Raw genomic sequence first — 214273 nt, 5'->3', positions numbered from 1 at the left:
ATGAAGGAATGTGCTTGTGATGAGCACCTGGTGTTGTATGGCAGTGTTGAATCACTATATTGTACACCTGTAACTAATATTACACTGTATGTGAACTAACTGGAATTCAAACGAAAAGTTTATTTATTTATTTATTTATTTAAAGATTTTATTTATTTGAGAGAGAGAATGAGAGAGAGAGCACATGAGAGGGAAGAGGGTCAGAGGGAGAAGCAGACTCCCCGCCGAGCAGGGAGCCCGATGTGGGACTCGATCCCAGGACTCCAGGATCATGACCTGAGCCGAAGGCAGTCGCTTAACCAACTGAGCCACCCAGGCGCCCGAAACGAAAAGTTTAAAAAAAGGGGGGGGAAGGAAACAAAAATACAAACTGTAAGAGCACAAGCTAAGATTTGGGCCCAGTTTCCTGTTATTACTACTTATTCTGGTTACACCTTAATAGTTACCACCTGAAAGCTGTTTACTATCCAGAGAAGAGGATACACTTGAAGGAACAAATAAGTAAAACCCTAAAATATATCAACAGTTTTTCAAGGAGATTTCACAAGAGTTCAGACTTATAACAAGAAGTGTTTTTTTTTATTTTGTATTTTAGTTTATTTATTTATTAATCTAGCCAAAAAGATAAGAGGATAGGACATTGAAATGAACTATTGTTTTACATTGATTTTCTGGGGGTAGGGCAGAAAGACTTTGACTATCACTCATATGCCCAACACATATATACATTATAAAATATTAATAAAGCAAACATCTGTGCACACCACGTATCCAAATAAATAGAACATTATCTAGCACCTGATAGCTGCGTAAACAAATTTCCCTTTTTTCCCCCAGTGTTCTGATTTTCATGTTTATAATTTTTGTCATTTCCTTTCTTGTCACTATAGTTTTGCTACATATATATTACCCCTAAATATATATTGTTTAGTTTCAGTGTAAATTATACCATACTATGTGCATTCTTCTGTCACTTTATCATCAACATTTATAATTGTGAGGCTCATCCATTTTGAGATATGTATTCCATTGTAGAATACACCACAATGTACTATTGAGTTGTCACTTTTGATTAATAAAGAACTTAGACCAACCGAGTGCAACCAAGGGGAAGAAGAATATAAAATGGATATTGGAAAAAGAAGTTACAAGTTTGGGTCTTTGATAAGTTGCAGAAATGGGGAGTGTAGGATTCATATTTCATTTCACCTTACCATCTATGTGTTATGTGTATACATAACCAAGTACATTTTTTCTTCCTTCTTCCTTCCCTCTGTTGTTTTATATGGCACGATTGGTAGTGGTTAATTTTACAAATTTGGCACAGGCTATCAATATGTGATTGTGAATGAAACTAGTGGAGGAGAAATGTCCCAAGCTGCAAAGGGTATGAGATTTACCTTACTTGCAAGTTAACCTCACGGAGCTTCATGGATGCTCTCAACACTCCTGGGTCAGCAGTGGACAGTTTACTGTCACATCAATAGAAGTAGCTAGGAAATCAGCATTTGGTGTATGTGCTTGTTCTCTGAGCCTCAATTTCTACAGGGAAATCCAAAGAGGACCAGATGACATCTGTACATGCAATGTGTTGTATTCCAGGAAAGGAATCTGAATCTTTTATAATGAGCAGAAAGCATGCCTTCCCTTTGCTCCAGAAGAGACATTATATCTATCTTCGAAGGCTGTTCACTATTATAAACATTCTTGGAAAGAATGGACATTAGAGATTAGAGACATTGTGCTAAATTCTGACCCCCACCGGTGGCATATGACATAGGCATTTAGGTACCACTGAGGAAGTATTATTAAGGTATATGTGGATATCTATATTCACTGAGAGCCTCTTGCCCCCTTAAGACATCAAAACACTTTAATTTAATAATGTCATTGTTAATTAAAAATGCAACCCAGATCACATGTTGCTTTGGTTGTTGTGTCTCTTTAGTCTCTTGTAATCAGAAACTACTCGCAACATTTCCTTGACGTTCATGACTTTGACACTTTTGAATATTATGGCCAGTTATTTTTTAGGACATTCCCTATACAAAATGTTTCCTCATGATTAAATTCAGTTATCTCTGGCAGGATTATGACAGAAGTGATGCCATGGTTTGACTGGAAGAGAAGGAAGGACAAGGGAAGGGAAAGAGGCAAGCATTCATTTTGTAAAATGTAATGGGTAGAGAATGCTTTCCCTGAGACAAAGAATTGTAGGTAAACTTCCACCCTTAGAGTTTCTGAGATCTAGTTCTGACTTCTCCAGTTACTAACCATGTGATCTTGGGCAAAGTATTAGATTTACATGGGATATGCTTTATAAAATAGCAACTTCCGAAGTTCTCAAAGCCGTTACAAAGGTAACAGGTATGGAAGGTTCTTACAGCCAGTGTGGAACATAACATTTTACAGGCCAAAAAGTCCCCCATTAATGTCATAAATTATATAAAAACTCATTTCTAAAACCAGTAACAACTGTAGCCAGTATATATTGCCTCCTTAGAAAATTTAGAATTGGACATTTAATGTTTATTAAGTTTTCCTGCATATACATGCATGAACTATAAGCTTCATAGTTACCTTGTTGGTTTACTCAGAGAAGAAGAGCAGATATACGTAGCTAAATTCCTATGCCCAGGAACATAAAATAGGTGTTATCTTCTCTTCTTTCAAAAGAAAAATAAGGGACTAAATACATGCAAAGTACAGGTAAAACACAATGGTTCTTACGATGCTGTGAGTCAGTCTCAAGCCATTGTTTTATTGGCAATTGGAATATTTTAACCATATGAGAACAGACCAAGCTAGGGTCTCTCCCAGAAATAGGGCTCTATCTATTAGAGTGATAAAAATACTAACGTAAAAATGGTCAGCTCTCATAACATCTACTCCTGAGTAACGAATAAGGCAGTATTTAATTGTCTAGAAGTTCTACAAGGCTGAACTACTTTTAGAAACCCGTAGAAATGAGCAACATGTATTTTTTAATGAGGTAAAGGAGAATGTTTTTATCTTCCATAGAAAAATGTATTGATGTGAGTAAAATTTTCAACCACTAAGACATCAGTTCACAAAAACAAACAAACAAACAACCCAAAACAACCCCATGCTCACCCCCAAAATACATGGAAATCTACTTGGGTGGAAATATCAAATCTGATGATATTGACTCATAAAGACAGAAATTTGAGTTATCACCTGTTCTCTGCAACTCTCCATGCACTCATTGCTGGCAGATGGTAAGATTTATGTTCTTAGGAGATATCCAGGAAAGGAGACTCTATAATGCCTCTCAGGAATTTGTTCAGTTCTTTACAACCTTAGCTGTCAGGAAACTATTCTTCATATTTAACTTAAATCCCACAAGCCAAAGTTTAGATGCATTTCCTTTGGTTCAGTCCTCAGCAGAGATGGAGAACAGCTGGTCACCATCTGCATATTTCTTTATAAATGAGAAGGCTGAGGTCATCTCACAGGCTCCTCTTCTACTGGATAATGATCCCATTCATTTAACCTGTCCTCATATCGCCTATTTGCAAACTCTTAATCATTTAAATTCATGCCTTTGAATTCTAAGTTTTTCATGTCATTCATAAATTGTGTACAAAACACTGTAATATTTGTACCAGAGTTGAGAATAATTTCTTTTTTTCCTCTACATCTATGTCCATAAAATCTTGGTGTCATATCCACTTTTAAACAATATTACGTGTTTCAAAATATGTCATTATCTGTGTTCTCTGCGATTACCATCTTTTTAGCTAAACCATATATTCTTGAATTCAATTACTACACTTTTTATTCTGTATTTGGATCTCTTTAGGAACATAAATCTTTAAGACAAATTCCATTTTTTCTGACTTAGAGAAATTATCTTACTGTAGTGGCAAATTTCTTATTATTCTAATTTGAAATTACCTGATTTTAGTTTATATGCTCTACATTCCATTAATGTGATCGTCAAATAAAACATGAAAAAAAAACTACACTCAACATAAATTCTATAAAACATTTGGCTTCCAGGTCAATGTTGCCTTTGAGGACTGTTTTCTTTTTTTCTAGAAAAATATTTCCAGTGACAATAACATTAGTTAGGCAGTTTTTGGGTAAAACACACATACATATTTTGTTTGGGGTGTTGATCAGCATTGCTGCTGCACTGAGTTTGTTCCTCAAGCATTATTTTCTCTGCCTTCTACAGACAGACCAGAAACTGCTCACTGTAAATTTGTGCCATTTGGCTTTAGTGTATGCTGGCCTCTTCTGCAGCCTTGTTTCACTGAAGTGTATCTCACTACCATTGTATGCCATCCAACTGTGGCCACAACCTCTCTCCAATAAGACTTTTATCATAATCACAAAATGCAGTATGTGCAGAAAGCTCACATAGAGTCCGACTAGAAATTCTCTTGGTCTTGGCGTCATGGGTTCAAACCTCACCTTGGGTGTAGAGATTACTTAAAATAAATAAATAAATAAAATTTTAAAAAATCAAGAAGAAACTGACTGAAAGAAGGGGCTGACTCTCATGCCAGACTGTTTTCCTGGGGTCATGATTTCCATTTCTACAGTGATCCTAGTCAAGTCAAGATAAATTATAGCAATTCTAATCAGCTCTGTCACTCTGGTCTGCAAAAAAGTTAGATCGGTCCCACGGGATATTTTTCACAAAGCCATGCTCTTTATTATTTTGTTGTTCCTTAAGTGTTTGCCAATAGATTTTCTAATGATTAAATATAGTTATTTGGGGGAGGGTTGTTGAACGTTTTAAGTCAACAATTTCTAAGGGGCGTTTGGAAGGCGGAGGCATTAAACTCTTAACTTTATAATTTCTAAAGAGTCCCTTTTGTTTTTAAAAAGATAGGTGCTTCATTGGCTCTTACTGACAGAATTTACAGTTAACAAACAAATACTAAAGGTTGAAATTTAAAAAAAACTAAGGCAGGGGCACCTGGGTACCTCAGTTGGTTAGGCATCCAACTCTTGATTTTGGCTCAGGTCATGATCTCAGGGGCATGGGATCGAGCCCCATGTCAGTCTCCACGCTCAGCAGGGAGTCTGCTCGAGATTCTCTCTCTCCCTCTCCTTTGGCCCACCCCCCCACACACACTCTCTCTCTCTCTCAAATAAATAAATCTTAAAAAAAAAGGCAATAAGTCAATCCTTAATTTTTGTCTTTAAAAAATATATATAACCACACAGTATGAAACTTTCCAGGGTAGTTCTCCAATCTTTTCCCAAAGCAGACTTATAAATAATGTTCTATTTTAAGTTGGCCCATGAATTAGGTAATAGTTCCTCATTGCTCTGAGTTGCAAAATAGTCGGTATCTTTAGTGTTCATTCAGAATTACATTTCACAAAATAAAAGTTTCCAAATTTAGGGGCATCTGGGTGGCTCAGTTGGTTAGACGTCTGACTCTTGATCATGGCTTAGGTCTTGATCTCAGGGTTGTGAATTCAAGCCCCACATTGGGCTCCATAGTGGGCATGGAGCCTACTTTAAAAAAAAAGTTTCCAAATTTAATACTGTTGAATTTTTAAGAATTGAAACCATAATTTTTTTTAAGATTTTATTTATTTATTTGACAGAGAGAGAGCACAAGCAGGGAGAATGGCAGGGAGAGGGAGAGGGAGAGGGAGAAGCAGGCTCCCTGCAGAGCAAGGGAAGCCCGATGTGAGACTCCATCCCAGGACTCCAGGGTCATGATCTGAGCCAAAGACAGTCGCTTAACCAACTGAGCCACCCAGGCGCCCTGAAACCATAATTTGAAGTTAAAATGTTTTCACTTAGATATGTCTCATTTGAATTATAGTTCCCTTATGAAACTGGAAATCATCTCAATGGTTTTTAAAACTATTTGCTTGTATGTATAATCCCTAGATGATTTTTCATTCATTTATTCAGCAAAGATTTTTGAACATCTTCTATAGACAGGTGCTATTCCATGTTCTTGGGATATATCAGTAAACAAAATAAACCAAGTTCTTGCCTTTGGGAGCTTACAGTCTTGAAACAGATAATAGGCATAATAACTACACTAAATGGTATGCTAGAAGGTGATATGTGCCATGGAAAAATGAAAAAGTAGAAGAGGAAAAGGGAGGGGCACCTGGGTGGCTTTGTCATCTGAGCAACTGACTCTTGATTTTGGCTCAGTTCATGATCTCAGGGGTGTGGCATCAAGCCCCAGGTTGGGCTCCAGGCTTAGTGGGGAGTCTTCTTGGGATTCTCTCTCTCTCCCTCTCCCTCTGCCCCTCCCCCTGCTCTCTCTCTCTCTCTCTCTCTCTCAAAATAAATAAATAAATCTTTAAAAAAAAGAAAAAGTAGAAGAGGAAAAGGGAGGTCAGGAATGAAAAGGTAGGAGGAAAATACTGGGAAGTTTGTAGCATTAATAAGATTTGAGCCATGCCTTAACAGAAGGGAGAAGTTGCCCAAGTGGGGGAAGAGCATCCAAAGGGAACAGCCCATGCAAGGCCCTATTAGGGAGGCTTGCCAGGCATGTTCAAGGGTGCCAATGTTTCTGGAGGATGGTAAGGGATGGGTGTGGTGCATAGTAGAAGAGGAATTCAGAGAGGCAATGGGAGGTCAGCCCCTGAGGGGACCTGGCAGCCATTGTAAAGACTTTGGTTTTAACTCTGAGTATAAAGGAGAGAGGCACTGGATGGTTTTAAGCTGAGGAATAAGATGATCCGAAATACTTTTTTTAAGGGTCATTCTGGGTTGCTTTGTTGAGAACAGACCATCATTAAGGTAGAAGTAGGGAGACTTCTAAGGAGATTATTGAATACTTCAAGTAAGAAATGATGGTGTCTTGGAACAGGCTAGTGAGAAGTGGTCCATTATGGATTTTTTTGAAGGTGAGTCAAAACCTAAAGATTTCTAGATGCTGTAGATGTGCAACATGAGAGAAAGAAAGGAGTAAAAGATAACTCAGGGTTTTTGATGTAAATAAATATTTATACATATATATAAAACAATATCTATAGATAAGCCTGAAGTTCAGGACAATGGACTGTGATGAAAATATACTTTTGAGAGGCAATATGGACAATGTTTATTTAAGAGGCGGAATGAGATCACAAAGAGAATGAATGTTGAGAACGGTGGAGGATCAAGGACTGAGCCATGTGGTAGACCAACATTTTGAGGTTGGGTAAAGAGGAAGAAAGAGAGACCTGTGAGAGAAGAGGTGCGCCAAGAATGAAAATTTTTAGGTTGCTAGAGGGGAAGGGTGTGGGGGATAGGCAAACTGGGTGAAAGGGAATGGGAGATGGGGGCTTCCAGTTATGGAAGGAATAAGTCACAGGAATAAAAATCACAGCATAGGGAATACAGCCAACGATACTGTAATAGCGTCATATGGTTGTGAATGGTAGCTACACTTGTGGTGAGCACAGCCCAAGGTATGGAGAAGTTGAATCACTGTGTGGTACACCTGAAACTAATGTAACAGTGTGTGTCAACTATACTCAAATAAAATTTGTTTGTTTTAAAAAAAAAAAAAAAGACTACAGCAGAAAAGAAAAAAAAATAAAAGTTTGGAAGAAAAGGGAATGAAAAATTTTACATAAAAATTTACATCAAGGAATGAAGATTAATCAATTGTATTAAATCCTGCTGATAGATCAAGTGAGATGAAATGGGATTGATCATTGGATTTGGTAACTGTGTAAGTCATTAATGAATCTTATAAAACACTTTTGCTGTAACGATAGGTGAAAGCCTAATTTTGTAGCAATTAATGGACTAAGAAGAGAATGGGAGAAGAGGAATCAGGGAAAGCACATATAGACAATTATTTTGTGAAGTTTCTTTAGGAATGAGAGGGAAGAAAGAATGGTAGTTTTCAGAGTAAGTGTGGTTAAAAGAGGGTATTTTATTTTAGTATTTATATCTTGTAAGTAGGCTCCAACCTGGGCTTAAACTCACGACCTTGAGATCAAGACCTGAGTTGAAATCAAGAGTTGGACGCTTCAACGACTGAGTCACCCCAGTGTCCCAAGAGGGTATTTTAAGATAGGAAAAATAATAGCATATTTGGATACTGATGGGAAATATTTGGTAGAGAGTGAGAAATTGAGGACATAGGAAGGGGTGGAACTCGGGATCTATGTCCAAGTGGAGAGGAACTGGCTTTCTACCCGAGCGCAATAGTTAGTGATGCTGACAGGTGGGAAAGCAGAGTATATGGTTACATTTTTGGTGGGTGGACCCCTGTGGGGATGGGAGACTCCTGGAGTCATCACAGTTATTAGAAATGACAAGGTGTATCCCATGACCCTAGAAGTTAATGGGGGGGGTGAAGTACAAAGTCACTGGAGAAGAGTTAAACAACTGAATTTGCCGACTGGATGAAATAAAGTGCTGTCACCATTTAGTATGCATTATTGATGCTCTCTGCTTTGCTCTCATTGCACTCTTCCTCAGATGAAAAGTAATTTTGTTGCCTATAATTAAGGGAGAGAAAAAAGATGACTATGAAACTAAAATAGTAGTCACTGTTGCTCTGCCTACTCTCCAATGTATCTGAATTAAGAACATTCGGACCCGGGGCCAAAGCGCTCCATTCTTCACACCTGCACAGGAGTGTGTATAAGACAGGGAAAGATAGAAAGTTCTACTGTGGACTTATGATGCCTTGTTTAAGTGACTGACAGCAACTGTTTTGAGTTTTTCCTAGATTTGGCCCTCTCAGAGATTTTCACACCCTGGCACAATGTACATAGTAAAATTTGGATGGCTGGACCGTTCACCTCACTTTCATACAGTGAAAGGGAAGGTGGGAGATGAAAATTGGCATGACTCCTTGAGGCAGATCAGTTTTAAGGAAAAATGCATATGAAAGTTGAGATTAAGGAAATTGATTCCTTTAAAACTTTCCACGTTGACATCCCTCATGAAAAGCCTTTGTGTGTCCTAGTTTGCTGACTCCTGATAGAGAGAGTTGGAAATTAAAACAGTCTGGTTCATTAACAGTCTGAAAAAGAATTCATCACAGCTCAACATATTTAAGATGAATACTTAGTTCAATTAAAGCAGAGGGGAAATAAAACAAAAACAATCTGGAGCTCTCCAGAAAGGAAGGGGCATTCTTTTTCTAAAGGAAAAACTGTATTGTCCTTTAGAGAACATTTCCATCTGGTGGCCATTCTTGAACTTTTATAACATTGCATAGCACTTGACTGGCTGGGACAGTTGATCCAGGGATGGCAATAGACCCATCCACCAGAGCAGGACAGACCCAAGGAAGCCCATCCTAACGACAGTGGTTGACAACACAGACTTAGTCTTGCAGGAAAGGGTATATCCAGGGATTTCAACGGTCTTCAAATCCAGTTCAAACAAACAACCAACAATGGCATTGGTACAGAACACCTGGATATCCTAACAGGTGGATGGAGCCTATGACGGAGATTGAAGCAAGGTTAGTTAGAATCTGAGTCATACAGATAACTGCCATTAGGGAAGAAGCTTATCCAGGGGGCACCTGAGCCTCCAGTCAACAAAACCGACAATTTGTAACTTGACTGAGCACTTATACCTCTGTAGCTATTATCAAGATACATTGTTCTATAAAAGAAAAGAATGACAGCTCTCACTGAAGAATGGGGGTCCTCCTGTGGAGACTGTTGGCTTCAATTAAAACAAAAATTTCTGGATATCCCAGGACGTCTCTGCTCTCAGCCAGACCCACTCCTCTGCTTATGTTCTTTCTGGTAATGGGCCTAATGTACATTGCACTTGAAAGTAACTGATGCGGAACAGAGAGTGAAGAGTCACCATGAGTTTAACAATTCTTTGACATTTTGCTACTTTTAAGAGCATCTGCATAAATCTGAAAATTATTAATATGCATAGTTACAAGACATTTTATTTATTCTGAATAAAGTTAGTGTTTAATGTGCATAGAGACTCCTCACTTAGTTTCAAAACTAACTCCTATGGTTCCATGTGCTAGAGATCAAAAGTCATTGTTCTAATCCAGTTCCTTCCCATCTTCTTATATTGTCTTGCCTCAAGGAAGCCACATTCCCCAAAGGTCTATCTTGAAACATATCATTTACAGTCAGGAGTCTAAAACTGGGGTTCTTGGGAGAATTACAAGGAAACCATATCTACATGTCCTGAAATGTGGTCGTGAGGCAAGGCCTCCTTATAAACTTGATCTGAACTTCCCATTTCAGAAAAAAAGACAATGTGAAATTTATGAAAACATAATTCAATGAAATGTTTAAGGATCTGTGCATTAAAAAGTTTTGTCAAGGGTTCCAAAGAAAATTATGAAGATTACTCTGACGTTGAGAGCATGCTCAAAAACCAGAAGATAAATTCTTTTGAATGGCATGATATATAAAAATAGATATTTCTTCAATTAAAGCTATGGTCTCATAAAGATGTTTTGCTTTATGGAAAAGAGTAAAGGTTATAAATAAAACATGGAGAAAAATGACTACCAGCATTTTCTCGTCTTAAATCAAAGCCCCAGCAGGGAGCTATAAGTTGTGTGTGTGATTTCCCAAGCATTGGTAAGAATGTTTGCAATTAAAAAATTCATTTCCAAATACTATTATGTATTTGTTTTGCCATATGTTTGAAACTAGGTTTCTAATGATCTCCCTGGATACACCAGTGTGCTTACAACAGTGCTTATTTCCAAAGAAATACTGGAGAAATATTAGGAAAATAACAGTAAATGAAACAAATACATGTGTGGTTTTCAAATGTAGGCAGACTTCATAGAAATTGAAGTGTTTGGTTTATTCTCCCTTTCCTAAAACCTTCAGAATAATTTTAATTGTAAAATTAAATGAGGGACATCGGATCATGTGTATTAGCATTAAGATATGGAGTGGCAGTCCACAAAGTACTTAAGCTTAATTTACAAATAGTGCTTACACAGGAAAACCTGCCCTGAAGTGCTGAAGCCAGAGATACTCATTTCCTTCCAGCTGCAGATCCTGAAACCTCTCTTACTCCTCCCCCTACATCCCTGCTCCTGTGCTTCCACTAGCCCAGATTCCTTTTTTATTTTATTTTTTTTAAAAGATTTTATTTATTTATTTGAGAAAGAGAATGAGAGACAGAGAGCATGAGAGGGAAGAGGGTCAGAGGGAGAAGCAGACTCCCTGCTGAGCAGGGAGCCTGATGTGGGACTCGATCCCGGGACTCCAGGATCATGACCTGAGCCGAAGGCAGTCGCTTAACCAACTGAGCCACCCAGGCGCCCCCCAGATTCCTTTTTTAAAAAAAGCTTTATTTATTTGGAAGAGAGAGTGTGTGTCGGGGGTGGTCTCAAGCAGACTGCCCACCAAGCACAGAGCCCCACGTCTAACCAACTGAGCCACCCAGGGACTCCTAGCCCAGATTCTTGATAGCTGTCCTCCCAGTACCACTCTAGTGCAGTCTGTGGCAAGAGATAGGTGAGGGCCCAGCAAGAAAAGCAGCTCTTCCTGTCTCCCTCCTTATTCTTCTAGTGGGCTTGTCTCAGGTGCAGGCTGTCCAGGACTAATCTAAGATTTCCTGCCTCATCCAAAGCCTTGGTCCAATCCTTCCACGTAACTTCCACACTAACTTCAATGGTGAAATGCTTAGACAGCGTTCCTTTCTGGAAAAAAAAAAAATGTTTGAGGAACATTTTGAATTTGAATTTGCCTTTGAAATAGAGATGCTCATACTTAGATTCATTATGAACAGCACTTAAAAGGTCCACGTTATCACTGAAGTGGTCTTGTCTTTCCTTACAGAGTGAAAGTAAATAAAAGAAAATAAATAAGAGGCAGGCAGAGAAGGAAGTCTTCTTTATGGAACAAAACAAAACAAAACAAAAACGGAGGGGGTGGCGTGATTATTAAGATTAAGGAGTGGTAGATGAGTTAGAATAATCACTTCCGATAAAATAAGGAATGGTTAAGTTCATTTAGAGATTATTTCCTCCCTCTCTCCTTTCCTTGCCTTAACAAATATTTATACAGATATACTATATACCAGGCACCGTGCTCTGTTTTAGGTTTACGATGTTAAAAGAGAAAAAATTGTCCTATACTGGTCAAGACAAAAATTTCAATAGCTCAACACAATAATGATTTATTTTTTGCTTGTATCAAAGTCTGACTAGGTGCTTTAAATGTGCTGATTCAGAGCTTCTGGTCTCCTTGGAATCCACCCCTGGATACTCCATGTTTAACCGGCTCAGAGGCAAGGCGAGCAAGGAAGAGAAGGATGGCCCAGGAGGCTTTGTGCCTAGGTCTGGAAGACGCCTGCTTTCCACCAGTCAGAATCGAGTTGTGTACCTCTATAGCGATTGCAAGCGAGGTTAAGAAACATGATCTTCCCCCTGTGAAGGGTGCCTGCGTGGCTCAGACGGTTAAGCGTCTGCCTTTGGCGCGAGTCATGATCCCGGGTCCTGGGATCGAGCCCCGCGTCGGGCTCCCCGCTCCGCGGGAAGCCTGCCTCTCCTTTCCCCTGCCTCTCCTTTCCCCTGCCTCTCCTTTCCCCTGCCTCTGCGCTCTCGCGCTGTCAAATAAATAAATAAAATACTCCAAAAAAAAAAAAGACAGTGCAAAGAATAGTTTCTGGCACCTCCTATTGCTTTTTGTAACTATTTGTTGAATGAAAAAGTGAATTCAGAGAGGAGCCAGAGGATAGGTGACATGGAAATAGTGGGAATAGTGTAAAAAGCTGGATAGGTTTCCAGTGTTTTTCAAGGGGACTTTCTTAGAAACTTGTGTCCAACAATTCTTCATTGTCTTCACTCCTTTGCATCATAGGGCATTAGCTCCAGGGTGCTATAATAGTTACACTTACATTGCACTTACTGTGTGCCAAGCCTCGTTAAGGGAGGCTTTCTATGCATGTAACTCATGTAATCTTCACAACCCTCTTAGGAGATAAACAGTACACTTGCTGTAACAACGAGAAAACTGAGGCAGAGAAGTTAAGTAACTTGGCAGTCACCCTTCAGTCATTATGGCAATGAAAACACTCCCCTACATTTCCAAATGCTGAATATGGCTGGAGTACTAATTTGCTTGACAACAACTAAATATAATTCCACTACCATCTGGCTTGCATTACTGCAGCCGAGTACTCAGTTGATCTGTATTTTAAGCTGATCTGGCTACTATTTAAGATCTTGCCTGTGGTATTTTGAAATTTCCCTACAGTGTGATGAAAGAGTGTATTTCTTTTTATATATTCTTCATGAGACTCATTAGTCTTCATCAGACGCATTATTCTTCATCAGACGCATTAATCCTGAGGATTAATATCTTGTATCATTTCTTACAATTTTGAGCCAATCTTTCTTTACAGTCCCTCCCCTATTCTCTGCATTTTGTCTATGTGGACCTTCCATTAAATGTGCACCAAAAACTAATGATGTAATATATGGTGATTAACATAACAATAAAAAAATTAAAAAAAAATGTGGATGGAGATTTCTCCCTCTATCTTCTGTGCTCATTTCTTTTCTTTCATATCCTTGTGTCTCTGGTTTACATTTTTTTTAAAGATTTTATTTTTAAGTAATCTCTACACCCAACAGGGGGCTCGAATTTATAACCCTGAGATTGAGAGTCCCATGCTCTTCCGACTGAGCCCACCAGGCACCCCTCAGGTTTACATTTTTGTAATTTCTTTAGTGCTTCTATCTCCCAGTTTACTAATGATCTTTCCGGCCGTTTCCAGTCTGCTATGGAGCCGATGTATTGAGTTTCTAATATCAATATTATATTTTTCATTTTTCGAAATTCATCTTGGTATTTTTATAAATTTGCTTATTCAACTTTGATAATCCTTTTTTCTTTCATCATACTTTCAGTGAATTCTTTTATATCTTTAAATGTACTTATTTCAAGTTCTCCTTTGTTATCAATTCTAATAACTGCCGTTCTTTTTTTTTCTTAAAGATTTTATTTATCTATTTGACAGAGACAGCCAAAGAAGGAGCACAAGCAGGGGGAGTGGGCGAGGGAGAAGTAGGCTTCCTGCCAAGCAGGGAGCCCCATGTGGGGCTCGATCCCAGGACCCTGGGATCATGACCTGAGCCGAAGGCAGATGCTTAACGACTGAGGCACCCAGGCGCCCCATAACTGCCATTCTTAAAGTGTGACTACAGTAGCTTGATTTCTGTTGACTCTCACCACATCTTGTCTTCATGCATATTTACTAATTTTTTATTGTGAGCTGATTTTCCTTGGAACTTTATCTGTGACATTTCTATGACAACTAATTTTATAGCTAGAGAGCACACAACCTGGAATTGCTTTAAAGTGAATTTTTGATCTGTGTTTTGGAAGAAGGGATACAAATAGAGTGTGAATACAGACTTAAGATTCAGAATTATTAAACTTTTTTTTTCAATCTTCCCAGAATGCAGCAGGTATCTCTCTATCTGAGGATGGTTAATTTTTTCCTGTTTCACTTAATAAGGATATTGTTCTTTAAGTGTCCCGACTTTACGGCCAAGATCTACACATCTGCACTAGTCAGGGCCCCAGCTTTGTGGGTGGTCCATTAAAACCCAATGCCTTCTTGGGGCACCGGAGTGGCTCAGTCGTTAACTCTTTAAACAAAAACAAAAACAAAAACCAATGCCTTCTTGTTGTTTGTGGCTTCTGAAGATTCCTTAATTCCTCTGCCATCATTAATCAACAATCCTTTTTGAAAAATATTTTGTACAGTACTGTCCTATGAGGAAGGATTTCTCTGAATGATAGACTGCGATATTTCCAGAAACAAAAGTTGAGACTGGATATCTTACCAGGGACCAGATCTTAAAGTCTTTACATACTGTACATTGTCTGACTGTTTATGTGTACATTATTTGCTTATGTGAACTGATGGATTATATATGTAAGACAGTCATAAATGGAAAATCCATGAAAGGATCCATGCAAAAGAAGAGTAAATAGAAAATATTAAAATGCAAGCACGGGCAGACAAAAGGAAATTACAAAACTGACTTTTGTCTTGCCCTTCTTTGGCAACTGTGTTTGGAGGTAAAAAGTAAATGATAATCTAACTGGATACAAGATGAGGAGGTAGTCTAATAAAATTAGTCAATCAGGAAGGCCCTTTGAGACATGAATTTATTTTTTGTAAGATTTTATTTATTTATTTGACAGAGAGAGACACAGTGAGAGAGGGAACCCAAACAGTGGGAGTGGGAAAGGGAGAAGCAGGCTTCTTCGCCGAGCAGGGAGCCCAATGCAGGGCTTGATCCCAGGACCCTGGGATCGTGACCTGAGCTAAAGACGGTTGCTTAACTAGCTGAGTCACCCAGGCATCCTGAGACATGAATTTAGACCATGATAATTAGCAATAAGCTCCATGCTGAGATATAATTATATTTTAAGATATTAGATAATTATAGTAATACACTTACATAATTTCATATGGATGAAATACATATTTGCATGCTTAATTTTTTTTAATTTATTTACTGTTTAGGCATACCTAGTTGTAAAAAAAAAAAAAAACCTTGGAGACCCATGCTGTAATCAACTGCCTTTTTGTAGGCAATAAAGAGCTACTGAAGTTTTTGAGCCAAAGAGTAAGAAGATTATACTGCTATTTAGAAAAATGAATCTAATTGTAAAATCCAGGATGAATCTGCAGGAGCAAGACTGGAGGCAAAAGGGCTGGTTTCTAATGATCTAACTCAGTGTTCATGATAGCTTCCTCTTTCTGAGTCCCCAGATAGAGCTTGGTGACAATTTCTATCAAACCTGAAAGGTCTGATTGGCAGTTAAGTTGGAATTAGCTTCTGTTATGGTATGCCAAGGAGGTGGCTTCCTTAACTGTGCTTTTAAAATCAAGGCCCCACATAATTTATATAAAAATAAATTTCCTGTGCTTCATGATCATGACCAAAACCAGTTGATCAACTCTTCAAAGAGATCAGCCTGACGAACTGAATATTAATTGTACTTGCAGATTACAATTGCTGTAGCCGGTGTCCTGAGGTCCAGACTAAGAGAATGAAAGCAGAAAATGTAGTAAATTTTTGTTTGTTTCTGTATGTATGTTTCATATTCATTTGCAACACTTCCTATTCCTATTCCTTTTTTTTGAGGAGATTCAAGAAGAGATGAGGACAAGTTTACCATGTTTGTCCTTACAGCACTGCAGTGAGGTAAATAAATACCTGGGCAACACCTCAGTGTTAGACCTTCTTGCACATGATGCCCCGTGCCCAGAGCAGCCCGCGAGAGACGTAGGTTGCACTGTTTTTATAGCCACAGTGTTCAGAGACTGAGTGTGTTGCTAAAGATCCCTGTCTTTTCTCTGGAACAAAAACTGTAATTGACAGAAGAGTTAGAGTTGTAGCGATAAGAGAAAAGAAAGATACTAAAAGGAAATGTCTCTAGAATTGATTAAAAAAAAAGATAAAAGATAAAAGAATCAATGAAAGAGGGCTTGCCTTGACTAAGCTGTTCAAAGGGGTCACAACTGGGGTGGTCACATTCCTGGTTAGTCATTAAGTATGTTGGAAGCCTAAAAATGAGCAAAAGCAAACACAACCAAGGAAATCAAAAAGATAATTTACTTTCCTGCATGGGAGCATGCGCGCGCGCGCGCGCACACACACACACACACACACACACACACACACGTCAATGATTCTCAATCAATTAAATACACCCAAACATGTAGATCCAAGGCGTAAAGTTTACATGTCTGTTTTATAAAAGAGTAAAGTTATAAAGCAAAACTTTTTGGATTATCCAGAAAATTAATGGTAAAAACAAAAGGAAACTTCCAAGAGTCTAATAATGGCCCTTACTTTGGAAACCAAACTGAGTACTGTATCTTAATGTATTAGCTAAGCATAGTAATGCAAGTATATGATTTTTCTCCTAATTTCACCCATTAATTGTTATGCCCTCTGAATGTTCCGTGGGTGGGTTTTCCTTATAGGGAACCAGAATTGAATGTTTTAATCCTTATTTCCTTCTAACATGTGGGCAGAAACCATGTCTTATTTATATTTTTATCTCTAGAGTGCTCACTTCGGCAGCACATATATATCTTTATCTCTAGAGTCTAGCACAGTGCCTGACAGACAATGATTTTTCCTTTAATGAATTGTAACTTTCTCCATACAAATATTTCTCTCAACCAAAATAATTATTCAATAGATATATTTTACTAACCAGTTCTTTATAAAATTTAAATATCTTTTTCAAGGGTCTTTCTTGTTAAAGAGATCCTTTAAGTTCTGTGTGTACACCTGTGGAGAATAGAACCTAGCTAAATTCTGGCAGTTCATATGTATAAAGGAAGGAGGTCTGGGGTGCTTATTCAGCCAAAACAATAATGATCTTCTGAAAAAAAAACCCACAGGAATATTTGAAAAAAGGAAAATAACAAAAGTCAACATTAATATACACTGGTGATGGGAAAGCATTTTATTATCTTTCCTATTGCCACTAATTCTTACTTTTTCCTATAAGGAGACATAGTATCTGGACTTAATCTGCGTGCCTGAATTCTAGATGAACCATTTTCTAATTGGTGATGTTGGGTAAGTTACTTATTCTTTCTGTGCTTTCATTCTCGTGTATGTAAAATGGAGACTATAATAATAACACCAACTTCCTGGGGTCATTAGGAGGATTAAATGAGAAAATACATTTGAAATATTATGAAGATTGGCTGAAGAAGATTGTCAATAAATGTTAGCTGCTTTACTATTCCTGAGACAATGGGGTTTAGATAAACTGCCCAATGAGTATGTTATTCACTAGGAGCAAATGTCAAGGAAAATCCTGAGCAAGTTAGCACTTTACCATTAATGCAAATTATTTTTTCAAGGATGCTGAGAATATAACTTCAGAGCAATGCATAAAATTACCTTTTCCCTGCAAGAGAACTGCCTGCCCTACCATGCTCTGAAAACAACTGCATAGTAGAACCTATGTTTCTTTCCTTCCTTTAGCTCTTCACATGTTCCTTGCCTCCTCTTTAAACTCTGCACACCTGGGAGACAAGAATGGGCTCTGATTTGATTCACCTCTGAATTCCAGAGCCTGTCTCCATTCCTGGCATTTTGTAAAGGCTCACTAGATGTTTAATGTAAAGGCTCACTAGACTGACCATCATCACTTCTCTCTCTGGACTGTTCTCCTGAGCACCAGAGGCACAGAACCATATTATCAACAAGATGTTTGCACTTAGATGTCTGCTGATCACCTCAAGAGGAACCTCCTAGGATGCTCCTCATCCCGCATTTTTGACGTGGTGTCATGCAACAGACCAATACAGCATGTGTTTCCATCATATCACTGTTTCATTACTGTCTCTGGAATTTGCTTTTTTCTCTCCATTGCACGTGTCCTCTAGTCCATTTGCACCCTGCTGGTAATCTTCACAGCCCTCCCTCCCCACTCCCGACTCCATACATTCTCCTGCCACAGCACTCTTTCTAAAATGCAAATCTAATCACAACACCTCCTTGTATAAAACCCCCAATGTCATCCCAAAAAGTTTGCCTAAAATTTTAATTCTTTAGTATGACGTAGCAGGAGCTTACTTTTTTCTCCCATCTCTCCAGCCTCCTCTGTCACAAGCTCCAGCTCATGCAGACATCCGGGTGAGCTGCATGCAATCTCTGCACAGGTTCTACTCTACCAGATCTGGGATTTTTAAATATGCTGCTCTCCCTTGTGGCGTTCTTCCCTTCCCTTTACCTCATCAACTCTTAAGTCATGTGTCCTTTCCTTTGAGAAATATTTCTCCTCTCTCCATTTGGATTCCATTCTCCATTTTTGTGTCCACTTCCACATGTTCTCAGTTTTCAGCTGTCTTTTTCCTTCCCTGCATCCACCGTTAGACTATGAATTCTTTTTTTTTTTAAGATTTTATTTATTCATTTGACAGAGAGAGAGAACACTAGCAGGGGGAGCAGGAGGGGCAGAGAGAAAGGGAGAAGCGGGCTCCCCGCTGCGTAGGGAGCCCGATGCGGGGCTCGATCCCAGGACCCCGGAGATCATGACCTGAGCCGAAGGCAGACGCTTAACTGACTGAGCCGCCCAGTCTATGAATTCTTGAGGGCAGAGCGGCAGAGCACTAAACGGGGAGTCAGAGGGGAGGGCCTCTGTGCTCAGCCTTGCTTTTGGGTCTCAGTCTCACCATACACACATTATGGATGATTCTGGACTTGTTTTTCTTTTCTTTCTTTTCTTTATTACAGTGCTCACCTAGATTACCTTTACATGGAAGCTTAACAATTCCATAGGGAATACTTTAAAAATATACTTGTCATATCTTTTATTCTGTTGTTTTTCTGCAAAAGCTGATTTCCATGTGAGTCACTTTAGCAATCCTATTGACTGCTAGCCACAACTGACAAGGAGACCAAGACCTAGTCACTTGGAGCAAAGCAACAGAATCAGGAACATTGTTCTGCCATCTGGCATATACTTTTTACTAACTAAAACAAGTATCGTAAAGGCCAAAAACAAAACAAAACAAAAACAGTCAAAAGTCTTATATGAGCATAGGGTTCAAAAGCACTGTGCAGAGCCAAGAGAGGAACTCTCTCAGGATGTGCCTGTATTATAGTTTAGAGATAAAGAGCACCACTTTTAAAGACAGGCTGCCGGGGTTCAAATCCTAACCTTTTCAATTTTTAGCTGTGTGAATGTGAGCAAGTTCTGAGCCTCATTTTCCTTACTTATCAAATAGGGGTAATAATAATAATACCCCATAATGGTGGCAAGAGGATTAAATAAGTTAATTTATATGATGTGCTTATAAAATATCTGATGCCAGTAAGTTATGTAAACTATGAGTATTGTTAAGAGGAAATACAAAACAATGACTTAATCAGATCATAACTGTATCCACCGTATTTCAAAACAAAAAGCCAAACATGATGTTCTGAAGAATTAAATTATTCTGAAGAATTAATCTATCTAATCAGAGATCATTATTCTGGAACTGACTGAAAGATTAACATCATCATCAATGGAGATATTCTGCATAGTGTGCCACTAATTATCTATGTGCCATAAGCTACACTGGAGAAGATTATGAGATTTTTTAAAAAGAAAAGCAAAAACCCTTAAGATAAGCATCACTGACCAAGAATTGAAACATTACTTTTGCAACAAGCCCTTTGCACTTAGCCGATTGAGCCATCCAGGTGGCCCAAGCCTTTGAACTTAGTAGGATAAGAATCGCTTCATATATGATCAGAATTAAACACACATTTAAGTTAATAAAAAATACCTACAACAAACTGGAATTATAATAAATTGTTTATAACAGAAAATTGTTCAAATAAAAACAAAATCAACCAAAATTCTTAGTAATGTATGCCTAGACTTATTGCAGAATAGCTTTTCTACCATGAAAAGATCTTGGAAAAAAATGTCCTGAGTCTATGACAAATATAAACTTGGGTCAGTTTTACATTAAAAACACACAGCCAGGGCACCTGGGTGGCTCAGTTGGTTAAGCGACTGCCTTCGGCTCAGGTCATGATCCTGGAGTCCCTGGATCGAGTCCCGCATCGGGCTCCCTGCTCAGCGGGGAGTTGGCTTCGCCCTCTAACCCTCCCCCCTCTCAAGTGCTCTCTCTCTCTCTCATTCTCTCTCTCTCAAATAAATAAAACCTTTAAAAAGAAATAAAAATAAAAACACACAGCCAACATCAAAAACTAATGATGTAATGTGTGGTGATTAACATAATAAAATAAAAAACAAACAAACAAACAAAAACACACGGCCAAAAAAAAAAAAAATCACACAGGCATTTGGCTTAAGGATCCTACTTGAGATACCTGACAATAATCTCCCAGGTCATAGGACCATCAACTCTGTATGACGCATTGATCCCCATGGACTCGAACTGAACATTCTTTGAGCTATGTACGTACCTTGGCCTGAAGACGGACACTGAACTATTAACCAGTTTTCCATAGAAATAAGTTTTGCAAGATTTGGACATCAGATAAAACAGTCCAACATATTTCAGTTAAAAGCAGTCATATGGTATCTCTGGAGGAATGACTGTTTGGCAAACAGAAATACAAGTATTGAACACATATGCTAGAAAAGCAATAGACATTTTCTTGGAGCTAAGGATACGACTTTTGATTCAAAACTGAGCTCAATTTGGACAGTGTGTTTGTCTGTCTGTTTGTTTGCTTGTTTAAATGAATCAGTAAGGACATGAACTATATTTTGTGTATCCAATATAAATGTTATCCTTCAAAACCAAGCCAAATACACCCAGAAAGATTTTGGCAGGAACTTAAGAACCACTGGTATGGTAGTCACTCAAGGCTTTAAACCAAATAACATATGATGAAAGTTCAAGCTCAATCTGAAAAATATTTTCAAGTTTGGTTTTATTCAGGCCAAACTGTTTTTTAAAAAATAGGGGCACCTGGGTGGTTCAATCAGTTAAGCCACGGGCTCTTGATTTTGGCTCAGGTCATGATCTCAGGGTCCTGGGATCCAGCCCCACCTTGGGCTCCATGCTGGGGGACGGGGACTCTGCTGGAGGATCCTTTCTCTTTCTCCCTCTGCCCCCCCTCCCACTCACATGCTTGCTCTCTCTCTCTCTCTCAAATAAATAAATAAATAAATAAATAAATAAATAAATAAATAAATAAATGTTTTTTGGGACACCTAGGTGGCTCAGTTGGTTAAGCACCTGCCTTCTGCTCGGGTCATGATCCCAGGGTCCTGGGATCGAGCCCCGCATCGGGCTCCTTGCTCAGCAGGGAACCTGCTTCTCCCTCTCCCACTCCCCCTGCTTGTGCTCTCTCTCTGTCAAACAAATAAAATCTTAAAAAAAATTTTTTTTGTTGTGGTAAAATATCTGTAACTTAAAATACACCATTTTAGCCATTTTTTGAAAGATTTTTTTTTAATTCATTTGAGAGAGAGAGAGAGGGAGGGAGGGCAGGAGCAAGGGGGAGGGTCTTTGGGAGAGGCAGAAGCAGACTCCCCGCTGAGCAGGGATCCTGCCGTGGGGCTGGATCCCACGTCCCCCGAGATCATGACCTGAGCTGAAGGCAGTCACCTAACCAAGTGAGCCACCCACGTGGCCCCCATTTTAGCCATTTTTAAGTATATAGCTCAGTGGTATAAGTCCATTCCCATTGTTGTGCAGCCATCATCACCATTTCCAGAAATTTTTCATCCTCCCAACAGATGCCTAGTTTGAGAATATATGCAGGTTTGGCTTTTTAAAATATTGATTCCCTAAAAATGTCTTTTGAAGAAACTTGATTACTTCCTAGTTCCTTAAATGAATGTGCATCTGAGTTTATCACATGAGTTCAGTTTGTTCAAATGCATGCTTTGCTCTTTCTGTGTTTTAATTCTCCACTTGGGAGCACTAGAAAATAACCCTACTGGGCCAAAAATTACCCTGGATTATATTTTCATCCCAGGTAAGGTAGTGTGAAAATTCAGTCATAGTGATGGCATTTACACATATGAATGATCAGTATTCCACTTTAGGAAATAACTTTTGGATCTGCTATCATGGTGGTTCTATTTTTTAAAGGTATATCTAAAGTAATTGAAAAAAAGAAAACACCAAGAGTTTGAGGCCAAAAATTCAGTCTCCGTTTCTCTAACCAAGTTGGAAAACCGTATCTTTCATTTCAAGATGACTGCTGGTCTCCAACTATTATGGATAGGATAGAATTAATAGAGCTAATAATTTATAATTTCTTGGACTTAGAGGAATGCTTTGTGCCTTGAGTTTAGCTGGGGCAGGCATTATAATCTCACTGATTGGGCTATAGGGTTAATTCTGAATCTAATTTAGATGCAGATTCACAGAGATTGAGAATCCTTAGATGATATGAATTGGAACAGCTACAGAGCTCAAGGACATCAAGAAAATGACATTCCAGGTCATTGCTACTTCCTAGAAACTCAGCTGTGTAACTCTTGAGGGGAAGGATCTTGTCAATCATGTTCACCCTTATACCACTGATTTCTGAAATAGTGCCAGGCATAGAGAAGACACTCAAAAACTACTTCTAGAATTAAAGAATAACCCCGATCCCGCTATACAACACATACACACATATCCTTGTTTCTACCAACATGAAGGTACAAATGAGATCACGTTAACATTAGTTGCCCAAATTTAACAGGCTCAAGGCCTTATCTGCCTGACTAGTGGTTATTAGCCTTCCTCTCTCCAAATCTCCTGCAGTTTTTTTTTTTGTAGACATCCCCCAAGTGTGCCTCAGTGGTGTGTCTGCTCCTGTGCTGCTGCCTGTGGTCCACAGCAACTTGAGGGAGCGCCTCCTCATTCTCACTGCTGTGGCTAAGTGGTTGGAGGATGTGAGCATGATGCTGCCCTAAACAAGAGTGCTGGTCTGGATGCTCCCGTGGCTGGAAAATCCTCACTATAGCAAATGACATAGTGTATATATGTATATGTATGTATGTATGTATATTTCAGTGTTCTGGGCATTGGAGCCATGCTGCCTCCCACAAAGAAATAGAGAGAGCGGGCCCCTGGGTGGCTCAGTCAGTTAAGCTTCTGCCTTCGGCTCAGGTCATGATCTCAGGATCCTGGGATGGAGACCATATCGGGCTCTCCCTCTCCCTCCACCTGCCGCTCCCCCTGTTTGTGCTCTATCTCTCTGTCAAATAAATAAATAAAATCTTAAAAAAAAAAGAAAGAAAGAAATAGGGAGAATCCTTCCTTCATCCCAAGTCAGTATTATGCTTTGGACATAGGAAATCACATGGCCAAGTCCAAAGTCAAATGGTAGAGAAGAATACCATGTCTACTGTGAATCCACAGTAAGTATGGGAAAAAATAATTCTATAGCATGTCTATAACACATATAAAGAGAACCCTGGAAATCAACAAGAAGAAAAGATGAAAAACCCAATAGAAAAAAAATGCAGGAAACTTACGAAGAATAAATATAAATGACAAAGAAACGTAGGATGCTCACCTTATGTTCAACCTTATCTGTAATCAAAGACATGCTAATTTAAAGCCCTGTGACATATTTTTTACCCATGAGATTGGAAAAGAATAAAATAACATTAACTCATATTAGCTAAAGAATAAATTTGTCCAACTTTCTGGATGTCAGTCTGGCAATGGGTATTATCATTTAAAAGGCACATAACTAATTATTCAGCAATTCTCCTTCCAGGTATTTATCCTAAACAAAACAAAACAAAGATTGTGCCAAGATCCATGTACAAAATATTTACTATGGGTAAAAAAGAAAATATGGCAAATGAATTGAAGAAAAAGCTCTTTGTTCTCTTGCTTTTGCCTGAACATTATCATTAGGTACCTGGCAGAGCTAAATTAATCACTTCATGAGCAGCATATAATCACAGATTTTGCACAGTGACATAGTAGACTAAATTTACCGGGAAAGTAACACATTTACCACCACCAACATGACGAATTTCTTTTTTGCACTAAAAAAATGTGCTTTTACTGTGAAACATCAAAAAAATCTCTCTACAGGAAGGAGAAAATGAGATAGGAAAAGAAAGATAAAGCAGAAAAAAACTGAAAAGAGAACGGTTATCAGGCAATTCCTTATAACACGTTTTCTGGGTTTCATGGTGGGTCTACAAAAAGATGGACTTTTCAGCATCTTACATATAGATTGTGAACCTTAGCAAGCCAACACACTTCGTCAGGAATCTGTTTAGCAGATATGAAATGAATGGAAGGAAGAGATGAGCAGCATAATTGATAGAGAGAATTTTGAAGCAGTTTCTAGTAAAGTGGCCTGGGGTGGTCAGCCCAGGCTCGTTATTCTGAGGGTCTTCCCAGTGGGGGGGTGGGGGGAAGCATGGGCGGGCATGGTGGAGGAACAGCTTCTCGATTGCTGCTCACAGTCTGTCAAGGCTAGAACACATTCAGGGACTTCACCTCCCTCCGTGACATCACCTGAGTTACACAGAATGGCGCTGCCCCTATTCTATTTGCATATTATCTTCACAAAGCATTTTGATGTCAAGATTTTTTCCCCCTCTTTACTGTCACTTTTGCTATACTTTTCATTTCATTTAACCAGTTAAAAATTGCTGTGCGTGGCAAGTAGACAAAAGACAAAATGTAAGATCTTTCCCTCCAGATCTTTCCACAAACCCATGTTCCCACCCTTCCTACCCAATTCTCCACCCCCCATCTCAGCTCAGCTCTCCTGAGGGATGGCTCTGCCCAACTGTTCATAGAGAGGAAACAGGAATCTCAAATCACTATGTGAGCATGCAAACTGCTATTTGGACCATCTGACAAAGAACAAAAAGTTGGTAAAAAGTTAAAAAAATATATTAAGCTAATATGTAAATCGATAGATATATTAAGTACTTTGGTCCCAACTACTAGCCAGAACACAGCTTTGATTAGGGCACAACGACTCCAGGACACATTAAGCACAGAGATAGTCTCAGAGGAAATGACTAACGGAAAAAAGATTAAGAAGCACTTGGTAAGACTGACTCACATTGTTCAGTTTAACGTGTATTTCTAAATTTAATTTTGTGTATTTTCAGCTTTAGGAACAAAATAATATTTGAAAGGATTTATACTTGAAAGCCTTTGGATTTCAAGCTGATTAGTCTAGTTAAAAAATGAAGTAATTAGAGAGTTCTAAGCTTGTAGGGAACGTTCCGTGACACTTCTTCCCTTATCCTAAAGGCTCTTCCCTCTGTGCCAAGTGGTTATAAACCAAAACTTTGTGAAGCATTTTGGGGAAGTTGTAAAAGTATAGGCTTGCAATCAACAGAACTGAGTTTGAGCACTAGCACTGCAACCTAATAGCCATATGACCTTGGGTAAACTTGCTTAATCACTCTATACCATAATTTTCTCATCTGTACAGCAGGTCTAACTCTATCTGCCTTACAGACGTGCCATGTGCATTAAACAGCTCCACAACTATCATTATCATGAAATAAGCACCAAATATTTGAATTGAACGCAATTTTCTCACTTCACTTAAATTTTTATGGAAATTATTTTCCAAAACTACATATCTGTAAGAAAATTATTTAATAAATAAAATACTCGATTTTATATCCCACACCCTACATGGTCTCTGTTTCCCCAAGATTCTCCCTGCTCCTCTTCTTTTTAAGACTGAGGGGTAAGGGACGCCTGGGTGGCTCAGTCGGTTGAGCGTCTGCCTCCGGCTCAGGTCATGATCCCAGGGTCCTGGGATCGAGTCCCACATCGGGCTCCCTGCTCAGCGGGGAGCGTGCTTCTCCCTCTCCCTCTGCCTGCCGCTCCCCCTGCTTGTGCATGCTCTCTCAAATAAATAAATAAAATCTTAAAAAAAAAAATAAGACTGAGGGCCAGGAGTTGAGAAGAGGTTGGGCCATCAGGAGTCTAATGCTTTCTCTGCTTTTAGATAATCCCCTTGTTTTCAGTCCTGAATCTCAAGTCCACTTTTATAGGTCTTGGAGCTCTGGTCTTCTGGGTTCCTCAGGGTTTATTAAGATAGCGTCTCCTTAGTGTATGTCCTCCTCTCCACCGTTAGAGAAACTTGGGTCATAGCTTTGACTCCATGGGTTTGATTAAGTGTCACTCCTCCATTTGCTTCCTGTCTGCCAAAATGTTTTCTGAAATGCGTCTTATACTCTTTACTTCTCCCCTTTCTCTTTGTCCTTTCTGACTACACCTTTTATGTACTTTTCCTCTTCTTTCTATGTGTTGACACACGCTTAACCAGCTGCTTTGGAAACAACAAGTTGGAAAATTGAAACAATAGGATTTAAAACTAGATGTGAGAACGTAATTTTTAAAAACTCAGGTAAAGGATGTATAAGAATTGCAACTTTCCAGTTTCTGGAGATCAATGCATACATTTAATTTGAGCACTTCCATCATCTAAATCTGAAGATAATGCAGGAAGAAGATTGAATACTTTTTTTTTAAACACATTTTTTTCAGGAATTTTGTGATCCTTACTCTTTGAATTTGTAAACAAGGCTTAATAAACAGGATCCAGAGGATGAGAACTAAAACTAAACACTCAACTGGCTTAAGTTCAAACTTCACTTTTGGAAATTCAAAGTGTGTTAGAAGATGTCTTTGACATTGATAAAAGATGCCTTTGATTTTTTTGAAAAGAATACTTTGCATTTGCTAAAACTGAAAATGTGAGCCACGAACAGCAACTTAATCTGGGTGGCTAATATGTGTCAGAACAGCGTTTTGCTTGAGCTATGTAGCTGAAGAGACTTCGCTGTATTCCAGAACATACTTATCTCTCCTCAGCTGTCTTAAAACAGGAAACAAGTAGAAAGTCACAGTTGATATATGACTACCACTACATCCAAAGAAATAAAATAAAAGGCAAAGATTCGATTTTTTTTTTAAAGATCTTATTTATTTATTTGGGAGAGAGAGAGAGAGGAAGCATGGGGTGGGGGCAGACAGAGTGAGAGAGAGAAGCAGGCTCCCCGCTGAGCAGGGAGCCCAGTAGAGGGCTCCATCCCAGGACCCTGAGATCAGACCTGAGCCAAAGGCAGACACTTAACTGACTGAGCCACCCAGGCGCCCCCCAAGATTTGTTTTTCAATATTTACAAAAACATAGTAGCATTTTAACATGAAGTTTAAGTCAATATAACATACAATTTCATATGAATTTCTATTTATTTGCAGAAAATATTTTTTCTGCAAATTATTTGTCTTTCCAAATTGGGCCTAACAAAATGTCTGCAATGAGTAAGTCTCTGTTAACATCTGCTCCTTAGTCTGGCTTATTTTGGAAATTTAATTAGGTCACTCAATATTTCATGAATCAAAAAAGACCAAAATATAAATTTATTAGAATATGCATTTGCCAAACAAGAAATACATTTGCCAAACATTAGCAAATCTTCTTTCGGGTGTTGAATCAAATTATACAGAACTGGATCATTTTAACAAAAAGCATAATCAATAAAGGGATAGATCTGCTTGGAAAAGGGAATACCTGTGCCTGTCCATCGAAGCATCTTTTATCTTCGATAGTGGTGGAAACCTGAAAAATGTCTTATTTGGTTTTTTCCTTTCAAGTATTCTCACTAGACACCAAAAAGCACACATTGTAAGAACAAACCTCTATAGGAGACGTCTTAGAGTGCTGGGACCAATGTTCATTCCATGTCGGGTACATGAGTGTTAATTGAGTGATAATGTCATGTTAATTACTCCTTTACGTGTATATTTTTCACTTCTTGATTTAACAGAAGTATTTAATTGAGGCAGGTTGCTCTCTTTGAAAGAACATAGCACTTTGAGAAGAAATCACAAGGATTTTGAGCAAGGAAGGGAATAGCCACATGGCCAAAACACCCTAGCCAGCAATACAAAGATGCTGTGATCACAGCACCACAGCATCTGACATTTGTTACATAAGCCACAGGGACTGTGTTAATATTTAGGAAGCAATTCCTTTCAGAATCACATTTACACATCTTCTTTCAGTTGGTGTCCACAGATGACAAGTTAACAATTTATATAAATTCCTCCAAACCCCAGACTGATACTGGTAATTCTGGATCTTTTCCCCAGTCTGAGGTGGTTCATTCGGAATTGAGGCCTGGAGCTTCCCATGAGCTATTGAAACTGCTACCTCAACAAAATGTCCATAGTGCTGGAAAACGTACCATTCCCAGCCTTCATGGATTAGGTCCCAGCATTTTGGAAACAGCTGATATTTTCTCTCCATATAGCTCAGGCTCATGAAGAACCAAAGTTCTCCTATAGCAAAATTGTATCTTGGAGGCCAGAAAAATATGTTTTTTTTTTTAAAGATTTTATTTATTTATTTGACAGAGAGACAGAGAGAGAGAGAGCACAAGCAGGGGGAGCGGAAGGCAGAGGGAGAGGGAGAAGCAGGCCTCCTGCTGATCAGGGAGCCTGATGCGGGGCTTGATCCCAGGACCTCGGGATCATGAACTGAGCCGAAGGCAGACGCTTAACAATTGAGCCACCCAGGTGCCCCAGGAAAAATATGTTTTAGCATAACTTTGTTTATTGTTTTCTGGCCCTTTTTGTTAACTTCGCTATAGATGAAAATTGCTTCTCTTTTCTTTATAAAACTTTTTTTTTTTTTTATATTCTTGTATAAGTCTGTGCTCTAGGTTTGAAGCTTCATCTGATTTCTATAGTCATGGCTTAGAATTTTCCTTCCATTAGAACTCTATCTCCCTTATAGACACAGGGCAGCAGATGTTAGTTGTATTAGCAGAACCAAGATTTCTTGATTTCCTTCGTTCTAAGCAATTTCCTCTCTGCATTACAGGCCAGTCTGAAAGAATTCTGCCAGAAATCTTATATGTTTGATAGGAAGGCATGCAAAATCAATTTCTAGAATAAAAAGGTGAAAAAACCTGCTTAGGAGAAAGAGAACAGAAATTTACTTGATATGTAGAGTCAGGCTAAAGAAAGTTGAATAATCCTAAAAATGGTGTCAGAAAATGATAGAAGCCTGATAGATTGAGAAATATACTCATATAAATATATATTTATGAGACAATCTAATGTAGTAATTAATAGCAAAGACTCTGAAGGTATACTAGCTGGCTCAAATATTGGATCTTCTGCTTGTTGGCTTTGAGACCTTGGCAAACTGACACTGAGTGAGTACCAGGTACACGGTAGGTGCAGATCTCAGAGTTTGCTATTATTAATCCCCTATAGAGTTTTGGAAATTTTCTGACATGTTCTTATTCTCCAAAATCTCCTTTAACGAGGAGTACACTTGTTGTGATGAGCACCGGGTGATGTATGGAAGTGTTCAACCACTATATTGTTCCCCTGAAACTAATATTATACTGGATGTTAACTGGAATTAAATGAAAACTTAAAAAAAAAAAAACCACACCAAAATCTCTTTTTTCTATATTTCATGAGGAAAACGCACCTCTTTCAAAATACGTAAAAAATCCAAATATATAAATTACTTTAATAAATACGTTTTAGTTGCCTGCTTCTTGATAAATTCTAGGAACATGCTTTAATCTTACCAAAAAACTCTCTCTAAATTACACTTTTGTCTGCATGACTTTAGTACCTGTAAATAGTGAATCCATTCTGTGACCTGGGATTATCAGAGAGGGTCACCTTCCTCTGATCTGAGTATCTTTTCTTTGTTGCCAGATGTGGGGACAAAGACAGTTTGTGCCCCTGTAACTTTCAGTCTAGGAGCTCTGTGTCCCTCTGGTCTTAGTTTTCATGTAAGAAAAGTGTTCAAGGGGAAATTATGTCATTGACTAATAGAGCAGAAAGAGACTTCAGAGGTCACTAGGCCAATTCTTTTATTTTCTAAGAACAGGAGTTTTGAGAGGAGATGAGATGCTTTTGGGTAACAGGACAGGGTAAAGGCAGAGGAGGATGTAAGGCATGCCTTCCTCCCACAGTGTATGTTGTAATGATACAGAGGGGACCGTAATTGATTCTGGAAAAATCTTAAAAAGCAAGTCAATTTACTCTGTTGTAATGCTTATTTCCCCCATTCCTGACAGAAGAATAAACATGGAAACTCATGTATAAGATTAAAATATTCGAGGAATGTTGCATCTAGAAATGCTTTCATGACATGCCCTAGGCAGTTACATAACCATACTCAAGGATATGCACACCATTTATGATGTTATTTTAGGGGCATTAAATGAGATAATACATGCCAAGCACTTTGCTTAATGCTTGGCTCACAGGAAGCAGTTAAAAAATATTAGCTATTTATATGACTATTATTTACTTACCTCTGGGAATCCTCTTTCAGGGAAAAGGCTAGGTAGAAAAATATTTACTCACCATCTTGGAGATAATTATTGTATGATTCTTCACAGTATCTGAAAAGTCAGGTAAGAATAGTGTTATCCCTGTTGAAATCTGGGGAACATAGACACTAAAGATTTGCAAGCACATTTCAATTACCCAAATAGGTTAGAATCAGAAAGAGAAACATAGTCTTCACTTCCTGACTGCTCCATCCCAGGTTTAAATACTTTAGTTTCTGATGTTTTTAGTTTCTCAAGTAACTTTCTCAAATAACTGTGGAAAGGAAATCAGGAAGCTGAGTAAAGGAAGTTCTGTGGGCTTCTCCTGGAGACTTCCTTCTTTCTCCATCAACAGAGGAGCTGGAAAAGTAGAAATGGGTGTGTTTGAACACTTCCCCTTTACCAAAACAAAATAATAAATAAAGAGGAACCGATATGTGGGCTATTTTTTTAAGCATTATATTTATTTTTCCATTATATTTTTAAAGATTTCACTGATTTATTTGAGGGAGAGAGAGAAGCAGATTCCCCACTGAGCAGGGAGCCTGACACGGGGTTTGATCCCAGGACCCCAGGATCATGACCTGAGCTGAAGGCAGATGCTTAACCCACTGAGCCACCCAGGTGCCCCTATTTTTCCATCATTAAAGAAATATATAATAACTACTGATACTTATCAAGTAGTGACTACAAATCAAGCAATGCACTGAATGATTGAAATACATTAACTTGTTTGATCCTTTCAACTCGGAGAAATCAGAATGATTTTTATCATTACCATTTCACAGAAGAGGAAACTGATGCAGAGGCTGTTGGTCTGAGGAAAGTTCCAGAGCTCAAAGTGGTAGTGTTGAAATTCCAATTTCAGGCAAGCAGTCATACCAGGTTGGAAGTCTTCATCAGGACCTTATATGACCATGTGCCTACATTGGTTGGAAAATCAGAAAAACAACGAATTGGGACTCTGAGTCAATGTTGTATCGTGAACAGCAGTTAGGAACTCGCTAATTAAATACCACAGGGCTAAGAGAGCTCCAATTCCGGAGCCGCCAGAGAAAAATGAAGGTATATTCAGTTAAGTTCTCATTGTCCTTCAAATGCTTGTGTGGGCATTACCAGACAGATTGTCACATGCATTCATAGTTCTTTCTCACGCAGTCCAATCTGGTGCACAGGGCAGACGTGAAGGGCATGGGGTATGCAGAAAACAGTGGTAGCCCGGAGAGAATCAAGATAATCCATGAGGGGTGTTCACCCTGAGTCACCTCCTTTACCTTTCCCACATTCAAGCAGATCATTGACTCAGCTCATTTCCTCAGGAGAGGATGAAGCAGGGTAAAAAGTAAAAGTTGTTTGGCAACTGCCTTTCTTTCTGGCTTGTAGCTCCAAGGCCTAACCACGGAGAGGGCAAGGACTCTTCGGCAGACACTGGTGAAGGGAAACCATCCTCCCTACAGACCGCCGGCTGACAGCGTTAATTAACTCTCAGGAACACTCATCACCTCTGTGTAAGCGTGGAGGTGATGCACGCGTCTTTTTTAAGCGCACATCTATGCACTCATTTAATGCTCTCAAAACCTCATAAGGTTGTCGTTACTAATATTGTTAAGAATGCTCCGTGAGGGGGGCGCCTGGGTGGCTCAGTGGTTGGGCTTCTGCCTTGGGCTAGGGTCATGGTCTCGGGGTGCTGGGATGGGGTCAGTGTGGGGCTCCCCCGGAGCCTGCTTCTCCCTTTCCTCCCCACTTGTGCTCTCTCTCACTCCTTCTGTGTCTGTCTCTGTCTCAAATAAATAAATAAAATCTTAAAAAAAAAAGAATGCTCCATGAGGGCAAGGATTTTTTTTTTCTGTTTTTGTTTACTGCTTTACCTCTATTATCCAGAATAGTACCTGGCAAAGATTAGGTACTCACTAAATATTTAAACAATATGGCTCTTCGGAGAAAAGGAATGTAAATGAAATAGGCTAGCAGCAATGAGAACTTAAGGAATCCTCGTAAACATGTGATTTGTGGGAAAATATAATATTTGGGATCATTCATTCAGCAAAGATGTAGTAGTGCCTATGATGTGCCCGGCATTCCTTCCCATCGTGAGGGCGCCACACTAAACTGAACAGTGAAATGCCTGCTCTTATGAAGCTCACATTCTGCTGGTGGGGGGGTGGTGAAAACAAACCAAGAAAATACACTATTTGTCAGACACAGTAATGAAGAAACACACAGCAGGTGAGGGATGAGACTGTTGGAGGAGGGTCCCAGTGAAGACGTGGTCAGCCAAGCGTTCTCTAAGAAGAACTAATGAATTGCAGAAGCCAGCCACGTGCATATCCGAAAAGAAGGCTTACTTGTGTTCACTTTCTCTCATTCTCCGGGAGCCTATGGTGTTAAGGTTTTTAAACATAGATGAGCATGTAGCAATAGGCACACATCAGCACCTGTAACTTTGATTTTATCAACTGAACGCAAATATGTTAGGTTATTATTCACACACAGAGATCCTATAAAATGCCAAGAAGAACCAGAAGTCTTTGCAGGATTGGACTGTTTGGCAGGCATATCTCATCTAAGAAATGAAGGAAGAGACTTAGGTGGAAGTAAGTCGCTTCGTCTCTCATTGGCTTGTGACTGTCACTTACTCATCGTATAAACCCAAGATGCAGTCACTGATGAGAGCATAGAAGATACTAGAGACTCCACAGAGACATAGCACAAGTAAGTGATAAGATTGAACTCTACAAAGTTAAGAAATGAGATAGGGTTATTTCTCCATCTTAGTGTTTTTTATTACTGTGATATTCTGTGTGCGACTGAGCAACTAATACCTATTTTCACCATGCCACTCAATTCAGCTCTCATTCAGAGCTTCTTTGTTAGTGGCCAGGTAGAAATCAAACAGTAGTTTCTTTTCTTTTCTTTCTTTTTTCTTCTTTCTTTCTTTCTTTCTTTCTTTCTTTCTTTCTTTCTTTCTTTCTTTCTTTCTTTCTTTCTTTCCTTTTCTTGAGGATAGGTGAAGGGGCAGAGGGAGAGGGAGACAGAGAATCTTAAGCAGGCTCCATCCTGGGCCCGGTGTAGGGCTCAATCCCATGACCTTGAGATCATGACCTGAGCCTAAATCAAGAGTTGGACACTTAACTGAGCCACCCAGTCTCCCCAAAATCAAACACTAGTTTCTAAGAGAAATATAGGTACTGGAGATTTTGAAGGATTTTAAGATTTTAAAAGATCCTTTAAGTAGATATTAGCATAAAAAATGCAGTCAGTACTGGAGGAAAAGTTCTTCCAGTATTTTCCCCACTAATATTTTCAGTGTGTGAAGCCTTTAGAGAAGTTCTTCTCTTTTTGTTTCCTTCTCTTTTTTCTTTCTCCCTCCCTCCCTCCTTTCTTTCTTTCTTTCTTCCTTTTTCTTTCTTTCTTTCTTTCTTTCTTTCTTTCTTTCTTTCTTTCTTTCTTTCTTTCTTTCTTTCTTTCTTTCTTTCTTTCTTTCTTTCTTTCATCTTTCTCCTCCCTCCCTCCCTCTCTCTCTCTCTCTCTTTCTTTCTTTCTGTTTAGGGATTTTCTTTGTAATATTTTCTATCATTTTAGGCTCATTTTGTTGAAGCATCTCCATGTTTTGCCAAGAATTGCATTCTATCATCATTTGGTTTCAAAGGTAATTTAAGGCATTTACTCCAGACTAAGAATTTGAGCTCTCAGCTCCCAAAGGATATTTCAATTATTCCTCTTGCTTTGGCTTTAACATGAGGCAACAATTTAAAATATTTTGTTGGTCTTTGGTGGGAAAAGAGAGATCCTGGCTTGCCAATGCAAAATTAAACATTCGGGATTCGACTGAAATCAGTATTTTACTCAGTTAACAAAAATGCTTATATTTATTGTCCTACAATTTAACTCCAACCTGGCAACTTTTCCAGAACCGAACTAGACATGCTCAGGGACCCTGTGAAGGAGGGAAATCAACATTCTTTACCACCAACTGTTAGCGGGTAATGCAGTGCTGTTATTTAATGCCATAATGGGCAAGAGGTTCTTATGTAGACAATAGCAGCTCCTGTGATTGCTCTCTAAATCCACTTTTTACAATTCAAAACACTACAGTCTATATGATGGGATCACAAACATTATACTCTATGCTGGTACATTTTGTGTAGGTTAAATACTGGTCAAGTTGGGATCTAGTTTGCTAGATCCCAACTTGACCAGTATTTAAATTCACAATATAAATTCACAAATAATCTTTGTTCTTATACTTCAGACTTGTAGGTTATTGCATTACTACTAGGCATATATAAAACTGTATCTGGAATTCTTGAGTATGTTTGACATTCCTTTTATTTAAGAGTAAGAGCTCATGTAGATCAACACTTTTATCAGTAAAATAAAGATAAATAGCATTTAGGTTTTGAAGCGAATTGTAAATGGTTAATACTTAATTCCTTATTTGTGAGTTTTTCTATCCATCAAAATTACTCCAAAAATTCAGCTCCTTTTTTCAGTTACCTGCTGAAATCTTGAAGGTATGTAACATAGTAAATGAATATTAGCCTCCTTGGCCAGAGTTGAATTTGGATGGTTATCTCCGTTCTGGCAGACATTAGCATTTTTGATACTGTTTTACTGTGCGCTTACAGCAACATACAGTTCAGTTAAAATGAAATGGTTTTATTATAGCTTGTACTTTATCAATGACTGCATTAAAATTGCCTCTGGGATTGAATAGTCATGTGTTTTGTGGTTGTTAATCAGTTGAAATGTGCCAGTGTTACCTTAAAGAAAAAGAGCTACAAATGAGGAGAAAGAAAGGAGCTCCCCAAGACAGAACTTTTCAAAAACACTATTATTTTCCATGTAAATATTAATTGATTAATTATTGATTAAATAATTTAATTATTTATCTTATGATTAAATAATTAATTAAAATAATTAAATATTTAATTAACATTAAATATTATATATTAAAAGCTAAATCTTCTTTTGCATTTAATGGCTTCATCCATCTGAGTTTACAGGTGAAAGTGTCTATGCAGGGGTTTTATGAGTCATCATTCATATGTTCTTTGAGAAACTGTGTATCTTGTTTTTCAAACACAATTCTAAGTGGATTCATCAGATAAATCTGATGAATCAGGAACTTTATTTTTTTTAAAGACTTTTATTTATTTGAGAGAGAAAGCATGAGCAGGGGGAGGGGCAGAGGGAGAGGAAGAAGCAGACTCCCTGCTGAGCAGGGAGACCGATGTGGGGCTCCATCCCAGGGCCCCGAGATCAAGATCTGAGCCGAAGGCAGACAGACGCTTAACCGAGTAAGCCACCCAGATGCCCCTTGAATCAGGAACTTTAAATAACTTCTTCAGAATGGAAGGAAGCCAGTGGTTAGTTTTAGTTGTAAAGGAAAGCATTAAGCACAATCAGCTTACCTTTTTACTTCTTGTCCTGTATCATTTCAGGAAACATTTTGCAGCATGCCCTACATGGGATTCTTAACACGGAGTGACAGTGTTCAGGGCTCAGAAATGAAGCTCACAGGGAACAGCATGATACTAGGATTTGCCTAGGCCAGGCAAAGCATACTTAGGTCTATCATGCAGCTGGGTATTATTTCTATATATTGTGGGAAGCTGGGATCTAATTCTGTAGAGTTTTCTTCTTTGTCTCAGTCTGGTCCCATTAGATCCCCACCGAAATGGCATGTCTGTCATGTATCTGCGGTTCTGTTTCCAGACTCTACACACCTCTAGATGTCTGGTCCTGAACAAAAATCACATTATCCTCATTACAAGGTTTTTTTAAAGTCTTGCAATCTGGTAGGTCAAGTCCTCTCCTTCTGTTCTCTTAATTTGTCTTGGTTATTTTGGTCCTTAGCATTTCCATTTGAAATTTAGGCTCAGGTTTATTCACAGATGCTCTTGAATTTTAAATACAAACAGTAACTTTGATTGCAAATAAGGACAGTGTTGTCCCTTCCTTTGCATTCCTTACATATGCTGTTTATTGTCTTATCTTACTGAGTTAGCTGGGCCATCCAGGGCTATGTTGAACAGTAAGGGTAATACTGGGGTTCTCATTATTCCTGATGTTAAAGAAAATGCTCCTATTTGCTCCCCGTTATGTATGATGTTTGCTCTAAGTTTTTTTTGTAGCGACTCTATTTTCTTTTGGGCCTGGTGTCTTTCATGAATGTAACTAACTACCAATTCAATTTCTTTACTGGTTAGTGTTAAATACAGGCTTTCAGGGGTTGTTTTTTCTTTTTTTAATTTGACTGTGTTAGTTTACATATTTCTAAAAATTTTTCCATTTAAGCGTTCAGATTCAGGGACATAAAGTTATTTGCCATGTTAGCTTACGATTTTGAATGATCTATTTCATCTGTTCTTATGACCCCTTTTTGTGTATGATATTAATTTTTGTGACTTTTCATACATTTTCTTTATCAGTTTTACTAGAGGTTTACAATTTGACCTTTTAAAAGTTGTATATAAAAGCTTGCCAGGCCCTAATTTCAAGCAGTGCATCTCTATACACTCTCCCATTTGAGTGGGAACCTTTATTCTCCTTTTTTCTGAAGGAGCTACCCTCGTGGATGACACTGCCTCTCTCAGAATTCAGGGTTCCTGCTTTATTTACCATTTTACAGGTGAGGAAACTAAAGCTAGGGACAGGTGATTTGCCCAAGGCCATTCAGACAGTAAGTGGCAGGGGTGACCCCCAAATCACACATTCCGTTTGCCACTGACCTGCTCTGCCCTTGAGCCTGTTCCTCACTGCGCCTCTCCGTGGGAGCGTGATATGTCTTACTTTCATCCTTTTTAACCCATCATCCTCATGAAGTAAAGGCTTTAACAAAGTGAGATTATTGTAACAGAAATATACTGCCAAATGCAGTAAGAGGGGAAAAAAAATTTTTAGGCACTGTCCTCTTTGGTGATCATTAGCTTATATTATAAATTGCCTTATAAATTTTCACCATACAAATATTTACCTGGAATTTCTTCTGTTAGGGTTTTTTGTTTTGTTTTGTTTTTTGTTTTTAAGATTTTATTCACTTAGGGGCGCCTGGGTGGTTCAGTCGTTAAGCGTCTGCCTTCGGCTCAGGTCACGGTCCCGGGGTCCTGGGGTACTGGGGTCGAGCCCCGCATCTGGCTCCTTGCTCCGCGGGAAGCCTGCTTCTCCCTCTCCCACTCCCCCTGCTTGTGTTCCCTCTCTCGCTGTGTCTCTCTCTGTCAAATAAGTAAATAAAATCTTGGGGCGCCTGGGTGGCTCAGTCATTAAGCGTCTGCCTTCGGCTCAGGTCATGGTCCCAGGGTCCTGGGATCGAGCCCCGCACCGGGCTCCCTGCTCTGCGGGAAGCTGCTTCTCCTGCTCCTGCTCCCCTTGCTTGTGTTCCTTCTCTCGCTGTGTATCTCTGTCAAATAAATAAAATCTTTAAAAAAAGAGATTTTATTCACTTATCTGAGGGAGAGAGTGCTAATGAGAGAGCACAAGCTGGGGGAGAGGTAGACTCCCCACTGAGCAGGGAGCCCAATATGGGGCTTGATCCCAGGACCCCAGGATCATGACCTGCGCCGAAGCAGATGCTTAAACGACTGAGCCACCCAGGTGGCTCTCTTCTGTTAGTTTTTATGCAAAAGCTTTATAAAATATAGAAAGGATTTGAAGAATCCATAAATGTTTCCAACTGCATTTACATTTACTTATTTTTCATGTTCTAAAAATGTGCACATTTACCCTAAAAAACAAGTCTTCAGGTTTGGAAGTTTTGTAGCTGTAAAAATCAAGAAACCAGACTTGTGCTCAGTAGAAAATATAATTCTGCAAGTAACTACAGGAATGTGTCGTGCAAGTACAGCTTCATTAATGAGTTATGACTGTTGAAAGGATGTTCTAGAAGGAAAGATAAGCATTTGTCAGATGGTCACGGACCTGTGCCAAATCTTAGATTTAAAGATATATTTGCAGAAAACTACAGATAGCTGCCAACTTACACTAATGATTTCTTAATGTCTTCTTTACTTGAGTGAAACACAATATAAAATAACATGTTTTTGCAAATGAACCACAACAACAAACAATCCCTGTGTTTTCATGCAGAATTAGGAGGTAGACACTGACATTTACCTGGCATTTGATCAAATGAGAAAAAGTTATATGTTTAATTTTTAATATTGATCATAACAGATGTATATAAATCTATTCATATAATGTTTGTAAGGAAAATGCATATCATGTCTCTGTTGCTGAGGAAAAATTGACCTATGACAGCAAAAATCAATAAAGGAAAGTTGTGTAAAATGTTCGCCAAATAAAAACTGCAACCAAGAATGACACTTTTTCCACTCTGAAGGCTTTTCTTGTTCTTTTGAGATTTAAAAGCAGATAGATCAGGGAATTGTAACCACTACGCTTTTTATGTCCTAGATAAGAATGTTCCCTTTATTGTGATTACATAAGTATTTCCTTTTTTCAGAAGGAAGCTTGCTACTTTACATTTTTTATTGGCTATTTTTGTACTCTCCTATTTTTCCCACTATTTTTTTCTAAGCTCCACATTAAGCTTCATTTAGTCCTAACCCCAAATTTGAACTCCTTCTATGCATATTTCTCCCCCAAAGTACTGGGGCTGTAAATCTTGGAATTTTCATTAGTTCACTCCAGTGAATTCTTCCCTCTAGAGAGAGCACTCCCTCACATAGTGATGTGTGTGGCAGGTGCCACGTGTCACTTGGGTGCAGACTGGACTGGCTAACAGGAGTGGAATGGGGCATGGGACGTTCAGAGTGACTCTGTTTCTAGCAAGGAGCACCAGCTCCACCCACAACACCTGGACAGGGCAAACCAAGGCCCAGAGAAGTGGACTCACCAGAAATCACTATCAATCATCATTTCTTGGATCTTGAGGGGGTCTAGATAGGCAACCGGACAGTTGTTTGCAGTCACCCTCACCATGAATGCACGAACTTGGCAATCTAGATTTTTATGGTTTGTGTTTGACTTTTTATGTGATGTGCTTTCAAATATATTTTTTTAAGATTTTATTTATTTGAGAGAGAGAGAGAGAGCGCGCGCGCGCACAAGAGAGAGCGCATGAGCCAGGGAGAGGCAGAGAAGCAGACTCCCCGCTGAGCAGGGAGCACAACGCGGGACTCAATCTGTTCGGATCTGAGGACCCTGGGATCATGACCTGAGCAGAAGGCAGAAGCTTAACCGACAGAGCCACCCAGGACCCTGTGATGTGCTTTCAGATAGAATTTTGTTTTGAGACTTCAGCCCAACTTTTCTTTCTAGCTAACATTCCATTAATATCCTTGAAAGACTTCCTTAGCAGAAAATGAACTATTTATACTTAAACCACTTAAAATTAATGATATTTATGACTTCTATTCATGGAATTACTATGATTATTATTTATTTTTAGTGTACTGTATTCACAGTGTTTATTCTTGACCATAGAATGAATTCAAAGTTATTATTGTTGATAGCTAATAATTATTAAGTGTTTAGCATTGTGCTAAATGTTTGACATGTATTATCTCATTAGATCTCCAAATCCATATTAGTACCTCTATTTACAGAAGTGGACTTTGAAGTTCAGAGAGATTTTATTGATTAGCCCAAAGATACATAGCAACTAAGAGGAAAAGCTGAATTTCAAATGAAAATGTTTCTTTCTCAGTTGCCGGATCATCATAAAATTACCATACGTGCTACTACTATTCCTTAAAATCATTATTTATAAACCATGACAATGGGAGGATACAAATCACAGAAAATCACAAAATTATAACGGCCTACAGCTACCCAATGCCGCTAGTATTACCCAACTCTCCGAAATTTAAGAGAAGTTGCAACCCAGCGGCGTGGATGCAGTAAAAAAAAAAAAAAAAAAAGAGAGAGAGAGCAATGTTTCCCTAAGTCATTGATTCCTAGAGGGAAATGCCACGGGGGTGGGAAGAGAGCGGACGGCCAGCTCAGGCTGGCAACGCGGGCTCCCATCCTCTTGCATGTACCCTGTTCTTGAAATCCTCATCCAGCTGTCCTCACAAACTCAGCTGCGTCACCAAAGCAAACAATAAACCAAATGTCAAATTACAAGTGAGTAAAGGCAGGACAAAAACAGCTTCAAATGGAAAGTTTTGGACTTTATCCTCTGACAGTTGGTGTATAGATAGATAGCCTCTCACTCTGAATTTTTTTGTAAGTAAAATTTGAGTCTGGTTATTTCACTGGAATGTTCTAGCTAGTTTTTTTTTTTTTAAGATTTTAATCATTTATTTGAGAGAGAGATAGCAGAAGCTGTGGGGGGGGGGGGGGCAGAGAGAGAGGGAGAAGCAGACTCCCCGCTGAGCAGGGAGCCTCACATGGGACTTGATCCCAGGACTCTGAGATCATGACCCAAGCTGAAGGCAGACACGAACTGAGCCACCCAGGTGCCCCATCCAGCTAGTTCTTAAAGAGAGAGTCATGATCTTAATTCTGTCAAGTTTTCCCCATATGTTATTAGGATTCAGGCTTTGAAATATTCTCTAATATCTCCAGTTGTCTCAAAATATGCCATAAAGTTTTGAAAAAAGTCCCCAAAGGAAAATGTTGAAACATCTCTAGAGGGCTGTTAAAATAATCTTTCAATTTTTCTTTTTCCAGATTCATACCATGCCAAACTACAAACTCATTTATTTTAATATGAGGGGGAGAGCAGAAATTATTCGTTACATATTTGCCTATTTGGACATAAAATATGAAGACCACAGGATAGAACAAGCTGATTGGACTGAAGTCAAATCAAGTAAGTGGCACAAGTAACAGTTTATGAAAATGTAGGGAAAATATGTCTCCAAAACCTTCTGTCTTTCCTCAGGGAAATGAAAAAATAGAGGTTTTTAAATCTCATGTAGCTTTACATTGAGAAGCAGCAGTTCAGGCAAGTTAAATAAATGCTATGTGGCCCAAATTTTCCTATTCAAGATGAAAACACAAACCTTACAGAAAGAATATATAAAGATAAACAATAAGAAGTTTTGTCATAAGAGCTGAAAGAGGGAATACTGAAGTGAGTATTCTTGACAATTCGAATTGGATGGGCTTACTACAAATATCTACAGTGTTCTGACAAAGGATCGGATATGCTGCTCTAACAGAAAACCAAACTCAAGGTGGCTTAAATAAGAAGGAAATTGTATCACATAACTGAAAATCCAGAAATAGGACAGGTTTCAATAGATGACTTTATTCATTTTTCCTCCACTGTGTGTTGCCAGCATCATGAGGCTAGTAGCAATAAGTTTGCTACAATTTCAGCCCCACAGCCTTGAACAGTAACATCAAGAGGTATATGAGAGAGAAAGAGCACTGCTTCCTTAAGTATTCCCAGAAGAATGAACAAAAACTCCCAGAAGACCTTAGCAAACTTGTCATGTCTCACTGGCTCAGATTGGGTCACACGTCCATTTCTGAACCAGTCACTGACCAAGCAGATGGGAAGAACCTTGAACCATCTAGTCTACCTCACAAGTTGGGGTTAGAATCAATTTTCATGAAGTACGTGGCTATTCCAAAGAAGGGTGAATATGTGAACAAAACTGAGATGTTTGATCAGACAAACATCATGATGAAGAGCAAATGTGATGAAGAGCAAATTGACAAATTGGGCAGGTAATCCAATGAAAACATGCTAGTTAGCACTCAGGACAAAGGGGAAGAATTAGAAATATATTACATTAAAAAGTGTGTGGCTCTCAAGTAAGCTGTAAGTCGTCCTCTAGGTGCTATTTTCTTTTCTTTTTTAGAATGAAGAAAGTATAGTTGAGCTAATTCTTTGCCCATCATGTCTGCCTAGAAATACTAACTAAATACTATTTGTCTAAAATTCACATTTTTGTGTTGGTATTATTACAAATTTGCTTAAAGATGAAGTTGAAAATAGTTGAAAACAACTATTGAGTATATGAAGACTTTTGGGCACCTGGTGGATTTCATTTAATTTCTCCAGCATGCCTTCATGGGATGTATTATTGTATCTATTTTATAGTTGGGATAACTATGGCACACAGAATTTATGTAATTTTTCCAGGTTCACAGTCCTAGCAAGGTAAAACTGTTTTTCAAACACAGGTCAATTTCATTGAGTGGCCCAAGTTATTTACACTAGATAATGCCAATAACACCATGATAACTGGCGTATTAACAATACATATCACCAGATGCCTTTTGGAAACATGAGTTCCTTAAAAATCATTAGCCCTGTAGCCACTCTTTTCCTTATTAGAGAACTCTTCCCTGGTGGGCTAGAATATCTTATTTCCTGTTCTCATGAAACTTTCTCATTAATATCTAAACTTTTCCCCTGCTATCAGAATTTGTACATGGGATTTTTGATTCTGTGGTTATAAAATAGGTGAAATTTAATTTTATCCATTAATTAAGATGGATAACAAGCTGCAAAGATGTTACATATAACAAATTCTGCCTTTTAGTTTTTAGATATAAATTCTTTGAGTGCCTCATACCCTATTCTATCTTGACTTTTCATTATGTTATTGAAAATGGAATTGCCAAATTTTCTTAATATTTTCGTAGATTCTTTTTTTTTTTAAGATTCCATCCATTTATTCATGAGAGGCAGAGAGAGAGAGAGGCAGAGAGAGAGAGAGAGGCAGAGGGAGAAGCAGGTTCCCCAAGGAGCAGGGAGCCCGTGTGGAACTTGATCCCAGAACCCGGGGATCATGACCTGAGCCGAAGGCAGATGTTAACCATCTGAGTCACCCAGGCACCTAATATTTTCATAGATTCTTAGAGTGGGAAGGTATCTTAAAGTTCATGATGGTTAGTGTGTGTGTGTGTATATATATATATATATATATATATATATATATATATATAGTTTCCAATGCTTAATAGACACCCAGCACAAGTGGAACTTAAGAAACAAAATGGACATTTGGGACGGGAAAAAGAGAGAAACAAATCATGAGAGACTCTTAACAATAGAGAAGAAACTGAGGGTTAATGGAGGGATGTGGGTGGGGGATGGGCTAAATGGGAGATGGGGATTAACATAACGCTTGTTATGATGAGCACTGGGTGCTGTATGTGAATGATGAACCATTGAACACTACTCCTGAACCAATATTGAACTGTATATCAACTAACTAGAATTTAAATTCAAACAAAACAAAACAAAAAACAAAAACAGACACCCAGCCCAAAAATGGACTAAAGAGGATAGCAGTTTATTTCTTTTGCATAAAAGCCCAAGCTGATATGGCAGTTCTGCTCCACAGAGCTGTCAAAGATTAGGTTCTTTTTTTCTGTTGATCTGCCACCCCTGGTTGGTTGTCTTATTTACATAGTGTAAGAGAGTCCTGTCTCCTTCCACATTCCAGCTCACAAGAAGTGTGAGAGGGAAGGAGGCACATCTCTTTCTTTCAACCGCATGACCAGAGAGTTTTATACCTCACTTCTGCTTATAGCCCCTTGGCAAGAACTTCTTCACATGGTTACACATTACTGCAAAGGGAAGCCGGGAAATCCTGACTTTATTGCTTTGAGAAAAAAGGAAAAAATAAATGTTAAAAACAGTTTCTTAGAAATTTTAGCTGGCCTCATCTCCTACCTGATTTAGGAGTGCTCTCTGGTGTTGGAAACCCTCTATGATCTCCCCTCTGTGAGAACCTAGAGTATCATTGGATATTTCTATTAAAAAGTTCTTCTAGGTTGGGGCACCTGGGTGGCTCAGTCTGTTAAATATCTGCCTACGGCTCAGGTCATGATCCCACGGTCCTGGGATCAAGCCCCTCAGCCCCTCATGGGGCTCCCTGCTCAGCGGGGAGCCTGCTTCTCCCTGTCCCTCTGCCTCTCCCCCTGCTTGAGCACACACATGTTCGTGCGCTCTCTCTCTTTCTCTCTCAAATAAATTAATAAAATCTTAAAAAAAAAACAAACTTCTTCCAGGTCAAACCTGGTGGACTGTGCACAGGTATTGACATTTTTCTTCTCTTTTCAAATAACATTAAAGTACTTCTTTAAAAAAAAAAAGGGGGGGGCAAAGCCCTACAAGGACAAAGACATCAAGCTTGAATAAGAGAGCACAAAATTCCTAAAGCTGGAAAACAGGTCAAAGAATGGTAAGGTGACGAAGTAGGCCCGTGATGCCCAAATATAAGCCTGGTAGAGGCGAAGGCAAGCCGAATCACTGCAGGGAGCCCCCGGAAGGCTCAGGAATTGGTAGCAACAGAGAACTCTAAAAGCTGAACCAACAGAGGGTGGACTGGAAGCATGTGAAGCAACAGCATGACCGCCCTGGAAGAAGTATGGAGATGACTCTCAACAGATGACGGACCAGAGCTTTGTGGGACAATAGGCATTTCTGAGGACACAATACTACAAGCGGGACTCAGTGGAAGCCTAGAAACTAAATCGTGAGACCCAGAGCTCTTATCCCCTGCTCCCCAATCAAAATGCTACACCCAGACGGGTATCTCTCGGGCAGAAAGAGTTCTCTCAGAGGAAGCTGATCAATCCCAGAGAAATGTCTAACAGACTCTGGACAGGTGGGAGTCTCAAGGCCATGGCCCAGCCCGATCCCATATACACTGAGATTCCAATTAGCTTCTATTCCTTTCGCTTATTTAAAACAGGAATGGAAAACCATAAATTAAGAGATAATTGTGAGAAGGGCTCTAATGTGAAACAGACATAAACAAAGAAGCAGAGGGAGAAAAAATCAGCTGAGGGCATCAGGGCGATGTAGCAAGAAAAAAACTTCAAAAAATATAAGACCCTTAGAGATGGGGCGCCTGGGTGGCTCAGTCGTTAAGCGTCTGCCTTCAGCTCAGGTCATGATCCCAGGGTCCTGGGATCGAGCCCTGCATCGGGCTCCCTGCTCTGCGGGAAGCCTGCTCCACCTGCTTGTGTGCCCTCTCTTGCTGTGTCTCTCTGTCACATAAATAAATAAAATCTTAAAAAAAAAAAGACCCTCAGAGAGAAAAATTCTATATATTCTGAACAAGCATGCTATAAAAAGGAATGTTCAGAGACAAAAAGGTTTTGAAAATTAAAAATTTGATACAGACAAAACAAATGAAATCAAGAAAATGATAAAAAATAAGGAACTCCTCCAGAAAGTACAATAGGAAAAAGAAATAAAAAATAAGAGAAAAAAGATTAGAAAAATTGAGACTCAGCAGGTTTAGGATGTCCAATGTCTCAGTGAAATTCTGGGAAAAAAGAAGGAAAATTTAAAAGACTCTTCCTTATATAAAATTAAAATTTATCTCCTCAGTGGCTTTCATACACCGGTCTTGGACATACCATTTTAAATTGTGGAAAGCTGATTATTCCTTCTTTCACATCCAATTATTTGAAGCAATTTAGTATCTTTAAGACATCATAGAGAAAAAGCCACTGCTGTGTAGACAGTTCAATGATAATAGTCTGAGTGAAGATAAAGGTCACTGGCTGAATACGGAACTGAGTCTCAGTTAACTCATGCATCCATCCCTGTCGTTACCAACTTTTAGAACTTGCTTGATTGTTTTTCTGATCATCATTGTGACTATCAGCCCAAACTTCTCAGCCCTGGCTCTACTTCTTGATTTAGATACTGTTTCCCATGAACTATATCAGATCCGCAAGGTAGGTCCAAGGACAACTCTCTTCTCTTCCTTGAGTGATCCATTTATAGCCCTTGGTTTGGATTTCCTCACCACCCAAGAAGGACAAGCTGCTGTTAGACTTAATGTGTGGTGCCTGGGGAATCACAATGTTCCAGGCATAGGAACAGCGCAGAGCACAGTGGGACCACCACTCCTAGCACAGGTCCAGATACTATCCAAAGACATTTTACCGATTATAGTGGTTATTTTGACAGCCATATCCCACAGCCTTATATTCAGCGTCACTAAATTCCTTAAAGCTGTTCGACAGGTGCTCCTGTTGGATTACATCTCCAATAACTCCAAAGTTATTAATTTTTTTCTGGAACCAAATGAAGAACTTGGCATTTATCTTCTTAAATTTCTTCTTGTTAGATGCAGCCCGATATTCCAAGTGTTGGCAATCGTCCCAAGCTTGGCTCAAATGCTGCTAGTAGCTGAAAGCTTACCATCCCACAGGTCTTCCATGGTGCCAATGCTAAAAAATTATTCTTCATCTTGAGTTAATATCTGTGCCTTTTAAAGTACCTTTTAATTGTAGCTCTGCATTTTAGAGATAGTCGGAAAATGTCCAATTTTTCATCCGTTTGGCAGCTGTACCATATTTGAAGATGGCTTTTAGGTTTCTTTTGTCTTCATTTGTTTTATCTCCCCCAGTAAAGAGTGCCAAGTTCTCCAGCCAATCCTTATAAAATGTGGTTTTCAGACCCTTCTCTAACTTGGATACTATTCTCTGGGTTTGTTCATTTTGAGATGAACAATGTAAATGTTCATTTACATGTAAAAATACATTTTTAATGTATTCTCAAAACATGGCTCTTGGAACTATCAAAACAGCTGAGCAAAAGTTCCAGCTGAACTCAGTCTGAATCTCACCTCTACCAGGTATGTGACCTGGACTATTTATATAACTTCTCTTCACCTCACTTCCTCATTTGTAAAATGAGATAATAGTTAATGCCTACATCATAGGGTTGTTGTAAGTACTAGAAAACCTAATGGGTATGTTAAATATGTAGTACACTGCCTAGCATAAAGGAGGCCTCCCTCAAAATGTTAGGCATGTTAATTCCTAATCCCATACTTTGCTTCAGATGAGGCATCACAATTTGTGTCGGCTGTCTTTGGGACTCTGTTTTGCTCACCGCAGTATCTCAGGCACCTAGACTAGTACTCGGCACACTCATTAGGTATGTACTCAAAGATGGTTTGATTCCTGATGTGAACCGTAGTTCATCTTGTACTTAGTTACTATGCATACAAAAGACACCTGAAGGTTGATTCTAGTAGTTGCTCTAGGGTCATGGGATTGTTCTTTTCTCTCTTTCCAAAATAATTATATTTCCCAAAGCAAGGCACTGTTTGGAAAAATTGTGATCAATACATATGATAAAATATAATGTAGCCATTAAAAAGGTGATGTTTCACTGATTTGGAAAGATTTCAAAAAGATGTTGTCGAATAAAAAAAGTGGTTTACAAATACATACTATAGGATGCTGTTTTTAAATATAAAAGAAAGCAATTAAAATATTCAAATGGTTATAATTATGTGGTAGAATTTATTTTTCTTCAAGTTAGAATTTTTCTATAAAAACATATATTACCCTCTGACAAAAATATAATAAGTTTAGATAAGAAAACAAAGTAGGATCTACAGATAGAATGATAATACATCTGCTATGAGGCTGCCCTATAATGGTACAAATTGCTTGCTGCCTTACTATATACTTCACATAGTCCCTCATCAAAATAAGAATCTGGCTAAATTCTTTACCATAACTCAATATATAAATCAAACTCTCCATTTCCTCAACTTCTTAAAATTTATTTTATTTATTTTTAAAATTTTTTTATTATTAAGATTATTTATTTATTTATTTGAGAGAGAGAGAGAGCACAAGCAGCGGGGAGGAGCAGAGGGAGAGGGAGAAGCAGGCTCCCCGCTGAGCAGGGAGCCCGACGCGGAGCTCGAGCCCAGGCGATCCCAGGCGATCCCAGGAGATCCCAGGACCCTGGGATCATGACCTGAGCTGAAGGCAGACGCTTAGTCGACTGAGCCACTCAGGCGCCCCAGACTATGGTTTTAAAGAATAATTAATGGTATCGCTGATCGAGGCCACAAAAATTAATGAAGCTTTGAAAGAAAGGTTTATTTAAAAGATAAGTAGTAGGTATATGTAAGCCTATGAGGTAATATACAGTTTAATATGTAGTATCACTATAAACCTGGGTTTTAGACCTGGTGCTGCCATGAACTCTGCAGCAGGTCTTCTAACAACTCTTCTTCTAAAAGACCTATAAAGATTCCACTACAGGGGGCCTATTGTCCCTTTTAGAACAAATATTCAGGAATTCCGGAACTTAAAAATCATGATTTGTTTCCATAATTATCAGTAAAAATGGAAGTAGTATTACTTGACTTTGTTATGGAAGTTGATTTTTTGCTTATTTTTTTTTTAAGCTCTTCCATTTGGTAAAATCCCCATTTTGGAAGTCGATGGACTTAACCTTCACCAGAGCCTGGCAATAGCAAGATATTTGGCCAAAAACACAGGTAATATGTTTGTTGTGTTGAAGAGTTTTGATAACGGAAAAAAATACATGACATATATTCACTATTTGTTTATTAAATAACTTATTATTGAACAGTATAGTGTAAGGTATGAAACAAAAGATATGAAAGAAACAAACCTAATCAGCTGAGGGTAGTTAAATGGATTGTGGTGCTTCTACTTACAGGAATCCCATGTGGCTGAAAAAAGAGCAGGGATACCCTTAACACACTTGTAAAGGAAAGATCTGTAGGATATATGGGGATGTGTATATTGAGTGGGATATACAGTTTTATTTTTATAAAGAAATAATGGAAGAATACAAAAAAACCCCTAATAGAGGGGCGCCTGGGTGGCTCAGTTGGTTAAGTGACTGCCTCCGGCTCAGGTCATGATCCTGGAGTCCCGGGATCGAGTCCCACATCGGGCTCCCTGCTCGGCAGGGAGTCTGCTTCTCCCTCTGACCCTCTTCCCTCTCGTGCTCTCTATCTTTCATTCTCTCTCTCTCTCAAATAAATAAAAATAAAATCTTTAAAAAAAAAAAACAAAACAAACAAACAAAAAAAACCCCTAATAGAATGGTTACCAATATGGTAGGTAGGTAAAGGAGCAAAATGAGATGGATGGGGCACAGATAGAAGTTAGTCTTTATTGGATACAGTTTTATATTGTTTTGAATTTTTGAACCATAAGACTATATTGTCTATTAAAAAGTTACATTTGAATATAGTAAATTAAATCCAGCATATGTCTGGGCATAAAATGGTCTCTATTTTATAGATTTGGCTGGAAAAACAGAATTGGAACAATGTCAAGTTGATGCAATTGTGGACACTTTGGACGATTTCATGTCACGTTTTCCCTGGGCAGAGAAAAAACAAGATATAAAAGTAATGTGATCAGTTTGTTATTACTACTATTAATTATGTCTACTTGTGGGGTGCTTTAACGCCTGGGTGGCTCAGTTGGTTAAGCGTCGGCCTTCAGCTCAGGGATGGAGCCCCGCATTGGGTGCCCTGCTCACTGGGGAGTCTATTTCTCCCTCTCCCTCTGCCCCTCCTCCCACTCGCGCTTGCTCTCTCTCTCTCAAATAAAAAAATCTTTAAAAAAAAGTTTCTTTTTATCAAAGTAAGACATACCTATAGTTTTAAAATATCAAATTATATTTAAAAATTTAAAACAAAATACAGTGATTCCCTGCTCTACCGTCTCTTCACATTAACACTTCCTCAGACATAACCCACTTTTTAACACTTTTAACTATTCCTTTAGGACACGTAAATCCGGCTTTCTTTGATTCACTAATTTTAGTTTCTCTGGACTTCTTATTATAGTAATAAGAATTTATCTCTTATGTAATCATTGTCTCTGCTCCCCTTCTCCTGACCTCCCAATATAATGATATTAAAATGTTTTGGCCAAATCAATAGTCACTTGTTATATTAGTATGCCTACGCAAATATCGTACAGACACGCAGGTATCTGTCAGTTGTAGTATACCTTGATTTTATTTCCTTGCTCACTTTACCTCCTCAAAATTAGTAATTGCCTGCCTTCATTTGCCTAATTATTTTTACGTTTATTACTGAACCTTCCCACACCATCCAGTAGGCCGCCAATACAATTTTCCACAAGGTCAATGATGTCAGATTATCCACTGTTTTCTTGGAGAGATTTGGCCGAGATCCCCTCTTTTTCTGCAGAGCTGTCTGGGTTTTCTGTGCATCTGCACATCTGTCCCCACTGGACTTGCCTCCACTGCCATCCCAGGGATGTCCTTCTCTTGAGTAGGAGTCCTATTTCCCGGATGCCATCCTCTAGCTTTGCTTACTTCTTTGTCCTCCAAGATTCCCAAAATTAAAATGAAGACTCGATGACAAGAGGTGTACTGATGACGGACAGCGTAGATATGTCTGTCTTGTGTGTCACACTGCTTCAGTCTGGTTTGGTCACCCTAAAAAACCTTGTGCACCATTGTCATTCTGTAATCTTTATTATCATATTTTTCCTCTTTGTTTTGGTCTGTCTCTTCCCAGGAGTCAGACCATCCTTTAGAAGCCATGGTAAAGAATAGGAAAATTAAAAAGTGTACCCAAAGCTCTCGGCATGTGGACAGGCTGTGTTGATTTTGAGCATCAGTAGCCATTTGTGGAGTATTTCCCAACATTACTGTCTTTAGGGTCTAGAAAGAGTCCCTAGAGAAGACTTCTGATTTTTGCCTGGAAAGAAAGGTGTGACTGCCAGTGTTCTGGGAAACAATCCGCGAAGAGAGGGCCACGAGGCTCAGAACTTAGTGTTCAGTATGCATATATTCATTCAATCCCCTATTTTGAAGTCATTATGAATGTCAGCTCCCAACAGACAGACCATCGATTTCCCCCTCTCCAGCCTTCTGATAAACATGGGGAAGAGGCATGTGTCAAGCAGTGTAAAACGAAGAAGGAAATCTTATGCTAAAACTACCTCTTTCACAACTTTCAGCCACTCCTCACATTACCCTCTCCCTTACCTCCTTACAATTCTAGATGTAGCCTGCCTTTTTCTGAACCACTTGAGGGTTTTATGGGGTAGATAGTGTTGGCTTTCAGCTTTCCCTTTGCAGACACCAGTCATCCATTAGCTTTATAGCTTTGAATTTTGTTTTCTCTTGTCTCCTCTCCTGTTTTCCACCTCTTTGTGGGTGCTATCTTTTAAAAAATATGGATTTACTGTGGTTTGGGGATGAAAAAAATCATACATGTGTGTCAAATCCATCATCTTTATCCAGAATTCTAAATAGACCTTGTAGGTTATGCTCCATTACCGCCCCTTAGTGGTTTCCTGGGGGGCACACATCACAGACTCTATTTTAAACTTATTTGTCTCCTCCAGTAGAGCGTGTGGTGAGGGTAGTAATTACGTCTGTACTACCATTCATGCAACACACCCATCCCTGTGCTTTTCACGCAGCAGGGACACGTGTGTGGCCTCAGCCAGTCCTCCCAATCCTTTCATGGGATACATGCTTTCTATCATCATGCTCACTTTGCAGATGAAGAAACTGAGAATCAGAGTGGTTATGGAGTTGCCTAGAGCCATGGACTCATTTAAATGAGCGACTAATACCCAGAGCATCCCTTAGGGAGAAACTGTTATCTTCATTTTCGCGGATGGAGGAATTGAGGTTCATGTAGAAGTAACTTGTATAAGGATATTTAGCTCAAAAGTGATACACAAGGAATTCAAGTCCCCGCCACTCGGACTCAGACCTCTTAACCACTGGCTGTAAGGCCTCAGTGCCGGCAGCTGGTTGGTATGCTTGGATGCGGTGTGGCTTAAGGTCTATATCCAAAAGTTACTGCACAGAGTGAATGACAGCCTTATCAATTTACTTAAACATATTTAGGCTAAAGACCACTTAATTAGGAACTTCTGATTTCAATAGAGATATTTGGAACATAAAACTATTCACATTTCTGATTCCTTGATAGAAATATAAGGTGTGTCACACACACACACACACACACACACACACACACACACACACACACGACTAACCAGAGCAAAGTCTAAAATAAAAGCTCAGCTTTGATATAGCAACATATTCAGGCTCTGGAGTCACACTGCCAGGCTTGAATTCTGATGCCCTTCTAGTTGTCACATACCTACCTATCAATAGTTCAAATTCTTTGTCTGTAAAGTAAGGATACTATAGAATCTACTTTGAAGTATGTTGGGAGGATTAAATGTTAGCATGAGTACCTATGACTAGGTCGAAAGTGTTCAACAAATTTTAGATATTATAATTATAGTATCTAGTATATTAATAACTATTAATATGTATAATTAATAGTGTTATATAGTTCACTGCTCGTTGTTTTTCTTTTTGTTGGACATGGCATCTCTATTTAACACATCCTTATAAATGCAGAAACAAGTAGATACATAATGTCCAATTTAGAAAAACGGATCTAAAGCTTTTCGTTTCACATGCCAAAACCCCACTGACTGGCAGTCTATCAACTTATAGGCTTGCCCTTAGCTATTTTTTACCCTTCTGTGGCTGAGGCTCCATAATAGAAGCTACCTCTCAAAGGAAACTATTCTTTGAATGCTTATGATATGAGTAACACTCTACCTTTGTATTAGAATAACAATGCCCTTACATACCTATCTAAAAAAAAAAAATTCACAGGACAAAATCCAAATTTATAAATAAATCATATGAAGGGAGGACGCGTTGCAGAAATATTGCAGTTGGCTACATACTATCTGATTAATAAGGAGGACCTGGCTGGTATACGATGAAAAACCCACATAGTTTTAGTACATTTCTTCACCTAGTCTGGGTGAAGTGGGTCGCGTTGCTGCCACCTTGTGGTCAGGTAATTTTTCAAAAGCAGAATATTGATACCAGTGAAGACGAGTGGATAGTAAACATAGTCCTCTTATTATATGTGCCCTAAAAATCTATCAAATACACATAATTATAAATATTTCAGTATCTGTTGCTAGAAATTCCACTTCCAATTTTAAAAAAATTAAAATTAATTTAGAAGGCAAAATATGTTTGTGGACATTGGTCACCCTGATAATCCTTGAATTTACCACTAGTGTTTCTCTGGTTATTCAACCTGTCTGTTTCAGTTTCCTCGTCTAAAGAATGAGGAGGGGAGGACGAAGGATGAGCAGGATCAAAGAAATGCCAGTGGCGCATTTCCAATACTAAATGATTTTGGTAGTATGGATTTAAAAATAGTGCTTTGGAGAAACATCATTCCTCTAAAAGTCATTTGATAGAATACTGTAGCAATGACTTCTCAGGTTGAGAAACCTCCTGACTTATAAGTCTCCAGAGGAAGAGGAATGAAATTTCTGAGTCTACCAAGTGTAAGAGCGGCTATCTAAGATTTATCAAGAAATGCATTTTAAAAAAGTACACATCTGGAAAAAAGGATGCATAATCAAATTTCATCTTCTTTATGTTATTTTGGTGAGTATTCCTTACAATGACTCTTAAATACTAATGATTATGTTGGGGTTAGTAATTTACATATCGTTAGATGAGATGAGTCACTGGGATGATTCACCAAACCTATAGAGAACCTGGGCTACGGAAGAAGTCAATACAGATAAAAGATTTTTATTTGGCACTGTGTGCGCACAAGCATCTGTGTACGTGTACCTTAAGTGGTGGAAATACACATTTGAAGAAGTAACAAAATGATACAGGTGAGCACACAAAAGTTTTGGAAAGCTGTCCAGCAGCTACATCCTATTCCATTCAACTCCGTTCCATTTCTAGCTTTTCTAGGAGAGCCAAATTGACCATCACCTTCCCACCTGATGCTGAGCTGAGCTGGGCTGGGCTGTAGGAAGTGTCACATGGATCTGGGCCCATTGCCTCTCAGCTCACAAATTATGTGTAAGAAGAACTCACAGTGTTTTATTTTAAACTATGACAGATTAACCATAGAGAAAGAACCTTATGAATGTAGGTGGTATAGAACAGTGGAAAGGATATAAAGTCAAAATGATGACAAGCTTTCCAAGTTTCAGTTTGTAAAATCGGGCAAATGTATGTTAATATGTAATGATGCTTTTGTAAACTCTACAAACAAGGCATTATGTGGCAGTAAAGTCTATTACCTTGCTAAGTTACAGTAATAACAGAAAGTAAATCAGCAAGTTGGTGAGGGAGCTATCTACTACCCGACTTGCCTTAGTAAGGCTGGATTATAGGTAATTTGTCATTATTAATAAATAATATATATATACACATATTTTATGGTATTTTTGAGTTTGGCTTACATTTTATATCCAAGATACACACCGGCCAGAATTTTCATATATAAGCAAACACTTCTTACAAAGAAAGAGGCCATGAATAAATTATTTGGTCTTCCAGAGTTTCAAGGAAAAATACAATTTTTAAAAATGGATATATCTTAATTTTTCTCTTCTAAGGATATTTGATTTATAATGTTACCTTACATAATATATATATCAAAAGGGGGCACTAGTTGATGGTTTTGTAGATAACAGTCAAGGCAGACTAACCTCATAGTCTCAAAACCTCATTTGTAAGGCACAATGTCAAGCCAACAAGATCCATAAAGCCTAAGAGCATAAGGATTCATTATAGATCACTTCCATTAAGTGTGATGGTGAAATAAAAGACTGCCAACCTGAAGGAGCCTAGCCATACAAAATAAAACTCATTTCTTTACCCTCAGTTATGTTATTTCACTTCAAAGAGAATGAGGATAATTTTAGAAATTAATTATCTTAATAAAAATTAAGATAAAAATCATGAAAAGATTTTGTAGGTGAAATATTTGGTCATTATTTACAAAGATACCGTAAGAAGTGGACACAAAAGTAATTCATGAGTAACAAAGGGATGACTAAGTATGAGGATTCAGACCTCAATCTCGATAATGTCATACATTTGAAACAAACAACAACACACAGCTACTTCTCTTTCTTTCTGAACTCATGTGGGAGAATAAAGATGGAAAAATCTACTTCCTTTTCAAATCATGTTATTTTTCTTCCTATTATCCTTAAAGTGATCTTCTTCATCCTCTCCTAGAATCAGATGTTTAATGAGCTACTTACATATGATGGACCTCATCTGCTGCAAGATTTGGACACATACTTAGGGGAAAAGGAATGGCTTATTGGTAACTCTGTGAGTATGTTTTTACATCTTTAAAAAATACAAGTATACACACATACACATACATATAACCAAAAACTTACAAAGACTCGGTGAGAAAAAAAAGTTACCAATAAGGAAGGACTAGATAGCAGGGATAAAAGCTAAACTTCTTTGAATAAACCTGTTTTGGTGGACTTAACTTTGGAACTATGTACTAAAATATTTTATATAATTATATAAAAACAATGAAAATATTTTAAAAAGCTAACACGGCAAAGCAAAAGCAAAGTGAAGCAAATGAACCTATGTTAAATTGATGCATGAAATGTGTAGAGAAGTACCTATTACTCAATAAGTGAGGAGAACCATTTTAAGAAATATCATCATTTGTAAAACACAGTCATTTGAATACACATTTTATTAAAAATATTCTCTCAGAACCAAAAAATAGAAATCTTATACCATTTTTAGTAGAGGCATACATCAGAGAGATATTATGGGTTTGGTTTCAGACCACAGCAATGAAGTATCACATATCAAATGGATTTTTTGGTTTCTCAGTATATATAAAAGTTATGTTTACACTATACTATAATCAGTTAAGTGTGCAATGGCATTATGTCTAAAAAAATGTACATATCTTAATTAAAAAATACTTTATTGCTGAAAAATGTTAACCATCATCTGAGCTTTCAGAGTTGTAATCACTGATCACAGATTACCATACTAATGAAAAAGTTTGAAGTATTGCAAGAATTACAAAAGTGTGACACAGAGACACAAAATGAGCAAATGCTGTTGGAAAAATAGTGCCAATAGATTTGCTCAACACAGGGTTGCCACAAGCATTTGTCAAAAATGTGGTATCTGCGACATGCAATAAAGCAAAGCGCAATAAAACGAGTGTTCCTGTAATTCTATTCTTAGTGGTACTGGGTACAGTCATATGGTTTTATTAGGATTTCTGATATAACTTATTTTGGGGTAAAGCAGTAAGAAAATATGTGGATGTCACTGGGAACCAGGATTTTCAGTGTGGGAGAAAGAAGATAGAGATGTAAGATCAGTGAAGCTAAGTAAACACCCTATTCCTGAATGTGAAATATATATATGAATATATGTAAAAATATTATATGTGAATATATAAATTTATATATATATATAACATAAGGTCATGATGTACTGACTGTAATATATATAACATAAGGTCACAAGGTACTGACTGCATCTTAGGATAAAGAAAAAACCATTGTTGTATCTCTTTTTCTTGAAACAATGACCAACCCTGTTGTCCTGGGCACCTTCAGGACCCAGATTCTGGTCTCTAAATATTAAAAGGAACCAGGGCTTCTTAGAGAAATGGCTCGTTCTCAATTTGGGACAGGAAATGTAAGAGATGAGCTGGAAATACCTTGTCATATCAGAAGCAAATAAATTATCAAAGACAACTGAACTGGGGACTCCAAAGTCAACTTGAAGCAAAGGCTTCCACTGGCTAAATACGGGACAATTCAAGCTTCGCTAAGAATATTAACAGCAGTGGATTGAAACAAATCAAAATGAACGAATCCATGAATTTATGATGACCACTCCTACCACCACAACAAAACACAAACACATATATGCAAACCCCCAAACCAAACAGAACTTCATTGGTTACTTTTGGAAGATGATATGGAGACAAATTACTACTCTGAAAACTGTTTTTTAAAAAGTTGGGAGGTTTGAATAAAGAATTTATCTTGCCTTTCCGATCTGTGCCAGTTGTAACTCGAGATAACACAAACCGAAGGGCAAAGTTTGTCTTCATGTAAGTATTCCAGTTAGTAAGTAAAAAGGGGAGACTAAAATCAACTATCACCATTTTCCAACCCCTGATGGTTGGAACAGACCGAGGCATTGGTTAATAATTATTAATATCACAGAAAGCGAGACAATCAGCTATTACAGCCCTACTACTGAGAGAGAGGAGCACGTTTCTGACAAAAACTCAAATCTAAACATGACTCAGATGCTGTGGTAGGTCAGAGTCTGTGCCTTCAAGGAGGCTGCTTTCTAGGAGACAAGACACAGACTGCTCTGGGCAGCACTCTCATGACTTCCTCTGTTTATGGTCTGTTGAGTCCTTCTGGGTGACATGGACACATACTTTCCACATCTTTATTCTCAACTTTCAACCTCATCACATGCTTCATTTCCTCCCACATTCCCCAACAGACTTTCCTAAAATGGTCCTCTCCCTGCCCTACTGAAGGACTTAAAATCCACCCCCTTGTTTTCTATTAAGACTCTTCTGTAATCTACCTCCGGACCCCATCTCTCAGCACTGTCTCCCTTCCTCAGTGTTCCACACACACTGGCATTTTGTGCACTCCTCCAACACACAACTCACTCCCACCTAAAAGCCTTTATACTTGCTGTTCCCTCTGCCTACAAGGCTTCATCTGCAGACCGCTGCCTGTCTGGATCCTGTTCTCATTTAAGCCTGGGCTTAAATGTCACACATGTAAGGTCTTCCCTCCATGACCACCTGAGGGTCCTTCCCATCACTTCACTTTTTCCTCATCATCCCTACCGGTTGAAAAATGTTTGTCTTCCTGCTTCTAAAACAAAAGGTGCACCCGGAAAAGGGCCTGTATCACATCTTGCTCTCCAGTCCAGCCCAGCCCAGCCCAGCACGTAGACCTGCACATCACACACAGTAGGTACGCCATAAATATGTGTTGACTGAACTCCGAATCCTCTACCCCAAAACTCTCCTGGTTGACAGGTGTTTAGTATGCAGGTTCATAAAACACTAGCAATTAGCATTATTAGATTCCATACAAAAATAAAACTATGGATAGCCCACATTTAAACTTCACTCTTTGATGGGTATTCATCATCTGGAGTCAAAGTAATGTCAGCCAGATTAGTTTCTAGTCACAAAGGGAAAAAAAAGAAGTTTTTGAAGAAAAAGTATACAAGGGCAGGACCGGGCTGTCATCACACCTGGGGATCCATTAATGCTCAGACACCGTATGTCTTCAGAGGTGATGTAATCTAATGTGTTAGCCAAAAATATTTCACTTGCAACTACGAGCTCTCTAGGGATAACTTGCACCCTATCCCTTTATACTCTGCAAAAGGAAGGAACAAGGTAAGATGAAATAATCACACAAATCCCGAAGACAGGACATTCTTCAGGACTAGTGTGAAATCTCTAGTAAAAGGGAGTTGGCATAACCAGACGAAATGCATGTCTTGGAATGGATTCTGCTTTGTCCTATAAAGGACATTTTTGGAACAGATGAAAAAGTATTGATTGGGTATTAGACAATGTATTGTCGCAGAGAGGTGAAGATTGAATCAAGTTACAAGAGTATGTATTCTAAGATCTCATTTTAGAACACACACACACACACACACACACACACACGATACCATTATACAAAGAGGTGTTAATGGTAGCAACCTCTGGGTGTTGGGAGTATGGTGTTATCTGTAATTTTCTATCATATACTCATTCCACTTTCGTAGTAACAGATAATTTTGAATTAAAAAAACTATTCTTGATTTAATAAGTTATGCCTTCTATGTTCAATGGCAATTTTTGTTTGCTTTAAACTAGGTTACTTGGGCAGATTTCTACTGGGAAATTTGCAGTACCACACTTTTGGTCTTTAAACCTGACTTGTTGGACATCCATCCCAGGCTGGTAACATTACGGAAGAAAGTGCAAGCCATTCCTGCTATCGCTGACTGGATACAACGAAGGCCCCAGACCAAACTCTAGGTAATGCATGCTGCCTCTAAGCTTTGTTATTCACACACAGCATCGCTTCCATCAGATAAGAAGCTAGTCAGCCTGCCACGGAATCTACACACTCCCCTCCCAGGCTCCACCAAGTCTTTCACTTTTGCCATATTCTGCTTTAAAAAAAAAGAAGAAAGAAAGAAAAAAGGGGGGGGGGAAGATCACTTAGTTTCAAGTATCCCTTTTGCCCCCCTTTCCCTTAGAATAATTTCATATCATTTACAACTGAGAAAAAAGTTTACAATATAGGCAGGGCTTACATTTCATGAGGTTTGACATACATGGATGTCAGTCACAACGGTTTAGGAACATACACGTTTTCCCCCAAAATGGTTTGGACTTAAGCTGTAATTGCACAAAGTGTTAACTTTGCTGCCAGCTCTGTGGTCCACAAATCACTATGTAAAGTAACAGATGCACAGCATGACCAGTGCCCAATTCCATCACTTCTTTCCAAGGCTGTTAATGAGTGGCCACTGCACATCTGTTACGCACAGGTAGCAGGGTGGGTAGCTGCCTTGCCGGGTTGTTTCTCAGTGATAAACCCACTCAGAAATTTTTAAAAAGTGGATCATTGAAAAAGGGAACTCAGCAACAAAGATGAAAGTACAATAAAGAAAGGAAAAGTGACCATGCTGGAGCCAAATTCAAATTACACATAAATGGAAAGAGCAGACTATAAGAACATTTACACAGCTGCCGTTCAAGGGGCTCCAGAGATGTAGCTGGAAGAACTTGGCAGACCTGACAGAAATGAGGAAAATGGCCGTGACAAAGGTGATGTTCCAGAGGAAGGGAGACTGCCAAAGGGCTTCACGTTAAAAGAACAGAGATGGGGCACCTGGGTGGCTCAGTTGGTTAAGCGACTGCCTTCGGCTCAGGTCATGATCCTGGAGTCCCGGGATCAACTCCCGCATCGGGCTCCCCGCTCAGTGAGGAGCCTGCTTCTCCCTCTATAACCCTCCCCACTCTCATGTACTCTCTTTTTCTCATTCTCACTCTCTCAAAATAAATAAATCTTTAAAAAAAAAAAAAAGAACAGAGATCAAAAGAATGAGAAGACAAGCCACAGACTGGGAGAAAATATTTGCAAAAGACGTTATCTTTACACGATATGTAAACCATGGATACATGATATGGAATTCTTTACTTTCTGCTCAATTTTGCTATGAACCTAAAACTCCTCTTAAAAATGTCTATTAAAAAAGAAAAAAGCAGGGATATTTCCTGACACTGGAAATGCAATAAAATGTGGGAGGGTGATCCAAACTTAAAATAATAATTTGCCAAGGTATAAAAAGAATGCTCACTTGCAATTATACATGAAGGTATTATTAAAACTATTCTTAATACATTTTTTACCGAATACACTTTTTCAGTTTCTTTTACTACTAAAATTAGTTTTACTACTTTATTTACCTATACATTTATAACCAACGTTTTTAATGTGTTGAGAAAAAAATTTAAGTCATAGAACATTTTCTTCATTGACTTAAGATTATTTTGCACAATTTCAACCTGCAGTCATTTTTATGGTCCTACACTACTGTGGAAAGCAAGAACTGCCCATATAAACAAACCATTTTAATAGAAATCTTCCAAGTAACTATAGATTATCCCTCAACACATTTTAAACCATAACTATAGCACTGGAATATATTTTAGTTCAATTTGCATGTTAATATTAATATTGGATTGTCTAATCTTAGCATGTCATGTTATATATAGAAAGAGACTAATGAAAGAGATGGCATATACTTGAAATGCAGGACAGAGGAAAGAGAACATGGTTGAGAAGCCAGAAATGGGGAGAGGATGTAAGGGAAGAAAAAGAAAAGGAAAGCTGGGCTAAGTATGATTTTGTTTAAGGTGCTTCTTTCATCCCAACAATGTTCTACAAAATAGGAGAAAAGATGTTAAATACTTGATACATCATTAAGGATTATACATAAAAACAAAGTATATTTCCCAAATGACTTGCTTCTTTGGAACACATTTTCTTATCGCTAGTCGCTGTTAATAAATGATAACAGGTTATAAGTGAATCTCATTGCAAAGTATTGTATCATGTTATCAAGGCAATTTAAGAAAAAATTATCTTTCACAACAGAAATTCAAATAATACTCTAGACGATGAAAGTAGTAACTTTTTTTTCCTCTTATGCATGTTCATTTTCTGCCATAAAATTAAATTCTGCAAACTTTAATGAAAATAGAATTTAGTAAAAGTGAGAATGACAATGCTTATCTAACATTATGAAAATCCACAATAACATCAGTCCCACTTGTTTACACAAATCATAATTCAAATATAAAATGCAACCACAGCAGGGCTCATAAAGAAATATTTCATTTCAATCACAGCATCATCAATCTTTAGGTCATCTTTTTCACTGAAGGGACAACACATTCCGTTATCCCACCCTGTACCCAAGATAAATGGCTCCTTGCTGAGCAAGTATGAGAGAATTTGAATCAATCAGAATTGCAGATTGTAACCAGAAAACACAATTTTGGGAAGAAAAGAGTTAAAAGAATCAGTTCCTTAATTTTATGGACATTTTAAGTGTCTTGCTTAGGGTCACCCAAATGGAACCCTAATACTCCTGTCCAACCTCCCTAATACTCCTGTCCAACCTCTATACAGTAACACCAAAGTTAGAAACAACAATAGTTAATGTTGCAATATAAGTATCTGTTGGTGTAAAGTTACAAGTCTATGGGGTCAGGAATACAGTTATGAAACACATAAGGCATATGTCTTCTACCTTTTAAGTTGCATTAAAAAATAAAAGTTGCTTCAGTTGGTCAAGATGATATTCCAACTATGGCTTCACATGCTCTTTACTACTGGTAATAGATTATGATGTTCATATGAACATCAGTCCAATGAAAGGACTAATGGGAATATATCCTAAGTAATAAATTCCAGTTTATTGAGAAATAGATAATATTTAAGCACAAATGATCTCATTTGTGCTCAATATTGTATTTTTAAAGGTAAAGGGAGAGTTAGAAACTATTAAAAAGGGTGTGAAAATACAACTTATGATCACAAATATTTTTATTAAGCCCAAGACATAATAGAGCATGACAGGGAGAACTCAACTACATCTCATTAAAGATAATATGGACTTAATAACAACAAAAGAAACAGCCTCTCACTGAAGACACATTACCACAGAAAAGTTAAGAAATCCATTATGAGATTTTGAAAGGTAGTATTTCCAACACTCTAAGTGATTTGGGTCCTGCAATATAGGAAGAGGTAGTAATAGTATTTGCAGATTCCTTCTAGCCCCATTATACTAAAATATATCGATTATATTCAATACACCTTCAAGATTGGAAAAATCTACTGAATCATGAGTTTTCAGAGTCTGTAATATCTGAAGATTGCTTTGAGAGCTTCATTACTCTTCTAACTCCAGAGGATTATATGACCTAAGCATCTTAGCAAGTCAGGATGCCTTGAAAGTACAATCTCCAAAATTAACAAGTCTGTGATTTATAAATAAGTTTATTTATAATGATATTTACATAATAAAAACAAAACACATGAAACTCACAAGTTATACAAAGAAACTGATGTATAATAAAAACAGCAAGATAGACTGACAGGCAAAAATTTAAAGAAAGATTTAATAAAGAGTTCAATATCAAATAGACAACTTTACTTCTTCTAAATTTCACTTTGTCACCCACACTGAATTGGAATTGAACAATGGCTCTCTCTTCAGGAGGTCCTGTACTGGAAATTCTGGAAACTGATAAATTATATTGAGAAGTGTTTAAAGTTAATGACCTATTTCCATGCAGTACCTAACGCTGCCTTAATATGAAGTCACATTCAGTCTGCTTTGAAGTGAAATAGCCTGTTAATCTGTTCTGCCAGGCTAGACAAATGTTACCCACAATTTGCTGATACGTGGAGACGTGGCAGGAATAAACTACTATTTAGAGAGTAAAGAGAACTGGAGCAGAAGTGACTGGGCAACAGTTTCAAGAGAAGCAAAAGCCAGGAGAGGAAATCAATGAAAACATGCACAAGAATAGGCAGAGTAATAAGCACAATTAGTGCAGTGGGGAAATGAACAGAAGGAATTAATCCATGGAGCAAGAGAAGGGCTTCTTCATTACTATTCACTGGAAAACAACTTAGTGCCTAGCCAAATTTGTTTTAACAGAAGTACTTGGAAGGACCTGGGGGTGTTAGTAAATGGAATGCCACCTTTAAATTCAGGTTGAGTTCTTGTTGACAGTGGTGAACATCTGCTTCAAATAGCAATAAAATGAAAGCTATATAATCTATACAGCTGCGTCCTTTAAACTAACAAAAAAAGAACTTCAAATGAGACAAGGAAAAACAAGACGTAAGCATTGTCAAATAAGGCACATGTAAAAATCTACACACATTATCCAGTGAAAGACAATATATATATATTTGGAGGTAGAAATAATTACAAAAATACTGACATTTCTAAAGCATTAGCATATTTGTTACAAACAATCACCAACTAATCCCCATTCAGAAAACTGTTTTGTAAAATGATTATTCAACATCTTCAGGACTACATATTTGTGGGTGTTTTTTTTTTTGTTTTTTTTTTTTGAAATTTCACATGTGAGCATCTGGAGAATTCAGTTAGTGGCAAAAAAGTTGTCCATACTATGAGAAATGTAATATGGAAATTATAAAAAGTTATAAATGTTCATAAACCCCATGGTCGTCATAATGTAAATGTCCTTGAGTGCACCAAGTTGATATTTCCTCATCAATTAGGAATTCACAATTCTTAAATTTCACAGGCCCATTGACGTTTTTAGTAACGTGGCTATATCTGCTGGCATACTCCCTTCGTCACCTGCAGGTCAGAAAGGGGCATTAAAAGTTTAATAAAAATATTTTATGAAATATATTTTCTCTTTCATGAATTCCTAATCACCTTTCAAGGTCCAGTTTGCTTCAGTGTCACTCCTTGTTAAAAACCTCCGTGAGGGGTGCACAAGTGGTGCAGTCGGTTAAGTGCCTGACTCTGGGTTCTGGCTCAGGTCCAGATCTCAGGGTCTTGAGACTGAGCCCTGCGAGGGGCTCCACACTCAGCATGGAATCTGCTTCAGTTTCTCTCTCCCTCTCCCTCTGCCCCTCCCCACCGTGCACGCTCTCTAAAGTAAGTAAATAAATCTAAAACAAAAACAAAACGACCTTTACAATTCCCTACATACATTTAAGGCTATTTCCTCTGTGCTCATGTTCATATTACCAGCACAGTAATCTAGAGGCTAGGTTTCTGCGTTGACATAAATAAAAAAGATAGGCAAGTATTAATCTGGATCATATTCTATTCATATGGAGCACAGTATTTACTACTCAGGTTTACTCGATAAAAACATTTGTGCAAAACTGAGTAATGCAAATAAAGACAACCAATGAAATCATTCATCCAAACCCTTATTTTCAATCCAAAAATACAATCACTTAGACTTAACTGGCATATCTAAACAAAATTGTGAATATGGCATACCAGTTGAAGATTAAAGTGCTCACTGTAAATAACATTTTCCCAATGTTTGCTCCATATTTCAATTAAATGAGACTCCAGTATCTAGACACTTATGCAGGAAGCATTCAGGATCTTTTTTTTTTAAGATTTATTTATCTGAGAGAGAGAGAGAGAGAGCGAACTCCCGAGTGGGGGGAGGGGGGGAGAGAGAGAGAGAGAGAGAGAGAGAGAGAATCTCAAGCAGACCCCCCACTGAGCATGGAGCCCAACACGGGGCTTGATCCCATGACCCATGAGATCCTGACCTGAGCTGAAACCAGAGGCCAGACAGACGCTCAACTGACTGAGCCACCCAGGTGCCCCCAGGATTTTCTAAAGCAGGAAAACATTTTGTGTCAATTAAGTACTCAGACTGTTTAGAGATGAACTGATTTATTAGTTTATAGTGACAATGGTATAGTTGACAATTCATAAATATTTGTACGTTCACAGCAATGAATAATTTTATAAATTAGATGTGGCTACAATGCAGCCAAACTAATCACTACTCTGTCACACATACACACCCCAGTTATAATCTAAAATTCTGAGTACTTTTATCTACTCTTCCTTCAGTAAAACACCTATGCAAAGAAACACAGACTATTCCATAAACTCTCAAGGAGTTCACGGACACCCTTGCGCCTTGAGGCTCTTCCACAGATTTAATAGCCTATGAAATCTAACTTGAAACGTGCTAAATTAACTGACCCAACTAAATAATCAGACAGCTCCAGAAGACAGTAAGACAAGAATTCAAGAAAGTACAAGACAGCAAGACTGTACAAGATTCAGTATTCTGGGAATGGAAGGGGGGGTGAAAAGAGGAAAAGGGGTGAGGAGACTTTTGTAAGTTTGAAGATACTGAAGATATAATGCAATAAAATGCAATAAAATGCAATGGGTGAACTCTGGATTTTTTTTTTAAGCTATAAAAGATGAGGGGATAATTGGGAAAACATGATAATATTTGGAAATTACTGTTAATTTTCTTGGATGTAATTGGCAACTCAGTGGGAATGCTAAAATATTCAGAATGATGTGTCATGTCTACAACTGACTGAAACGGTTCATGAGGAAAAAAAGGTAGATGAAGCCAAATGTTTACACAACTGCTACATTCATTTATACTCTGCTTTTAACATCTCTGTATGAAAATTTCCATTTTAAAAGGTAGAAAATCTATTAATCACATTAAGAGATTAAAGAAAAATAACACACCCCCAAACCATAATCCTTATTCTAAAGCAGTGGCTCTCTGACTTTAGCATGTATCAGAACACCAACCAGATTACTGAGTTCCATTCCCAATTTCTGACTGAGTAGGGATGGAGTTGGGCTTGAGAATTTGCATTTCAAGACAATTTCCCAGATGATGATGTTGCTGTTGGTCCAGGGACTGCACTTTGAGAACCACTAAGGCAAGCTCTAGAAACACAAAAATCTGACAAGCATTTCTGAGAGGAATCATGGTACTTTTCTTTCACAGTTTCATGGAAAGGGGGGCACAGAGATTGTTAACATAAAGCACAGACACACTCAATTACAAATATGCTTTTTGTTTACAGTGGAAAAGAACCTCACTGTGAGAGATGAAAAGGGTACATGTACTCTCGTTAGGTCTGTGTCCAATTATTTAAATGAATAAGCAGAAGCACAAGCAAAGATGATAAAATCATTACAGCTAAGAGAATAAAGACACTGTTGTATCCTTACCCTACCAAATAAAACACATACCAGGAAACACTGATACAGATAGCTTTAACAAGACAGAGTAAGATTTCCTACAGAAAGAAAAGAGTGATAAATGGGGGAATGATTCTTTTTAATAAAAGCTTTACAGGTAACAGCCTAAAAGCATAGCTGAAATAAGTTGCTATTCTAACAGATACTTGATGTGAAAATAACAGGTAAAACTTTAAACTAAACAAATTTATATAAATACAAATAATTTATGTGAATTATGACTAGACATGACTGGATATACACTGGTCTCATCTGAAATACCATTAAAATGCCATGGAAAAAAGAAATCAGGGGCATTATACAAAAGAGAAAAGAACAGAAGAAAAAAACAACAGTGGGGAGAGAGCTGTCAACAAATTTTGGAAGATGAAAAGCAAATGGAAGAATGGAAGCTGACTTTAGCAGAATAGACAAAGCAAAAACTTAAGTGAGCACATAGAAAATGCAAGAACGTTACTTCATACTCAGAATCTAACCACACCCCTCCCTCCCCCCACCCCGACTGCCCCAACTCAAGACAGGGGTAATATATGGCTCCCAAAGGATGGGGAATATACAGAGCTAGAGCAGATTGAAGAGTACAACATCTAAAGCCTGCCCAACAGAGCCAGGCATTTACCCCAGATAACACAAATGAAAGTTTATTCTCTGGAAAGTCTGAATCAGAGGAATGCTAAATATGGGCATAGAAGACAGTGAAGTTATACTGGAACAGGAAAATTAACTATATAAATAGGACAAGAGCCCTCCCTCCCCCCAGCTTCTCCTTAGCTCTAATAATGCAGTCAACAGGTTTATACTCTATGTCCCACCATCCTCATTTCACAAAAGATTGGTGAATATGTTTCTGGGGAAATGAACTAGCCCATGAGAAGCAACCTATATAGTTAAAGACAGTGGGGACTCCAACAATCAAACTGCTGAAAGCCCAACTAAAACTAACTATGATGATTCTATTTAAAGACTTACTGTTAGAATTAAAACAATGTATCCGGGAAGGTGGCAGAAGTGCTAAAGGAGAACAGGTATTTAATTGTTTTTCTAAGTTTGAAAAGATGCCCTAACAAAACAGGAAAAACTGTTGTGCTATGGAATCTGCCTTCTATTGCTTCTGCTAGATTATCTGATATTGGCAAGTTGACACCTCCACACAAAGCTTAGTAACTGTTTAAGTTATAATCATCACACTTGCTTCTACTCAAACTTTTTTTAATGCCTGCCTCCCCAACCTGAAGGACACCTACTAATTTCACCATACACACCTCCCTCCCTCTCTCTCTCTCTCTTCTCAAAGACAGATTAAAATACACTCAACTCTTTATAGTACAAAGTGCCCAGCAAAATACTGGGACCTCGTAAATATTCAATGGAAGTTTGCTGAATTGAAACAAACAATGATCAACATTAGGAAGATCCTTACTTATTAGAATAATGATTAAACAGCTTGTATTCAGTTAAATTTAACATTAAATAAGAAAAGTACGATGTAAAAGACTGCATGCTAAGTTGTGTAAAAGGGAAAAAGAATACATATACTTATTTATTTCTATCTGCATAAAATGAGCGGTCACATGCTAATAAAAGTCAATGTGTCATTGTTAGGGGGAAATGGAGGATAGGGTGAGAAGGCGGCCTCTGTTTGCTTTTTATATCTTTTGAATCTTGAACTATGTGAATGTATTATCTTTTCAAAAATAGAAAACTTGGGCGCCTGGGTGGCTCAGTTGGTTGAACGACTGCCTTCGGCTCAGGTCATGATCCTGGAGTCCCAGGATCGAGTCCCACATCGGGCTCCCTGCTCAGCAGGGAGTCTGCTTCTCCCTGACCCTCTTCCCTCTCGTGCTCTCTCTCATTCTCTCTCTCTCAAATAAATAAAATCTTTAAAAAAATTTTTAAAAAAATAGAAAACTTAATTTAAAAACTATTCTTTTCAAAAAGGTGGAATGAAGAGGGTTCTCTTAGAGGGTTCTTTCTAGTACCCAACCAACTTCAATCTGAAATTACTAAATTTTTGAGGAAAAAAATGCGTTTTATTGCACTCTAGTACCCTTAAGTATTTATTGGTCAAAATGAAATTAATGTAAATTTATAGTTCTTATGAAATTAATATTACACCATGTATTTTAATTCTTGGGGATTCATATGTGTTACTTATATAGTAAATAAATTATAAAACTGTGGATAAAATTATAGAACTAATTTTATTTCGGGGATGTTTTGGCATCAAGAGGTAAGGGATGGAAGAGACAGAATTATCCAAAATCAAGTGTTTGCATCAATTCTGGCAAAATAATCTTAGTTATTATAGTACTTTTGAAATGAGCATGCTTTTTCTATACTGTATGCCAGTGAAGGATTTGGGCCATTTTTGTTAATCCCTTGCTACTGCTAATTTGATGCACTTTCATATAAATAAATACTGATGGTTCTGTTTACAAACAACTTACCTTCATCAACTGTGGTCATATCTTGTTCTAGTTTCAATTTCTGTTGGTTAATTTTTAGCATGGATTCTTCAATTGTCCCTTGGCTTATTAATTTTATAACTAGTACTTCTCTAAAGAAAACAGAAGATATGTCCGTTGGTTACTTAATATAAAATTATTTGGCTACATATAAGCTATATAAAACATCTTAAGAGTTCAATAAGAATAATCTGAAGATTGTATAACAAATATATCCATAACTTTACCTTATTTTATTTTTTTTATATCCATAACTTTCAATTCCCTTTTATTCAAACTTGGGATTGGCGTTTTCTGAGCATGTAACTTCTAAACAATCTTTCTTATTAATCCAAGATATCTGTACTCCAAAAATTATTGGTAAAACTTACTACAACAAACAGTCTGGGTTCAGATAGGTACTCATTTTAAAAAGGAACATGTTAAACAAAAACAAAAATAAAAATAAATTAAAAAAATAAAAAGGAACATGCTTTGCTTGTCAGGTTCCACTAAATAATTCAGTATAAAAAGTAAGAAAGCATAGTGAAGTACAAGGATTACACAGAAGTTTTAGTCCCATAATAGGTACAGATAATATCTGATTCATAAATGAATTTATCAATATCTTTTGGAAATACAGTAACACACTCCACACAGAAAACACTGATTATTCACTACTTACATGTGAAAATAGAGTTGAGTTATAGGTATTAGCACCTCTTTATGGTCCAATGTCAAAATGAACCTTCACCTAAAATATCTACAACTCAAATAATGTAGTTCCTAAAGGATAACAGGGTAGCAATAGTATACATTTTACTGTCTATCTGGCTCTTAAGGGATCTAACAAGACTTTTTAACTACTAATATTTTTCAGAGGGGCTGAACCATTGGTAATATTTTGTTTTCATCAGCTGCAGAACTGACTGGGGTGAGGTGGGAGGTTATTTTGCTTTAACTACTAAAAATGAATAGGATATATAGTGAAGTTCACATTCAACACTGCTGGTATGAAACATAGCAGCAGCCATGCTTTGCTGAAAATACAAACACTGAAGCAGGACACTGACAGACTATATTCTACTATTATATACAAATTAAACTGGCATTTAGTTAAAAATAAATTTCAACTCAAAACACTTACTTAGTCTGGCCTACTCTATGGCATCTATCTTCTGCTTGTTTGTCATTGTACGGGTTACAGTCAATATCATGAAGTATAACAACATTCGCTGAAGTGAGGTTTATTCCTAGGCCACCAGCTTTTGTTGACAGCAGAAACACAAAGATATCCATATCGGTATTAAACTCGTCAATTAGGTGAATCCTATAAGATAAACGTATTGGGCTAAATTTCACTAAAATGTATACAACTAAAACTGAAAAAACAATCACACTACATGGAAAAAAACCCTGAAGATGTAAATACATGCTCTTGGCAATATAGTTACCTTTCCTGCAGTTGTTTTACTGAAAGACCTTCCCAAATTCACCAAGTTCTTTTCCATTCCATTTCTCTTTCTATTAATTCTCACTTTAATTCAACTATTTGGGTTTGAGTAATGCTAAAGGGTTATCTTCTCCTTTGTTTAATGACTTCTGGCTTACCTAAATTTTGCATATGGCTTTTCAATCTTTAGCCTTCTCAGAAGTCTATTAGTGGCTGCTCTTGATACCAGATGAACTAAAGATTTCAAGATCAAAAAGAGCAGTGTATTCCCTTTTAGCATGACTTCTATCTTTAATGCAGGGAAAAGAAATCATTCTGGCTGATAAAAAATAAACCTAAAGATGTAATGCAGTTTAAACACACTAGAAAAAGTATTCCTTTTTTTTTTAAGACAATCTTTTAATCTTTGGGAATTAAAAAAATAAACAAACCAAACTTACTCAATTACTCTTAAAATACGAAAAGCCCAAGATTTTAAAACCATCTTGGTTTTTGTTTTTTTAAACAATCTTGGTTTAAAGGTAAGGTGCTTCAAGGATTTGAATGAGTCTTAAAGGGCAAAACATTCTAATTAGGTATCGAAACAGATTTCTATGCAATTCAGATCAAAAACTTAGAAAATTTTCATCTTAAGACAATGGTTTGAAATAACCACACAAAAGACTCAAAAGCAATACAATCCAATCAAATGCTTTATATACATTTAAAATTCCAACATTTACTCTTATTTAAAGGTGAGGTGGAGATTTTCTGAAACTAAAGTGAAATATACCAACCTTTCAGAAATCTGAGTCTTCCCATCTAATCTGAGGTACCTATGCTGATGATGTTTTAAGAGAACCTCTAAAATATCCAGCATCATGGTAAATTGGCTAAATAATACAACTCTATCACCCTGTGAAAATACATATATGGATTAGATACATGGAAAAATAAAATTCTAAGAATCTAATGATCAACTGCTTCTTTAACAAAAATCAAGTGATCACAGCAAACGTCTATTATATAATGATCCTGGGGTCCTGGGATCGAGCCCCGCATTGGGCTCCATGATCAGCGGGAAGCCTGCTTCTCCCTCTCCCATTCCTCCTGTTTGTGTTCCCTCTCTCGCTCTGTCTCTGTCAAATGAGTAAATAAAATCTTTAAAAAAAAAAAAAATCAATACAGATGGTGTATTCTACTAACTTCTATTTTTCTTTCTCAGACTCAATAGAGGAAAAGTAATCAGGAAAACATATCCCCAAATAATATCCTCTAAATGTTCAAAGCATTAATTTCTAGAAACATATATAATAGATATAGGCTAAAACTTCAGGAAAGTCAAATCATGCCAGAATTATCTTAAAGAAGTTTAATTGGAAAAATACAAGAGGAGTAGCATTCTTTATTACCTTCTGTTTCAATTCAGACAAGATGCATCCTAAAACTCGGAATTTTCCAGAATCTAAAATCAAGTCCATGTCTAACTGGAAGTTATTAATATGTCTATACTGTTTACAAAGTACATGTAATTCAAAGTCTGTCATAACTTCCATATCTTCAAAGATCAAGTCAGGGTTAGCCTCACAATGTGTAGGTTCCTTAAAACAAAATAGAACAATTCACACTTCAAAATGAAGATAATTTATAATATGACCAGAACACTCGAATAAAATTGTTCACACCTGATAAAATATTAAGTAGCTAAAAAGCACGTTACATGGTACAATTTAACAAAGGAAAATAATTTCATTATTTTAGGTACAATAAAGGTGGAAATGTCCTTATTGTTTTAGGGACAATGTCCTGAAATATTTAGAGATGAAGTAATGTCTAGAATTTGGTTCACAATAATCATGGGGAGGGATCTAGATGAAACAAGAGTAGCATCATTCTAGGTAACAACTCTAAAAAAAAATGGGTGGTTACATGGGCAGAGGATTTCATTATACAATTCTCTCATGTTTGAAAATTTCCATAATAAATTTAAAATAATATAAAAACATTTTAAAAAGCAAATAGTTGCTTTTAACACAAAGATCTATAAAGGAGAACTATAGGAGGGTGCTGAGGGAGAATGAGGCAAAAATAAAGATTAATAAAACTATAGACAAAATATAATGAAGAAAACAAATGGAGATAAACAACTCACTGCCCTGGACATAAAATCTGAGGGATCCTTTTGGTAAAATAAAGAAGTGCATTATGGCAGTCTCAATCAGGAGCTGGCACACTTTCTATAAAGGGCCTGACAGTAAACATCTCAGGAGGCTCTGAGGGCACAGTGATCTGTCCTGCAACTCCTCCACTCTGCCCTTGTACAGGCATACCTTGCTTCATTTTTGTGTATGGGTTTCACAGATAATGCGCTTTTTACAAATTGAAGGTTCGTGGCAACCCTGTGTCGACCAAGTCGACTGGTACCATTTTCCAACAATATTGCTCATTTTGTGTCTCTGGTAAATCTTAAAATATTTCTAACTTTTTCATTACTATTGTATTTGTTATGGTGATCAGTGATTATAACTTGCTGGAAGCTCAGATGACAGTAGCATCTTTTTTTTAACAACAAAGTATTTTTTAAGTACGTACATTTTTTTAGACATAATGCTACTGTACACTTAACTGACTACAGTACAGTGTAAACATAACTTTTATACGCACAGGGAAACAAAAAAATTCATTTGACTCCCTTGCAGTGGTCTGGAGCCAAACCTGCAGTATCTCTGAGGTATGTCTGTGTTGAGAAAGCAGTCACCAAAAAAAAGCAACAGAAAGATGGGGCTGTGTTAAAATAAAACTTTATAAAAATAGCCACAGTCCTGTTTGGCCCTAAGGCCATAGTTTGCTGACTCCTAACACAGACTGTCAATCCCCTTGGTTCTTATGTTCCCCGAAATTATCTTGAACTTTGTCTTAAAAATGCTTTTCTTAAATATGGGGTTAATGGATCAATATGCTCATTAGGCTCAACTGATCTTTAGCTAGCCTAACAATTTAACCTTACATTTAATAGCGTTAATAAAGGTTAGTGTTAACACAATATGAAATCCTTACCTTTAGCATAAGCTGCGACATTTCCTTGAGCTTTTCAGCTGTGTAATATTGGCGATGTAATAAAGGATGATTGGCCATTTTTCGCAATTGCATCATGACATTGCACATTTCTGTGTTTTTTTCTGTGAGCACACATTAAAAACAAAAAAACAAAACCCAAGCTGACAGCTGTCTGCTAAAATACATCTCAATGCAAACAAAAAGTTTAAAATTATTTCTTCAAATTCTAAGTAATTTTTAAAAATGAGCAAATCCCACTATAACATGACTAAACAAAATGTAGCCCCAGTACAGGATTATTTTTCACATGCAATTGTGAAAATCAGATTATACCCATGTTATTGATAGATTTTTTCAATCTGTTGAAAAGACCCAAATAGAGTTGCTCCTGTTTCTCTGACATTGCACACAATTCAATTCGATCTTTCTTGGGGGGTAGCTGCTTGAGAACCTGAGAAAGGAAAACAGTTTAAAAAGATCATTCAAATAAAGAAAACAGGTTTTTAAAAAACAATCATCATAATAAATATGCAGATAAGTTACCTCTTCTTTTACCCTTCTGAGAATAAATGGTTTTATAATTTGTTTTGCGTGTGCTATTCTCTCCTTTTCATATATACTTTGCTCATCTGCTGATTTCTAAGTAAAAAAAAAGAACACATCCTTTTAGAAATTACTCACTTAAATGATCAGAGTTAACAGTATTACCGAACATGAAAATCAACCTCACTACAATCTCTGAGTTATTTTCCACAGAAACTCACTTCATTCTAAATGGAATTTCACATTTCAACTCTGGGCTATTAACCTACCTCTTCAAGCTCCATATGTATTTTGAGGCTTTAGGTACTCTGCTGAGCTAATAAAACTGAACTGCCTTAGGATGGTGTCCAGAAGTTTAAGTCATAACTAATGAGTTATTAACTAATTATCAGAGAGCTCTCATGAAAGTGTGTGTGTGTGTGTGTGTGTGTGTGTGTGTGTGTGTGTGTTTTAACAGGGTGGGGAGAAGAGGAGAAGGGGAAGAGATAGACAAGAAAACTTATATTTATTTCTAGAAAAATGACCCCAAAAGAAAGCTAGTGCAGGTGATGTACACCATGTGTTCTAAAACACAGGGATGGTTCCTAGTCAAGGCCTGTTAATTTTGGAGAAATTAAAGAAGTGGAATTTTATTCTAAGATGTGAAGAAGTCCTCCATATTCTATAATCTACTAGGCCATCAAGTGGGAGTGAATACATCAGTGAAAGTTTAAAAGGCAGTTAATGTGCAGTGGAAGAATATCATAAGAGAATTCCTGCAAAGTATATGTGACTTAGGAGACAGTCAAGAATCTACATAAACATTGCTGTACTGGAGAATTTAGTAGGAGTTCCTGAACACTATACTGTACTTTTTCTTTATATTGTACTTTTTCTTTCTTACAAGATTTTTCCTTCCCTCCCTCCTTCCTTCCTTCTTCCTCTCTTTCCTTTATTGAGACAGAAAGAGAGAGAGAGAGAGAATGCGGGGGGGGAGGGGCAGAAGGAGAGGGAGAGAAAGAATCTCAAGAAGACCCCACGCTGAGTGCGGAGCCTGAAGTTGGGCTCGATCTTAAGACCCTGAGATCATGACCTGAGCTGAAATCAAGAGTCAGACACTTAACCAACTGAGCCACCCAGGCTCCCCTATGCTGTACTTTTTCTAAGCAACATGGAGAAAATTAACCAGATTTTCTTCTATATAGAATTTAAGTGTAACTGTAAGAAATTGTTACTTTGGGGTGCCTGGATGGCACAGTAGGTTGAGCGTCTGACTCTAGGTTTTGACTCAGGTTGTGGCCTCCAGGTCGTGGGCTCAGCCAGGAATCTGCTTGAGATTCCCCCTCTCCCTCTGCATGCTTCCCCCCTCCACCTGACCCCCTCACGCTCTCTCTCTAAAATAAATGAATTAAAAAAAAAAAAAGTGCTACTTTTAAATTTATGGACTTTTATTTCAAAACATATTTCCCAGTACAGGAGTTTTCTGGATATTCTACCTTTGTCCAGTTCTACAGTTTACCTATAAAGAAATGCTACTAATTTACCAAATTTTAATAAGGTAAATGCAATGACCAAACTTTCCCCACCTATTATATATCTGAACACTCCACTAATTTAAAAGTGTCATTTCAGAAAATTAGGATATTAAAACCAAATCTTTTGGATATCAATTACAGAAGTCACCAATTTATTTCCCATGGTATTTTGGCAGACTTCCCAAGTCATCCAAGTACAGGGATATCAACTACTTAAACTTAATTGATATCACGTATATACTATGAAAACAAGAAAGAGAAGAGTGGCCTATATAAAACAAAAAGTAACATATTTGGGAGAAAATATAAACGTATGCTTACTGTTTTAGAAGAAAACATTCTTCGTATTTCACTGGTGCTACTACTAAACATGTGTGGCATAACAAAGTTCAATAGGGACATGAGTTCTAGCAGATTATTCTGTACAGGTGTGCCTGTGAGCAGCAAGCGGTTATTTGCCTGTGAAAGTAAAATTTGGATTAGCTTTCTTTTTTTTTTAAAGAGCTAAGTCCTTCCTGTCTATACTATTCAGTAGGGGGAAAAAATTAAAACCATTATTAATAATGTAACATTCTGTGATGAAAGACTACTAATTTAGAAAAATTATCATCTTGTACTTTAAGGTAGAATGTGAAAACTCATGGTTTCATTCTATAAGTAGGTAACTTAATTATATTTGATATTCATAAAGTTTATCATATAGAACAAGGGCTGGTAAATTGAGGCTCATGAGCTAATAAAAATGGTTTTTATACTTAAGGGTTATAAAACAAAACAAAAACAAAAACAAAAGCAAAGAACAAGTCGCAGAAGAAGACCCACAAGACATGAAATATTTATTATTGGGACCTTTAAAGAAAAAGTCCACTGACCCTGATATAAAATACTAAATACATTAAAACACGTAACTTCGTTATAATTGGAAAAATTCACAAAATACTCTTACATTAATTGTCATAAGGTGCTGGTAGCGGATGGAGCCCATATTCTTCAGCATATGGCCCTCATCAAAAATCGCGTAATTAAGTTTCAGCCGTCGAAACAGACTACGATCATCAGAACTGCTGATTGCACAATTATACCTGTCACCAAAAAAAAAAAAAAGGTTAAAGAGCCTGGACCACAGTGAGACTTTATGTTTTCTAAAATTATTTTTATTTCTACGTTTCTAGTACCCAGTACCTGAAAGATACCACTAGACATAGTTGGTGTTCAAATAAATACTGACGCACTTCTATACAGTAATTATTTATGTACATGTAACCAAGTTATAAAAGCTGCAATGCGCAGGTAAAGGAAAATTTTAATGTTATAATTAGACAACTTCTACACAACTAAGAAGAAGCCAATTTGGGTATGATTTATAGGTTATATGCAACTGTTACACACTTTGCTTCATGAACTGTTATATTTTCAGAACAAAAGTGGGGAAAAAAAGGACTTGAAATGACATTTGTTAAGAACATAATACAACTGTATTAAACTAGTAGAACACATCCAAGAAAAAACAGTTAATAGTAGCTAGCAGTACTAGACTATATATAAAATGAAGTCCATTTTAAGGAGAAAAGATGAATTTTGGATTCATCTTTTAATCATGGCCTCCTACAGAAGTCAGTAGATGGAAATAATAACTAAATACTGACAGTTAATATGAACCTGAAATAACTTATATTTAAAAAATGTAACATGACAGCATTAAGTTCTCTGCTAGGTATTTATGCTAAACGGTTACTACCAAGTAATAATGACTAACTTATTCAAAGTTTTATTTTCCATCCTTTTATTTTAATTCAATTTTTTCATTTAGAGATTCCACTGTATTTAATAATTATTAATAATTAACATTTATAAGTTACAAATATTATGAATCATTTTGGTGGGATATCTTCAATTTTACTTGAAGTTTAACAGAAAGAGTCCTATAAAACTATGCTTTTGATCAAGTGGACAAAACCTTTTTATAGCCACTATCAGTCACCTGCTGTACTAGTAAAAAACTGAAAAATGCCTGAATACTCAACATGAGTCATTCCATTACTTTTTCTCAGGAAAGCCTGAACTTTCCTTCATATTACTACTAACATATTTTAAATACTTTTTTAAATATAAGGGTTACACAGTATCTCCCCCCAATTATTTTTTTTCTCCATACTTACGTGGTCACAATTACATTATATTCTTCATATTTACTATGGATGTTATATCGAATCTGTTTACGTTCTTCTTGAGAGCCTACAATTTAAAAACAACACATGCATATTGATTATATTTAATGTACTTTATGTTAGGATTTTAAAGAAATTTCCAATTAAGGCAAAATGACATTCTTACCATAGTAACAGAGCACCTTTAAAGTGGGGCACCATAAATTAACTTCTCTTAACCAGTTATCTAAGGAAACAAGAGAGGTATTACTTGCATCTGCTAAATAGGTTAGGTATATGCAGTGAAATGAATTCTATACAGAATTTTTTCTTTTGCAAAATAATACAAGATTTTTAAAAAAATCACAGACCCTTCACAATTTTACTCCTGATGTTTAAAGTAATTTTGAGAAGGCATAAAACAAAAGGCAAAGGAGCAACCATTATATTTATAGGATGATTAAATTCCAATTTAAAGAGTTTTTTTGGATTATGTTCATACATACATTCACTTACTCTAGTCTACATCCAATCGATTACATAATTTCAGTGGGATGAACTGTTTACTTTCTGATTCAATAAATGTTTAATTAAAATTTAAAAGCACTTGTTTCTCTTAAATTACTCATTAAAACAATTTTTTTCATTAAAACAAAAAGATTACAAAAACAAATGATCTTATCGATGGTCCTTGAGGCATAATAATTTAAAAGCTGAGTAACTGACTTGTATTTGAGTTATTTTCTTTTAAAAGACATCTACTAAAAAGACGTCTTGTACAAACACAAGTACATACACATACACAAAGGGGGAAAAAGTGTAAGGAGACCACAGAATTATATTCACCTCCACAAACTAAGAAATCACACATAAGCAGTTTTTCTTTTCCCTGTATAAAACACTATACAGTCAAGTATGATTGTTCACAGTAGTACAAACCTATAGTTGACGCTGGAACAACGATCAAATGAGGACCTTTATTACCCTCCTGATAAAGGTATGCGAGGAATGCAATGGCTTGAATAGTTTTTCCTAGGCCCTAAAATTAAATGTTCAAAAGACAATATATGAAGTTTAAAAACAAACAAAAAATACTGGAAAACACAAAAGGAAAAATAATATTTCTGGTTTATTTTTGATTTCCCAAAATGCAACCCTATGAGACTTCTACCATGTTCTTAGTTCTCAGTGACAGATGAAACAGATCATAATCTCCAAATATACTATAACTTGGCTTAATGAGCAGGATGTATCCTAACTGCTAGTAAAAATGGGACACACATGAATATGGAAGAGCTCTACAATGCATATAAAGGACATAATGTTGGTAACTGTTTTATATAAAACAAGTATTTAATACATACTGGATAGATTAAGAACAATGTTCCAATGACTAATTGGATTTTAACATGCCTACCTTGTTACCCATCAATTTCACTTCTAAGAGTATATTCAGGAGATATAAGAACATATGTCCACAAAGAGACTTGGGTAAGAATGTTGACAGTAGTTTTATCATGATAGCCAAACACTGGAAATAACTTAAATGTCCTTCAACAGGAGAATGGATAAACAAGTTGTAGCATATTTATACTAGGGACTACCACATGCCAATAAAACACCAAACTACTTATATATATATAAGAACATGGATGAAACTCAGTATCATGCACCAAACAAACCAGAAACAAACAGTATATACTATATGGCTCTCTTTATATAAAGTTCAAAATGTGAAAAAAATAATCTATGGTTATAGGTGTCCAAATAGCGGTGGTGGTAATGATTGAAAAGGAGCATGAGGGAACTTTCTGGGACGATGGAAATGTTGATCTGGGGAGGGGTGGTCACAGGGGCACATATATGTAAAAAATCACTAAGCTGAACATTTGTGCATTTTACTACAAGTAAATTATACATCAATGAAGGGTTTTTTTCTGTTGTTTGTTTTTAAAGGCTACTGGGGAGGAGCTAAACATTACCAACTGTTAACTGAACTGCCCTCACTGCCCCATTCATGTTTTGAAGCTCTATATTGCAATGTGACTGTATTTGGAGACGGGGCCTTAAAGAAGGTAATTAAGGTTAAATGAAATCACAAGGATGGGGACCCAATCCCCATCTTAAGAGAAAGAAATGCCAGGGAAGTGTGCGCACAGAGAAAAAGACATGTGAGGACATGGTGAAAAGGTGACCACCACCTGCAAATGAAGGAGAGGCCTCGGGAGAAACCAAACCAGCCAACACCTTGGTCTTAGACACAGCCTCCACAACTGTGACAAATAAATTTCTGTTGTTTAAGCCACCCAGTCTTTGGTCTTTTATTAGGGGAGTCCTAGCAGACCAAGCAAGACACTAACTTATAAATACAGTGCTTTACAGGTCACAACAAGTTTCACATCTTATACCTCATCTGGTAAGGATTAGCCTATGAGAGGCAAAGTTGGGGCATCAAACCCAGATCTGATCCGCAAGTCCAGCTTTCCACAACTGTAATGTTCTGTATCTAATTCCATAACTATTTTGAAATCCTGCATAATTATTTAGTTTTCTATCAGATAAACAGCACTTGTTTTGACGACAGTACGATATACGTGTGGGAGTAGTCTTTTTCTTTTTTTAACTTAAAGATTTTTTATTTATTTGACAGAAAGAGACACAACGAGAGAGGGAACACAAGCAGGGGGAGTGGGAGAGGGAGAAGGCTTCCCGCTGAGCAAGGAGCCCGATGTAGGGCTTGATCCCAGGACCCTGGGATCATGACCTGAGCTGAAGGCATATGCTTAATTGACTGAGCCACCTAGCGCCCTTGTGTGGGAGTAGTCTTAAAGTACAAAAGATTATTAGAAGCTAACTACAGAATAAAGATCACTATGTTAATTTTTATTTTAATAATGTAATACACAATGTAATATGTGTATTTAATAAACATTTTCTCCACTAAATATGACTAATTTTTAATAAACTTTTTAAAAGACAAAGGACATTAGGTTAGAGTAAAGGTCAAGTTTCTATGTGACAATACCTGAACCAGGCTATAATGAACTTCCTAAGCTTAGTTTCAAGCAAATGTGATTTGGGAAAAAACAGAAACTCAGAGACATCTAACAAAAGTAAAACAGCTGAAATGATGTTGCTGATAAATGTGTGATTTATAGATATCTATAAAATTTGATAAATGTGCAGATTTATTTATAGGTTATCTATAAATTTTAAAGGTAGCTATAGAAAAGCACATATAACAAAATTTTTCAGTATTTTATACATATGTGTATATGTATGTGCACACACACACACACACACCTGCAGGAGAAAATAATCTGAAAAGATACACATCAAAACAATACTTATTTCAAAGTGGTAGGAATATGAGTGATCTTGATCTTTTTTGTATTTTTATATAGTCTAATTTTTAAAACACATATATTTATTAATTTGATAATTAGGAAGTAAGCCCATTTTCATTTTGGGAGGCAATGAGGAGGCTAGAGCTAAGAGAAGCAACAGAAAATCAGAAGAGGTGATTGGGGTATTAAAATACTAAAGTGAGAGCAGTAAACTACAGGGGTCAACGGAAATTTTTATTTTTTAAATGACAGCAAGAATGCCTTTTAATGACAAATCCTAAAAACAGAGTAGTACTTACCATTTCATCTGCCAAAATGCCATTAAGTCCATGTTTATGTACCAATGCCAGCCAATTCAAACCAACTTTCTGATATGGCTTGAGTGACAAACTGGTAAAGAGAGTTACCAAATATTATGGATTTGTACTTCTATTAGTTTTCTCTACTAGTTTTCTGACATGATGGTTAAGTTTACAGTGCACACAAAAACTGAAATAACTATGTCTAGTCTTACCTTTTACCTTATGTTATACAAGCTATTTACACATGGTTAAGAAAATTAGCTCAAAACACAATACATTTTTTTCAATTTTTTCAAATTTTATTTTGTATTGATCTGTTTTTTCTGGCTATAAGAATTATAAAAGACCATTTCCATATTCAGTCATAATGTAATGCCACCAAATTAATTCCATAAATGATCAGAATATTAATTATGGTAACATATTACTAACCTAATATTTATACTAGAAAATGGTATTGTACGGATTTGAATTTTACCACATTAAGGAACTTCAAGTATTAGGACAACAACGCAGGCTTAATGTGCCTTTGCTGGAATGACTGAATAAATGTCAATCACCTCTAATATCAGTAGAATGTGTAATTCTGGAAGGTGTATATTTGTGTTTGAACTATGTATGAATGGAAATTTGCTAGTCATCAATTAGCATCAGTGAGTAGAAAGGAGCAAGCCAGTGTCAAAATCTCATTTAATTTGTAAACACATAATTTGGAAATAACTTGCTTGGAAGGTAATATAGAAGGTTATAAAGGATGAATAGTTATATTTTTTTCCCTAAAAGTTCAAGTGGTTAAAAACTAATAGTAGTTATTAATAAACATAATTATATACAGACACACAAATATCATTTTCAAGTACCACCTCATTTAATCTTTTAACATCCTATAAAGATAGCCTTTTATCATCATTCTAAACAGATCAAAAGCCTGAGGCTAAGTAATTTGCCTGAGGCTACATAGCTACAAAGTGTTTTATGGAAGGCTAAGATTTAAACTAAGTCTGTCTGTCTCATTCGGCAGTTTATTCTCATACTCACTAGGTAAGCACACAGCCCGTATTAAGACAAAAAGCTAGGATAAGGCCATGTGCCTCTCGTTCTCCAGCGTTCATGCTGTCCCCTTAATTTCCTATCACACACATCCTATCTGCACACAAGGAAGGGGTCTGGACCTAACTATGGTAAAATAAAATAAAGGGCCAAATTCTAAAATCAATATACTTTAATTAGAACATGGGTAAAAGAGCTGGGGTAGAAAGAGTTCCACCTTAAATCAGAATCTATGCTTCAACTGTGAGGTATGCAATCTACACAACATTTCTCATTAAAAAAAACTTAAAAGTACTGGTAGGAAAAAAACCAGCAGTATTGCTGAAGTCTTTGTAGTGATTTTTAAAATGTCCTTTACTTATTGGCCAATATAATTTCTACTGCCACTACAAAAGTAATAATAAATAAAAACATATTACCATAGATATTTTGATTTCCAAATCCAAATGAATTCTTTCTACTACAATAATGGTGAAAGTAAATGTTAATATTGGAATATTTACTCTATTCCAGACACAATACTATGGGCTTGATATGCATTATTTCATCATTTAATCCACATTATCAAGCTAATAAAATTATTATCCCCATTTTACAGATGAGACCATCTCTGGGACTCAGAGAAGGTAAGTAACTTGTCCAAGGTCATATTGCTATCCAAATCCATGTCTGGAGTGGCAGAGACAGTATCCAATCCAGGTCTGATCCAGAGCTCATCCCTTAAACAGAAAATATGAAAAAGTTCTTTCTCTCTGACCCACCCACTCTATGGTCAGAACTGAGTATTTTTGAGTCCTTCCCAAGGCCTTAGTCATCCCAGACATATAAGTTCCCATTTCATGAAAATGATGAAACTTGATAAGGTAGGCACAGCACACCATTTATTAATGCATCAAAGGGCCAGTATGCTATTCCAATGTCAATCTATCACGAGTGGCCAAGAAATATTGAGAAACTAGTATTACTGTTATAATATTCTTCACTACACATAAAACTTTAAAAAGTGATGAAGGAATTTTGAGAAGCATCTACTATACAGAATTTTTCGACCAAATAAAACTGTTTCATCCATAATCACAAGGCAGCTCTGGTAGCTGTTTTTGATCAGGACATTAAATAACTTTGTTATATTGTAATATTTTTTAAAAAATATATGTGTGTGTGTGTGTGTGCGCTTGTTTATGTGTATATACACACACATATTTGTGTGTGGATGCACTATCTACTGGATTTACCTAAGCTACAAATAACTTTTTGTTGCTTAGTATCCCAACAGTGCTGTCCATCAACAGATCCTTTCTTCAGAATGCAAAAGATCAATGAAAATGCAATTTTGACAAAGACGTTTGAAATCCAATTCACTTGTTATGACAAATTTTTAAAACAGGGAAGATGTATTCTAGCAGGATCTAATATTTAGATGTTGTACAACTGTACCTTCCATTTACTCAATTTATTTTGACATTCTATAGTTTTCTAAGAATTTTCATGACTGCATATCAACCCCAACTACCAGTTAAAGATAAGAATTTAACCTGTCCAGGGTTACCCAAATGGCAAGAACTAAGGCCCAAGCCTTCTGAATTAGTTAAGTGCTCTCTTCTCATTAGCAGACTATAAATATCTTTAAACTGAAGGTTTTTTACCTCCTAAGAAAAAAAAAATGATTTTATGATTTTAATTTTTCTGAGATCATGAGGGAAAACAAAGCAGCACATTATTCTGAAGTTACTTGTTTTGTCAGGAGAAAAAAAAAAATCATTCCAGACAGTTATGATTTCTTTTGAGTGAAAATTAAATTAGGTTTAAATCTCCTGCCAGAGAATCTAGTATCAAAATTATTTTGAAAAGGTGAGAAAAGCCTGAAATGGAAACAACAGGAACCCATACAATATGCTAACTTTGAGTTTAAAATGCAGAAACAGTCTAGGGAGACTTGTTGCAAGCAGTTCATATGAAACAAGTTTAGGGATACTAGCTGACCAAAAGTTTATGTCCCGTAAGTGTAACATAGTTGCTGAAAATACTACTACAACATTAGTTTGTACTAATAGTAGTATCCAAACTACTAAAATATTTCCATCATAGTACTTTGAGTTAGTCAAATCACATCTGCAGTATTGATTTGCATTCACATCACTGTCAAATGGCTTCATAGCAACTGTTTAGAACAGGACAGAAAACCATCTCGTCAAGTTGAGGGACAAACAAAATCAGAAAAACCTTGGGTAGATTTAGCCCAGAAAAGACAGGACACATATAATTAAATATATTTTACATTGAACACCTAAGAAATCTTTTCAGTTAAAACAATTTAAACCTAATATATTTTAGATAAAAAGCTAAAATTTGAGATGGCTACATTAACAGTAGGAATAAAAAGGGAGACATAACTGATTTTTTTTCCTTTTCCCTCACACTATTATATTTCAACTTTAGGCACCTTTAGTTTTGGCATTTTAAAATAAAAATTGTGAATGTAATGGTTTTGAGATATATGCAAGACATTTTATTTTCCTCTGCAAAGATTTTATTTTTATTAAGGATGTGGTATGTCTTATGTCCTTAATCTCTAAAAGGCATTTTTTTGTTCTAATTCACATAAATTTGTAGTAAGAAAATAAACAGTTAACATAATTTTGCTAAAAAGAATTGGTTCTGTTAAGAAATGCGGGACAGCTTAGTCATCAGGATAATTTAACATTTTCCTCCATGCCAGTAAATCCTTTCCCAAGGCAAGGCAACTACTTTGCATGTCTCTATGCTAAGCAGCAATGATGCCTGGCCAGTATACCAAGTAAAACTGCTTGTGTAACTCTTACCTTGGCTAAAAATAAAAACCAAGACAACAAATTTCACCCCCTAAAAGTGCATTTAAATAAACTCTAAAGAAACTACCACACAGGTGTTTAGAAGATGTTTTGGGCTAGAGCACTTTTAAAAAAGAGCTATTTTTCTCATCTATTATATATTTCATCAAAAAATTACTCAGCCTAATGGAAAGGATACTTTATTACCTGATCATACTATTTACAAGTAACAGGACTTTGTAGATGTGGGTTTAAGAGAGAAATTTTTTAAGTGATGCAATAAAGCACTTGATTTTTTTAAAATCCAAATTATGATAAAGTAGACTCAACTGGGTAAGTCTTGTAGAGTGAAGAACTCCCCATATCCAATGCTGTAGAACAAGAAGGAGCAGCTCCAACTACACTTTTAGGAGATGAATTTGCTGACATGGCCATAGTTCTTTCTATGCAACAGAGAAAAGAGCTTCTTTGTGGGAACTGCATCACGTTTCCCTACACCATCCCATAGCACCCTAGAAGGGCACAGAAAAGATTGTAGCTTACTATTAAAGGCCAGTAACCATACCTTGACTTTTAATTAACCAATGATCAGCAAATATGCTTTGATCATGAACTAGAAAAATGCTAAAAGAAGTAAATAAAATCACCAACTAAGGTAATTACTTTTAATGAGGCCCTAGTGCTAATCTTATTAAATACCTATCAGAAATATCCTGAACAGATGTAACTTATTTTTAATGTTGCATAACACTACATAGCTTGGATATACCATAATCCATTCTAACTATTCATACCACAATTCATTCTAACTATTCTGATTTTAGGAAACTGGACTGTTTTCATGTTTTTGTCACTATAAATATTACCACAGTAAACAATTTTATACATTTCTTACGAAGGAAGTATTCTAAATAGTTCTGAGTCCCCAAACCACTTAAAAATAAACTTTTAAAGGAAGTTCAAAACAATCTCCCCAACCCAATATCCCAACACCATGCAAAATGGGGGTGTTCACAATTATAAAATGCCATTTTAATATGCACTGGTTGTTGTATGAGTTTTTTATTGAAAATAATTTAGTGTCTATTTTTTGTAAGAATTCTGACAAGATATTATACTGACAGTAGCAGTTTTGGGAAATACACTTTTTATAATCTTTCCTTATATAATCTATTTAATAAGTGTCCTTTTCATTTTTGATGTGTTTCTACTCCAAAAAGAGATTTAAAAATATGGGCTTTTTAAAGCATTTAAAACATTAAATCACAGATACAGGATATTTTAATCATTTCATTTTATTTATGACTAAAAAGAAACTGAGCTAAGACAAATTTTTTTCATTGATGCAATTAAGCAGCTGACTTTTTGAAGCACCGTACTGCGTAAAGGGGTGGCTAAAAGTAGCTTTTCAGTTTTTGTGATTATATATGAAATTATCTGTCATCAGACAAGGAAAACACAGGTTACATAAGATCATTAACATTTGCTCCCTCTAATTTATGATATAATGGAGTAAATACCCTTGGCAGGGTGGGGGGGTATTGATAAAAAAACAATTCCTATATCACTTATGTATCATTATAGGAAACCTTGGGCTTCCCTTCTACCATTAGTTTTCATAAAACGTCCACATTTAAGTTCCCTAGGCACAATACAGAAGTAAGTTCAGAATTTTTACACGGCTGAGATAAAGTAAGAAATAGGTAAGTACAACAAATATTACCTCTGGTTTAGAATGGAGGGTTGTTCTATGTTCCATCCACCACCATTTCCAGTGAGCATGGTAACTTGCTTTGTCAATTTATTTGAAATGTCTTCACATTTGTTCATAAGCCTTATAACTACATCCCTTTCTTGGATCAGTGTTTTACAATGCCATATCAAATCTTCTGATAAGCCATTAGTTTTGGACATCTTTGTGAACTATGGGATAAGAAGAAAAATAATTTAATAGTTCGGATCTAGTAAATACAAATCCAGTATCCATTTCTTTAAGGGAAAAAATTTTGTTAATTTAATTAAACTTTTACTAATGACCTTAAATCAAGTGCTAAGAGATAAGAGAACCTGTTTCTTCATGTTTACATTTGAATTTCCATGTTTCTCTTTGATAAATCAAACTCACCATACTGAAATAAAATGTATCTTTCTCCCCAAAATGCACAATCTCAATCTCAAGCTAGTTACTTTGCCCCTAGTAGCTGTTCTCTTATAGGAGAAACTCTCAAGTAATCGTTAATGTCTTCTATGAGGTTTTGTTTTCAAAATCTCAGATTCATCTTTATCACCAAAGGCATGGCACCAAATATAGTAATTGTATACCTGAAATCTTGCCTCCATTTTTGTCACTTCCCATGACTATAACATATTATCATATGATTAATCTTCCTAAACATACTTTTCCCTATTATCAAAGCACCACCCCTTGAACTTTCAAACCCTCAATTATTATTTGCCACTTAAATTTTTGCTCCTAAACTGAGACCATTATTTGGAAAGATACTGCATGAATCAAAAGTTAACTACAACCAATTAAATAACTTGATAAAAGTTTTTTAAAAAGTCAATTTCAATACAACACTTGTATAAATGGTTTTTTTGTGAAAGCTCAAAGCATTTTTTTCAAAAATGTATTTGTATTTATTTTTTTAAAGGAGACACTGAGGGGCACCTGGGTGGCTCAGCCGGTTGAGCGTCTGACTCTTGGTTTCGGCTTGGGGCATGATCATGGGGTCCTGGGATCGAGCCCTGTGGTCAGTTCCACACTCGGTGGGGCTGCTTGAGATTCTCTCTCTCCCTTTGCCTCTGTCCCTCCCCCCACTCCTGCACATTCTCTAAAATAAATAATCTTAAAAAAAAAGACACTGAAAACTTGATCATGTAAAAGCTATAAAAGAATTAGAACTTTTCCATACAGACAGCTGGAAAAAAAATATCCTGAAGAACCTTGTAAGAAAAAAATACTTTTAGTGAAGAGGAACAGAAAGGCCCATAGCTGTCTAAAAACTAAAAACCTTGGTGGGCAAAAAGAGAGATCCCACAATCCAGAAATGAATAAAAGAAACTAGAGTAAATGGGTGCCTGGGTGGCTCAGATGGTTAAGCATTCGCCTTCAGCTCAGGTCATGATTCCAGGGTCCTGGGATCGAGGCCCACATTGGGCTTCTTGCTCAGCGGGGAGCCTGCTTCCCCTTCTCCCTCTGCCACTCTCCCTGCTCATGCTCTATCTCTGTGTATCAAATGAATAAATAAAATCTTTATAAAAAAAAAAGAAAGAAACTAGAGTAAAATCACCTGTTAAAATAAAACTACATGATTTTGATTCATGTCATCTTATTTAGCATATTCTTTCAAGTTACAACAAGAATCACATTAACAACTCTAAATAATCTTTGTGATCAGTGTATCTAAATTCACAGAGAAGCTCAAATAATACAAATTCAACACTTATGGGATATACAAAGATAATTTCATCAAAAACGCATTTATAATAATATACTTTTTCATATCTAACTTAGAAAAAGTTGGAAAGAAATAAAATTTCCACTCTATTCCAAAGCCATGTTGTTATTATACCGCAGGATTAAAAAACCAAACAAAAACTTATTAGCACTTCACAAAATGGCACTGCGAAATACAAAGTTATTTGTACACGACTTTTCATCTTCACAAGGGCAACATTAACAATCACAATGTGACCTCCCACTTTGTGCGTTCCAGGGAAAAGATTTATACGTTAACACCAGGATATATAAGAATCAGTGCCTTGAAGATTTTCAGGAGGTTCTGTTGGAACTTTTTTTTTAGATTTATTTTGAGAGGGAGATAGAACACGAGTGACGGGGATGAGCAGAGGGAGAGGGAGAAGCAGACTCACCACTGAACAGGGAGTCTGATGCCGGGCTGATACCAGGGCTCCATCTCAGGACCCTGGAATCATGACCCGAGCCAAAGGCAGACACTTAACCCACTGAATCACCCAGGCGCCCCTCTATTAGAACTTCTAATTAAAATATTTTCAGGGGCTCCTGGGTGGCTCACTGGGTTAAGTGGCTTGCTCTTGATTTTGATTCAGGTCATGGTCTCAGGGTCCTAGACCAATGCCTGGGATCAAGCCCCCAGGCAGGCCCAAGCATCAGGGCTCTGTGCTCAGTGGAGAGTCTTGTCTAAGGATTCTCTTTCCCTTTCCCCTCTGCCTCTCCCTGACACTCGTGCTGTCTCTCTCAATAAATACGTAAATCTTTTAAAAAAATAAATAAATTTTTAAATGGAACCCTAATACAGGCCAGAAACCCAATCTCATGCTTGTTGTGGGTAAATGTGTATGTTTCTGATGTGTACGTGTGTGAGAGAACAAGTAAGAATAACCAGGAAATAAAGAACAAATACTCTGTACCATGTGTGTGCTAGAAACTACTAGATGTCTCTTTTATTTACTAACTCATTAAATCTTCACAATAACCGAAGATCAATTCACCAATTCTGGATGAATAAACCAAGGTTCAATTTCCAAGGTCATAAAGTAGGGCAAGATTCCAAAGTCCATACTGCTTTTTCACTACAATTAGTACCTCCCTAAGTTAAAAAAAGACCTTAAAAGTTTAAAAAAATGAAACTTTTTTTTTCTGTAAACAACTACCACTTACTATATTCTAATTTTTTAGCAGATAGTACCCTGGCTGAAGACATCTGATGTGTAGACACAGTCCCTGTCCTCATGTTGTTTATAGTTGTTGGGAAAGACATGCAATGAAAATTTTAAGTGTAAGACTTGTATTACAAGGGAAAGAACAAAATTTCACGGGCACTTCCGAAAGAGACTAGTATAATCTAAGATCTAGAAAGTTCTTTCAGAGTAATAAGGCCAGAAATAAGAAAGAACTATTTTGACCCAAAGAAGATCAATTCAATTATGTCAGAATCTAGAAAAGAGATAAACATTACAAAAAAGAAACAACTAGCCATAACTCTCCTGATGAAAGAACACATCAACAACCATGTAACAGTAGTGGTGGCAGCATTTAACCTTCTAATTGTAATTTTACAGAAAATACTGATCCAGAGGAATGTGTTAAACTGTACCAGGGAGGTGTAAGCAGAAAAATCTAGACAGGGAAGCTGTAGAACAAATGATCCAGTTCCTTCACCAAACATATTAGAGGAAGAGAGAGAGAGAGAGAGAGAGATGGACTGGGGAACCTATAGGTTAAAATAGAGTTAAAAGACTGATAACAATTTCAGTATGTGGACCTTACTTAATGGATTCTAACTCAACCTTAGAAAAAAAATTATGGCATTTATGAGAAACAATCTGAACACAATGGATATGTTCTAATATTAAGGAATTATTGATGATTTTTATTAGATGTGACAATGTAGTTTTGTTTAGAGAAAAAATCTTTATATTTAAATTTTTATGGATAAAAGGAACTCAGATTTGCTTCAAAATAATACGAGAAGGAAGGAAGTGGATGAGGGTAAAGATGAAACAAGATCAGGTATCAGCTAGGAACTGAAGCCACTGATGAAGACATGGGGGTTCACTACACTATTCTAATTTTTACATTTGAAATTCTCATAGGGGAAATAAAGGGGAGTACAAAAGGTTAACTCTCGTTTCAGGATACTGCATCAGTTTGAGTTGGTTATTAAGATTTTTAAATGAACTTGACATTTTGGTTATTTTTGAGGTCAAAATTTATCTCCCTGAGGCTTCCTACTGTCCCTACCCTTCCTCCCATATAAGCCAACTGACATTAGAGATGATCAAAATTATTGCTGCTAGTTTAGAATTTAAATCTATCAGCAGTAAATACACTGTCCATGAATGTAAAACACCAGATTTTCAAGGAAAAAGTTTCACTGAAAGACGAAGTTGTTAGGGTTAGGTTCAGTTATGAGTAACAGTAAACCCAAATCAGGGGTTTAAATAAAATGTAAGTTTATTTCTCTCCGATGTAAATGAAGACCTGCAGAAGCACTTCAGATTTGGCATGATGGTTCCCAAGTCAAGGACTTTTCTACTTTGTTGCTTCATATCCTCAGCATGTGGGGTTCCTGCTACCATGATGACATCTCAATCAACAAGAAAAAGGGATCCTATTAAGGACATTTTCCAAAAGTCCTAATATACTTCTGCTTATATCCCATTGGACAGAACTTTGTCAAATTACCACAAGGAAGGCTGAAAAATGTTGTTTTAATATACTGTGGGTAATGTAACCAGCCATAAATCTGTTTAAAGCCCAGAAGGAGTTTTAAAATAAAGAAAAACTGATCCAAAAATGTTCCGTTCAATATGGCTATAACTGAAAGGGGAATAAGCAGAAAACAACAGTTTCTTAGCATTTCACTAGTAACATATACAACACTTCCAATGCAAAATATTGTGGATATTTGCAGCTAACATTTTCTAAGAACTGGGCAACTAAACGGACGTTTACTTTATTTAATCCTTAGAAGTCCCACCGGTCAGTACCATAAATACACCCTACTTAAAGATGAAGAAATGGAGAATAAGAACTTGCTGAAGGTCAGATAAACTGCTGGAAATGTCAGAATTGGGATTCAAAGCCAGGTCCTGTAGCTCCACTATATAATTCACCCACCTCTACCTCTTAGCTTACTATGTACTCATAAAACCAAGGGAATAAAGAGGCATGTGTGAAATTCAGGAAGAGATCCTACACAAGAGAGACAACAGGGATTCCCGAGGATGTCAGGGAAATGAGAGCCCAAGGCCACGGATGAATAGCAGGCCCAGTGTAAACCAGGGCAGGTCATTAAGATCCCAAAGAGACTTTCTTAGGAAGATGAAACCGATGGAATACCTGAAGTGTCTAAAAACTGAGGGGAAATTTAGACAACTGAGGAAAATTTCAGAGTTGAAATAATATAGAATATAGAATATAAATATAGAATAATAAAAGAAAAAAAAGAAATATAGAAGATTAAGCAAACAGAAAAACCAAGACAACTAATACCTAGAGAAAAAATGCTAAGCAATATCATGTGATATTCTACGCAGCTAAGCTAAGAAAAGTATTTATATAGTGACAACAATGTAGATAACAAAAAAATGATCTTCAAAATTATCCTATCATTAACTTCTATTAGTAGGACCAGGGAATAGGAAATGGGCATGGGAGGGGAGACTGACACTGAGAGTTAATCTCACCATAATGTTATAATGTCATGTCAACAGATAAGACCTAAAACAAAAATTAAAAACAGCCTTATGCTTTTATATTACCTAGAGATATGGAAGTGATAAGAATCAGACATAAGAAGTGACAACAGTTATTTGAAGTGTGGGAAACAGGCTGAAGAAGGGGATGAACATGGATTTTTGGAGGAAACAAGCATGTAGAATTTAACTTGTTAATCCAAATACATGAATAATAAAAATCAAAACTTATCTTCATTAGTGGTGTGTATGTTTGTATGTGAAAGAGACAGGCCAGCACTTACGGAAATATGTTAAGAATACTCCATGTTACCGTTTTCTAAAGACAAAATGCATGTAAGAATTCTATACATTACTTAGCCTCACCAAAAAAGGATTTAAGAAATGAAAATACTCTGTAAATGCAGGATCTACTAGTAAATCTAAAGTTACTGATGAACATAGAAAATATGGTCCTATTTATATAATATGAAATATACAAATGGATGCCCAAATAGATGCTCAATAAAGTCTTAGGAGATGGGTATCTTTGGTAGAATTATCACTAACTTTATTCTTTGTTATTGAAGGTACTATTTTAGACAAAGAAAAAGCATTCCTCAAAGAGATAAAGCTTTTATTTTTTCCCGGTGGAAGGAAAAAAAAGAAAGCAATTCCTACTTCCTGGATAACTGCATGGAAAAAAAAAAAAAGAATATCAATATGGCCCTGATTACGATCACTTTGATTAAAAACTCAAGTATCACTCTAAAGACTTTTTCTTTTAGAAAGAGTCACAAATTGAAATACCTCTCTCCCACCACAGTGTGTCACTCTTACAATACAAGTATTTTTGAATTTCGATGGGGGGGTAGGGGGAGGATTGTTTAAAACCAGATTTAACCCCCCACCTAATGAGTAACATTTTTAAGGACAGAGTCCTAATCTTATTCACAGATACAAATACCTGGCAGCAGCCAACAAAGTGCTCAGAATGCATTTATAATTTTTTTATAAATGTTTATCAAACTTATACAAATTTAAATAAAGCTGAATCGGGTGCCTGGGTGGCTCAGTTGGTTGGGCGACTGCCTTCAGCTCAGGTCATGATCCTGGAGTCCCGGGATCGAGTCCCACATTGGGCTCCCTGCTCAGCGGGGAACCTGCTTCTTCCTCTGGCCCTCCTCTCTCTCTCTCTCTCTCAAAATAAATAAATAAATCTTTAAATAAATAAAATAAAATAAAGCTGAATTTACTGAAAATCATCCTATCAGGAAGGAAGTAACATGCATTACAATGCTTTATGTGACAAACTTAAGACATTTTACAATAACAACTGAGAAAGCAAAAAAGAAAACCTGGGGTCCGAGTTACTAGTAAATGGGAATTGCATAATGAGGAGCATAAAGTATTTTAACATGAACTAAAACCTGGGTTGCATTGTTAAGGATCAAGGAAAACTGCATCTACACTGACCTAAAATGTTAAGGAAGTAGATGCATCTATGAAAAGTTTTTAGGTTGAGTTATCCATGAATGAGTTTCTCATGAATCTTGCTTTGGTCAGCAGCATACATTACATCCTGATTAAAGTATAAAGATGCAATATCATAAGATTAATACAGATAAAATAGCGTCCCAAGGCGTAAGACTAGACAAAAACTCAGTTAAGTGGTTAGTGAAGGTTAGTGAACTGATGCAATCAAACGAGTGAAATTTGGCAATTTTAATAAAAATCCCAATTTTACCACATTAACTATACATGTTAAACTGACATTATTGGTTTGCTATATTTCCAAAGTCTACAGGGTTTGATGTTGTGGTTTCTTACAACGCATACTATACTACTATTAAGCAGAAAAATGAGATGGAAAAATTATGAAAACAATTTGACGAACAGTATTTAAATTCTGATTCAAAGAAAATAGGTATAAAGCTGCAAACATAAACAATTGTACACAATGCAATTACTGTGCTAAATAAACACATTTTACTCATGTAAAATAAGAGTGACTAGCATATCTTACAGCACTTAATGTTTAAAGTGTATTTCTCTGAAAAGGAAAGTCATAACTGAGGTACTTTTCAAATTTTGTTGTAAAAGGCACTGTAAACATAATTTTCACATTTGAACTATTTTTATAAGACAATGAAATACTAATGATTACATTAACCTACCAATGTTACAGACTTCATTTTTAACAAAAATCATAATTAAAACATGAGTACTTGATTTGTTGGCTCAGTATGCATTTTTAAATGAAGTATAAATGACTTCTAAAATTCTGATAAATTCCCCAATCCTTAAGACAAAATAAGCTTCAACAATGTTAAGACTATCATTTACATGCTAATCTTAATATATAATACCATGTAATTGTCATTATAGTATGACTGAGTGTCATAATTAAAATTTCAACTAATTCTCATAGGAATTTCTAAAAACAGTAGCTATGAAAACAAAAGTGATGTTTTTTCTTTTATTTCTTTCTGAAGTTGTTTATAGGTACATTAAACCTTTCTGAATACCAGGAAAGGAGTATACCATATACAGCTTTTTACTAAAATGTACATAATATTAACTTTACCTTTGATGATTTTAAGATGAAATGGCTCTCTAAATTAGTCACACTGAAAATTCTAAAGTGACTGAAAGTAGAAGCTTAAAGTTTTACACAAATTAAAATTCAAAGCTTATATACACAGATGTGCTAATGTTAAACTGTTCATGTCCAAAAACTCTTCGTTTACCTATATTTTTCAGAACAGCAAAACCCTGTTTTTTGCTGATGTAGCAAGTTTACTTTTTAACTGTTACATAAAATAACCAACATTTAAATAAATAGCTAGCAAAAAAATCTTTGTGCTCAATTTTTAAAGAGGGGGCAAGATACAATAGGAGATTTACCTAGGTAACGCATAATCCACAAAAATTTCATGTTGAGGCTAATTTAAACTATGCCAGTTAATTAGTAGGGGAACTATGCTTTCTACATTAAAAGCATCTGGCACATATAAGTCTGGTATAACTTACTTTTACTATAAGATATTTGGGCAAGTAGTTACAGTTACTAAATACAGTGGTGTAGATAAATGCATTCCTTATTAAATAAATTAGAATCCCAACAAGCCTGAGCAACCGACTCTGCAATAACATAGGAGACCATTAAAGATTAAAAGAAAGAAGAAAAGCAAGAAAAGAAGAACAAGAAAGCCCTTCAGCAAATACTTTAACAAATAAATCACTCAGGCAAAGCCGAACAAGTTTTGAAAGGACCTGCTTTGACAGATGTTCTCTGGAAAAGCAAAGGCTTTAGGCAAACCAAATGGCTTTATTTTATTTTTTTAAACTATGAAATACCAGTAATGTTGTTTCTTTATTTTTCAAATATCTTAATTTTTTAAAAAATGCTTTTCAGAACCACTTTTCAGGGACCCTCCCATACTGCCACTTTAAAGATACTTATTAAGGGAACTTATGCTCTTACAGATTTGTCACAAGTATAAAATTCACCACAAAACAACTTTACTCCTTAAGACAGGGAATAAAACTTCCTTAAAATTTCTAAAGCTTCAAGAGGCACTTCATCTTCGAAAGCTGTAAAAAATCATCCATATTGCTTTCACAGCAGGGCCTGTATATAATTCATGCTATAAAAGCCCACATTCTCACAAAAGTCAAGGCAAAATTGAAAAGACAGAGTTCTTATATTTCTCTGTATGAATAAAATTTGCTCACTGAGACTTATAAAACTCAAAATACAAGTATTTGGATAACACTTGCTTATAGGAAATTGAATTCCATAAAAGGATCATGCAAAGTGTACTTACCAGTTGCTTATGCCTTCCCTTCACCTAACGCTTGAATTCTAGGCTTCACACACTTTTCTATCTTTTCCAATTAAAAACGCTGCAGCCTGCTACACTCCATAAAATGGCCGTGTTGTTTAACCAAGAAAAACATGTTAGAGATTGAGCTATCATTTTTAAAAGAAAAAGAAAATAAACACTTGCTTCTTTTGTGGTGAAGCATAAAACACTTAGGCTGGCATCTTGAATCATGAAGCTCCCCTGGACGTTGCTATTGCTCTTCAAGTAGTTGTAAAATTTCTGCCATTCTTGCTTTCTGCATGGTGTCTCAGCAGTAACAGATCAGAACAGGCTAGCAAACAACTCCTTCCTAAATGTAAGCTCTAATTTCTTCTTCTGCAGTGAAATGAACCAAGTTTCTATGCAAAAGAATGAGTGACAGTATGCCCAGCCAATCAGCTTGGGTTTTTTCAGAAAATCATCCCTTAATTCATTCAAAATTAGGTCATATGACACTATTTGAAATACTATTGGCTTACAATGAAAGTAATGTTTGCCTCTACACAGGATAAGGCCACCCATCTATGCCTCCCTGGGCTGAAGACACCTTGACTATAAACGGTACTGTGAATTAAACACACACACACACACACACACACACACACAGGGGGAAAAAATGTAGCCTTACCAGAGCTTCCCAACTATTAAAGGGCCGGAGTTCTGTTATCTTCTGAGCCTTTTTCTGAGAACACTGAGGAATCAAAGTAAGTTCACCAACTGAAGCATCTTGAAGAAAGTGAAGAATTTTACCCTTATAGCCATCCTCCATCACTTCTTCACCACTACTGTAGTCCTCATCTAGTGAACTACCCACATCAGAGCCCGAATCGTATTCAGAGTCTTCGATAACTCTCTTAGGATTAAATACATTTTTTTTACGTTTCTTGTTAAAACCATTTTGTGGTTTCAGGGAACATTTCTGTTTCAGTTTTGTTTTAGCTGCATTTTTAGGGTAATTCTGACTTCTTGAGGAAGCTTCTTTTCCATTTGGAAATTCACTTTGTGAAGCATACTGCATATCTGTGTAGAAAGACAAAAATAACTAAGTTAGAAAGATATAAATCAAATATAAATATAAAGATATAAACCCTCAAATAAGAAAAAAATTACCTAAATGTATTATTTTCCCTTTGAATACAGAATTCAACTATAATTTGTTAAATCTTGATATGCTTTAAAGAGAAATACTGAAGTGGACTTTGAAGTTGTACAATGAGTTGAAATAATTAGCTTCAAAAACAGGTGATTACTAAAAAAAAAAATGAATAAAAACCTCCATTTTCTAACAAAGGTCCTGAGAATATAAATGGCAGCTGCATTTCTGTAAGATATCCCAGATGCTACTTAGCAGCCCCATCTCCATGCCAACACTAACAGGTATAGCAAAAACATGCTCACCCTAAATTAAAACCATTCCTATTATATTAATTTTCCATCGCCATGTCCATCTATTGAAATATACTATTATTAAAAAACATTGCAACTTTATCACTGGTTAACCTATCATACTCCATAGATTTCTAAGATGCCTGTGATTGAAGATAACTCTGTTATTTCTTAGCAGCTAATCTATTACATAATACTTTACTGTTTAGAATGTCTGTTTTACTTACTCAAAGAGCTTTCAGACTTATACACTGATTACCGCACATTCATTCATATGCACATATAAAAGAGAGAAAAATAAACTGGGATAAGGTAGTTCTCAAATTCTTCACATTCATAATCTATCTCTTTTGAATTTTTCAGACACAGAATTGGTGATATTGGTGGCTTTTTTTCCCCCCACACAATCTCATTCTCTGTGCCATCAAGAGCACTGGTACTAAGGTATTTCTTAAAATAATTTATTAAAAAACAAAACCAAGAAAACCTAAAACCACTGTACTGGGTTTTTAAAGCTGGTTTTGTAATCAAGCAGGAATCAATTAGATCAGCTCTTCATAAGGATGTTACTAAACATGTGTGATTCAACTCTTCTCCACTACTTCCCATCTAACATTTGGTTCTGAGAGTTAAAAGTGCTCCAATACAGGTTTAGGGACTTTCTTCCATGCCAGTGATATTCATCTTTTAGGTTTCTGATACTGGTGCTTCTGATTATTCATGTAAGAGCAGGCTAGGACACCTACATTACAGGGATTATAAACCACCAGCAATCATAAGATCCATCCTGTGTGCTGTTAAAATATAAAAAATGTTCCTTTTATATTCAATAAAACATGGTAATTTAAAAGTAGCCTTAACTATCAAAAAAAAAAGCCAAGTGGAAAAAGATATTTACTATTTCATTTTACACTGCCATTAAAGAACAAGCCAAAACATTTGGAAACTGCTCATTTAAAAATTTTTTACATCATTATTTCCAAGATCTTTTGCAATCCCATTCTCTGATAATTACCTAATAGGTTTACATTTTCTTATATTCCAAAATACAGAACATAACAGGAATTATGTGTTTTCTAGGACAGAAGAGCTAATTACCTTGGTCTTCTGCAAACACTTTTAAAGATTCTAAAGCTTCTGTGTACATCCATTCATGTTCCTTGAGTACTTCCCTTAGTTCCTAGAAATAAGTCATTGATCTTTTTGTTAAAAATCTAAAATTAGCAACTTGTAAAAAACTTTTATGCTCTTTTAAATATAAGTAAATCCCTTGAAAATTCATATCTGATTATTTCACATTTGTTTATATGCTGCTTTACAAATTCTTTGTGTGTATAAAATTTCACCTCTGCGAATTTGTAAGTCTTCAAAGGAAATGAAACTAGACTTTCTGCATTTCTATTCTCCCTATGAAGGTTCTGAACACATGAGGATCAAAAATGTTTGTTCAATTAAACTTATCATGCAGCTAGGCTTTTTCAAACTGCCAACTTCAAAACATATAGTTTCAACACATGTAAGGAACCAACCAACAAGATTTTGCAGTTAGCTTATCAGAATTCAGCAGATGTACTACCCGTGCATGTACCTGAATAAATCAATGCAAGTGTGAATGTACTCTAAATGTTAAAGAAATAATGTGCTTCTACATACAATCATGTGATTGAAGAGAAGCAAGTTTGGCATGAATCTTTATACAGACTCTGAAAGCATTCTTACTACTTAGCAAGTAGAACAAAGCTTATGGAATACTAAAGTACTGAAATGCAGTATTATACTTTAAGATTATTTTTTTAAGTTTATTTTTTTAGTGATCTCTACAACCAATGTGAGGCTTGAACCCACGATCCTGAGATCAAGAGTCACGTTTTCCTCACTCAGTCAACCAGGCACCCCTAACCCTTTAAAACTAATGATGTAATGTATGGTGATTAACATAACAATAAAAATTAAAAAAATAAAATTCTTAATGAAAAATTTAAAGGACAAGAATATGAAAAAAGCCAGAACGGTTGACTTGGCTTTCTACATACTCACATTTCATATATGAGTTCCAACTGTTATGTTTGTTATGATTATGATTACTGTGTGGATAAAGTTAGCAATTAAGATAAATAAGCAACGTAAAGAATTAACAAGCAGTATAAAAGTATTTTATAACATTGATAAAGGAGTATATTTAATTAGGAAAATGCAAAACATACCCTAAGCTTTTCCACAGTTTTTCTCAAACACTATTTTGTTCCAAATATTTAGTACACACTGATTATATTTCTGTCCACGACCACCTACCTGTTTATCAAAATTGGGAAATTCCTTTTGCAACTTCAATACAATACTTTCTTGCTTTTCCCAATTACTACTAGATTCTGCAGACTCATTTGATTCCTCTCCCTAATGGAAAGAAAAAAAAACAATTAAGGAGATCATCTATAACGCTAACAGTCTTAAGACAATTACATTTATATTTGACTTGATTTGGAACTTACCACATTAAGAATTCAAAAATGTTTTTCTGTTTCTTGTGAAAACTGACAAATTTGTATCTTTAAGGATAAAAAATATTGCTGCTTTACGATCACAAAAAGACCTTTACTGCCTATCCAATAGCTCACACTTCATTCATAAACACTCAAAATGAGATAAATCTGCAAAAAGACTAGAATGTTCCTCAAATTATTCTAAATAATTTAGGTATTTTGAAGTATATTTGCTAAGCAGCTATATATGCTGCATAAAAAAAAAATGATTCAAATATCTCATCTATGCTCACACTTTTATACCTCCCTACAAATTTCAAACACTGAGAGAAAAGTTTACTTTTCATTTGGTGCTGATTCACAGAATGGCTTAAGTATTAATTGTTCAGCCATAACAAAAAAGTAACATGAATGATAAAGAAACTTATGTGAAGCCAAAACATTAATCTAGGAATAATTATAGTTACTCATATAATCTCTTCTTTGTCACTTGACTTAAATAAACTGGTTAAAATTCCACAGTTAAGGGGCACCTGGGTGGCTCAGTCAGTTAAGTGTCTGACTCTTGGTTTCAGCTCAGGTCATGATCCCAAGGTTGTGGGAGCCTCACGACAGGCTCAGTGGAAGGTCTGCTTGAGATTCTCTCTCTCCCTCTCAAATAAATAAATCTTAAAAAAAAAAAAGATTCTTGGGTTCATGCATAAGAAAAATCTTGCATTTCAGTCAATAAAAAATATTTATCTAACTCTGCTTAGAAGTATACCACATGCCATATAATCAAGATATAGAAAAATACAGCCTCATGTTTTCTCTTCTACCTCCTTCTTATCCAACTAAATGTTATTTTTCCTTCCCCACCCAAAATAGAAATACTGAATTGTGAGTGATACCTCTGCTGCACAGAGGTGTAAGATGGGAGTTCCACAAGACAGACGCAGATAAAATACTATGGAAGTTTGGAAGAGGAAGAAGAAAACTCCATGTGTTTTTATAATTTTGGAAGAGGAAGAGAAAGAAGAAAACTCCATGTGTTTTTATAATAGTGAATGGCCCATTTGGGTTGAAGCACAGAGACCATGGATAGGCTACTAGGCTGAAAAATTAAATCAGAGCTAATACTGCATTTGGCCTGCAGTGCTAAATTGAGGTCAGCCTTTATTAAGAAAGCAAAGGTTTTGAGCTGGGGAAAAAAACACTAATACATGGAGAAAGCATTTCAAAACTGTCAGAAATTCATACTGCCATCCTCACTTAACAGCTGAAGACACTGAAACGCCAAGAATAAACCTTTTAGGTCATAGATAGATAATAACTATCTGAGGCAGGAATAGAAACTTAGGTATCTAACTGTACACTGCTGTTTTTCTACTATGTAAATGTTTCCTAAACCTTAGTCATTCACATAGCACATTCCTGTCTATCAAAGAATGAATGGATAAACAAACTGTAGTATATACATAAAATATTATTCAGCCTTAAAAAAAGAAGTACTGATACTTGCTACAATGTGGATGAACCTCCAAAAACATTATGCTAAGTGAAAGCTAGACACAAAAGGTAACATTGTGTGCCTCTATTTACATGAAATATCCAGAACAGGTAAATCTAGACAGAAAGCAGACTGGTGGCTGCCCAGGGCTGGAGGGGGGAGGAATGAAAGGAGAGAAACGACTTAAAAGGGATGGCAGGCTAGTATGGGGTGATAGAAAGATTTTGGGACGGGATGGTAGACTAGCAATGAACTGTTCATTCTTAAAATGGTTAATTTTATGCTATGTGAATTTTACCTTAATAAAAAAAGTCTGATGTTTGGAAAGCAGTAAATATCTTTTGGGAATCAAATATATGATAGTACAAATTAAACATTCAGTAGATGGTATACCTCTCATTTGCTGTCTGCTCTCAGATTTAACACTTCTGCCAGCTCTGCTAATCCCTGGTGGCTTAAAATACCTATGCGATCCAGTGGTAACACCAGAGCTTTACACAAGACAGGTGATACACAGAGTCTGGGCCGAAATCTGTCTCAGTGGGCTGTAGGGTTATGAATTAATCTTGTGGTTATTTTTCCCATTCCAGAATGCATATAGCTGGAGCAGATATATTTAGGACTGGCAGCAATCTCATATTAGCTCCTTGGCCCACGAAGTAAGGGCCATTAGTGTAGGAAAAAAACAAATCCAAGTTCCTAAAACCGAGGAGGGGCAGAGGAAGGGGTAGGAAGAGGAAGAAGAGAAGTACAAGCAGCAGCAGCAGCAAAAGCATATTCCTCAAGGAACTGAGAGATGGTATCACCATCCCATCCCATCCCAATGAAATGGGCCTCCTTGGCCTATACAAGAGCTAGATGATGGGTTCTGGGGGATTACTTCAGGTTATCATAAACAAAGAGGTGATGACCCCGATTTTTACTACTAAACCAGATGTGGTATTTTTACTGGAGCAAATCAATAACACTGTGCAGTTATCAATCTGTCAGATGCTTCTTCCCCCACTGTCCCCATCCCAATTAGAAAGGACAAGCCAAAGCAATTGTTTTCATCTGGGCAGGGTCAGTGATAGATGCACCTTCACTGTCTTTAGGGCTATGGTAACTCTCTTGCTCTTTCCTCATATAGCACTCTAGGACTGATAGTTTTGCACAGTGCACAGAATTCACGTTAATCATCTACACCGAAGACATCACACTGACCGGACCTGGTAGGCAGGAAGCAGTGGGTACCTTACTAAGATACATGCATGTCAAAGAGTGGGGAATAACCCCCCTCAAATTCTGGGGACCACCACTTTCATGAATTTTATGAGGGATCCAATCTGGGGCATGTTGCAAATGCCATTCAAAAAAAAAGGAAAGAAAAAGGGTGCATACTGTTTATGAGAAAGAAGCACAACACTCGGTCGGCCTCCTTCGATATTGGAGGCAAGGTACACTTCGTTATGGCGTGTGCTGCTTAATCTGTTTACAAACTAACTCTTTAACACTGTCACAGTTATGAATGAGGCCCACATGAAGAGAAGACTCTGTAGCAGTCCAGGATACAGTACAAGGTGCTCTGCCACTTGGGTTTCTTGACCAACAAGCAGATGCGATATTCTCAAAGAACCTGTGGCTAATAAGGATGTTGTATAGTGTCTGCAGAAAGCCCTAATAGGAAAATCACAGCAGAGACCCATAAGCTTTTGAAGCAAGGTCAGGTGTCCTGCTGAAAACTACAGTCTGTTCTGCTACATGACATATGCAATTCCAAAATTACTGCACTGTGCAAAATCATGAAAATAATAAACTACAGTGTTTAAGAAAAATCATGTTAGAGGTACAACATTCAAAAACTTCATCAGTGACACATTAAAAAAAGAAAGGACTGTGCTTAAAACAGGGTAGCACAATTTCACATACATTAAATGGTTAAGAAATACATAAATACTATAATAAATATGAACTGAAGTCTGCTTGGGGGCGTTAGCACTGGAAGGTACTGTGAGGTACTGTGAAGTGGTAGAAGGGTTATCTGAAAATAACAAAGTTGTTAACACCAGCTATGGAATGCCATGGCTCACTGTGTTATCTCTGCAATATTGGCTGAAAATATAAATAAGAAATTATAAAATAAACAAATATGTATTTCTGCTCCTTTGAGAGCCTCTCCTTTCATACTAATGTTGTCTATATGGTTCTTTTTTTTTTTTTTTAACTTATTTATTTGAGAGAGCATGCACGTGCATGCAAGCCAGGGGAGGGGCAGAGGGAGAGGCAGAGAATCTTAAGCAGGCTCTGAACCGAGCGTGGAGCCCAATGTGGGGCTTGAACTCACAACCCTGAGATCATGACCTGAGCTGAAATCGAGCTGGATGCTTAACTGACGGAGCCATCCAGGTGCCCCCGTCTGTATGGTTCTAAATTCAACCGGATGCTATGCATGACTCTTTCTACATTCAGCATTAAATCCATTATCTTTAAACCAGTACAACTGTTTTCAGTAACACTTAAAACACCTAACGTGATGTGTTAAGCTGTCATGGTGTAGCCTTTTAGTCTTCACCATCACTGTCATCGTCACCTTCTGCATTCGTAAGGCCAGCAGCAGCAAATTATTGCAAGAGTTCTGTGGTTAGATCATCAGAGTGGGACCCTAGCTCTTCATGACCTCCAGTTTCTACTTCCTCCAATCCAACCTGCTTTCTTAACATAGCTTGTTCTAAGTTTTAAAAACTTCTCTAAAGAATCAAAATCTTTCAAAATCACAAATAAATCAAGGAGAGTTTTCCACCACACAAATGCAAACACTCTTATCACTCCAGGCTTTTACAATGGTAGCAATGAACATTCTGATGTTAAATCTATTCCCAAATTCTATAATCACATCTGCATTCTTTCGGTAATAGCAATTAGCATCTTAAATGGTCACTTTAAATAGTAAGCCATAAATGATGTAATCACACTTTTATCACAGGGTTATCTCAGAGGGGTGGTTTTCTGAGGCAAAAAGAAGAAAAAAAATGGGGTTGAGTTCGGTTTTTGTAAATAGGCAGGCTTGATGCATTTTATATAAGAGTTATTAAGTAAAGGTTTTTTCACTTGCTTTTGTTCTTGCAATAACTCTCTTACAACAGACAATAATTAAGTAAAAATATCAATGCAGATTTGGGCAATCCATCCATTTTTCCTATACCTGTAGTGAACTCTAAGGGTGACTTTCTTTTAAAGGGCTCAGCTCAGTTTGGTAAGTAAGAAACTACTATTGGTTTTAGCTCTAAGTCTCTACCTGGCACTAGTGCTGAACATCAAGTAATGCCATCTTTCAAAGCCCTAATTCCTCTTTTCTGTCTTTCAGATTTGGGACTTGTAAGGCAGGCATTTGTAACAGATACCTGTTCTGTCAAAATTTACAGTTCAATTCAATGTACAGTTGTTTCCTTTAGTTTATTTCTGTATCACACCTGGAAAATTCTTTTGCAGCTTTCCCATCTGCACTCATCGCTTTGTGTGACAGTTGATGGCTTAGGAATTTGCAGCACTGTCTGAAACTACTATAGCAACCACTAGTGGCACCAAAAGAAGCTACTTCTGCAGGATACAGTTATTTCCTTAAAAAGGCTTTGTATATAAAGATTCATAAGGAAAAGGGTGTTCCTGATTTTTTCACTCTTTGATCTTTAATTCAAATGCTCAACCATCTTTACTTTTCTCCTATTTCTTTATGCCTATCCCAGCATTTCATGACAGGCCGGCTGTATTATATTCGTGGCACTGTCTCTGATGCTTCACAATGTGGATTCCTTTATGCCTGTTGCTCAGGATATAGCATATCCTTATTTCTTCCCAAATGTTTGTTTCAAGCTTTTCTTCAACACTTAAAACTTTCCTTTTGTATGTACTGCCTGATATTCTTGAACGAGATTGCTTAGATATGTTCGGGATGTTGAACAGGTGCTTTTTTCCCAAAAAGTTCACCATTGTGAAAGAATAGAAACACAGGCTCATGGGATAATAAACATGGAAAATGAAGTAGCCAGTAATGTTTGGGGTGTGTGCATTTTATGTATTCCTATGTGGCCCAGTGCAGTTGGGTACAGTGTTGTGTTCACCTAGTACTTCTCATGAACAAAACTGTACATAAATAACGCAAAATTTAGGCTACACTAAAACTGCTGTTTAACATATTTACTGCACTGGAACAAATTCTCCTTTTAAAAACAGAATGGACTTATCTCTCTTTGTGAAACAACTGCTGGCTTGATAGGGAGTCCTGACAGGAACAGAATGGTTGGCCATGGGACATTAAATGACCATGAGACTTGAGCTGATGTGATCTGATTATCTCATCTACCAAGCCTAAAACTGGGCACGAACAGCAGCAACCCATCATCAAAATGGGAGACTGAAATTGAACTTGAGCAGGTTCAGGAAGTACAAATAAGTTGCATGTGCAGGAGTCCCAGAGTCCCATAGTACCTACTTTGCTTTACTGCTGCCCCTCCTTCAACCAGTATCTATGGCACTTTTGGGAATTCTTTATGATCAAATAATGAGGGAAAATCTTGAAATTGGTTTTCAAAGGGTTTACATACTGTTAGAAGCAGCCCAAAGTGAAGTAAACTGCTATGATTTAACCTATTTTAAAAGAGTAGCCCTGTGCACAACTTTGGGCAGTACATCTTACTGTCCCTTTTGTATAGAGAGAGATGGCCAGATGTATAGAGCTATGATATATTATGGACAGAAGCCAAGGAGGAGAGTAATAAAAATAAAAGATCAGTAACCAGAAGTCTGGGAAAGAGGTGCACTGTTGAACTTATCAGGAGTTTTTCTGAGAACAGAATGCAAGGGAAACAGTCTTCCTTGAGAATGTTCAGCAAAGGCCATCTACTACAGAGGAAATTTTTAGGAATCAGATAGACAAGATGATCTATTCTGTGAATACCAATACCACCACAGCCATCTGAATGCTTGCCCAATGGGTCTACATACAAATGGCCATGGTAACAGGAATTGAGGCTGTGCATACAAATCAACAAGAGAGTCCTACACCAAGATTTATCTGACCATTGCTACCAACAAATACTTGACTTGCCAAGAGCAGAGGCCAACAATGAGTTTCCACAATACCACCATTCCTTGGGAGAGTCAGTCAACTGTCTGGTGGAAAGCTGATTACATTGGACCCCTTTCATCATGGAAGGGACAGTAATAGAAAACTACCGTAAGCTGCCTTTCCTCTCTACTTGCTTCTGGCAATATCAGTTATGGGTTGAATTCTGTCTCTCCAAAATTCATGTGACGAATAACACCCAGTAGCTCAGAATGTGACTTTATTTAGAGACAGAGTCTTTACTGAGATAATCAAATTAAAATTAGGGCGAGCCCTAATCTGATGACTGGTGTCCTTACAAAAAGGAGAAATTTGGAGACAGACATGCACACAAAGAGCACACAATGTGATGACGAAGGCAAGGATCTACAAGCCAAGAAACACCAAAGTTGCCAGCAAACCACGAGAAACAAAGAGAATGGAAAGCCTTCAGAAGAAACCAACCCTTCTGACGCACTAGCTTCAGAACTGTAAGACAATACATTTCTGTTGTTTAAGCCACCCAGTTTGTGCTACTTTGTTATGGCAGCCCTAGGAAACTAACATCATATATAGATATAGAGAAAACCTAATTCACACAGTACACTGTGACACCATAATGTTCCTGACCAGGGAGCTAAGAAAAGTGCATCAATGAATTCATGCCCAAGTTCAGTGATTTCACCATGTGCCTCAATACTCAAGAAGCAGTGGGCTTACAGAACAGTGGTACCACTTAGTGAAAATCCAGCACATGAACTTATAGAGAACACACAAGACTGATGTGTTATTCAACAGGATGTACAAAGAAAGTAAATGCTTTGAATCAGCAATCAATATGATGCTATTTTCCCCACAGCCATTATATACATAGATCTGTAAAATAAAATGTGGGCCCAGTCTCTTATACTACAGCTGTTCCTCATAGCTAAAAACCCACAGAATTTTTACTTCCTATCAGTATTAGTTCTTAAGAAAAAAATGCTTCCATGTAGGGACATAACACTGTCTCATTAAATTAGGGTAGAGACTGCCACCTGGCTACTCTGGGCTTCTTATACCATTAAATCACAGGTTAAAAAAAAAACAAAAAACGGTTATTATACTAGTTGGGGTAACTGATTTTGATTTTGATTACCAAGAAGAAATTGTGTTGTCTCGAATGCAGGCAGGGAGGACTATGTCTGGTTTCACTGGGAGGCCTTTCAGTGGTTCTAGTCATAAAGTGAAAGTTAATGGAAAACTATAGAGTAACCCAATAAAAGCATAACCGTAAATATTTTTACATAAGCAGTTAAATATCAAAGATGTCATCTAGAAGAATTATAAACAGCTGAGGAGGAGGAAATGGTGCTGGTGGTGATAACAGCCATTTTTCTTAAGTGTTCAATTATATAGTCAAAGTATATTTTCCCAAAGTTACTTTATCATGCCACTAGAATGTTTTTAATAATTGATTTTATAACTCAGAGATAAGCAATTAATACCAGATAAATTGAAAAGAAAGCAAAAAGTCATAAATGAAATGTAAACACATTCTGATTTGGTTGTGAAAAAGGAGTGATTCATTTAGGTCTAATATCCACAGATTCAAGATATTCTATGCCTAACAGCTGATTTTGATACTGCAGTTCAAATGTAACTTACGTGATCCAGTCTTTTCTTTTTCATAGACTGATCATCATTAAATTCATCTTCCTCATAGGGCTCCGAAGAAGAAGATAATTTTCTTTTCCTGGGTCCACCACCTTCTAAAACAGAGAAGAACAATCAAAGCCTGCATAGTTATTATAAGAAGCATTAATGCAAAATAAAGGCAAAAATGTTATTATAATGAATACATGTGTAGACAGTTCTCTTGACATCAGGCCCAATGTTATCTCTTCTACTTATCTTGTATACTCAGTAAATGTCAACTGAATTAAAGGAAAAATAAAGAGACTTTTATCAGTCTTTCAAAAGTAGAAATCACTGTAATAATGTTATTTGTAAACCATCATGTTACTTAACAATAACATACATCACTAAACTGACGGGTAATTCTACAGAGCAATATTGAAAGGAGAGGGTTCCCCCGGTGACTTAGTGTTCAGCAGTGAAAATAAGTTGAGCCCTATCAGTGTAGCTTATTTGAATAATCGTTTACTATGTACCAGGCTTTGCAAAGGGCTTTTATTAACCGTTGTTATAAACTTCCACAATAAACTTACAAAGTAGGTAACAGTCTCTCTCATTTAACAGATGAGGAAGTGAGATATAGACAGCTCAAGTGATTAATGCTCTTAACCTAAGACCAAGAGAGTGTAACATAGAGGCTATAACAGTGACAGAAAATTTACATATTGTCATAACTGAAAGAAAAACTCAAACTACATGATCTTAATAAGCTATACTATAGGGGCGCATGGCTGGCTCAGTAGGTAGAACAGTGACTCAATCTTGGGGTTGTAAATTCAAGCCCCACACTGGGCGTAGAGATTACTTAAAAATAAAATCTTAAAGAAACAAAAGGAAGCTGTATTACATATTTGTACTTTGAATACATTTATCTATTTCTTATACACTTTTACTTTCAGAGAGCAAATTCCTCATACTGCTGTGTTAATATGAAACCATATGCTAAAGCTTACAAAAGTGCAGTATTAATTAAATCAGTACCCTAACTATGCTTTTAGAAATAAAGCTTGTAGCAGTATTCAAAATAAATATAAACATGACAGCTTTTAAGTTGAAAGCCTGAAAATTTTATAATATAGTTGTAACAAAGTAAGAAATGTTATTAAAGTTTTAAAGTATAATTTCATGTAAGTGTGGATGGTTAAATTTTTATTTTCCAATTTATTTCATAAAGTAAATGTACATTCTGCAGATACCAACTACTTCCCATTATCCACTTTAAAGAGGGATTAAAAAAACCCATATATTTATTGCAGGAGGGTGAGCACTGTTAGTAACAGTCTAAGTCCGGAAAAAAAACTTCGAAAGTGGCTACAGGCAAAAAATTTGCCAAGTGTGGGGGACAAAATACAAATCTAAAATTTTAGTATGAAAAGGTTACATAACAGCACACAATGCTGCCTACATCTAAATCTACTCTATTTATAATTAATTAAAAATTTTGTATGTAACTATGTTATGCTGCGCTCATCTTAAGTGTAGCTACCGATGCTATTAGGTATTCCTGACTATATTCCCTGTGCTGTGAGACGTGCTCACCGTGTGGTAAGTGCGGCATAAGGCATAGCAGCTGAATCACTACTGTACACCTGAAACTCATGTCACACTGTGTGTTAGCTATATATCAATAAAAAAAGTTTTTGCATATATCCAAAGAAAACAAATTAATATTTTACATTAAATAGCACTTCCAAATTGTGTTTCACAAATCCTCATCTTTTATTGGGAGCACCATCATCAATTTCAGAAAAAAAAGTTAAAATTGTACCCCATGCCCCAGATGAAAATAAATTTCATCTAAGATCAGTATTTAACAATAACAAATAAAACACTAAACTGTATAAAGAAAATAAACAAAGAACACATATAGGCAGTTCAACAGGAAAAGAAAATGAGATGTTCAACTTCATTAATAATTAAAAACAGTTAAAATAAAAAAAATAAAATACCATTTATTTTTCATCCATTAAAAAGACAGTCCTAGCAGACCACAGGCAAAAAGGCACTTTTAAACATTACACACTGTTATATCCTTTCTGGAAGGCAATGTAAATAATACATCTCAGAATTTTAGATATCTTTTAGTCCAACAATTTCTTCTCTAGGAATTATTTGACAGAACTGATGGAAATGTGTGCTTAAGTATACATACAAGAATTCTGTCTAAATGCTTAAGATATTAAACAAGTTAGAACACACACATAAATCCCACTGTTATAAATTAGGTAGACTTTTAAAAATAAACATGGAAAGATGTCTCTAAACAATAAAAAGGTCACAAAGCAGATATATAAAAGGATCACAATCACCTAAAAATGGTTTTATGTATTTTTATAGAAACACACAGAAGTAGAAGAAATAGCTAGAGACTCCTGACAACATCAATAAATTCGTATTATTACCTTTTAAAACAGGGTAAAACCTTCGGATATATATATATATGTGTGTGTGTGTGTGTGTATATATATATATTTTTTTGTAATCTAGTATTCTTAAATGAAAACTTTCAGAAAGCAATGCATAAAAGGTACCCCTATTGTTTAATATGTGAAATATTATCTGTAAGAGATAATTTGTGCTAAAACCAATATCCAACATCATGATGTATAAAACTGTCCAAAATATCTTAACAGATATTTAAAAAGACTTTTGAGAAAACTGTTCTAATATATCGAAAATAGTTTCCTGTTTTAATGATACTGTATATTGAAGGCTATCTTAACATTGGTGAGGCAAAGCTGTCTTTCTATACATCACCTCATAAGTATAATATACTAAAGATGAAGATGACTGATAGGACGGTCTAGTCTATTCCAAGATGAAGCATGAAGTCTACTTTAAAAACAAGAAAACCCTGATTTCTTCTTTCCTTATAACTTTCCACTTGAAAATATTTATTTATTATTATTATTCTTAAGTATGCTCCATGCCCAGTATGGATTATTATTATTGTTGTTGTTATTCTTAAGTAGGCTCCATGCCCAGTATGGAGCCTAATGGGGGGCTTGAACGTACGACCGTGAGATCAAGACCTAAGCTGAGATCAAGAGTCGGACACTTAACCGACTGAGCTATCCAGGTGCTCCGAAAATACTTTTTTTAGTAAGAAATAGTATCAATGTACAGTGCAAGAATGAGAATAAGAAAAAAAACTCAGATGAAGTTCAAATTTAACGAGGATTGTGAACTCCATGAAAGCAAAGGTTTTGTCTATTTTGTTTCCTTATATATCCTCAATGCCTAAAACAGCATCTGGCACCTAGTAGTAGATACACAATAAATATTTGTTAAATTAATGAATAAGTTGAATGATATAAGTTGAGAAAAAAGATTAGACACTATTATGGAATAAAGCTTTTTCTACAAATCTGGAAAGATTATGGAATATTGCGATATTATAAAAACAAGAAAGTATATGTAAAATTTCCCAAACCATTCTGCAACTCAACAAATGTTCAATTAGTCTATCATTTTTCAGGAACTTTTAAAGTAAGTGCCAGGGCTATGGTAATGAGGGAGATACAGTCAACCTTCTCCTACACCATTTTCTATCATCAGATGGCCCGTAAGAACAGATGACTAACATTTACTATGTCAGCACAGTTATTTATTATGTGCCACATACTACAGTAAGAAATTTACATTAACTTTATCAATTCTTCACAACAACCTATGAGTTCAGTACTATTATTACGCTATTTTGCTGCTAGGGAAACAGAGATCCGGAAGAGTTAGGCAACGCTGCCCAAGGTCACACAGCTAGTACGTGGAAGAAAAGGAAGAACCTTAACATACTGTGTAGGTAGCACCCACACAATACTATTCCCTTGCTCAAATTGAAGAAAATGAAAGACTTAAAATATTTCATATGGATGAAACAATTTCATCTTTGGAATGCACTCTAATAGAATCTACTTGGTTGGAGGTAAAAGTGAGGTAGGTATTTGCTGAAGAGGGATGATAGGCCCATGAGAACACACTATGCTATATTCTATTTTTGCATAATGATTTTAGAGTTTCAAAAAATTTTAGGAAGCTAAAAAAATTCACTTAGGGAAATGGGCATTTATTCACACAATGTTGATGAAAAAACAAATTAGCACAACCTTTAAAAAAGTAACATGGAAGTACATATTAAACTTGATTCAGCATCCCAGTTTGAAATTTAGCCTAGAGAAATAATTAACATAGATTTCCTTATAAGGCTATTTACTTTAGTACTATAATAACAAAATAATGGAGATATAAAGGCTATTTAACCGAGAAATAGTTAATAAACCAATCATATGCATAGTTACAGAGGAATGTTATGGGGCCGTATTTCAAAATTGGATAAATCTGATTGTTCTGACGAGTTATCCATGATAATTCATCAAGTGATTTTTTTAAAAAAATGCAAACCAATACTATTATTGCATTTCCTAGTTAAATGTGTGTGCGTGTGTTGTGTAATAGCAGGTACAAGCATAAGAAAAGTTGAAAATGATACAAAGCAAATTTAAGAGTGGTTAATGGAGTGTGGATTTGCATTCATTCTTTAAATGCTTTTTTGGTAGTGGGATTTAGGTTATTTTTACTTGTTTGGTATATACAAGTTAGGGGAAAAAAAAAACCAAGACAGTATTTGCTGGAAAAAAAAAAAAATGGAGGTGCTTTTATATTGCAAGCTCCTTAAATCCATTTATTTTTGTATCCCAAGCCTGGAACATAGCATAAATATTTACTAAATGAAGGAATGCTGATTACCAGCTAGGACTTTCCACAAGACATTATGTTCCTACTGACTCAGATTTGTAGACCTGTAAATAAAACCACAATGCAATTAGAAAGGACACTTAAAAAAGAAAATATACCTTCCAAAACTTCACTGTTACGAGATTTGATCTGTAGAAAACAAGCAAATTACCAATGAAAACCTGCCCCCTCCCTAGGGGAAAAAAAAAAAAAAAATCAACCTAGAAAATTTGGTTCCCAAATAGCTGTATGACCTCAGGTAAGTCACTTAACCTTCTTAAGCTTCAGTTTCTTCACTTAAAAAAAACTGAAGCTATTAACAACTCATAACATTCCTGTAAGAATTCATGAAGGTGCTTGGTAAATTGGAGAGCAATTATCAAAAATGTGAAGATATTTATTATTATAAAACTAATAAATTGACATGGCTAGAACTAAGTTAGGCCTACCTGCATCACCAAACATCAGCAAGGCGGCAGCAATTGCTCCATCCATAGTGCTTGTTGATTCAATCAACTAACAGAATGAGAAAAGATTGTTTTAAAAATAACACTTCAAGAATTATTTCACAAAAGTCTGTACAACATAAGCACACCTTAAAATGTTATTGGACTTACTCATCATCCCTATGTAGTGAAATATATATTCAAGGTATTCTTAATTTTTTAATTGCAAAGTTCTGCATTAAAGCCTTAAAAACTCCCTACTTATGTGCTTATGTGTCCAGGCAGTGAGAGAGAGAGACAGAGAGAGAGGGAGGAGGGACACTGGTAGACATTTGTATTATTCCTTTTTTATTTATGAAAAAATAAACCACAATTCTGCAATGATTTTTTTAAATCTAATATTTCTTAAGATGAGTGGGACCAAAAGGTTCTTTTTGATTTTTCCTCTATTTCTGAATTGGCCTGAATTTATTCAAGAACATATTCATATACTATTTATATAACTAATAACCTCAATATATAATTTTTTGTACTGATCTATAACATTCTGCATTTCAAAAGAAACTAAACATTCCGTCATTTTTCTTTGCTATATAGTAAGAGTGCTCTCTTCTATTAGTTTTCCTAATCTTGGATCCTTTATTATCCTGTAAGCCGCTCTTCATTTTCAAAATAGTCAAAGCATATTCTTATCAAGTCTAGGACTAAATTTATATTTTACAACTTCTTGAATTCTTTTATATGGGTGTTAAGAGCCTTCCCACAGTACTTTATAAATGTCATCTTTAATCTCTTGAAATGATAGAGATCAGTTGAAATGCAGAGTACTTCAAGAGTACTCGTACTCTGCTTTGGAGTGAGTGATACAATGAATTCCCTAAATTTCAAATACTGATTAATGAAACATGCATACAAATTCTGTTTATCAATCCTATTTTCCCACTGTAATTATAAAATTAGAGCTAAATATTCTTACAGAAGAAAAATACCCTTCAACTATGTGAACAATTAGCAATCAGGCTAAAGTATTTTTAAAACTGAGATTTGTTCCTTTGAATATTTAATACTACATCACGTTTATTCTGTTAGAAGCTATTTCCAACACTGTAAGCAGCCCCTGTAGCTACTGGTACCTACATTGTCTTCTTAGTCTAGAAAAAAAATCACACCCAGAGGAAAATAACACTGCTAGCAGGGTGCAGACTCAATATACCAATGAAGTTTCATTTAGCTAACAGTAAGAATGTATCAAAATGATTCGGGGAGGGGGGGGGGGGAGAAAAGATTCGGCTCAGGTCATGATCCCAGAGTCCTAGGATCGAGCCCCACATCGGGCTCCCTGCTCGGCGGGAAGCCTGCTTCTCCCTCTCCCACTCCCCCTGCTTGTGTTCCCTCTTTCGCTGTCTCTCTCTCTCTCTGTCAGATAAATAAATAACTAAAATATTTTAAAAAATAAATAAATAACAGAGAGTAATAATAATTTATTCTACGGAGTTTAAACTAGCAGGCCCAAGACGACAGGACGACCTTCAGTTCAGACATGTTGTTTGGCCTGAATAGTACTTCCTTCTTTAAATTAGTTACCATAGGGGCACCTGGGTGGCTCAGTCAGTTAAGTGTCTGCCTTCCGCTCAGGTCATGATCCCAGGGTCCTAAATTGAGCCCTTCTGTCCAGCTCCCTCCTCAGTGGGGTGTCTGCTTCTCCCTCTGTCCCTCCCCCTGCTTGTGTTCTCTCTAAAAAATAAAATCTTCAAAAAAATTAAATTAGTTACTATAAAAAGTTAACAAACTACTGATACAACACGAATGAACCTGACACCCTTTCGCTAAGTGAACGAAGCCAGTTCACAAGCCATATCATCAAAGATCACATATTATTTAATCCCATTTATATAAAATGTGAATAGACAAATCTTTAAAGACAGAGATTAGTGGTTGCCTAGAGCAAGAGGAAGGAAATGCAGAATGACTGTTAATGAATACAAAGTTTCCTTTTGGGGATGCCTGGGCAGCTCAGTTAAGCCTCTGCCTTTGGCTCAGGTCATGATCCCAGAGTGCTGGGATCCAGTCCCACACCTGGCTCCTTGCTCAGCAGGGAGCCTGCTTCTCCCTCTGCCTGCCACTTCCCCTGCTAGTGTGCACACTCTCTCTCTCTGACAATAAATAAAATCTTTAAAAAAAAGTTTCTTTTGAAAGAAAGATTAAAATGTTCTAAAATTAGATTATGGTGATAACTGCACAACTTCGTAAATATATTAAAAACCACTAAATCATACACTTCAAGTAATTAAGGAAGCTATTAAATTGATCAATAGTAAGTAACAGCCTTTTCACTTTATTTGGAAACTCTGAAACCTAATAAAAATGGGCTACCATTGATACCACATGGCCATCTCCTGCTGGCACTAGAGAGCAGCTACCCATTTCAGAAAGAGCATATACTCTATGATACACCAGCGAACAGCCTACCCCATACAGATATGGTACCTCCTAAGGTTCCGATTGGAGACGGTGGTAGTCACCACAGATACAAAGGTGAAAAACATAAACCTGCAATTATATGATTCTCCTAGGGTCATTCAGTGATAGAGCTAGAAATAACCTATTTACTAGTAATCTTCAGAGATTCATTCTCTACCTGAAATTTAATTCGTCAATTTTTATGTGCTCTTATGAAGATACCTATTACAGTCCAAGTACAGCCACTTATTTTGTTTCTATATAACTCAATCAATGTTTCTCAGCAAGAGAGATATTGACAGGATAATTCTTTTGTTATGCAGGACCATCCTCAGTACTGCAGGGCATTTAGTGTCCCTGGCCCCTTGGCATTAAATATCAATAACAACCCTTTGTCATTATGAAGACAAAAAAAAAAAGCCTCCTGACATTTCTGAGTTTCTAGTGGGAGACCAGTTAAGTCTCATTTTAGAACTATTTAAGCACACAAAAAAAATTTTCACAAGCTATGTGAGCTGAGGGAAATACTGTATTTTATTATTTATAGGTGTATAACCTTACCTATTTAAAAAGTTAAGACTCCCAACAAGTAAATCTCTGGCATTTACTTTTATTATTATGTAAAATAAAAGTTAATTACCTCAAAACATAAGATATCTTTAGAAAAATGACTATCTACTAAATACAGTACTAGATACAAGGGAAATTTTAAATATCATTACAGCTACAATAACCAATTACTGTAAAAGGGTTTAACCTTAAGTAAATCACTGTCACTTCTTTGCGGGAAAAGTTCCTTCAAGGTCTGAAGTTTAGCATCTTTAAGGTCTTCCAATTCCGAAAGGTCTTCCAATTCCGAAATATCATCAGTATTTCTACCTGCCATGGTAGGAAGGCCCTGGGACTCTTCATCTTCAGATGGCTCAGAACTAAAAATATTTTCAGAGGAAAAAAACAATATTTTGATGTACTACTGTTATTTTATTAGAATCATATATATATGTAATACAGTTCTTTCCAATAACAATGCAATCTACCTCTGTCAAAGATTAAAACAACTTTTTTCATTTCAGTATGGTTATATATATATAAATCTACATTCCCAGAGTCAGCATACTTTAAAAATATCTCATATTATCTGGGCTGGGATGGAGAAGAACAATAAAATACCTGGCAATTATTTTAAGATACACACACGTACTGCATGCCCACTTTCTCCTTCCTATTCCCTTTTCACCTATACTCTATATATCAGATGAGCATTGTCAGGTTGCTCTTGAGAAATTATAAAGCCTACACTAATACAAAGATAAAAGAATTTTCACGGCCTACCTAGGTGATCAGAATCTAAGTGTTAAAATAAGAATGGTCCCATTGAGTACCAGAATCTCTGGTACCAGACAAGGAGCATTTATTCCATGCGAGGTTTTATTCTACAACTAACTTTAATCTCATTCCATCTCAATTTATATGTTAATCCTATATAAAAGACAGTTGAGGCCAGATTTTAATCATCTATCTCCCAAACAAAAATCTCACTTTGAAATTTTGGTTTTCTACCATGATAGCCATTCTGGAGATCAGAAAATAGCAGTATAAAATGGATAGAAGTTATAAAGATCAGAGAAAGAAAAGTGGGAATTTAGTTAAGTACGTTCTTAGTGTCAGAGAATGCAGATTATTGCTATACAGCTAATTCTATTTTGGGAAACATATCCATAATCTGTACTTTAGTAATTTCACTGTAACTATTCATGTTAGTTCAGTTGTACGGTCCGGGTACTAGTTTTACCTGAGAATCCCGCAAAATATTTAAAAGCAGACAGATCCCCAAGGACCAGGAATATATATATTTTAACAGACTTCTAGATTGACTTCTTGAACCCTGCTTTAAGAAAATGCTCTAGAGTAATGAGGTAAAATAAACAGCTTCCTTTGTAGAAAGAATATCCTTCAATATTTGAAGGCGATTACATGCATCTCCCTTTCCATTACACCCAGACCTCTCATTCTTCATATTCTCAACTCTGAATTCTCATTCTGCCTCACTCTGGATACATTCTCGATTTTGTGACCTAGTTCATTGAGAAAATGAAAGCATTCAGGTTGGAATCTTCTCACAATTTCTGCCCTAGAAAACCACTTTCAAAAGTTCTTACTCTGCTAACCATCACCTTAACCTAATGATCAGATTCACGACCATGTGCCTCTTGCTGTAGTAATTATACTACCAATTTACCATGCCTTGTGTTAACTGTCCAGTTCGCAGGAAATACAAGTGAGAGAGGAATAAATTCAATACCATCATAAGGAGACAATCATAAAAAACTATTTTTTTGAAGAAAAGATTTTACTTCTTCAGTAGTTAAAATCCTTTAAAAAGAGGAGGGGAGAGGACTCTTTAAGATCAAAAGAAAGTCAGGAGTTTCAACATGTAAATGCGGTGTATGCTTCTTGTTTGGATCCTGGTTTGAAAAAGCAGCTATAAAACACATGAATGTAGGGGCACGTCGGTGGCTTAGTCGGGTAAACGTCCAATTCTTGGTTTCAGTTCAGGTCATGATCTCAGGGTCGTGGGATCAAGCCCCAAGTCAGGCTCCACACTCAGGGCCGAGTCTGCTTGTCCCTCTCCCTCTGCTCCTCCCCTCACTGTGTTCATTCTCTCTCAAATAAATATTTATTAAAAAAAACATGAATTAGATGATATTAGAGAACTGTTCACTGATCAGTATTGGGCTTTGGGGAGGAGAAAGACCTATCACCAAGTATTATGGGTAGAAATGTTGGCATGTCCATAATTTACTTTAAAATACTTGAGGCCAATAATAATAATAGATGAAACAATGAAACAAACAAGGAAAAATATTAACAAATGTTAAGTCTAGGTGGTAGGTACATGGATGTTCGTTGTCCATCACTTTATTTTCTTGTATGCCTAAGATTTAAAAATAAAAGAAAAAATCTACAAAAACAAGAGTTGACTACTTTGTGTTCTTTTATCTGGTCTCAGATAAAGTTCTTCCCTTCTACTGAACGTAAAGTCCCTTCTCAGTGCTAAGGGACTCCAGCCCTTTCTAGTTCCTGCAGGACGATCCTGCTTCAACTATCTATCTTCTCTCCCGTCTCTTCTCTCCCTCCCTGAGCTCCTCCTCTCAAGCCTACAATGAGCTCAAGACTGCATTAACCAACTAATTCAATGTGCCAGGAACTCTAGGAACTGTGGACACAAGCATTGAAATAAGCAAATTCTCCTCTCCTTCACAAATCTTATAAAACCGATTATCCACTTGCTCATTTCCTGTACAGTTTTCCTCTCAATGTTTTATTACCTTTTGCCCCACCCATTTCAGTGAAGTTGTTCTTACCAAGGCAATAATATCCTCTAAAATGTCAAATGTAATAAAAACCTTTCACTGGTTACCTACTCCTCTGTAGTCCCATACACTGTTAACAAATCTCTGAAAATCTGGCCCCACACCCACCCTCAGCCCATGGGTTTTGCAACATTAGTACTTCTGATTTTCCTTTACCTCTCCACCTGTCCTTAATCTCTAAAGGCTTTTCTTCCTTTGCTCATATTTGTGAATTGTTGGGTGTTTCCTAGGATTCTATCTTCAGCTTCTTCTTGTCTATTAATAATTCTTAGGAGATTTCATCAACTGCCAGTTTCTATTACTGACACCAGTGCTTACCAAAAGGGGGATGATTCTGCCCCAGGAGAACAATGGAGACATTTTTGCTTGTTTGACTAGGGAGGTGCTACTAGCATCTAGTGAGTAGAGATCAGAGATTCTGCAAAACATCCTGCAATGCACAGGAAAGCAGCCCCTCAAAGAATTATCTGGCCCAAACTGTCAACGTCAAGGTTAAGAAATGATAACCAAAATGGCCCACTCCTGGGTACTGATTATAATCATGGAATATTCACACAGTGCAATACTATGGAGTATGAAAAAATATATAGGTTTCTATAAACTAATACGATTTCTAGGATATATACCTAAGTGAATAAAACAAAGCTCAACTGAGTATGTATATATGTATGCATTTATGCAGTGTGCTATCTTTTGTATAAGAAAAAAGAAGAAAGAGGGGTGCCTGGGTGGCTCAGTCGGTTAAGTGTCCAACTCTCCAACTCTTGATTTTGGCTCAGGTCATGATCTCAGGGTCATGAGATCGAGCCCCGAGCCGGGCTCTGCACTGAGCATGGAGCCTGCTAAGATTCTCTTTCTCTGTCTACCTCTGTCCTTCCTCCGCCCCACATGGATGTGCACTCTTCCTCTCTGTCTCTCTTAAAAAAAAAAAAAGGAAGGAAGGAAGGAAGGAGAAAAAAGATACATGGAAGAAAAATTATGAAAAACTAAACTGGTTAGTTCTGAGGTGGGATGACAGTGGGTATTACAAGGAAAAGGAAGAGAGGTAATACTTTTCTGAGCACATTCTATGCAGAGTTTTGATTTCTAAAGCCTTCTTAATATTTTAAATATTCAAAAGTAAAATTTAAAAGAGGGATAAGGAAAAAAACCTTAAAAGGAATACAAATTAATGAACTGAACTAGATTTCAAATCAATAACAGAGAAACGTTAAGTAATCCAAATACTTTGACCATATACCTTCAATCTAAAGACAAAACAAACCTATAAACAAAATTTAACTCTACTTAGTAGGCTTAATGGTCAAATGGTATGATTACAGCAATTCTGAATCTATTTTATGTATACTGGATGACTGAGCAAGTTAAGAAATAAACTGATATTGCAAGAAGCCAGAGTTCTCAATGTCAGAAAAGGAAATATAGAAGGAGAGCCAAGGAAAAGCCTTGTAGTGGTCGATTAGAATTAAAGGTTATCATTAAAAACTCATAATTTAAACACACACACACACACACACACACACACAAAGACACACACATTCCCCTATTTCCTAGTTCGTATAGTGAAAAGGGCAATGACATAACCCCTGCCTCGCCTGATAGCAAAGAAAGAACACTCCTAGTCCCCAGATTTCCAAATACCATTCTCTATTAAAAGGAACCAGTGCAAAGAAAGAAAAAGAAAGAAAGAAAGAAAGGGAAAGAAAGAAAGGGAAAGAAATAAAGAGAAAGAAAGAAAGAAAGAAAGAAAGGGAAAGAAAGAAAGAAAGAAAGAAAGAAAGAAAGAAAGAAAGAAAGAGAGAGAAAGAGAGAGAAAGAGAGAGAAAGAAAAAGAAAGAAAGAAAGAAAGAAATACAAAAGGAACCAGTGTTTCTTGGAGAAATGGCTAATTCTAAATTCAGGCCTAGGGTAGGGATAGTGTTAGTCTGTACCACCTTTTGCCAGAAGGGAAAGGTTCATAAAATAACAGGAACCTCTCAAAACCAGAGCCTGCCTAGAAGGGCCCTCAACTGCCAAAATTTAGCAATTTGAGCACCAAAATGAATAATGACAGTAAGTGAATTACAACCCACTGAACAAATAAATATCCGATTCCATCTCTGATATTTACTTATACTATATAAATACCATATAAATAAATGGATGTGGAGAAAACAGAAAATTCTTTATATTAGAATACCAAATAATTAAAGTATAAGATCTGAAATGCTAGTTAAAATACCACCAATTCACAACCCTCAATTAAGTAACTGATTCAGGTAAGAATCATCAACAGGTACTAAAACTGCTGAATAAAAGTCTGCTAAGGAATAAGGTCAAAGTATCTGTGAATAGATTAATCACTGCAAAGGGGAAAATAGTAACTCTTTAGGGGAAAGCTGGCAGGTTTCTGAGTGATCTAAGTTCATTTCACCAATAAGGAGACAAATTGCTATCAGTGTGCCTTGTAATATGACACACTCAGGACACAAAATCATTTATGTAGCATTCCTACCAGTTAACCTAAATTTAATCATGAAGAAAATCAGCTAAGTACAAACTGAGAAACCTTAAAAAATGGCCTCTTAACCTTCAAACGCCAATGACATGAGAAACAAAAAAAGGCTGAGAAACTGTTTCAGTGTAAATGAGACTAAAGACACAGGATACTGTTTAAAAAAAAATCCAACATGATACTGAGGGAAAAATTACTGTGAGGTACTTACTTAAAATAGGGTCCAAGGACTGACTACTAGTTCTTAAGCTCACACTGTTATCCATCAATAACAAGATAAGGAATTTACACCAGAAGGTAAAACAACTACATTACTAAGCATATAACTTAGTCAAGCTGATTTTTCCTTATAATACTTTCCTGGAGAAGAAACTGGTACACTGACTTGCATTCTAGAGCACATTCCTTATTTACAAACCAGTACTTCTGAACGTGGGATTAACTGGTAATATTTAAATATGTACTATACATTAGATAACTGTACTGTGCCAATGTTAATTGGTATTTCTGAATTTGAATGCTTCTTTTGTAATTAAGAGAAAGACCTTGTTCTTAGCAGGTAAATGTGAATCTAACATTACCATGCAGGATCTTCACTATTTTTTATTTCAGAGTGAATTTCAAGAGAAAGGTATGTTCATTATGGCTTATTTACAGAAAGTTCATTTTAAGAGGAAATTATAATCAGCAGACACTCTCGATCTCTTGGCTCCTTGCAGCATTTTCTTAGCTTAGCTTCTGAGCACACAACCCTTTGACTTTTACCTCAACAACTATTCCTTCTCAGAACCTCCACAGATTTCTCATCTCCCTGTTCCTAAAATCCCAAGTTCCCCTGGCCTGAGTCCTTTAACCAGGAGATCTCTTTTCCAGCTATACTAGTATCTCTTAGTGATTTCATCATATAACTTTAAATATCAAATCTATATTCTGACAATTCCCAAATTCAGATGTTAACCAGACCTCCCCTCAAAAACTCAAATGTCACAAATCCAATTGCCTACTTGACATCTCCCGCCTAGATGTCTAAGAGTCTTCCCAATCACAGCATGTTTAAGACTGAACTGCCAACCTTTCCTTCAAAAGGAAGCCTACCACACCCAAAACAGTCTTCCTTATCTCAGTTAATGGTAATTCCATCCTTCCAGTTGCTCAGGCCAATCTTAGGGTCATCCTTCACTCCCTTCTCTCCCACCCAAAATCCAACAATAAAACCTCTCTGCTCCACCTTCAAAGTATATAGAGAATCTAACCCCTTCTAATCATCCCCACAAGTAGTAGCCTTGTCTAAGTGTCCACATTTCTTGCCTGGGTTATGTATACAATAGTATACATGCTTCTGGTACTGCTCACCTATAGTCTCAAATACTTTTTAAACACGTGAATGAAATAATTTACCCCTCTGCTCAATACACTCCATTCATTAGCTTTCTATCTCATTCAGAGTAAAAGCCAAAAGCCTATGGGTTTAAGATAATTAAATCCCTCTTCTACCCTGCTGCTTACCTTGTGACCTTAGGTCTTTCTCTCTGATTCATTTGCCCCCTACTTTCCTTAGAAACATCAGGTATAATACCACTTCAGGGTCATTAAACAAGTTATTTCCAATGACCAGAATACTCCACTCCTGACCCCCCCACCCTCATATCCATATGGTTCACACCTTTTTAACCCCTTCAGATCTCTACCCAAGCATCATCTTCTCAATAAAGCTTTTTTCCAACTGTGCTCTTTAGAAACCATACCCCCTACCCCTGGCCCTGAACTCCATTATTTTCCTTCCCTTTTGGTCATAATATTTATTATTTGGCATAGTACATTGTTTATTTGCTTATTGTCTTTCTACCTGACTATATAATACAAGCTCCGTGCTACTCCACAGAATGTGCCCAAAAAATGTTAAAACAATTTGACTCTGGGACTTAAGAATAGACCATAAAGAAATTATAGAAGATCAAAGGTACCTGTTAAAATAATTTCCCTATTTATAGAGGGTTAAAAAACTAAATTATCTGCTCTCACGATAAACTTTTTATTGAAAATCAGTGTTATCCAGAAACATGTGCGCGCGCGCGCACACACACACACACACACACACACACAAATACCTCTCTACAGTTCTAAGTTAGGGAAAAATAACCAAGATGCAATAGAGAAAAGGCAAAAAAGAAAGGAAAAAAAAGAAGTCACCAAACTATTTTTCAAATTAAATAACTTTTTCTTGAAAAACTTCTTACATAGGCAAATATAATGAATGAATCTATTAAGCTGCTTACACTATAATTACTGTGTCTTTGTTGAATTTTTTCTCTTGAACTGTACTGGAGCAATTTGGGGAAACGATATCTTCACTATCAGAAGACAAGTCAATATACTGTATTCCTCTTTGATTCTTGAAATATGAGATACTAGCTTTTCTTTCATTTTCCGCAGTTTCTGGAACACTAGAATCTTCTGCAAAAGAAAAAAAAGGAAAAAGGCATTTTGAGCAACCTGAAAATAAATCTGTTTTTGATAATTATAATCATGTGCTAAAAATCTCTAATCTGTTCACTGTTTCATCCTAAAACCAAAAATTCCCACCAGTTTTCAAAGAATATATTAATAGTCAAACCAGGGCTGATGTTAAATGATTTTCCATTTCACAGGTTAATTTACTTGCAAGACCCTAGTGGGAATTGCAAAAGAGGAGTTTGTGCGTTATAGTGTCATCGTCTTTTCTCTGTGCTTTTATTTCCTAGTACCCAGTTCTGACCTAAATGAACATGGACACTACAGCTCAAAAGACTTGTATTCCAATCCTGTCTCTTAGCCAAGTTATGTAATCACTCCAAACCTCAGTGTCCTCACCTGTAAAATAGAGATGCTAATTATCACAGGGCTCATGTGAACATAAAATCAAAAGATATATATTAGGCATTTAGTTCAGTCATTGGCACATAGCCCGTATTCAATACACATTACCTCTTAAGCAAATGTTGGTGTTATGGGCTGAATTATGGCCCCTCCAAAATTCTTAAGTTTTAACCCCCAGTAACCTCAGAATGTAACATATTTAGAGGTAGGGTCTTCAAAAAGGAGACTGAGTTAAAATGAGGCTGCTTCGGTGGAGGCCCTCATCCAGTATGACTGATGTCATAAGAAGAGAGAGAGACAAAAGATGTGTGCATGAAGGGAAGGCCATGTGAGGACACAGTGAGAAGGTGGTCATCTGCAAGCCCTGGAGAAAGTCCTCAGAAGAAACAACCTGGATCCTGGGTTTTCGGCCTCCAGCCATGTAACAAAATAAAGGTATGTGGTTTAAGCTACCTGGTATTATATTTTGTTATGGCAGTCCTCACAAGCTAAAAATTTTGGCTCATTCAAAACAGGTGAATAAAATATTTTACCAAGGTCTCTTCTCTTCAATAGCAGAGTTCCAAAATTATTCTCCCTTCCCCAGAAAACCACCATTCTCCCTTACATATTTGAGAAGGAAAAGATCACATTTAAGAAATTCGTATTAAAGTAGTCAATGCCTTGGTCTAGTCAATCTATTTTATTTTATTTTTTTATTTATTTATTTTTTTAAAGATTTTATTTATTTGACAGAGAGAGACACAGCGAGAGAGGGAGCACAAGCAGGGGGAGTGGGGGAGGGAGAAGCAGGCTTCCCGCCGAGCAGGGAGCCCGATGCAGGGCTCGATCCCAGGACCCTGGGATCATGACCTGAGCCGAAGGCAGAAGCTTAACGACTGAGCCACCCAGGCGCCCCTAGTCAATCTATTTTAAAAAGCAACGACCAGTTGCTTTTTTTTTTAGTTCAAAGGTGTCAATGTAAAAAATAATCACTGACAACTACTTTCTAAGTCAGAATCAAGTCCTTAAGTGATGCACAAACATTTTTAATCCTCACAATAAACCTAAGGGTATACATTATATCAACATTTTATAGATAAACTAGATTTAGAGAAAGCAACTTGTCCAAAGTCATATAAGAGAAGTAACAAAGCTGAAATCCATGCGTAAAAGTCTAAATCCTTATACTCTAAAACTCAGGCCGTCTCCAATACCTGTCACAAAATGATAGCAATCATTATAATGAAGTTCAAGAGCCATATTTGTAAATAATATTAACCATGGCCTACATGACTACTATTCACCTGGAGGGCACTAAAACGATATATCTTTAACTTCCTACAATGAAGTCCTATCAACACAACTGAAAAGCAAATCACATTTTTTCCAAAAGAACAATTTTATAAATGTTGAGTGAAGAACCTGGATGAAGAACTCTGCATTGGAACAAATCACAGTTATATTAACTGCCATAAACATGGCGACACTTACAAATTCTGATAGGTGAATGGATTCTGCTTTTACAAAGTGTACCTGATATATCACAAATCATACATAAAATTAAAATCTAGATGTTCACTGTATCAAAAATCTGACCTAAAGCTAATGCACATCAGCTAAACATGTTAACCAGTGTCCTGTTTTCTTATATTTTCAAAGGGCTAAGGCAAAATGATTTCAATTGTCTGTTTTCTTCAAAGTCTCTTTATTCAAAATGGATAATAATCTTTTTAAAGCTAGCTACTTAAATGCCTAAATGCCTGGAGGAGGGGAGTCCTAAAAAATCTGTTAATGAGTATTAGGAGAACTAGAGTTTCTTGAACTTGATTACATATTCATCTTTGATTTTTTTTTCCTCTTCTTATTTTATACAGGTAATACAAAAATATACAGTGAAGACATCAATTTTTAAAACTCATGCTTAAAGTGCTTAGTTAACCAGACAAAAAAAAATAAAGAAGTTTGGCTTACTCTCCATCATGTACTCAATTACTCAGAGCTTTTACTGGTAATGTAATATGTACCATCAAAATACATAATTTTATATATATATATACACACACACACACACACTGTATGCATACAATGCATTATTTTGTATTATATATAATATATACTATACATATACCTATACATCTCTACCTAAAAATATACCTTAAACTTGTACACAGGTCTGAACCAAGTGACATCCCCATAGCCCAACTGGTAAGTGACTAACAGAGGAAGTAGTTTGATAATATGGAGGATAAGGGAAGGTTACAATACAATAGCATTTCTCAAACTAGAACCCTTTACACTCTTAAAAATTGAGGACCCTAAAGAGTTTTTGCTTATGTGGCTTATGTTGGTTATATCTATGATATTACCGTATTAGAAAGTAGAAACTGAAAACCTTTATTAAACTGCTTACATAATAACAAGTATTTTTATGAAAACTATATCCCCTCAACCCATTCCTCTCCCCCCAATCTAGTGAGAAGAGTGGCACTGTTTTATATTTGTAAAAATCTTTGGTTCTAGCTGCTTCTGTAATTCATCTATTGTAATATAGTTTTTGTTTAGGTTTATGAAGAAAATCATGCTTCACACAGATAATACAGTTAGGAAAGGAAGAGTTTTTTCATAACCTTTTTACAATACTATGGATATTCTTCTTCGATACTAAACCCAAATTTGACACGTGGTAGCTTTTTTTTAAAGGTCAGTTGCAATGTGGAATGTGAAAAAGTTTATGAATCAACTTTTGCGTTCTTTTATATTTAAACCCACTGGTCTATCTTGCACTTTAATGGACCTTTAAACCATGCATTATTTTGTAACACTGTGTGCACTGGTCATTTGGAAAATACTGGTTCACTTACTGATTAATGCAGATCTTCCAAATGTTGACACATTTCATGATATTTTATCAAAAAATTACATTAATATTACCATTGATCCTGAAATATCAGGAGATTGTCAAACTCACAGTCCAAAATCCAAACTCTCCTTTGAAAACTGGAATTTTATCACTAGCAATAAATGCTACCGGTTATTTCCTTGCTTTCACTGTCCTTTTTTGAGAAAATGTCTGCTAAATACCTAAGTCTGCTTAACTACAGTTTGTCAGCCATTCTTTTAAGTAAAAATGGTGTTTGGTGAAAAAAATGACAAGTTCAAATCAGAACTGAAAGCAACTGTTCAAATGCTCTCCCTTGAGATAACCACTGTACACACTTTAGTATACAGCAAAAGCTGGTTCACATTTTGTTTCACAAAAGTATTAAAAAGACACCTACTGCTTAGTTGAGATTTACCAAAACCAACAATTTTTACTGCTTTATCAAAAACATTCTTAAGTGAAATGACATTTAAAAATTTTTAAGAATACAATGACTACTAGAACAGTTTGGAGTCTTGGCCTTGATTTGTGCTAAGGCACCAGCAGTTTTACTTACCACTGCTTCTGTACACATCAACATAGTAAAAAGGCAAGTAGTATCTTAGTATTATTATGAAAGCAGTTTGCCCTTAGGGATCCTAAAGGTTCACATACCACACTTTGGAAACTGATGGGCCACAGTAAGAGCTTGTTTATCTAAAAACATCAACTTTCCAACACAGTCAATAATTTACAATTAGAATAATGTTTAATGCTTAGATTTGTTTGTTTGGACTATTTCTAGAAGTAAGCAAAAGCAAAAATAGCTAAGAGGCAATGAATGGCCAAAACAATGCAGTAATGGTTTCTGACCCAAGCCAAACAAGCACTTTTAAGCAGCACAAGAGACAGAGGAAACAAAAATACAAATGAAAGAATGGTGAAATGCTGAACCAATTATGAAGGCATCAGCTACTATTAAATTCTGACATTTGCTGACTGCCTTCTGTGTTTAAGGCACTGTACCAGGAGGTAGGGAATATTAAAGAAAAAAGGTTCAACTTGCCCTAAAGAAACAAATAAGAGCTTAGTAGCCAGGTACACAAGTAACTGTTATGAAATATGATTTGTGCCATGAGAAAGGATTAAACAAAATGCTACAGGAACATGAGGGAAAACAGCCTATCCTTTCGTACAAAGACCATAAAGAGGCCTATTATATTTTAGAGATAGAAGATGAATATTTTCTCATTACCAAAAGGTAATAGGAATCTACAACATTAGCATATGCAAGAAGACTCCAAGGTTCCAGGGAGTTTTTCCAAACTAAATTCCCCATTAATGGGTATGCAGAAGAGAAGACAATCTTGTATCCCAAGTTCTTCCAGTATGCGTGTACCCATTCTCATATCTAAGTCTACCACAAAACAAAAGAAGCATTTAAGTCTGACAATGGTTTCACCTTTCCAAAGGGTCCAAGATCAAGGGCCACTCAAAAACAAGCAAAAATCACTACAGGAGATTATGAGTTCACACTAAAGTAGTCCAAATTAATTTGATAACCCATAAATAAAAGTTATCTCCCAAAGAATGAAAATACATAAAACTTTATATCTGTCCTGAAGACTTACAAAACCGTGCCATTTCTGATTGTCTAGTTGTGTTATACTCTACATGGTTCAATTCTTTAACATGGCAACTAATTTTCAAAGCAATTCCTTTGAATACCAACTAAAACACATCATTTATTGTTTTAAACAGTAACCAAAATAATACATAGTAAAATCTAAGCAGCCTTAATTTGAATGTCACAGTAGAAAGAGAAATACCATTAGCATCTTCTAAAAGATAAAATCAAACTTTTCTCTGATGAAAGCTTTAAAAAAGACAAAGAATACACTAATAAATACATGACTGAAGAGTAGTTTCTGACATCACTCTAAGATGAAATGAGAAAGAAGAAACACCTCAGGCGTAAGCCAAAAGAAAAGATAAATGGGAAAAACGTAAAGAAAAACAAAGCCATGCTACTGTTACTGGACAAAGCAAAAGTATTTAACTTGAGAGACACACTTTTTAATAACAGAAATTAGAGCTACAACAAAAATATAACATATATCTTAACTGCATACTAATAATGAAAGACATAATAAACACTGCAGGATACGTAAGGCAAAAAGTCAAGAGACAAATATGAGGCTTTAACTTTCTTCTCCAAGCTCTTAGACAGCACAAAAATAAGACATACAATAGTGCTTTCCAAACATTTCTGATTGGGACTCATGTAAGAGACACATTTTAGATTATGACCCTAAACATGATTATTAATGGGGTAAAAAAATATAAAACTAGAGAAATAGATTAGTGGCCTATAAGATGCAAATATACACGAGAATTTAGAGTATACTGATGTTTCATAAGAAAAAAGGTTTATCAATAAATGATTCTGGAACAATTGACTAGTAAATGACAAATAATGAGCAAAGGAGAACACTGTACCATCCTTTCTTTAGTCCTTATAATATTATACATTCCAGATGAGATTTAAAATTAAAATAAAAACCAACACAAAACCTAACTCATATCCTCATTCAATTGATAACCAAACTCACTAGTTTGGTTACCAGTGCAAAACCTGACTCAGATCCATTAATTTGGCTATCAAAACAAAGAAACAAAAAAAACAAAAAAAGAAAGTAACAAGTGTTAGCAAGAATGTGGAGAAACTGGAACACTTGTGCACTGCTGGTGGGAAAGTAAAATGGCACAGGTATTAATGGAAAACGTGATGGTTTCTTGTATGACCTATCAATTCCATTTCCGGGTATATACCCTGAAGAAGTAACAGGAGGGTCCCAAAGAGATATTTGTACACAAATTTCATAGCAGTAATAGGCACAATAACCAAAAGGTAGAAGAAACCCAAGTATCCATCTACAGATGAATGGATAAACAAAATGTAATATACACATACAATACAATGCTTTTCAGCCTTAGAAAGGAAATTCTGATACATGCTACAACATGAATGAATCTTAAAAACTTTATGCAAAGGGGGGCACCTGGGTGGCTCAGTTGGTTAAGCGACTGCCTTCAGCTCAGGTCATGATCCTGGAGTCCCAGGATCGAGTCCCACATCGGGCTCCCTGCTCAGTGGGGAGTCTGCTTCTCCTTCTCACCCTCCTCCCTCTCATGCTGTCTCTCATTCTCTCTCTCAAATAAATAAATAAAATCTTTAAAAAAAAAAAAAAAACTTTATGCAAAGGGAAATAAACCAGTCACAGAAAGACAAATCCTGATGATTCCACTTTTATGATGCGCCTAAAGTAGTCAAATTCAGAGAAAGAAAGTAGAGGGTGGTTACCACAGGCTGGGAATAGGGGGGAAGTGTTTAGTGGGTACAGAGTTTCATTTCTGCAAGATGAAAAAAAGAATTCTGAAGATTAATTGCACAATAACGTGAATGTACCTAACACTCCCGTGATTTGTGTACTTAATAGTTAAGATGGTAAATTTTATGTTATGTATATTTTACAATTAAAAATAAAATTAACACAAATGCGCTAGAATAAAATACAGATGAAAATATTTATGATGTGATAGTAAGGAACGCCTGTCTGATCAGGACCTAAACCCTAGAAACCATCAAAGAAATGAATGAACAAACTGACCACATGAAAATGTAAAATTTCTCTAGGACAAACAATAAGGAATCAAAAGAATAAAAAACTTACAAATTATTTTTCAGAAAAAAAGAAAAAGGAACACAGAAAAAGTCCAGAAAGCTAATACATTTATGAAAACATACTTAACCTTAAAAGTAAAGAATAAAAGTAAAGTAATTTAATTCCCTGGTAAAGATTAAAAAGGTTTGCAATATTTTGACCTAGTACGAAAAAGTATACATCTAAAAACCAAGCTGTAGTCTGGTGCAAAGTGGTAAAACTTCTGTGTATGATAACTTGGTAATTACTAAAATATTACTAATTTCACTCAAATCTGACAATTCCATTTCCAAGAATTTTTCTTCAGATTGTATACAAGCTAAAAAATCTGTTAAAAGGATGGTCATTCTAGCCTTCTTTCGATAGCAAAAAAAAAAAAAAAAAAAAAGAAAAAACCCAACTAACTCATGTCCATTAATAGGAAACTACATGAATTATATCTATATAAGACACTGCAGTCATTTAAAAAAACTGAGGTATAGCATAAGTATTACCTATAATATAAATAAAAACAAAAACCTGGAATATATACAGGCAGAAAAAAAATGTGAAAATAAACACCAAAACTAAAGGATTATAGGATATTCTTCATTATACAATACTGCATCTTTTATAAATAACATTTTATTTTGAAGAAAACAATAGCTAAGCATGGAGAGCAAGAAGGTAGAGAAAACACAGAAGAAAGTATACACTTAAAATGTACTTAAGATTTTTACTTAAGTATGAATACTCATTGTACTTTCTTCTATTAAAATAATTCAGCACTGGGCGCCTGGGTGGCTCAGTTGGTGAAGCACCTGCCTTCAGCTCAGGTCATGATCCCAAGGTCCTGGGATGGAGCCTCGTATTGGGCTCTGCTCAGCGGGAAGCTGAGCCCAGCAGGGAAGCCTGCTTCTCCCTCCCACCCCCTCCTGCTTGTGTTCCCTCTCTCGCTGTCTCTCTATCAAATAAATAAATAAAATCTAAAAAAAAAATAAAATAATTCAGCACTTAGCCTTCTGCCAAGTACTGCCTGTCAACTAACACTTGCAGACATGAAGAAATCAGAATAACTATCCAAAGACTTAGTAAAGATTTGCATTTTGGCCACATACACCTAAAACAAACAAAAAAAAGTCCCAAAGTATCACCCAATAGTTATAGAATCATGATGCTAAAATGATACATTCAGCTCCATTATTCAAAGGACATACCCATTTTACTGCTTGCAGGGACTTCAGAGAACATCCAGGCAAAGGAAGTGAAGACCAAAAATGCTGATGTCTTACACAAGATCATACAACCTGTATGACCTGGAAAGCTTTTATTTTTCGGGGGGGGGAGGGAGGATCTTTTTGATTAACTGGAGTAATTTTGAAATTTCTCTTATTAACAACTGTTACTTTCAACATCACCACACTGAAATGGCAATCATTTTAGGAGACAATCTATTTCACTAAGGAAAGAAATTAATCAAGCATTCCCTAAAATTTTCCTCCATTCCAACCTCAAAATAATTGATTAACCCATTTATTTTTATTTTATCACTTTTTCTCCCTAGGTAAAATGTGTCTCTATTCCTTTGCAACGTTAAACAGTCCAGCTGTGCACCAGTTCCCATGCCCTAGATACCTGTCTTCAGATACCTCCCCTCCTTTCATCCTTTCCCTCTCTACTAGCTTCTTCCCCTAGGCCAACAAATATGCTCAATTTTCAACAATCCTGAAACATCTTTTGACAATGCTGTACTGTCAAGCTGTTTCTCTCTTCTCCTTCTTGAAAAGCTAGTCTTCATTTCCTTACCTTTCTACTGAAACTGTCTACTAAAGGTCAACAATAACATTTAATTTCCAAGGAAAGTGGTCTCTGATCAGTCCCCCATCCAATCTGACTTCTCTACAGTATTTGATACTGTTCACTATACACAAAACTGGAAACTGGTCTTTCTTTAGCTTTCAGAGTACTATTATTTTCTATGAATATTCGTTATCCTTTACAGTCTTCATTGATTTGCCTTCATTTGTCCACCATTAAATGTTGATATTTTTTACTGTATGCCTTGCTTTGGGGGTATTTTTGGTTAACTGCCATAATGATGACCCCTTCAAAGTTGATTTCTCAGGTTCCAACCATCTTTGAGCTACAAAACTAGTGTTCAATCCTCTACTAGACCTCATTTCTGAAACAGGAGAACTGAACTCAACACGTTTAAGTGTATTTCTCCTAAATACACTGCCTAATTCAGTTGACAGTGCCCATCACCCAGCTGTCTAAGCAAGAAAGATCTGAGTTATCTTTAAACCCTCTACATTTAACTATCACCAAATACCATCAAATACTGAAATATAAAACTTCCCTAAAATGCCTCCTCTATCCTACTAACATTTTCCTACATTTAGGCTTCAATTAATTCAACAGCTTCATCAACGGTCTTCCCATGCCGAAATGCCCTCTAGTGTGTACCAAAAAAAGTCCATCCTTCCTGGCATAGCATATAAAGGCCCCTCACAACCCAGCAATTTACATTTCTATCTTCTCAGTTTCATCTATACCTGCCCTAGACCTCCTCTTCCACAGATAACCTCCCTTCCCACAGACGTATCACTCTTCTGAGCAATGTGTATTTTCATCTCTTGTTCACCAAATAAGAACTGATTCACTGATTCAAAGTCATCTCTGTGACTTTTCCTGATCCTCTCCAAAAATAATCATTTCTGAATTCGATTGTGATTCTACATTGCTTAATATTTTCCCGAGTTATTACACTGTACTATTTTAACTATATATATTTATATGTCCCTTCCTCCTGGTGTTCCTTGAGATCAAGCTTTGCTCTTATTTTTACTTTACGCATAAAACATAATAAGCTCTCTCCTCTGTCACTCATCTGCCATTATTTTATTCCCTCGAAACCTGCTATGCTCTCAAAAAGGTCAAAAGAAAAAAAGAATGTGTAAACAAGCAATAACCATTAATAACTGGACACCATAAGGGCAAAATAAACACAGGAGGGAAAGGTGCCCACAAGTTAAGCGTATGCCCCCATATCCAAAGGCTGGATGAAGGAAGACCATCCTGCATCAAAAAGTTTCAAGTAACCATGACTGAAGAATGCCTGATGGCTATGGGACTGTTTCAAGATCATTAAGAGGAAGGATACTTTTAAAAATTTGTACAAAGTGACGATGGACTCTGAAAAACAAACTGAGGGTTCTAGAGGGGAGGAGGGTGGGGGGATGGGTTAGCCTGGTGATGGGTATTCAAGGGGGCACATTCTGCATGGAGCACTGGGTGTTATGCACAAACAATGAATCATGGAACACTACATCAAAAACTAATGATGTAATATATGGTAATTAACATAACAATAAAAAAATTTAAAAAAATTTGTACAAAGCACTAGTATCGCCCACTTATTACTTAATACTCCTTCCTTCAACACATATTTACTAAGAGCTTATTATGTGCCAGTCACTGCTCTGAGCAATGGTGAACAGGACAAAGTCTCTGCTCACATGGATCTTATATTCTAATAAGGGAGACACAAATATATAGAATCATGTTAGGTAGAAATAAATACTACATAGAAAAACACAGGTGAGTAAAACTGGGGGCGGGGGGGAGGAGTTGCTATTTCAAAGAGTATGATCAGGGGAAGGGCTTCTAAAGATAGTAAATATTTCACTAAGCCCAGAGTCATATGCATATATCAGCAGGAAGGGTCTTGGAGGAAGAAGAGAAAAGAGTAAGAAGGAAAGATGGCACTGTCCTTGGCATATTTAAGAAAAGGTATGGCTGTGGCACAGTAACTGAAAAAGAGTGGTAGGAAATAAAATCTTAATTCATATTGGCAAAATTAAAAGGGTTAGCTAAAAGAGTCATGACAGGCAATTTTTACAATTTCCATTCTATTTAAAGAAATAGGTGATTTAGACCTGATTTAGACCCTAACACTCTATTGTATATAAGCAAACACAGCATTATCATACAATGGCAGAATAAGAAGTTACCATATGATGATAAAGGAAGTAAGGTCAAAATCCATATCCCACCAATGATTCCCTAATCTCCATCTCTAGTCAGGATCCTAAACCAGCTTCAGTATCTCATCCTGTATACAGGCCCAAGCTTCCACACTCAATTCTGAATTCCCTACCTCTATGTTAAGTTGCCTTAGGTCTCGTCCAACATGCTAAATTAGGGACAGGACATTTAAGTCTTATTTGAATTTTTAAAGGCATGCCCAATGGGTTAGAATGGGTACTTTATACCTATTCTGATGTACGAAACTACCATTTTTTTTTAATTACCTAAAATTCTTGTCGATTTTAGTTATCTGAGAGAGAGAGAGAGAGAGAGCGCGCACGCATGCTTGTGCATTTGCACAAGCAGGGGGAGTGGGAGAGGGAGAGGCAGGCTCCCTGCTGAGCAGGGAGCCCAATGCAGGGCTAGATCCCAGGACACACTCTCTCATCTCTTTCTTCTCCATTTCTACTGTTCTTTCTACTTCCTAAATGAATTCTCTCTCTTCAAAACTTACCCTCTAACAAAGTGCAGTACTCAGGATGGCTAGACTGGTTTAACAAAACAGCTTTCTTTCACCATTTTACCCTTCTATCTGTGAAGGCTTTAATGGATCTCTAGGAACTACAATGTAAAACCAAAACTTAGCCTCCGTTTTCAATATTCTCCCAAATTCACAGTACCATCTGCAATCATCTTTTCTTAAAGCTCTCTATTCCTAGTAGGATGAATTCTCACCATTCCCACAACAAATTTAATTTTCATATTTCCCAATGTCATTAAGACTAACCATGTGATTCCTAAAGGCAATCTCAGCTTACAGGAGGAATTTACATATGAGAAAAAAAAAATCCCAATAAAGATGAATGAAATCTCCTTAAACAGGAAAAAAAAAAAAAGGTATAGCAGCATCTTCTGATTAGAAGAGACAATTAAGAATTTCATATTACTAATACTGATAAATAAAACACTGCACTGTATTCCAGTTTACAAAGTGCTTTTTATTCTACAGATAAAAAAGATGTTAATCTCAGATTTTAAGTAATTTGTCCAATGTCCCATTTAACTAAAATGAAGCAGTATAGACTTCTAAGGACTCAAAATCCCATGCCTACATGCTGGCCTTCCCAGCCCCCTCTAACTACGTAAGAAACAGATTCATATACTGATTGTTAAAATATTAAAGTACCAGGATGTCTACATGTTAACTACAGCATGTTATGCAAAGTAAACACCTACTGAAAGAATGAACAAAGAGACAGCACTCCTAAGCTTCTGGACAAGTTCAGAACCTTTTATACAAACAAAGTCTTTCAAAATTATGACTCCTCATTCCCACATAATTCAACCTACCAAATCATTCCACCATGTTCCAAATACACCCAAAGATTTTTAAATGTTATTCAAAAGATAATGTGTGGGGAGTCTGCCATCACTGGTACAGTTAAATAGAAGACTAGCAAACAAAATAAGATCCCAACGATAATGACATACGTATTACCAATCTTGCCAGGGCCACATCAGCATAAAAGCTGCTTGGGAAATACTGAGTTTTGCATTAAAAAAAGGTATCACTAAAATAAACATTAAAATAAAACTTCTAATATTCCTTCCACCCTTCATAAGAAACTGCATAAGGTAAACAATTAAAAGTTTATGCTCAGGAACTAGACTGACTGGATTTGAGTTCCACGTCTATCAAATTCCTAACAACTTAACCTCTTTGGGTCTCATTTCTGCAAAATGTGCATAATATCTTGTAGGACTGCTGTGCAAATTAAATGAGAGAATGTGAAGCACTTGGTACAGTGCCTAAAACATAGGAGTTCAAATATATCCTGTTAACGGTTCAAAGAACACAGACTAAAATGGAAATGCTAATTTTTGGCTTCCTCTCAAATCCCATTATCTGGGACAATCTGCTGAAGAGGTTAAAAATGGTTCTTTCACCTTGAAGATTACCAATTACTCATTTGCACCCTTGGGGTCTCCAGGAAGTCAAATGGTGGTAAAATCTGAATGTGATCTGCTCTTCATTTGTCCAGAGGTTGTCTTCATGCACCTTGAGTAAAGCCTGGTTCATATTAAGTGAGCAGTATTTTTTTGGAAAATACTGAGATGAATGTAAACACCTGGCTAAATAACAGACTCAAAGTCGTCTACATCATTGGTCTGAATCACCTAGTTTCTCTTCCAGTGGCAACTATTCTGACCTAAGGATGACCTAAATTCAGACATCAATTTCCATCATTGGGCCACATTCCAAGAACTCATACAAAACTGAAGAAGCCATGGATGCTCAGTTGACAGTAGGTATATGGTGCCTATGGCAGCCCCAAAGCAGTATCTTAAAGGGCAAGGTGGAGGACAATATATTAGTATGTACGACATGAAGAATATTAGACTCTTTTCCGCCTTTCATCTTTTAAAAATACCTCCTGATGCTACATCAATTTGCAACATTGTAACTCACCTGTTTTTTCAGTTATATCTGAATCAGGTGTGCCTGCCCTGCTAACTTCCCCTTCAGCATTCTCCTCTTCAGCACTAAGAGAAATTGGTGAAGAAGGGCCAGGCTGGGAGGGTTGAGGGGTTGCTTCGGGCACTTCCTCAATCTTACTCCTTTTCTCAAAGCGAAAACGGTCCAAGTTGAAAAGATTCATATTGGTAGAAACCACCACCCTGTAGAATTAAGAGCTTTAAATGAACTATCTGCAGGAAGAAAATAAAAAGAGAAAAAGAGGCCATGAAAACAATATAAAATACAAAGCCTTAGCAGTTCATTCCCAAGGCAATTAAAAGCACGCAAACATGCCAGTGGCACAGGATGACTATTATGGCTGCGCCTCATTGTTAGGCCACAATAATCAGAAGGTGGACAGGGATATCTTTCTTAAAATTTCCATTGCTCTTTCTACTCCCCTTCGTCTCCCCCCTCCCCGCCCCGCCCCGCCTTCCTCGAACCACACGCTGACCCTCGTGCAACCTCCTCTTACCCCAGCACGCGCAGGCACGTTCCCCACTCTAACCCCCCTGCGGGCCGTGCGCCCGCCCACAGGGAGAGGCTCCCTGCACTATGGTGCTCCCTGCCTCGAGAAAGGACGTGCCAGGGCCCGCGCCGCGATACTGCGGGGACACAAAGGGGCCAAAGAAGGGGAGCGGCGGAGGCCGTGCTGGCGGGCACCCCCCCGGAAGTTGACGCGGCGCGATCCCAGCTGAGAGGAAGCTGATAGGATCAAGAAAACATAGGGAGGGTTCAGAGGTGGGGAGTGTGCTGCGGCATCTCTTTTAATGCTCACTCGCTCGCCCTCTTTCTTTCTTTAGTACTCACAGTCTTGCAGGCTCGATGCAATGTAACAAAGGTCGAAAGAAAGAATAATTCCTGGCAGGGAGCGACGGTAGCCGGGCCGGGACCTTCCAAAACAGCACGGAGAGCCGAAACGAGCGCGCGGTGATGACGCAACACGCAGCTTAGGCTTTTTTTCTTCCCCAGCGACGCGCGAGCGGAAGATGTCTAGGCGCGCGCTGTTGCCATGGTAACTCGTACCCGCCTCTACGCCTGGGAAGCGCGCTTATGGCCTGTTTCTCCAGGTTAGCAAGAGTTGTTAAATAGAACAATAATAAATTGCACAATAGCAATAAATAACATAATAAATAATATAGCATTTGATATAATGTATAATATTTTGAATAATGTATACATAGTGTGATGGTAATATTGTGCTAGGTGTTTTACATGAACAATCTCAACCCTTACAAGAAGGCTTTTTTACATAATAAGGAAACTGAGGCCTGCAGATGTTAAATAGTAAGAAGTAAAAACCCGGGTATTTTGAGCTTCAGAGCATATGAACCGCCTTCCCACTGTTGGATGGATTATTCTTAGAGTGGAATAGGACAATTCCCCTATCTTGACGGAAATACTACCTTAAGAATATTTACCCTTTTTGTTCTAACATTAGGCTAAACAGGCAGTTTTCTGTGTTTTAATTTGATCCTCTGGTTGGCATTTCCCTTAAAGAGAGATTACTACAAATCATTATTCTACCAAAAACACTGGTCATCGTAAACTTAAATTGGCATTCTATTTTGTAAATCAGTGTTTTGAAGTGTATAATTATAACATGAATCCACAGTTTTATCAAATGCAGGCACACTTACAGAATTGAGTGTCTAGACCCATAAAATTCAGGATCAAAGCCTGAACAATTGTGATTTTGTTATACTTATTTTTGATATCCCATGAAATGCACCAGCTTTATGGATCTATGTAAACTGATGGAATCAAAGGATATATCAACTTAGACATAGTAAATTACTTTTGGTGAAGAATATTTGCTATAAGATCTGCAGTAACTTTCAAATATGCAATACAGTATTAACTATAGTCACCATTCAGGACATGTCATTTTAGAAAAGAGTATTTCCTTTATATTCAGACAGATCTCACATTGAAAATGGATTCCGCTAGCTGAATGACTTTGGGCAAATTATTTTTAACTTCTCTATGCCTTAGTTTCCTCATCTTTTAAATGTGGTTGATGATACCGTTGACCTCTTAAGGCAATTTTCTGCAACACAGTATTAACCCCTTGACATTTGCACAGCTGGGGCAAGAGTGAAAATAGAGACCCAAACATCATATGTCTCAATATTTAAACATAAATACAGTTAACAAAATGTAAAAATAAATTATGTTTTATTGTCCTATTTTGAAAATGACCTAGAAAGCCAGGTTGAATGTATAACTCCAGTGTTGGACAGAATGGATGTTTCAAGGAGAATTGATTGGCGCATGTATCTTGCCTTCCCTGTATAATGTCCTCCCGCTCAGTTTGATACTATTAGTGGCCTTGTGCTCATGCATATGGACACCCAGCTCAAATGCCCAACTCTGACCCCACCTAGAGTTCCTACATTGTTTAAAAAAAAAAAAGGTTGTTTTGTTTAATTTGGATTTTATATAAACAATACCTTTCTAATATAAGTATGTACCATGCAATATTCAGAACTTGCTTGTACTAAAAACTTATTTGTTGTCTGTTTGAAATATAAATTTAACAAGGTATACTGTATTTTATTTGCAAGCCTACTTCCACTCCACTGCTAAGCCACCTCTTAGGCCTAGGAGCTTTGTTACTACATGTTGGGTCTAGGATTTAGATACTGGAAGCACTATTGGCCCTTAGCACAAAGGACCTGGGGGAAAGACACTCTTAGCCTTTTTGGAGCTATGTGAGCAGAGATTTCAAAGACCAGCTGCTACTCAAAAGCATTATCTAGAATTGAAGACATAGGTTCTGAGTGAACCTGTCTTTTTGGCCCCACAGATTCCTTACTCTTTGGGGTTCGGTATAGCAGGAAAAGGGCCAAATTGTTCTGTAAAGCCATACGTGCAGTACAGGAACCACTCTTGCCCAGCTCTAAGGGTGGGATGGTTCTGTAGCATTCATTGACGTGGGAGAATTGGAATTTTCTATGATTGGGATTTTGTTTAATTGTGGATCAAAAGGTTAAGGGAGTGTATAACAAAGTATACAGACTGCCATAACAAAGTACCGCAGATTGGATGGCTTACAAAACAGAAATTTAATTTTCTCATAGCTCTGAAGGCTGGAAGTCTGATATCAAGATGTTGGTAGGGTTGGCTTCTGAGGACCATGAGGGAAGGATCTGCTTCAAGCATCTCTCCTTGGCCATCTTCTCCCTGGGTCTTTATGTAATCTTCCCCTGTACTTGTGACGAAATTTCACAACTTAAAATGACCACATTTTAACTTAATTACATCTCTAAAGGCCCGATTTCCAAGGGTAGTCACATTCTGAGATACTGGGGGTTAGGACTTCAACATATGAATTTGGGGGAGCACAATTCAGCACATAACAGGGCAAAAGGGTGGAAGGATTCTCTATATGAACCTAAAATCTTCTGGAATGATAGCAGGAATTGGGGCTAAAAACTAGTCCTCTGATTTTTCTTCCTTCTGACCCTAAATATGATCATTTTCCAAAATTCAATCCTTGGTGTCTTGCTTATCTCACTCTACTCTTGCCCAGAGTGCACTGATTATAGTGGTGACTAAATATATTTATCAAATCTTATCCTCAACTATAGACTTAAAAAGGCTTAATCTTACTGTTTATAAGTTATAACTCAATAAACCTACCATTTTTTAAAAAGTGACTATAAACATTTAATTGATAAGGAAGAAAATTTGAAAACCACCACTCCCCCTAGAATGAAGAGGAAAATGATGAAGAGGTAAAACCAATGAGATTTAAAGAAATGATAAATATAGGATTCAGAGGACTGAGAAGCAAACTTTGATGAATTAATATAATCAAAGAACAGAATACACACAAAATGAGCAAAATAAGTAATGAAAATAGATAATAGAAAATGTTCATGAACTCTCATTAGTCTGCAAATGAAAATGTTCATGGGATTCAAGACAAAAGCAATTAAAGAAAAGTAGACACTAAAAATGTTCTAAAGAATTTTTTTTTAATTTCAAGAATTTAAAGCATGTTATTACAATTTTTTTTTTCAGAAAAAATATACAGTCTACAAAGGGACAAAAAAAATCAGTCAAAAACTTGTTCAGTAGGGATGCCTGGGTGGCTCAGTTGGTTAAGTGTCTTCAGCTCAGATCATGATCCCAGGGTCATGGGATCAAGCCCTGTGTTGGGCTCCCAACTCGGTGGGGAGCCTGCTTCTTCCTCTCCCTCTGCCACTCAACCTGCTTATGCTTGTTCTCTCTCTCTCTGTCAAATAAATACATAAAATATTTAAGAAAAACACACAAAAAACTTGTTCAATACACTAAATGCCAGGAGGTAATGATGAAACAATTACAGAGATCTGTAGGGAAAAGATTGTGACTCAGTAATTTTTTAGATTATGTATATGTTATTCATTTATGGATAAAAAATTTGCAAACTTTTAATTCCTTGAAAATATATCTCTGTTAAACCGTTCCTAAAAACATAAATCTAGGTGGCAGGGTCAAGAATGCAGAATTCAGGGCACCTGGGTGGCTCAGTTGGTTAAGCGACTGCCTTCGGCTCAGGTGGTGATACTGGAGTCCCGGGATCGAGTCCCACATCGGGCTCCCTGCTCGGTGGGGAGTCTGCTTCTCCCTCTGACCCTCCTCCCTCTCATGCTCTCTCTCTCTCTCATTCTCTTTCTCAAATAAATAAATAAATAAATAAAATCTTTAAAAAAATGCAGAATTCATGGTATAGAAGTGTTCTGTTGAGACTAAATAAAGTTAAGACTTAACAATTATAAGTATGGTGTATTCATCAACATTTTGTTGCATAACAACCACAAAATGTTAGTTACATAAAACAATCTTGCTTGGCTAGGGTTGTTCAACTTTGGGCTACAATGCCTGTCTGCACATAGTACATGGCTCAATAAATATGTGTTGAGTGAATGGATGGTATTAATAACTACATAAGATGCCTAAGCATACAGATAACCACAAATATATTTTAAAAGAAGCTGAATATTACATCATGGAAGAACAACATAAACCAGAATATTAAAAAAAAATTTTTTTTTGTTTTACTTTTTTATGTAAGCTCTACAGCCAACGTCAGGCTTAAAATCATGAGATCAAGAGTCGCATGCTCTTTTGGTGGAGAATGCTCCACCAACTGAGTCAGCCAGGCACCCCTTAAATCAAAGTTAAAAAAAAAAAACTCAGGAAAGAGGTGATACAACTCAAGAAGGGAAGAAAAGTAAAAGAAAAAAATCATCTTAGAGGTGAAGATTAAACTAGATGTAACATGGGCGCCTGGGTGGCTCAGTTGGTTAAGCGACTGCCTTCGGCTCAGGTCATGATCCTGGAGTCCCGGGATCGAGTCCCGCATCGGGCTCCCTGCTCAGCAGGGTGTCTGCTTCTCCCTTGGACCCTCCCCCATCTCATGCTCTCTCTCTCTATCTCATTCTCTCTCTCAAATAAATAAATAAAATCTTTAAAAAAAAAAAATAAATAAATAAATAAATAAATAAACTAGATGTAACATGTAGTTAAATAAACATAACACATAATGCCTAAAGAGAAAGGGTGAATAGGGGAAAATAAAGCACAAAAATAGGAAGGTAAATAGATTTCAAGAGAAAATAATAAATATTGAAGATAAGCAAAGAAGATCCAACATAATTATAATAGGAATCATTACAGAAGAAAACCAAAACAAAGCAAAAGTGTGGAAGAAATAACTAAAAACTGTAATTCAAAAAACATTTTCTGAAAATATCAAAGATTTGAAGCCATATATTGGAAGAGCACATCATTTACCTGAGAATATCAACCGAGATGGCTAACACCAAGGCCTATTCTAGTAAAATTTAGACTTAATTTTTTTTTAATTCCTTGAACATTTAGACAAAAATAAGCAAGTGAGCTATAAGGGAAAGAAAATTATATTCTCATCACAGTTTTAACAGCAAGTCTTTATGCTGAAAGAAAATGGAATATTGTACATAAGAGGCTCAAAGAAATAAAATGTGATCCAAGGATTTTATATTGAGCAAAAGTGCTTTTCAAATATAAAGGCACAGATGGACTTTTAACATCATGCAAGAATTCTGTGGATTATTCTCATGAGAACTCCTACAGAATTTATTAGAGAATGAACTTCATAAAACCAAAATGTCTATACTAACAATATGAAAGGACAGATTTTGAGCATTAGCTATATAGTTATTTGTAGAACAAAGACAATAAGAGGTTTAAAAGGAAAAGAGTAGCATGTAGTGGTTATATGATCTGTCAGTGCATACCTCTTAAAATTGGAAGTGAATGTTAGAAACATATGAAAAAGTTTTTTAATTTTTCAGTAATTGTATTGGAGTAAGTATATTAGTACTGTTATTCTGAGACTTTTGTGTGTACATTTTTTTTTAAAGATTTTATTTATTTATTTGAGAGAGAGAGAGTGAGAGATAGCACGAGAGGGAAGAGGGTCAGCAGGAGAAGCAGACTCCCTGCTGAGCAGGGAGCCCGATGCGGGACTCGATCCCGGGACTCCAGGATCATGACCTGAGCCGAAGGCAGTCGCTTAACCAACTGAGCCACCCAGGCGCCCTGTACATTTTTTTAATAAAGCAAATAAATAACTCCATTTTATCCTTTGGAATAAAATGTCTCTTTGGAAGCCAGGATTTTCAAGTAGAAGAAAGGAGATACAGATGTGATAGAAAGAGGTTTGTGTGTGGGGCACCTGGATGGCTCAGTCAGTTAAGCATCTGCCCTTGGCTCAGGTCATGATCTCAGGGTCCTGGGATTGAGTCCTGCTTCGGGCTCCCTGCTCAGTGAGGAGTTTGCTTCTCCCTCTACCTTTTCCCCCTGCTTGTGATCTCTTTCTCACTCTCTCAAATAAATAAAATGTTAAAAAAAAAAAGAGAGAAAAAGAAAGAAGAAAGAAAAAGAAAGAAAGAAAGAAAGAAAGAAAGAAAGAAAGAAAGAAAGAAAGAAAAAGAAAGAAAGAAAGGAAAGAAAGGAGGAAAGAAAAAGAAAGAAAGATTAGAGTGCAAGTCCTAGAATGCAGAGTGGTCTTTTATTTGAATTAGAAATGTCATTAGGAACCTATGAGGTTTGATACACACACACACACACACACACACACACTTCTTGGAAAAAGAACAGATACCATTCTAGGATAGGAAATGCACAGGATGAGCCTGGAATATCTTCCCATACCAAAAACAAAAAAAAGTTATCAAAGACCACTAACATCATGTCAAAAAGATTCAGGAACCAACTTGAAGAGGCTACTACTACTGGCCAAAGATGGAGCAGTTTGAACTTGAATAAGATTAAGAATTCCAGTTATTTGAAAGCCATCAACTATGTTTAAATCCATGAGTTCTTTATGGTATTTTTAAAAACCTGGTTGTTTTGGAGAATGAAAGGAAAAGATAATTCATTGTTATGAAAACTGATAGATATGGGAAAAGAATCAAGCTTTTATGTTGCCTTTACTCTGAAGGGTTCTACTAAGTAATAAAATAATAGATGAAGGAAATGTTTCCTTATAAAAGTATTTCAACTAGTAAGTGAGAAAGAAATGGTAAAATTGGAATCACCCAGCAAGTCTGGCCCAAATTTCTGACCTACAGAATCATAAGATAAAATGGCTATTATTTTAAACCAGTAAATTTGGGGGTTAGTTTGTTATGCAATAATAGATAATAATTAGAACATATCCAAATATTTTCCTACATTTTTGTCTTAAGTATACTGATTCTTCCAGTTAGAAGTAAAATGTTACTTATTTTCCTGTCTCCAAATATCTAGACTCAGAAACTGTCTGGAGATCTTAGACTCGTTTCCTGTTCACCTCAAGTTTGGAGTAGCTGAGTCCAGAAATCAACATTTAATACTTAGTTTGTGTGTCCTCATACTTTTTCTCTGCCTTCCTTGCCAAAAGAATTATTTCCCACAATAGTATCTAATTTCTCTTTCTCAGTAGTAGAAATGAAATTAAAGTCACCTCCTTTTAGGAATATATAGTCACAAAAAAGCATATCATTTCTAATTTGGATAAGGTGATTCAATGTGGTAATTAAGATAAAGTTCCTAGAATAACAGACTATGAAGTAGAATTTTGTCAGCAGGACTACTCAAATGTGGTAACTAAGATTTCAGAAATAAATGATTGCTTCAAGTTTCCCTATGGGGATAGAATTCACCTTTTAAGTTAAAATAAGTCTTTATGTACAGCTGCTGTGATGGTTAGTTTTATGTATTGATTTGACTGGACAAACGGATGCCCATTTAGCTGGTAAAACACATTTCTAAGTATGTCTCTGAGAGTGTTTTTGGAAGAGTTCAGCATTTGAATTGGTAGACTGACTAAAGAAGATTGCCCTCACAAATGTGGGTGGACAGCACCTAATTCTTTAAGGGCCTGAGTAGAAGAAAAAGGTAGAAGAAGGGCACAGTCACTCTCTCCGCTTGACCTGGGACATCCATCTTCTCTTGCCTTTGACCTTGTTCTCAGGCCTTTGGACTTGGAATTTGGACTGGAGGTACATCACCAGCTTTCCTGGATCTCTAGCTTGTAGAGGGACTTCTTAGTCTCTCAAGTTGAGTAAGCCAATCCCTCATAATAAATCTCTTTCTGTATACTTATTATATATATATTCTACCAGTTCTGTTTCTCCATAAGCCCCTGACTAATACAGCTGCCAAAATCTTGTTAATTACTTGTTAGTTTTGAAATAGGCCCAGTGAAAATGTTTTATAGAAGCCTCAAATTTCTTCATTATATAGAAGGAAAGACTTCGTGGAAATTTTATTTTTATTTCCTTTTGCTTTATATTTACCAAAATAAAACCATGAAGCAATTCAAGGAAACAGAAACCATTCCAAATTTGGGAATCAAATAAGAAACCAAACAAAATAATAAACAGCAACAGAGATTAAAAATGGGATTTGCAAACCTGGATCCCTTCTTAACTTGATACCTTAAGAATGTAAATCACACCTAATTGGTAATGGAAACTTGTGTAATCTTACCTCCCACACACAAATATGAAATGGAAAAGACAAGATACCAAGTCATAAAACTAAGTAGATTTCCTTCCTTGGTAACAAGACTAAGACAAATATTACAAGTTTGTAAGCAAATACTTCTTTTCCCAGAGTAATAATTCTTAATGAGGTGAGGTAGAGGGGATGGTCATGAAACTCTTTTGAGAATCTGTTCTTTAAAAAGTCATGGAGGGGGCACCTGGGTGGCTCAGTTGTTTAAGTGTCTGCCTTCGGCTCAGGTCATGATCCCAGAGGCCTGGGATCGAGTCCCACATCGAGCTCTCTGCTCAGCAAGGAGTCTCCTTCTCCCTCTCACTCTCTCTCTCTCTCTCAAGTAAATAAATAAAATCTTTAAAAAGAAAATAAATAAAATTAAAAATTCATGGAGGGGCACGTGGTTGGCTCAGTTGGTTAAGCATCTGACTCTTGATTTTGGCTCAGGTCATGATCTAAAAGTCTTGAGAGAAAGCCCTGCATGGGGCTCTGTGCTGTGTGGGGAACTTGCTCAAGATTCTCTCTCTCTCTCCCCTTCTGCCCCCCTTCATGCTTCCACACACATGTATGTGCTCTCTCTCTCTCTCTCTCAAATAAATAAATAGCCATGGACTGCCTTCCAAAACCTGCATTTGCATGTGATAGATTGTACATAATTTCAGGAGGTTCATAGAACTGCTAGGGCTCTGTGAACTTCACATTGAGGAATTATTTTTTTACATTGAAAAATTATGACAAAGAGGTCCTCAGTCCTTCTAACTGGTGGAATTCATGATGATTCCATCCTTGTATGTGCCTTTTTTTTTTAGTTTTTATTTAAATTCTAGTTAGTTAAACATAAAGTGTAATATTAGTTTCAGGTGTACAATATAGTGATTCAACATTGCCATACAATACCTGATGCTCATCATGACAATTGTACTCCTTAATCCCCAACACCTATTTAACCCATCCACCCACCTCTCCTCTGGTAAGCATCAGCTTGTTCTCTATAGTTAAAAGTTTGTTTCTCAGTTTGCCTCTCTCTCTCCCTCTCTCTCTCTCTTCCCTTTGCTCATTTGTTTCATAAATTCCACATATGAGTGAAATCATATGGTATTTGTCTTTCTCTGACTTATTTCACTTAGCATAATATTGTCTAGCTCTATCCATGTTGTTGCAAATGGCAAGATTTTATTCTTGTTTATGGCTGAGTAATATTCCTTTGTGTGTGTGTGTATGTGTGTGTGTACCTCTTCTTTATTCATTCATCAGTTGATGGACATTTGGGCTCTTCCATAATTTGGCTATTGTAAATAATGCTGCTATAAACATCATGTGCATCTATCCTCTTGAATTCGTACTTTTGTATTCTTTGGGTAGATACCTAGTAGTGAAATTGCTGGATCGCAGGATAGTTCTATTTTTAACTTTTTAAGGAACTTTCATACTGTTTTCCAGAGTGACTGTACCCATTTGCAATCCCACCAACAGTGCAAGAGGGTTCCTTTTTCTCCACATCCTTGCCAACACTTGTGGTTTTTTTTTATTTTAGCCATTCTGACAGATGTGAGGTGATATCTCTTTATAGTTTTGATTTGTATTTCCCTGATGATCAGTGACGTTGAACATCTTTCCATATATCTGTTGGCCATCTGTATGTCTTCTTTGGGAACATGTCTATTCATGTCTTTTGCCCATTTCTTAATTGAATTATTCATTTTTTGGGTGCTGAGTTTATAAGCTCTTTATATACTTTGGATACTAACCCTTTATCAGATATATCATTTGCAAATATCTTCTCCTATTCCAAAGGTTACCTTTTAATTTTGTTAATTGTTTCCTTCCCTGTGCAGACATTTTTTTTTATTTTGATGAAGTCCCAATAGTTTATTTTTCCTTTTGTTTCCCTTGCCTCAGGAGACATATCTAGAAAGAATTTCCTGGGCCAATGTCAAAGAGGTTACTACCTTTGTTCTCCTCTAGGATTTAAATGGTTTCATGTCTCCAATTCAGTCTTTAATTAATTTTGAATTTATTTTTGTGTATAGTATAAGAAAATGGTCCAGCGGCACCTGGGTGGCTCAGTTGTTAGGCGTCTGCCTTTGGCTCAGGTCAGGGTCCCAGGGTCCTGGGATCGAGCCCCACATCGAGCTCCCTGCTCCACGGGAAGCCTGCTTCTCCCTCTCCCACTCCCCCTGCTTGTGTTCCCTCTCTTGCTGTGTCTCTGTCTGTCAAATAAATAAATAAAATCTAAAAAAAAAAAAAGAAGAAAAGAAAAAAGTGGTCCAGTTTCATTCTTCTGCATGTTGCTGTCCAGTTTTCACAACCATTTGTTAAAAACACTGTCTTTTTCCCATTGGATGTTCTTTCCTGCTTTGTTGAAGATTAATTGACCATATAGTTGTGGGTCCATTTCTGGGTTTTCTATTCTGTTCTATTGATCTGTGTGTCTATTTTTGTGAGGGTACCATACTGTCTTGATCACTACAGCTTTGTAATGTAACTTGAAGTCTGAAATTGTGATGCTTCCAGCTTTACTGTTTTTTTTTTCTTTCAAGACTGCTTTGGCTATTCAGGGTCCTTTGTGGTTCCGTACAAATTTTAGGATTGTTTGTTCTAGCTCTGTAAAAAATCTGTAAGTATTTTGATAGGGATTACACTTAATGTGTAGATTGCTTTGGATAATATAGACATTTTAACAATATTTGTTCTTCCAATCCATGAGCATGGAATGTTTTTCCATTTCTTTGTGTCATCTTCAGTTTCTTTCATCAATGCTTTATTTTATAGTTTTCAGAGCACAGGTCTTTTATCTCTTTGGTTTGGTTTATTCCTGGGTATCTTATTGTTTTGGGTGCAATTGTAAATGGGATTCATTCCTTAATTTCTCTGCTGCTTCATTATTGGTATATAGAAATACAACAGATTTCTGTACATCGGTTTTATATCCTGTGACTTTACTGAATTTGTTTATCAGTTCTAGCAGTTTTTTGTTTTGTTTTGTTTTGTTTTGTTTTTGGTGGAGTCTTTCAGGTTTTCTACATAGAGTATCATGTCATTTGCAAACAGTAAAAGTTTTACTTCTTTCTTACTGATTTGGATGCCTTTTATTTCTTTTTGTTGTCTAATTGCTGTGGCTAGGACTTCCAGTACTATGTTAAATAACAATGGTGAGAGTGGACATCCCTTTCTTGTTCCTTACTGTAGAGGAAAAGCTCTCAGTTTTAACCCATTGAGGGTGATATTAACTGTGGGTTTTTCATATATGGCCTTTATTATGCTGAAACCCTTATTAACCAATTTAGGGGATTAAAAATATTGAGTATGCTTCACCCTTTGATAATTACCTGCTATATGTTGATAACTACCATAATTGCTTTCTTAGAAAAAGATGGGATTTAAATTCTAGATAAAACACATAATGCCTTTATCAACAATAGGCAAACTAGGGAAAGAGCCCAAGTGTCCATCGACTGATGAATGAATAAAGAAGATGTGGTATAGGGATGCCTGGGTGGTTCAGTGAGTTAAGCATCTGCCTTTGGCTCAGGTCATGATCCCAGGGTCCTGGGATCAAGTCCTGCATCAGGCTCCTTGCTCAGTGGGGACCCTGCTCCTCCCTCTGCCTGCCACTCCCCCTGCTTGTGTGCTGTCTCTCTGACAAATAAATAAATAAAATCTTAAGAAAAAATGTGGTGTGTGTATGTATACATATATATGCGTGTGTGTGTGTGTGTGTGTTATATGTATATATACACACATAGATATATAAAATAGAATATTACTCAGCCATCAGAAAGAATGAAATCTTGCCATTTGCAGCAATGTGGATAGAGCTGGAGTGTATTATGCTAAGTGAAATAAGTCAGTCAGAGAAAAACAAATGCCATATGATTTCACACATATGTGGAATTTAGGAAACAAAACAGATGGACATATGTGAAAGGAAAAAAAGAGAAAGAGAGGGAGGCAAACCATAAGAGACTTTTAATGATAAATAAACTGAAGGTTGATGGAGGGAGGGGGTAGGTGATGGGCTAAATGGGTGATGAGTATTAAAGAGGGCACTTGTTTGGATGAGCACTGAGTGTTATACGTAAGCAACGAATCACTAAATTCTACTCCTGAAACCAATAATACACTACATGTTAACTAACTAGAATTTAAATAAAAATTTGTATATAAAAAAAAAGAATGGCTTGTGGAAAACTGATTAAACCTTCAAATATTAATTTTAAAAAGTATTTTTGGGGGGCGACTGGGTGGCTCAGTTGGTTAAGCGACTGCCTTCAGCTCAGGTCATGATTCTGGAGTTCTGGGATCGAGTCCCACGTCAGGCTCCCTGCTCAGCGGGGAGTCTGCTTCTCCCTCTGACCCTCCTCCATCTCATACTCTCTGTTTCTCATTCTCTCTCTCAAATAAATAAACAAAATCTTAAAAAAAAGTATTTTTGGAATTAAAAGAAAGACTCTATGATCCTGCTATAAAAGTCAAACATGAAGTAAAGTTATTTCTGTAGTAGTTCGGGCAGAAATTTTTTATTCTCAAATCTACTATAGAGTTTTATTAAATCTTAAAATTACTTTCATAAAAAAATAATGCTTGACTTTCAATAACTTCCCATTAAAGAGAAAATATTATGTTGTATCTTTTCGTTATTTGATTTTTCATCCTAATTTTTTTCTCTTTTTCTTTTTCTCATTATTTATGTCTTACAATTGTCAGGATACTCTCAACTAGAAACTTGAGTTCACAAACACACACGACTTTACACAGTTTCTTCATGACACTGTGTGGTCATCATTTTGTCATTTTCTACACCCACAATGTCAGGATGGTGCTTGATACTTTCAATCATTCAAGTCACACATCCAGTCCAAACTTTCCACATCTGTACTTGTGGCATCTCATTTTTTTTTGTAGTAGTAGTGCTTGCCTTGAAGTTATCCTTTTACATCTGCCATTCTGCAAATATCACTTTTCACCATATATTTAACTCAAATTGTATCATTATAATCAATTATTTTTTCTTAAGATTTTATTTATTTATTTGACAGACAGAGAGAGACAGCAAGAGACACAAGCAGGGGGACTGGGAGAGGAAGAGGGAGAAGCAGGCTTCCCACTGAACAGGGAGCCTGATGCAGGACTCCATCCCAGGAGTTTGGGATCATGACCTGAGCCAAAGGCAGACACTTAACAACTGAGCCACCCAGGCACCCCTATAATCAGTTCTTTATATAAATTTTTTCTTCTTGAATTGGTCTTTACAAAGACTTTAAAAAATAAAGTAAGTTATTCTTGGGACGCCTGGGTGGCTCAGTCGGTTGCGCGGCTGCCTTCGGCCCGGGTCATGATCCCAGGGTCCTGGGATCGAGTCCCACATCAGGCTCCTCGCTTAGCAGGGAGCCTGCTTCTCCCTCTCTCTCCTTCTGCTTGTGCTCTCTCTGTCAAATAAATAAAATCTTTAAAAATAAAATAAAATTAAAATTAAATAAAAATAAAGTAAGTTATTCTTTTCCTTCAGCAATTTCAAATTCCACAAATACTTAACATAATTTAAAATTCTTACTGCCAGATCTACTTAGACTTAATAAAAACACAATTCTGGGGATTAATTCCATTTTCACATTTTACATTTTTGGGCAATATATGTTGTCTGTGGACTCTTCCTACGTAGTTATTTGATAATATTATAAATGCTTTTCATTATATATGTCTGTATTCTTGAAAGTCGAAGCATTACTGAACCAAAGACATAGGCTTCAATAAATAATCATGGATGATATATTTATAGTCACCTATAAAGAGTACAGTGAATTCTTCATAAGAAAACAATTTCAAAATTACAAAGTCATTATGAAATTAAAGACACCTGATCCCATCTCTTCTGTTGATTAGTAGTGTGATATTCTTTCAATTTCCTCATCTGTAAAGGAGAGAAAATAGTACTCACACTAATGGGTTTCTGTGAATTAAATTTGAAACAATTCATGTTTAGGGCAGGGCCTGGCATATAGCTAATAGCAAGTAAATATTTATGATTTTTAAAGTGAAATTCACCTCATTTAGGAGTTGGACTCCCAGTAAGCAAATTATGTGAAAAATCACTTTTAATTAAAATTACCCTCATAAATTCAGTAAAGCAATAATTAATTAGAGTACATAATGGATTCAGTAGAGTATGTAACTCCTATTAATTTGTTTAATTATTATTGTGTGCCTGTGCTGTGCCAAGGACTACAAGAAGTGGTGGGAGATATAAGAATGAACAAGTCTGATGTGATTCCTTTCCTCTGAGGGCTTAATTTCTGTCAGGGGGACAATTAACCATGAATTACAAAATAGTATAGTGGGCGCCTGGGTGCCTCAGTTGGTTAAGCGTCTGCCTTCGGCTCAGGTCATGATCCCAGGGTCCTGGGATCGAGTCCCACGTCAGGCTCCCTGCTCAGCCGGGAGCATGCTTCCCTGCCCCTCACCTGGCTCATTCTCTCTCTCTCTCTCTCTCTCTCTCTCAAAAAAATAAATAAATAAAATCTTTAAGGGCGCCTGGGTGGCTCAGTTGGTTGAGCGACTGCCTTTGGCTCAGGTCATGATCCAGGAGTCCCTGGATTGAGTCCCGCATCGGGCTCCCTGCTTGGCAGGGAGTCTGCTTCTCCCTCTGACCCTCCCCCCCTCATGTGCTCTCTCTCTCTCATTCTGTCTCAAATAAATAAATAAATAAAAATCTTTAAAAAAAATAAAAAAAATAGTATAAATTATGCTTTGATAGTGAAAGTATAGGGTAATGGAGGGGCTCTTATGATTTTGGTGGTGGAAGCCAGGGAGGAAGTGACAGCTGAATCCTGAAGGAGGGAGTAGAAGTAAACCAGCAAAGAGGGGGTAAAATTATGATAAGGATAGAAATGGCTGAAGTCCTATAGAGGCCATGTAAAGGAATTTGTTCTTAATCCTCATGGCAGAGGATAGGATTAAAGGTTTTTAAGCAGTTATAGTCTCTGGTGGTTATATAAACACTGAAATCGAGTACAGTAAGACTAAAGGTCTATCTTTACAAAAGAATGGCAGCTATAATAAATGCAGAAGAATGATGAAATTAGAAAACATTACTGTGAATCTTTCAAATAATAATTTAGGGAAGAATCATGAATGGATGATGGTAAAATGAATGGATGAAAGGATGGATGGAACTGGATAATCACAAGATATTCAAGTTTTCATCCCACAGATGATTTACTAATTACAAAGCAAAATATGCATCCTTACAATGGAGAGATCTTGTGAACTTGCCATTATGTGCCTTTTGATGTAATGCAATAAGAAGTTGTTATGGGCTGAATTGTATCTCCCCAAAATTCGTATGTTGACATCCTAACCCCCAGTATCTCAGAATGTGACTGTATTTGGAGATAGGGTCTTTAAAGAAGTAATTAAGAGGGGCGCCTGGGTGGCTCTGTCATTAAGCGTCTGCCTTCAGCTCAGGTCATGATCCCAGGGTCCTGGGATCGAGCCCCGCATTGGGCTCCCTGCTCCGCAGTGGAGCCTGCTTCTCCCTCTACCCCTCCCCCACTTGTGTTCCCTCTCTTGCTGTGTCTCTCTGTCAAATAAATAAAATCTTTAAAAAAAATAAAATAAATAAAGTAATTAAGTTAAAATGAGGTCACATGGGAAAAAAGATAAAAGGAGGTTACATGGGTGGACCTACTCTAATACAGCTCTTGTCCTTATAAGAAGTGGAAATGAGCACACAGATTCACTCAGAGGAAAGACCATGTAAAGACAGGAAAAAGATGGACATATACAAGTCAAGTAAAGATGCCTGCAGAAAAAAAACAACCTTGGCAGAGTAGGAAAACCCAACGCCCTCTTTGTCCTATGGATACAACTAGATAACACTCACATCAGTGTAAATAACCCAGAATATGACCCAAAGACTGGCAGAACAAACTCCACAACTAAATGTAGAGAAGTCACACTGAAGAGGATAGGAAGGGCAGAGACATAGTCGGGAACTAAACAGACAATGGGGTTCTATGCTGGAGGGAGGGACACCAGGGGTGTAGAGAGGAGAGAGAAATAGACCCTCACACCAGGGAGCCCACATGGGGAAGATGAATCCATATAACATTTGGCTTTGAAGACCAAAGGATCTAAATTTTATGAGTTCACACAACCAATGGGACTTACAACTTAAAACTTTAGAAATCAGCAGGCTCTGAGAGGCAAAAACAAACAAACAAACAAACAAGCAAACTAAAAAGAGCATTCAAACGTTCCTAACACTGCATGTCCTGCCCCTGTGCACTTTGCAGATCCACCCCGTCCAATACACTCTTGGCCAGAGCCCATCCAAAGCAGTGACACAAGTCTGGCAGTGTGCAAGCAGCCCTGACAGAAGCTGGCACTACTCCAAAATGACTCCTGTCTCAGGTAGAAGGAAGATAACCACACTAGTCTGACTGTGCCCCCAGCAGTGGGCTGGGGCAGACAACTGGTCTGACTGCAGGCTGCACCCACCAATGAAAGTTTCTCCAGAGACAACACAGGGAAACTACCCTGCATTTTGGTACTACTGCATCTCTGGCAGATGCCTGGTTTAACTTAACTCAAGTCCCAGACTGGCCCATTAACACCACAGGGACAAAACACTGCCCACAATAGGCAAAGAAAGCCACTGCAGATGACTGGACTGATGGAAAAAGTGGCCAAGACACAACAGCAGTGTGCAGCAACACACAAAGGGGACACCCCTGAAGCACCAGTTTCTGGTGAACAGGGAACACTACACTGCAGGACACTAGAGGACCTCTTTTTCATAAAGCCATTACTTTCAAGTATAGGAGTTGTAGCTGACTTTTCTAACACACAGAAACGGACACGGAGATTTAGACAAATGCAGCGATAGAGGAATATGTCCCAAATGAAAGAACAGGACAAAATCACAGCAAGAGACCTAAGCAAAACAGAGATAAGTAATATGTCAGATAGAGAGCTTGAAGTAATGATTATAAAGATACTCACTGGACTTGAGGAAAGAGTGGAAGACATCAATGAGACCTTTAACAAAGAGATAGAAAACATAAAAAAGAGTCAGAGATAAAGAACTCAGTAAATGAAAATAAATATACATTAGATGGAATAGATAGTAGACTAGTGGAAGCAGAAGAATGGATCAGTGACCTGGAGGACAGAGCAATGGAAAGCAATCAATCTGAACAGGTGAGAGAGAGGAAAAAAAAATTCAAAATGAGACTAGCCTGAGAACTCAGTGACACCAGAGTATTATAACATTCTCATTATAGTGATCTCAGAAGGAGAAGAGAGAGAAAAGGGTGGGTGCTGAAAATTTATTTGAAGAAATAATAGCTGAAAACTTCCTGAATCCAGAGATGGAAACAGAAATCCAGATCAAGGAGGCAGAAGGATCCCTCAAGGGGCACCTGAGTGGCTCAGTCGTTAAGCGTCTCCCTTCAGCTCGGGTCATGATCCCGGGGTCCTGGGATCAAGCCCCACATTGGGCTCCCTGCTCAGCGGGAAGCCTGCTTCTCACTCTCCCTCGCCCACTCCCCCTGCTTGCGTTCCCTCTCTCACTGTATCTCTCTCTGTCAAATAAATAAAATCTTAAAAAAAAAAAATCCCTGAACAAAATCAACCCAAGGAGGTCTACACTAAGACACTAAGACAGTGATTAAAATGGCAAAAAGTAGTGATAAAAAGAGAATGTTCAAAAAGAAGCAAGAGAGAAGAATACAGTTACATACAAAGGCACACTTCCCCCACTCCCTGCATAAGGCTGTCAGCTGATTTTTCAACAGAAACTTTGCAGGCCAGAAGAGAGTGGCACAATATATTCAAAGTGCTGAAAGGAAAAAAAAAATTGCGAGAATACTCTACCCAGCAAGATTATCATTCAAAATAGAGGGAGAGATAAAGAGTTTCCCAGACAAATAGAAGTTAAAGGAGTTCATGACCACTAAACCCTACAAGAAATATTAAAGGGGACTCTTTGAGTGGGAAGGAAAGACCATAAGTAAGAGTAAGAAAAGTAGGAAGCTCAAAAGCTGTAAAAATAAGTATATCTGTAAAACTCAGTCAAGGGAGTTATAAGATAAAAAGATGTAAAGTGTGACATCTTATACCTAAAACGTTGGGGGGAGAAGAGTAAATAATGGGTTGAAACTTACATGACCATCAGCTTAATATATACTGCTATGTGCAGAAGATGTTACATACAAACCGAATGGTAACATAAATCAAAAACCAGTTACAGATACACAAAAAATACAGAGAAAGGAATCCAAGTATATCACTAAAGAAAGCTAACTAATTGTGAGAGAAAAGAGCAAGGAAGAAAGGAACAGAGAAGAACTATAAAAACAACCATAAAACAAGTAACAAAATGGTAATGAGTACATACCTATCAATACTTAGAATGTAAATGGACTAAACAATCAAAAAACATAGGGTGACAGAATAGATTTAAAAAAACAAGATCCATCTATATGCTACCTACAAGAGACTCATTTCAGACCTAAAACTCAGGCAGCTTGAACGTGAAGGCATGAAGAAGCATTTATCATGAAAATGGATATGAAAAGAAAGGCAGGGCAGCAGTATTTATATTGGACAAAATAGACTTTATGTATATATTTTTAATTAAAAAAATTTTTTTGAGGGGTGAAGAAAGGGAGAGGGAGAGTGAGAGCCTTAAGTAGGCTCCATGCTCAGCACAGAGCCTGATGTAGGACTCAATTTCACAACCCTGAGATCATGACCTAAGCCAAAACCGAGTTGGACACTTAACCGACTCAGCCACCCAGGCACCACAGAGAAAAAAGACTTTAAAATAAAGATTGTCACAAGAGACAAAGAAGGACACTATATAATCATAAAGTGGACAATCCAACAAGAAGATATAATAATTATAAATATTTATGCACCTAGCATGGGAGTCCCCAAATATATAAAACAGTTAATAACAAACATAAAGGAACTAATCGATAGTAATACAATAGTAAAGGACTTTATCACCCCACTCACATCAATGGACAGATCATCCAAACAGAAGACTAATTAGGAAACAGTGGCTTTGAATGGACCAGAAGGATTTAACAGATATATACAGAACATTCTACCCTAAAACAGCAGAATACACATTCAAGTGCACATGGAACGTTCTCCAGAATAGATCACATATTAGGCCACAAAACAAGTCTCAACAAATTCAAAAAGATCTAAGTCTTACCATGCATCTTTTCTGACCACAATACTATGAAACTAGAAATCAACCACAAGCAAAAATCTGCAAAGAGCACAAATACATGGAGGTTAAACAACATGCTGCTAAGCAATGAATGCTACTAGGCAGCCAAGAAATCAAATAGTAAATAAAAAAATACATGGAGACAAATGAAAATGAAAATACAACAGTCTAAAATCTTTGGGATGCAGCAAAAGTGGTTCTAAGAGAGAAGTTTATAGCAATACAGCTGTACCTCAAGAAACAAGAAAAATCTCAAACAACCTAATCTTATAGCTAAAAGAACTAGAAAAGAACAAACAAAACCCTAAACCATTAGAAGGAAGGAAATAATAAAGATTATAGCAGAAATAAATGAAATAGAAATTTAAGAAACAATAGATCAGTGAAACCAGGAGCTGGTTCTTTGAAAAAATCAACAAAATTGATAAATCTTTAACTAGACTCACCAAGAAAAAGCGAGAAAGGACTCAAATAAACAAAACCAGAAATGAAAGATTCTCAGGTAATATTATGAAAAATTTAATGCCAAAAAATTTGACAACCTAGGAGAAAGGGATAAATTCCTAGAAATCTAGAACTTCCCAAAACTGAATCAGGAAAAAATAGAAAATGTGAACAGACCAACTACCAGCAATGAGATTGAATCAGGAATTAAAAGACTCCCAACAAACAAAAGTCCAAGATCAGATGACTTCATAGGTGAATTCTATCAGACATTTAAAGAAGACTTAATATCTATTCTTCTCAAACTATTCTAAAAAAATGGAAGAGGAAGGAAAACCTCCAAATTCATTCTCTGAGGCCAGCATTACCCTGATATCAGAACCAGATAAAGACACTACAAAAAAAGAGAACTACAGGCCAATATCTCTGATGAAAATAGATGCAAAATCCTCAATAAAATATTAGCAAACCAAATCCAACAACACATTAAAGAAAAACATTCTCCACTGTGAAGTGGGATTTATGCCTGGAATACAAGGGTGGTTCAATATTCACAAATCAATCAATGTGATACATTACATCAATAAGAGAAAGGATAAAAATCACATGATCATTTCAATAGATGCAGAAAAAGCATTTGACAAGGAACAACATCCATTCATGATGAAAACCCTCAATAAAGTAGGGTTAGAGGGAACATACCTCAACATAATAAAGGCCATATATGAAAAACCCACAGCTAACATCATACTCAGTCGTGAAAAGTTGAAGGTTTTTTGCCTAAGGTCAGGAACAAGACAAAGGTGTCCACTCTCACTACTTTTTTTTTTTTTTAAAGATTTTATTCATTTACTTGTCAGAGAGAGAGAGAGAGCTCAAGCAGGGGGAGCAGGCAGAGGGAGAAGCAGGCTCCCCACTGAGCAAGGAGCCTGATGTGGCCCCTGGGACCACGACCTGAGCTGAAGGCAGACACTTAAATGACTGAGGCACCCAGGTGTCCCCACTCTCACTACTTTTATTCAAAATAGTACTCAGAGTCATAGCAACAGCAATAAGATAAGGAAACAGAATAAAAGGCATCCAAATTGGTAAGGAAGACGTAAAACTTTTGCTATTTCAGATGATGTACTATATATAGAAAACCCTAAAGACTTCACCAAGAAACTACTAGAACTGATAAATGAATTCAGTAAAGCTGCAGCATACAAAATAAATGTAAAGAAATCCGTTGCATTTCTATACTCTAATAATGAAGCAGCAGAAAGAGAAATTAAGAAAATAATCCTATTTACAATCACACCAAAAGAAATAAAATGCCTAGGAATAAACTTAACCAAGTTGGTGAAAGACCTGTGCTCTGGAAACTATAAAGCACTGATGAAAGAAATCGAAGATGACACAAACAAATGGACAGATATTCCATACTCATGGATTGGAAGAACAAATATCGTTAATACGTCCATGTTACCCAAAGCAACCTCAGATTTAATGCAATTCCTATCAAAATACCAACAGCATTTTTTCACAGAACTAGAACAAACAAACGTCAAATTTATATGGAACCACAGAAGACCCAGAATGGCCAAAACAATACTAAAAAAGAAAAACAGAACTAGAGATACCACCATTCCAAATTTCAAATTATACTACAAATCTGTAGTAATAAAAACAGTACAGTACTGAAACACATGGATAAATGGAACAGAATAGAAAACCCAGAAATGAACCCATGATTATATGTTTGATTAATTCTCATGAAAGGTGGCAAGAATATGTAGTGGGAAAAAGTCTTTTTAATAAATGGTGTTGGGAAAACTGGACAGCTACATGAAAAAAATGAAACTGGACCACTTCCTTACACCATATACAAAAATTAACTCAATGTGGATTAAGGACCTAAATGTGAGACCTGAAACCATAAAAATCCTAGAAGAGAGCACAGACAGTAATTTCTCTTGCATCAGTCATAGCAACATTTTTTTAGATATGTCTCCTGAAACAAGGAAAACAAAAGCAAAAATAAACTACTTGGACTATGTCAAAATAAAAAGCGTCTACACAGCAAAGGAAGCAATCAACAAAATGCAAAAACAAAACAAAACAAAAAACAAAAACAAAAACAAATGGGCAAAAGACATGAACAGACATTTCTCCAAAGAAGACGTACAGATGTCCAACATACACGTGAAAAGATGCTCAACATCACTAACCGTCAGGGAAATGCAAATCAAAACCATAATCAAAACCACCTCAAAAAAAAAAAAAAAAAACCACCTCACACTTGTCAGAATGGCTGAAATAAAAAACACAAGGAACAACAAGTGTTGGCAAGGATGTGGAGAAAAACGAATGCTTATGCACTGTTGGTGGGAATGCAAACTGGTGCAGCCACTATGTAAAACAGTATGGAGGTTCCTTAAAAAAATAAAAATAGAATTACCATGTGATCTACTAATCTCACTAGTTTGTATTTACCCAAAGATTATGAAAGCACTAATTTGAAATATGCACCCCTATGTTTACTACAGCATTGTTTATAATAGTCAAATTATGGAAGCAGCCCAAGTGTCCATCAATAGATGAATGGATAAAGAGGATGTGGTGTGTGTGTGTGTGTGTGTACACAATAGAATATTATTTGGCCATAAAAAAGGTTGAAATCTTGCCTTTGTAACAGCATGGATGGATCTAGGGAGTATAATGCTAAGCAAAATAAGTCAGTCAGAGAAAGACAAATACCATATGATTTCACTCATATGTAGAATTTAAGAAACAAAACAAAGGAAAAAAGGGAAAAAAGAGATGAGAAAACTCTTAACTATAGAGAACAAACAGATGGTTGCCAGAGGGGAGTTGGGGGGGAGGGGGATGAGTGAAATAGGTGAAGGGGATTAAGAGCACATTTATCTTGATGAGCACAGAGTAATATATAGAATTGTTGAATCACTATATTGTACACGTGGGACTAATATATAACATTATATGTTAACCAAACCAGAATTTAAAAAAATAAATAAATAAGCCACCTAGCCTGTGTGCTTTGTTATGGCAATCTTAGAAAACTAATACAGAACTAACTACAAACTTTTGTAAATATTCTTGCCAAAAAATGTTTAAAATATTCTAGTTAGGTGTCCACCTTACTTTTGATCTACAGAGAATACAGGAGCCATTGGATCAAGTTAAAGAACACTATAAGGAAACAATCAGACAAATCAAAAGTGGAACATTTTATGACAACTGACCTGGACTGTTCAAGTCAAGCTTAAACAAAACAAAAAAAATGTTGAGAGGGGGTATTCTAAATGAAAAAAATTAAAGAAATTTAATAAATGTGATATGTAAATATTGATTGGATCCTAAATGGGAGAAGGAAGATATTTTCATATTGTAAACACACTTCTTGGAACAGTTAAGGGAATTTGAATATGGATTGTTACATATTACACTACATAATATTATGGAATTATCAATTTTTTGTGTAACGATGATACTGTGTTTATGTACCATAATATTCCTTTTTTTTTTTTTAAGATTTTATTTATTTATTTGTCAGAGAGCAAGCACAAGCAGGGTGAGTGGCAGGCAGAGGAAGAAGCAGGCTCTCTGCTGAGCCAAGGAGCCTGATGTAGGACTTGATCCCAGGACCCTGAGATCATGACCTGAGCTAAAGGCAGACTTTTAACCAACTGAGCCACCCAGGCATCCCATAGTATAATATTTATCAGGAAATTCATGCTGAAACATTTAGGGTTAATGATGTCTGCAAATTACTTTCAGAGTTCAGAGAGAAAAATTACAGATGTAGACAGAGAGGAAGAAAGTGACACAGAGCAATTGTAGCAAAGTGTTAACTGATGAATCTAAGTGAGATATATGTAGGACTTAAGTACATTATTTTTTATACATTTAAAGTAAGAATTTGGGGAGAGAGAGGATAAAAAATCTGAAGGCCTACTGAACTTCAGGGAGAATGTTGTAATATTCCAAATATGAAGTGACAGTGATTTAGACCAGGGTGTTGATAGTGGAGATGGAGAAAAAAGAATGGATTTTGAAACAAAATTATGAAGTAGAATTGACAGGATTTATCAATAGCTTGACATGTGGTGAGGGTGTTGGCCAGGAGAGGGGAGAACTCTGGAAGAGACAATGATAAAAATGTTGGTTCTCTTAAGATAGGAAAGGAGGCGGAAGTATGTGTGTGTGTTGGGGGGTGGGGGGGGCGGGGGAACTAGTATAAGGGAGATGGTTAAGTCAATGTTGGATAATGACAATCACCAATCAGGATTTCTGGACCTACAAAGTTCTCATGATAACCACAACATGGTGAGACCTGCATGAACAGCCACCCATTTTTCCCTAGATGACATTTCAGTATAGTTGACCATTAATTGTAAAACTGAGCTATGTTAGGCACTCACAGATACATTACACATATAATTCTTACACAGTCCAATGAAATAATTATTAGGTATATTTTTTCTCTGAGCCTTAGTTCCTCATTGTAAAACAGGAATAAGACTTAGTCATATCAGAGAAATAAAGGGAGTGGGTGTCAGAAGCAGAGGGTCTAAAGCTCACAACTCCTAGAAGGGGAGGGGAGTGAAAGGCTCTCAGTGAAGAAGTTTTCCTCAAAAGAAATATGTTTGAAAGAGAAATTCTTCAAATGTTATTTTCTCACCCAATTCTTCCAGGTCCATGCAACAAATGATGTTGTCTTCATACAAAATAGGTACAGAACCCTTCAGATCAACTTACCAGTAAGTCAATATGTAAAACAGACCAATATGGTTGAAATGGAAACAAATGAGAGTTATTGCAACTTGCCAGAAGTGCATACCCCCATTCCCACCTCCCCACAATGTGTACTTTGAAAACCACTGGAAAAATTCATCCCCTTATAAATGGCTTGAAATGCCCCATCTGTAATATTCTACATTAAAATGTTTAATTATCCCCTCCAAAAGAAAGACTTAGTCATATTATAATAAACTTCAGGAAAGCAAGTATTGTATTGTGTCCCAGGTGCCTACTATAATACCTATGTGTATAATGAGTGCTTAATAAATATATGTTGAATTAAATATAACATCTCTGAAATTTCCCCATGTTCACTTTTAATTCTACCAATAAAAAAGCTTGTGCTATGACTAGTTACAAAAAACAAAGTTATTGATTTGTCCATGCCCTAAGATAAGAATCCAGGATAAAATAATTGAGCATATTATGTTTATAAAAGACATATGTCATTTCATTTAATCTTGATTATAATCTTGAAGATGTTATTTTTACATAGTATAAATGAAGAAATTGACTCTTAGAAAGATTAAATGGTAATAACTCAGCCCATGTTATAGCTGGTAAGAAGTAGAACTGGAAAACAGACATGGGCCAAATGTGCCCCACAGGTGCTGTACAAAATGCTGAGTTTAAAAAATTGAGTAAGAAGAAATGAAACAACTTTGAAATTTGTGTGATCTCAGACATTGCTCCAGGTAATGTACAACAACACTCTATACAGGTTTAAAATTTCACTTTTAATTTTAGGATTGTGCCTTTTCTGAGCACAGACTGAAATTCATGAAGGGTGGTATGGGTGCTGTGTGTACATACCTACATAGTCATACACCATCTTCCACTGGTGATTAGAAATAGTGAACATTTAAATTTATGTCCTAAGAGAAACTAAACTTAAGTCTTTATAAAGCAAAGTAGGTTAGTAATTTAAAAAAAATTTTTTTTAAAGATTTTATTTATTTGAGAGAGAGAGAGAGAACAAGCACAAGAGGGGGTGGGAGGAGAAGGATAGAGGGAAAGGGAGAAGCAGACTTCCCACTGAGCAGGGAGCCTGACACAGGGCTCAATCCCAGGACAGCTAGATCATGACCTGAGCCCAAGGCAGACTCTCAACCAACTGAGCCACCCAGGAGCCCTGGTAGGTTAGTAATCTGTCATAAGTCTAACTCAACATCAGTTTAATTTGTTGTCAGATCACCACCCTGTTAAAAGTGTGTAAGGGTAACTCTCTAGACACATAGATAATCTTAAAACATATGGAAGAAGATGGGAAGTCTAATGTGATAAAATACAGTGTAGAAAAAATATTCTGTAAGTTTTACATATGCAGAGTTTGGCTTCATTTGAAATTTCTATAGTACACTAGCTCTCTCTTAATATCAACATAAGATACTTTTGAGACTGACTGCAAAGTACATTTGAGTTAGTGCACTAGGAAGGATTACTTCATACTATGTTAGAATCAATACTAAAGAGAGAGAGGGAAAAGATGGCAGAGGAGTAGGGGACCTATTCTAACCGGTCCCTGGAACTGAGCTGAATATCTACCAGACCACACTGAACACCCATGAAATCAGCCTGAGATATAAGAAGATAGATCTGAATCTCTACAGAATATCAGAGGCGGTTGGTTTCAAGTACAAACAGGGAGCCATGATTCCGCGGGCAGATATCAAAGGATAAATGGAAAGGGGAGGGAGACAGCCATGGGGATTCTACACCGCCCATGAGTGATAGCCTCCCATGCTGGGGACAGGGCACAGAGTTGCAGAAGGTAGTGAGGGGAAAGGACTTTAGGGCAGCCCCCCAAACAGAAACCCAGAGCAGCGGGGCGGCACATACAAACTGGGGGTGGCTGGCAGTTTTAGAAGCACAAAGGGCAGAGATGTGTCCCAACCTGGAGGCGAGGACTGGGAGTGCTGCTGAGGGGCACACAACCCAGGATGCTGCAGTTTATATCAGCACAGACAGAAACAGAGAGAGTGTGGCCTGGAGAGCTCACTGAAGAACAGACTGCGATCTCTCTGCTCTGAGGCAGAAGGTTAGAAACAATCTGTTTTCTGACTCTTGGAAGAGATGCAGAAAGCCACCAGGGAAAGCTGCCAGAGAAGAAAAGCCCCCCAAAACCAGTTTTTGTTGAGCCCATCCTCCACCACAGAGGGCAGGGCAACTCTGCCCAAACAGGGTTGCCTGAGTAACAGGGCAGGAAGCCCCTTCCCCAGAAGACAGGCTGGGAGAACAAGAGGCCAGCAACCCTAAGGTCCCTATAATCAGGTGCATCTTGCTTGGGTTGTGGTCAATAATTTGGACTCTATACATTCCCTCAACCACCCCTCAACAGAATGACTAGGAGGAGGAACCCACAAAATAGGAAGATGTTGGAGATGGAATTCAGGATGGAACTCAGGGTAGCAATTGCGAAGACAATAGCTAGAATGGAGAAATCGATTAATGGCAACATAGGGTCTCTAAGGGAAGAAATGAAAACTGAATTGGCAGAATTTAAAAATGTTATCAGTGATAGCCAATCTAATCGAGATAATCTAACAGCTAGGGTAAGGGAGACAGAAGAACGAATTAGTGATCTAGAAGACCAATTAATGGACAAGACAGGGAAAGAGGAGGCCAGGGAAAACAACTCAAAATCCATAAAAATAGTCTTTCTTCTGTGGCGGCAAGAGTGGAGAGTGCACCATGAAGGCCTCGGGCACACTGCGAGAGTACAAGGTGGTGGGGCGCTGCCTACCCACCCCCAAATGTCACACTCCACCTCTGTATTGCACGCGAATCTTTGCACCTAATCATGTCGTCGCCAAGTCCCACTTCTGGTACTTTGTGCTCGCAGCTGAAAAAGATGAAGAAGTTTTGGGGGAAATTGTCTACTGTGGACAAGTGTTCGAGAAATCCCCCTTGCAGGTGAAGAACTTTGGCATCTGGCTGCGCTATGACTCATGCAATGGCACCCACAACATATACCGGGAGTACCGGGACCTGACCACTGTGGGTGCCATTACCCAGTGCTACCGAGATATGGGCACCCGACACCGTGCCTGGGCCCACTCAATCCAGATCATGAAGGTGGAGGAGATTGCAGCCAGCAAGTCCCACCGACCAGTTGTCAAGCAGTTCCACGACCCCAAGATCAAGTGTCTCCTGCCCCACCAGGTCCTGCATCTCCAGCACAAGCCACACTTCACCACCAAGAGGCCCAACACCTTCTTTTAGATGCAGAGCCTCCCTATCTCCAGGTCTGCCCAATTAAACTCTTTGGGAAAAAAAACCCCATGAAAATAGAATCAGAGAAATAAGTGACACCATGAAAAATTCCAATGTAGGGGTTATTGGGATCCCTGAGGGGGTGGAGAGAGAGAGAGGACTAGAAAATATATTTGAGCAAATCGTAGCTGAGAACTTCCCTAATCTGGAGAATGAAACAAACTTTCATGTCCTAGAGGCAGAGAGGACCCCTCCCAAGATCAAGGAAAACAGGCCAACACCCCGGCATATAATAGTAAAACTCGCAAATCTTAGAACCAAGGAAACCATCTTAAAGGCAATTACGGGGAAGAAATTCCTTATTTACAGAGGGAAACATCAGAATAAAGTCAGACCTATCCACAGAGAACTGGCAAGCCAGAAAGGGCTGGCAAGAAATATTCAGGGTACTAAATGAGAAGAACACACAGCCAAGAGTACTTTATCCAGCAAGGCTGTCATTTAGAATGGATGGAGAGATGCAGAGCTTCCAAGACTGGCAGAAACTGAAAGAATATATGACCACTAAGCCAGTCCTGCAAGAAATACTGAGGGGGGTTCTATAAAAGAAGAAAGACACCCAAGAGTGATATACAACAGAAATTTACAAGGACAACCTATAAAAACAAAGTCTTCATAGGCAACATGATGACAATAAATTCATATATTGCAATAATCACTCTCAATGTGAGCAGCATAAATGCTCCCATAAAACAGCACAGGGTTGCAGATTGGATAAAGAGGCAGGACCCATCCATATGCTGCCTACAAGAGACTCATTTTGAACCTAAAGATACATCCAGACTGAAAGTGAAGGGATGGAGGTCCATCTTCCATGCCAACGGACCTCAAAAGAAAGCTAGGGTAACAATTCTTATATCAGACAAATTAGATTTTAAACTAAAGACTGTAGTTAGAGACACAGAAGGACACCATATCATTCTTAAAGGGTCTATCCAACAAGAAGATCTAACAATTGTAAATATCTATGCCCCCAACATGGGAGCAGCCATCTACATAAGCCAACTGTTAACCAAAATAGTCATATTGATAACAATACGTTAATTGTAGGAGACCTCAATACTCCACTCTCAGCAATAGACAGATCATGTAAGCAAAAAATCAAAGAAACAAGAGCTTTGAGTGGCACACTGGACCAGATGGACCTCATAGATATTTACAGAACATTCCACCCTAAAACAACAGAATATTCATTCTTCTCTCACACAGATGGAACTTTCTCCAGAATAGACCACATACTGGGTCACAAAACAGGTCTCAACCGATACCAAAAGACTGAGATTATTCCCTGCATATTCTCAGACTATAATGCTTTAAAACTGGAACTCAATCACAAGAAAAAATTTGGAAGAAATTCAAACACTTGGAAGCTATAGACCACTCTGCTCAAGAATGTTTGGGTCAACCAGGAAATCAAAGGACTTAAACAATTCATGGAAACAAATGAGAACAAAAACACATTGGTCCAAAACCTATGGGATACTGCAAAGGCGGTCCTAAGGGGGAAATACATAGACATCCAAGCCTTACTCAAAAAAATAGAAAAATCCTGAATTCACCAACTAACTTTACACCTTAAAGAACTAAAGATAAAGTAACAAACGATGCCTAAGCCACACGTTAGAAGAGAAATAATTAAGATTAGAGCAGAGATCAATGAATTAGAAACCAGAAACAGTAGATCAGATCAATAAAACTAGAAGCTGTTTCTTTGAAAGAATTAATAAGATCAATAAACCACTGGCCAGACTTATCCAAAAGAAAAGAGAAAAGGACCCAAATTAATAAAATTGTGAATGAAAGGGGAGAGATCACGACTAACACCAAGGAAATAGAAACAATTACTAGAAATTATTATCAACAACTATCTGTCAATAAATTGAGCAACCTGGAAGAAATGGATGCCTTCCTGGAAACCTATAAGCTGCCAAGACTGAAAGGAAGAAATTGACAACTTGAATAGGCCAATAACCAGTAATGAGATTGAAGCAGTGATCAAAAACCTCCCAAAAAACAAGAGTCCAGGGCCTGATGGATTTCTTGGGGAATTTTACCAAACATTCAAAGAAGAAATAATACTTATTCTCCTTAAGCTGTTTCAAAAAATAGAAACAGAAGGAAAGTTTCCAGACTCATTCTAAGAGGCCACCATTACCTTAATCCCCAAACCAGGCAAAGACCCCAGCAAAAAGGAGAATTTCAGACCAATATCCCTGATGAATATGGACTCCAAAATTCTCAAAAAATCCTAGCTAATAGGATCCAACAATACATTAAAAGGATCATCTACCACAACCCCCAAGTGGGATTTATCCTGGGATGCAAGGGTGGTTCAACATTCATGTAAATCCATCAATGCAATAGAACACATTAATAAGAGGAGAGAGAAGAACCATATCGTCCTCTCAATTGATGCAGAAAATGCATTTGACAAAATACAGCATCCTTTCCTGATTAAAACTCTTCAGAGTATAGGGATAGAGGGAATATTCCTCAAGTTCATAAAATCCATCTATGAAAAACCCACAGTGAATATCATCCTCAATGGGGAAAAGCTCAGAGCCTTTCCCTTAAGATCAGGAACATCACAAGGATGCCCACTCTCGCCACTGTTGTTCAACATAGTACTAGAAATCCTAGCAACAGCAATCAGACAACAAAAAGAAATAAAAGGTATTGAAAGTGGCAAAGAAGAAGTCAAACTCTCTCTCTTTGCAGATGACATGATACTTTATTTGGAAAATCCAAAAGACTCCACCCCCAAATTACTAGAACTCGTACAGCAATTCAGTAATGTGACAGGATACAAAACCAATGCACAGAAATCAGCTGCTTTCTTATACATTAACAACGCAACTGTAGAAAGAGATATTAGAGAAACGATTCCATTTACAATAGCAACAAAAACCATAAGATACCTCGGAATAAACCTAACCAAAGAGGTTAGGTTTATATAAAGGATCTATACTCTAGAAACTACAGAATGCTCATGAAAGAAATTGAAGAAGACACAAAAAGATGGAAAAACATTCCATGCTCATGGATCGGAAGAATAAACATTGTTAAAATGTCTATGCTACCCAGAACAATCTATACCTTCAATGCCATCCTGATCAAAATTCCAATGACATTTTTCAAAGTGCTGAAACAAACAATCCTAAAATTTGTATGGAACCAGAAAAGACCCCAAATTGCCAAGGAAATGTTGAAAAAGAAAAACAAATCTGGGGGCATCATGTTGCCTCATTTCAAGCTATATTACAAAGCAGTGATCACCAAGACCACATGGCACTGGCACAAAAACAGACATATAGACCAATGAAATGGAATAGAGAGCCCAGATATGGACCCTCAACTCTATGGTCAAATAATCTTCGACAAAGCTGGAAAAAAATACGCAATGGAAAAAAGACAGTCTCTTCAATAAATGGTGCTGGGAAAATTGGACAGCTATATACACAAGAATGAAACTTGACCATTCTCTAACACCCTACACAAAGATAAACTCAAAATGGATGAAAGACCTCAGTGTGAGACAGGAATCCATCAAAATCCTAGAACAGAACATAGGCAGTAACCTCTTTGACATTGGCCACAGCAACTTCTTTCAACATCTCCAAAGGCTAGTGAAAGAAAAGCAAAAATGAGCTTTTGGGACTTCATCAAGATAAAAAGTTTCTGCACAGCAAAGGAAACAGTCAACAAAACAAAGAGGCAACCCACAGAATGGGAGAAGATATTTGCAAATGACACTACAGATAAAGGGCTGGTATCCAAGATCTGTAAAGAACTTCTCAAACTCAACACCCAAAAAACAAATAATCAAGTCAAAAAATGGGCAGAAGACATGAATAGACACTTCTCCAAAAAAGACATAAAAATGGCTAACAGACACATGAAAAAATGTTCATCATCATTAGCCATCAGGGAAATTCAAATCAAAACCACACTGAGATACCACCTTACACCAGTTAGAATGGCAAAAGTTGACAAGGCAAGAAACAACCAATGTTGGAGAGGTTGTGGAGAAAGGGGAACCCTCTTACACTGTTGGTGAGAATGCAAGTTCATACAGCCACTTTGGAAAACAATGTGGAGGTGCCTCAAAAAATTAAAAATAGAGCTACCCTATGACCCAGCAATTGTACTATTGGGTGTTTATCCCAGAGACACAGATGTAGTGAAAAGAATGGCCATATGCAACCCAAATGTTCATAGCAGCAATGTCCGCAATAGCCAAACTGTGGAAAGAGCCGAGATGCCCTTCAACAGACGAATGGATAAAGAAGAAGTGGTTCATATATACAATGGAATATTATTCAGCCATCAGAAAGGATGAATACCCAACTTTTACATCAACGTGTATGAAACTGGAGGAGATTATGCTACGTGAAATAAGTCAAGCAGAGAAAGTCAATTATCATATGGTTTCACTTATTTATGGAACATAAGGAATAACATGGAGGACATTAGGAGAAGGAAGGGAAAAATGAAGGGGGGAAAATCGGAGGGAGAGATGAACCATGAGAGACTATGGACTCTGAGAAACAAACTGAGAGTTTTAGAGGGGAGAGGGGTGGGTAGATGGGTTAGCCCAGTGATGGGTATTAAGGAGGGCACATACTGCATGGAGCACTGGGTGTTATATGAAAACAATGAATCGTGGATCACTACATCAAAAACTAATGATGTATGGTGACTAACATAACATAATAAAATTAAATTAAAAAAAAGAATCAATACTAAAGTTGTCTCTAAATGATACATATTGACCAGTCACTTTTCTACTTAGGCAAATTGTATAGAATAATTTATGAATTCCTAGAAGTTCCTCTGTTCAGAAATCTCACTGGCTTACCTAAAATGCCCACCATTCAAGTTTTATTTGTGCTAAGCATTGCTTTGGTTTTAGATGTGCTTAAAAAACCTAAGCATAGAAAGAAAATTAAATCTCAGCTAAATATATCAATATGTTTTGCATTTATTCATGTTCATTTCCTTATTCTTACATAGTTTTTTATAATACATGTTTACAATGAGGTATAATTTATATACAGTACAATATACCCTTTTAGGTATACAGTTCAATGATTTTTGACAAATATATGTTGTCATTTAAACACCACAACTAAGATGTAGAACATTTTTATCACCCCAAAAAGTTCCAACTTGTCTATTACCAGTTTTCTTCCCTCTTCCCCAGTTCCTGCCAGCCACTGATTTGATTTCTGTCCCAATCATTTTGTTTTATATGTTATTGCAATGCTTGATGCTAGGGATACAGAAATAATAAAATCTAGTCCCTGAAGGGAAAAATCTTATTATCAAATTGTAGAGACAAGCTTGTCAACAGAATATTACCACAGGGTAAGTGCTATTACAAAGATAAAAGTGACATACTTTGGTGGCACAGAAAACAATACGACTAACTTTGTGGATATTGGGAGATAGCCTACATTAAGATTATGGTAATTGAGTTGGGTCCTGAAAGAAGTTGGAAGAAGACAAAAAGATGAGATAAGACTTTCTGGCTGGAAGCTATATCTACACATAGGTGCTAATTTATGAATGTTTCTGTGTCTTCTGCAAAGGGGGGTGAAGATAAGTGTGGATGAAAGCTATCTGTTCCAGGTATATGTGATAAAAGGTCAACATTCCAGTCCTCATGCATTTGCTCCCCAATTCAAGCTTCTAGGACTCATTTTCCCAGGTGTTTGAACTAATGAAATAATCTATCAACACTGTCAATGGCTATTTCTGCCATATATCTTTGCAGTTTAAATTTGATCTTTAATTATATAATAAAAGGTTCTGTTTTGGGGCGCCTGGGTGGCTCAGATGGTTAAGCGTCTGCCTTCGGCTCGGGTCATGATCCCAGAGTCCTGGGATCGAGTCCCACATCGGGCTCCCTGCTCCTTGGGAGCCTGCTTCTCCCTCTGCCTCTCTCTCTCTCTCTGTCTCTCATGAATAAATAAATAAAATCTTTAAAAAAAAAGGTTCTGTTTTGAATAATCAAATCAGCAAGGAAGTTAATTGAATTTGAAGGGTCAACAAATAGATGAGGAAAGAGTTCTGGAATTGGAGAACATTTCTTCATTCTACAGAAATCATACCTATGGCCACTTTCGTGTGACACAGAAGTCTTAATTTGGTATCAGTTTATTCCTTCCTGTCTTCCTTCCCTCAACTAATTTCCTGTTTCGGTTTCCTGTCAGAAATTCTTTTCCCACAAGAAATAGAAAAACTAACAGTGGTTTAAACCATACAGCCATTTCTTGTTTTCTTCACAAGAAGACTACCAGTTGTTGGTCTCAGAATTGGTCAGACTATCATCAAGGATGCAGACTCTTCTAGATTCTTCTCCAGTATCCTCAGCATTTCATCCACATATTTTTTGTCTTATGTTGTGCCAGAGGGCTGCACAATTCTAAATATCACATTCACATTCAAGGCAAAAAGAGAGAAGGGGCAGTGCAGTGAGCCCTCTTTTTCCATACCTCTTACCCCTTATTAGAAAGCCACTTAGAAAGCCACTGGGTCATGTGTCTACCCCCGAGATCAAAGGGAGGCCAGGAAAATGAGAACCTGGTTTTCCTGGATTTATTGTAGAAAGTGCCAAAGAGAAAGAGGGATTAAGAATGCTTTTATGTTGGGCGCCTGGGTGGCTCAGCCGGTTGGGCGGCTGCCTTCGGCTCAGGTCATGATCCCAGGGTCCTGGAATCGAGTCCTGCATCGGGCTCCCTGCTCGGCGGGGAGCCTGCTTCTCCCTCTGCCTCTCTGCCTACTTGTTCTCTCTCTCTCTCTGTCAAATAAATAAAATCTTTAAAAAAAAAAAAAGAATGCTTTTATGTTGCCAATTGATAGTGTTTGCCACTTACTCCAACAGTCTTTTTATTCCTATTTAGTAAAGGAAATGGCTACTAGCCTTAAATTCAAGAATTCCAAATGTTCTCTCTGTCTGAACTATCTCTTCTACTTCCAGCTCTTCCTAGCAAAATCATTAGACTCTTCAACACCATTCCAAATGCCACACTTATTCTTCTAATTGGATAATACTCTTTATTATTCTTTCTTTGGGTTTAACCTCCACAGCCTGGTCTGCCAAACTCTAATCCATTCTGCAAAGATATCACATCAGCTTTATTCCCTTATGTGACTCTCTTTAGCCCTAGGATTAGGTACAAAATCTTTAGCCTGGCTCATAGGATTCTAGGTGTTCTGGTCCTTGATCTTTGGGTTCCTCTCCAGTCTCATCTTTAAGCATGACCCTTCTACCCCTACTCCAGTCACACTGAACTGTCAGTTCCTCCAGTGCACTGTTTTCTCTCTCCCTTCCTAGCTTTTACACAAAATGTTCTCTTGCCCTGAAAAAATGTTCCTTGCATTCTGGTGATGTCTTAACCCACTTCATTCAGCTGACTGTCTTCCATGGCCTCCCTCAAATATTCTCAGTGTTCTTAGATCATACGGGGTTTCCCTCCCAGATGTCATTATCACACTGTATTATAGTTGCTTTTATAATTCTCTGTCACCCCTCATGGGCTCTAAGCGGCATGACAGCTGATTGAAGTGCTTTTTAAAATAGAAGCTCTATATTTTGGGAATGAAGGAATCAATGACTTGAGCTCAGATTAAGATTCATCAAGTTTAACTGGATTAAATGAGATGTAATTAAGAAATATATAAATGTACTTTAACACTATGGCATAGAAACTCCTTTGATATTTAAGGTTGAGTTTTAAGATTAAATTATAGGGAAAAATAGGTATCAAAATGTAGTTGGTTAAATGTGAGCTCTTAGTGAAAACTATGGGAAAGGTGTGTTAACAGCATAATCCCAAATCTATTTTTGCTGTATCAGCCTACCTAAGTTAAACTATTTAAGTATACTTATTCATTTGATGGAGGATTTCAAAATGAGTAGAAAAAAAAATCATTATTCTAGCAGTGATTTGTCATTACAGGTCTGAACTGCCAGAGGCATCAAGCCACCCAAAATCTATACACCATGAGTCACAAACCAAACAGGTCTTTACTGTGCCTGAATTCCAGTTCTAAGCACAAAGTTAACTATAAACATGACAACATTTTAAGATAAAAGAACGGATACTGCAAGGGACATTTCATTACATACATTTCTGTATACTTAGGAAAGAGAGTCATAGAATAAAAGATGTATTCAAGTAACAAAATAGTTCACAATATGCATTCATATTCTAAATAAGCTCTCAGCCAATAAAAACTTTTAGAATCATTTTTAAAGTATTTTTCTTTTCGGGGCGCCTGGGTGGCTCAGTTGGTTGAGCAACTGCCTTCGGCTCGGGTCACGATCCTGGAGTCCCTGGATCGAGTCCTGCATCGGGCTCCCTGCTCGGCAGGGAGTCTGCTTCTCCCTCTGACCCTCCCCCCTCTCATGTGCTCTCTCTCTCTCTCATTCTCTCTGTCTCAAATAAATAAATAAAATCTTTAAAAAAAATAAAGTATTTTTCTTTTCAAAAAAAAAGAATATTTCCTGTAAAATAAGGAGCATTTGGGCCTGTTGGATGGATTATGTTATGCATGATAGGTTCTCAAATATTTGTTGACTGGATTGATGCAAATGAATATGAGGAAATCCGGATTCTAATCACAGCTCAAGCTGTATGAAAGTAGGTAAATTACTTAACCGAACACTAGTCTAATAAATATGTAAATTATGTGGTATAATAGAAAGTGATAATTGCTTTTGAAAAGAAAAGGCTAAAATAAGATTGAGAAAATCAGAAGTGGGGATGGGTGATTAGGTAGGTGCATATGCTTGACATATATGAGACTTCAGTAAAATACTATCTACCATTATCCTTACTTGGGCTCACATCTGTAAATAAAAACATTAGGTTGAATGATTCCTAGTGCTTGAAAAGATTTGTGTTCCATTTTAGAATTTTGAGGCTAATGAACTCTCTTATAAACTCCTTGTTCTTTAGGTTTCATAAAGTTATTGTACTTCTATTTGTAGCTCAAGAATTTTTTGTTTTGGGACACCTGGGTGGCTCAGTCGGTTGAGCATCTGCCTTCGGCTCAGGTCATGATCCCAGAGTCCTGAGATCAAGTCCTGCATTGGGCTCCTTGCTCAGTGGTGAGCTTGCTTCTCCCTCTGCCTGCCGCTCCCCCCTGCTTGTGCTCTCTCTCTGACAAATAAATAAATGAAATCTTTAAAAAAAAAAAAGAATTTTTTGTTTTTATGTTCCCTGTGATATCTACAAAATTGTCTAACTTTATTTATTTATTTTTTAAAGATTTTATTTATTTATTCATGAAAGACAGAGAGAGAGAGAGAGGCAGAGGGAGAAGCAGGCTCCCAAGGAGCAGGGAGCCCGATGCGGGACTCGATCCCGGGACCCTGGGATCATGACCTGAGCCAAAGGCAGACGCTTAACCATCTGAGCCACCCAGGCGCCCAAAATTGTCTAACTTTAATAATGTGGGGATTACCAAATTAATTTTTAAAATACATTCATTTGTTTAAAACAACATAACCTCAAAATAAAATTTTAGGGGCGCCTGGGTGGCTCAGATGGTTAAGCGTCTGCCTTCGGCTCAGGTCATGATCCCAGGGTCCTGGGATCGAGTCCTGCATCGGGCTCCCTGCTCCTTGGGAGCCTGCTTCTCCCTCTGCTTCTCTCTCTCTCTCCCCCTGCCTCTGTCTCTCATGAATAAATAAAATCTTTATAAAAATAAATAAATAAATAAATAAAATAAAATTTTAGCTTACATAAGAAAAAATATGTAGTAATACGAGATAGTAGTTTTCTGTAAGGCCAGTTTCCTTTAAATCTTACTTTTTTGGTCATTGATTCATGATTGTTTTAAGTTTTTCAACAAATACTGGCACACAGCCCCATTCTAACACATTCCTGTTTGAAATTGACATAGTTATCATTGTCTTGGAAACAAACATTTGCAGCACTTGTGTTAGGACCTGTCCCCAAAGATTGTTCAGCATCATTAAAAGTAGGTGTTCTGCATTGCTGTAAATTGTAAACTAGAATCCAGACTGTCAGTCCCAGATGAGTTTCTACATGAATATTAATTTGGAAAAAATAAAAGAAGGAAGGAAAGAAGCTCTGAAATGTTCAAAGCAGCATAACTATATTTGTTGAGGACATGAGAAAGGATGTATATAATGAATGTTGTTTCTATAGCAATCTTACTATTCTTTTGCTTGTACAAGTATCTAGATTCCAACATAGTAAAACATACAATATTCCCAAATGTTCTAATACTCGAATAACCTTCCACTCTTCATCCTCTTCTAATTATTTAGATTGGTATAATTACACTGTCTTAAGTCCCAGAAACTTTGGTAGAAAACTGTAATCATGTAAAAAATACGTGTATTAGTTATCTATTGCTACATAACAAATTATCCTCCAAAACATAGTGGGTTAAAATGACAAACATATATTATTTCACACCACTTATGAGGATTAGGAATCTGGGAGTTACTTAGCTGGGTGATTCTGGCTCAGGGTCTCTCATGAGATAGCAATCAAGTTTTTAGCTGCTGCTACAATTATCAATACTCAAGTAGGACTGAAGAATCCACTTCCAAATTCACTCATGTGGTTATATGCAGGCTTTGGTTCCTCACTAGTGAGCCTGGCCATGGCAGCTAGCATCTCCCAGAGTAAGTGATCTAAAAAGAGAGTGATGGAAGTATCTTTTATAATCTCATCTCATTACTGATATCATTTCTGCTGTATTCCATTGGTCAAACAAACTAATCCTAGTACAATGTAGGAGGAAACTATACATGAATATGTGAATTAGGAGGCAGGGATCATTGAGGACCATCTTGGATCATTGACTACCACAATATATATTTAACTACTAGTCACCAATCTACCTATTGCCTACCAGATTTGAGTCTACCAAATGATTTTTTGTGTGTTTAGGCAAATAAATATTTCTGTTTTTTTTTAAAGATTTTATTTATTTATTTGAGAGAGAGAGACACAGCAAGAGAGGGAACACAAGCAGGGGGAGTGGGAGAGGGAGAAGCAGGCTTCCTGTGGAGCAGGGAGCCCGATGGGGGGCTCCATCCCAGGACCCTGGGATCATGAGCCGAAGGCAGACACTCAACAACTGAGCCATCCAGGCGCCCCTAAATATTTCTGTTTTTACCAAGAGACTATCTTTGAATCAGCTTTATTGTATTACAGCTTTGACATGGTCAGCATTACATTTTCTGAAAAAACTTTTTTTTAATTTATTTGTCAGAAAGAGAGAGAGAGAGGGAGAGTGAGAGAGCACAAGCAGGAGGGACAGCAGGCAGAGAAAGAAGCAGAGCTGAGCAAGGAGCCCTATGTGGGGCTTGATCCCAGGACCCTGGGATCATGACCTGAGCCGAAGGCAGATGCTTAACTGACTAAGTCACCCAGGTGTCCTGAAAAAAACTTTTAAAAATAATCCTAAAGATGAGAAATAAAGGGACTTGGTAATCTTTTGAAGAAATGAACAAAAAAATTAAACAAACAAAAGGCTGAAATTAAAGAAATAGTAACAAAACATATTTGATAGGAGAAAAAAAATCCAAAAGCTTTTCTTTCATAAAAGCATTCAAATAGAATCCAACTAGGGAAAATGGAAGAAAGCAAAGGCACACAAGGTTTGACATGATCAAGGAGATATTACCACAGATCAAGAGGTAGAAAAGGAGGGGCACCTGGGTGGCTCAGTTGGTTAAGCAACTGCCTTCGGCTACGGTCATGATCCTGGAGTCCCAGGATTGAGTCCTGCATCAGGCTCCCTGCTCAGCGGGGAGTCTGCTTCTCCCTCTGACCCTCCCCCATCTCATGCTCTCTCTCTCTATCTCATTCTCTCTCTCAAATAAATAAATAAAATCTTTAAAAAAAAAAAGAGGTAGAAAAGGAATTATGAGACTGTTATGTGAAACTTCATGGCTACAAATTTGAAAACCTAGGAAAAAAGGTTCATTTATGGAGACAAATGGTTCTTAAAGTGTGGTCCCTCAAAAAGCAGTGTTAACATCATCAGGAACTTGTTAGAAGTAAAATTCTCAGACCCACTAAATCAGAAATTCTGTGAATGGAGCTTATTAATGTGTCTTAACAAGCATGCTAACGTATGAGAACCACTGAAATGAACAATTACCATAAAGAGATGATTGGAAAGGTGGTTTAAACTCTAACATTAAAAAAGTCACCTAGGTCAAGTGAGTTCACAACTGTGTTATATCTAACCTTTTTATTTTTTAAGATTTTATTTATTCATCTGAGACACAGAGATACAGAGAGAGAGAGCGAGAGCATGAGCACGGAGAGAGGCAGAGAGAGAGGGAGAAGCAGGCTCCTTGCTGAGCCAGGAGCCTGATGTGGGACTCGATCCCAGGACTCTGGGATCATGACCTGAGCCGAAGGTAGACGCTTAACCATCTGAGCCACCCAGGTGTCCCTGTGTTATATCTAACCTTTAGAGGATACACCAGTTTCTTTTTTTAATTTTAAAATTTTAGAGGCAAGGATATACAATGGAGAAAAAGACAGTCTCTTCAATAAATGGTGCTGGCAAAACTGGACAGCTGCATGCAAAAGAATAAAACTGGACCACTTTCTTATACCACACACAAAAATAAACTCAGAATGGATTAAAGACCTAAATGTGAGACCTGAGGCCATAAAATTCCTGGAAGAAAACTCCTGGCAGTAATTACTTTGATATTGACTGTAGGAACATTTTTCTAGATATGTCTCCTAAAGCAAGGCAAACAAAAGCAAAAATAAACTATTGGAACTATATCAAAATAAAAAGCTTCTGCACAGCAAAGGAAACAATCAACAAAACTAAAAGACAACCTACTGTATGGGAGAAAAATTTGCAAATGACATATCTGATTAAGGGTTAGAATCCAAAATATACAAAGAACATATGCAAGCAAACACCGAAAAAACAATAATCTGATTAAAATGAGCAGAGGATTTGAATAAACATTTTTCCAAAGAAGACATACAGTTGGCCAACAGACACTTAAAAAGATGCTCAACATCACTAATCATCAGGGAAATGCAAGTCAAAACCACAATGAGATATCACCTCACATCAGTCAGAATGGCTAGAATCAAAAAGAAAAAGATAAGTGTTGACAAGGATGTGGAGGGAAAAGAACACTTGTGCACTCTTGGTGGAAATGTAAATTGGTGCAGCCACTGTGGAAAACAGTATGAAGGTCCCTCCAAAAATTAAAAATAGAAATATCATATGATCTATAAATTCCACTATTGGGTATTTACCCAAGAAAAGGAAAACACTAATTTGAAAGATATGGGCACCCTGATGTTTATTGCAGCATTATTTACAATAGTCAAAATATGGAAGAAAATTGTGTCCGTTGATAGATGAATGGTTAAAGACATGGTGTATATATACAATGGGATATTACTCATCTATAAAATAAAATGAGATCTTGCCATTTGTAAGAATGGATGGACTCAGAGGATATTATGCTAGGTGAAATAAGTCAGATAGAGAAAGACAAATACCATATGATTTCACTTGTATGTGGAATTTAAAAAACAGAACAAATAAACTCAAAAAGCAGGAATAGATCCATAAATACAGAACAAACTGGTGGTTACCAGAGGGCAGGTGGGTGAAGAGATGGGCAAAATGGGTGAAGGGGAGTAGGAGATAAAGTTTTCTGGTTATGGAATGAATAAGTCACAGGAACAAAAGGTACAGCATAGGGAACCTAGTCAATAATATTGTAATAGTGTTTGTTGTATGGTGACAGATGGTAGCTATACTTGTGATGAGTGTAGCATAACATAAACTTGTGGAATCACTATGTTGTACACCTGAAACTAATGTAGCATTGTGTGTCAACTATAGTTAATGTAAAAAATATACACATATTATCAAATTAATTTTACCTAAAAAAAAAAGGAATGCATTGGAGGAAAAAAAATAAAGAATGATGACAGAGGAGAATGTGACTGGGGTGGCCATATAAAGAATTTTTAGGAGTGCTGGTAATGCCTTATTTCTTGACCTGAGGGGTTTAGAGTTGCTTACTTTTTAATTATTTTTAAACTAGATATATGTATGTAGGTAGATAATTGATGCTCACTTTTGTATGTTTATTCAACCCATATTTATTTAGTGCCTTTCATGTGGCAGACACCATTCCAGGTGGTTGGGATACTTCAATAAATAAAACAATGTTCTCTGTCCTCATGGAGCTTACATTATGGTGGGACAAGGTCAATAATAATAAATACAATAAATTATGTCTTAGAAGGTGATAAGTTCATGGGAAAAAATAAAGTAGAGTGGTTAAGGGGGACAAGGAGTGCCAGGATGAAGGTCTCAGTGTAAAAGAATGTTGCAGTAATAAAAATAAGATGACTATATGCAAGAAATACAAAATGTAGGAAATTGTCTCCATAATCCCATTTTTGTAAAACCATACATTCCTGCTCATTCATGCATATGTATGTACATGTTTATGTATGTTTGCATATGATGACATGAGCATGGAGACAAAAATGTAAGTTTATGTTAATTTGAGGGTGGGGGGTTAGAATAGTGGTTAAAGCATGGCCTATGGAGCATGGACTATGAGTTTAAAAATGTCCCAGTCACCTACCACTTATGTGACCTTGGCCAAGTTACTTTATCTTTCAATGCCTGAATTTCCTCATTTATTACATGTGGACAATAGTACCTACCATCTGGGATTGTTGCAAAGATTAAATAAGTTAATATGCATAAAGCATTCTGAACAGTTCTGGTAATGGTAAGTTACTATTTGCAGTTATTTTTCTATTTGCAGTTATTATTCTATAACTTTGATTGCTGCTGTAAAATGGAGGAGGGATATAGTGAGGAAGACAAAAACAAAAACAAAGCAGTAAACATTAGGGGAAAAAAACAGTGAGTTTATGATTCAATTAAGGCATTTCTAAAAATTATGTACATGTGTGTATGGATAGATAAAAAATGATTGACATTTTCCTTAATAAACATGATTTGTAAGCATAACAAATAATTTTTATACCTTAAAATAATTAAAATATATTAATATATATGAAATAGCAATTGTAGAAGGAAAGGAGTGTGTGTCACAAAAATCAAAATTCTGGAATGTATGGGCAAACTGAAATACCTTAGATCCCTACTTTCAGTAATTAGGTGACTAGAATTGTGAAGAATGCAATAAGTAAGGTAGTAGAGTTATTTGATAATTTAAGGGGTATATATACACACACACACACATATATATATATACATATTTATTTAAAAAAATCAGGACTAACCTGTGGTGCCTGGATGGCTCAATTGGTTGAGCATTGGACTTTTGATTTTGGCTCAGGTCTGATCTCAGGGTCTTGAGATCAAGCTCTGCATGGGGCTCTGTGCTCAGCGGGGAGTCTGCTCTCTCTCTCTTCCTCTGCCCCTCCACTGGCTCCTGTGCTTGCTCTCTCTCAAATAAATAAATAAACCTTTTTTTAAAAAATCAGGACTAATCTGAGATTCTTGGTGGTAGTTGGTTGGTGAGGTTCTTTTTACTTGATTGTTTTTTGTTTTGTGTAGTCAAATGTGTACTTACATAAAAATATAACAAAAGGAAATGGCCACTCAATTTGTGGGAGTGAATTTACTCAGCTCAGATCCTGTGATAAAGACTCATGTCATCATATTAAAACACATATAAACATATACATACATACATACATTAATATACACATACAGATATGGTGGGATGTCATGGTTTTACAAAAATGGCATTATGGAGGCACTTTATCGCATTTTGCTTTTCTTAGAATTATTCCTGGAATCCTTTCCATGTCAATAGCTCTCATTCATTATTTTTAATGATTGCATAATACTCCATGGTGCAAATGCACCATTATTTCTTTAAAATTCTATTTTTACTTGTTAGAGAGAGAGGGTACAAACAGTGCAGGCAGAGGGAGAAGCAGGCTCCCTGCTGAGCAGGGAGCCAGATGCAGGACTCAATCCCAGGATCCTGGGATCATGACCTGAGCTGAAGGCAGATGCTTAACCGACTGAGCCACCCAGGCATCCCTGCAAATGCACCATTATTTCTTTAAAGGGGAACATTCCACAAAATGGGGAGTTCTAAAAACAGTTGTTCTTACTCATGGTCCTTGACCCATTGCTCCTGAAGCTCTTGGCCAAAAGAGGTCACCATGCAAATTGATTACTTGATAACAGATGGAACTGATTGTTGCACTGAGATAGCTCTTTTTTAAGTGGAAAAAAGGTCAAATATTTAAAATTAATTGCTGAAGTTTATAGGAATCATGATTATAAGGATTTTGGAGGTTGCCTGGTTTTGAGAAATACCTTAAAGGGAAAAAAATACCTACTTAATCTTCCTAAAAACACAGGTCTTATCTTGTTGTTTTAAAGCTTAAAACTCTTCAAAGACTTCCATTGCCCTTAGAAGATCCAAATTCCATAGAACAGCTCATTGGGCATTTCAAAACCTGTTTAATTCTCTCCAGCCGTATCTCCTCCTTTGCCCTCAATTCTGCCCTCAATTCTTAAACCATTCTGAACTGTGGGAAAATTACCTTGGAAGCTTGATGGTGTCATTCATTTCTGAACTTTTTCATATACATTTTTTTCTTTCAACTACTCTAATTGTTGCTTTCCTAATTCCTGTTCATTTTTTAAGTCTCAACTTTGATACCACCTTCTTTGAAATGCCTTAGTTTAACACGTATACCTGTTGATGCCTCACTGCTTTGTGCTCCCACAATGCCTACACTATTGTAATTACTTATTCAATTATGTATTTTTCCTCCTCTTACCTTGTAGAGATAGTACCTATTTGTTGCATATTCCCCATACCTGGTACATAAGTGGTGTTCAGTAAAAATGTGTTGAATGAATGAATACATGAAAAGCAAAAGCTGCTAAGAAGAACTAAGTAAGGCTGATTTGGAAACCTGATTTTTGGCCCTAGGGTGTGGCAGTAAAAAGCCCTGGGGAGATGAGGAGATGATCTGTCTAAATGGCTAGGAGGCATCTTGAAGTGAATGTGTACTAGTTCTTGTTGAAGAAATTTGTTAATCTTTGATGAAATCATTCAGCAGTATTTTGTAATTTAAAATAACCAATAGCTGCAAAATGTTATAATTATGGTCCAAGCAGAGGCCAAAGCGTTAAAATATTAGTATAGAGTAAAATTCAATACAATTTGTTTTAAATCACTTAAATTATAGCAGTACAGTACCATGAAAATTTTAAGGCAGTCTCCACAATAACATGCTTCCAAGAAAAAAAAAAAACCAAAACACCCAGCCTGTATTTTATCAAAATATCATAGTAGTTTTTAAATAAATAATCTTCCTGAATCAATAAGATAAATAATTGATTTACTATTTCCTCATGGTGTGATAAATAATATTTTTAATAGATGATATAGGCTATGAAATATTTCATTACATATATTATTAAATTGTTAATAACTATCATGTTTTTGAATTGTTAGTACATTTTAGTTGTCTTAAACATTAAGTGAATAATATTTTTTAAAAGCTTTATTGATATAAATTCACATGCCATATAATCTATACATTTAAAGTGTGCAATTCAGTATTTTTTAGTATATTCACAAGGTTGTGTAACCACTATCACAATCTAATTTTACAGTATTTTGTTCTTCCCTAAAAGAAACCCTGTACCCTATCGCTTCTCATTCCCCCCTCTCTTTCTTCCAGCTGAAGGCCATCACTAATTTACTTTGTGTAAATAGATTTACCTATTCTGAATATTTCATATAAATGGAACTATACAATATATTGCTTTTTGTGTCTGGCTTCTTTCAGTCAGCAAACTGTTTTTTTGTTTTTTTGTTTTTTTTAACATTTATCCAAACTGTAGTATATCAGTACTTCATCCCTTTTTATCACAAAATAATACTTATTGTTTGTTTAGACGTATTTTATTTATCCATCAGTTGTTGGACTGAATAAACTTGTTAAGGGGTTGGAGTAAATTACCCTAATCCTTAGGTTCAAAGGAGTTTACTGTGGGAATAAAATACAATCAATTGGTTACCGAAATACCCTCTGGTCTGGGTTGGTTCAAAAGAGTTTGGGTAATAAAAATTTCTAGGAGGAATATTTTCTCTACAAGATCTGGGATTCTGTGGTTTCTAAAATATGTCATTTTACCTCACAAGCTCGATGTGAGGATTAACGGATTTAATACAACAACCTATTTATAATAGTTTAGGTTCACATTAGGGCCTGGAGTAGTCCTATCCTTCCAACTATTCAGGCTGTCCCACAGCTCCTATTATTAACCGCAATGAATTCTGCAGTGCCTTGATTTCTACCTAGTTTTGTGTTCCTTGAGTCCACTCCAGATTTCATGCCTTTCTATACTCGGCCACGATCTGCTTTCTCTATCCAATGCTGTTTGACCTTTTAGACAAGGTCCCATGTTGTGCTGTTTGATACCTCCAGAAATATTTTATCTTCAATATTAGGAATGGGGAGGCAGTGCCAATGGAAAAGTCCTTTTACAGTCTTTGGACAGTTTTTTTCCCCGTTTTCTTTGGCAACTATTTCAAACATATTTAACAACCTCCAAATGCTCTAATTCCTGTATGAATCACAATGAATCACACTCAGGAGAGGACTTCGCTATTGAGAAAATTTTACTGATTAAGGAAGAATTTTCCTACCACTGTATCTAAATTTGAATACTCTTATATTTTGGTGTTCTTGATCTCTGCTCTTGATTTCTATCTCTTTAAAGATTTTGTTCCTTCTCTTGTCATCACTTTTCTATCCACTCCATTAAGCTCTTTGAAAAGAAGTCTAAACAGATGCTATTTCTTTTTCTCCTGTTTACTCTTATTTTTTTTTAAAGATTTTATTTATTTAGTTGACAGAGAGAGAGAGAACACAAGCAGGGGGAGTGGAAGAGGGAGAAGCAGGCTTCCCACTGAGCAGGGAGCCCAATGCGGGGCTCTATCCCAGAACCCTGGGATCACTACCCAGCCAAAGGCGGACGCTTAACGACTGAGCCCCCCAGGCGCCCCTTTCTCCTGTTTACTCTTCAGAGGACCACTGAGTCTAGGCATCCTTTCTCCAAAAGCCACATGTAACCCACTTTCGTCTCCCTCCCTTTTGTCACTCTCCTTACTCCTCCCAGACTGGGAAGAGAGCCTCTTAGTCTGTGCTTCTCTAACTCTCACCTGCATATTTTTCCCCACTGAGCTGTAAAACAAGAATATCTGGAGACAGGGACTGTGGCTTGTTCATCTTTGAATTCCCAGAGACTGTATTTTTCCTGGCAAATAGTTGCTGAATTGAACTTGAGGCTGGGGAAGGGAAGTTGCTACATCAGAAGAAATGCTTCGCCTTTCTTAAATTTGTATGGTAAAATGTTATTAATACAAATGCTTTAGAAATTTTATGCTGTATGGGATGTTTGTAGAGAATTGTCAATGCCCTTGCTGTCCAAGACGTGTTTCTATTTATCAGAGTTCCGGTGCTGCTTTGCCTGATATCGGACACCACCACCACAGTATTATCAGTCATAATTTCAGTAATTTTTAAAAATATTGGCCAGAACTTTACATCTTTAATTTGAATCTAGCTTCTTCTAGGCAAGTGGTTTTCTTTTCTTTTTTTTTTTTTTTTAAGATTTTATTTATTTGACAGAGAGCGCACAAGCAGAGGGAGAGAGAGGGAGAAGCAGGCTCCCCGCTGAGCAAGGAGCCGGATGCGGACTTGATCCCAGGACGCTGGGATCACGACCTGAGCCGAAGGCAGCCGCTTAACTGACTGAGCCACCCAGGCGTCCCTAGGCAAGTGGTTTTCAACTGGGGACTCATATCACTTACCTATGGAGTTATATGAACATACAGATGATATAGATTTATAGAATCCTTTTACTTGATATTCTTGATACATTCTTGTTATGTTCTAACTATATGCTTGGTGTATTCATGGTATATTACGTCTCACATATATCCATAGTTTTTTCTTTGTAAAGATTATGCTTAGTCATTGTCATAAATTAAATGCAATATCCATTCTTCTTTGAAAATAGGTTAATTACTAGTTATTGTGTTTATAGATATTTTGTCTAAAACTTTTTGTTGTTGACTGGATTATCTTGTCTTGCATACAATGGAAACAACTAAATTTCCTTGTCAGTTGTGCTCTTCTTGTTGAGAACTCTCATCAGATCTCTCCCTTTAGAAAATTACCAGTAATGGGGTGCCTGAGTGGCTCAGTTGGTTAAGCGACTGCCTTCAGCTCAGGTCATGATCCTGGAGTCCCAGGATGGAGTCCCGTATCGGGCTCCCTGCTCAGCAGGGAGTCTGCTTCTCCCTCTGACCCTCCCCCCTCTCATGCTCTCTCTATCTCATTCTGTCTCTCAAATAAATAAAATAAAATAAAATCTAGAAAATTACCAGTAATAATTTTACCATAGTCATTTTAAGTTTGTCATCTACAGAGATTTTCTTTTTCTCTAATGCTTCCCTGAAAACTCTTACAATCAGCGATAGCCCTGAATACTTCATCTTCAACAAAGGACTGTCTCAGTGCTCTGGGAAAAAAGATGATGCCAGATATTTTTGGGTACAGGCTTCTGATAGCATCACTTAAACAACTTGGAGAGCATATTGGCGGACTGAATTGGGATTTCCAGAATTCCTGTCAAAAAGCAGATGGGTTCATGAGCCTACTAACCCAAGACTGAGCAGTACAAGAATAATTACATAGGACTGAATGAACTAATGAGAGATAATTGTGGCTTTTGTTGGGAATATTGGTTTCTATTTTTTGCATATCTATGGAACTGCTTTCTCATTTCTCATAAGCTATTTATAACTCAATGATTTTCTGCTTTTTAAAACAGAAATACAACATTTATAAATGATCTTTTTGTCCCTGTCTGGCCCATCTAGAACTGGGAAACTATTATTGAATATTCTTATCTTAATAGCAATATAATTATTTGCGTAGTTTCAAAAAGAACCTCTCTTCCTTGTTACCAGGACATAATTGGAAGAATCGGTTACACAACTGAAACCTTGCCTGGAATATCATATTTGAGAATGATGTTCATTTGCTCTATATGCCCAGGCACTTTTAAGGAATTAAAATTGACTTTATGGAGCAATGCTTACAAAACCATTTAGGAAAACCAGCCTGGTACCTGGCTTACAGTGTCCTCTTCCAGCAAGCCCAGTAATCTTAAGCTATTTTGGGGATCTTGTGAAGAGAATTGTCCCAAATTTGTAACTACTGAAGGTGAAATTAAATAGCAGTTTCTTGGCTTGGCTTCCTAGCTTCAAGAGGCCTTTAAAAGTCTAATCTGAGGACGCCTGGGTGGCACAGTTGTTAAACGTCTGCCTTCGGCTCAGGTCACGGTCCCAGGGTCCTGGGATCGAGCCCCGCATCGACCTCCCTGCTCCGCGGGAAGCCTGCTTCTCCCTCTCTCACTCCCCCTGCTTGTGTTCCCTCTCTTGCTGTGTCTCTCTCTGTCAAATAAATAGATAAAATCTTTATAAAAAAAAGTCTAATCTGAGATTTTTAATGAAAATTTCTAGCAAAGCAAGTTTTAAAAGGCCTAAATAATAAATTACCATCATTGCTACACCTATGTAAATAATCAGGCTAAATCTAATTATACCAAGTTTATTTTGTGACCAAGAATAATCTTTCTTTGGGGTGCCTGGCTGGCTCAGTTGGTAGAGCACGCAACTCTTGATCTCAGGGTTGTGAGTTCAAACCCCACAGTGGGCATGGAGCTTACTTAAAAAAAAAAAAGAATAATCTTTCTTTGTGATTATTTTTTATTAAAAGGTGGGTGACTATTGAGAGAAATTTTGTATTTCAATGGCAAACTGCATCATTTATAGCATACCCTTCTGGTTTATCAGATTCTAACCTGGTTAGACTCAGCAACATGGAGAACTAAAACCTGACTGCCCAATCCCCAGGACTCTAAGCTGCCTTGAAGCTGACCCTTTCCACAGGATGGGAAGAAGCTCTGCAAGCTGAAGCCCAATGGCCCGATATAAATCTTGAAGAACTCATTCCTGCAATAGCCCATGTATAGTCCAGATTTCTCCCTGCACAGGTCATTGTCTGGACCACAAAGGAAGTACAGAGAGATGATTCAGTTAGGCATACCTTTATGTAAGATGTAACCAAGACTGTGGACAACATCACCAAGAGCACTGAGGTCCTAGTTTGATAGCATGAAACTCAGCAAATGGTGCTGCATAACCAAAAGATTCTTGGAATCCACTGGACTGGTTGCCCTCAGGCTTCAACTCCTTTATTTTAATACAGACTTTTACACTACTATTTCTTTTTCCTTTTAAGCATCCCCCTTTTAGAATGCCTAAGTCTTTAAAGCCTCCAGGACTCCAGAATGATTGACATTTGCCATCACCTCTCAATAGATGGTTTTACTGAGTTTACAGGAAACAGTGCCAACAAGAATCTCTGAGAGATTATTTCTTAGACCTTGTCTTATGTAGAGGTTTATGATCAGCTCTGAGTTGTTCAGGGTGAATGATATTCATTTGTCTTGAACAATTGTCATTGTCTTGTGTTGAACTTTATCTGAGCCCAGTGTTCCTGGAAACCCGCACCAGTCAGGATGCTTTCTCCCCACTCTTTTGTGTTCCAAGAAATGGCTAACCATAAAAGACCACCCTACCATCACATACTTCTTGGTGAGACACATCTCCATCTTTCTTCAATGACTACCTTGTTTGTTTGCTTGTTTTTTAAGTAGGCTCCACCAGCATGGAGCCCAACATGGGGCTTGACCTCATGACCCTGAGATCAAGACCTGAGCTGGATTCAAGAGTTGGATGCTTAATCAACTGAGCCACCCAGGCACTCCTATTTCTCCCTTGTTTATCTGCCTCTATCAAACCCTAGTTCCATTTTCTTTTCCTTGCGATGTTCCTTATTAATGAATGCTCTCACTATTACAGTAGCTTGAATAAAGCCATCTCCTTAATTGTCAGGTACATTTGTCTTTCACACGGGGTTAATTGTATAGGGTTGAGATCAAAACTGTGGTTGAGCTGAAATGTGATTTTATTTTATTTTTTTTAAGCTTTTATTTATTTATTTATTTGACAAAGAGAGACACAGTGAGAGAGGGAACACAAGCAGGGGGAGTGGGAGAGGGAGAAGCAGGCTTCCCGCTGAGTAGGGAGCCCGATGCGGGGCTCGATCCCAGGATTCTGGGATCATGACCTGAGCTGTAGGCAGACACTTAACGACTGAGCCACCCAGGTGCTCCTGAAATGTGATTTTAAAGAGTGAGACAGTTAGAGCTCTACTTAACCAGAAAGGCATCCTGCTAGCTTAAAAGTGTTAATTCACCTTTATTCAATTTACCTTTACTTTTTGGATTATAGAAACACCCCAACAAGGAGGGGTGGCAGTAAAAATACAATATTATTATTCCTAAAATAAAGTAGACCCTGAGCATCCAAAATGCTGCATATCTGCTCTAAGATTTTAAAAAAAGAAATGAAATACAAAACTTATTAAAGAACATATATAAACTGGGTGTCAGTATGTTCTAACTAATTCTATACTGTCTTGATAATTGCCTGCTACAAGATATTATACTAGAGATTGTAATTAAAGCTGATTAATAGATTTTGAGACATTCAAATTAAATTCCACTTTGAATTGGAGCATATGAAGAGCCACTAGTAGATGGAAAACAAGTATGGCTAGAACCTCCAGATGTATTTGATCACCCTGAGAGTTACCACACATACCCTCTTGTCTGTCTCATCATTGTTATCAATAAGATAATTCATGGTGCTTGCTTTTATTTGGATTTCTGATCATGTGGCCATGAACAGGGGGAAAAAAAAAACTTGTATGTTTTTAAACTAGCTAATAGCCAACAGATGTGAATCAGAGCCAGATGCAGGTGCCGAGTCTGGGTTTCTGTGGACTGGCACTGCTTAATATCTGATTCCTGCAAGGTAAATAACCCTATCCAAGCTTTTGGAGACATCCTCCAAGAGTAAAGCAAGAAATTGAAGAGTGATAATAGCTCATCAAGCAGCAGAAAACACAGAAATAGGGTCAGCTTCGTTTTACTCCTGCAAGTGTTCCCGAGGTGGGACACGAAATACTGGCATCTAGAAGGCACAAATGTTCGCTAATGGTCACTACTGCTGCTCTCTTCTCAAACAAGATTAAGGCATGGTTTGAAAGGTGGGATGCAGCCTGGAGATTGTAGAGCTGGCATAAGCATTTCAGGTCCACAGAAACCAAACTGGATCTTTGAATTTGAATGAAAAAACAGGATTATTTGAGAGATCTTGAAAAGGTAAGCAAAAAATTTTAATGTATCCATTCTTTTTTTTTTTAAGATTTTATTTATTTATTTGAGAGAGAGAATGAGAGAGAGTGCATGAGAGGGGGGAGGGTCAGAGGGAGAAGCAGACTCCCCGCCGTGCAGGGAGCCTGATGCGGGATTCGATCCCAGGACTCCAGGATCATGACCTGAGCTGAAGGCAGTCACTTAACCGACTGAGCCACCCAGGTGCCCTAATGTATCCATTCTTGATCAAAGGCTGGGGGCAGATTTTATGGGAAAATCATTTCTATTGGTTCAACAGAGTGAAAGGAAATGTATAGTACAACATGAGAGAAAAACAAACCATGATGTCAAAATGAATCAGTACAACTTAAGTATGCTGAGTGGTGTTTAAAGAATAGGGAGAGGTGCAGTGATGTTAAGGGGTTGAGACAGAAAAAAGGAATCAATCACAATGGCTCCTGAATCTCAGATATTTCTGTCTCTGTTAAATGTGATAATCCATGTACAGGGCATTTTCAAAATTGCATTTAATAGGCTAAAAATAATTTCAGATTTAATTTCCATGGATTAGGAAAATTTTTGTCCTTTGATTTGTCCAAACTTAAAAAGCATTTCTTAAACCACAGTTTAACTGTGACCATTTAAAAAAATAATTTCCTTTAACAGGAAAATTAGTCTGTTTTGTTATGTTATATTTGCCCCTGTGTTCAATAACAATAACTAGTCTGAACTGGTCTCTAGAACTGAAATATGGAAATGTTTATCTTAAACATCCAGCCACAAAGGCATTTACTGTCATAGAAAATTATTTTTTCCACATCTACCCTTTAAATTCAGTATATATATTAGGATATAGTTAAGTTTGGTAAAGTGCATAATTAAAACATACTTTAGAGATCTTTTAAATTAATTAGAAAAGTTAATATCTACTTGTCTTCTGTACTTTTTTAGTCTATTCTATTATAACAGGAATTCTATTTAAATTTGGCATGGGTATAAACTGTGCTTGTACTGCTCTGGGCTGTATCTTTAGCATCTAACACAGGACTTGGCACTTGAGCACCTGAAAAATATGGGGTGAATGAATATTTCCAAAACAGAGAAGTGTAAAAAGGTAACACTTTGAATGCCTTTGGGAGACAGAAACCTTGCATTTTTCTCTTTTTCTTCCCTTTTTCCCTTTCCTTTTCCCTTCCCTCATCCTTCCCCTCCCTCCTTCCTTCATTTATTTATTCTAGAGTTACACCAGGAAGTGAGCAGGGATTGCACAATTTAGTGTCAGATTTCCAGTAACAACTTTTCTCAACGGTTTGGGACTCTTCTTTCTCTCAAGGTACAGGTGAGGACTCTTCATGAAGAATGTCCACTTTTATCTTCCCTAAGAATATCACTTGTAACAGAAGTGATGGTTGCCTAACCAGCACCCCCCCTTTTTTAAACCTACTAATGCCAGTGCATCTAATACTATTTAAAGAAGCTAGAGATCCAGTTACCCAAAGTTGAGAGTCATCATAGATGACATGCCATTGGAAGAGCAGATGAACATTTTTCAGGCTAAAGAAGACCTTATTTTTAAGAGGTTTCCATCTCTCCGTTTCATTTGAAGGACAGAACATTTAAGTGATCACTATCTACTGAATAATTTGGGGCAATAGAGATTAAGTGTTGATCCTGTATTGTTCCAAAGAGCAAATGGGATAATTCTTGGGTGAGTACTTTAGAAATTAGAGTGGTATGATATCTGTAAGGTATTATCATTTAAATCCTATCATTTAATGAGCATTCTCATAGGCTACCCATTGTGCTGAGGATTCATAGTTTATAACATTAAACTTTATGATTGCCAAATTTAGTTGTTCAGTGTAGATCCCCGTAGGATCTACATGCAAGGATCTACACACATGCGATTCAAGAGCTCTCCTTTCACAGATTATGAATCAGAAGATATGGCATCAGATCTTGTTATTTACATTATCCTAATCTCTTAGGGGGATTCCAATATACCCTTAGGTTTTAGAACCACTGATTTAGTCTTCAGAATGACCCTGTAAGGTAATTACTAATTCCTTACTGTTTACTTACTAATTTCACTTGCTATTTACTTACTAATTGCTAATTTTTCTTTCAGCAAAGAGCTCTAATGGGCTACAAAAAAATTAAGTTTTTTCCCCTTCTCTGAAAATTTCTATCATTGGGATGTCAGAATAATGAATTTTTACCAGGAAATGGAATGGAATTCTTTGTCCTCAAAGAGTTTATAGGCCAGTGAAATAGCAGGGTAAGGAAATAATTATATGAAAGTGTTATAAGGGCTATAAAAGAGGCACGTTTCAGACAAAACAGTAGTGAAAAAAGGGAATAATGATCTGGAAAGAGTAAAGGTGAGAGAAAGCTTCACAGAAAGATGAGAGCGGTCTGAGCACATACAGAGGCAAGGACATCTGAACCAGCACAGCATGTTGAAAGAATAGCAGTAGTTTAATTTGGCTGTGGGGTAGGGCATTTAGTGGAAAGCATGGACATTGGAAGTTGACAAACATGGGTTCAGATTCTAGTGCTGCTACTTACTACCTAAATGACATTGGATACATTTACTTTGTGGTGTGGTCTGAATGTTTGTGTTCCCCCCAAATTCATATGCTGAAATCCTAACCACCAAAGGTGATGGTTATCAGTAGGTGAGGTGGGGGGTGGTTAGGTCATGAGGGGGAGTGCTTATGAATAAGATTCGTGCTCTTATTAAAGAAATCCTGCAGCAACCTGGCCCCTTCCTCTATGTGAGGATATAACAAGAAGTCTGCTGTCTGGAAAAGAGCCCTCACCTGATGGTGTTGGCACCCCGATCTTGAACTTGCATCCTCCAGAACTGTGAGAAATAAATTCCTGCTGTTTATTAGCCATCCAGTATGTGGTATTTTGTTATGATAGACCAAATGGACTAAGACTCTTAGCCTCTTTGAACCTCTGATTTCTCAGCTAGGATAACAGAACTTCTCTACCTTTCAGAGTATCTGTCAAGGTTAATAGAAACATTATAAATTAACATATATCAATTTATTTTAACTTTAATATTCTACTACTTCTGTGACTACTACTATAAGTCCCCTTCATGGAAAGCATTTGGTTTTTATTACCATAGTTAGCTGCTCTTTGCCACTAAAATAGGGGAAGGGTGGGGTGTGAACAGATTTGCCTTCTACCAAGACTACTTTGGCAGTGGTAGAAGGATGACTACGAAGACATGGAAGCAAAGAGTTTATCTCCTGGATTATTTCTCACCTAGGTGAGGAATGGTAAGGATATTAGTAATGACAATGGGAATGGGGAGAAAAAGATTCAGAGATATTTAGGAGATAGTTTAACATATACCATACACAATTATGTTGAAGACAAAACTAAGTATGAGACAAAGTCAGCAAAGACTATTTATTCATAACTTTGCAGCAAGGCAAACCTCTGCTATCACTTTAATTTCAGCAGGTTTTCAATGGTGTTAGAAAGGCCCGAGTTTATCATGTGAAAAGAGAATTCTGAGAATCTGATTGGCAAGGTTGGAATTTTGCAAGTAGGGGAGAGCTACTAATTGCTTATCACGGACATTTGGCAGTTGTTGATTGGCTGTAAGGAAGCAAGCAGTTTAGGGTCATTTCAAAAGAGGAAGGACTGGCTGTTTGATGTTAAGATTGGAGGGTTTTCTGTGACAGGCCATTTCCTGGAACAAGTTAGGGTTAATGGGGTACTTTTTTTGTACTCAAATTTTTGTCTCATTTTGGTCCTTATGGGAAGTGGCTGCCATGGCAGGCAGTTTCTCAATTATTTAATATGAAGATCAGAAAAAGTTTGTGCATTCATTTTGCTCCAGGGGACAAGTCCTCAAAAATTTTAGTAGAAGAAAGAATCCTGTAAGTATCATGGTATCACTGTATGTGCTTACTCAGGACTTTTTTTTTTTTAAGGGAAAAATTTCAAGATAGACACCATTTCCATCTACATGCAGATATGCATGTGATTATATATTGCTATAGAGTTTAGTTCTCAAAATCACAAGTAAGACCAACATGAATCTTAAATAATTCATCAACTCTGTTGTGGAATTTTATGTAAAGCTCCAAGAACAAAAATACTCAGGTTAGTAGCATGCATGGTGCACAAGCTTCTGGACTACTGTAAAAAGAAGTGGAAAAGACTCAGGTAATTTTAAAATATGCTTTGAAAAAAATTGGAACCTTCTTAATCTTACATGTGCTTTAAATGCTTTCATGTACTTTGTCTAGGTAAAGCAGAGTTTTCCATAAAAGAATCTTGGCTAGAAAATCTGCCTGGTAAATGAGTCTCCTAAAAACTGCTGGAGATAAGGGAAAAAATTAGTAATGTAACTGCCCATCTAATTAATTCTGGGCACTAGTAACTTTTTTTTTTTTTTTTGCTTTTTTTGGCAAAAGCGTTTCTCTTTTCACTAATCCTTTCTCAACTCATTTCAAGAGGATTCCATTAGTTGGATAGGCAAGAAAATGTTCTTTGCCTCCTTTATGTAACTTAGTGTTTCCACTTAAATAAAATGCCTTAAGGAAGGAGAAATTGCAGAGAAGGTAGAAGAGAGAAACAAGAACAGGGCTAAAAGGACTTGGTTTTAACAGGCATATACTTGAGAACCTTTACAGTCTAAGAACTTCTGGAGGGTGGGGTGGGGTCATCCTGGGATTAATGATGAAGTGATCCTGTCACCTTTGAACATGAGCGTTTTTTCACCTGTGGCTCTACAACAAAGAAGCTATTGTGCTTCAAAACAGAAGCTTTAACAATGTCAGGGAAGCCAGGCAAAGGGGGCCGGAGGGGTAGTTACTTACTGAAAATTTCAGTAGCATTTTCAAGATAATTGGCTTAATTACATGCCAAACTAAATTGTAATTGTAAGGGCACTACAAATAACAAAGATTTATTCTAAAGCTCTGTAAATAGGCCTTTGTTCTTTATTTCCTGGAAATGGATCTCTGTTGGAATAACCCGGACCTAAAATGTTTGGGTCAAGACTTTGTGAAACAAAGGACCTCTACTTGAGGATGGTTAGAGCAATTCTGTCTCTCGGTGGTTCAGTCGGTAAGCGTTTGGGCTCCTTGCTCCACAGGAAGCCTGTTTCTCCCTCTCCCACTCCCCCTGCTTGGGTTCCCTCCCTCTCTGTGTATCTCTCTGTCAAATAAATAAAATCTTTAAAAAAAAATAAGGAATGTATAGTCATTTTGGGTCTGATAGGTAAGAACTAAATAAATTCTAATATTAATTTGTATTTTACATAGTAATCTAGCTAAAGGCTGTTTGGTGAGTAGTTAAAAGCAGGACTTCTCTGTGGAGACCGACTGCTGGGATTTATTGCTCAACTTTGCCACTAAGTGTGTGATTTCAGGAGAAGAAATAAAAATTACCTATAATTCCACTACTTAAGAAAATACAAAGGCACACCTGGGTGGCTGTCAGTTTGGTGTCTGCCTTGCGATTGGGTCATGATCCCGGGATCCTGGGATCGGCCCAGCCCAGCTCCATGCTCAGTGGGGAGTCTGCTTCTCACATGCGTGAGTGCTCTCTCTCGCAAAAATAAAAAATAAAAAATCTTAAAAAAAAGAGAAAGTACAAACTATTTACAGTAATGGATGAAAGCAAACCTGTACTCCATTAACCATTCTACATTTGACTAGTACCCTTGTCAACTTTTTCCCCAAAGTCAGACACATCAGTGTATAATGGACACATGCATAATGCTAATAATACTGTTTTACAACTTGAAAAAAAATATTTAGTGATCTAACATGGACCATTTTGTAGGCTAGTACACATAAGCTAATCTCATGAAAAAGAGGACTATAGTATTTTTTTTTCTTACTAACTATAGGCCTATTTAATGAGCATTTAGGTTTCCATTATTTTACTATTAGGTGGTAAAGTGAATATATATATATATATATTCACTTATATATTCACATATATATATAAAATGTTATTATTTCTGTGGGCTAGGTTTCAAACATGATAAATCAAAGGGTATGAATATTTTTATTTTTTAAAAGATTTTATTTATTTAACAGAGAGAGAGTGCATAAGCAGGGGGAGCAGCAGAGGGAGAGAGAGAAGCTGGCTCTCCACTGAGCAGGAAGCGAGTGTGGGGCTTGATCACAGCGCCCTGGGATCATGACCCGAGCTGAAGGCAGATGCCTAACAGACTGAGCCACCCAGGTGCCCTGGGTATGCACATTTTTAATTTAATTTTTTATTGAGATATAATTGACATGTTAATTTCAGATGTACAACATAATGATTTGGTATTTGTATATACTGCAAAATGATCACCACATTAAGTCTAGTTATCATTCATCACCACATATAGTTATAAAATTTTTTTCTTGTGATGAGAACTTTTAAGATTTACTTTTAGCAACTTCAAAAAATACAATAGAGTATTATTAACTATAGTTACCATGGTGTACATTATATCTCTGGGATTTACTTATGTCATGACTGGATGTTTGTACCTTTGACCACTTTCATTCATTTCACTCATCCCCCAACTTCTGCCTCTAGCACCCACCAATCTGTTGTCTGCATTTATCAATTTGGGTTTTTTGTTTTGGTTTTTTAGATTTCACATATAAGTTAGATCTTATGGTATTTGTCTTTCTCTGTCTAACTTATTTTACTTAGAATAATGCCCTCAAGTTCCATTCATGTTGCTGCAAATTGCAAGATTTGCTTTTCTAATGGCTGCATAGTATTCCATTGTGTATATGTATATATACATTTTTTTTAAATCCATTCATACACAGATGGACACTGACATTGCTTCCATGTCTTGAATATTTTAGATAATGCTGCCATGAACAGGGGCGCATATATATTTTTGAGTTAGTATTTTAATTTCCTATGGATAAATACCCTGAAGAGAATTACTGGGTCATATGGTAGTTTTATTTTTGATTTTTTGAGGAATGTAAATTGGCTGTACCAGTTTGTATGAGTGTTCCCTTTTCTCCACATCCTTGCCAACACTTACTTCTTGTCTTTTTGAAAATAGCCATTCTAATAGGTGTGAGGTGATATCTCAGTTTGGATTTGGATTTCTATGATGGTTAGTGATATTGAGAATTTTTCCTACCTCTGTTAGCCATCTGTATATCTTCTTTGGAAAAATGTCTATTCAGATATTCTGCCCATTTTTTAATTGGATTGTTTGTTTTGTTGCTATTGAGTTGTATGAGATCTTTATATATTTTGGATATTAACCAATTATCAGTTATATGATTTACAAATATTTTCTCCCATTTGGTAGGTTGCCTTTCCATTTTGCCTTTGTTGTACAGAAGACTAACTTTTAATTAGTACTTCCACATTTTTTTAAAAAACACAGGACTTGAATTCACAACCTTGAGATTAAGACCTGAGCTGAGATCAAGGGTCAGAAACTTAACTAAGCCACCCAGGCACTGCACTTCCACATTAATTTTTGAAAGGTTTTGCCAATTTATGCTCTCATTAATAACATGTGAATGTCCACTTCCTCAATCCTTGTAAATTTTTTAAACTTTTTATTAAAAAACAAGATAGAAAATGGTGTAATGAGCACCCATGTACACAGCACTTAGCTTCAGCAATTACCAACTTCATTTTTATCCCCTCCTATTGAATTATTTTGAAGCAATTTCAATCATGACATTTCTCCATGTGAACTAGATATTTTACATCTTCAATTCTAACTGTGCTTTCTTATAACAATATATAAACATGATGATATTTGTTTTCCCTTCCATTTTCATCTCTTAAAATGAGACAACAAAGAATAGAACTTTTAAGAGCTCCCCTGTAAGACTTTGGGGTGAAGATGGAAGATTAAAAACACTTTATTTTTTTACTCCCAGACTTATCTTTGTATTGATTAGCAATCATTGGTCCCCATAACATGCTAGTGTTTTTTTTGTTGTTATTTATTTATTTATTTATTTATTTATTTATTTTTAAAAGATTTTATTTATTTATTTGACAGAGACACAGCGAGAGAGGGAATACAAGCAGGCAGTGGGGGAGGGAGAAGCAGGCCTCCTGCCAAGCAGGGAGCCCAATGTAGGGCTCGATCCCAGGACCCTGGGATAATGACCTGAGCTGAAGGCAGACGCTTAACGACTGAACCACCCAGGTATCCCAACATGCTAGTTTTTGATGTGGCTCTTTGATGTTGCTATTCTGGGAAGCATAGAAACACTTTTTTTTTTAAACATATAATGTATTATTTGTTTCAGAGGTACAGGTCTGTGATTCTTCAGTCTTATATAATTACCCAGTGCTCATTACAACACATACTCTCCCCAGTGCCCATCACCCTGTTACCCCACCCCCCACCCCCCACTCCAGCAACCCTCAGTTTGTTTCCTGAGATTAAGAATCTCTTACGGTTTGTCTCCCTCTCTGATTTCATCTTGTTTCATTTTTTCCTCTTTTCCCCTATGATCCTCTGTTTTATTTCCTAAATTCCACACATCAGTGAGATCATATGATAGTTCTTTCTCTGATTGACTTATTTCACTTAGCATAATACCCTCTAGTTCCATCCATGCGTCATTGAAAATGGCAAGTTTTTTTTGATGGCTGTGTAATATTCTATTGTATATGTATACTACATCTTTTTTTTTAAACTTATTTTATTTTTTTGCAATTTTTAACTTCAAATTTAAATGAAAATTTAAATGAGAGTATATGCTTGAGATGATTCATAGTTTCCTTTTCTCCCAAATTCCCAGCCATCTTATTTTTTTTCTTTTATTCCTAATCTTTCATACTTTTATTCATTCTTACGTGGCATAGTTTGAAACTTCTGTCCATCTTTGCTAATTTTTTTCTTTTTTTATTCTTTTTTTTATTAACATATAATGTATTATTTGTTTCAGGGGTATAGCTCTGTGGTTCATCAGTCTTACACAATACACAGTGCTCACAACACAAACTCTCCCCAATGTCCATCACCCAGTCACCCCATCTCCTTACTCCCCTCCCCTCCAGCAAACCCTCAGTTTGTTTCCTGAGATTAAGTGTCTCTTATGGTTTGTCTCCCTCTCTGGTTTCGTCTTGTTTCATTTTTTTCCTTTCTTCCCCAATGATCTTCTGCCTTGTTTCTTAAATTCCACATATCAGTGAGATCATATGATAATTGTCTTTCTCTGATTGACTTATTTCGCTTAGCATAATACTCTAGTTCCATCCACATCACTGAAAGTGGCAAGATTTCATTTTTTGATGGCTGTGTAATATTCCATTGTGTATATATACCACATCTTCTTTACCCACTCATCTGTTGATGGACTCTGGGTTCTTTCCATAGTCTGGCTATTGTGGACATTGCTGCTTTAAACACTGGGGTGCAGGTGCCCCTTTGGATCACTCCATTTGTATCTTTGGAGTAAACATGCAGTAGTGCAATTGCTGGGTTGTAGGGTAGCTCTATTTTCAACTTTCTGAGGAAACTCCATGCTGAGAAACACTTTAAAAAAATTGTATGGTTTTGAAGGACTTATCAACAGTAGTCATTTGCTCCACACCTAATGTGGGGCTTGAACTCAGGACCCGGAGATTAAGAGTCACATGCTTTACCAACTGAGCCAGCCAGATGCCCCCAGAAATGTAGAAACACTTTAATGAATGAGGAATAATCTTCTACTGTGGGATTAGATCTTCCCTAAGGAGCAAAACTTTGGTTTTGACAACAGAAATTAGAACTTCTTTCAGAAGACAGTGTCCTGGTGATGCTGTTCTAAGTATGCATCCTGCTAGCTTATTGACACTCTTAAGATCTCTTGAGTATACAGCCAAAAGTGGGGCCCATTAGCAGCCAAACCATGATCTATGATTAAAAAGATAATAAATTATCATATGGTTTCACACATTTGTGGAACATAAGAAACAGGGCAGAGGACCATAGGCGAAGGGAGGGAAAACGGAATGGGAAGTCATCAGAGAGGGAGAAAAACCATGAGAGACTCTTAACTAGGGGAAACAAACAGGGTTGCTGGAGGGAGGTGTGTAGGAGGGATGGGGTAAGAGGGTGATGGGCATTAAGGAGGGCACATGATGTGATGAGCACTGGGTATTATAAGCAATTGATAAATTATTAAACACTACATCTGAAACTAATGTTGTACTAAAAATTGGCTAATTGAATTTCAATAAAAAAATAATAAAAAATTAAAAAAACATTGTTAGCATCATAGCCACGTAGCTGGAGTGCCAGAACCCAGGCCTTGGGGGTGGGTCCAAATAGATCAGGTTTGGCTACTCCCCACTAACAAAATCTAAAGGTAGAGAAAGGACTGGTGGTGAAATAAGAAAGGAGTTTATTTCAGTGAGGCCAACACTGAGAAGACAGTGGACAAAGTGCCGAGAATTCTTCCAAGTTTATGTAGGGAAAAGGTGAAGAAAAGATGGGTGGGTAGTGCAGGTATGTAGTGAAGGTCAGATCAATCATTGTCTTGGAGTCAGTCTGGAGGTGGAGGGATTGGGAGGGTGGGGCTTGGTGGCTCAGGGCAGTGCTTATTGCTTGAGGGGGTAATTCCAGTTCCCATCAGGGGATGCTTTGCCCTCCGGGTCTTTGTTTCACTTGAGCCCAGAGATAAGCTGGAAAGAACCCATCTAGAAAGTCTGATATTCAGCTATCACAGGTACTATCCATCCTAAGGGAAATGATCCAGAGATTACTTCTTTCTGCTCAGGGGGAGATACTGGAGGGGACCAGAAATTGGAACAATGAATTCCCTCTTCATCTGCTTTACTCCCAAAGAAAATGCCTATTTTAATAATCTGGGGGTTAAACTCTCTTAATTTAATTAACCCAATCCAAAATCCACACAATACTGAAATCTTGAAAAATAAATCAGGTTTTGTTTTTTACGTGTTTGAAACCAATCAGAGGCTTCCTGTTGCCCTTAGGATAAAAACTAATACTCTCAAAAGGGCCTACAAGGCCTGGTCTGTCTTTTTACTTTCATCTTAAAGACTTTCTCCCTTTTGCTCACTTTGCTCTAAACACATTGGGCTTTTTTCAGGTCCTCCCGAGCTTTTAGGCTCTTTCCTCACTCAGAATGCTGCTCCTTTGTCCTGGGCCACTCTTCCCCATGATAGCTGCTGTTTATACTTCAGGCTGCAGTTTAAATTCACTTACCAAAAGGCCTTCAGAGGCATCCTATTTTAAATTAGATCTCTCTAGTTTTATTCTTTGTAACCTGTACCTTTCTCCATTTCACTCATTTTTTAGTGATTATATAGTTATGTATTGGTTTTAAATTGTTAATATCTGCCTTGCCACCCCACCCCTACTCATTCCTCAGAACTCAGCATAGTAACTTGCCTCTAGCAAGCACTTAGTTCCTTTAAAAAAAAATAAATAAATGGATGGCTAAATGACTTTAAAATAACTTTAGAATGAAGACAAGGCTGACTAGGACTTAGCTAGGCAAAGGATGTGTAGGAAGGGGGTATGGAAATGAGTTTTCTGCATAGAGCCTTTGGAAGCTTTCAAGGAGGAAAAGGCCATCTGGATTGAGTGTCATGAATATTGGATTAGAAATTTGCTTTGCTCCGCTTTGTGAAACATAGGAAAAACTCTCTCTCTCTCTCTCTTTTTTTTTTTTGCAAAGGAACTGTTTTTCTGATATATTGCCATATTTAGTTATTAAGTCAGGATCATTAGAGGTGTAGAAAAATGGGCTAGATAAAAATCTTAGTGGAATATTATTGGGGTACTCCTGTCGTATGCAGGTGTTGGATAAGGTGACTCACTCCCAGCCTGTGAGGTACTGGCTCTGAGAAGTGAGAATGTGGAGAGTAGAAATCAGGATGAGTGGGTTGCTGATATGATCTGTTACTTTGTTGAATAAAGGAAAACAAATTACTTTTAAAAGTGTATTATATTTTGAACTCGAAACTTTTTTCTGTGCCTTTTTGTTAGTGAAGTTGTTAACAAATTAAGGATAATAGCACACAAATAATCATTGACTAATCACAATTTTCAGGTATTTTGGCAAGGAAATGTGAAAAAAAGCCTCATAAGCCAATTGTTATATTGTTTAGCACTATTTTGCTAAAATATTTCACTTTGTAGCTACTTCCAAATCTGAAAGGTTTATTTTCTTATGGAATTAATTCCTCATAAAGGAGATATGTGGATGGGAGAACAATGTCACTACTCTGTGTGCAGGTCCCTGGGGTGGGAAGTGAGTCGCACCTCCCTATTTCTTTGGAGGAGAGCCAGATGTGTCAAGGTGTTCAGACACTGTGGCAAGTTGCATCCTAAGTTTAGAGGGCTAGAAGGGGGATATCTAAGATGAGGAGGATAAAACAAGAGGCTCTAGTTCTAGATCTTTCTTTGCCTCTAATTTTCTGCAAGTCAGTTCATTCTCTTTGGAAAAGGATGATGACTTGACATCTGTTGTGATCTCCAGGTTGAATGTTCTGGGAGTCAAGTCTGAAACATCAGTCCCTGGAGATACTCTCGATACTCTCCATTACATTGCTAGTTCTGCTTTGTTCTCTAACTATAATCGTGATTTGGAGACACTGGATTGTGAGTAGACCAAGGAGGAGAGATGCATTCCTAGAGGTTGTGGGGGAGGGAAAATAATTTTCTTTTTATCCTTCTAGATTTTTGGCTGAGACATCCCCTGTAATAAAAGATAAATTAACAAGAGAAAAACAAAAGAAAGCTTAATAACATGTATACCTTCTGCAAACATGGGAGATACCCAGGAAAACTGAGTAACTCCCCCAATGATCCAAACAACCATCTCCAGCTAAAGACAAAAAGATGTGGGGCGTGAGGGGGAAGGTCAGGAATGGGAGGTTGCCAGGAAAAGCACAGTAAACAAGGGTAAGGTTGTTATGCAGATTTAAGTCATTGCCTTCTGCATTGATAAGAATTTCTGGAGATTTAGAGTCATCCTTCTCTTCCTGGTACAGAAAAGGAAAAACCCTTACGAATGGAGATTTGCCTTATAAATGTAAATGTTTCTTGTAAGAGGGTAACTTCTCAGGTTTCAGGTCTTTACCTGTGTCTGCTGTTTTTTTAAAAATAACCAGCTTAAAATAATATGCCTGGGCGCAGCTGGGTGGTTCAGTCAGTTAAGCGTCCAACTCTTTGTTTTGGCTCCTGTCCTGATCACATGGCTTGTGGGATTTAGCCCTGCCTCGGGCTCTGTGCTCTGTGGGAGTCGGCTTGGATATTCTCTCTCCCTGTCCCTTCTCTCTCTCTCTCAATCAAATAAATAAATAAATCTTTAAAAAAATATATCTTAAGGGTGGTATATTTTGCTCCCCTTCAGTCCCACCTTTGAAACTGTAGTTTCACAACCCAGAAGCAAAATTGGTATCACTTAACCAGTCTCAATCCTGATAATAGGTCAGCTCAGTTAAACAGCTGTGTCTTGTTTTAGGAGGCAATGATGATGGGAATGGGCTCTCAAAGTTAAGCCTAAACTGTGCTAGAAAGGACGTATTTAATAAGAGGAATTTCTATGGAAATGAAAGAAAAACAAAGATTAGTGGTTGGAGCAAATTACAAACCCAAATCTGAGTCCTGAAGGCAGCCAGTCAGTATTTCTACATATTGGGCACAATGCATCTTTTGCAGTTTGAAATTCTCTGATGATATTGAAAGGGTTCAGGATAGTCCTCCTCTCTCCTGGATGTGCCACTTTGGTATGTGGATTATTTTGAGCTGAAGACGCTTGAGACCCTACAGGCTAAAGAGAAACTTTTGTCCCTCCCTTTGTTAGAGTAGGCAGTTAGTTAGGTTCTAAGGGGATACCTGGAGGCCAGCAAAGAGGAAGTCATGCCATCTATCAGGAAAGTCAGAGGCCTGTCCTGGCAGCACTCCATAAGAATCCAGATCAAACCAGACAGGCCCAAGATGGTGAGTGCCGTGACAGGAAATCTCTGACCAAATAAGGAAGAAAGGGCATGAAACCCTTCTTCTGAGACGTCCCCCCTCCCCCGCCCCACCAAGTAATGAATATTCCACCCCCTGGTTAATAAGTGTCAATAAAAGATAGAAACCCAAACTCCAGGTTGTGTGGCTTGCTCACTCTCTCTCTTTCTCTCTTTTTTTAAAAGATTTTATTTATTTGAGAGAGAGAGAATGAGAGATAGAGAGCACGAGAGGGAAGAGGGTCAGAGGGAGAAGCAGACTCCCCGCTGAGCAGGGAGCCCGACGCGGGACTCGATCCCGGGACTCCAGGATCATGACCTGAGCCGAAGGCAGTCGCCCAACCAACTGAGCCACCCAGGGGCCCAAAACCATATTTTGTCTTTGTATTATGTTTTCACCTTTGTAGATGTTAGATTCTCTCTCTTTAGCTCATCCACACTCACATCTCCAGAGTGTACTTTTGCTTTAATAAACTTTCCCATTTGTGTTGCTCATCCACTATACTATGTCTGTTCTTGAATTCTTTCTCATGATGAGACCAAGAACCTTCAGCAACATCTTTGGGTATGGGCTGGATTGAGGCTTCAGGGCCCAGGGTCTCCCCATTTACTCAGCAACATCTTAACTACACAGAATAATCTAAATTGGGGGTCTTTCCCAGGAAAGGGTTATTAACAGAGATAAATTTTATCTGAGTGACCCATCTGTATGGTAGGGCAAACATCTAATTACTAAATATCTGCTTTTCTTTTTTTCTAAGATTTATTTATTTGAGAGAGAAAGAGAGTGGGGAGCAGGGGCAGAGGGAGAGGGAGAGAGAGTCTTAAGCAGACTTGGCACTGAGTCTGGTGTAGGACTTGATCTCACAATCCTGAGATCATGACCTGAGCTGAAACCAAGAGTCAGATGCTTAACTGACTGCGCCACCCAGCTGCTCCTAAACATCTGCTCTTATCACCGTGTGAAATTCATTCCTTTCCTGTGAAGTCCTTGCCCCCTGCCCCCTTCTGTTTAGTTCAAAATGACATGTATACCTCATTTTGTCTGACTGTCTTTGGAATTTCTTTGTCTATGTGGATTTCCCATTCATATGCCTATTAAATTTAATTTTCTTCTTTTAATCTAGCTCAACAATTTGATTCTTAGGTTAGCTAGAAGGATCTTTGGGGAGACAGGAATTCTTGTTCCTTAACATATCATCAGGTGTTCAGGTAAACTTTCTGAGTGGCCCACACCACAACAGTCATGAAGATTGTCTAGACATGAATCATTGTGACAATTTCTCCTAAGTTTATATCAAGTTGTCCACATTCAGTTTGTGGGGTTTCAGAGAAAGGGCAGTTTTAGCTCTTAGTTATTCCAGGCAAAAAAGATGGGAGAAAACTGAAAAATGTTAGTTTGGAAAGTTGTAGCCTGATAATTTGAGGAAAATAGAATTGAGGATCTGGTCCAGTTTACAGGTAAATAACACAACCTAAAAACAATGTGACTAGAATCTAACATCTACAAAGGTGAAAACATAATTTCTCTTTGTATTCACCCCCATTTCTTTCAATCATAACCATGTAAGACTAATTTGTTTGCAAAATAAATCTAATCTCATTAAACTTGGCCTAATTATTTCAATACCTGCAGCAAAAATACTGATTGACCATATATAGGCTCTTTTAAATTTCTTCTGCCAGTATCATCCTCAATGGGGAAAAACAGAGCTTTTCCTCTATGGTCAGACAGGGATGTCCATTCTCACCATTACTGTTTAACATAGTACTGGAAGTGTTAGCCTCAGCAATCAGACAACAAAAAGAAATAAAAGACATCCAAATCAGCAAGGAAGAAGTCAAACTTTCACTATTTGCAGACAAGATACTCTATGTAGAAAAGCCAAAAGACTCCATCAAAAAATTGCTATAACTAATCCATGAATTCAGCAGAGTTACAGCACATAAAATCAATGTACAAAAATCTGTTGCATTTCTATACACCAATAATGAAGCAACAGAAAAAGAAATAAAGGAATCAATTCCATTTACAATTATACCAAAGACCATAAGACACCTAGGAATAAGCCTAACTAAAGAGGTAAAAGATCTATACTCTGAAAACTATAGAACAGTTATGAAGGAAATTGAAGAGCATACAAAGAAATGGAAAAACATTCCATGCTCATGAATTGGAAGAATAAACATTATTAAAATGTCTATACTACCCAAAGCAATCTATACATTTAATGTAATCCCTATCAAAATACTAATAGCATTTTTCGCAGAGCTAGAGCAAACAATCCTAAAATTTGTATGGAACCACAAAAGATCTCAAATAGCCAAAGCAATCCTGAAAAAGCAAAGCAAAGTGGGAGGCATCACGATTCCAGACTTCAAGCTATATTACGAAGCTGTAATCGTTAGAACAGTATGGTAACTAGCACAAAAACATTCACATAGATCAATGGAACAGAATAGAGAACCAAAATGGACCCACAACTATATAGTCAACTAATCTTTGACAAAGCAGGAAAGAATATCCAATGGGGGAAAAAAAAACAAGTCTCTTCAACAAATGGTGTTGGGAAAACTGGACAGCAACATGCAGAAGAATGAAACTGGACCATTTTCTTACACCATACACAAAAATAGACTCAAAGTGGATGAAAGACCTAAATGTGAGACAGGAAACTATGAAAATCCTCGAGGAGAATATAGGCAACAACCTCTTTGACCTCAGCTACAGCAACTTCTTGCTAGACACATCTCCAAAGGCAAGGGAAACAAAAGCAAAAATGAACTACTGAGTCTTCAAGATAAAAACCTTTTGCACAGTGAAGGAAACAATCCACAAAACTAAAAGGCAGCCTACAGAATGGGGGAAGATATTTGCAAATGATATATCTGATAAAGGGTTAACATCCAAAATCTGTAAAGAACTTATCAAACTCAACACCCAAAACCAAATAATCCAGTTAAAAAATGGGCAGTAGACATGAATAGACATTTTTCCAAAGAAGACATTCAGATGGCTATCAGACACATGGAAAGATGTTCAGGGGTACCTGGGTGGCTCAGTCAGGTAAACATCTGACTCTTGATTTCAGCGCAGGTCAAGATTGTAGGGTCCTGGGGCCCCGGGGTGGCTCAGTCGTTACGTGTCTGCCTTCGGCTCAGGTCATGATCCTGGGTTCCTGGGATCAAGCCCTACATTGGGCTTCCTGCTGGGCGGGGAGCCTGCTTCTCCCTCTCCCACTCCCCCTGCTTGTGTTTCCTCTCTTGCTGTCTCTCTGTCAAATAAATAAACAAAATCTCTAAAAAAAAAGATCTTAGGGTCCTGAGATAGAGCCCCATGTCAGCTCCACACTCAGCATGGAGTCTGCTTGGGATTCTCTCTCTCCCTCTCCCTCTGTCCCTCCCCCTGCTTCCCTTCTCTAACTTCCTCTAAAATAAATAAATAAATAAATAAATAAATAAGATCTTTAAAAAAAATGCTCAATATCACTCATCATCAGGGAAACACAAATCAAAACCATGATGAGATACCACCTCACACCTGTCAGAATGGCTAAAATTAACATTACAAGAAACAGTAGGTGTTGGTGAGGATGTGGAGAAAAGGGAACCCTCTTGCACTGTTGGTGGGCAAACCGGTGCAGCCATGCTGGGAAATGGTATGGAGGTTCCTCAAAAAGTTAAAAATAGAACTACCCTAAGATCCAGGAATTGCACTGCTAGGTATTTACCCAAAGGATACAAAATACAGATTCAAAGGGGTACATGCAACCCCAATGTTTATAGCAATGTCATCAACAATAGTTAAACTATGGAAAGAGCCCAGGTGTCTATCGACTGATGAATGGATAAAGAACAGGTGGTATATATACACAATGGAATATTACTCAGCCATCAACAAGAACGAAATCTTGACATTTGCAGTGACATGGACAGAGCTAGAATGTATTATGCTAAGCGAAATAAGTCAGTTGGAGAAAGACATATACCATATGATTTCACTCATATGTGGAATTTAGGAAACAAAAAAGGTGAACATATTGAAAGGGGGAAAAAAGCGAGAGAGAGGGAAACAAACCATAAGAGATTCTTTTTTTTTTTTTAATTAACCTATAATGTGTTATTTGTTTCAAGGGTACAGGTCTGTGATTCATCAGTCTTACACATTCACAGTGCTCACCATAGCACATACCCTCCCCAACGTCCATCACCCAACCGTAAGAGATTGTTAATGATAGAGAACAAACTGAGGGTTGATGGAGGGAAGAGGGTGGGGATGGGCTAGATGGGTGATGGGTATTAAGGAAGGCACTTGTTATGACGAGCCCTGGGTGTTATATGTAAGTGATGGATGACTGAATTCTATTCCTGAAACCAGTATCACACTGTATGTTAACTAACTAGAATTTAAATAAAAATTAAAAAAAAATAAATTTGCTTGGCTGAAACTTTTTATAAGGAATCTCAGATTGAACTTTTAAAAGTCTCAATCCTAGGAAGGCAAGCCAAAAATTGTCATCAGACTACCTGTAATACCTATAGATTTGGGTTAATTCCTTTCTTGTTTGAGGTACCTGAAATATCATGAGTTTTCTGAGCCTGCAAGAAAGTGACCTTTCTTACTCACCTGAGAAGGCTGCAGGGAGCCCCATAAAAGATAGTAGGCCATTTTTCCAAGAGGCTTTATTGGCTCCATAGTTTCCAATTGTGTCCTATTACAAGGAGAATAGATTCATACTGAAATTATGCAAATAACTATATTGCCATAAAGAATATTCAGTAAGTTTCCGAATTTTAGAGGGATCAGATAGGGAGAAAAAGTAATTGTTTCATCCTTGTTCACAAAGGTGCACTTTACCAAATTACTCTAAGTCATTGGTAGCTTAAGTGAAAAAGTGTCCTTAAATATGGAAAATCAAAGCATTAAAGAACCTGCAATGTTTCAAACAAAAAGTCATAAAAATTACAATCATCCTTATTAGTTCATTCAGTCCCGTGTTATTATTTCTCGTTCTGCTTGAATCCGGTTTTTCCATTAGTTCTAGAAACTCACAATTTAGTCTTATTTTAAAAGTTATCAGAGGGCGCCTGGGTGGCTTAGTTGGTTAAGCGACTGCCTTCAGCTCAGGTCAGGATCCTGGAGTCCCGCATCGGGCTCCCTGCTCAGCGGGAAGCCTGCTTCTCCCTCTGACCGTCTCCCCTCTCATGCTCTCTCTCACTCTCTCTCAAATAAATAAATAAATAAAATCTTTAAAAAAAAAGTTATCAGAAACCTGTGATTACCAGAGGTTTTTCCATGAATCTCCTTGAAAATGAAATAGTTTTGCAGGAATACACTTGAAAAGCATAAGAGTAAAACAATAACTTCAAATGACAAAAGACTTAAAAATGGCCACAATTAAAGATTTGATGAGAGTTCATTATAATGTAATTGATAAGGAAATTAGGTGATTTCCCTGACACACAACATTTTGAGATAATAAGTGGAATTATGACTGACAACGTTATACTAAGTCACATCAGATTTCTAGGAATTTCATACAGTTTCTGGAACTTATATACAAGTTACAGATCTAACATAAAGAAGGCTTAGTAGTACTTTTTATTTGACAATGCTGCCCATGTAACTTAACATATCAAATAAGTCTAATTAGTTTAGTATTTCTTTTATAAATAGAAAGAACAAATCTTTTGAGATGTTCCAAGACCCTCTAAAAATTTCAAAAGTTAATTTCAGTTCTAAAAGACTTCATTTAGAATTTGATTTGCAGAAGTTTGTCAAAAATATGGAAAGTTTCGGACACTTGACTAAATAGGATCGGAGATCATTATGAAACAATACTCAGTTATCCATTTAACCAAAGTTACAAAAATTTTAAAGGCAAATACAGAAGGTTATATAATGGTGAACAAAATTTACTTTTTTTTTAATATTGAGGAGACTCCATTTTTTTTAAGTAATAAAAGACCTGATTAAGACAACATGGAGCACAAAAAATTATTTTGGCAAGACACAGAATCTTTGCTTTCTAGATAAATTAGTTAAAAGATAAAGAAAAACACTTCATAATCTCTTATTAACAAGAGCAGACCAATAGTCCCAGAAAACTTTGTCCTTTGAGCAGGTGAAAGAAAATTAAGTTTCTGTTTAATATAAGCACATTATTATTATTATTATTATTTTTAAAGATTTTATTTATTTATTTGACAGAGAGAGAACACAAGCAGGGGGAGTAGCAGGCAGAGGGAGAGGGAGAAGCAGACTCCCTGCTGAGCAGGGAGCCTAATGAGGGGCTCGATCACAGAACCCTGGATCATGACCTGAGCTGAAGGCAGACTCTTAACTGACTTAAACACCCAGGCACCCCTAACATGAGTGCATTATTGATAGTAAAGTTTGTTTTTAGAACCCTTTAATAACAATTCAATTTTTTTCCAGCTTGAATACCCAAGGTAAAATTCTTTTTTCTCTTTCTCTCTCCCCGATTTTCTATACCATTTTGTCCTTTCTTCTCCTCTTTCTCATTCTGAAATAACTAGTTTTACTTTGGGACAGATTTACTTTTTTCCCCCTTAACCAAATGCATCATCATGCTGTAAAAATTAGTAATGGAAATCTCACTAAAACAGAGGTAAATCTTTTTGGCAGGAGGAGCTCTCATGCCCTCCCACTCATAGTCAATTGCAGACTCAACAGGAAGAGATGAATTTGACCTTACACAGACTTGACCTTGAATGTGGATACTACTCTATTATTCCAGCTGGAGAAAAGAGACCCTTTCCTTATCTCCTGGGGCAACAGCTCAGCCAATGAGAAGCCACCATACTTCAAATTTTCAGTTTACTCCAAGGGACTTTTAGTTTACCACAGTTTTCCAACTTACTCCCTTTTTCTTTAAAAATGTATACCTCTCCTTTGTTCCCTGGACTTGCCTATGGTTTTACTGAAGCTTGTTTGCCCCAGATTGTAATTCTCTTTTATTCTCAAATAAACCCATTTTTTTCTACTGATAAAATAACAGGTAGTTTTTATTTTTAAGGTTAATAATACCTCATACTTTTTCTTACCCCCAAAGATATCTTACTTTCTTTGCATACAAAGGTGTTTCCTTTACTTGTACTATTTTAATTACATATTAATTCAAATTCTTAACCTTTAAAAACTTTAATTTCTAGTGAAAACTAAGAAGTTGGCAATTCTGAATTGTCATACTAGTATTCTTTACATTAGTGAAGTTATGAGTATACCCTTTTTTATAGTATAGTCTTTCAGTGTGGCACAAGATATGTTTACTACAGACCCCAAATTTATCTTTAGTTCCTCTGTAATAAGAAGTCAAAAGTAGAACCTATATTCAGTAATTAATGTTTGGCATTTTATCTTATGTGAAAATGATCTAGATATTTGATAAAAATTCCATGATTTAATTTTAATTAGCAAAAACTCATAAGGTTTCAAGTTACCAAAAAGATTTGGGAAACTATTTTTAAGTAGACATACCATAAATCGTAGTTATTGCTGAGAAGTTTCCCTAAAAATTCTTATCTCACTTAACATCTATCTAAATCTTACATCTATCTAAATCACTTGCTCCCAACAATTATGTGTAGATTATTCACAAAAACTTCATGAGACATTAGACAAAATCAGCATCATCCCAAGCTATTTATTTTTGCTGACAAATTTTGTAACAAAGATAACATAAATTTATTTGAACGATAAACCCAGGTAGAATAAATTTGCATGTCTGCATTATATTTAATGCTCTAACCCTGAAGACATACCTCTTTCGATTACACCGGAAAAATTAAAATAACTTTTTTTTTTTTTTAAAGATTTTATTTATTTATTTGAGAGAGAGAGAAACAGCATGAGAGGGGAGAAGGTCAGAGGGAGAAGCAGGCTCCCCGCCGAGCGGGGAGCCTGATGTGGGACTCGATCCCAGGACTCCGGGATCACGACCTGAGCTGAAGGCAGTCGCTTAACCAACTGAGCCACCCAGGCACCCAAAATAACTTTGTATTAAGCAAAGATTATCTCAGACCACATGAACTTGAAAAACATTTGAGCTGAATTGTCACACTAGCATTCCTTACATTAGTGAAGTTATGAGTATACCCTTTTTTATAGTACAGTCTTTCAGTGTGGCACAAGATATGTTTACTACAGATGTTTACTACTACTATTTTTGATAGTTTCTATATTTTTGATAGTTTAGAAATATTTAATTAATATAAAAGCTTATTTTAAGCCAATGAAATAGAGCTTTTTTTGCAAATTAATTTTGACAATGCTATCTGGAAGTAGAAAAATATCATACATTTACAACACATAAACATACAGGTGGATACAAAGAAATTACTGCTATTCTAAAATTTTAGACATGTGTCAGGTACAATAATGCAAACCTTGCTAATTTATAAAAGACATTTAGATCCAAATTTTGTTTTGGCAGTTGGAATAAGGTAAATCTCTGCTCAGATTGCTAAGACTTTTGTATTTGTATTTGTGGAGAAAACATTTAAACTTTTTCATTAGCCAAATTTCCAAATAGTTCCTTTGCATGGCTCTAAGTCATAGAAAATATGTGGTATAAAATTTATATCACAAAGGCACAAAGAAAGTACTCAAGTTTTCTCCAAGGAGATTTAGGGTATATTTGCCTATTATCAAAGGTCTAGTGTAATTATTATTTAAATTTTTCTTTCTTTTTCTAAAGTGCAAGACAATTCTGTTTTCAGAATTGATGTTCTGATCTTTTAACAATATCTGCAAACATTCTGAGATGAATAGGAATGGTTTAAGGATTACGGGGAAAGAATAGTTGAATTTTGAGTTGTTACTAGAATCAAAGTTCTAGTTTGGTAGAGATTTGCAAGACAAAGGCAGTTGTTTTCAATTCCCCAAAGAACTAGATTGTAGCCTGAATATCAAGGGGCTGACACACCCATTTTACTAAATTTGCTTCTATATATCATGGAGATGTCCAACTGAGATGAAAATCAAAAGATTTCTACATTCTAGGGCTTAGGGTTTAATGCTGTATGCCTTTTAAAAAGTCTATCTGAAGCATTTAACAAAGGTCTTCTTCCTGAGTGAGTAATTCAACCTTGGATCAGTTCACCTTAAAGGGGAAAACATTGACTATTGCTTCTGTCAATCCCTGACCATTGACCTCCAGGTAATCCATTTCTTTTTCTTTCTTTCTTTCTTTCTTTCTTTCTTTCTTTCTTTCTTTCTTT

The 214273-nt window shown here is 36.9% G+C and overlaps 2 protein-coding genes and 1 pseudogene across 7 annotated transcripts; 2 read left to right on the top strand and 1 right to left on the bottom strand.

Moving 5' to 3' along the window:
• Positions 1-33437: 33437 nt before the first annotated feature.
• On the top strand, positions 33438-101840 carry HPGDS (hematopoietic prostaglandin D synthase). Of its 3 annotated transcripts, none has more exons than XM_073891972.1 (7): positions 33438-33457; positions 41384-41525; positions 48856-48948; positions 49727-49836; positions 55521-55619; positions 59200-59364; positions 101087-101840. In XM_073891972.1, the coding sequence occupies exons 2-6, from the start codon at positions 41393-41395 to the stop codon at positions 59362-59364; spliced, it is 600 nt and encodes a 199-aa protein (XP_073748073.1). In that variant the 5' UTR covers positions 33438-33457; positions 41384-41392; the 3' UTR covers positions 101087-101840. The 3 variants fall into 3 exon arrangements, with proteins under 3 accessions (XP_073748073.1, XP_025729249.1, XP_073748074.1); XM_025873464.2 differs by lacking the exon at positions 101087-101840 and adding an exon at positions 79768-79874; XM_073891973.1 differs by lacking the exons at positions 48856-48948; positions 101087-101840 and adding an exon at positions 79768-79874.
• SMARCAD1 (SNF2 related chromatin remodeling ATPase with DExD box 1) lies at positions 62890-138849 on the bottom strand. Of its 4 annotated transcripts, none has more exons than XM_025873458.2 (24): positions 138733-138844; positions 137875-138113; positions 124250-124427; positions 116863-117034; positions 113649-113715; positions 108436-108539; positions 100032-100133; positions 98838-98919; positions 96982-97373; positions 87044-87243; positions 81458-81548; positions 78751-78850; positions 77999-78058; positions 77824-77899; positions 76611-76746; positions 75986-76123; positions 74151-74246; positions 73941-74058; positions 73608-73729; positions 71963-72151; positions 71348-71466; positions 70266-70448; positions 69122-69231; positions 62890-64250 (listed from the first exon to the last, which is right to left on the bottom strand). In XM_025873458.2, the coding sequence occupies exons 2-24, from the start codon at positions 138062-138064 to the stop codon at positions 64189-64191; spliced, it is 3087 nt and encodes a 1028-aa protein (XP_025729243.1). In that variant the 5' UTR covers positions 138065-138113; positions 138733-138844; the 3' UTR covers positions 62890-64188. The 4 variants fall into 4 exon arrangements, with proteins under 4 accessions (XP_025729243.1, XP_025729246.1, XP_025729244.1 ...); XM_025873461.2 differs by having other exon boundaries at positions 108436-108536; XM_025873459.2 differs by lacking the exon at positions 138733-138844 and adding an exon at positions 138398-138602.
• Positions 138850-166126: 27277 nt separating this feature from the next.
• Positions 166127-166661, top strand: LOC112825512 (large ribosomal subunit protein eL20 pseudogene; annotated as a pseudogene).
• Positions 166662-214273: the final 47612 nt, after the last annotated feature.

This window comes from Callorhinus ursinus, unplaced genomic scaffold (assembly GCF_003265705.2).
Source record: "Callorhinus ursinus isolate GAN/ISIS: 27379988/994484 unplaced genomic scaffold, GSC_fseal_2.0 scaffold4, whole genome shotgun sequence".
Classification (NCBI taxonomy): Eukaryota; Metazoa; Chordata; class Mammalia; order Carnivora; family Otariidae; genus Callorhinus; species Callorhinus ursinus.
The sequence above is the reverse complement of the archived record's forward strand: the minus strand, read 5'-3'. Positions and strand labels throughout refer to the sequence as shown.

Excerpts from the sequence above, each read along its gene's own strand:
- HPGDS (XM_073891972.1), top strand. The coding sequence starts at position 41,393 with ATGCCAAACTACAAACTCATTTATTTTAATATGAGGGGGAGAGCAGAA. Across the intron at positions 41,526-48,855 it reads TTGGACTGAAGTCAAATCAA|CTCTTCCATTTGGTAAAATC; the intron begins GTAAGTGGCACA and ends TTTTTTTTTAAG. Across the intron at positions 49,837-55,520 it reads AGAAAAAACAAGATATAAAA|AATCAGATGTTTAATGAGCT; the intron begins GTAATGTGATCA and ends ATCCTCTCCTAG.
- SMARCAD1 (XM_025873458.2), bottom strand. The coding sequence starts at position 138,064 with ATGAATCTTTTCAACTTGGACCGTTTTCGCTTTGAGAAAAGGAGTAAG. Across the intron at positions 81,549-87,043 it reads CCCTCCATTCTAAACCAGAG|TTTGTCACTCAAGCCATATC; the intron begins GTAATATTTGTT and ends TCTCTTTACCAG. Across the intron at positions 77,900-77,998 it reads AAAGGTGCTCTGTTACTATG|GCTCTCAAGAAGAACGTAAA; the intron begins GTAAGAATGTCA and ends TTTAAATTGTAG.